At 42.5% G+C, this 288,358-nt stretch overlaps 5 protein-coding genes, 1 long non-coding RNA gene and 1 pseudogene across 11 annotated transcripts; 3 read left to right on the top strand and 4 right to left on the bottom strand.

Moving 5' to 3' along the window:
* Positions 1-28,231: 28,231 nt before the first annotated feature.
* SLC7A13 (solute carrier family 7 member 13) lies at positions 28,232-35,132 on the bottom strand. The gene is made up of 4 exons (XM_048841097.2): positions 34,299-35,132; positions 32,070-32,201; positions 29,864-30,228; positions 28,232-29,573 (listed from the first exon to the last, which is right to left on the bottom strand). Exons 1-4 carry the CDS (start codon positions 34,963-34,965, stop codon positions 29,328-29,330), a joined length of 1,410 nt encoding a protein of 469 aa, XP_048697054.1. The 5' UTR covers positions 34,966-35,132; the 3' UTR covers positions 28,232-29,327.
* A 30,299-nt stretch (positions 35,133-65,431) lies between these two features.
* LRRCC1 (leucine rich repeat and coiled-coil centrosomal protein 1) lies at positions 65,432-106,289 on the top strand. 4 transcript variants are annotated; one of them, XM_048841099.2, is made up of 19 exons: positions 65,435-65,724; positions 67,525-67,730; positions 68,165-68,230; positions 72,075-72,242; positions 74,958-75,127; positions 75,229-75,456; positions 77,327-77,529; positions 83,553-83,754; positions 84,359-84,507; positions 85,237-85,441; positions 88,035-88,174; positions 91,138-91,339; positions 91,763-91,948; positions 93,279-93,453; positions 95,538-95,701; positions 96,760-96,968; positions 97,203-97,340; positions 99,447-99,582; positions 103,101-106,289. In XM_048841099.2, exons 1-19 carry the CDS (start codon positions 65,666-65,668, stop codon positions 103,221-103,223), a joined length of 3,129 nt encoding a protein of 1,042 aa, XP_048697056.2. In that variant the 5' UTR covers positions 65,435-65,665; the 3' UTR covers positions 103,224-106,289. The 4 variants fall into 4 exon arrangements, 3 of the variants coding, with proteins under 3 accessions (XP_048697056.2, XP_048697057.2, XP_048697060.1); XR_007355369.2 differs by lacking the exon at positions 103,101-106,289 and having other exon boundaries at positions 65,432-65,724; positions 97,203-97,397; positions 99,447-99,573; XM_048841100.2 differs by lacking the exon at positions 75,229-75,456 and having other exon boundaries at positions 65,438-65,724.
* LOC125632627 (uncharacterized) lies at positions 73,423-108,139 on the bottom strand. The gene is made up of 2 exons (XR_012666938.1): positions 107,647-108,139; positions 73,423-73,792 (listed from the first exon to the last, which is right to left on the bottom strand). It is a non-coding gene; the product is annotated as an uncharacterized LOC125632627 (long non-coding RNA).
* A 10,948-nt stretch (positions 108,140-119,087) lies between these two features.
* On the top strand, positions 119,088-146,783 carry E2F5 (E2F transcription factor 5). The gene is made up of 9 exons (XM_075125079.1): positions 119,088-119,398; positions 132,944-133,053; positions 133,930-134,093; positions 137,716-137,757; positions 141,123-141,187; positions 142,664-142,931; positions 143,608-143,808; positions 144,262-144,306; positions 146,024-146,783. Exons 1-9 carry the CDS (start codon positions 119,216-119,218, stop codon positions 146,131-146,133), a joined length of 1,188 nt encoding a protein of 395 aa, XP_074981180.1. The 5' UTR covers positions 119,088-119,215; the 3' UTR covers positions 146,134-146,783.
* Positions 146,740-151,575, bottom strand: RBIS (ribosomal biogenesis factor). Its single transcript, XM_048841138.2, has 4 exons — positions 151,362-151,575; positions 150,629-150,745; positions 147,861-147,977; positions 146,740-146,922 (listed from the first exon to the last, which is right to left on the bottom strand). The coding sequence occupies exons 2-4, from the start codon at positions 150,740-150,742 to the stop codon at positions 146,854-146,856; spliced, it is 300 nt and encodes a 99-aa protein (XP_048697095.1). The 5' UTR covers positions 150,743-150,745; positions 151,362-151,575; the 3' UTR covers positions 146,740-146,853.
* A 6,508-nt stretch (positions 151,576-158,083) lies between these two features.
* On the top strand, positions 158,084-198,901 carry LOC125632620 (carbonic anhydrase 13). 3 transcript variants are annotated; one of them, XM_048841129.2, is made up of 8 exons: positions 158,084-158,338; positions 164,427-164,477; positions 169,001-169,198; positions 185,047-185,165; positions 189,110-189,205; positions 190,823-190,885; positions 192,032-192,187; positions 196,520-198,901. In XM_048841129.2, the coding sequence occupies exons 1-8, from the start codon at positions 158,308-158,310 to the stop codon at positions 196,631-196,633; spliced, it is 828 nt and encodes a 275-aa protein (XP_048697086.2). In that variant the 5' UTR covers positions 158,084-158,307; the 3' UTR covers positions 196,634-198,901. The 3 variants fall into 3 exon arrangements, with proteins under 3 accessions (XP_048697086.2, XP_048697084.1, XP_048697085.2); XM_048841127.2 differs by lacking the exon at positions 164,427-164,477 and having other exon boundaries at positions 158,197-158,338; XM_048841128.2 differs by lacking the exon at positions 192,032-192,187 and having other exon boundaries at positions 158,213-158,338.
* Positions 198,902-229,860: 30,959 nt separating this feature from the next.
* On the bottom strand, positions 229,861-238,286 carry LOC125632622 (carbonic anhydrase 1-like; annotated as a pseudogene).
* Positions 238,287-288,358: the final 50,072 nt, after the last annotated feature.

Raw genomic sequence — 288,358 nt, 5'->3', positions numbered from 1 at the left:
AATTACAATTATTCTTGTAAAAGGGATTAGAACTGCTTAAGTGTGAAATAGATCATTGGAGTACAGAATGTCTTTATAGTGATAAAGCCAGCTCTTGGAGTTAAAGCAGCTTTTAGCATCATTGTCCCTAGTGACTTGGGTCAGCTGGAAATGGGGGAAATGAAAAGTCCTTCCTTGTGTCTGTTTTGAATTATCCATCATTTAATTGTATTGAATGTCCCCTGCTGTTCACTTCTTTAGCACGGATGTCCTTTTTAAGTAAGAAATTGTAGGCATCTCACGGAATCTCCAGCTTGAAATACAACAGCTTTTTACTGAAGTTGAAATACAAACCACAATGTAATGTAAAGATAGACCAGAAAATAAAGTCTTGAGTATGTTCCTGAACAAGTAGGCAGATAGCTTGGATGACCTAATATATCTTTTCCTTCTCCAACGCTCTGAGTGTCCAACAATGTTAACAAATGTGAATAGCCCCCTTCTATTTGGGGACATGCCGCAGAATTGTCCATTCAAAAAAAAAAAAAAGTTGGGAAAGCAAAATATTGTAGCAACAGAATTCAGTCTTGTTCTTCTCAAGATGGAATTGTGTCTGATTATTAAAAACAAGTTTACATTTTATAATGGCTGGCCTCTGAATACACTTGCATTACGCTGATAAGTGATGTCAGTTTTATTTCCTCTCACTGTTAAGTGGGATAAACAGGGATCCTGGCTTCCTGGTCATTCGTCTTGTTCCCCCCTTCCTCTCCCCAGATTCATCATTAAGTTTTGTGGTCTTTGTTACATTATTTTTTGCAGAAATGTACGACTGAACAAGGGTGCTTGGGAAGGGTAAAAGTATAAGAGAAGTTGAAAATAAAGATCCTAGGAGTCAGCTGTAGCTCACGAAAGCTTATGCTCAAATAAATTGGTTAGTCTCTAAGGTGCCACAAGTACACCTTTTCTTTTTGCGAATACAGCAGTGCATTCTGTTATACTATGTAAGTGAAGAATAAATACACGTAGTGAAAGTATAACAACCTAGTGTGTGTTTGTGGTTACGAGATCAAGAAACAAGCCAGGCAGTGCAGCACACTGGATAGTGACAGAGGTGCCCTGTGGCATGGATACAAAGCCAGCTTTGTTGTTATGCTTCTAATATGACAGAATTTGCTGTAGATTGTTTTACCTTCCTGTTAGGAGAGAGGGGATTATTTGCAGTTCTGTGTATTTGTACTAAAGGGTTATTAAATTATGGCTTATGCCAAATATGTACAGAAAGCCAAAATATATTTTCCTCCTTCTCCACAATATGAAGCACTAGAAGAGTGGTTTTGAAAGTGAATTACAGAGTCTGTAGCCAGGAACAATATGTAGATATTAATAGTTATTAAATAAAACTATGTTCAATTACACCACAGATCTTCCTGATTTATATGGTCAGAGATTCTATATGAGATTGGATCTTTCACTGCTAAAATATAAAACCCAATAACTTTTTTTAAAAAAGTAAACAGGATGTAGCTAACTGACAGTACAAAAATAAGGTACTGGGAACACACAATTGCAATCCTCCAACAAAATATCCATCCCTAAATAGGGTTGCCAACTTTGTAATATTTAAAAATCGGACACTCCAGCAGGAGTGCCGGAACCTCCACATCCTGCCTCTTCACCTGGACCCCACCCCTGCCCCACCTCTTCCCCCAGAGGTCCTGCTCCACCTCGTACCCCCAAGTCCCTGCCCTGCCTCTTTCCTCCAATGCCCAGCTCCCAATTTGCTCCTCTTTCCGCCCCCCGCCCCATTTCTTGTTGCTTTTCCCCTCTCCCACATCCCCTCCCTGTCTCTGGGTCAGGAGGGACTCGCCTGCAGAGCCAGGTAGGAGGCAGCCCCGGCTGAGTAGGGGCTAGCACAGGTGATGACCCAGCCTCTCCCCACCTCCCTGTCCGCAGTAACCAGACTTTGGGTGTTGGATCAGTAGATCTGGCCGGACACTGTCAGGTCCCCTTTTTGATCGGACTTTCCGGTTGAAAACCGGACACCTGGCAACCCTAACCCTACAATAGCTGTGCATATGCTGCTATCCTCCTAATCTTCTAAAAATCTAATACTGTTTCAAATCTTTATTGCATGGAAACAGCATGTGCAGTGTGCATAGAAGTCGTAGTGGGTGGGGATTCGGAGAATACTAAAAAAGGATCTGTTAGCTGGTGAACATGTGAAAGCTATAATGGAAGGTATGTACTGCAGCTATTGAAGGCCTAAAGCAGGGTTCCCAAACTGTGTGGTGCATCCCCCGAGGGGAGCATGGAGGAATGTTTGGGGGGTGCACAGTGGGGCCCAGGCCAGCCCCCACGGGGGCAGACAGAGAATGCCACGCCTCCAGCTCCCCCCTCAGCCTCGCTCTGCCCCCATCCCCATTCAGCGCCCCGTCCCATTCTGTCTCTAGCTCCAGGCCAGCCCCCATGGGGGAGGAGAGGGAGCTCCATGCTTCCAGCCCAGCTCTGACTCCATGCCCAGCTCCACCCCCCAACCCCACTCCACCCCCTGCTACAGCTCCACTCTGCCCTCTGCTCAACCAGCCCCACCTCTAGTCCTAGCTCTTCCCCCCTCTTCAGTTCTTCCTTCAGCCCAAGCTCCGCTGCTGAGGAAGCCTTCGCTGTGCAGTAATGGAGCGGGTGTGTGGACAGATTCCGTTAATGGCAAGGGGAGGGGGGTGACTGGAAAAGTTTGCATACCACTAGTCTAAAGGCTCTAAAAGAGGGACACTTTAAAAATGGGAAAACTGCAAGAACCGAGAGAGAGGACAGGAAACCATGTGAATGAGTGTTCAAGAATGATTCTTCCTGAAGGAAAGTAAAAATAAAATTATAAGCCCTCAGCGATTCCACTGCCAGAAGTTGGTGAAACCCAGACATGAGATCCTTGGCAGCAGGAAATCCACTATGAACACAGATGCAATGGTTCAAGCCATCTGCATCTCCTTCCCTGCCTGGGGCCTGGAGCCAGCTGGTACTGCCCCCAAAGTGCACAGAGCCAAACTGGCTAGGCCATTGATTCAGCTCCTTCCCTGGGCAGTCTCTCCTGGTCAGGGTCCTAATGGAGCCACACCCATAAACTAAAGCTTCCACTTTGGCAAAATGCTTGGAGAAAATAGTAGCAGTACTTCCAGAAGAAGCCAGGATGCATGAATCATGCATGAATGCATGAACTGCCACTGTGCAAGAGGGTTGAAATTGCACCTACTTGTTCCTGTGAGGATTAAACTGGTCCATCAAGTGTAAAGTCCTAATGCAAAGCCCTTGGAAGTCAAATGGAAAGGGAAAATGGATAACTGACTGTGTAGATGCTGGTTTTCATTTGTTTTTAATGGTATATTCTAAAAATATGCTTAAGAAGTTTAAGTAAATTAAACCACAATATTTGTTATAATGTCTAAAATTCCTAACTGGAAACTTGTTCTCCAAGCTCCAATCCACATGCACTGGTGTTTAATAGTTTTCATTGCAAATCAAAGGAATACTTGTTTCTCACTAACGGTCACAGTACAGGGCTAATATCTCAATAGTATTAAGATGACTAAGGTTGAAGCAAAGTATTAAATGTTAACTGATCTTAAAGAGAATGCTTTCATGCTGTTTGTCAGTATCAGAAATGGAATGTCCCTTCTAGACTCCTCTGGTCTGAGAAAGGCCTTTGTCACTGGCTGTTGGACCACTTTTAAAGTCTCAGCTGTAGGTAAATACAGGTCACAAACAGAAAGTTCAGCCATAGAAGGGAAATCTTCACTGACTATGCAGAACCAACACTGGTGATGCAGGAGAAAGAGTTAGTGAGCTTTCTCTTTTACTTTCCTATTCGTAGTTATAGGGCAAGGGCATGATGATACATACATGGCAGTCTAGTCAGTCCTCTTTTGAAATGCCTATCCTCCACTTAGCTTGACCCCATTGGGCTGGTTCATAACAGGTAATGGATCAGATCCAAAGACCATTCAAGTCCATTGGAGTCTTCCTACTGACTCCAATGGTCTTTGGGTGGGATAAATTTGAATAGGGGGAAAAAGCATCCGTTCTGTGTGAGGAAACTGGCTCTGATTTGTGCATCAGTGCCTGCAACGTTTGTTATCTAACATTTTAAAGTCAACAAGATCTATTTGTGGGTCTTCTGCTTCCTGAATTAATGGTGTCCCAAGCAATATGCACTGGTGTCAAAGTTACTGAGAATATTTGGGCTGTGTTATACAGGAGGTCAGACTAAATGATCTAATGGTCCTTTCTGGCCTTAACATCTACAAATCTATTTGTAACGTAGGCTATGTCTAGACTACAAAAACAACAAGGAGTCCGGTGGCACCTTAAAGACTAACGGATTTATTTGGGCCTAAGCACTTTTGTCTGTAAAACTTTTGTCAGTCAGGGGTGTGAAAAAAAACAAAACAAAACCACACCCATGACTGACATAAGTTTCACCGACAAAAGTGCCGTGGTGGACAGTGCTATGTCAGCTGGAGACGCTCTCCTGCCAACATAGCTACTGCCACTCATTGGGGGTGGTTTAATTATGCAGACAGGTGAGCAGCTACATTGGAGACCTTACAGAGGTGCAGCTGATGCGGTACAGCTGTGCCACTGTAAGGTCTATAGTGTAGACATAGCCCTAGAGGGAGTGTACGTGAATGACTTGACTCTTTGTACTGTTCCATACAGCTTATCCAGCTACCGATTATGACATATTTATTCTTAGGATATAGCCCTCTTTTCTGTGTGGAAACCGTCCAATCAATTTTCTTTTTAAACAGATTTGTTCTTTGTCAAAACGATTCATGTAACAGTTAGGGACATATCTGCGATCTTTGGGTTTTCATGAACTCTTAAGAGAGTGTGCCTTCAATATTCAATCTGTGTGATTGATCAGCTAAATCAATACCAAGTAATTAAAGAATCACACACCAAATTTCTGTGCTCTGATTGGCTGACTTAACCTTCATAAGCATGAGTGTCTAAAGGATTCACTGAGGTTCTTGAATCTTTTAGGAAAAGGTTGGTGAGCAAGAGAAAAAGGCATTTGAAATTTTGGGGGCATTTGGAAATGGTTTCCTGTCTTCTCTTGATTAGGAGTGAGCATTATATTTGGCTTTGTTCATGATCCTGCAAATTTAAAATAGCCCTGTTCCTTCCTGACTGAGGAAAAAAGAACGTTAAGTCAGGTTTTTGGCTGTGCACCATCTTTACGTTATTTTGTATCTGTCACATTCAGAACATAGAACTTGCTCTTCTGTTCTCTTCCTGACTCCTAGCACTCTCTCCCACAACACACACAGAGAGCAAGAGGCTAGGAAAGCGTTTACAATGTAAATCCACTTGTTTTGTGCACAGGGTGTTTGGGTACACCCATGTGTACCCATGTGCAGGTAAAATTGCCACCCCAAACACTCACGTGAAAAGAGTCTAGTCGTCCAAATTGTCACCGAAAACATAGGCTATGAATGTGGCTAGATCAAGCCTCAAACCACATTTAAAATGTAGATAAGTCCACAGATGGATGCTGGAAACTCACCGTTTGTGAAGAATTGGTGGGAAAAGAGAGATGAAAATGAAGGTTACTTGTACATTCAGAATTAAGTATTCAAGTGAAATGTCTACAATATTGAGCAGTATATTTGTTTTCCTTTTAACAGATTTTTGACTAGAACTAAGAGAATATAATTCATACTATATCAGTTCTTAGATTAACATTATTCTTCAGATAATAAATTTCAACAAATAATTCTTGGTCTGTAGCTTGTTCTTGAGGAAGTGCAAATAGTTGATCATTTAAGGTTTTTTTTGGCTGGGCACATAGTAAGTTTCCATTCCCTGATTTGATTATGAAAAATCTTTAGAATTCGGTCTCTGGTTTGAATACCCACATTGCTTGGAAAGTGAATTTTGAGCTTGTCAATCTGCAATATTTGCTTAAAAATACTAGCTCTTTCAGCAACCATTCTAGCCAGTAAATTCACTTGTGAGGCATTTGTAGAAACACATAAGGGATGTGAACACTGTAAAAGCAAAATTATTTAAAAATTCAAATTAATACTCACATTAAATATTTTGCAGTATTCACCCACCTCCCATTTTGACCTTAGGCTCAATGAATAGTTGTTGATGTGTGCAAATACTCCAGGAAGTCATTAATAAATGTTAACATTTAACAGTTAAGTAGATTATAAACCCATAATGTTTCACTTGCTGGAGCTGAAGATGGGGGAAAAGGTAGTTCTAAATCACATTCCTAGTTTCCCAGGCACAGGGCAGTGCAGGCAGAAATGGCCCCCACTATAATTCGTAGCAGCTTAAGGGTTGCTCTCATTGTGTTATGGCAGGGAGAGCATTCTAATAGGGACCGCACTGAGAACTGTTTGGAGCACTTTGTGCTCCATACTCTCCCCAACGCACTCTCTACATGGAGGCTGGGAGCAGAAGGTGCAGTGCCACTTATGTTGATTTTATGACACCTGAAGAGTCCCAAGTTATTGGATTTGCTGGCTGCCTCTGTAGGACAAATTTCCAGCTACTCTACAGAATTACATAGTGCAAAGCAACTGGAACAGGGGCTTAGAGTCTGTGCTCAAGGGACCCAAGCCTACATACGTGCATGGGCTGAAATTGTGGAAAAGCAGCATCGCTTGCCCCCATAACCTCAGCTGTGCTGAACACAACACCATCAACAGCCTCAGGAACAACTCTGACATCATAATCAAAATGGCTGACAAAGGAGGTGCTGTCGTCATCATGAATAAGTTGGAATATGAACAAGAGGCTTCTAGGCAGCTCTCTAACTCCACATTCTACAGGCCATTATCCTCTGATCCCACTGAGGATTACCAAAAGAAACTACACCATCTGCTCAAGAAACTCCCTGAAAAAGCACAGGAACAGATCTGTACAGACACATGCTTAGAACCCCGACCAGGGGTATTCTATTTGCTACCCAAGACCCATAAACCTGGAAATCCTAGATGCCCCATCATCTCAGGCATTGGCACCCTAACAGCAGGATTGTCTTGCTGTGTGGACTCTCTCCTCAGGCCCTACACTACTAGCACTCCCAGCTATCTTTGAGACACCACTGACTTCCTGAGGAAACTACAGTCCATCGGTGATCTTCCTGAAAACATCATCCTGGCCACTATGGATGTAGAAGCCCTCTACACCAACATTCCACACAAAGATGGACTACAAGCCATCAGGAACAGTATCCCTGATAACGTAACAGCAAACCTGGTGGCTGAACTTTGTCCTCACTCACAACTATTTCACATTTGGGGACAATATATACCTTCAAGTAAGCAGCACTGCTATGGGTGCCTGCATGGCCCCACAGTATGCTAATATTTTTATGGCTGACTTAGAACAACGCTTCCTCAGCTCTCGTCCCCTAACACCCCTATTCTACTTGTGCTACATTGATGACATCTTCATCATCTGAACCCATGGGAAGGAGGCCCTTGAGGAATTCCACCAGGATTTCAACAATTTCCATCCCACCATCAACCTCAGCCTGGACCAATCCACACAAGCAGTCCATTTCCTGGACACTACTGTGGCCACATAAACACCACCCTATACCGGAAACCTAATGACCGCTATACTTACCTGCAGGCCTCCAGCTTCCATCCAGGACACACCACACGATCCATTGTCTACAGCCAAGCTTTAAGATACAACCACATTTGCTCCAATCCCTCAGACAGAGACAAACACCTTCAAGATCTCTATCAAGCATTCTTAAAACTACAATACCAACCTGCTGAAGTGAAAAAACAGATTGATAGAGCCAGAAGAGTACCCAGAAGTCACCTACTACGGGACAGGCCCAACAAAGAAAATAACAGAACGTCAACAGCCATCACCTTCAGCCCCCAACTAAAACTTCTCCAGCACATCATCAAAGATCTACAACCTATCCTGAAAGACGAACCCTCACTCTCACAGATCTTGGGAGACAGACCAGTCCTCACTTACAGACAGCCCCCCAACCTGAAACAAATACTCACCAGCAATCACACACCACACAACAAAAACACTAACCCAGGAACCTATCCTTGCAACAAAGCCCGATGCCAACTCTGTCCACATATCTATTCAGGGGACACCATCATAGGACCTAATCACATCAGCCACGCCATCAGGGGCTCGTTCACCTGCACATCTACCAATGTGATATATGCCATCATGTGCCAGCAATGCCCCTCTGCCATGTACATTGGCCAAACCGGACAGTCTCTATGCAAAAGAATAAATGGACACAAATCTGACATCAGGAATCATAACATTTAAAAACCAGTAGGAGAATACTTCAACCTCTCTGGTCACTCAGTAACAGACTTAAAGGTAGTAATTTGGCAACAGAAAAGCTTCAAAAACAGATTCCAACAAGAAACTGCTGAACTGGAATTAATTTGCAAACTAGATACCATTAACTTGGGTTTGAACAGAGACTGGGAGTGGCTGGGTCATTACACAAATTGAATCTATTTCCCCATGTTAAGTATCCTAACACCTTCTTGTCAACTGTCTGAAATGGGCCATCTTGATTATGACTACAAAAGTTTTTTTTTCTCTTGCTGATAATAGCTCATCTTAATTAATTAGCCTCTTAGAGTTGGTATGGCAACTTCCACCTTTTCATGTTCTCTGTATGTATATATATCTTCTTACTCTATGTTCCATTCTATGCAGCTGATGAAGTGAGCTGTAGCCCAAGAAAGCTTATGCTCAAATAAATTTGTTAGTCTCTAAAGTTAGTCTCCTGTTCTTTAAGCCTACATAAGACAGGAAATCCAAGATGAAGCTGCACCCCTAGCTCAGTGGTTCTCAAACTTTTGTACTGGTGACCACTTTCACATAGCAAACCTCTGTGTGCAACCCCCCCCCCCCCCCCCGCCCTTATAAATATACAAAAAAGTGTTTTTAATTTAACACCATTATAAATGCTGGAGGCAAAGAGGGGTTTGGGGTGGAGGCTGATAGCTCATGACCCCATGTAATAACCTTGTGAACCCCTGAGGGGTCCCGATCCCCAGTTTGAGAACCCCTGCTCTAGCTTCTGTAAAAGCAACAGAGGTCACACCAGTGTGTGTAATAAGGAAAAGATGCTCATTCTAATGCAGAATGTTGGTTTGTCTGTTTGCTCACAGACTTTCCATTTAAACTGTTTGTCCTTCTGAATTTCACATTTTTTATACAGTCCAGTTGTTTTTCAGATGAATGCAAAATGTTCTAAAATTCTCATTATTTACTCCAGAGAGAAGACTGCAGCTGCCACTGAGCCAGTAAGTACATGCAAAAGCTGTGATGGAATGCTAAGTACTGCAGCAGTTAACATGGTTCTTCACTGCATTAATGGACTGAAACAAAAAAAAGCTACAAGCAAGTATAGTAACAAAGGCAGAGGAAAAAGCCTCATGAATAAAACTCCAGGAACAAGTGTATCAAAGAGAAGTAAAAATATCCTATGAAGGAAAAGTTTAAGGAATAAATACTGAAAATCAGGGTGCTGGATTATTGTAGTGTAAAGGTAAAAATGCTGCTTTGTGTTCTTATGAGGAAACAGTCTATTTTTAAGATATATATTTTAATGAATATGCTTTAACAACTTGCAAAAACTTACACCCAAGAGGTAACCAAGAAGTAGAATACAGCAGGAGTAGCCAGTGGTGCATTAGCAGATCTGCAAAGTGAAATTTCAGATAGTATCCATACATTCTATGCATGACTCAGGTCAATGTTATTAGGGCCTGGAATAAACCCAAAGGGAGTCATTTCACTGACTTCATCAGGGTTTGACTCAAGCCCCTGATTAAAACTTAAAAACAAATATTTCTAGAAATTGTGCCCCACACCCTATAAACAAAAACAATTCCTCCCCCATCATTGGTTTCCCACTCATTACTTATGTGTTTCAGAACACCTCACAGTTTCCAATTGATTATAATTAGACTTCAATTACCAGCAGTTAATTACCACCTGTTCCTCCTGTAAATCTGTGAGATCTCTAGCTTGTACTGATAGCAAGTACTGAACTATCTGCCCCTCAACTCTGGCTTAAAGTGGAAAAAGCTTTCTGTCTCCTAGGGAATTATCCCTTTATCTGTCAACCTCTCTCTTTTTCTCACCCATCTGTCCCCATCTTGAAAGAAAACCTGTACGACACTTTCAAAAGACAAGCCTGGGAGCTTACCTTCATAACTTTGCTAGACGCTAAAAATCATGGACTTAGTAAAGACACTAGATTCAGAGACCCCAACTTTCTAATGTGCTGGGGGGTGTGCCCCACAGTTCTGCTCCAGGCCCCACCCCCACTCCACCCCTTCCCCTAAGGCTCCACCCCCATCATGCATTGCTCTGCCGGGTTCCACCCTCCATCCTCCCCACCCCCATGCCTCCTGCACACCACAGAACAGCTGATGGTAGTGGGCAGGAGGCGCTGGGGGGAGGAGCTGATTGGGGCGGCTGCCGGTGGGTGCTGAGAACCCACCTTTTATTTCCATGGGTGCTCGAGCCCTAGGTTCATACCTTATTACAACAATCTGTAACGCACTGACCCCCCTCTTTGTCCTATGACAACAAGAGTGTTAATGGGCCACTTCACCTTGCATGGTTGCTTAGAATATGTGCTAATTACTTTATGCTAAGCTATCTGTTCAACCTCATATTTAGCTGTGACACTGAGACCTTTCCCAGACCTGCAGAAGAGCTCTGTGTAGCTGAAAAGCTTGTGTCTCTCACCAACAGAAGTTGGTCTAATAAAAGATATTACCTCACCCACCTTGTCTCTGACCTTTCTGACTGCCTCAGCTGGTGTTGGATCACAGCTAGAAACATTACATTTAATATTATAAACCAACAGAGGACAAGGTCAGGTAACTGAGGTCAGCTGTCTTGGACAGCTGGTTCCTTACGCCTCTCCCTAGGGGCCTCTCTTAACAAGGCTGCTCTGTAGTCCTGGTGGAGAGTAAGGCTGGCTGCCTGCCGCTGCCAGAAATCCCAAGGAAGGGCAGATGGAAGTATTGCCACCTGCCTCCCTTACGACAATCCCCTTTAGACCGCAGTAGGCTGGACTAGCAGAGGGAGGTGCTGTTTATACCTCCCTGGCCTGCTGCATTTAATCTGGCCCTCAACTTTTAACTTACTGAAACAATGAGGCATTAAAGAGAGAGGGCTTAATTCAGCAAAACATTTAAGACCACACTCAACTTTAAGTATATGCCTGAGGCTTTTACTGAATCAGGGCCTAGATGACTTCACCAGTGTTGCACAGGAAGTCTGTGGCAAGGCCAGGAACTGAACACATCACTTGAGTTCCAATTTACTGCCTCAACCAAAGACCTTCCTCTCCACGTGGCTCTGCAATTAATTTTGGCCAAGGATATCCTGCTATGTATACATCAGAAGCCCCGAGCTCATGGGTAGAGTAGGGAGTGGCACTGGGGGGCATTACCCCCCCAAAACTACAGTGTGTTAGCCAGAGCATGGCAGTCCCAGGGACAGCACCAAACACCCCTCCACCTCCTCCTCTCCCCCCTTGAGGCTTTGCCCCCAGGCAGGTTGGAGGCAGGAAGCCAGAGCTGGGCAGCTTCTGCTCTGGCTGGTGCCATGGAGCAGGCAGCTGTGGTGCTCCCATGTCTCCTGTTCCTGTTGCCTGGGGCTCTGGCTGTTCCTCAGCTCCCAGCTCCCTTTGACTGCACACAGCTGGTAAGAGCAGCCAGGGACTCTGGACAGCTGGGGCCAGTGCTCACTCCAGCCAGTGCTCATGCTGCCCGGCGCTGGTGGCCACACCTCCCACTCGCCGAGCACTCCGGGGCTAGGGACACCGGGGGCCACACCACTTGCCCTCCTGGTGCTCCGGTGCTGGGGACCATGACACCCACCCATCCAGCGTTCTAGGACTGGCAGTGCTCAGGCGTCCCAGGGCTGGGGTGAGGGGGCTGGTGACCACAGTGAGGGGTCTCTGGGCTCTGGCAGAGGAGGGGCTTGGAAGGGGCGGGGTCTTGGAAAGAAGGGGCAGGGCTGGGGTCTAGCCTCCCCGAGCCAACAGTTTACATGCTGCCCATAACTACTCCTATGCTCATGGGCCCCACCCAGCGGCCGGAGCCCCAGAGCCCTGCAGGGCAAAAGCCCTGAGCCCCCCCATGGCTGAAGCCCCGAGGCCACCAAGGCTTATCGCCCCCACTGGGCCTTGGTGTTCTTATAGCATGTTTGGGGGAGGGGGGACTTAAAGAAAAAGTAGAGAACCCCTGATCTACATTACATACAAACATGTGACATTGTATTTTAAGCTGCACTATTCTGCAGACTAATCTTGTGTGATTTCCGTAGGGCAATATATTTTCAGTGGTACTTTATTTTGTTTGACTTCATGTCCTAGCTATGTTAGAAGTTGGGTGGAGGGGAGGGAAGAAGGTGTGTGTTTGGAGTTCTCATTGTTTTCGTGTTGTTGTGGGTTTTTTTTTTGTCTGTGTTTTAATACGCTTTTTATAGAAAGTTCCGAAAAGGACACCAGCGATACGTGATGGCATTGAATAGTTATTTCTGGATGTGGATCATCTTGAAACCTACGATGTCTGATTTTTGTCTTCCTTGATTTATTGCACACTTGAAGAAATTAAAGTTGGGGCTAATTATTTGTATGCAAATTCTCCAAGTTGATAGTTTACTAATAAATTATTGTTGAAGTGGGTGAATTTGTTTATCAATAATACATACAGAGTATGATTTAAAACAAGCAAACAAGAAAAATAATACCTAAAATTAGGCCCTTATGTGCATATAGACTCATAGTATTAAGGTCAGAAGGGACCATTATGATCATCTAGTCTGACCTCCTGCACAATGCAGGCCACAGAATCTCACCCACCCACTCCTGCAACAAACCTCTCACCTATGTCTCAGCTATTGAAGTCCTCAAATCATGGTTTAAAGACTTCAAGGTGCAGAGAATCCTCCAGCAAGTGACCCGTGCCCCATGCTACAGAGGAAGGCAAAAAACCTCCAGGGCCTCTTCCAATCTGCCCTGGAGGAAAATTCCTTCCCAACCCCAAATATGGTGATCAACTGAACCCTGAGCATGTGGGCAAGATTCACCAGCCAGATACCCAGGAAAGAATTCTCTGCAGTAATTCAGATCCCACCTCATCTAACATCCCATCACAGGCCATTGGGCCTATTTACCATGAATAGTTAAAGATCAATTAATTGCCAGAATCATGTTATCCCATCATACCATCTCCTCCATAAATTTATCAAGTTTAATCTTGAAGCCAGATAGGTCTTTTGCCCCCACTGCTTCCCTTGGAAGGCTATTCCAGAACTTCACTCCTCTGATGGTTAGAAACCTTCATCTAATTTCAAGTCTAAACTTCCCGATGGCCAGTTTATATCCATTTGTTCTTGTGTCCACATTGGTACTGAGCTTAAATAATTCCTCTCCCTCTCTGGTATTTATCCCTCTGATATATTTATAGAGAGCAATCATATCTCCCCTCAACCTTCTTTTGGTTAGGCTAAACAAGCCAAGCTCCTTGAGTCTCCTTTCATAAGACAGGTTTTCCATTCCTCGGATCATCCTAGTAGCCCTTCTCTGTACCTGTTCCAGTTTGAATTCATCCTTCTTAAACATGGGAGATCAGAAGTGCACACAGTATTCCAGATGAGGTCTCACCAGTGCCTTGTATAACGGTACTAACACCTCCTTATCTCTACTGAAAATACCTCACCTGATGCAATACTCCAAGGTCCTTCTTTTCCTCCGTTACTTCTAAGTGATGCGTCCCCAGCTTATAACTAAAATTCTTGTTGTTAATCCCTAAATGTATGACCTTACACTTCTCACTATTAAATTTCATCCTATTACTTTTATTCCAGTTTACAAGGTCATCCAGATCCTCCTGTATGATATCCCGGTCCTTCTCTAAATTGGCAATACCTCCCAGCTTTGTATCATCCGCAAACTTTATTAGTCCACTCCCACTTTTTGTGCCGAGGTCAGTAATAAAAAGATTAAATAAGGTTGGTCCCAAAACCAATCCCTGAGGAACACCACTAGTAACCTCCCTCCAGCCTGACAGGTCACCTTTCAGTATGACCTGCTGTAGTCTCCCCTTTAACCAATTCCTTATCTACCTTTCAATTTTCATATTGATCCCCATCTTTTCCAATTTAACTAATGATTCCCCGTGTGGCACCGCATCAAACGCCTTACTGAAATCTAGGTAAATTAGATCCACTGCGTTTCCTTTGTCTAAAAAATCTGTTACTTTCTCAAAGAAGGAGATCAGGTTGGTTTGGTACGATCTACCTTTTGTAAAACCATGTTGTATTTTGTCCCATTTACCATTGACCTCAATGTCCTTAACTACTTTCTCCTTCAATATTTTTTCCAAGACCTTGCATACTACAGATGTTAGACTAACAGGGTTGTAATTACCCAGATCACTTTTTTTCCCTTTCTTAAAAATAGGAACTATGTTAGCAATTCTCCAGTCATATGGTACAACCCCTGAGCTTACAGATTCATTACAAATTCTTGCCAATGGGCTTGCAATTTCATGTGCCAATTCCTTTAATATTCCTGGATGAAGATTATCTGGGCCCCCCCCCCCCCCGATTTGGTCCCATTAAGCTGTTCGAGTTTCGCTTCTACCTCAGATATGGTAATAGTTACCTCCATATCCTCATTCCCATGCTACCATTATCCCTAAGATCCTCATTAGCCTTATTAAAGACTGAGGCAAAGTATTTGTTTAGATATTGGGCCATGCCTAGATTATCCTTAACCTCCACTCCATCCTCAGTGTTTAGTGGTCCCACTTCTTCTTTCTTTGTTTTCTTCTTATTTATATGGCTATAGAAACTTTTACTATTGGTTTTAATTCCCTTTGCAAGGTCCAACTCTACTTGACTTTTAGCCTTTCTCACTTTATCCCTACATGTTCTGACCTCAATAAGGTAGGCATTTAGACACCCAAACAGCTGATCTTTCCGAAGTGACTTCAGTGCGAGCTGGGTGCCCACCACTTTAGAAAATAAGGCCACACAGGCTGAGACACTGCAATATGGACTTAAGAGCCTAGCTTTAAGTACCTTTTTTAAAAGAGTGCCAATCTTATCTTTGTGGATTGATGGATGAATTGATAATACATGTGCTAACAAAGATAGATTACAATCATGGTGACCGTTAACAAAAATCATCTTCTTCCAGTTTGTATGTCAAAGCATTTAAAAATCTGTGGTAAAGGTACTCTTATGCAATGGAAGAAATCTAATCTTTCCTTCACTGAAAACAAATAGGGGCAACTTTGATATAAGAAAAGTCCTAAAGAAGTCAGTCTGCATGGAAATACCTGGATAATATTAGAAAAACAAATGAAAGCAGAGTCCCTCTCACTAACCCTATGAAGCCAAATTGTTCCTTGCAATAGTTATTATCCAAGCAGGTAAATGAAAATTCAGCAAGTTCCCACATTCCACTGGGGAGCATAATAGGGTCAAAGGTTTGCCTCCACCAACCTATGGATTCCCCAAGGTCAGTATAGATCTTAGAGAATAGGTAGGAGACCAGATCTACATACACAATGGTTACTTGCCTCTATGCTGGCCCCTTTGTCCTCCTGTTTCCATAGCAGCCTGTCTCCTGCAGATGTCATGTTGTCCCTTCCTACTTGTGCCCTGAAGCTTTCATTTGGGGCTGTTTCAGTGTGTACAGTGCTGGGATTGGAACAAGTTAATGAAGCCCAGTTGGCATTAACTTCCATCAGTATGGCTCTTGGACCTACGGGGAGGGAATTAATTCTTCTGAGAGTGGCTCTACTCCAGCCCCACTCCCAGCTTTCCCCTGCCCGGTCCCTACAGAGTATCCATGGTGGAACTTCGGGGGGAGCCAGCCCGCACCATCTTAGCCCAGCTGCTAAACCTGGGCTCCTCTCCATTCTCTGAAGTGGAGGCAACCATTTAAATTGTGGTGTGCAGCACAGCTGTAGCAAATTGGAAAACAGGGCAGTAAAAGGGAGTGACAATTAGTACGTACCACAAGATGCAGCTTCAGATGACAGGTTATATGGAAACTTCTGGTGTTGGGAATAAGGAACTCTGAGAAAAAGCCCAAGACCCCAATTTGATGATGCCTCTTCGCACGTTACTGTTTTCCATGAATATTTACAAGCACTAGTGTAGGCTGTTCTGCCAAACTAATCCAACCATTGACATTGCAACCAGGATAAACTGCAGATCAGGAAAGCAGAATTTACAAGGCATGGAACAAATATGATAAAATTGAACTGACCTGTTTTGGCAGATGTCTTGTTTATCTTCAGTAGTTTTCAGAAGTAAATTCAGAATGAGCCCATAACCCTTTGGGGCTTAGAGAAGGCTCAAGACTACTGTGTAAAATGATTAGATGATTTTGAAAAGGGAGAACTCACAAAAAGAGCTAGAAGGGAAACTTTGGGACACTGATAGGAATTAATTTTACAGCAAATTCTGCTAGAATGTGGAAAATACCACAGCTTTGCTACTACACAAAGGGATTCAGAAGCAATAGCGGTAGGAATAGAAGTTATGCATTCTTCCCTTGGAGGGAGGGGGAAAATATATTTATTAGAAAGGCTGAAATGAAGGCATTCAATTAATTTTTAAGTTTTTCCCAGCAAAATAATCTACCAGAAATTCAGCCTCTCTAATAATTTTTTCATGGCTGTACAAGAACTAAATATTCAGGAGAATTTCAGCCTCTTTTGTGAAGGACGAAAATTGAAATCTTCATACAAACTGAACCAATTAGGTCCAAAGAGTGACCCCAAGCCTTCTGAGGACAGTTGCATGTATATAGTGCCTTTTTCCCCAAGGATCTTGAAGAACTTGAGAACCTTAATACATTGAGTCTCACAACCACTCTAGCAGGTGGGTAATTACTGAAATAAATGCACAGCAACCTAAGATATGTCAATTACTATGCTGCATGTTGTGGTCATTCTGAACTTCTGAGGAAGCAAGGCTAGAATTTAAATCTTCCTACTCCAAATGTACAGCGGACTTGACTTTCAGAGATGCTGGGCCACTTGCAACTCCAAATGAAGGCAATGGAAACTTTGGGGCCCAGATTCTCAAAGGTTTGTAGCCACCTAGTTCCTAATGATTTCAGTGAGAGTAAGACACCTAAATACCTTTTGAGGATCTGGGCCTATGGGCTCAGCACCTCTCAAAATTGAATTAGATGTTCCTACTTTTTAAAATAGAGGATAATCTCAATTAGCTTTCAGAAGTCCAGACCTAGAACAAAAAGATCAAGTAATTCTGATTACATCTGGGCCAGGGCCAGGGCCAGGAGGCAGGGTATGTGTGTGTATGAGCTCAGGCCTTCTGTCCAGTGGAGGGGCTAGGGGTTCTGCCCAGCAGGGAAGGGGTCTAGGGGCTTCAGCCCCACGGGAGGCACCTGCTGGGGCTGGGGGCTTCAGCAGGAGTGGGGCTGAAGCCCCCAGCCCCAGCAGGTGCCTCCCACGGGGCTGAAGCCCGAGACCTCCCTCCCCGCAGGGCAGAAGCCCCATCACCATGCTGCAGGGCTGAAGCTCTGAGCCCCAGCAGGCGCACCTGGCTCTTGAATTCTGAAGATTATCGTATGTGGCTCGGAAGGGCACTATGTTTGGCCACCCCTGATATATAGATAAGTACAGAAAGACTGGGTGATTTCCCAGAGTCCGTTATCAGAGCCAGGAACAGAAACCAGATTTTCTGGGATGCAGTCCCATAACTAACCCACAAGCTGCTGCCTTATACTTCCTCCCCTGGATACAAGGGAAACTCATGTATGCAAATAAAAATCCCCACACCTGCTTAAAACTGCAAAGTTGCACTGCAATATCTTATTAGTTGGTTAACATCTTAAAGGCATCACAACTAACAATAGCCAGGTAGACAGCTAGTTGGGGGATAATTGATATTTATCTAAAGACAAATTGGTTGTATGTTTTAACCCTCTTACTCACCCTATGATTCTTTTGCTTTTCCGCTTAGGTTGTGTGTTATCGTTTGGATAGCACCTAGCACAGATTGGGTACTATTGTGATGCAACTCTCTTTTTTAAAAAAAATCTTTGCTTACAGTTTTGTTAGCCTTTATTTGCTAATGATGACATTTGCAGAAAATAAGCAATGCAGCCACAAATACAAGGGGAGAAATTGCATATTGCAAAAGCAAAAAGTGACCTTATATAAGATTGGAAATCAAGCACCAACATTTAAGCCCATTGGGCTGAAGATCTTTTACTGAAGCATGTGCGGGTTTCAGAAGGTTTGCCAAGACACAGTTAAATACAAAGGTGTGAATTTTATTAAATAAGCAAATCAGACTCTAACGTGGTGATAATCATGCTTTCTTGATGTGGGAGCAACTGTTGCAATGGAATGCTGGAAGCTCATGGCCAGAGCTCTTGCAAAGGCGATTACTGCAAAGCTACATCCCATAGATACGCAGTGCAGGCTACAAGTAAACAGATAAAAAGGAGGTACACCTAGCTGTTTTGCTATGTTAGACTGGCTGTGTCCAGAGTGCTGAACCCGTTGTACTTCTGGAGAGTAAACTGAGGTATGAAAGCATTCACTGAGCCCAGTTAATGTCATTGAACAAATGCTATCATATAAAAAGAGGAAATATTTCATAGCCACAGTAGTTAATAAAAAGTTATCAATTTTAATTCTATTCTTTTTATTGTGTACTGGGAAACATAAAATGATCCTAGGAGAATAAGACTTCTACAGCATTTGTTTCCTTATATTTTAGCATAATAGACCACTATAGTGTACCCACACACACACTATATATATATATATTACTCACAAAAGCTCCTTGAAAAGAACATTATTAAAGTTGCAAAGTCACGCACTCAAAAGTTAGGAAATGCCAGAACCAAGGCGGTCTGTGCAACCGTAATTCAACTCCCTTGTGCATATACAGTGTGCTAGTCTTCAGTTACATGATCACACCCTATTTTTCCTCCCAGGGTCCCTGCCTTGTTCAGAACACAGGATGGACAATGCTCTGGGGAATGAATCAGGGCTGTGTTATAAAGGAGACTGTAGTCTGTAGGATCTCTGCTTCATTTGTTGGAGGAGGTGAAAGGTGTACAGTGAATGAAGCAGGGGATTGCAGGAAAATAAAGGGTAGCCCAGAGCTGGCACTAGGCATAAGCAGACTAAGCAATTGCTTAGTGCCCTGAGCAGCTCAAGGGGGGCTCCTATTTGTTTTTTAGTAGGTGTTGGGGGTGGAAAAAAATATTTTTGCTGTGGGCCCACAGTGGGCTAGCACTACCTCTGGGATAGTCTCATGGCTAAGTCAATTGAATGCTGCCCTGGAGAATTGGATTTCCTCCCTCCCTCTGCCATAGAGTTCCTATGTTCTCCACCTGCCCAGACTCCATGTCCTCAGTCTCCTTGCCCAGCCAGTCCCAGTTCCTCCCTCCCAGCTCCTCGTCCAATATGTCTCTCTCTTCCTCTGCAGTTGTCCATCCCTACCCCTATTACCTATATCCATCAACTGATTCCTAGTCCTGTCCCCAGGCTTCTCATCCAGGCTCAGTTTCCTCCAGTCCCACTGGTTTCCTGTCCCAATCTCCTTGCTCAGTGAGTTTCAACTTCTCCCCACCACCACTGGCTCTGAGTCACGGTCACCCACCACCACTACTGGTCTGGTCCCAGGCTCACAAGGCTCCTTTTCCCAATCGACTCCTTTCCTTCCTCTACTCCCGGGCAATTTCTGTGCCAAAAAATTAAAATTCTGCATATTTTATTTGTCAAAATAACACAATATAATCATGCCGGTTTCAATTATTTTGGTAAGTTATTTCAAAATACCTGTCAGCAAGTATGTTTGTAACAATACAGACAACAAAAAAGATTCCCCAATGAGTAGAGCATTAAAGAAACCCCTACGACAACCCGGTTCCTGTTTCTCTGTTATGTTTTTGTCAGGTGCCTCAGTCTGGGTGTGACACACATACCAGCTGGGCACATCTTGGGGGAACACTCTGCCCCTCTGGTCTTTTAGTGGATTCTGGTTTTTTCACCCTGACCCTATAGGATTCCCATATTTCAAGTTCCCAGTGCTGGGAGGAGAGAGATTTGGAGTGGGGACAGTTAGGAAGTTCTAGAGGGAGTATTTTGGGGAAGCTGGAGGGGGTGCATGTACTGGGAGGGGGTATTTGGAGGGAGTTAGAGGGGGGTGTCTACTGGGCGGTGCTTGAGGGGGGTGTACTGTGAAGGGGGTATTTGGGGTGCTGGAGGGGCATGTGTGTCCTGGGAGGAGGTATTTCAGGAGTGCTGGAGGGGGTTGCGCAGGCTCCCCACCACAGCCGAGACACTCATGCCCACTTCCTCCCAGAACCCAGCCGCAGGCTCCGCTCCATGCAGCTTCGTTACTGTCCCACCAGTCAGAGTTGAGCCATACCTGCTGATAGTGTGGGGCACAGTTTAAGGGTTCAACCACCCCAGAAACAGTTTGAGTCATGCCTCCCTCGGCAGGCCCCTGCCCTTACCTTCAGTCTCCCTCCTGGAAAGCAGCAGTCCCTCCCTGTAGCTCCCAGCTGTTGCTCCTCCATGGTGCAGTTCGCGGGCTCCAACAGCTGCCATGCAGGGAGGGGGCATTACCGCACCATGTGACTGAGCAGGGCTGGCAAACCCTGGCAGAAATTGGGGGGGCATGTGACCCCCAAATGCCCCCACATGCATCACCACTGCAGCCCCACCCTTCCTCACACTTTGCACAAGCCAGATCTCCCCGGTCCACTCTCATCCCAAGGCAGATGAGGGTCAGGCCTGGCAGCCAGAGCATGCAGAGCCATGTGATTCCATCCCCACCAGGCCAGGCACTCGGCTCACGGCAGGGCAGCAGTCCACCCCGCCTCCTTTGTTCAGGGCGTTCCGGGAACTGCAGCCAGCCCATGCCTCCCACACAGGTGCACTATGAGCTGGGGAGCCAGGGTCTGATGGGTCCAGCAGCCCCCAGCAGTGGACAGCAGCTCTGCAGAGCCAATTCTGTGGGGAAAAATGAAATGACATGCAGAACATTCCTCAGTGGTTTGAGCATTGGCCCGTTAAACCCAGGGTTGTGAGTTCAATCCTTGAGGGGGGCCATTTAGGGATCTGGGGCAAAAATTGAGGATTGGTCCTGCTTTCAGCAGGGGGTTGGACTAGATGACCTCCTGAGGTCCCTTCCAACCCTGATATTCTATGAAACATTAATTCTGCAAAAATTCTGTGTTGCACAGTGGTGCAGGAGTATTCTTCTTGAGCCAGCTCTTTCCCCATCTGTATCTGAGGTATGGGGAAACACAAAGAACATAGGAGATACTGTCTTCCTGCTTTAAGTTCTAGTACCTGGTCCCACCCCAGGAATGGTTCATGTGGAGTCTGGTCAACACTAGAGCTGTGAAAATAATTGATTTTTCAGTTCACTCACAATTCCAAAAAGTTGAGGGGATGTTTTTGCTGTGTTTTTACATGTTTCTGAACTTTGAAAGTAAAATTGAAGGCAATTTCAGGGGGGGGAAATCATTTTGAACTGAAAAATTGAAACATTACATTTCAAAAATGTCTAAATGAAATATTCCAACTTTTTCTGAATTTTTACATGAACAATTCTGCAAAACTGACAAGAATTCACAAAATGTTTGTGTCACTGGATCTGCATTTTTTGACAAAGCAAATGTTTCAGCTGAAAAATTTTGCCCAGCTTTCGTCAGCGGTAGTAAGGGGATGGAGCGTGCGCAGTGAGCAGAGACTTCTGAGGTTTTAGCTAATTAATTCGAAGATGACTCTACTCAGCATGCGCAAATTGAGATTATTCAAAGGCTTATAACTTGGCCAAATTTAGGTGGGTTTTTACAGAAACAGCATTAGACACATTCTTGACACAAAGGACACCCAGCTGCCAAATTTCAAGTCCCTGCTCCAAAACAAGGGGAAGCTAGAGCACCTCAAAGAAAAGGGCACTCGAAGTTTTTAACAGTGTAAAGCAATGTACTTTTCCCTTACATCATCCTTGGAAACAACTGAACCATTTTGGTTGAAGCATTAAAAAAAAAATCATCCGGAGGCAGATAGCTGGCATGGAAAATTTTCGCCCAAACAGTTCAAGTTTGGCAAAGATATAAGCAATTGACACCAGGATCTTATCATGGGAAGTTCTGGACAACCTTATGGGAGATCTTGAAAAAGGCAAAGGTGTGAGTGATAAATTCAGCTCTTCTTCTCAGGAATTCTTTTCAGCTCTTCTTCTTAGGTCTCTGGTTAGACCCTTCAGGAACAGATCAGTTGGCTGCAGTTTGCTGCAGTCTTAATGAGGAGAAAGAAAAGGAGTACTAGTGGCACCTTAGAGACTAACCAATTTATTTGAGCATAAGCTTTCGTGAGCTTATGCTCAGATAAATTGGTTAGTCTCTAAGGTGCCACTAGTACTCCTTTTCTTTTTGCGAATACAGACTAACACGGCTGCTACTCTGAAACCTGTCATTAATGAGATGAAGTATTACTGGTCCCATTAGACATATGTGAATGAAAATCTATTTTTATTAGTATTACAGTACCATAAATGTGAATGGTGCTCTAAAGAGAAATGAAATACAACATCCATCTCAGAAAGAATTTACAGTTTAAGGCTCTGACCTTGCAACTAAAAGAGACCCCATTAGGGTCATAGAGTCAGTGTCAAGGTCAGTATGTAAGACAATACAGAATAAGGGAGGGTAACAAACACAAAGATTGGGTTAGGAGGACCTCGTGTGCAGTGACTACAAATACAGTTATGTGGATGGTGAGGTTAATGATGAGTGTCACACACAGGTCTATCAATAAATAACATTGAGAATGCTCAGGGAGGCGCAGTCTTTATATTTATGTCTGCTTTCTATTTCATACTAGCAACAATGAACTGCAGGCACAGCATTTCAGAATGAGTGTTGTACTTCTAGGTGGTTGAAATCATTCAGCCTCCAGGCTCATGCTTTGTAATGCTAATTGATACCTGATATTGTCACCCAGAAATGGATTGGAGAGCATATCTACTTGCTTAGTTCTCTGTTCATTACGGTACTTAAGTATGTATAATAAACGGAGGTGAAAGTAAACCGGTCCGGTCCGGTCCAGTCTGGCGTACCAGTAAGAAAGTGGCCGCCGGTACAAAGGCGACTGTACTTGCAGGGCCACTGACGGGGGAGCAAAAGGGGCAGCTGCCTCGGGGCCAGCAATGTAAATCACTGCCAGAACCCCCAGCAGCATGGGCTGGGTGGAGCTGAAGGGCTGGCTGAGGGAGTCTGGCCCCTTCCGCCCAAAGCCCCGCCCCTTCCAGAGGCCCAGAGACGCCCCCGCCCTCCCACCTGACCCTGGACCCCTGCCACCCAGCATACAGGTAAGTCCTTTAAGTTACTTTCACTCCTGTATATAAGTTCTAAGTACAGAAATATGTCCATTGACTAAGAAGGGTCTGTTTATAGGCTTAAAATTATAGATTTGCTTGAGTATCTTGATGAACCATGGCCTTAACCTCTATTTTTGTACTTATATGGCTCCCATTGACATAGCCTCAAAACACCTCATAAACATTCTTTTTCTTTCCTCTTACAACACCCCAATTTACAGATTGGGAATTGAGGCACGGAGTTAAATAAGTGACATGCAGAAAGACACACTGGACATCTGTAGCTCAGCCAAGCACCCAATCCACATTTTTTAAATTGCCAAGTCAGTGCTTTGGCCACAAGGCCATCCATGCTTTCCCTTAATACTCACCAGTGTTCAAGACTTAAAATAAAAATTACCCCAACTAAAGTTTAGCTGAGTCTGTGAAATACATTTTCTTATTAATTTATAAGAAAGCAAATACACTTCTGATGGCTCTACTGAATTAAATTGTTTGTTCCTGTCTTATATTTAAAAAGCAGTTTCACTTTATCCTCACACAGATTTACCTCACCCCTTATTTGCATGAGATTTTTCTTCCTACAGTGTTTGAAAATCTTTTACCCATGCCTCATGCCCCCTTCCTACGTACACTTTGGGCTTTACATAAGGAAACAGTGGAGGCCTTTCTGTGTATATTTTCATTTTTGGCCTCTCTCAATATAGAGTTAAATTATTCAGAAAACGCTTACAATGGTTTCTGGAGTGAGCAAACTGTTCCTTGTATTTTAAGTAGCTTTGCACACAGCCAATTCTATCTCATTCTAGCTTGAAAAATTTTTATCTGCTGGAGAACTGAATTTCTTATACCAGTGTAAGTTTTGTAATAGGATAGCATGTAAAACTATTTAGTTTAGGTAATGTAACATTCTGTAATCCAACACTTTCTGTAATGACAGATATGTTAACATGGAGCCATCTAGTGGATGCACTGGTGAGCACTATCTAGGGAAAGAATAAAATAAAAATTTATTAAAGACAAAGCTATATTGTGTGTGCACACACATACGCACAAAATCTATTCACTTAAATATGTTCTGAAATGCTCTTAAAAAGGTTTGAAATCCCAAATTATTATTAGAATGTGTATGGACTGAATATAGCTCATTACAAACCATGTATAATATGGTTGAAAATAACCCTTTCCCCCCCATTCAGACCCTGTACAGGATTCAGTATTTCCTTTGCAAAAGCTGATGCGACCTGACGCAAAGTAAGGAACACTGCAAAAGGAGTTGTTAGTTACAGATATATGAGTCAGCAAAGACTCACAAAGAAGTCTTTGGTTTTACTGGTTTGACTAGGAGAAGAACTCTGACTACACATGTCAAACTCCCTGTTTTGTTTTGTTTTTTATAACAAGGAAAAATGGAAGCCATTGCAAAGGCAAAGTTTATAATAATGAGTAAATTTATTATCTAGCTTCTATGTAGTAGTCAGTAAATTTACTGCCACTATTAAAAAGTATGGCCAAGATTTTTTTTAAATGTATACCTAAGTTTAGCCTTCTAAATCCATATTTGGGTACCTAAAAGAATGTCCTGATTTTCAAAACTACTGAGCACCCATTTGTTCCCAGTGTTTCTGTGGATTTAGCTACTAAATTGATATGCTGTTATCATTATATTGGTCCACGAGGGTGTCAGAATTGGGTCTCTTAATTAACCCATTAATTGAAGACAAAAACTTTTGTCTTAAAAGATACAAATCACTCCATTCTGGAAGAACCAAAACTCACTTAGATCATATACTCTTATCATGCTCTATTGTACCATAAGAACATAAGAACGGCCATACTGGGTCAGACCAAAGGTCCATCCAGCCCAGTATCCTGTCTACTGACAGTGGCCAATGCCAGGTGCCCCAGAGTGAGTGAACCTAACAGGTAATGATCTAGTGATCTCTCTCCTGCCATCCATCTCCACCCTCTGACAAACAGAGGCTAGAGACACCATTCCTTACCCATCCTGGTTAATAGCCATTAATGGACTTAACCTCCATGAATTTATCCAGGTCTCTTTTAAACGCTGTTATAGTCCTAGCCTTCACAACCTCCTCAGGCAAGGAGTTCCACAGGTTGACTGTGCACTGTGTAAAGAAGAACTTCCTTTTATTTGTTTTAAACCTGCTGCCCATTAATTTCATTTGGTGGCCCCTAGTTCTTACATTGTGGGAACAAGTAAATAACTTTTCCTTATTCACTTTCTCCACACCACTCATGATTTTATATATCTCTATCATATCCCCCCTTAGTCTCCTCTTTTCCAAGCTGAAAAGTCCTAGCCTCTTGAATCTTTCCTCATATGGGACCCGTTCCAAACCCCTAATCATTTTAGTTGCCCTTTTCTGAACTTTTTCTAATGCCAATGTATCTTTTTTGAGATGAGGGGATCACATCTGTATGCAGTATTCAAGATGTGGGTGTACTATGGGTTTATATAAGGTCAATAAAATATTCTCTGTCTTATTCTCTATCCCTTTTTTAATTATTCCTAACATCCCGTTTGCTTTTTTGATTGCCGCTGCACACTGCGTGGACGTCTTCAGAGAACTAGCCACGATGACTCCAAGATCTTTTTCCTGATTAGTTGTGTCATTACCTTGACACATACATGAAAAATCCAGGAACCATAATTACCTGAAGTATTCAGGAACATAGTGAGAGGCCTCCTAATAGAAAGGTTGATATTGAGACCCTGTTTGTTTCAGCAGTAGGTCCAAGCAGATCTGTCATATCCAAGTATATGGAATTTTGCTTAAATGGAAAAGTAAGCTCACTTATTTCTATGAGGCAAGAATCATGTCTCTTGTATAGATATAAAACTCCATGCGTGTGTGTGATACTGCAGAAGTAATACTTAATAATTAAGTGTCTAATTACAGGGCCTGTTCATTTAGAGGAGCAGATGGACCTAAAGCATTCAGCAGGAGATGTGACATCTCTGCAATATCATCTCAAGCCTAGTGGTCTGTGGCAGTGTCTTTGTGAAAAGTGGTGGACAAGGACAACATGGCTGCTGTAAATCTCAGGCATTAGGAGTAACCTCCCAAACGTCAAAAATATAGCATTATTCCCTGATTTTAGAAGATTACATTTGATTTGAAGAACAGATAACTCTATCTGAGGGAAGTGATGACACTTTGTTTTCCCCAGTTTCTCAGATATTCACGGGGTAGATCTTTTTTCTTCCCCGCTCATATTTGTTTGTGTGCTTCTTATTTGATATTCTAGATTTTCTAGGCACACATTTTATCTCTTAGAAAAAAGTGAACATCCTTAGCAAGATCAGGTATCAGAAAGGCCCAAGGAAGATGGTGATCTCAGCTTTTTTCAGAAAATGCTGTAAGGTGCCCCTTTAATGTGGGGACTTGAATTTGAATAATTAAGATAAATTTTACTTTGCTTTCCCTAGTCTATGGGAATACTTTTATTGACTGTTCAAGGTAAGAAAGAAAAGTATTGTGACAACAGGTGCCAGTGTCATGCATGTTATGAGTCATTCATGTATAAGCACTCAGGATTCAACTCTCCATAGAAAGAATTAAAGGAACCCCATGCAGTAATCAAACCCAGATGGTCATGATAGGGATTGTGTGGGTTTAAAGCACTCTCAGGATGGACAAATAAATGTCTTCTCAGGTTCCCTTCTGTTTCAGCTCAGTGGTTTGAGCATTAGCCTGCTAAACCCAGGGTTGTGAGTTCAATCCTTGAGGGGGCCATTTAGGGATCTGGGGCAAAAATTGGGGATTGGTCCTGCTTTGAGCAGGGGGTTGGACTAGATGACCTCCTGAGGTCCCTTCCAACCCTGATATTCTATGATTCAGAGGCGCTGCACAAAAGGAGGTTTTGTAGCCATGTGACCCTAGGTCAGGAGCCTTGAATTAGGGGGTTTTCCCAGGTGTAAAACCAGCAGCTGAGGCAGGAAAGGGGAACAGTGTATTTAAGCAATCAGATTCCAGTAAAGTCCACAAGAGACAGAAACCCCAAGCAGCTGCTCCTTGGTGATTGGCAGTGGTGCCTGAGCTGAGATTTCTGCAAGAAGGCATTGCCTGTGTGTCCTTTGTGAACACCTCTGTTCCAGGAAAGAGGAGGTATGAACATTCTGCAAATGAACACACTACACTAAGAAAATACCCTCATACTCTGCCACTGATTTTTCCTCCAGTGGGAAACTGACAGACAAGGCCCCCCAAATCTGCTACCACTCAGCAAAGGTCAATAGTCTCTTCACATATTGCTTTCTCGGTAGTTACATTCGTATTTAAGCTGTTTTATATCATGTTATGGGAATTTTTTCCTCTTTTTTAGATGTTAAACCAGGGTTTTTACAGATGCTGTGGTGTGTATTTTGCATAGCACTAGTTGAAAATTTTCTGTCAAAACTGTTTTTCAATAGAATATTTGGTTTTTGTGAAGGGTCTGCTTTTGATGGAAAATATTGATGGGGGGAGCATCATCAAAACTCCCAAAACCTGAAATATTTTGATTTGGATATCCTCCTGCTGTGACTCATGGGAATTGTATTTTGGTTTCCTCATGTCCCCATGCTCCCATATGGGCCAGGTTCCCCAGCTGGACTATATCACCCAAGATGATGCATCCACATTACCCTGAGCCTGGGACTCTCATGATGCAAGCACCTCACTTCAGTAGGGGAGACTGTGGTACATCATAGCCGATTTATGAGAATAAAGTACTTCATGGGCTCCTATGCTTGGGGCCTAAGTAATAATCATGGAAAATTGTTCCTTTTTTCCCCCATGAAATATGACTTGGTATGTTACACTAAAAACATATTCATTGAACAGTGCAAACAACTCTCTTATTGCCTTATCTGATATTTAATAAGATATCATTTGTACATTTGTATGTATAGTTTTAAAACAGCCAAGCACTCCCTGTGGGTTTTTTCTGGGATTAAAAAAAATAGTGTCAGGCAAGAAGGTTAGGTTCTTCAAAGTTTTTAATCAATTCAAGCCAGCACAGATGAAAAATATTACAAAGTATTCAAATCCAGAAGCCCTAGACTACAAACTACTTAATACTAAAAATAATCAAAACATCAATTTACTCTACACTGGATTCCTAAAGTAGATGTGATCATATTGACATGTATTCAGTTAATAGTATAGTTTATATTTGCGACTATTACAGTGGGCAAACACAAACACTTTTTCCTGCTTTTATAGATTTTACGACTTTGAAAGAGATTCTCTCTACATAAAGGGCTTTATCATGCAAGGTGCTGAATGCTCTGACACCAATCTAGCAAAGCCTTTAGGCACATGGTTAACTTTAAGATGAAGAGAAGTCCAATGAGATTGCCTGAGATTATAATTTTTAATCCCCATGGGACTCTTCACCGTCTTCAATGTAAGTACATGATTTTTAAGGTAGTTAGGTGTTGCTGCACTCAACATTGCAAATTACGCCAACCTGATTTAGGAGTCTAAGGGCTCGACTAGACTGTGAGTTAACCCACAGTAGAGAGATGTAAATGCCATTTCTGCGGAGACTATGTTAACGAACACGAGGGAACTGTTAATGCTAGCAGGTCCACGCGGGCCAGTTAGTGCACAACACCCTAATGCTCACTAGGATTTACATCCTCTAGTGTGAACTAATGCACCATGTAGACGAACCCTAAAAAGTATTTTCAAAAGGGATTTAGGCACTTAGGAACCTAAATCTAATTGAGAGTCAGTCAGCATTGCCCAAATACCTTTAAAAATTGGGGCCTAAGTGTTTTCCTGAATCAGAGTCTTAAGCACATGCTTAACTCCATGACTGCAACCACTTGAGTTAAAAAAGAACTTCTATTGGCTGCTAGCAATATAGGGTTTAAACATTTGCTCTTACTCATATTTACCATCAGCAGATACATCAGCAGGAGAAACTTCCAACAGTAGCTGTAAGTAACAAGTAATTTTGTCAACAAAATTAAAATGTAATTTAAAATGTACAAAAGGCAGGTAAATCAGAAGTCCCCCCAACATAAAGAGAAGGGCATAGCTATACTGCACCTTGGGAGACCATATTATAGGAGCCAAAACTAAGAACAAAGAAACTGCCACCATTGCAAATGCAACTGGTAAAAACACCTGCAAAAGAAACAAATTGTTAGAGGAAGCAAAAATAGACATTTGTCATTTTATGCATTAAATGCAAGAGAACTAAGCAGCTTTGCCATATTGCAAGCACAAGTAATTGCCCCGCCACCCCTTTTGCCTGGGGTTATGTCAGCAAAAAGAGTAACTCAAAGCTTAATCTAAAAATGAATTGTGAACCATCCATTTACAATTGCTATTCACAAACTAGATGTTCAGGAATTTTTTCCCCAATGTTATCCCAAGATAAAATGTTACACCTTTTAACTCTTTTTTCCATTTACCTTGTATGGTCGCTGTAGATTAGGTTCCCGGTATCGTAGTATAATCAGGCTGGCACAAGTCAGTCCAATCATTAGCCATACAGAAAATCCAAAGTAATTTGTTAAAGTAATTAGATCAGCGGGGATAATAAAAATGGATGCAATGATGGTTGAAAAAATCATGGCCGGTGCCGGAGTCCAATAGTGGACATTAAGCATGGATATTAAAACAGGCAGGTGTCCCGACTGACTTCCAGCATAACTTAATCGTGCTAATGTAAACATGCTGCTGTTGAGGGCACCAAATATTGAGGCAGCAACAGAGAGAGGAATGACCCAAGCAACCGAGGGGATCACTCTGTCAGCCCAAGTGACTGCCACAGCAACTGCAAAGAAACAAAATGTCATTAAAACCGTGGGTGTGGTGTCCCAACAGTCTTCCTGAACTGATGACAACTCAGTGGAACTAGTTTGTGAGTAAGAACTAGGGGGTACAGAGGGTTCTGTGGCTGTGTATAGTGAAACCACACTATTTACAAGTAGGCAAAAGCAGAAGATGGGATCAGGGCATGGCGGGGAGAACAAATGTGTTAACCCCCTATGACATGGACTGCTACTGAATGGGAGTTTCCTGCGTGGCAGTATGCAGAGGGCAGGGACAGGTCAGATGATTCATCAGTGCACAGAATCTAATCCTTTATCCCTGCAGTTCTCAACCAGGGGCCTGGGGTGCCCCTTGGGGGCCGCGAGCAGGTTGCAGCGGGGTCTGCCTTGCAGGGCCAATGTTAGACTCGCTGGGGCCCAAGGCAGAAAGCTAAAGCCATGCTGAAGCCTGGGGCTCCAAGACCTGTCACCTAGGGCTGAAGCTGAAGCCTGAGCAACTTAGCTTCACAGGGCCCCCGATGGCATAGGACCCCAGGTAGTTGCCCTGCTTGTTACCTCCTAACACTGGCTTTTATATGCAGAAAAACAGTTGCGACAGCACAGGTGGGTTGTGGAATTTTTATAGCATGTTGGGGGGGCCTCAGTAAGAAAAGGGTTGAGAACCCCTGCTCTGTCCCATTGTGGGACTCCACAAAGAAATGTGAAGGGCTACTTCCCAGCACCTCTTGAAAATTCGCTAGTCAAGTGCCCATGCTAGTGCAAAGGGACTGGTATTTACTGGGCCAACAACCAAAGGGCATAAGGTACTCAGATACTACAGTGATGTGCACAGTATAAGAAGCTGATTAGAACAGAAAAAGGACAATCACAGAGAGGAATACAACTCTTCCCGGACTTTCTATAGCAGCTACAATCCAACGGAAGATGAGAGACTCTAAGTGCATGGCACTTTTAGTATAGAGCCACCTACAGAATGAGGACATTTGTTCTGAAAATTAACCCCTAAAAAAGGCCTGTAATAAGACCATTTTTGTTTTATTTATTTGTAGGCTTTTTCAATGGTGCTCATTGCTCAAACATTAATGAGTTTTTCCTTATAACACACCTGTGAAGTAGGGAGTATAGTCGTACTATTACAGGTAGCGAGCTAAAGCACAGAGAGACAAAGGCCTGGTCTTCTTACTGAAGACGAGCTCTGTGTAAGCACAGAAGCTTGTCTCTCTCACCAGCAGAAGTTGGTCCAGTAAGAGATATTACCTCACAAACCTTGACTCTCTAATATCCTAGGACTGACATAGCTACAACAACTCCAGTTTTACTAAACAGATTTAAACTAAACTGTGGCAACTTCTATGTACACACAAGCCCCCAAGGAGTTTCCTCAGAGCCCCACAGGAAGTCTCTGTTAAGGTATGTCTACATAATAGCTGGAAGCAAGAGTCCCAGCCCAGGCAGACATACTCACACTAGAGTGACTAGAGCTAGTGCACTAAAAATAGCAGAATGGACATTGCAGCTTAGGCTGGAGCTCAGGCTCTCAAGCCCACCCAAGACCCTAGGCTTGAGAGCCCAAGCCACAACATTTGTACTTCTATTTTTAGCATGCTAGCTTGAGCCCCACTAGCACAAGTCTGTCTGCCCAGGCTGAAGGCTCACATCAGCTGCAGTGTAGACATACCCTAAGGGCTCAGAACAGAAGCCAGATCTCCTGACTCAAAGTCCAGTGCCTTCCTATATGTAAACCCTGAATTCATCTGGATCTACGTGACCCCAACAGGGTGGACACTGATAAATAGTTGAAATGATTACCTCCCCTTTTGATTTATCAGCCTTATATCCTTACCTGAGGAGACAATTTCCTTAGGTGTCAGAACTGTCAGGTACGAGATGTTTACCAGTAAATAAAACAAAGTCACTGCAGGAATTGCAGTCATCACAGTCAAGGGGATATTTCTATTAGGATTTATCATCTCTTCTGAAAAAATATAATTTAGAAAATTATTTAATAAAATAAATATACTCACAATATTGCTTTCGAAAAAGTGCTTCCCTGACAAACTTGATAGGAGTAAGGAGTAAATTTGTGGCAATGTTTCATAAGGTAACAGAGGAGAGAGAAACATTGACTGTGAAACCATGAAAATTGGCGGAGGTACTTGGTGACACCTGTAACTACTTTTAAATAGAGCTAGTCAGAAATACAGTATATACAAAGTGCTGTCCAATGCACAAAGTAAACAAACTGAAAAGCCTTACCAAGCCCTAACCAAGTGTAAATCTGGGTTGCTGAGACAACCATTTATTTTATTAAATCTTGTTTTATTGAAAGACCTGCTCTCTGTGTGCAAATTTCACCCTGTCCCATCTCTGAACCAGGCATCCTTGTTGAGAGGGGCTTAAAGGGTAAAGACTTACTGAAACCTAGACAGCTCATTCTCATCTGTCAAAAGGGCATGGACAGAGGGGTCCACTCCCAATGAAGTGAGTTGCAAAAAAAAGCATATAAGCAGGCAACTCTAAAGGACCAAACAGGGTGAGAGAGGTGGAGGTGGCCTATTATTGACAGTGGCGGGAGAAGGGTAAGCTGTCTCTTATTTTCCTCAAATCTTCTCTGTTGTTTAAAATCTTCTAAAATGCAGTAAATTGTCTTTGGTATTTTAAACTGTTGAAGGGCAGGATGCCTAGAACCCCGACTTTTAATTTTTATCTCCCAACTTAGTTTCTCTAGTGACAGGCCTGGCATTCATCTTAGATTGAATTCATTGGCTCCCGGCAGATGGGGTAGAAATCTTTGTTAAAAAAGAAGAGAATTCGGTGTCAAAAAGTATTGAGATGTAGGTCCACCGCATTTGCAGCTTCTAACTGTTGGCTAATATGTTGTTTTGCCGTAGTAGTAATTGAATCCAGACAAATTAGTAGAGTATGAAAAAAATTGAATTTTATTGTGTTAAAAAGTATGATTTTATGTAATGCTAAAAAAAGTCCTAATGTGATTTAAAAATAAAAAATCTAACTTTTTTTTTTTTACCAAAAGGGGAGAAAAAAAGGCTTTTGCCTACAGCATATTCTCAAGCTAGAAATAAGTGTTTCTACGCTGTCATTTTTTAAAACATTAAATCATTTTTCATGTTCTTCTTCTTTCCAATAGCCTTTGTTATTTTTAGTTTGTTTAATGTTTGACATATAGGAAAGGATAAAACTGGAAGGGAATGTTAAAGACTAAAGGACAAAAACTGAAGTATACGGTGTGATTCTGCAAAACCCTTATTCATACGAGTAGTCCCAGTGATCGTCTACGTTATCATGAACATCTATCATGAAAGCTTGCAATAATTGTTCATATTATTAAATATCACATCCAAAGTGGAATAACCAAATGACTAACCAAAAACTAGGAGGGCTTTAATATTTAAAAATGAATATATTAAAAAGGGCACAGAAAAGATGTTTATAACATTTTCCTTACTCTTTTCCTTTACTCTTTTTCTTTATTCTCTACTAAGAATTATTTTCCCAGTGAAATGATTGACCTCTTATGAAAATCAAAACTGATATTGTTAAAAGTATTGTTTCTGAGTGCAATGCAAAATGAAATAGTTCATGTACTTGTCAAAATAAGCAATTCAATGGTGTGCATTAGTAAGCTTCTGGTATGTGCCCTGGGTGGCTGAAGGCACTCAGTCTTGATATCTGCACTCTGCTCTGCATACCCTTTTGCAAATAATTGCAATAGCATTGAGAGAGGGGAAAATCACTGTTTTATGTCCGCAAATTCTATTTGCATATGGATTTAAACTAAACCTTTTGTTTTCCACATTTGTTTTCCACATTTCTTCTTTAAATATGCCACTGGTTCTGGAGACAGTAAGTGCACATTATGCAAACAAGCTGCATAAAAGACGACAATGCACCTTTACAACACAACCAGACACAAAGCTTGAATATAACCAGTGTTTTAATATAAATGTCTTTACAGGCTAAATTGGTCTCACTGGGAGACAAGCTCTAATAACATTATCTGAAGAATGTAAGAATGTTGGCCACAACATTAAATGTAAAAAACGAGATATACCTGCCATGTAATTGAGGGACCACCAACCGCCATATGCATATAATCCCTGGAAAAAAGCTTCTGCAATCTGTGAGGCATCAGGAATCTCTGAGCTGAATGCATTCTCAAACCTTCCTAAATTCTCCTTTCTTCCTCTAACCAGCAGGACAATGCCTCCTATGCCAATTACAGATAGTGCCATCATCTTCAGTACTGTGAAAACAGTTTGAACCCAAGGAGCCATTTTGAGACTTCGGCCATTCAGAATCCCCAAAGACCAAAGAACTGTCAAAGCCAAGCATTTCTTTAGCAGCTCTGGTGCAGGGCATACACCATAGAAAGGTTGGGTAGCATATTCGGCAAACAACAAGGCTCGAGTAGCATTTGATGCTGGTTTGGTAAAGGTTGCCGTCCAGATAAAGATGAAAGCAGGTAGGGATCCAAGCGCTCTTTTTATGTGACTGTATTCTCCTCCAGATAATGGTAAGGCAGTCCCCAGCTCTGCATAACAGAGGGCTCCCATCAGTGATATTACTCCACAAGCAGTCCAGATGCTTAGGGCAACACCCACATTAAGTAAGGAGCATTTTAGCACTCCTGTGGGAGACACAAAGATCCCTGCACCTACTATGGTGCCTATAATAAAATTTACCCCATCAAAATACCCTATTGTTCTTTTGAGCTGCATCCTGTCATTTTCATTACTTCTCACTTCTTCTTTGAGATAGTCATGCTTCCTTTTCCCATTTTCTCTATCTGTTCTCAGCTAAGCTCAATGATTGTAGGGGCTTGAGAAGCCCCTTATTCCATTGCTGTGTTGTTATGAAGTTGACCTGACCTTACTCGCTAGTGAAACGCTTCAGGAATATTGGCTTAGTCATTCAGAAGACAAAGCCTTCTTTGGTTGTTTGATGTTTAATGTGTGAAGATGATTAACCAAGTATTGCAAGAACAACTCGTTATCAAATGTCAGTATAATCTGTACTTCACAGATTATTAGTTTTTTTTAAAGAAACGGTCATTATAATACATTAACAATAAATGCTTTCTAGTTCTATAGTGTCTTCCTTCAAAGGATCTCAAAACATTTAACAGTTATTAAAACTACCCTGTGTGGTTGGTAAATATCTGGTTTTTACAGATGGGAAAACTGAAACATAGCGGTGTTAAATAAATTACCCAATGTCAAATGTGAAAGTGTTTCTATGACAGAATATGAAAGTCTGTCCTTCATTTATAAAATCTATTACAGATCAACTACCTTTAAAAATCAGTATCACGGTTGCAAAGTCAAGCACTCAAAAGCTAGGAAGTTCCAGAATTAATGGTACCTGTGGAACCTTAATTCAGTCATCTTGTGCATATGCATTATGATAGTCTTTAATTACATCGTCACTTGCTTATTTCCCCCACAGCACCCCTGCGTCATTTAGTGCATTGTCTCTACTTAGGATGTGCAGATGTAACCCTTCTGCCAGGCCTAGTTGATAGCAGCAAGGGCTGGGTTCAGTACACAGGGGTTCCCTCTCATCAAAGCAAATGCAAAACTGGCTCGAGACCCCACCCAGTGACCTGGGAAAATCTTACACACCCCCTGGGCGCCTCAAAGAGGCAATACTTCCCCTCTCGCAAGCACAGAGTCTCGGTGTAGCAGAGAATCTTTAATAACATGAGGTAAACCACATCAGCATTAAATTGGGGAAACACCACAACTAGTGTTCATTAACCAAACCATGAGCAAAGACCCACCCCAGCAAATTGGGCCACATCCTTTCCGTCGGGTTCTTGAGTCCCAGAACCCAAATGTCTCTTGAGTCCAGCAATCCACAAATCATCCCAAGTCCAAGAAGTCCAGCCCCAGAGTTCAAAAGTTCATCTGCATAGTGTTAGTCCCCAGTCTGGCTAAAATGTGCCTGTGTGGGGGGGAAAGAGGTAAGGGGCTCCTTACCTGTCCTGAAGCTGACTGCCTCACAGGGCTCTGCTCCGCTCCACTGTCTCATGAACGGCTCCGCTCTGCACAGCTTGCCGTCTCACGAACGCTCCACTCCGCCGTCTCCCGAACAGCTCTGCTCAGCTCGCCGTCTCACGAACACTCCACTGTCTCACGAACGGCTCCGCTCTGCACAGCTCACCTCACCGTCTCACGAACACTCCACCAGCCTATCCACAAACAGCACCACTGCACTCTAGATCTTCTGTCTCCCCACTACTTGACACAGTGCTCAGTGATTCCAGCTCATAGTAGTGGGAGCCTCAGTGCTGGTGCACCATAAGGCCAAAGTGAATTCAGCACAGTGCCTGTAGCAAGACTCTTAATAGACCCAAAATTAGCTCTGACGTTCTACAGTGGAGAGAGACAGAGATGCAATTGGTGTTTCAGGCCCTCACAAAGGGGCCCACACCACCAGGTACTAATACCTGTCTCAAGCCTCTCTCAATTCACAGAGTTTTGGAACCCATGTCCCTTGCCTAGCAAGTGCTACTTAGTTGATGGTGAGTCCCTCCATCATAACAAAAGGCCAAGTACAGTTCCAAGCACAGTTCCCATAATCAGGGTAATAACAATTTATTCTTCCTGCCCCAATAACAGAGACACTGGGGATCCCACAACAGCCAAAGTGACCATTTGGGCAGTTATGGCCTCATTCTAGGTGGGGTGGGTGTGCCTATGCAAATGAGATCAGCCCCTGAAGGTCTTTTCCACAACTTGCCTCACCTCACCACCAGATGTCAGGGTGGAGCTCATCCTGACTCTGCTTACACAGACTTCAATTTTTATAATTTGGGTACATTTGTGCTGATTTTTCAAGGGGATTTCAAAAAGACTCATCCCTGACGCAAAAGCCACCCCTCTGACAATTTCAAGTCCCTGCTCCAAAGCAGGGGGAGGTGCAAAAGCTTGGCAAAGAAAAGATTACCAGAATATTTTAACATGGACAAAACAACATGTTTTCCCCCAGCCTTGTTCTCAGAAATGGCTGAAACATCTTAAGTGATATTTTCCCAAAAGATTCAGCATGGGGCAGACACCCAGCATGGAAAATTTCAACACAAACAGTTTAAATTTAACAAAGTTATGGGGTCTTATAATGGGAAGTGTAAGGCAACCTTTATAATCACTAGTGCTGCCAGCCCCACCAAAATGATAGTTAAGGGAGGAAAGTTTGTTTTAGAAAGCAACTAAACCCAGACAGACTAGCCCCCATGGGGTAAACACATTTCCTAAACACACTGAATAGGGCCATTAAAACGTAATGGCCCAGTCCTCATCAAAACCAGTACATCCACAGCTGAGCCTGAATTTTACAAGCCATGTTTGAAATTGCAGTTGTGAGGCCCACGGAACTGGACCAACTGGTTTAGGGGAGGGTGCTATCCACTTGGGATATGTATCCACAGACAGATAAATCCTTTGTGAGTATGTTACGAAATATTTGCTTGTACATTAATATCAGTTTGGGGTGTGAATTCTTTAATGACATTTTATACTGGCAAAAGCCCTAAAATAGATACCTTTATACTAGCATAAAATGTGCTGGTATAGCTTATTTCATTCAGGGAACCAGTATAAACTATATTGGCAAAAACATTTTTTCAAATGTAACATACACACCTCCTGGGTGTGGTATTCTGTCCCATCTAGTGGCAGAGAGAGAGAGAGATGAGTTTGTTCTACAGCCTTAGCTAAGAGCCATGTGGCTTTTAGCTCATGCAGTAGAGTCTCATGCATTGAGCTCCAGAGGTCCCAGATTTGATCCCTCCTGCCGACGACTGGGGTCTATCGGTGCTGGCTCTTAGCTAAAGCTGCAGAGCAAACTCATGAATCTCTCTCTAAGTGGTCTCGGTGCCACAAGATGGGACAGAACACCATACCCAGGAGGTGTGTGGGTTACACACAGATTCCAAGGGACCACTGTAATCATCTAAACTGACCTCCTGCATAACACAGGCCCTGGAAATAATTCCTGTTTGAACTAGAGCATATATTTTGAAAATAACAGCCAATCTTGATTTAAAAATTGCCAGTGGTGGAGGATCCACTGCAACCCTTATTAAGTTGTTCCAATGGTTAATCACCTTGATTGCTAAGAAATTATGGCTTGTTTCCAGTCTGAATTGTCTAGCTTCAATTTCCAGCCATTGGCTTTTCTTATTGGATCTTCTAGATTGCGGAGCCCATTATCAATTATTTGTTGCCCAGGTAGATACTTATAGACTGTGATCAAGTCTCCTTTTTAGACTGAATAGATTGCGCTCCTTGAGTCTTACACTAGAAGGCATATTTTTCAATCCTTTCATCATTCTTGTGGCTCTTCTCTGAACTCTCTTCAATTTATCAACATCCTTCTTGAATTGTGGACATCAAAACTGCTCACTAGTCCAGCAGCAGTCTCACCAGTGCCAAATACAGAAATAATATGATCTACTTTCTCCTACTCAAGATTCCCCTGATATAGGCTGTGTCTACACTAGGATGGTTTGTGGTATAGCTGTTCTTGAAAACAAGGCCTAAGATTTACATCTGAGATACTTGTGACAGCAGGACAAGCTGGTCTCCATATATAGTCGTTATCCCAGGAGGGGGAATGAGAATGATGATAAGATGGTCACAACCTAGAGCTTGCTGTCTGGATCATATAAACTTTTTATGTTTTTTTCTGTAACGGAAGCTGAGAAAGACTCACATCTTAAAGCACATTAAAACCCTGTGCTTTTATTCTAAAGGGGCCTTAGTTCACTGTAGCTTAATACCTTTAACTTAGTCAGTCAATTAACTTCACATCTTTTGTTGATTTGTCTTTGCTTGCCTGAGCATCCCTGTATAGACATGGCCTTACCTAGTTTAGCTCTCAACAAGGATAAATCTGGGTATGCTGAGACAACTATTTATTTAGTGTTAAATTATTTTCTTTCTAGTTTTTAATAAATCTCATTTTAGGGAAAGGGTGCTGTGTGTGTCTAAATTTCACCCAGTTTCATCTCTGAGGAGAAAACACACAGATAACCTCTTAGAGAGAGTACTACATCTAAAACCCGAACACCCCACTGTAATCTTGGCCAAAGGGGCATGGACAGAAGGATCCACTCCCAGTAAAGTACATTGCAGACGTTAGGACAGGTAATCCAGGTAATCCATAAATGGGAGACACTGAGAGACCAAACAGGAGATGGTGGTGGCCTTTTAGTGACAATACGATAGAGCCAGGCTCCAGGAATAGAACCAGGCCTGTAGTCAGTGAAGTAAGAGTGGACAGGACATAGGGAGCTGTTTGGAGGCTATTAACAAACAAGTAGAGGGGTCAGCATTAGACACTGTCTCAGTATGCTGCAATCTTAAGGACTGAGATTGTTGTTGCCTTTCTTTCCCTCACACGCGTTCCCAGGAATAGCTGTAATCCATCTCAAATTTCTCAAATCATCTAATTTGTTTTACTGTATTTACTGAAAATTGTCTAATTATTACTCTGCAGAAAGTGTAATGATTTTTCTCTCTCCTCATCTTGAGTTTCTGCTACAAACCTGAACAGACCTCTATTACAAATATTTTGCATGCATTTTTAAGATTTAGTATTAGAATACTTCATCATTTAATTTATTCTTCCTATGAATTACAATAGAATCATAGAATATCAGGGTTGGAAGGAACCTCAGGAGGTCATCTAGTCCAACCCCCTGCACAAAGCAGGACCAATCCCCAACTAAATCATCCCAGCCAGGGCTTTGTCAAGCCTGACCTTAAAAACCTCAAAGGAAGGAGTTTCCACCACCCTCCTAGTGAAAAAGTTTTTCCTAATATCCAACCTAAACCTCCCCCACTGCAACTTGAGACCATTACTCCTTGTTCTGTCATCTGCTACCACAGAGAACAGTCTAGATCCATCCTCTTTGGAACCCCCTTTCAGGTAGTTGAAAGCAGCTATCAAATCCCCCCTCATTCTTCTCTTCTGCAGACTAAACAATCCCAGTTCCCTCAGCCTCTCCTCATAAGTCATGTGTTCCAGTCCCCTAATCATTTTTGTTGCCCTCCGCTGGACGCTTTCCAATTTTTCCACGTCTTTCTTGTAGTGTGGGGCCCAAAACTAGATTCAGTACTGCAGATGAGGCCTCACCAATGTCGAATAGAGGGGAATGATCACATTCCTTGATCTCCTGGCAATGCCCCTACTTATAGAGCCCAAAATGTTGTTAGCCTTCTTGGCAACAAGGGCATGCTGTTGACTCATATCCAGCTTCTCATCCACTGTAACCCCTAGGTCCTTTTCTGCAGGATTGCTGCCGAGCCATTCGATCCCTAGTCTGTAGTGGTGCATGGGATTCTTCCATCCTAAGTGCAGGACTCTGCACTTGTCCTTGTTGAACCTCATCAGATTTCTTTGGGCCCAATCCTCTAATTTGTCTAGGTCCCTCTGTATCCTATCCCTACCCTCCAGCGTATCTACCACTCCTCCCAGTTTAGTGTCATCTGCAAACTTGCTGAGGGTGCAATCCACACCATCCTCCAGATCATTAATGAAGATATTGAACAAAACTGGACCCAGGACAGACCCTTCGGGCACTCCACTGGCTGCCAACTAGACATGGAACCAATGATCACTACCTGTTGAGCCCGACAATCTAGCCAGCTTTCTATCCACCTTATAGTCCATTCATCCAGCCCATACTTCTTTTACTTGCTGGCGAGAATACTGTGGGAGACCATATCAAAAGCTTTGCTAAAGTCAAGGAATAACACGTCCACTGCTTTCCCCTCATCCACAGAGCCAGTTATCTTCATCATAGAAGGCAATTAAAATTAGTCAGGCATGACTTGCCATTGGTGAATCCATGCTGACTGTTCCTGATCACTTCCCTCTCCTCTAAGTGCTTCAGAATTGATTCCTTGAGGACCTGCTCCATGATTTTTCCAGAGACTGAGGTGAGGTTGACTGGCCTGTAGTTCCCTGGATCCTCCTTCTTTCTTTTTTTAAAGATGGGCACTACATTAGCCTTTTTCCAGTCATCTGGGACCTTCCCCGATCGCCATAAGTTTTCAAAGATAATAGCCAATGGCTCTGCAATCACATCCGCCAACTCCTTTAGCACTCTTGGATGCAGCACATCCGGCCCCATGGACTTGTGCTCGTCCAACTTTTCTAAATAGTCCCGAATCACTTCTTTCTCCACAGAGGGCTGGTCACATCCTCCCCATGCTGTATTGCCCACTGCAGTAGTCTGGGAGCTGACCTTGTTCGTGAAGACAGAGGCAAAAAAAGCATTGAGTATATTATCTTTTTCCACATTTTCTGTCACTAGGTTCCCTCCCTCATTCAACAAGGGGCCCACACTTTCCTTGACTTTCTTCTTGTTGCTAACATAGCTTGTTAGCAACCCTTCTTGTTCCTCTTAACATCTCTTGCTAGCTGCAACTCCAAGTGTGATTTGGCCTTCCTGATTTCACTCCTGCATGCCTGAGCAATATTTGTATACTCCTCCCTGATCATTTGTCCAATCTTCCACTTCTTGTAAGCTTCTTTTTTGTGTTTAAGATCAGCAATGTTCAGCAATGTTCAATGTGTATTGATGTTCACACATAGATGTATTGTGTTTTAAAAATGGCTACAAGTATATTGTTCTATTTGACTTTAGTGATTTTTTCTGTGAACAGTTCTCTCTTACAATATTTACTCTTTGCTGCTCTCAGGCCTTATGATTATTTATTGTTTTAAATACAAAGAAATATTAAACTAAATAGGAGCTTAAAAGTCAGATACTACTGAGATTGTTTTGCTGTTCATCTTAAAATATATTAATTTCTAGTTCAGAACTGGCATTTCTAAAATTTACAGAGAAACCAACTAATTTAGATTTTATTTTTTAACATATCCTCCTAACAGGCTGCAAAAAAAAACCCCCACTGAGATTATCTGGTTATATGTTTGTTTGTTTAACTCAGATAAATGCTTGTTACTAAACTGTTAATGAAACTTTTCCAAGTCTTCTGGAAAGTATGTGTTTTTCTTCCGTGTGGTGCCGTAGCAGGAGTTGTAGGGTACGGGTAAAATAATGAAAATGTGTCTACAAAACCCACGAAAATAAAAGCTCTGGAAACTGTTGACTTCAGAAGCCACAAACCGGAACTAATGGTGGAGCTCAGTGAGCGTACAACGGATTATAAAATAAAATTCTTTTTAAAACCCTCAAGCAACCAAAGTGCCTTTTTCTCAGTATATGAAAGCAGAGTCATTACCAACTAAAGAGAGTAGTTATTTAAGCCAAGAATCCAGTTTCTGCAGCATGTTGTGATTATGCAACATCTTCTCCTGGCTGAGAAAATAACCCTGCCTGCCAAACATGTCTGTAACATTAATCCAAGGTCTCGCGTTACCCTTCCCAGACAATACACACAAGATCCTGTCCGCCACGCAGCTATGCACTGGGTACCCAGCTCTGTCACATTCACCTTCCCAGCATTGTCTAGAAACTTCACGGTCCAGATACAGGACTAAGATAAATAACTATAATAACCTAGTGCAGGTTTGTAAGACAAGCCTGAGTATCCCCTAGTACTTTGGGTAGGTTGAAAGGTTATATCATCATTGAAACAAGTGCCAGATTATTGCCATTTTTATACTCAACAGGGAACAACTACATTTTTGAGTGCCACCTGGTAAGCTGCTTCTGCCAGTAAAATGAGGTCATGGGAGTTTTCTGTAGTAGAGTTAAGATTTATGTTGGAAACTTAACTGAGCAATTTCAGTTTTCCTGGCTTTTAAGTTTTTTGAACTGCAGCCTTCTAATTTCCTGACCTTCAAATATATTTTAAGCTTAAATTTCAAATTTTTCACTATCAAATTCTAGCTTCTTGTTATAACTGTACCCTTCTAATAGTATAGTTTTAATTAATGTAACACAGAGACCTTACTCTGTCTTAAAGATTTTGGGGGGAATAACTATTTCTGTCACCCAAAGAGAAGGATAGGTACTATGCCCTACTTTAAAGTACTTTGTTCCAATCTACTTTGACCAACAGTTTTCTCTATCACTTTATAACTTTTCATAAGTATTTTTGGCATGTATTGAATGGGACATTCCTGTGTTCCAACCTATGCTTAATGTGGTTACATAGAAGAGGCATCTGGAAAACACAGGTTGTTGCCTGTACAGAATATATGCTCTTTAATCTATATATTCACCTTCAGCAAACTATACTGTGGGCCAAATTTTGTGATAACTTATCTCCTGAGCAATTCCACTGATTTTACTGGGAGTGGCTGGGATGTAAATCAGTGCAGGATCCATCTCCAAAGCTGTAATGAATATTTTTTTTTGTGCAGTGGTTCTAAAGAAGTTTGCTGCTGTTGCAATTCAGTGAGGATAAAAAAGCATAAGGAATGAGGATGGGCTGAAGAGAATATCTAGTAGAAAATGTTCAGTCTTCAATGCAAAGTCATGGGTAGTTAATTTTCTCTAGCAACCTGTCAGAAAGGAATAAATATTTATAGCCCTCCCATTTTCCCTCTTTTTCAACTCATTTCTTATGTGTACTATACAGTGCTAAAGCTTTACAATCTCCTTTCATTGAGTGAGTGACCTCAAAGGAGCTCACCAGCACTTCCACGATTTCCTTAAGTCCCCACTGTAAATAAGTCAGTTTGCCATCTCCCACATTGTGCTCCATGGTGTATTAAAAACTGTTTTATTTAAAAAATTTAATTGTCATTTAAGCTACTGCCTTGGCAATTTGCTTCTTTTCTGGAGCTCTGCCAAAATGACTGTACATCTGCCTTTTTACTAAGCCCTGGTCTACACTATGAGTTTAGGTCGAATTTAGCAGCGTTAGGTCGATTTAACCCTGCACCCGTCCACACGACCAAGCCTGTTTTGTCGACTTAAAGGTCTCTTAACATCGATTTCTGTACTCCTCCCCGGCGAGGGGTTTAGTGCTAAAATCGACCTCACTGGGTCAAATTTGGGGTAGTGTGGATGCAATTCGATGGTATTGGCCTCCGGGAGCTATCCCAGAGTGCTCCATTGTGACTGCTATTGACAGCACTCTCAACTCAGATACTCTGGCGAGGTAGACAGGAAAAGCCCCGGGAACTTTTGAATTTAATTTCCTGTTTGGCCAGCGTGGCGAGCTCATCAGCACAGGTGACCATGCAGAGCTCATCAGCACAGGTGACCATGAAGTCCCAGAATCGCAAAAGAGCTCCAGCATGGACCGAACGGGAGGTACGGGATCTGATCACTGTATGGGGAGAGGAATCCGTTCAGGCAGAACTGTGTTCCAAAAGACGAAATGCCAATATATATGCCAAAATCTCCAAGGGCATGATGGACAGAGGCTACAACAGGGACACACAGCAGTGCTGTGTGAAAATTAAGGAGCTCAGGCAAGCCTATCAAAAAACAAAGGAGGCAAATGGTCGCTCTGGGTCAGAGCCCCATACATGCCACTTCTATGATGAGCTGCATGCAATTCTAGGGGGCCCCTACCACTACTCCACCACTGTCCATGGACACCTGCAGGGGGGGAGTCTCATGCAACAGGGATGAGGATTTTGTGGAAGAGGAAGATGATGAGGAGGAGGAGGTTGAGGATAGTGCACAGCAGGCAAGCGGAGAATCCCTTCTGCCTGGCAGCCAAGAACTGTTCATCACCCTGAAGCCAATACCCTCTTAACCCTCCCAAGGCGAGCTCCCGGACCATGAAGCTGGAGAAGGCACCTCTGGTGAGTGTACCTTTGTAAATATAATACAGGGTTTAAAAGCAAGCGTGTTTAATGATTAATTTGCCCTGAAGACTTAGGATGCATTCTCGGCCAGTGTAGCTACTGGAAAAGTCTATTAACATGTCTGGGGATGGAGCGGAAATCCTCCAGGGACATCTCCATGAAGCTCTCCTGGAGGTACTCTAAAAGCCTTTGAAGAAGGTTTTTTGGGGAGGGCAGCCTTATTCCGTCCTCCATGGTAGGACACTTTACCACGCCAAGCCAGTAACAAGTAGTCTGGAATCATTGCAGAACAAAGCATTGCAGTGAATGGGCCCGGGCTTTGGTGGCATTCAAGCAACATCCGTTCTTTATCTCTCTGTGTTAGCCTCAGGAGAGTGGTCACCTGGTTGAAATACGGGAAATTTGTTTAAGGGGACATTCAGAGGTGCCCGTTCCTGCTGGGCTGTTTGCCTTTGGCTGAAAAGAAATCATCCCCGCTGTTAACTATGCGGTGAGGGGAGGCCCGTTCATGCTGAGCTGTTCGCGTTTGGCTGACAGAGATCTTCCCTGATACTAGCCACGCAGAGAGGGGAGGGGTGAAGCGATCATCCCAGAGAATTGGGTGTGAGGGGGTTTGGGCTGTGTTGCACATTCACCCTAAAACCGCAGCCCCTCCTTTTAAATGGCCAACCCAACAGGCTTTGCTTGGTATGGGAAAGGAGGGTGCTGCTGTTTGAAACCATGCCCACACGTTGTGAAGGTTGAAGAAGCTGAAACCCTTTGCCTTACCATGGCTGCCGGCAAGCCGAATTCTGTTGCCCAGCCGATCGTGTGTAATGTCTCACACCAAACTGGCAAGCACTCAATATAAGAGGCAAAATGCGACGTTGTACCAAAAGTGCATGTGCTATGTAATGTGAATCGCTTGATTCAGTGAGAAACAGTCTTCCCTTTGTTCTCCAAAATGTATACTTTTAAATACTACTCTCCCTTTTTTTCCTCCCACATCTGCAAATATTTCTACGCTCCCCCTATCATCTCCCTCCCAGAGGCTAGCACAGATTAGAAGGCACAAAAACCCGCACTCACAATGACATGTTCGCAGAGCTCGTGCAGTCCTCCAGCACTGAAAGAGCTCAGCAGAATGCATGGAGGCAAACAATGGCAGAGTTCAGGAAAGTGTTAAATGAACGTGATGAGAGGAGGGAGGACCACGATGAGAGGAGGCAGGATGCAATGCTGAGGCTAATGGGAGAAGCAAACTGACATGCTCAGGCATCTGGTGGAGCTGCAGGAAAGGCAGCAGGAGTACAGACCGCCACTGCAGCCCCTGTATAACCACCTGCCGTCCTCCCCAAGTTCCATATCCTCCTCACCCAGATGCCCAACAACGCAGGGGAGAGGCTATGGGCACCTAGCCACTCCACCCCAGAGGATTGCCCAAGCAACAGAAGGCTGGCATTCAATAAGTTTTGAACTGTAGTGTGGCCTTCTCCTTCCCTCCTCCCCTCATCCACCACCCCACTTGGTGCTTCCCTCCTCACCCACCACCCCCAGGCTACCTTGCGAGTTTTCCCCCTATTTGCATGAAGAATTAATAAAGAATGCATGATTTTGAAACAATAATGACTTTATTGCCTCTGAAAGTGGTGATCGAAGGGGGGAGGTCGGTTGGCTTACAGGGAAGTAGACTCAACAAAGGGGGCAGGTTTTCATCAAGGAGAAACAAACAGAACTGTCACACTGTAGCCTGGCCAGTCATGAAACTGGTTTTCAAAGCTTCTCTGATGCGCAGGGCACCCAGCTGTGCTCTTCTAATCGCCCTGGTGTCTGGCTGTGCATAATCGGCCGCCGGGCAATTTGCCTCAACCTCCCACCCCGTCCCCCACTTACTCTCACAGATATTGTGAAGCACACAGCAAGCATCAATAACAATGGGAATATTGGCTTCGCTGAGGTCTAACCTAGTTAGTAAACTGTGCCAGTGAGCTTTTAAATGTCCAAATGCACATTCTACCACCATTCTGCACTTGCTCAGCCTACAGTTCCTTAAACTGCTCCTTACTACTGTTCAGGGTGCCTGTGTACAGCTTCATGAGCCATGGCATTAAGGGGTATCCTGGATCCCCAAGGATAACTATTGGCATTTTAACATCTCCAATGGTAATTTTCTGGTCTGGGAAGTAAGTTCCTTTCGGCAGCTGTTCAAACAGACCAGAGTTCCTGAAGATGCGAGTATCATGCACCTTTCCCGGCCATCCCACATTGATGTCGGGGAAACATCCCTTGTGATCCACCAGCGCTTGCAACACCATTGAAAAGTACCCCTTGCGGTTTATGTACTGGCTGCCAAGGTGCTCCGGTGCCAAGAAGGTATATGTGTTCCCACCACAGTTAGGGAACCCCATTGTAGCAAAGCCATCCACTATGACCTGCACATTTCCCAGAGTCACTACCCTTGATAGCAGCAGCTCAGTGATTGCGTTGGCTACTTGGATCACAGCAGCCCCCACAGTAGATATACCCACTCCAAATTGATTCCCAACTGACCGGTAGCTGTCTGGCATTGCAAGCTTCCAGAGGGCTATCACCACTCACTTTTCAACTGTGAGGCCTCCTCTCATCTTGGTATTCTTGCGCTTCAGGACAGGGGAAAGCAAGTCACAAAGTTCCATGAAAGTCCCATTACACATGCGAAAGTTTCCTAGCCACTGGGAATCATCCCAGACCCGCAACACTATGTGGTCCCACCAGTCTGTGCTTGTTTCCCGGGCCCAGAATTGGCATTCCACGGCAGGAACCTGCCCCATTACCACCATGATGTCCAAATTGCCAGGGCCTGTGCTTTGAGAGAAGTCTGTGTCCATGTCCTCATCACTGTCATGATTGCACTATCGTCGCCTCCTCGCCTGCTTTTACAGGTTCTGCACATACTGCAGGATAATGCACAAGGTGTTTACAATGCTCACAACAGCAGCGGTGAGCTGAGCGGGCTCCATGATTGCTGTGGTATGGCGTCTGCAGGAGAGCAGTAGAGCAGAGTTGCAGCAGAAGCGGTGGATGATGACGGATGCCATGAGAATAGATATTTATACAGAACAACAAGAGGACCTGCGAGGTGGATTCATGGCACCATGAGAGCAGGAGAGCAGAGCTGCAGCGGAAGTGGTGGATGACGACAGTTAGCAGTCCTACTACACCGTCTGCTGACAGCGGCACCCAGGACACAACAGCAGCAGTGACAGTGAGCTGAGCTGAGCGGGCTCCATGCTTGCCGTGGTATGGCGTCTGCACAGAAAAAAGGTGCAAAACGATTGTCTGCCATTGCTTTCACGGAGGGAGGGGCGACTGATGACATGTACCCAAAACCACCCACGACAATGTTTTTGCCCCATCAGGCATTTGGAGCTTAACCTAGAATTCCAATGGGCGGTGGAGACTGTGGGAACTGTGGGATAGCTACCCACAGTGCACCGCTCCGTAAGTCAATGCTAGCCACGGTAGTGAGGACACACTCCACCGACTTAATGTGCTTAGTGGGGATATATGCAATCAACTGTATAAAATCGATTTCTAAAAATCAACTTCTATAAAATCAACATAATTTCGTAGTGTAGACATACCCTATACTTTTCTAGGCAGATACAAGCTGTTTCATTCTATACTTATTGAAGCTAAGGAAATATCACACCAAGGTACTTAGCTAATGGTTAAATCAGAGAACGTCTGCAAACCCAGCATCCTACAGACTTCAAACATCACTGGCAAACACAGCCAATCCCACAGGATAGCTCTGTGGTTTGTCATTCTGAAGCATATCCCTTCAGATTATGTAGAATATTGATGAAAATTTGCATGAAATGCTATAAAAAAGAGCCATCCCATATATTCCCTGCAATGCCACACTGTGTAAAGCCAGTAGAAAAATGAGGCACCTTCTTGCGGTACCATCCACATAACAGATGGCTTGTGAACCTGTTCACAAGTCTGTTAGGACTTGCAGACTTTCTGCACTAGATATTTATATGTTTGATGCTATTCCCCGCCAGCAGAAGCTTTGGTGGAAGGCTTAATAGTTGAGCTGTGGGAGACCAAGAAAAGCTTGATAGTCAGCCTCTGGAAGCTAACTTGTGGCCCTTGGAGATGCAAGTCCCTGGACCCCATCTTCCCAACCAGTGGGGGCATAGGCAGTCCCCCAAGCCCAGACCACTGCTGTGAGCACAGGAGCACTCTTCCAGGGGACCAGCGGCACTCTATGCCTTTCCTTTGGATTAGGAGAGTTTTCCCAAATTCTGACCCAGCGGGTCCAGTTTCATCTCCCCTGGACTCCAAGCTGCCGGCCAGGCACTCCGCAGCTAGCCAAGCGCACTCCGAGAGACAACTTCCTAAGCAAGTGCAGCATTTTCTGAACCCTGTTGAGATGCAATTAGCTGGGTAGTTATCCAAAGCAAGAGCGCCGGAGCACACCCAAGACTTTTTGGGTGTAGCGGCTGGGTAAATGTTATCTGCCTACCAAAATGGCTGAGTGGTTAAGGTGTTGGACTCAAGTTCAAAGGGGCGTGATGGTGGGTTTTTGGTTTGGTGTTTTGGTAGGCGGGGGGAGAAGCAGCAGGTGGGCAGGTTAAAGGGAAACAGCAGCTGCTTGAAGGTTTCTACCAACTAGTCAAAAGGAAGCAGCTAAGGCCAGCCAGAAGCAGGATTCAAATGGGTAGACAGCTAGGCCTCTAGAGGTCAAGACCTTAACCGCTCAGCCATCCTGGCCAGCAGTGAGGAGAAGCTTCTCCACTCCAGGAGAAAAGCCTTGGATGGCCTCCGGCCCTCTCGCTCTGGGCGATTCCACATTGGCCCAGACTCTGCGGCCACCATCCGATACATTAGGTCATGCCACAGGCTTGTGACAGAGAACTTGCTCTTCTGCGGGGTGGGAGAGCCAGAAGGAAAAACGGCACCCAGCTAGAGCTCGAAGAGCAGCACACTGGACGCAGTGAGATTCCGAGCCACGCAGACACATGCCTAGTGGAATGTGAGACCAACGCCTTCCCTGCTCAGACATCCTGGGGCTCCCCGAAGGCTCTCGCAAGGAAACAGGAAAATGTTGGGACGTCTCCGAGGATCCAGCTCTGTTTGGGCTGGCATCCATCCCCAGACAATCCTGACAGGAGCAGTTTCACCGAGGTGGGTGGACTTGGGCCTGGCTCCGTAACTCAGGGTTTAGCGCACTCGTCTCATGAACCAGGGTTGGTGAGTTTAAATCTTGCTGGAGCATTGCTGCAGGGGCAGATTTTCAGACTCGTTTGCCTTGTCCAGTGATGAGTAGTTGGAGTAGTTTAGCAAAGGGCTAAAACACAGCCGCTGAGAGGTCCCAGGTGGGGAGAGTGGCACCTTACCAGAAGTGGGGCTCAAACACATGCAGAAACATGTCCATTGGAACTTAAGTCCAACGCCTTAACCTCTTGGCCATTCTGGTGAGCGCCCAAAGGCTGGCCCAGCAGAAGGACTTCTTGGGACACTGTCAAGGTTCCTTCCCCACTCTGAACTCTAGGGTACAGATGTGGGGACCTGCCTGAAAGACCCCCCTAAGCTTATTCTTACCAGCTTAGGTTAAAAGCTGCCACCACCAAAGTGTTACACAAAGAACAAGGGAAGTGCCCACTTGGAAACATCTCCCCCCCGAAAAATATCCCCCGAAGCACTACACCCCCTTTCCTGGGGAGGGCTTGATAAAAATCCTCACCAATTTGCACAAGTGAACACAGACCCAAACCCTTGCATCTTAAGAACAATGAAAAAGCAATCAGGTTCTTAAAAGAAGAATTTTAATTAAAGAAAAGGTAAAAGAATCACCTCTGTAAAAACAGGATGGTAAATACCTTACAGGGTAATCAGATTCAAAACATAGAGAATCCATCTAGGCAAAACCTTAAGTTACAAAAAGACACAAAAACAGGACTATACATTCCATTCAGCACAACTTATTTTATCAGCCATTTAAACAAAACAGAATCTAACGCATATCTAACTAGATTGCTTACTAACTCTTTACAGGAGTTCTGACCTGCGTTCCCGGCAAAAGTATCACACAGACAGAGCCTTTGTTTCCCCTGCTCCAGCTTTGAAAGTATCTTGTCTCCTCATTGGTCATTTTGGTCAGGTGCCAGAGAGGTTATCTTAGCTTCTTAACCCTTTACAGGTGAAAGGGTTTTTCCTCTGGCCAGGAGGGATTTAAAGGTGATTAGCCTTCCCTTTATATTTATGACACGCCCCCCCAAATCACAGATAGGGTGGAACACTGGCTGTGATTTCTTCCTGGAGTTCTAGGAGCAAACAGAGTTAGTAAGACACATGCACTTCTAAATATACAACCAAGTATATAAAGACTAACAATATTTTCCACATCTCAAGGACGATTTTAACCAGTTGATTCTTGGGAAACTTTCACGGGAGAGTGCATCAGCCGCTTTGTAAGAAGCTCCTGAGATGTGTTGTATGTTGAAATCAAAATCTTGGAGACCTAAACTCCACCAAATGAGTTTTTTGTTATTTCCTGTGGCGGTATGAAGCCACTGTAGCACAGCATGGTCGGTTTGCAGGTGGAAATGCCGTCCCCAAACATATGGGCATAGCTTTTCCAGAGCGTGGACAATGGCGTAACATTCTTTTTCACTGACTGACCAGTTGCTTTCCCTCTCAGACAGCTTCTTGCTAAGAAATACTACAGGATGGAATTCTTGATCCAGTCCTTCCTGCATTAAAACTGCTCCCACACCATGCTCGGACGCATCGGTGGTTACTAGGAACGGTTTGTCAAAGTCTGGGGCCCTTAGCACAAGGTCAGACATGAGTGTTGCTTTAAGCTGGTTAAAGGCCTTCTGACACTCTTCGGTCCACTGAATGGCATTTGGCTGTTTCTTTTTGGTTAGGTCTGTCAGTGGGGCAGCGATTTGGCTGTATTGCAGTACAAATCACCTGTAATATCCGGTCAAGCCTAAGAAGGATTGGACCTGTTTCTTTGACTTTGGGACAGGCCACTTTTGGATAGCATCCACTTTGGCCTGTAGGGGGTTGATAGTTCCTTGACCCACCTGGTGTCCAAGGTAAGTCACTCTGTTTAGGCCTATTTCACACTTCTTAGCCTTAACAATCAGTCCTCCCTCCCATATGCGCTGGACGACTTTTTGTAGATGTTCCAGGTGTTCTGCCCAGGAATCCGAAAATATGGCCACATCGTCAAGATAGGCGACTGCATATTCTCCCAATCCTGCTTGGAGACCATCTACAAGTCTTTGGAAGGTGGCGGGTGCATTCCGCAACCCGAAAGAGAGTACATTAAATTCATACAGCCCGACATGTGTGATGAAGGCTGACCTTTCCTTGGTGGATTCACCTAGCGGTACATGCCAGTATCCCTTGGTTAAGTCCAAGGTAGAGATGAACTGGGTCCGTCCCAGTTTCTCTAATAGTTCATCTGTGCTTGGATTGGATAGTTGTCTGGGCGAGTCACAGCATTTAGCTTACAATAGTCCATGCAAAAATGTATCTCCCCATCTGGTTTGGGAACTAGAACCACTGGAGATGCCCATGCACTGCCAGAGGGGCGGATTACCCCCATCTGTAGCATATCCTGGATCTCCCATTCTATAGCAGTTTTAGCATGAGGAGACACCCGTTAAGGTTGGGCTTAATTGGGTGAGCATTACCTCTGTCAATGGAGTGGAATGCCCATTCGGTCAGCCCTGGGGTGGCTGAGAACGGCGGCATGTAGCTAGTGCACAGCTCCTTGATCTGCTGTCGCTGCATACGCCCAAGGGTCATAGAGAGGTTCACCTCTTCCACGCCACCAGCACTTTCCCCTTCATAGTAGACACCTTCAGGCCACTCAGCGACATCTCCTCCCTAGGCTGTAAACTGACAACCCTTTAATTCCTTGGAATAAAAGGGCTTTAGAGAATTAATATGGTACACCTTAGGCTTTTGGTTGGAGGTGGGGAATGCTATGAGATAATTAACAGCTCCCAGGTGCTCTTGGACAGTGAATGGCCCTTCCCACGACATTTCCATTTTATGGACCTGGAGCGCCTTTAAGACTATGACCTGGTCCCCTACTTTGAAGGAACGCTCTCTGGCATGTTTATCGTACCAGGCTTTTTGCTCTTTTTGAGCATCCTTTAGGCTTTCTTTAGCAAGGGCTAAAGAGGTTCGGAGAGTGTTTTGTAGGTTGGTTACAAAGTCCAGAATGTCAGTTCCTGGAGAAGGTGTAAACCCCTCCCATTGCTGCTTCACCAACTGTAATGGCCCCTTAACCTCACGGCCATATACAAGTTCAAATGGGGAAAACCCTAAACTGGGATGTGGTACAGCTCTGTAGGCAAAGAGCAACTGCTGCAACACTAGGTCCCAATCATTGGAGTGCTCATTTATGCATTTACGTATCATGGCCCCCAAAGTTCCATTAAACTTCTCCACCATGCCATTTGTTTGATGATGGTAGGGAGTGGCAACCAAGTGATTTACCCCATGAGCTTCCCAAAGGCTTTCCATATTTCCTGCATCTGTGAGGATGTCGGAGGGCCAACCTACCCTGGCAAAAATGTCTGCTAGTGCCTGGCACACACTTTTAGCCCTGGGGTTGCTTAGAGCTACTGCTTCCGGCCATCGGGTGGCAAAGTCCATGAAAGTCAGTATGTACTGCTTTCCTCTGGGTGTCTTTTTCAGAAAAAGACCCAGAATATCCACAGCTACTCGCTGAAATGGAACTTCAATGATGGGGAGTGGCTGGAGAGGGGCTTTGACCTGCTCTTGGGGTTTTCCCACTCTTTGGCATACCTCACGAGACCGGACATAGGTAGAAACATCCTTGCCCATTCCCTCCCAGTGGAATGACCTCCCCAAACAGTCTTTGGTCCTGTTCACCCCAGCATGGCCACTAGGATGATCGTGGGCTAAGCTCAAGAGCTTTACCCGGTACTTAGTTGGAACTACCAACTGTCTCTGAGGATGCCAGTCTTCCTGGTGTCCACCAGAAAGAGTTTCCTTGTATAAAAGTCCTCTTTCTACAACAAACCTGGATCAATTAGAAGAGCTGAGACGTGGTGGGTTGCTCCATGCTGCCGTCCAAGCTCTCTGGAGGCTTTCATCTGCTTCCTGCTTGGCCTGGAACTGTTCCCTTAGAATCATAGAATCATAGAATATAAGGGTTGGAAGGGACCCCAGAAGGTCATCTAGTCCAACCCCCTGCTCAAAGCAGGACCAATTCCCAGTTAAATCATCCCAGCCAGGGCTTTGTCAAGCCTGACCTTAAAAACCTCTAAGGAAGGAGATTCTACCACCTCCCTAGGTAACGCATTCCAGTGTTTCACCACCCTCATAGTGAAAAAGTTTTTCCTAATATCCAATCTAAACCTCCCCCACTGCAGCTTGAGACCATTACTCCTCGTTCTGTCATCTGATACCATTGAGAACAGTCTAGAGCCATCCTCTTTGGAACCCCCTTTCAGGTAGTTGAAAACAGCTATCAAATCCCCCCTCATTCTTCTCTTCTGCAGGCTAAACAATCCCAGCTCCCTCAGCCTCTCCTCATAAGTCATGTGTTCCAGACCCCTAATCATTTTTGTTGCCCTTCGCTGGACTCTCTCCAATTTATCCACATCCTTCTTGAAGTGTGGGGCCCAAAACTGGACACAGTACTCCAGATGAGGCCTCACCAATGTCGAATAGAGGGGAACGATCACGTCCCTCGATCTGCTCGCTATGCCCCTACTTATACATCCCAAAATGCCATTGGCCTTCTTGGCAACAAGGGCACACTGCTGACTCATATCCAGCTTCTCGTCCACTGTCACCCCTAGGTCCTTTTCCGCAGAACTGCTGCCTAGCCATTCGGTCCCTAGTCTGTAGCTGTGCATTGGGTTCTTCCGTCCTAAGTGCAGGACCCTGCACTTATCCTTATTGAACCTCATCAGATTTCTTTTGGCCCAATCCTCCAATTTGTCTAGGTCCTTCTGTATCCTATCCCTCCCCTCCAGTGTATCTACCACTCCTCCCAGTTTAGTATCATCCGCAAATTTGCTGAGAGTGCAATCCACACCATCCTCCAGATCATTTATGAAGATATTGAACAAAACCGGCCCCAGGACCGACCCTTGGGGCACTCCACTTGATACCGGCTGCCAACTAGACATGGAGCCATTGATCACTACCCGTTGAGCCCGACAATCTAGCCAGCTTTCTACTCCACCTTGATGCTGGAGACACTAGTTCCTCACTGAATTGTGGACCTAGGCTTGGTCCCTCTGGAAGCAATGTAGGGGACGGGGCTGTTTCCGTTGACTGTGAACTGCTCTCCGCTGGGGCACTATGTTTGGGTTCAGGCTCCGGCTGAGCCTTTTGTGTAGGGTTATTTGTTGCTGCTGGTGCAGGTTCGGTGGGGCCCTCTGGTGTTGTGGTTGCAAGTACTGGATTCAGTGCTGGCAATGGTTCACGTGCTGGTTGTTCCACCGGTTCCGGGGCTGGATTCACTACTGCTGTTGCTGACATTGGCATGGGATCCAGTTCCATTACCTCTGACCGGGTCCTGGTAGAAGTTTCTGGAACAGAGCTAGGCGTGACAGCTTGCTTAGTCTGGCTGCGTGTGACCATTCCCACCCTCTTGGCTAGCTTCACATGATTGGCCAAGTATTCCCCCAGCAGCATGGGGATGGGATAATCATCACAGACTGCAAAAGTCCACATTCCTAACCAGCTCTTGTACTGGACAGGCAACTTGGCTGTAGGAAAATTGAAAGAGTTGGACTTGAAGGGTTGAATTGTCACTTGGATCTCTGGGTTGATTAAATTTGGGTCCACTAAGGAAGCATGGATAGCCAACACTTGCGCTCCGGTGTCCCTCCATGCGGTGACCTTCTTCCCGCCCACACTCATAGTTTCCCTCCACTCTGAGGGTATCTGTGAGGTATCTGGGCCTGAGGACCTCTGGTGTGATTCCGGTGCAATGAACTGTAATCTGTTAAAAAGAAAAGGAGTACTTGTGGCACCTTAGAGACTAACCAATTTATTTGAGCATAAGCTTTCATGAGTTACAGCTCACTTCATTGGATGCATACTGTGGAATGAGCTGTAGCTCACGAAAACTTATGCTCAAATAAATTGGTTAGTCTCTAAGGTGCCACAAGTACTCCTTTTCTTTTTGCGAATACAGACTAACACGGCTGTTACTCTGAAACCTGTAATCTGTTGGGGTTCTTGGGGCAGTTGGCCTTTACATGCCCTGGTTCATTACATTTAAAATATCGTCCAGCTGACAGGTCACTGGGGCGAGGTGGATTGCTGGAGAACGGTGTGGCAGGACAATAAGGAGGCTGGAGTGTTCCTTGGGGTGTAGTTGGGGCCTTGGGCTGCCCCTGGCAGTAGGGTGAGGTCGGAGGTTGTCCCTTCTGGTATCCGCTCTAACTGCAACCAGTTTTTTTCTTTTCTGCCACTTCCACCCATTTGGCTCCAATCTCCCCCGCCTCGATTACAGTTTTGGGCTTCCCATCCAGGATGTATCTTTCTATTTCCTCAGGCACACCCTCTAAGAACTGCTCCATTTGCATTAGGAAGGGCAAATCTTCTGGAGATTTAACACTTGCTCCTGATATCCAGGCATCCCAATGTTTCACAATGTGGTAGGCATGTCGGGTAAATGACACGTCTGGTTTCCACCTTAGGGCTCTGAACTGCCGATGGGAATGCTCGGGTGTTATCCCCATTCTGACTCTCGCCTTGGATTTAAACAGTTCATACTGGTTCATATGTTCTTTAGGCATTTCAGCCACCACCTCAGCTAAGGGTCCACTGAGCTGCAGCCTCAGCTCTACCATGTATTGGTCTGTAGAGATGCTGTACGCAAGGCAGGCCCTTTCGAAGTTTTCTAAGAAGGCCTCGGAATCATTGCCTGCCTTGTAGGTGGGAAACTTTCTGGGATGGGAAGTGGTACCTGGAGAAGGATTGCTAGGGTTTGTTGGTATATTCTGCTGAGCCTTTGCCTTCTCCATCTCCAGTTCCTCTCTTTTTCCTTCTCCGCCTCAGCATGCTTCCTCTCCTCCTCAGCATGCTTCCTCTCTTTTTCCTTTTCCTCCATTTCTTTTTCCTTTGCCTCCATAGCTCTCCTGAGGGCAGCCTCTTTGGCTGTTTCCTTGGTTTCTGTCATGTTTGCCTCTCTGTTTTTAACTAACTTTACATCCGAGAGTTAGAAATAAAACAAACCAACAAAAAAAACTTGGCTGGTCAAAAAAAAATAGATTGTGCTGTAACCGGTACCTACGTTCTCTGATAGTGATTGTCAGCCTACTGAAAAATCCTTTAAAAAAAACCTAACACCTCTGTCTCCAGGCAAATAGACAGAAAAACCCTCTAGTTGTTCTTAGCTAAAAAAAAACCCACCTCTTCAGGTCTGTGAAGAACTTGTGAATTTCCTTACAGGAGGTTAACTACCCTGCCTTTAGGTAGAGAAAACTCCAGCTCACAAAAGCAAGCTCTCTTTTGTTATGCTTGTTGCTTGACCCCTTTTACAAAACCCTTTAAAATCTTTTAAAATCCTTCTGTGCTTCTGGTTTAAAAAAAATTCTCAAAATGATTTCAGATTAATCTCACCGCTCTGCACCATGTCAAGGTTCCTTCCCCACTCTGAACTCTAGGGTACAGATGTGGGGACCTGCCTGAAAGACCCCCCTAAGCTTATTCTTACCAGCTTAGGTTAGGAGCTGCCACCACGAAAGTGTTACTCAAAGAACAGGGGAAGTGCCCACTTGGAAACATCTCTCCCCCCCCCCCTCCAAATATCCCCCCCAAGGGGAAGGCTTGATAAAAATCCTCACCAATTTGCACAAGTGAACACAGACCCAAACCCTTGCATCTTAAGAACAATGAAAAAGCAATCAGGTTCTTAAAAGAAGAATTTTAATTAAAGAAAAGGTAAAAGAATCACCTCTGTAAAATCAGGATGGTAAATACCTTACAGAGTAATCAGATTCAAAACATAGAGAATCCCTCTAGGCAAAACCTTAAGTTACAAAAAGACACAAAAGCAGGACTATACATTCCATTCAGCACAACTTATTTTATCAGCCATTTAAACAAAACAGAATCTAACACATATCTAACTAGATTACTTACTAACTCTTTACAGGAGTTCTGACCTGCATTCCTGTTCTGGTCCCGGCAAAAGTATCACACAGACAGAGCCTTTGTTTTCCCCCCTCCAGCTTTGAAAGTATCTTGTCTCCTCATTGGTCATTTTAGTCATGTGCCAGCGAGGTTATCCTGGCTTCTTAACCCTTTACAGGTGAAAGGGTTTTTCCTCTGGCCAGAAGGGATTTAAAGGTGGTTAGCCTTCCCTTTATATTTATGACGGACGCCATCAATGTGCCCGCTGCAATGAGTGCATGACCATGGCAGGCACAGCATCACTTAGGTAGGCATGGTCGGAGAGGGAGGCACTATGGGACCTGGCCCCATAGCTCAGGGGTTAGCACATTGGTCTTGGTAAACCAGGGGTTGTGAGTTCAACTCTCACTGAGGCTTAGGTAGCAGTTTTTGGCTGGGCCTGTTGTCCCCCAGTAGTGTGGTGTGTGACATTGCACTCCATATGTTTATGGAAATATGCTTGTGAGTGTGAATATAATGTAACTGAAATATGCTTTATGCAAAAGGTCTCTTCTAAGGTATCATTACAAAGCTTATAATCTACTCTTTTCATCCTATTTGTATGAATGTATCATTCTTGTATCTGAAGCTAGAAATATGAAGTATTATTCTGAAGTCCTATTGTAATTATGCAATGTGTGGGCCATTAAAGGTGGTTTAGAATCTTGATGGCTCCCATTGACCAGGACAACTGGTTGTCAATGGCTCTGTTTACTTGTAAGCCTTTCTGGATATGTGGGTGCCAGCCAATGAGTAATGAAGTCTCACAGGACATGTGAACATGTCACATGATACTGGAATCCATCTTAAACCTGGTGCTTTTCCATTTAGAAGGAAGGGTGGAAACCGAGAGAGAGACAAAGGATTCCTGCCTTGTGCCAAAGATATAAAAGTGGGTGGAACAGAACAAAGAGGGCGGCAGTCATGAGAAAACCGCTAGTGACCACCTGAGCTGGAACTGACAAGAACTGTACCGGGGGAAAGGATTGGGCCCAGACTAAGAAGGAGGCTTGCCTCTGAAAAAAGTGTATTGGAACATCTCTGAGGGTGAGATTTACCTGGATTCAGTTTCTTAAATATATTAGGCTTAGACTTGCATGTTTTCTTTTATTTTGCTTGGTAACTTACTTTGTTCTGTCTGTTATTACTTGAAACCACTTAGATCCTACTTTTTATACTTAATAAAACCACTTTTCTTTATTATTAAACCCAGAGTAAGCGATTAATACCTGGGGGAGCAAACAGCTGCGCATATCTCTCTCTGTGTTATAGAGGGCAGACAATTTATGAATTTACCCTGTGTAAGCTTTATACACAGTAAAACGGATTTATTTGGGGTTTGGATCCCATTGGGAGCTGGGTGTCTGGAGATAGGAAACCAGCTGAGCAGTTTTGGTTAAAGTCTGCAGCTTTGGGGGCGTGGGTCAGACCCTGGGTCTGTATTGCAGCGGAGTAGCATCTCTGGCTCAACAAGACAGGGTTCTGGGATCCAGTCCCCAGGGGGTCTCTGTGACTGAACCCATCACAAGGTGCTTCGCTTTTCTTAGGTACTTAATAATTTTTGGGAGGGGCACAGAAAGACAGGACACCAGAGGGCTTTGTTAAAGAGAAGCAGCAGCCTGAATTTTTGTACCCATCGGTCAAAGGGCAGAGCAACAGGGGCCTACCAGAAGCGGGAGTCGAACCCATGCAAGCTCACGCCCACTGGGACTTGAGTCCAACGCCTTAACCACTCAGCCATTCTAGCCCATGTGCTACCCCCAAAAAGTCTTGGGTATGCTCCGGCGCTCTTGCTTTGGATAACTACCCAGCTAATTGCATCTCAACGGGGGTTCAGAAAATGTTGCACTTGCTTAGGAAGTTGCCTCTCTGGGTGCGCTTGGCTAGCTGCGGAATGCCCAGCTGGCGGCTTGGAGTCCAGGGGAGATGAAACTGGACCCCCTGGGTCAGAATTTGGGAAAAATCTCCAAATCCAAAGCAAAGACGTAGAGTGCCGCTGGTCCTGTGGAAGCATGCTCCTGCTCCTGTGTTCATAGCAGTGTTCCAGGCTTGGGGAGATGGGGTCCCGGGACCTGCATCTCCAAAGGCCACAAGTTAGCCTCCAGAGGCCGACTCTCGAGCCTCTCTTGGTCTCCCGCAGCTCAACTATTAAGCCTTCTGCCATGCCTTCTCTTGGCAGAGAGCAGCATCCCCACTGGCATCTGCTTTGGGGGACAACCCGGCTGGAAAGAATTGGGGCCACCAGGTCAACCCATTGGACGTAATGGAGTCTCCAGCATGGCATCGGGGAGCTCAGGCCACCAGCTGTACAGAGGCAGGAGATCACTGTGCAGATTTCCCTGCCCCCCGGACACAGAGTTAGCGATGACATAATGCAAGGACTGGGCCTGGCCCAGAAACACCCAAGGGCCTTGCCCTATGTGCCAGTTGCACCAGGTGTTGGGAGGCAGGCTCATCAAGGCAGGCTCCAAGTGTGGAGCGATCCAAGTGTGGGCTGTGAGGCTTCTGTGTAGGGCAATCTGGGTGCGGGCAGCTCCGTGGGGGATCCAGGTGCAGGGGGTGTCCGGCTGCAAAGGGGCTTGTTGGTGGTGGTGGGGAGGGTTCTGGGTGCAATGGTTATGGGACTGCAGGGGGGTCCAGGTGAGGGTGCTTGGGCTCAGCAGGGGGGTCTGGATGTAGGGTGGGGCTAGAGCTCAGCAGGGGTGTCTGGGTGAGGGAGTCTCAATGTGTGGTTGAGATGCTGCGGGAGTGTGGTCAGTGAGGTGGGGATCCAGGTGCAGCTGGTTGGGGCTCGTGGGGGTGAGGATCTGGGTGCAGGCAGCTCGTTGGGGTGGTCCAGGTTCAGGGGGAGGGGGTTTTGCGGGCAGGGGGGTGAGGCTCAGTGGGAAGGTCCATATGAGGTTGGGTGGATGGGGGAGCAGCTCCCTGTACAGGTTTCAGAGTAGCAGCCGTGTTAGTCTGTATTCGCAAAAAGAAAAGGAGTACTTGTGGCACCTTAGGGACTAACCAATTTATTTGAGCATAAGCTTTCGTGAGCGGCAGCTCACTTCATCGGATGCATAAAGTGGAAAATACAGTGAGGAGATTTATATACACATAGACCATGAAAAAATGGGTTTTTATCATACACATTCTCATCTTAAGTGATCACTCTCCTTACAATGTGTATAATAAAAACCCATTTTTTCATGGTCTGTGTGTATATAAATCTCCTCACTGTATTTTCCACTTTATGCATCCAATGAAGTGAGCTGCCGCTCACGAAAGCTTATGCTCAAATAAATTGGTTAGTCCCTAAGGTGCCACAAGTACTCCTTTTCTTTTTGCTCCCTGTACAGGGATCCCTCTGTGACGAAGCGGGACTCTTCTTAATGTGTCCTCTGAATATTGTGGGGGTGCCTCAGTTTCCCCTATGCAGTTCTTAAGTATCTAGGTGGTGGGATAAGGGTGTATGATTGTTGCAGAGCCATAGAGGGCACGTATGTGCAGGGATCTGGACACAGAGAATGGCCAACACCCTGTTTCCTGGCAATTGATGGCCTGGCCCTTCCCCCCTACAATGTGAGAGCTAAAGGTATTGGAGAATTAAGGAATCAGGTGACCTCCTAGCCCGGGAAAGGGACAAAGCCCAGAGGAGGAGGTGCTGGAGAGAGTTTCAGTTTGGGGCTGGCTGGGGACAAGGAGTGAAGTGCAGACATGGTTGTCTGGCTCACTGCCCCCCCAAAATGGACCCCGCTGAGGGGTCCTGTTCTCTGCACCTACAAGCTCCGTTTTAGACCACGTTCCTGTCGTCTAATAAACCTTCTGTTTTACTGGCTGGTGGAGAGTCACGTCTGACTGCGAAGTTGGGGTGCAGGACCCTCTGGCTTCCCCAGGACCTCACCTGAGCAGACTCGCTGTGGGAACCACATGGAGGGGTAGAGGATGCTGAATGCTCCGAGGTCAGACCCAGGAAGGTGGAAGTTGTGTGAGCTGTGTGTCCTGCAGACAGTCTGCTCCCAGAAAGGAGACTTCCCCAGAGTCCTGACTGACTTCGTAGGGAGCAGTTGCAGAGCATCACCCGGGGACTCCGTGACACCCTCTCCCTGCAGCTGAAAAGCAATGCGTGTAGGTAGCGGGGTAGGGGTGGGGTGGGGTGGGGTGAGAATGGAGTTTGCAGAGCTTTCTGCAGCTGGGGAAGAAATCTGGGGTTGGGTCTGACCCGGCCCCAGATGCCATGCCCCACATCCCCTCCCAACAGGGGTTGGGAGATCCAGGCCCATTAGGTGCAATGGGTTGACCTGGTGGCCCCAATTCTTTCCAGCCGGGCTGTCCCCCAAAGTGGATGCTGCTCCCCCCCAGGAGAAGCTATTGTGGAAGGCTTAATAGTGGAGCTGCAGGAGACCAACAGAAGCTCGATAGTTGGCCTCTGGAGGCTCCTACCCTGCGCTGGGCTCTCCCCCGCACGGCATCTGCGGATGAGTCAGACCCACCCCCGGGTGCAGGAAGCTCTGCAAATTCCCCTCCCCCACAGGCATCCCTCCCCCACTTCCTGCACCCGTGTCCGGGGGGTGGGGGGAGGAGCTACACAGTGATCTCCCACCTCTGTGCAGATAGTGGCCTGTGCTCCCCAATGCCATGCTGGAGCCTCCACATTTATTTGACAAATAAAATTTGCAGAATTTTAAAATATTGTGCACAGAATTTTTAATTTTTTGGTGCAGAATGCCCTGAGGTGTATGATTTGCCTAGGCCCCCCCACCTCAGGACCCCCACCTTCCAAGTCCATTGCTATGGAGGAAGGCCAGGTGATGCACCGCTATGCACAGGGCTGGGTGCGGAGAGCCTTCTTGTTGGGAGTAGAGATGTGGCCAGAAGAGAGCCGCCACTCACCCGGAGCGCACCTCATGTTTGTGGGGAAGCTGGCTCTAAAGCCTTCGTAGAAGACCTGGCTCAAGGTTTTGTGCGTAGCGGAGCAGCAGCCTCGCTGCCACCTATGGAAAGCAGGCCCTTGACCCAAGACTCTCTCCCTTTCCCCAACAGCTCTGCTCTGGGCAGCCCTTCAGCGGAATGGTCAAGGTACCCTCAGCGCAGGTGTGATGACCCAGCCAGCCAGTTAGCTGTAAAATAGCTCTTGATAGCTGTTCTCTTCTTGCTTTACCTGTCCATCCTGGGGTTGCTGAAAACATTGGCATGAAACTGGTGCACAGCTTCTGTATTTGCTGTCGCTGCTTACGCCCAAGGGTCATGGAGAGGCTCACCTCTTCCACGTCACCGTTGCTTTTCCCGTCATAATAGACTCCTTCAGGCCACTCAGCGTTGTGTCTCTCTCCTGGGCTGTAATCTGGAGAACCTTAATTTCTCGGGAATAAAAGGGCTTTAGAGAATTAACATGGTACACTTTACATATACTGAAGGCAAATGAAAAATTCCCGTCACTATGACAAATCTCCTGAGTTTGGGAGTCTGACTCCTGATGGGTTTCAAAGAAGCAGCCGTGTTAGTCTGTATCCGCAAAAAGAACAGGAGTATTTGTGGCACCTTAGAGACTAACAAATTTATTTGAGCATAAGCTATTGTGGGCTACAGCCCTGTCAAGGTTCCTCCCCCACTCTGAACGCTAGGGTACAGATGTGGGGACCTGCATGAAAACCTCCTAAGCTTATCTTTACCAGCTTAGGTCAAAACTTCCCCAAGATACAAAATATTCCACCCTTTGTCCTTGGATTGGCCGCTACCACCACCAAACAAATACTGGTTACTGGGGAAGAGCTGTTTGGAAACGTCTTTCCCCACAAATACTTCCCAAAACCTTGCACCCCACTTCCTGGACAAGGTTTGGTAAAAAGCCTCACCAATTTGCCTAGGTGACTACAAACCCAGACCCTTGGATCTTAAGAACAATGAACAATCCTCCCAACACTTGCACCCCCCCTTTCCTAGGAAATGTTGGATAAAAAGCCTCACCAATTTGCATAGGTGACCACAGACCCAAACCCTTGGATCTGAGAACAATGAAAAAGCATTCAGTTTTCTTACAAGAAGACTTTTAATAGAAATAGGAGTAAATAGAAGTAAAGAAATCCCCTCTGTAAAATCAGGATGGTAGATACCTTACAGGGTAATTAGATTCAAAACATAGAGAATCCCTCTAGGCAAAACCTTAAGTTACAAAAAAGATATACAGACAGAAATAGTTATTCTATTCAGCACAATTCTTTTCTCAGCCATTTAAAGAAATCATAATCTAACACGTACCTAGCTAGATTTAGAACTTTTAGTAAGTAGACTCCATTCCTGGTCTATCCCCGGCAAAAGCAGCATATAGACAGACAGAGACCCTTTGTTTCTCTCCCTCCTCCCAGCTTTTGAAAGTATCTTGTCTCCTCATTGGTCATTTTGGTCAGGTGCCAGCGAGGTTACCTTTAGCTTCTTAACCCTTTACAGGTGAGAGGAATTTTCCTCTGGCCAGGAGGGATTTTAAAGGGGTTTACCCTTCCCTTTATATTTATGACAAGCCCACTTCATCGGATGCATGCAGTGGAAAATGCAGTAGCACGATTTTATATACACAGAGAACATGAAACAATGGGTGTTAACCAGGCACACTATAACGAAAGTGATCAGTGAAGGTGAGCTATTACCAGCAGGAGAGAAAAAAAACCTTTTGTAGTGATAATCAAGAGGGGCCATTTCCAACAGTTGACAAGAGGGTGTGAGGAACAGTGGGGGGGGGGGAATAAACATGGGGAAATAGTTTTACTTTGTGTAATGACACATCCACTCCCAGTCTCTATTCAAGCCTAATTTAATGGTGTCCAGTTTGCAAATTAATTCCAATTCAGCAGTCTCTTGTTGGAGTCTGTTTTTGAAGGGTTTTTTTGTTGTAATATTGCAACTTTTAGGTCTGTAATCGAGTGACCAGAGAGACACTTAAGTGTTCTCCGACTGGTTTTTGACTGTTATCATTCTTGACCTCTGATTTGTGTCCATTTATTCTTTTACCTAGAGACTGTCCTGATGGATTGAACGCTGAGTGTTAGCAATGCTGAGGTTCTCCACTTCGAGCACCACAGCCTGGCCATGCACAAGCACCTGTGATTACAGGGGCGTGACCAGGGACTACAGCAGCCGTGTCTACACTAGGGGCGCTCGGGGTTAAGGCGCCCAGTCATGCTGCAGGCCATAGGCCAGCGGCCCCAGCTGCCCGACCAACACAAGGGCGGACAGAGCCACGTTCCACTCGTTAATGCGCATGCTCACAAACTACAAGGCTTGGGGAACTTGTTCCAGAGGCGGCCCAACCGCTCTCTCTTTGAGAGGGGAGGAAGAGGAAGCGCGACGGCTCCTGCTGGGGGCGTTGCTTTACGGCTCTATGTCGTAACGACCTCTGACCCATCCGTAAAGCTTGGAACTCGCGGGCCCCGCCCACTCCCGGCGATGCCGTTGGATTCGGGGAGCTTTAAAGGGAAAGGCGCCAGAATCCGCTGCTGGCTCCTTGGCCGCCTCCCGTAGCGCGGCGGAGCCGCTGGCAACATGGCGAGGGCTGGCGCCGTGCCTGGGGAGCTCAGCCTCATGGACAAAGGCATTGGGAGGTGGGGGAGCCGCGGGGAGCCCCGCCGGGGCCGGGGGCGTTGTGGGCTTTCTCCCGCTGGCTGGGCGGAGCAGTGGGGAGGGGCTCCCGGGGGCCTAGCCGCAGGGAGTCAGGGCAGCTGTCGCGAGTGAGGTGCGGAGGGCAGGGGGGGGGGGGTTAGGAGAAGAGGGAGCGATGATGTCGCTATTTCGATAACGGTGGGGCACGGGAGCGGGGAGACGGGCTGCTGCTGCTGGATAGTGTCAGCTTTGGTGTCCCTCCAGGAGCGGGGCCTCTGGGACCCGGTGTTACCAGGGCTACGCTGAACACTGCACTTTCAGAGCTCCCCCGCGAGCCTGTTCCTCGGGGCAGAGTCGCAGGAAGGGGCAGAGCTGCGAAGAGTCTTTTGTGTTCTTCATGCATCCATTTCACGTCCCCTCGCCATTTATTGTAGCTACCTGTGGTCTGTCATTTATAGCGATTATGTGATCCATTTCCCTAGACTGTATTTTAAAGAGGTTTTCCGTAGTACTCATTGTGTGACCTCCAGAAACTAAGGCAGTGTATTAGAAATGCTGCACTTTCTGTTTAACGCTTTTTAGCTCCAGCTAATATGTGCTCACGCTTAGATACTGTTGTCAAGGTTACTTGAGCTATTCCATAATCTTTTATAGTGGGGTGTTCAGGTAAATCAGCTTCTAAAAGTAAGCAGAGTAGCAAATCTTAAATCGTTTTGCCTACAAAGATGGGTATTAAGTGCATATTAAATATTAAAGTGCCTAAACAATAGCACATTTCTTTGCTTCACAGACTTTATGGTCTTTTAAAAACTTTTAGAAATAAACCCTCAGTATAAAAAGATCTAAGTCCTTATACTTACTTGAGCATGGGCAATAACCTGGCTGTAGTCAAACGCTTTTGAACAGAGACAGAAATTTGCTCTTTGAGGACACAAACCAAGATGGCAAGTTCTTTAGTACCCTAACTAAACTCTATGGTTTTTCCTAATTGTCCACCACATTTAAGATGACAGCATTGTAGTTAATGTAGGTGGCGAGAACAGAATTTTTGTTTTAAGCATGTTTTTTATGAGAGAACGTGTGAGCAGTAGGCTTGGTCTAAATGAAAAAAATTAGGTTGATTTAACTACAAGAGTAGGTTGTGAAAAATTCACACCCCATAGCAGAATAGTTAAGTTGATCTGAGGCTTCGTCTACACTAGAAACTTCAAACCGTTGCTACAGGAGCACTCCTACGGCAGCGCTTTGAAGTCCGAGTGTGATCAGACTTGAGCGCTGGGAGACAGGTCTCCCAGTGCTCCTGGTAATCCACTTCCACGAGGGGAATAACACCGTCAGAGCGCAGCAAGTTTCAGTGCTGTAAAGCGCCCGTGTAGACAGTGCACCAGCGCTGGGAGCCGCATTCCTCGTGGAGGCGGGTTTTTTTAGAGCGCTGGAAGACCTCTCTCCCAGTGCTGCGCTGCAGCTACACAAGCCATGTTAAAGTGCTGCCGGTGTAAACTAGTCCTCGGATACAAAAAAGATCTACTAACTTTTAGCGGGGAGGAGGGCTAAGGATACTGGTAAATATAGTGGATTATTTTCAAGTTTAAATATTGAGAACCTTAAATGTAAGGCAGATTATTTTGATTTGCTATCGTACACTATTCTACTTGAATAAAATACACTATTTTTGTAAATAGTGATGTGTAAAATTTGTGATTTGCACCCCTTAAACTGTTGGTTAATTTGAGATTTAGAAATGTTTTATAAGTTAATTATCTTAAGACATCTTAATTAATACTGGGTATTTTCATTTATAGCTTGTTGGAGATAACTTTAAGTTCAGAACTTCACACAATCAACCTACATTGTAACCAGATCTCCAGGATTGAAGGGCTTGGCCATATCTGGAATTTGCAGCATTTAGACTTGTCATCTAATCAAATAAATCAAATAGAAGGACTAAGTACCCTGACTAATCTTCGCACTTTAAATTTATCCTGTAATTTGATAACAAAAGTAGAGGGTTAGTATATTTTTGTTTTCTTTCCCTTTAACATTTTATGAGCCTTTTCTGAAAGTTTTGTTGAGGTTTGATTCAAGGAAGATCTGAAGCCTGTGATTGAAGTTAAGCATGTGCTTAACCCCCATTGAAGTCAAAATCCCATATTACATATTGGATTAAATTGAAGAAATAATACACAGATCATTCTAAAGGACATCATGGCAATATTTCCCAGTTGACTATTTAAAGCAGATTAAAAAGTTTTAAAATAAACTTTGATCTTCATTCCTTTTAAATATTATCAACCATAGTGTTTGTATCATAATAAACGCAGTTTATATTTGTCATTTATAGTGTCAAGTCTGACTGTCTTCCTTATTTTACCAGTCAGACATGTTTATCTCTGAGTATTTTTTTAAAGCTCTTGCACTAACTTTTTCCCCCACTTTGTTTAGGACTGGAAAAGCTACATAATTTAACTAAATTGAATTTGTCATACAACCGCATACATGATCTTACTGGTAAGTGGATCTGGCAGTGATGTTGTCACACGTAATATAAAATATCTGACTAAATGTATTTGCAAAGAACTAAAAGATAAGAAATGCAGAACATTGGATGTCTCAGGAATTTACTACCATTGGAATATAAAGCTTTTAATGTTTAGATCATAGGTTCAAATCCTGACCAGGTCACAATTGGCTGAAATTAATTACCATTAAACAGTTAGGTGGCTAATGTGAAATGTATTAATAATCTTAAACCATCATTTGCAATGGACTTATGTTCCTCTTGTTGGTAGTATCAGCAGAGAGATCAAAGATTGTAGACATGTTTAAATGCTTTTGCTGAAGCAGAGTGGGAATCTTGAGTTGCTTGGTGCTGTGACAATGATGGACATCTGTCATGTACAGTGAGCACTATATTCACTTTTAGAAAAAACAAATCCAACATTTTTTAAACAAGGGAGAGTTCAGAAATAGTACAGCAGGAAGGAGGCCTGGGTTTTATTTTCAATTCTGCCAATGTCTTGTTGTGGTAACTTCATGTGTAAAATGCAAATTCTTCCCAACTTGATAAAGCACTTCAAGATACTCTGAATTGCGATATCCAGATACAGAATATTATTACCAGGAGATTACTATTGTAATAGTTCTGTTATGTAAAACCTTTCATCTGAGGTTCCCAAATAACTTTTTTTAATCACTTGCCCTCACAATGCCCCTGTGAAGTAGATGTCCTACATGTTCTGTATTGTAGGTACTTTTTGAACACAGAAGAGAACAGCCTCTCTAAAAATGAATTTTTAGGCTAGCTTCCCGGAGTAGTCATCATATCTTACTTTTGGTCACAGCATGTAGGCAGCAAATTCCAAGTATGTGCTATTAACTGTAATACATAATGATTTAATAGTCATATCAAGCTGTATTGGCACTAAATAGAGAAAATGTTCCCAGTGGTGCTTGCAATATTTATCATCTACAAAGCATCCAAGCCTGACATCGGCACACAAATGTATTTACACATGGTATGTGTGTTGCCACTACTATTGTGACAGCAACATCATGAAATCTTTGCACTTAATTTTGTCTTCAGTGATATAGTCTAGGCTGATGCAATGCCATTGTGTATGGAAATTGCAGACATTGCAGCCCTGTCAATTGAACTGGCCTTCCCATCACAGTACCATAGTGATTTTTGATAGGACCGCTGGGGGGGAGTGTTGGACTGCGGGTGGCTCAGGGGGCAGGAGCTGGGGCTAGCTGGGAAGAGACAGGGGGTGGCAGAGCCAGGCATGGGACTGCTGGGGAACAGAGCTGGGATGGGGGTGGGGGGCAGAGAAGAGAAGGAGCTGAGCTGGGCATAGAACCGCTGGGGGGCAGACTCTAGATCGGACTCAGGATCCAGTAGCCACTGGTCCAACATCTGCAGAAAAGGTGCTGGTAGTCCCCGCTGGGCACCGTCTGGGATTTGTCTGGAGTCCGCCAGGGAGGAAAAGGGCAGGGTCGGTCTGGGGAGAGGAAAGTAGAGTAGCTGATTTAGAACAACGCTTCCTCAGCTCTCGTCCCCTAAAGCCCCTACTCTACTTGCGCTATATTGATGACATCTTCATCATCTGGACCCATAGAAAAGAAGCCCTTGAGGAATTCCACCATGATTTCAACAATTTCAACAATTTCCATCCCACCACCAACCTCAGCCTGGTCCAGTCCACACAAGAGATCCACTTCCTGGACACTACAGTGCTAATAAACAATGGCCACATAAACACCACCCTATACCGGAAACCTACTGACCGCTATTCCTACCTGCATGCCTCCAGCTTTCACCCTGACCACACCACACGATCCATCGTCTACAGCCAAGCTCTGCGATACAACCGCATTTGCTCCAACCCCTCAGACAGAGACAAACACCTACAAGATCTCTGTCAAGCTTTCTTACAACTACAATACCCACCTGCAGAAGTAAAGAAACAGATTGATAGAGCCAGAAGAGTTCCCAGAAGTTACCTACTACAGGACAGGCCTAACAAAGAAAATAACAGAACGCCACTAGCGGTCACCTTCAGCCCCCAACTAAAACCCCTCCAACGCATTATTAAGGATCTACAACCTATCCTAAAGGATGACCCAACACTCTCACAAGTCTTGGGAGACAGGCCAGTCCTTGCCTACAGACAGCCCCGCAACCTGAAGCAAATACTCACCAACAACCACATACCACACAACAGAACCACTAACTCAGGAACTTATCCTTGCAACAAAGCCCGTTGCCAATTGTGCCCACATATCTATTCAGGGGACACCATCACAGGGCCTAATAACATCAGCCACGCTATCAGAGGCTCGTTCACCTGCACATCCACCAATGTGATATATGCCATCATGTGCCAGCAATGCCCCTCTGCCATGTACATTGGTCAAACTGGACAGTCTCTACGTAAAAGAATAAATGGACACAAATCAGATGTCAAGAATTATAACATTCATAAACCAGTCGGAGAACACTTCAATCTCTCTGGTCACGCAATCACAGACATGAAGGTCGCTATCTTAAAACAAAAAAACTTCAAATCCAGACTCCAGCGAGAAACTGCTGAATTGGAATTCATTTGCAAATTGGATACTATTAATTTAGGCTTAAATAGAGACTGGGAGTGGCTAAGTCATTATGCAAGGTAGCCTGTTTCCTCTTCTTTTTTCCTCCCCCCCCCCCCCCCAGATATTCTGGTTTAACTTGGATTTAAACTTGGAGAGTGGTCAGTTTAGATGAGCTATTACCAGCAGGAGAGTGAGTTTTTGTGTGTGTATGGGGGTGGGGGGGAAGTGAGAAAACCTGGATCTATGCAGGAAATAGCCCGACTTGATTATGTAAAGAGTTGTCACTTTGGATGGGCTAGCACCAGCAGGAGAGTGAATTTGTGTGGGGGGGTGGAGGGTGAGAAAACCTGGATTTGTGCTGGAAATGGCCCACCTGTTGATCACTTTAGATAAGCTATTACCAGCAGGACAGTGGGGTGGGAGGAGGTATTGTTTCATATTCTCTGTGTGTATATAAAGTCTGCTGCAGTTTCCATGGTACACATCTGATGAAGTGAGCTGTGGCTCACGAAAGCTCATGCTCAAATAAATTGGTTAGTCTCTAAGGTGCCACAAGTACTCCTTTTCTTTTTGTTTTATGTAAGTTTCCTGTGTTATAGTGCTTGTGGGGGAGAGGAGGAGGAGGAGGAGTTGGTTGGGGTGGAATAGGGGGATCTACTGCTGTGTAAATTCCCATGAAGGATTACATCCACTGAAGTAGCCTCCCTGGAGCTGCTCTATTGTATTATTTACAATGTCCATAGAAGTACAGTAAACTTTTTAAGATAAAAACCTTTTCAGTGAACTATTTCCAAAATAAGAAGTGTGATTAGACTTATTTTTGGTCACATTTTTAATCCTACATCTCTTTAAGCATTCATTTATATAATAAATATAACTTTTATTCTAAGGGCTGGCCCTAACTAAGCTGAGTAGAGTGTAAACTGCGACCTTAGTAACGCATTTTGCATTTTCTAAAATAGATCTTCAGGCAGAATATTCTCTATTTTTAAACAACTAACTTTTTTTAAACTGACAATATAATCCCTTTTAAAAGTTACTTCTCAAAATTAACATTCATGCAGTATTGTCTTATAATGGATAAACCTTAAGATGGAAGTGGGGCAAAATGTTGGATAATTTCAGGGCGTAAAATATTTTAATATATTTTTGTTGTTGTTAGCTTTCCTGTAAAATGCCTTATACCAACTTAGGAAATGTTTGTTCTTAAATACTTGTTTGTAATAGAAGCCACTGCTTTGTATTTTTCTGAATTTTACAGGATTTCTGGACCTTCTTGGAACCAGTCATAAAATTAGTCACATTGATCTCCACAGCAACTGCATAAGCAGTATTAACCATTTACTTCAATGTATGATGGGACTGCACTTCTTGACCAGTCTTAATTTAGAAAAAAATGGAAAGGGCAATCCAGTCTGTGACACAACAGGTATGAATAATATACTAGATAATTACTTTGAATTCTAGTTACTGTCCAAACATCAGTGGCTTCTGTGTCTTATAATCCTGTGATCTAGTTTCTGCAACTAGTAGCTTGATTCATAAATTATGGCCAGCCATCAAAAAACCTAAATTCTGTCATACTGTGGTGACCTTTGTGATCAAATCTCTCTACTCCCTGATTCATGTTGTCAAAACCATGGAAGTTTTTCTTCCTTTCTACTTATACAATGTACCATGCATGCTGAAAGTCGTCTTTTTATATATATAATTTTTTTGCTACATTTAAACATTAAGGCCTGATCAGAGAAACTGTTTATTTTCAAAAGCAGCAGTTGTCAAAGGTCAGCTGAGAACTGGCTGGTCATTTGGTGTTGCTGTAGCAGGGATTTTAGTCAGTTGCAAATGGGCATAGAGGAGTTCTGTGAAACAGTCTCTATTAAAATGTGGACCACACTGGACAAAATTTGGGAACTGAAATTTTTTTTTCTTCAGCTCCTGCATAGAATTGTATTGGGGTGCTCTCTGAACATGTTGAGAAGTGTCATGGTATAACTAAAATATGACTATGTTCTGCATGCTGGTGATGAGAGTGATAATACTTGAGTTATCAGTCGTTCACACATCTCATGGGGAATTTAATTTTGATCCTCCAAGCGCTAAGTTTGTCCCAATGTATTCAGTGGTACCATTCCAGAACACGGTGAGCCTGAACTGAAATTGGGAATTAAAGGAAATAATTACACTTAATATGTAGTATGCTGATTAGGAAAATGCATTTTTAAAGATGACATGTTTAAACTGAAAATCTTATTAAAGAAAGAATGCCTTGGATAAATATTATGCTGAAAATTTGTGAGTTACATTTCAGTTACCTTTAGCATGAAGGTGTTTTATAGCAGTTGCCAATAGTGAACACTGTAGTTTAATGTTGAAAAAACAGTTTCTGTAGTATACTTCTGGAATTGCTGGTTCATACTGTACAAAAACTTAACTTCAGTCCAAACAGTGATCCATGTTTTGGTTTCTGCACAGAGATGACATTTTTGGAAAGCTTGTGCAAAATCTGTTAAACAATCAGCAATTTAAAAACAAAAAAAATTGAAAAAAAAAATTTTTATTTTAAATTACTTTTTTTTATAAACCATTTGAAATTAAGACAAGCTATGTTAAAACCATTGAAATAAAAATTTAATATTAAAGCAGTACATGTTTGTTGATGAAGTTGTAAAGAAACCACTGGTGGAGTTGCTGAAGTCTCTAGCTAAGCACTGAAGTTGCTGGCTAAGCACCTGGAACCAGTTTGTTGAAGTGCTACATCAGCTTTTGACAGCAGTAGCTTCTTTTGCAGGTGGTAAGTGTCAGTTTCAAGGAGTTACTCAACCTTCTGTGGTCTGCTCCAGGAATGCCCCTCAGGTTCCTCTCTCTGTCACTTCTCTCTGGGCAGGGACCCATGTCCCACTCCTTTCTGAGCAGCGGTTTTAGGCTGCACTTTCACTTCTCTGTTTATTCCACACAGGCTTGACAAACATCCAGCCCCTGGACAATGACAGTGACAGGTTACTGGTAAAACAGCTCTTTCAAAGCAGAGTACATTTATTTAAGTACAAAAGCATACAGAGAATATGTACAAAACAATAAGAGATGTAGACGAATACTAAACATATCACACATCAGTCTTACGGGGACCATGGCAGGTTTAATTCTTCCAGCTCTTCAGGTGGGCTAGATCACTCTTGGACCACAGATCATGCCTGTTTGTTGAATCCAAAAGGAAAGTCCCTCTGTCATGTTAAATGAAGTCTTTTTGTTCCAAAAACCGTTTTGGGTTTTGTTTTTTCTTGGGCCTCTGATACCTGTTTGAACAGTATATATCAACCACCCCAAGGGTGATCCTTCTCTGGAGCTGTGTAGAATCCCAGGGACTGCAGTAATCACCCCACACTGTTTTTAGTTCCTGGAACAGCTGTGGTAACGTTCCCCTGTGGTGTGAAATAAAATTCCTAACCCACAGTGATTCACAAAATAGTAATAAACTTAATACAAAGATAATATATCTGGTTGCAGTATCTGTTACACAGAGAATATTTTCTTCATTTCAGTTTATCTAACTAGTTCAAGTCAATGACCAGTTTATTGAAAGTTAAGAAATTTATTGGGCGTTGAAAAAAGCAGTAAAGCTTGTTTTCCTGTTCCAATCTGTGAATAAAAACTAGCTGTGAGAGGATGAGATTCACTAGGTCTGAAATCTTAAAGGAGATTGCTTCTAGTCATCATCACTTCAGTTCCCTAACAACAGATAATATTTCCTTTTACTTAATAAATCGGTTGGTTTATCAAAACATGTCTTTTATTTTTTCTTACATATCCAGGACATACAAGGTAGTTTTATTCAATCCTCATGCAAACATTGGTGTAGCATCTGTACACTGGAGTTTACCCAGTGCAGTTATGTCACTGTAGCTACAATAGTGCAAAAAAAGCCCAATGTAGTAAGACTTCACCTATCAAGTTCCTGGAGGATTTTGTTCTGTAATGTTTCCTGTTGACTGGCTGCTTTATATTGGGGGAAGGCATTTGTGGCTCTTCTTGCTTTTAATGTTATATATTTTACTTCTAATAGAAGGTAGGGTGCCTAGAATCTGGCAGGTATCTTTTTTTTATGTTTAATTGAAATAAATTTATGAATAATTCATCCCTAAAGGTTACAGAGAGATCATTCTTCAGACTTTGCCTCAGCTAACAGTCCTAGATGGAAGGAATGTATTTGGTGAACCAGTAAATTTGACAGAAGAGAATTCATCAGATTTGCAGTGTTTAGAAGGTCTCTTGGATTGTTTGGTTTCATCCAGTGTCCCCTGCCATGAAGAACAGGTGCTCTCACTGCTATTTTCAAGTGTAAAAACTGTACTAATTTAATTACTGCTATGTTGGATATGATTATTGAATCTCTTTTTTTTATTTATTTATTTAAGAGTTGTGTTAATTTGCGAGTGATCACCCCTCATATTGATAAGGTGTTAGCTCAGTTTCGACAACGTGCAAGTATACCAACACAAAGCACCTTCAGTTCTTCTTCAGAACCAGTCTCCTCTTCAGAACCAGAAAGGGCTAAAATTGATAATGACTTATACAATGAGATGAGGATCAAAAAACTAGAGGATCAAATTTCACAGCTCTTGCAGAAGGTTACTAGTCTTAAGGTACATCACATTTACATAAAGGCCTTTTATGTTTCAGATGTGTATCTTGCTGGCTGATATAGGTGTGGCAGAGTGAGGAGAGAGATGTGTATATTAATGTATGCGCACTCATTTTGGAGGTAATCAGGTGCCACAAGTGATGAGGGGACAATATAAGAACATTCATAAACTTGAAAAACTATAGACAATACTTACAACAGATCATAGGAATTTGCATACAGGATCAAATGTGTGGTCCATTTAGTTCATTATGCTGTCTCTTATCTGGGTATGATATGGGTATGACGTTAATATTTTTCTTAATCTTTTGACACATGCCACAAACCAGTTAGAAATATGAAAAGTGGTAAAATCCTAGCACTGTGAAAGTTGTTAATGATACAAAATAATGGCCCAATCAGTCTGAATTTACCTTTGGGGGTGGAGGGGATATTTTCCAGTGTATAGTGGTGGTGGTTTTTTGTTCGCTTGTTTTGGGTTTTTTTTTTAATGGTAGTACATGATGTCCCTGGCATATTTATAAGAGCTTGACTAAATGCACACAAGCAATAGATGCAGTTGTTTTCCATGTCCACCAAGCGTAGGACTAGAACTAATTTTCAGCAAGGGAGATTTCCAGTAGATGTTAGGAAAGTGTTCCTAACTATAAGTATAATTTAGCAATGGAACAGGCTGTCATTGGTGGTATTTAAGAATAAGTTAGCCCATCCCAGACAAAATGTTTATCTAGGTATATTTAATTCTGCCTCAGTGTGGAGGGGATGGAGTAGATTACCTCTTGAGGTTCCTTCCAGCCTTACATTTCTATGATCTCTAGTTATGAACAAACTTGATGAGATAAATTAATACATAAAGTGCTCTCTGGCACCTACATCTGTAGAGTTGAACCAGTATAATTTCACTGGGTAGAAGGGGGGCATGATTTGGGGGCGCATACCTTTGTTCAATGCTGGGCCCTAATCCTTAGAAGATGGGCTGAACTAAAATAGAGGGTCTTCAATTTTGTAGTTCCTCTATCCTGATGAGGGAGCAAATTATTAGAATACTTTATTCCCATGTTTGTTTATAACCTTGTTGTCAGATAACTTGATACTGGGGAATTTTTTTTTTCCTTTCATGTGAACTGAAAGTAGTTTAGAGTTTTAACTATTCCTTATGAGAAACAACTTTTTAACAACCTTCTTTGGTAATTGCAGAAGTTTCAAAGAGTAATGAGTAAGCAATTACCCATGATCTGGCACACTGTTCTGCCAGCATAGCTAGGTTTCCAACATGAGAGCAAAGGCTAAAATGGTTGGCTGACAAAGGGGGAGAAATGTAACTACTGTATGTGGAATCTTCTGTGATTCTATGATTATCAGGGTTGGAAGGGACCTCAGGAGGTCATCTAGTCCAACCCCCTGTTCAAAGCAGGACCAATCCCCAACTAAATCATCCCAGCCAGGGCTTTGTCAAGCTTGACCTTAAAAACCTCAAAGGAAGGAGATTCCACCACCTCCCAAGGGAACCCAGACCAGTGCTTCACCACCCTCCTAGTGAAAAAGTTTTTTCTAATATCCAACCTAAATCTCCCCCACTGCAACTTGAGACCATTATTCCTTCTTCTGTCATCTGCTATCACTGAGAACAGTCTAGATCCAGCCTCTTTGGAACCCCCTTTCAGGTAGTTGAAAGCAGCTATCAAATCCCCTCCCCCCCCCCTTCTTCTGCAGACTAAATAATCCCAGTTCCCTCAAACAGTAAATCTATTTCTATCAAAACCCTAATCCTTCAAAGTAGATTTGAAAAAAACACTTTAGAAACTACTTAAGTAATTTTTTATTTTTTATATTTTTTGGACTAACAACTTTGTACTTGTTTTTGTTCTTAGGTGTCTAATTGTTCAAGAACAGGCACTCCTTTGAAAGTTCTCAAAGCAAAGAGAGACACAGATCTGACTTCTGAGAGTGAATGTGAAAGTGGAAAAGAGAATAACAGAAAGCTGGCTAAAAGAAGCAAGATCCCTAATTATCGTAAATCTACTTTGTCTACTAAGCACCATGCTAATCATCTGAAAGGCAACGTAACTGACAGGTACATTCAGATCGGACACCAAAATACCCAAAAGGTTTAAAAAGATTGAGTACTTACAAAATTTTAAGTTGAGCTGAACGAATTCAGGATTTGAGGTGATAAAGATGCATGATGCCTGTGGTGGTGATTTTTATAGCATTAATGAAGTTCCCAGTTCTTAGAAATTTCATTCATGTTCTCTTCATTGGTTAGTGCAATGTTTCTTAAACTTCTGAAAGCTTTTCCTCAGCAGGAAAATACAATCAACCAGTTGTTGTGTTCTTCCTGTAATCCCATCATGGTTGGGGTTTTTTTTTTTGTTTTTTACTTTAGTTTTTTTTTAACTCCATATTCTGCCTCTTTTTTTCCTTAATATTAGCCTTTCATGCCTCCCACTTTGAGAAATGATGGGGTAGATTGGTGCAGATTTTAATTTAACTTTTTCTTTTCTTACATGCTTTGCATAGTGAGTGGTTAATTAACAAAGTTGACATCTGAAACATCCTCACTAGCATCTGAGTTAACTCCATTTAAATGAACAGGACAGTTCATACCACATGCTGCTTTAGACTCCATGCAAACTGAAGCAGACATTGCTACACTGATGTACTTGTCATGTTTTTGAAGGTTCTCTCCATAACCATGACAACTAAAGACTTTTTTTAATGAAAGCTCAGACTCTGAAGAAACAAATGTAATCTGTCCATACATCCCTGGATAGTCCTTTGTGCTTCCCACAGAGGGTCATGTCCCATACTGTGGGAAGTATTGCATTAGTAGATGGCTGTGATGACAGATTGTATTGAACTGTTTTTCCCTCAATACATGCAGGTAGCTTCCCTTTAAGTACCACTCTGTCCACAGGGTTTTACTTTAATGTGTTATGACAAATGTTATAGTATTTTGGTTCATCAGTACTTCTACAGTGACCCCATATGAAGGCAAAGAACCTTCCTTTCAGTGCTGCCTTTGATCATTAGAACTTTCAGTCACGCTTGTAAGAAAATGTCAGTGTAGATCAGACAGCATACTTTAGAAACTAATTGATTTTTACAGGAGGGCAATGTCTAACTATGCTAGGACATTCTCAAGATACTTGAAAATCACACTGAAAATATGATAAGTTTGTTAAACAGATACAGAGGAGTGGTTCTCAGCTCGCGGGTCCCTTGCGGACCAATCAGCACACAGCTGCAGCCCATGTGACATCCTCAGGGTCATACAGGTAGTGTGTGTGTGTGTGTGTATATATATATATATATACGTATGTGTATATATATATATATATATATATATATATATATATATATATTTATTTTGTGGTTGCTGCTCACATTACACATAGAGAGCTGTATATGTGGCCCACCATGGTAAATAGGTTGAGAACCACTGTTTAAGAGCATAAATATTCATTTACCCAAATACTGTAATAGTGTGATAGGTCTTACATGTGTATAGTGTATTTCAACGAAGGATCCCAAAGCATTTTACAAACTAGGTCCTGATCCTGCAACTGTGTCCTCAGAGCCCCATTGAAATGATTGGGACTCTATGTGGATGCAGTTGTAAATTCGACACAAGTCGTGGATGAAACAATACTGTAGTGCTGTCACATCTGGGATAAAATACATTTCACAAAACCATTTTAGCACAGGAAATGAGAATATTTTATTTAGTTGAAACTAGGGGGAGCTGCAGATGGGCATAATTAGTCAAAATGTTCTGCTTACTGAGGCTACTCTTAAAGATCCTAATTTCCTTGGAAATAGGCTTGTAGACAAAGAACCAAACAACACGGATGTTCTTACTTTACTTGGTTTTAAGCACTGGAAAAAAGCTAATGTACATATATTTAGAAAAGTTAAACGGGTTGACCCAGATAACTTTAGGTTTGTTAATCTGACGCTGATCCCAAACAAAATGGGGGAAAGATTGGTATAGGTTGCAGTCAGTTTAAAAAAAAAAAAAAAAATCATGTTGGTTGATATGGCCTTATGCAGAATAGGTCTTGTCTAATTTGACAGCATTTTTGATAAGTTTACAAGCTTGATAAGGGTAGCTGCTGACAAACTATGTGAAAGATTTAATTTTAGTATTGTGCAACATTCTGATGGGGGTGGTGGGGTGGAAATTGGCACAGCTGGCCTAATTGAAAGCTCAAAAAGAAACTAAGGCCATGTCTTCACTACGGAGCTAAATCAGCACTGCTGCAGTCGATGCGTGGCATCAATTTAGCAGATCTGGTGAAGACACGCTAAATCGATTGGAGAGCACTCTCCCATCAATTTCTGTACGCCCCCTCCCCTAAAAGACTAAGGTAGGTCAGCAGGACTGTGTCTCCCATCGACACAGCACAGTGTAGATACCGTGGTAAGTGGATCTAGCTAGTTCAGTTATGTTGTGGTGTTTACGTAACTGAAGTAGTGTAACTTAGATCAATTTGCCGCAGTAGTCTAGATCCAGTTTAAGGGGTGAGGGCAGTGGTGAGCTGGAGCCAGTTCACACCAGTTCACGCGAACCGGTTGTTAAATTTTGAACCAGTTTTAGAACCTGTTGGTAAAAATTGTTACAGCTCCCTGAGCTCCCGGCCGGGGAGGCTCCCCCAGCCCCTCCTCTGCCGTCCCCCCTCTCGCAGAGCCTCAATGTGCTGTGCCACGCCACCGGCGCCAGCGCCCTGGACCACTCCTGGGCAGCTCTGCAGCTCATGCCGCTTTGAGTAGCATGGTAAGGGGGTGGGGCGGTGAGCTCCAGCGGGCCGTGCGGCATCCATACATGCTGCCCTGAGCAGCGTGGTAAGGGGGCGGGGCCGGGGCTGGGAGGAGGGGTTGGATAAGGGGCAGAGAGCAGTTGTAGGGGGTGGTGGTTCTGGGGGAGCGGTCAAGGGACGGGGGGGGTTGGGTAGGTGTGGGAGTTCCGGGGGGGTCTGTCGCGCAGGACCGGTGCAACGACTAGGCAGCTGCCTAGGGCACCAAGTGGTTGGGAGCACCAAAAAGCGGTGCCCCAAAAATTTTTTTTAAACAGCAGAGCACAAGGCTGCCACTGCTCCCCGTCTCCTGGCTCCAGAGGGGCTGCCCATGGCGCAGCCAGTCCCTCCACCCGGGGGAGCAGCCAGCAGTGGAGCAGGGAAGGGGAGGGTCTAGCACTAGCAGTTGCGTCTTCTTCCCCGTGCTGTGGGCCGAGCTGAGCTCCCCGTTGCCCCTGGGGCTCTCAGCAGCAGCCGCCCCCGCTGAGAGCCCCAGGGGCAGTGGGGAGCCCAGCTTGGGTGTGCAGGGGCTGGCTGCCTGCGCTGCTGCTGAGAGCCCCGGGGAGCCCAGCTTGGGCTCAGGGGGGCTGGTTGCCTGCACCACTGCTGAGAGCTCCAGGGCAGTGGGGAGCCCAGCTCAGCCCGCGGTGCTGGGAAGAAGGCACAGCTGCGCTCCGCTCTTCGGGCGGAGAAGCTGGGTGTCTACTCCGCCTGAAAGGTACCTAGCCAGGCCACGGGGAGCTGCAGGGGCCCACGGAGCGCTGGGGGGTGGGCAGGTCCAGTCCCTAGCCTGGGGAATGGTGTATGTGGGAGCAACCCGGGCACCCCTCCCCCAGCCAGTGCCACCCCTCCAACACCCACTGACCAGCTACTTCTCCCCTGTGCACCCACCACCCCAACAACCTACCCCGTCCTGCCACTTTTGCCTCTGAGCAATCTCCACCTGGCAACTCCCCCCCCTCCCCCCCAGCCAGCCAGCCACGGTCACCCTCACCCCTGCATCAACCTCAGGACCCCCCCCCCGCCTGCCCACTCCTCCCTTGTGCAAACCCCTCCCTGCCACCTTCCCCCGCCCACCCCACCCCCCCGCAACAACCCCAGGCACATACACACCCCTGCCTGCCAGCCAGCCCCATGTAACAACCCCCTCCTGCCTACTTCTCCCTTGTGCCACTCCCTCCCTGCCACTGCATCCCTGCAACAAGCCCCTTTTTCTCTGTGCAATCTCTTCCCTGCCACTACACCCTCCCACCCCCTCTATCTCTTGGCACATCCCTTATATCAGAACTTTTTATAGAGAACCGGTTGTTAAGATTTTGGCAGCTCATCACTGGTTGAGGGGATCATCCAGTGGATGTGTTTCTAGCGAGGTCCCCCACAGATTTGTTTCTTGGTCCAGTGTGATTTATTATCTTTTTCAATTATATGAAAGAAAATATAAAATCATTGCTGGTTAAATTTGCAGATGATGCAAAAATTGGTCCTTGTCATTTACTACTCACTAATTTAGTTATACAGAGCAACCTATATGGCCTGGTTCATATGAACAACATGTTTTAACTTAGCCAAATGCATGACCTTGCATTTGAAAACAAAGAATGTAGGTCAAACTTTTGGGACTTTATTGTGGAAAGCGGAGACTTTGCTAAGGACTGCAAGTTCAGGTCAGTTAACCATTTTCTGTAATAACTCCACTTACAGTAAAAGATTAAATAGCACAAGTTTATGACTTCACATGGAAATAGTTGGCTGTTAGTATTTGTTTCTTTTGTATTTACCCCTTTCCAATCATTCATACATCTTTTTTTTTTTAAAGAGTGTATTCTCTTCTTATGTTAAGGTATTTGTATACCCACATCTTGGAAATGAAATTGGTTATTGATTCATCTGTGGCTTATGAATAATATAACTTCCACAGTTAGTTGTTCTTTGGATTTCACTAAGGATCAGTAAATTTTCATTTTGGAGCCCAAGAATAGATTATTTCAAAACTGTTTCCAGAATCTTGACTCCTCAAAAGGTCACAGAGAACCTAATCAATATTCTATAATAGATAAAATGTCAGCAATTGAGTTATGTACCGAGCATCCAGGTAGACTGCTTATATATGTTAATATATGTGTATTTACATTTATTTACACTTTGTGGTCCTTAGTTTTTCTTTATCATAACACATTTAAATCCTATGTTTTTGCTTTTTCTCTCCTGCCCAAGGAAGTAGATGTGTTTTTGTTTTTGTTTTTCAAACAAATCGAAGAAACCCACATGCTGCTGTGTCAAAATCTTTCCTTGGATCACTATACAAACTAAAAATGTGGATATTTTTCCAACTTGACCTCCTCCTTATTTTCATGAATTAAGAAACAAATTTTTAGACTCATTCATGTAATCCTTTTATGTAGGGCACCATTCACTTTTTCTGTCTCTGTCCTTGCTGATTACTTGTCTTTCTCTTCCTTGCCTCTTGAGCATCCGCATTTAGGACCAGGACCACTGTGAATCCCAAAAGATACATGTATCCGCTGCTTGAACTGGATTTGACCCAAACATCCTCCTCTACACTTTTATGGAATGGAAGGCTACTGTGCTGCTACAGTGGTCTTTGCCCAGTTGTTCAATCTTCAACCATGAGTGAATGCTCTTTCCACTTTTAGTGGCTGTATTGAAGCACCTGTCTGAGAGTATGTCCACACCTCAAGCTCAGGATGTAATTCTCAGCCTGAGGAGATTCACTCATGCTAGCTCTGATTGAGCTAGCATACTAAAAGTTGAATGTAGTAGGAGCAGCGGGAGGGCCCAGCTGCCCTGAGTTTTTGCCATCTTGGATAATAACTACCTTTTGTGTCTGATGATCACGATACCTGATGGCTGTACTTGGCGGTTTTTTAATTATACCTTAGTGTCCTTTACATGCTAACTGCGGAATATAAAAAGTGAGATTTAGAATGTAGTTAATACCAATGGTCTGACCTTAAAATCAAACCTCTGAAATTCTCTTACTACATTTAGATTGACAGTGTCTGTAGACCACCATTAAATCGCTTTCAAAATAACACATCCATGAGTACTGCATATTTTTACAGTTAACCTTCTAATTATAATTGTTAATTCCCATTCTGTTTACAACTTGTTCTCCTAAATTTAGATGTGCATTTCAGTATAGTTGACTCTTCCAGCTTCTAATATTGGCAGATGTTGTCTTGTGATATAGGCACTTCTGACACTTGATGTCATTAGTGTGTAAAGAGACATTTAACTTTCTACACTTCTTAAGTACATTAACTTTTTTCTACTACTGCAGGAGAGAGGAGCAGAATTTCTTAAAGCCGAAGTGTCTGCATTCTCAAATGAAAGAGAACTCTTCTTTTGTAAATTCAGCTTCAGAAACACCAGACTTGGAAGTGGTGGGAAAATCAGCCAGGAAATTGATGGGAAGACCAAAGAGTCAAATAAGAAAAACAGAAGACCTAAATTCAAGTACTGCAGAGGAATCTACTTACAGGGTATGTTTTTACTTGCAATAAAGTAAATAGAAAAATGTAATCTTCACCTGCAGTAGAGCAAGTGTGAATACAGAGGCTGTCCAAGGAAAATTCTAAAATGAGTTGTGAGTAGGATCACTTTGCTAAACTGTTTTGTAAAAGTAGTGAAGTCTTTTAATAATGAAAAAATTAAAACAAACTTTTTAACAACATATTACTATGTGTTTTGTGTTTTAATAAATTGTTAATGGTCACCTCTGCCAGAAAAGACATCTTCTACAAATTTATGCTCTGCCAACATAAATCCTTCTACAAATAAGTAGAAAACAATAAAAAGCAAAGCTGTAATGATATAACCCTCCTATATAAGTCAGTTGGCTGAGCCAGTGATTCTGTTAAGCTTTCCTACCTCAAGCAGATGAATGCAACTCCTCTGGCTGGCTAGACTAGATGGTTACTGTGTTCTATTTACCCAATATTCTTTTGCCTACTCTGGTCTTCCATCAGTTTCCTAAAAGTACAAACAATTTTACAAGAGCTATTAACCTAATTTAAGCAGAAGAGCCAATCATTTTATAAAACTTGAAGGTTTCAGAATGTGAGTTTTTAATATATTTTTGTTCAGGTATTAGTTCAAGAACTGGATCAGGAGAAAGAGAAGAGGTGGAAAGCTGAACAAGCCGAAAAAAAACTCGGAGAATATGTCAAAGAACTACAGAAACAATCAAAAGAAGAAAAGGATATTCAGAGTATGGCTGTGTACGCTACAGACAGGTAAAGGAAAAAGATGCTTAATCCAAGGCACACTGCTTATGTGGCTTAGAGAAATGAGGAAAGAGTTAAGCAGTAAACTTTCAAAATAATATATGTACATAGGGAAGTAATACCAGGACTTCAGTTGATTTGGTTTACAGTGAAATCCCCTCTTTGAAAGTGTGTTCCTCAGTCTTTTCTGTCCTCCAAATGGACAAAGTGGCCTATCTAATGAGTTATATGCATTTAGTTCTCTTTCCTCCTTATGCCAATCCTGAATGAAAGAAAACACCCAGCCATTTCAAAGTAAACAGTTCCTAACATCTAGACTAGCATAGGTCCTCTCATCAAAAAGCCCCAGGGGCCGCAGGCATGTGTTGGCCCTCACTGCTCCTGGAAGGGGCCAGCTTAGGCAGGGAGCCTGCCTTAGCCTTGCTGCACCTGCCACCAAAAGGGAGTCTCTGGAGGTACGTGCCCCCTCCAGGAGCCAGCACCCCATACCCACTCCTGCACCCCAACCCTCTGCCCCAGGCTCAGCCCAGAGCCCACACCCGCTCCCAAACCTCTGCCCCATGAAAGTGAGTGAGGGTGGAGGGAAATGGGGCGGGGCTTTGGGGAAGGGGCGGGGTAGATCCTGGGTTGCCCTTAGATTCAAAAAGTGATCTTGGCCATAAAAAAAGGTTGGAGACCACTGTTTTAGTAAATATAATTAAGAGGGGAATGTACTTACGTTATTGCACTAACGTTTAGGTTAAAGGAACTGATTTTGAGAGAGAGAAATACAAAAACAGGACTGCAAGCTGATATCCAGCAATTGAAGGATGAAACTGAAAGACTTACCAATGAGTTAAATCAAGCAAGAAATAAAGAGGAAGATCAACGAAAGGCTCTACAAACTTTAGAAGAAACGTTATCCAAGATGGAGACACAAAGAGTACAGGAACAAGCAACAGGGGTATAGATTTAGCATTGGTTGCCTATAATAATGGGATGGCATCTAATAAGCACATAAAAATACTAAAGAGCCCCTAAAAAATGTCAAAGCCTCAATTTCTGTTTTTAAATTGTAGTTTTTACTGTGAAAATATTTGATTAAATATGCATTTTTAATTACTGTTCTTTCAAATTTAAAGAATGGGCAGGCAATAAAGTATTAAATGTATATTATAAAAAAATGGGTAAGGGTCAATCACTTTTTGATTCAATGTTTTTTTTTCAACCGTATATATTAATGAAAAGAGGCTTGTAAATAACCTAAAAATATGTATTCTTTAAATTGGTAATACAGGCCTTAACAATCATACCAAAGAACTTAAATTTTTTTTGCAATTATCTTGTGTCTGTTTGACTGAAGAAATTAATTGTATGCCTGTAAGTTTATACAGAACAAAATAATAATAAGCAGTAGTGTATTAGATGCTTTTTGATTCTTAAAGTGAAAAAGCATGGTGATACTATGACCAAAAGAGGCACTGGATTTTTTTTTTTTTTTTTTTTTGGCTTTTATACAGCACAAAGAGCAGATACTAGACTCGTATTGTTCATCAAATTATTTTACAAGTAGTCTAGGATTACTGAGAGTTTGGAAATGACCTCCAAATCCAAAGCATGTATCCTGCCTTTCACTTAAGAAGGGAAAGAACTAAATCCAGTCATACTCTTCCAAATGTACAGGTTTGGAGGTTGTTGTTTTAGAAAGGTAATTATTTAGTGGTGCATAAAGCCCCTGATTTCTTTAGTGGTGGGGAAGATCCTAGAATAAATCCCTTACCATCGGGTAGCAGTGACATCATCTTATTACCTACAAAAAGAACCGTTTATTAGGTAAATACCTATCTACTGTTTGGGTCTTTAGAGTTTTATTGACCTGTATTGTTGAATATTATAGATTTTCAGATAATAGACAGGATTACTTTGAAACTAATTTTTTCTTCTCAACAGTTCAGCTGTATTATTACTGTGCTTTGTCTTTCAGTTCAAATAATAGATATTTTCTACAATATTTATCGAGTTCTTTTCCTAAATGCAGTGCAGAGTTGGCTTGATTTTTAACATGATGGTTGAGAACATCACTATTCAGGAACTAATACCAAAGTAATACCTTTACCAGTGATAGTTATTTGTTTGTTCTATTAATATGAACACAAGATTTGTGACCTATTGTAAATCTAATTTTTGTACTTTCATTGTATGGCTAATTTTCATCTCAAAGTGTATATCCCCATTGTAGAGTCTTTATCAAGGCTTTCTGTGAAAAGTCACCAGGTTTAATGAACATTAAAAAATCAACAAAAAAACTTGATTGTGCCCCATTTCATCCCCAGTAACAATGGGAATAAATAGATTGTTAGACATGACTCATGGGGAAGCATGTCCTAAAATGAAGAACTAGAAAAAATGCTTTTATTGTGGAGAATAAATAGATCCACAGAACTTGATTAGCCTGAACGACTTGGTCTTTAGACACCCTCCTAGGTAACTTTAGAAGTCATTGCCAATGAAAATTAAACCTTGACTGAGATACTTCTGTACCTTATTATTTTTTCCCTCCCCTCCTCCCTCCTCCCCCCAAGTGTTCATGCAGGAGATGATGTCCCATTGAAAATGCAGGGCTTTTATACATTGACACAGGGCATCAGGTATTGAGATTACCTCCCTCAAAACTATACCATCTCAAATTGCTTACTTGCAATATCACAAATGTCCTTTGACCTTCTGATTTGATATGATAATCCAATATCAATTGGGAAGATAGTGAAATAACTGCAGAGAAAACTGATCGCTATTTTGCTTTTCTGAGACCAGGAAACTAAACAGCTTGTTTTTCCCTTCCATCTCTATCCTTTAAATCAGTAATGCTTTAATAATTGTTCCTTTAGAATGATACTCAGAGAAAGTGCTTTGTCTGTTAATCAACTATTAACAGCTTTACAGTACAGTTATTCTCATGCTTTTTCTCTCTCTGGCCTAATGACTCTTGACTTACTCATCCACAGTGAAATATAGTTGCTTTTTGGTGACAATAACTCAAAATCAGTAATCTACAGACTTTATTGGTCCAAAGTATAGACTGCACCAAGTATTCTAAAGATTAAGTGGCGTTGCTTCACCAAAGTTCTGTCTGAAATTGTGACTTTATAATTGAGGTAAATAAGTCTTTCAAGGTACTTATATTTTTAAAATCCTTCTGAATCCTTACTCTGTAAACTGGTAAATATCCCTTGGCTTTTATAAAGTGCCAAAAACCCTTTGAAGATTTTCAGTTAGCATTGTTACATTTGATATGGGGTATACTACATTGTTGCAAATTTGGCTGCATATTCAATATTTCTTGGAGAAGTCTTATTCTGTATTAGTCTGGTAAGGTGACAAAAACAGTGGCCTTTTATGAAAATACCTTAACAGTCATGGTGTTTGCCACAGAAATAAAAGCCCTGATAAACGCACTGCTTTAATAAGACCGTTGTTGTTTTTTATCCTAATTGAAAGCTTTAGGAAGAAGCAGCAGTTTTAAGACTTGTTCTTCTGATTTTATAAATTTTATACAGATGAAGCGGATTCAAGAGGCAGAACTTAAAGCTTCAGCAACTGAGAGAGAAGTACAGTTACTTCGAGTATCTCTTCGACAACAGAAAGAGAAGGTGCAACAACTACATGAGCTTCTCCTGTTAAAAGAGCAAGAGCACAGGTTTGTTTCTTTACCATAATCCAGAGAGGGTATGTTAATACTGCAGAACCTAGAAAAGCTTTGCTTGTTTGGGGATGTTCTGCTATGGTTAGAATCTAAGCCAATTTATTTGAAAATATGTTTTGAGAAGTCCTATCCTGTTTGTCTGCCCTTTTGTTAAAATGGCAGATTTGGAGGTTTTGGGGAGGATAGCAGAAGAGGTTACTTCCATTCTCTCCTCTCATCAACTCCGTAGTAGGTGCTGAGAAGGAAATACTGGGCAGCAACTTTCCCTCATCTGAGACTTCCATGCAGATAAACGTATTCCGCAAATCTTTCTTTGATTTGTTTTTCATCAATGACTTACATTGTTCAAAACTGTCAAAGACTTGAATGAAAGATACCTTATATTCATTCCTGGATAAAAGCATATCAAAACTTCAGTTGCTTTCATACAAAATTTCTTTGCATTAACTTTCAGTGTTTTACAGTATGAAAGATAGACAAGTCCTACAGCATCTATTCAAGATGAATCCTAGCAGATTATTCCTTTTGTCAGTGATCGCAGTTGTGCTGACCTTGCGGGAAAACAGGTTTTAACACATGTGCAGTTTGGATAGCTCAGTACAGCAAACAAGACAAATTATGTACAAGTAGTTCTGATTTTTATACTGGTCTTGATTTGTGTTTGTTTAAACTCTTGCTGAATAGCATAGTCTTAAAATGGCTTTCAGAGGGATAGCAGTCATATAATCTTATTCCAGCATACTTCAGTAAAATACAAACAATATAGTGCAGGACTCTCAGTGGAAATGAGTTTAATGTTGTCATATGCTATCAGAGTTTCAATTTGTTCTATCCTAGCAGAATTTCTAAGGCTAAGAACATTTTCATTTCTTATTTTAAGAACATTAAAGTAGTGGACTAATTCCTAATTTGTGTCTTCCTAAAAATGTCTTATTTACATCCCCATTGCATACTTTACACACACTTTTTTTTCTTCTCCTTTCTATTGCTATTTTTTAACAGAATTATGGATTATATGTATTCGAGGACAAATTCAGAGGTTCTGTACGTTTTTATACAGTAACTCCTCACTTAACCTGGATGACATTAACATTTTGTTGTTAAATCGCTGATGTATTAGAGAATATACTCATTTAAAGTTGCACAATGTTTGCTGCTAATGTTGTTTGATTGTGGGGGCTTGGAACCAGGGTGGGCCAGCAGCCCCCCTCCCCCATCAGCTCACCTCCATCACCACCACCCAGCACCTCCCGCAGATGAGCAACTCCCCCAGTCCTTTCCACACTTTCTGCCCTTAGCAGTCAGCTGTTCCATGGTGCTTAGGAGGCTCCAGGAGGGAAGGGGGAGGGACAAGGATGCAGCACGCAGCCTCCTCCCTCCCCTCCAGAGCCTCCTGAATGCCCTGAAACAGCTGATTTCTGCAGACGGGAGGAGCAAGGAGCTGCGTGCCGCATCTTTGCTCCTCTTCCCTACCCTCCCAGAGCCTCCTGAATTCCGCAAAACAGCTGTTCCACGACATTCAGGAGGCAGGGAGGAGGAGTGAGGACATGGTGCACTCGGGAGGGCGGAGCAGGGGTGGGAAGAGGTGGGACAAGGGTGGGGCCTTAGGGGAAGGGGTGGAGTGAGGGCGGGCCTGGGCAGAGCGAGGGATTGAACAGCCCCCAGCACTTTGGAAAGAACAGCAAGAGGAGCAGCCAGATCTACCCTCTGACACCACTACCTCAACCAAGCTTCACAATCATAATTGCTGAGTACAGTATTAAATTTTGTTTTAAATTATTTAAAACCTACACTGCATATGTATATAATGTCTTTTGTCTGGTGAAAAAAAATTTCCCTGGAACCTAATCTCCCCCATTTACATTAATTCTTATGAGGAAACTGGATTCATTTAACATCGTTTCACTTAAAGTTGTATTTTTCAAGACCACAACTACAGCGTTAAGCGAGGAGTTACTATATTTGTGTAAGTGCAGATGAGGGTGTGGGTTTGTAGTGGGAAAAGCAACCCACAGAATGGTGTAAATATGAGAGGTCTGTGAATTTTTGAGGATATTTTGACCATCTATTTATTTGCCAGTGACCAAAAGTCTCAGTCTTCTGAAATTTTTTGCAAAGTAAGTCTTTCCAAATTTTTGGACCCTTTTTTGCACAAAACTGTAGAACCCACCAGTTTCTAAACTCAGGTATGTAAATATCCCCCTCATTTGAACTACAATAGATTTTCTTAAATCTATTAGTCTTAGATTTCCACTCAACTGAAAATAAAAACGCCAAAACAGGGCTGTTGGTTTTCAGCAGTGTCAACATAATGCTCTTTGAAGGTGAGGGAGAGAGACTATATAATAATAATAATGTATTCCTTGCCACGGCACCGTAGTGCAAAACCTTAACATTGGCCCCAGCAACCTCAAGAAGCACATCTGGTAGGCATCCTTGCACTGGTGAAATCTGTGGTGTGATGTTTTCCCACAAAAAAATACAAGGTCGGGGTTAAGATTTTGCACATTAATGCGATGGTGAGGAGTCTGCGGTATGTTTTTGTGTTACTATAGAAGTAGGAGATGTGAGGGGTGTGGGGACTTATTTATAATTGGATGAATGTCTGTCAGTGAATATGTAGTGTGAGAATGAAGGTATGTTAACTGATGCTTGCTGCTAAGGGTTCTGATGGGTGTTTCCCTTTAGTGAAAAACCAGTTATGGTCGCTAAATAGTTTTCGTTTTCCTTCTTTGTTGGAATTATATAGTTATACTGAAGTATAAAACATGGATTATCTACCCACTGTTCTCCTTGACCCTCAAAAAAGTATCTCATGAAGAGCAATGATGTAAATACATGGTTCCTATCTTGTTCTTATTATAGTGTTTTAATTTTTTTTAAAAATAAACCTAGTGATATAGTATTGAAAGATACTGCAATTCTGAATTTAATGTACATGTGATTGGTAACTCCAGGAGAGAACTTGAAACCCGAGTTGCTTTGAATGGATCTGAATTCCAAGATGCCTTGTCAAAAGAAATTGCTAAAGAACAACAACGGCATGAAGAACGCGTTAGAGAATTTCAGGAGAAAATTAGTATGTTAAACCAGCAGTATATGGAGTTAGAAAATGAATTTCGTATTGCTTTAACTATTGAAGCCAAAAGGTTTAAAGAGGTAAGATTAAGACGGTATCTTGAAAAATGTGTGGAGTCGAGGAGGTTGTCAAATTCTGTGCTTGTATTTAAAAACAACCAAAAAAAAAAACCCCAAACTTTTTTTCCTCTCCTTGTTCGTTAATCAAAAATGACAATTTTAAGTGTTAAAGTAACAGCTGGTTTTAAATTAATTTAATTCTTTTTTTGAGATCCAGTTTAATCTTTTGAGATACTATTTGAAACGTTAGTCATTTGGTTTGACTGAATAAGTTCTGTGCATTCATAATTTAACAAATAACTTCAGGTGATATAAAATACCTTAGGAATGGATGGAATTAATCTCACCTCCATTATTTCAAATTACCAGATTGTATTTTCACTCTACCCTACACACACAGATTTGGAAAGCTAATCTTTTTGTTAACCTGTTTTTATCGTACAGGTTAAGGACGGTTTTGAAAATGTTACTGCTGAGTTAGCAGAACATAAGTGTACCCTTTTTCAATCTCAGCAAAAGGAAAAGCAGTCAGCAGCTCTGATTCAAGAGCTAACATCCATGGTGAAAGAACAGAAAGTAAGAATTACAGAGGTAGTGAAGTCAAAACAAGAAACAACAGCAAATCTAAAGGTAAATGTTTTGAAGCCTTTTTTTAAAATTATACAGCACTTTAGACAAGAAGTTGCAGCATTAACAATACTCAGTATATTTCAGCTTGAAGTTAACATTGGCTAAAAATGGGATAAGGAAATAAACAATGTTAATATTGACAGTAATCTCAATTCTCACATCTTATCACTCACTCTCACTCAGACTTCTCAGATGCACAATATAGCCAAATACACACGCATACAATTCCTCACAATTGCACTCCTGTTTTGTGGTGATAGCAAGTTGTACATGATAGTAACTACTTGAAACTGAGATTCAGAGAGTATTTAATACTGTGAACTTTTGTAAACTCAGAAATGACAATATTTAACTGCAGAACAGTTAATTTTCAAATGATTTGTATATGAATTAATTAACTTACAGTACTTCCTAAGTACTGTACAAAGTACTGTTATTGGGATTTATATCATTAGCATTATTACAGTGATTTAGATGATATAATAGTGACTACCTGTAATTTGCATTAGCTGCTGTGCAGCACACTTTCTGAAGATATTATCTACAATATTATAATATTCACAAATAGCCATTAAAAATTAGGAACATCATCACATTTAACAAATTTTCTAGCTGTTAAATATAAGTCCAGCAATCATGGACTTGTAGCTTTTTCCAAGAGGCCGGGGAAAGGTATGCGTAGCTTTAGAGATTGCAAATTACTTTTTTAATGTCAAGTCAGCTTTCAAAAAGAAAATAAATTTTCAAGAGCATAACATTCAATGTATTATGCCAAATGGAATCTCTGTCAGAGAATAACTGTTGGAAATTTTGATTATTCCTTGAAACTATTTTTAAAAGTATAAAATATCCTTTTTAAAAAAAGCCTATTTATAAGGTATGGAAAAAATGAATTTTGCATGTTTTGGGTTAGATATGTCTTGTGGTGTTGAAGCCCACCCATTACAGCCCCATTTGTTTCCTTTAGATTAACTTCTGCTGTGCAACCTAAATTCTCCATTTCCTCTCTTCAGATTTTTTGCACTTCTTTTAATTAAAGTTATTTCCTCTTAAATTTATTCATATATATTTTCAAGCAAACTCTATTAGGTTTGTCCGTGAATAAAATGCATAAACTGTGTTGACTGATGAAACAAATGCCAGTGCTTTGTTACAGATAAGATGCCAATTTTTTTCAGACAAAACCTTGTGTGTAAGCGGAATATCCTCTTAAATAGCTAGTTAGTATTAACTGTCATAGTTAAAGTGGTGTTAATTATATCGAATTCTTGCATATTTGTCTTACAGAATCTTACTTTGTGTTTTTCCTACTATTCATTCATGTATACAGAGTCGAATCAGAGCACTTGAAACTATGGTTGAGGAGGACAAACAAAAGACTATTCAAATTGAACTCTTGAAACAGGAAAAATCAAAACTTATTTCTCAGCTGACAGCCCAGGAATCTGTAATTGATGGATTAAAAGTGGAAAGAAAAATGTGGGGACAAGAGTTGGCACAACAGGGTAAAAATACAGCAATTTTGTGGTAGAATATGATACCATAAATTAAATAGATATTTCACTTGCATTTCTTCCCTGAACAGTTGTATTGCCACAAGGCACTGTAGCACCACCTGAGACAAATAATCTCCAACCATAGTTTTTTATTTGACACAGAAAGGGCTACTTTTCATAGGAGTGGCATTATTAAAAATGATTAGCCTACACTTCCTGCTATACATTTAAGTAGTTGGAAAGAGTAGTGTTCTGGTACATGACCCTCTTCATAGCCCAACATTTTTGAGAGTCATGTCAATGAGCAGTTATCCAGTGGATGGAAACTCACATGAAAGCTAAAATATTTCTGTCCAAACACCACTTAAACGGTATTGTCATCTTGTCATAAAGGAATACATATTTACTATATTTTTGTTAAGGATAGGTTGAAGATCTACAAAAACAAGTAATAAAATCCCAAGGAAAAAAATCTTGTAGAAAAACCATACACAGTTTTAACTTTTTGAGCTCAGAATTTTCACTAAATACAATGTCGCTTATCTGTTAATTAAGTGAAAAATAGGCTTATTATATCAGGATACCATAGTTAAATGTTAAAATTAATCAGAATGTGAGAGCCAAAGATAAGGAATAAAAAGATAAACTGTTACTAATTATAATTTTGTGTGGTATTCTGTTAACTCAATATATTTTTTATACTTCATTTGATTATTTATGGGAGGAAAATATTTCTTAGTGTGTGGGCTCAATAAGGGACACTTCAGAACACCTGACATTGTGATTATTTTGGTTTTTACTTATACATAACTGGTTTGGAGGGACACCGCTGTTTGCTTTCATCCCCTTTTATACAGTTTTTCCATACATATTGATATGAATTGCAACAGGGAAAAAAAGAAATAGTGTCACATTCTACTCCACTTTGTTTTACCCAGTGGTGGAGATGATTTGCTTGGATGTGGCCATTCCTTTGTGCAAGCAACTACTTGGAGTCACAGTGACAGTTGAATAGTGCCTAGAAAAATGGTTTAAAGCTATTCATAAAACAAATAGTAGTATCACAGGTTTCAGAGTAACAGCCGTGTTAGTCTGTATTCGCAAAAAGAAAAGGAGTACTTGTGGCACCTTAGAGACTAACCAATTTATTTGAGCATGAGCTTTCGTGAGCTACAGCTCACTTCATCGGATGCATCACAGAGTATATCACAGTATATTCAAAGGTGGTAATCTCAGAGAATGTTCTGTACGTACCCTGTTCTCACTTCTTTTTCATTCAGGTGTTTTTATATTTGGCAAAACATTATGCTTGCCATATTAAAATTGAGGCTTTTTAAAATGTATTTAATTGAGTTTTAAGCACAAGACCAGAAGCATTGTTGTGGAACAGGTGAGGTGGACCAAAATTGGTCCTCTAGTACTCCTAATGTATTGAGTAATATACATCTCTCCTTGTGTGATTGTTAAGTCAAATTATAGAGAACAAATGTGCAATCATCTACTTTCATTGACTTATTACTTGTTCAGGGAGGAGGATAGCACATAAAATGCAACAAAGTATTGCAGGGAGGCTCAAGTTTGAGAGAATTCCCTCAGTATTAAATAGCGTTACTTACTCTGTATTTCATAGTGGTATTGATACCTGTGTCACAGAATGCCCATTTCCACCTTCATCCCCCAAAGTGAAAATCAAATTGCAGGTGTCCTTGAAGACCAATTTAAATGTTGGAGCAATAAGTGATGTTGTAGCTTTTATCCTTCTTGTTCTGCTGCAACATAACTAGCAGTACAGATTTAGCACCATCTGGTGGTCTCTTTGAGATTGCTTAGCTTAGATCTGTAAGCATTATTACTGATCATTTGTTATAGAAGTGCCCAAAGGTCTAAACAGCAAGTGTTTAATACCATTAAGTAGCCACTGTTGAACATTTTCCAAAAAAATTGTGTAGTTACAAATTAAGGTTCCAGTATAGCAGTTTGCTCCATGCAGGCGTTATATGTATGTCCACACTTGCATAAAATGTTCACTTTCCTGAAATTTGCTTGGAAAATGCCTTCAAGATCTGCAGTGCTGTAATGTTGTGTTTATCCAGGTGCTTCTCTTGCTCAAGACCGTGGAAAACTAGAAGCAAAAATTGAGGTTCTGACCAATGAAAGTGAGATTCTGAAAAAACAAAATGAACGTGACAATGATGCTCTAAGAATTAAGACCAAAATAGTGGAAGATCAAACAGAAACAATTAGAAAATTAAAAAAAGTAAGTGCTGTGTGTGTGTGTGCGCATGTACAGCATGCTTAAATTAAACAGAGTTGGAGTGAAAATTGTGGCAGTGACTTGAATAAAATTAGAAAGGCAGTGCCATGGCTGTCTGAGAGTGCACTCCCATTGACTTCATTGGGTGCAGGACAAGGCCATATATGATTGTTGCAATGATATAACTTATCTCTGTATTTATGTTCAGACTTACTCCCATATAGCCCACATAAAAATCATTATCAGAAATGTAGAAGAAAAATGTAGGACAAGTCTCACTTAATTGATAATGTTTTGCTTATTAAAATAATCAGTTGAATTTGCTTGAAATTTTATATTCAAGTATAAAATATTTTTTTCTCTTATTCTGTTTCTCTTGCATTCAGGGAGCAATAGGGTAACATACTTACTGTTAAACTAGCATTATAAATTCCAGTGGGGCTCAAACCTTTGCCTCATTTATCATAGCAAAATTGCGTTATTTCTGGAGGAGTTTGTCTAAGTAGATTAATATAGACAAATTATCTGCTAGTTATATAGAGTATATCTTTAAAAGTAGCAGAGTTTGAACTCTTCAATGTTCTTTTATTACAACTTTTCCATCAGAAATTATATAATGTATTATTCTATTTAAGGATACTTCCAGTAAATAAAGCAAAATATAAAGCTGGACTTGAAAGTAGTTGAGGTTCCTTTGCCTAAAAGAAGCTAATTAGATTCCTTAATCAGTTGTTGCTTTGTTTTTGTTTTCCAACCAATATATCCTGTAAGTTAACATAATTGCAAGAAAGTTTTATGTTAAGAAAAACGAGGAGCATACATAGGACTAGAATGGACCTTGTGGGTGCTTGAATCTAGTACCCTGCTGTCACAAGCAACTGTCGCATCCCACTCATAAACGTATCAGGCTTCATCTTAAAACGAGTTGAGTTGTATAGGAAGTCTGTTCCAGAACTTCACTGCTCTGATGGCTTTAAAGTTTCATCTAATTTTCAGCCTAAACTTATTTATGGCCAGTTTATACTACCCATTTATCCCAAAACAAATGGTGTTTTTTCTAGGATTTACAGGAGAGAGATGAGCAGATGAGAAAACAGCGTGAAGAAAAAGTTGAAATCCAAAAGACTTTTCAGGTGCAATTGGATGAAAAAACTGCACAATTGGAAGAGCTAATAGAAAAGTTAGAAAGGCAAAATTTAAGAAAAGAGGAATTAAAACAACTGTTAGAAGAAAAAGATGCAGAACTGGAAGATATTAGGAAAGCATACAGGTGATGTATAATATTGTAAGCATAATGAAATGTTATGATCCACACTGAAATTTCAAGTGAGATCTTGCGTTCAGATTGGTTGGGAGAAGAGTACATGGGTAGGCCAGAGCCCCACTTTTGATGGTTAGAACTAGAAAATGGGGAAATGTAGAAGTATCACTCCCCCCCCCCCCCCCCAGTTTTAAAAGATGATAGGCTCTGTATGTACTCTGAACGCGTGTGTTTTATTTTCAGTGCAGTGAATAAGAAGTGGCAAGATAAAGGAGAACTACTAAGCCACCTGGAGACACAAGTTAAACAAATGAAAGAAAACTTTGATATCAAGGAAAAGAAGCTGATCGAAGAGAGAAACCAAAGCCTTCAAACTCAAAAGTAAAAACAAAAATACTAATAATGGTTGTCTTGTACATAGTCTACCATGCAAGACAGGTGAAATCTTGGTACACAATATTAGAGTTCATAATGAAGTTGCAAGTACTTTCTATAGGTCCAATCCCACACACTCTTATATACACAAGTATTTCTTGTGAGTAAGAACTACTTCTGTAAAGTAGGTATCTGCAGAATCTTCCCCTCAGTTTTTAACTGCACTTTCAATGTATTTGAAGATTTTTAGATTCCCAGCTCTTTGCCCCCAAATGTTTAGTACTCAGATGAAGTTACTACCTATTGGAGATCCTAGTTCTATGGCCACACTGAGATTAAATTTTATTAATCCTTGTTTATATAAAACATAAATTTGCAATCCACAGATAGGAGGCCCGTTTAGCGTAAATTTATTGATAGGCTAAATGCGTATTCCTGTTTGTGTGACTTAGCATTTGTGTTGCTACAGCACCAAACGTGGTTATAATTAATTGCCAGTACTAAGGTTTTCCTTTAATGCCTAGTATATTTGAGGGGAAAAGAATAAGTAAGACAGTGTCTGAATTTCCTTCTCCCTCCTCTCCTTCCTCCCACCCCCCACATTATTACTGAAAAGTTGGAGTGGTTTTTTTGTTTGTTTTTGGTTTTTTTACATTTGGATCCATTGTATGTTTTAATATGACTTTATTTCTCTGTCATCAGTGCTTTCAGCGGAAGTGTTAGTTGACGCAATTAACAGCGGATTAGGAGTTGATAGTAAACAAAAAGCCTAAGGAAATGACACCTTTAAAAAAAAAATCATGTAGCCATATTGTGAAGATGAAGGCAGTTTCCAGTAAACACATGTACAAGTGGCACTACCTACCATGTCAGCCAAATAAATACTGAATGATGTGTCCATATAACTGTAGTCTCATAAGCCTTGTCTATGCTAGGAAAACTTTTTTCAAAGACTTCCCACTATATTGTTAATGATGCTGTGGCTACTGCAACCATTTTTTTAAGCACTGTTTGCTTTCTCTTTAAGCATAGGTAGTTTAACAGTGGACCTTGTGTAGTTAGGCCACACACACAACAGCAATAAGCAAAGACATGGCAAGTTATGCTAGACCCAATGATGCAAAAGAAACAATGACTAATGAGATTAGGTAGTCAAAGACATTATTTTGATTTTCCACAAAACTTCCTTGAGAAAAGGACTGCTCATTGCTACAACTATTCTGTTAGTGTGCCTCACTAAAATATAACTACTGATGAAGTACCTCTTTCTGCTAAGGACTTAGTCTACATATCCCCCTCTAAAACTGGTAAAATGTTGTTTTTCCTTTGGTGAGGATTTCCTCCGTTATTTTAAGAGAGGTGGGACATAATGGTCATCTGGTCAGCGGAATAATCTTAATGATCTAAATTTCGTTTCTCCAGAACAAAATGGAATAGCTGATAGGGCTAAGCACTGGAAGCAGTGCTGGAAACTCAGTGCTGCTGAAATGTATCCTAGAAAAAACACTATGTGAAATTTCATAGGGCTGTGTATTCATAGTGTTGCTATACTGTGTAGTTGCAAATTCTAGTTTTATACTGAAACATCCTCTCAGGAGCTTCTGAGTCTGCAGGGATCTGCCACAAGATTTACCCTTTTAATTCTCAGAAAATGTGTTGTAATAGGCCCATATTCGCCCAACCTGCTTCGAAGAAATGGTGGAAATAATACTTAGACCATTTAAGTAAGAACAATAATATGTATATCTTTTGCTACAATAAGTAGATGGTTGAAAGCCTTAGGGGTCGTTAGCACCCTTAACAAGAGCAAGTGTGAATCTTCTAGTTCAGTGGTCACCAGCCGGTTGATCGCAATCAACTGGTCAATCCTAGAGGATCTCCCAGTCTATCGCAATCTCCAGCTGTGCAGGAACCACAAACCGCAGCCACTGGGAGCTGCGGGCAGCCATGCAAATGTAAACAAACTGTCTGGCAGCCTACCAGTGGATTACCCTGAGGGGCCGCATGCGGCCCATGGGCCACAGGTTGCCCATCACTATTACCATTACCTTTTAAGACTCTGTCAGTTATTTCTGGCTTTCTTAAGGATTAACATATTTCATCCTATTTTAGGGTTGCAATGGAAAAACTTCATTCAGTGGATGATGCTTTTAGAAGACAGCTTGAGTCAACGCTAGCAGCTCATCAGGCAGAATTACTGCAGCTGGCAAATGAAAAACAAAGACAAATTGAAGCAGCAAATGAAAAGGTAATGTATTTTAATAAAATGTCAGACCTTAAAATCTGTATTTTCAGTCCCAGCATTGTTATATGTAGTCTTTTTGGGTGTCTGTGTTGGCTAATCACCATTAATGAAAGCATTGTTGACACTGATTTTTTTAGTATTGGCCCAATAATAGATTCACTAAAAGGGCATAGACAGTAGGCAGACTCTGAATATTCTTTGTTCAAGGAACATGCAGTCACTTGCCAGTGCATGAACATCCTTTAATTATTAGAGAGGCGAGAAAAATTGTGTTAAAGTATTTTATGTAACACTGTACTTTTGTTTTAGCTTTTATAATTCCTGTGACAGATGTGAGACCTTAGAAGCATGCAAACTTCAAAAGACTATTCTATTGAGATGTGCCAGTGGATTAGTTGTAAACTTTGTTTTCTACAAATGTTACATGTATCATCGTGAGATAAGGACTGCATTCTCGCTCCATTGTGGAGGGTTACTGAGCTTCCCCAAAGAACAAGTCACTTGGGAGTTGCATGGATTGATTTAAATCTCTGACTTTGATAATTAGTTAAATCAGGAAACCTTGGTGTAAATGATTGATTTTCCTCTTGTTTTGCATTTTTACATTTTAGTGATTTTCCTAAAGATGGGTTGATTCTCATGGTTGGTAACCATTAAAACACGTTGACTTGCAACTAAATATAGCCTTTACACTAAATTTGGTGCTTTTTTGCTAAAGAGGGGGAGGAGGATGATACTCTATATGGATACACATTTAGGCAATTTTATAGTTTCTTACATATATTCAGATTCTTTATTTACATTTTCATGTTAAAAATGGTAACTGATGCAGTACATGCTTACTAGATCATTAATTTTTTTACTTGTGATTTGTGTCAAGCCATTTGGAGCCTCTCTTTGGCATCTGCACCAGGTTAAATCCTAGGAGCTAGGGGATGCTCAGCAGTCTGCACTCCTCTCCCCCTCCCACAACCCCAACTGGCCAATGCATGCCAGAGACTCCTGGGGGGGAATTAGAAGGGGTAGAAGCTATCTGATGTCCCTCAGCAAGTGTCTCCTTCCCTCACTGCTGGGGCTGTCGTCCTTTCACCACCAGCCGCATCACGTTTCCCCCACCCATTGAGGTATGTAGGTGGCATTTTGGATGGAAATCCAAATTCAATTACAACTGCACAAAAACAGCATTTTATTTTTTTTATGAAATAAAACTACCTTAAAATACTGTGTACACAAACGTCTTTAGATTTTAAATGATTTGCATTTAAAATTAACTGATTTATTAAACAAAGGAAGTATTATATGAAGTTAATGAATTGAACTTATTGTTCCTGGTCACAGTGTTCTTCAAAGTTTTTAGAACTCGTAAATCTCCTAGATTGGAAAAGGAAAAACGCTTTTGTGCTTTTTCAACTCCCAGTTAGTTTTGTAACTTTGAATGAACCAGTAATTGAACTGACTTAGTTGAATAAAGTGAAATGAAGAAACTATTCTCTTTGTACCTCAGAAGAGGCTACTTTTGTCAAAAGCTGATTTAGCACCTCGGTGAACTCTGGGTCCAAGTACTTATCCAGTGACTTTGACCAGTTCAGTGGTTTGACTTTTTTTAAAACTTGGCAGTAAACGTACTCAATTTTTATTTAAATTTGAATATATTATAATGTATAAATAGATTTACTAGATTGTTTAACATAGATTTTAATTTCAAATATAATAAATTAGTTATTTTTAAAAAATTTAATTTAATAAAAAAATTTTTTTTTGTTTTAAATCCACCCTGGTTGGCAGTAATTACTCCAGATCCTGGGACAGTTGAACAACTCCAGAGAAATACCACTCCTTGGGGTGAATTGCATATACTGGTTCAGACAGGGTTCAAGAAGAACAGGAGACATAGAAAGAGCTTTTGGTATGAAGGGTCAGGATGAACGGAATCATCTGGTTCATTTGCATCCAAAAACTGACATGAGATTGTCACTAAGAGGGCAGAACCTAGCTGTAAGAGTTTGACGGACTAGAGCCTGCCTGGGTCTTTGTGTAACATGGGTGACACCCGATAGACTTACCGGGTGTCTGAATTGTTTGTGTATTGTCTTGATCTCTAATGCTTTTTGTCCTAAAATAAATGTGTTGGGCTTTGTGAAAGCTGGCTGGTCACTGGTAACCCTATCATTGTCCCTGAAAGAGTGAACCACAGGGGCTGGACTAAGGTCAGACCTGCTGGGATAATCGCATTGAATTGCAGGGGGACTGCAAGCCTAAATCCCCAGGGTGAGACGGGAGAGAGACACTAGGTCCCTTTCCATAGAGGGCTGATAGCTGGAGGAGACTACAGAGGGGGATAGAAGTGCAGGTAATCGTGGAACTGTGACAATTCCCACCAATATTCTTTTGAGCTATGAAAACACCATGATTTCTATCAATACTGTTCTTAATTTTGTAATCTTCTTTTTCCCCCAAAGAATTAAATAACTAGCTGTAGAATCATTTAGCAAAACTTGCTGCTATTACAGATTGTAACAGGGTCCCTGCCTCCCAGATTTCACCCTAATTGCACAGGGCAACCATGCAGCATTCCTGCCTCAGTTTCTCCTCAGTGATTGGCCCTCCAGCTAAGCCATTAATAAAAAAGTCCACAAGTATACAAGCTGAAAAACAAACACAGAATTCACATACCAGTTTCAAACTGGACCTAGCCCCTCCTTTAAGGGCCACATCCCATCCATGTTTAATAACTTAGACAGTCTTTTGCCTTTTTATGTAATAAAATTAAAATGCTGTTATTGTGCAATTATAATCTAATTTGAATTTCACCCTTTCCCATTAGCCCCTTGGGTTGCTCACTTGCTCCCTCCCAATCAGCTTTCCCACGCTTTTGTGCCTGGAGTCTTTCCCTTCTTTTGCAAGCCATGCCCAGTCCTTCCTAGCTGGGGTGTTTTTCTCCTTTGGTGTCTCAGGGTCTACTGCAGGAGCCCTCCTCTCTGTAGTCCTCAGCAGTCTTCTCCAGGATTCTGCTGAAGTCTCTCTCCTTTCCACACTGCCCTGATCTCTCAGGCCTCTGGGATAGGTAAAGGATTGAATCTCACAACCCATTTTCCCCACTTGGGGAGATGAGTTGGCTGTGTCACAAGTTGGGCTGGGACTTCATCTCCCTTTAAGGAAGCAGTCACCCTATGACTCCAATACTGACATCTAGTGTGTCCCTTTTACAAACATTTGATGTGAAAGACTTTCTAGTTTGCTGTTCTGCTAGCAACTTTGTTTATCCCATCCTGTCTTCCTTTATCACCTGTTTTCACATTGCACAATTCTTCATGAAAGTTTTTACTTCCTACTACTCCTGTTGCCATATCTGTCATACAACATATGAAGCAATCTGTACTCAAATGTACTCTTTATAAGAATAGCAATATATTGTGTAATTACTCTGGGATTCTTAATCAGTGATAAAAAGTAAGCAAGATTACTCTTCCTATAATATACTAACATGCAGGTTGAATTTATGTATCTTTTTATAATTTCAGGTTTACCAGGTTGAAAAAGAAATGCGTCAGCTTCTGCAAGAAACAGCAAACAGTAAAAAGGCCATGGAAGAGAAAATAAGACGACTTACAAGTGCATTAAGTGACATTCAGCAAGATCTCTGACGAAATATGTAATTCATTAAATCTGACCATCCTGCTGCTCCTTTAATAAAAGGAGTTAGAGAAGTAGTGTAAAATATATACATAAACTATATAAACAAATATACAGTATCTTTGTTAGTTACGCTTCTTGCTCTGATTTTTAGTTTTCCTTTTTAAAACACTTATTTCCAGAGTAATTTTTGTGTGTGATTATTTTGAGAGTTCAAGAATCAAATAGGTATTAAAACTGTGTACAGTATTTTCATACTAGTTATCTGATATGTGTCTGGTAATATTTGTGTTTTGACCTCTCTAAGAAATAGGTCAAAACAAATCAACAGATGAAAAGCACCGTATGGGTTAAGGATTATCCATAAAGGAAGAGAGGGTGGAGGTGGACTTTTTTTTTAATAGCACACACCATACATGACCATTTTGCATATCTGGAGTTAACCCTGTTTGGAGGTAGCGTTCAGTGACTTTTCAGAGTTAATACTGTTATCCCAGAGAAAAGAGATCTTTTCTCTTTGAGTTCAGCAGTCACTGAATGTGTTCAATAATCTCTCCTAGACATTATCATTCAAACCCGATGCTGTTCCTTGATGTCTTTCATACACTACACTGTTCGTTTCAAAGGATGTAGGGGTCCACCCTCATGAAACAGCTTGCAGGATGAAGTGCTAAATAGGAAAATTCCTGATCTCAGGAATTTACTGATGTACAGGTGAGGTCAATTACACAGAGGCTTAACAAACCAGTGGTACTGAAAACTTACTTCATGCTGAATGACATGCTTCAGTGATGACTTGATTTATACTATTGCATTTCTTTAAAAATCCAATGTTTTAATTTTTTTATTAATAGCTATGCAATTACTCCCTAAAGTCCCAGTGAGAGCTGGGGGTTTGGTGTTCTGGGCACTGTACAAGCTTTTAGTAAAATCTGTTCCTTGACTACCATTCCTGCATGCTCAGATGATTCCATTTCTCTAGCTGAAAGGGCCTCTAAATCTGCTTTCTGGAGAAGGAAATAGCAACTTTAGACAGACTTTAAATCTCTATATGGAAATAAAGCCATTTTAAAAGGAGATGGAAGTTATCCAAGATCAGTTTTTAGGGTCTCTAGTGTATCACTACATTTCTTCCGTTTAGTTACTTACAGTGCTGAATGGTACGGTGCTATAAAATGATGTACGTGAATAAAATATTCAGCAGATTTGGAGTTGGAGCTGTCCTCCTAATGGAGGACTTTTGCAAACATTGTCATCTCTCTCCTAATAAGCGAAGAATGCACGTGTTCTTCCACCCTTACCTTTTCATTTCCTCCACAGTGCTTGAGCCTTGCTGTTTGAGGAAACATTTTTCTAGAAAACACTTTCTGTAGTTCTCAATTCTCAGGCAAACTAGTGACACTGACTTAAAGCTTGAGCATTCTGAAAATGTGACTAAGCACACATGCATGCTGGGCCCTGAAGCACCAAGATATTTGCACCCCACACCCTATTGTGATTTTTGTACCAAATATGCCTTGAGAAATCCTTTTAAAAACTAGTAACTTGCAGGTCACCACTACCCTGGTGAAATATATAGCAATGTTTATATATAAAGTTATGAATTCCCCCTGTATGTTACTAGAACATATTCAAGACCACATGGCCTTGCCTAGGTAAAGGTGTTAAATAGTTCAATCCTAAACAAAGGAATGGGGGTTTGCCTCAATTTACATATAAGCAGTAAACATGATCGAGAGACTGCAGGAAACAGAATAATTTATATTTTAGCCAATACCAGTGTGTGTGGGGGAAAACATCCTGGAGCTTCCTTCACCACCAGACTCCTTGTTGCCTTCCCTCACAGCTTGAATAAACCTCTTTTGAAGAGTAACTTTCAAAAGAATACATTGCAAAGGTTTACTGATCTTAAAGACAAGGGCTTCTGAGCCTCAAGTGATAAGCAATTGAATCAACTGATTGTATACAGTATTACTGTATTATAAAAGTGTATAGAGAGCTCTTTTCTAAAAGCTAATGACATACTGGTGATTAATATCATTGTGAAATATAACGAGGAGTCCGGTGGCATCTTAAAGACTAACCATTTTTTGGGGGCATAAGCTTTCATGGATAAAAAACCCACTTCTTCAGATGCATGGAGTGAAAAATTACAGATGCAGGCATAAATATACTGACATAAAGAGAAGTTACTTTACAAGTGGAGAAGAAGTGTTGACAAGGTCAATTCAGTCAGGGGGGATTTGGTCCACTCCCAATAATTGAGGAGGAGGCATCAATACCAAGAGAGGGAAAATTGCTTTTGTAGTGAGCCAGTCATTCCCAGTTCCTATTCAAGCCCAAATTAATGGTGTTAAATTTGCAAATGAATTGTAACTCTGCAGTGAAATATGTAAAACTCTCTATATGAAGAAATATGGATAGTTAATGATATTATGCATTAAAGTCTGTGGCCAAACAGGGAGAAACATCTACCATCTATCATGAGCAAAGGCAGCTATTTACCTGTGTCCAGTGACATTAAGCAAGGTGTGACCAAAAACAATAGAAGATCCATTTACATAGAAATCAGCAAGGGAATGGGAAGTCTACAGGAAGGGAAGAACTGGTAGCATTAGGTCATCCTACCTCTTGAAACAAAGTCATTGAACTTTGGAAGATAAAGCAGAGAGAGAAGCCATCTTTGGCATTTGTCACTAGACAACACAAGGCAACAGAGCTCTTGCAAGCTTAGAAAGATGAGTCCTTCAACCAAGTGTGGGGTGGAGTTAAGGCTCTGGGAACTGAAAATAGGTGAGAAACCTGCTTAGGCAAAGATCTTTCACTTAGGAAGACAAGGGAATACAGCATCTTGTACTTCTGTGGAAGGTCCTGAATGAGGGGAAGTCAGCCATGGGTGGTAAGAAGACTGAGAGAAACCACCTTGATCAAAGCCTGTACCTTGCTAAATTAAGTTTTAGACTTTTAGATGCATGTTTTCACTTCTATTTGCTTGTAACAGTTTCTAATTTTGTTCCTTTTACTTGGCATCACTTACCTAGTCCTATTGTTAATAAATGAGTTTTATTATAAACCAACTCAATGCCGTGTTTAAATGGAAGGATGTATTTAGCCCAGTTAAGTTGATAAGCTGTGATGTGCTTGTGTGTCTTTCAGAGGAACAAATGAACCTTATTTCTCTGAACTTTCCAAGACATGGCTGGATATTACAGATCACATGATTTGGGAAAATTCAGGATTGGGAATGTGTTGGTTTACCTTGCAAATAGCACACAGACACTCAGGATGTGACTTGCATGCTTGTAGACTGGTTCTGAGTGTCCCAGGGTAGGAGCTACAGCAGCGACGCATTGTGAGGCACCCAGGGTTGTAGGGAAAGTGGTGGCACAATCCCTTATTGGTCTGGATTGCACTCTGAGCCCTATAACGCACACCAAATTTGGCATTTAAAATCTCTAGCCAATTCTATTTCTCTTGGCATATTTCTAAGGCATTTCATTTTCAGTTTTTACTGGTTTTTTAAACTGAAAAAATCTTGGGTTTTACAAAAACTGTTCACTTTTTACTGACTCGTTTTTTACCTTAACTTTGGACCGCTCAAGTACCTGAAAATACTCATGTTAAAATCTGATGCATTCCATGAGGTAAATGAGTTTGTTAATAGGTTAGTCTAAGTGTAAATGCAAGGTTGTCTGTTTTAAGCAATGTAATGGAAGATACATGTATGTGTGTTTGTTTATGTACTGTTAATGTACATGTAGCACCCGCTCTCCACCTGCTTACCTCCTTTAATGCCAATCCGCTTACAGATTTTGATGGACAGGTCTGGGTTCTTTTGGATCCCGTCACCCACTCAGCAGGGTGTATCTTCTTTATTTTTTTCCTATGAAATTATTTGGCGGTGCCTCCACCCCCCTAGCTCCTTCCTGGCAGGGTCACTAGGTAAGCTTGGGCGGAAAATTCTAACTACAGAGTAATCCCCACTTACTTGCCAGACAGTTGGAGACTTCCAAGAAATAACACAAACACATAAAAATATATTCAACACAATTATATTAAACAGGAGACAAATACAACATAACAGGGTAAAACACTATTATTAGGGTCACCGGTGCCCACACTGCAAATACCCATGACTTGATGTAGCAAATGTAAAATTAGTGTCCCATGGGTATGCATACTTAGCTGGGGCCCTTGATGACCTATAACCACAAAACTCTTCTCTGAAGTGGTTTAGCAGCATGGCTGACTGGGTTCAGTACAGCCCAAAGGACTCACAAGTGGGAGAAGGTGGTAAATCCCTCCACAGATGTAATATGCAGCAGATTATAAAATCCTCAAACCCTTACTCCCTGGCTTGAGGACACAGTTCAGGGAGTAGGAGGTCCCTAAAACAAATTCCCTGACTGACTAACTAAAAGATTGTGCACTCACAAACTCCATGAATGATCCTCAGGTTCGAAGATGACTCTGGAGTCCTCAGTCACTGCAGAGGGGCTGCTCTCTGCTGACAGGGATCCTCCTCAGGCAGGAATCAGGCTGCTTCAGTCCCAGGATTTCCCGTCATCACAAAGGGGTGCAGGGCTCAAGGTGTAGGTTAGACAACTACACTAACATCCAAACTGTAGCCTCCTAGCCCAGCCTCCAGACACACACTCAGCAGGCAGCTTCCCTGGACTAGCAGCCAAAGCAGAGCTGACCATGCGGTGACCAGTCTCACCTAGGGACCTGGAGGCCGAACTCAGCCTGGCTGGGAAGTTTCCCAGCAAATGCTACAAATTGGGAATCATCAGTGGAGAAGGAAAAACCCAGCTGAGGGATCTGCTGTCAGGTCCCTAGAGGCCTGTTCTCAGGGGGAACCCTGCATGCAGGCCTGGGACTCCCCAGCTCCCTACACAGCCAGTCCTGCCCTTTCCCTCGCTGGCTCCAGACTGACTTCAAAATGGCTGCTCCCTGGGAGGGCCTCTCACTCCCTATTGGTTGCTGGGCGGAGTCTGAGTCTGCCTTGGCTCCTCCTCCCTACCAGGGACAGTGAGCCTCTCCCTGAGCTGCCAGCAGAGAGAGTCCCAGGGATCTATGTAATCTCCTTAGGGGTTACATACAGTTCATGAAATAAACCATACCATTAAACTACTTTTACTTTTCTTTAATAGCTGCTGCTTTCTGTATTCCCAGCCCAAATATTAACCCTAATATTCACCCAGAAAACTGCTTCATTCTTTACGCCAATTTTTCATCCATTTTTAATTTTTCGTAATGAACATTGATAAATTCCTGGGAAATTTTAAACAGTAAAAATCAGAAATGAAGACTCTTGCTTATTTATCTCCATTTCACTTTATTTGAGTCAACAGCAGCCCTGGTGAATTCAAGATGTCATAAAAATAAAGGGAAGAGTAACCAGGATTGGCGGATGTGATTGCAGAGCCATTGGCCATTATCTTTGAAAACTCATGGCGATCGGGGGAAGTCCCGGATGACTGGAAAAAGGCTAATGTAGTGCCCATCTTTAAAAAAGGGAAGAAGGAGAATCCTGGGAACTACAGGCCAGTCAGCCTCACCTCAGTCCCTGGAAAAATCATGGAGCAGGTCCTCAAGGAATCAATTCTGAAGCACTTAGAGGAGAGGAAAGTGATCAGGAACAGTCAGCATGGATTCACCAAGGGCAAGTCATGCTTGACTGATCTAATTGCCTTCTATGACGAGATAACTGGCTCTGTGGATGAGGGGAAAGCGGTGGACGTGTTCCTTGACTTTAGCAAAGCTTTTGACACGGTCTCCCACAGTATTCTTGCCAGCAAGATAAAGAAGTATGGGCTGGATGAATGGACTATAAGGTGGATAGAAAGTTGGCTAGATTGTCGGGCTCAACGGGTAGTGATCAATGGCTCCATGTCTAGCTGGCAGCCGGTATCAAGTGGAGTGCCCCAAGGGTCGGTTCTGGGGCTAGTTTTGTTCAATATCTTCATAAATGATCTGGAGGATGGTGTGGATTGCACCCTCAGCAAGTTTGCAGATGACACTAAACTGGGAGGAGAAGTAGATACGCTGGAGGGTAGGGATAGGATACAGAGGGACCTAGACAAATTAGAGGATTGGGCCCAAAGAAATCTGATGAGGTTCAACAAGGACAAGTGCAGAGTCTGCATTTAGGACAGAAGAATCCCATGCACCGCTACAGACTAAGGACCGAATGGCTCGGCAGCAGTTCTGCAGAAAAGGACCTAGGGGTTACAGTGGACGAGAAGCTGGATATGAGTCAACAGTGTGCCCTTGTTGCCAAGAAGGCCAATGGCATTTTGGGATGTATACGTAGGGGCATTGCCAGCAGATCGAGAGACGTGATCGTTCCCCTCTATTCGACATTGGTGAGGCCTCATCTGGAGTACTGTGTCCAGTTTTGGTCCCCACACTACAGGAAGCATGTGGAAAAATTGGAAAGAGTCCAGCGGAGGGCAACAAAAATGATTAGGGGACTGGAACACATGACTTATGAGGAGAGGCTGAGGGAACTGGGATTGTTTAGTCTGTGGAAGAGAAGAATGAGAGGGGATTTGATAGCTGCTTTCAACTACCTGAAAGGGGTTCCAAAGAGGATGGCTCTAGACTGTTTTCAGTGGTAGCTGATGACAGAACAAGGAGTAATGGTCTCAAGTTGCAGTGGGGGAGGTTTAGGTTGGATATTAGGAAAAACTTTTTCACTAGGAGGGTGGTGAAACACTGGAATGCGTTACCTAGGGAGGTGGTGGAATCTCCTTCCTTAGATATTTTTAAGGTCAGGCTTGACAAAGCCCTGGCTGGGATGATTTAGTTGGGGATTGGTCCTGCTTTGAGCAAAGGGTTGGACTAGATGACCTCCTGAGGTCCCTTCCAACCCTGATATTCTATGATTCTATGAACCACCTTTCTGTATACAGTGCTATAAAATCCCTCCTGGCCAGAGGCAAAACCCTTTCACCTGTAAAGGGTTAAGAAGCTAAGATAACCTCACTGGCACCTGATCAAAATGACCAATGAGGAGACAAGATACTTTCAAAGCTGGAGTGGGGGAAACCAAGGGTCTGTCTGTCTGTGTGATGCTTTTGCCGGGAACAGATCAGGAATGCAGCTCAGAACTCCTGTAAAAAGTTAGTAAATAATCTAGCTAGAAATGCGTTAGATTTCCTTTTGTTTAAATGGCTGATAAAATAAGTTGTGCTGAATGGAATGTATATTCCTGTTTTTGTGTCTTTTTGTAACTTAAGGTTTAGCCTAGAGGGATTCTCTATGTTTTGAATCTGATTACCCTGTAAGGTATTTACCATCCTGATTTTTACAGAAGTGATTCTTTTACCTTTTCTTTAATTAAAATTCTTCTTTTAAGAACCTGATTGTTTTTTCATTGTTCTTAAGATCCAAGGGTTTGGGTCTGTGTTCACCTGTACAAATTGGTGAGGATTTTTATCAAGCCTTCCCAGGAAAGGAGGTGTAGGGCTTGGGGGGATATTTTGTGGGAAGACGTCTCCAAGTGGGCTCTTTCCCTGTTCTTTGTTTAACATACTTGGTGGTGGCAGCAACAAAGTTGGTACCTTGAGGAAGTTTTTAACCTAAGCTGGTAAGAATAAGGTTAGAAGGTCTTTCATGCAGGTCCCCACATCTGTACCCTAGAATTCAGAGTGAGGAAGGAAACTTGACACAAGAGTTCAGTCCTTGGACCATATTAAGGGAACTAAGCAACTCAACAGTGTCACCCTGCCTTCAGTTTATTTGCATGGCAGGCTTCGAGCCCCTGGGCTTTCATAATTCCCACTCTGCCCTTGCCTTCCAACTTTCAATTGTATGTATTTACTGCCATTTTTCTCACCAATTTTCCTTGTTACTGTTGGGTTTTGGCCCAACAACCTTGTCCTGGGAAATTGGTTCCACTTAGCTGGCTCTGCTCTTCTGTTTTTTGTATTGTTTTTCCCCCCTTTGTATATTTGCCTATTTTTAATACAATTTTTTAAAAAAATTAATTACTTTTGCCATTCCTGCCTTAGATACCACAGCACTAGGTACCAGAAATAACTTCACAAATTTATTAATGTAATTGGTGTATGTAGTAACATGCCTGTTTCTTATGATTACAGACTACAGGAAAAAGGAGGGAAAGAAATCTGTTGTGTGTTCAAACTGCAAATAGCTAACTACTTTCTAGTTGGACAAGCCTCCTTATGCAGCCTTGCTACTGCATCTCAGTAATATGCACTAACTGCTCCTCCATGGCAGTCTTCCCTTTTGAATACAACCTATCAATTGTGCCAAATTTTACAGTGCCCAGCTAGTGTGACTGTTCTCAAGGTACCCAGGATTGTTGTTACCCCATGCCTCCAGCAAGAGAGAGTCATTCTTATAAAGCAGAATTACCCCCAAAGTTTAGTATGTTGCAGAGCTGGCTAGTTTCACAATAACCAGGATCCAAATGTTCATGAAAGAACGCTTGCGCCACAAGGGCTTTCCTCAGTGAACGGACCCAGAGTGCTTCTCCTTCTGTGTTATACTGAAAATGACCTTTTGTTTCTATTCATAGACTGGGCAAATCCCTCTCTTGTTGTAAAGTGTTTTTTTTTTTTTTAATCTTTAAGTGGTTTTAATTGTTTGTCAATGCCTCTGACAGTTTCCCATTCAAAGTCTTAAAGCTACACTATTGAGCCTTGCATTGCATCACTGGCCAAACAGGGCAGGGTGACAACTCCCCCTTGCCCGAATGGGCCATCACCAAGACACATCATCCTTGATGACTAATTTCTACTCCAAGTCCATAAAGTGTACTTTCAGTATAAATACATTCTTCCTTAAATATTACCCATACATACATCTTGCAGTGATTATGAATCATGACAGATTACAAGCTTTCTGTAGATACTTTATGGGTTACTCTTTATGGATAAATAGCCTGTAAGCCATGTTGGTGTACTGAGTTTATCAGGTCTGCAGTGAGAGATGTTTGCAAAGAACAGAGGACCCTTTGCCAAGGAGCCTCTATGTCACAGTAAGTTTCTACCAAAGGTTACTGGTGTGACTGGGTCCCTGGGATGGACCACACTGAGAATGCCTCACTCACGGCAGACTGCACGAAACAGGGCAGGCAATCCATCAGAACTGGTAGTTTAGTCTATAATTAGATTAACCAAACCAGTAACGAAAGAGCTTCTGCAGTAGCGCACTGGTTAACCAGAAGCCAAACACAGTCCCCCTTAGGCATTCCAGTCCTTGGCTCCCATCCAGACAAACAAGTCTAATATAGTGAGAGGTTACTGAAAACCCAATTCACCATATGTGAGGTTCTATTAATCCCAAAGGACAGACACTTGCCCCAGGTCAATATGTATGTCAGATCTTACCCAAATATGCTGTCAGCCAATCCTTAGTAAACTAACTAAAGATTTTATTAATAAAAGAAAAGAAGAGATTGAATGGTTAAGGAATCATATACATACAAGTGATTGCGGGGACCTGGGGGGTGGTGGAATTGGGGTGGGGCCAGGGGTGGGGAGGGGTCAAGCACTCGCAGGCCAGAGGGGAAGTTGGCGCCTATGTGAACAGGGATCTCTCACATCTTGGGAGCATGTGCTAATCCAGGGGCAAGCAAACTTTTTGGCCTGAGGGCCGCATCGGGTTTCTGAAATTGGAGGGCCAGTTAGGGGAGGCTGTGCCTCCCTAAACAGCCAGGCATGGCACGGCCCCCACCTGCTATCCAACCCCCCCACACACTTCTCGCCTCCTGACAGCCCCCCGCAGGACTTCTGCCCCATCTAACTCCCCCTGTTCCCTGACTGCCTCCCGGGACCTCTGCCCCATCCACACACACCCCTGCTCTATCCCCTGACTGCCCCCGGATCCCCCGCCACCCCATCCAAGCCCTCCTCTCATTCCTGACTGCCCCCCCCCCCGGGAGCCCTACCCTGTCCAACCACCCCTTCTCCCTGAACACCCCCAAACCTGCCACCCCTAACTGCCCCCCGCCACACCATCCAACCCCTCTTCTTCCTGACTGCCCCCCCCGGTACCTCTGCTCCGTGCAACCACCCCTTCTCCCTGTCCCCTGACCGTCCCTGGAACTCCCACCCCTGACTGCTCCCTGCCACCCCATCCAACCCCTCCTCTCCTTCCTGACTGCCCCCCGGGACCGCTTCCACCATTCAACTCCCCTGTTCCCCAGTCTCTGACCACTCCAACCCCTATCCACACCCCTGGCCTCTGAGCACCCCCTGAACTCCCCTCTATCCAACCCCCCCTGCTCCCTGCCCCCTTACCGCGCTGCTTGGAGCACCAGTGGCTGGCGGCGCTGCACCAGGACAAGCAGCCGTATCATAGAATCATAGAATATCAGGGTTGGAAGGGACCCCAGCAGGTCATCTAGTCCAACCCCCTGCTCGAAGCAGGACCAATTCCCAGTTAAATCATCCCAGCCAGGGCTTTGTCAAGCCTGACCTTATCGTCGGGCTGGAGCCAGCCACACACCGCCCAGCACAGAGCACTGAGTCAGGCTGGGCTCTGCAGCTGCTCTGCCCCGGGAGCTCACAGCCCCGCTGTCCTGAGCATTGCGTTGGCGGCGCTGTGAGCTGAGGCTGTGCGGGAGGAGGACAGCGGGGGAGGGGCTGGGGGCGAGCCTCCCGGGCCAGGAGCTCAGGGGCTGGGCAGGAGAGTCCCACGGGCCGTAGTTTGCCCACCTCTGTTCTAACCACTGAGCAATGGGATATTCTGATGTATGTGTGGTGGTAGGGGCTTTCTCAATCTCTCCTGTTAAAGCTATTCCATCGTGGATAAATATTACTCACTGGGCCAGAGTCTGAGAATGATTCTGAAGTCCAGTGGTCAGGGCTAGTGGTGGCTAGTTGTATGGGCCCATGGTGCCTGGGCTACAGCAAATTCAGGGCCCAGTGGGGACCAACTTCACCAAAGTTTGAGGCCAGGTCTCTTTCTCGGCCCCCCCACCATCCCCATGCACCTCCCCTGAGCGTCCCTCCCTGCCCTGGGCAGGGGGCAGCTGCCCCCTGCAGCTCCGCGCTGTGCTCCCTCGCCAGCCACTGCCACAGCCGGCTACAAGGGAGCGGCACCGGGGCAGGCTGAGGCAGCTGCTGTGCCTACAGAGGGAAGAGAGGAGGAGGTGCTTGCATGGCAGCCCCCATTTGTCGTCCCTCCCCCCCCCCCATCCCCCCCCGCCCTGGCAGGCAACTCCAAGTCCACTCGGGAGGAGGGGGTTATCCAGGCTGGACCTCCTGAGCAGCAGCCTGAGGGGACTTGGGTAAGTGTCGTGCCAGTGAGGCCGGGGAGGGCACCACCTCCCCCGAAGCTTGCTGCTGCTGGAGGGGAGAGGGCTGGGGGGAGTCCTCCTCTCTGGCCCCGGCCCCAGCCCCAGCCCTGGGGCAGCCTGCCTGCTGCATCCCAAATTCCTCATCCCCAGCCTCTCCCCATGCCCCACAATCCCTCCTGCACCCCAATCCCCATCCCAGCCAAGAGCCCGCAGCCAGCACCCAAAATTCCTCCCAGAGCCTGTACCCCCAACTCCCTCCTGGAGCCCACACCCTGTACCCCCTCCTGCACCCCAATCCTCTGCCACAGCCCAGAGTCTGCACCCAGCACCCAAACTCCGTCCCAGAGCCCTAGGCAGGTGTGTGTGGTGGGGCGGGACTTGGACCTGTTCTGGGCACCACCAAAAATTATGCAAACCTGCCGCCCCTGTCAGGGCACCCACCTGGGAGGTGGGAGACCCCAGACTGTAATTGAGAGGAACTGGATATGTACATTATGATGGGTCTGCTCTCTACAGTGTTGTTGCCACAGCGTACCAGACAGCAGTGCAGCGGGGAACCCAGCCTCTGACTGCACTCCCAAGGCATTGCTCCCCGGTGTGATGAGCTAACAAAGGGAGAAGTGCTGTATGGGACAGACCCAAACCCATCACAATTTTCCTATCTAATTCCTCATAATGTTACTCAAGCACAACCTTAATTCTGATCTTACCAGTAAGTAACTGTGGGCTAATAATTAGGATTTTTGATCCAAGGATCTCAATGCTTTACAAAAGGGGGTGAGCACTATCATCACTAAATTACACTAAGCCAATTGAAGAAGTTGAACAGAAAGCACAAATTTCACTCCCAGAACTTAGTCTTGGCAGGTAAGTTAAAGAAAATTTGATTTTTCACACTGCTATAAATATATTTAGGGTTTAATTCAAAAACTCTAACTCACAATGATTTAGGATAATTAAAAGAGTTTGGCTCTGACTAAGAAGTATTCCATATCACTTTTAAATCCATAAGGAAAAGCTCTACTTTTTTTTAAAAGTTACACTCTCTCCCAAGCAAAACAGCAATGGTCAGATCAGAGGACTAACAGCATGGTAACAGTGACCTGATTTGTTGGAGACATAGTCCACACCTCCTTTTGATTTGGACTTTAAACTTTGTAACTGAAAGAAAAGTGGTTGCCCTGAACAACCTTGAGAGGGAGTCTGTATTTCCTTGTAGGTTTTTTGTTTTTTTTTTTTAAATATTGTGGCACAATATTTTATATTAATGCTAAATACTAGTCTTTGTATCTGGCTTCTTAGCCTATTGGAAACTTTGACCCAGATCCTGCAAACACTTAATAACATGCATAGTGTTCAGTGAGGCTATTCACATGAGTAAAGTTACATGTGCTTAAGTTCTGGCAGGATTGATGGTCCTAAGAAAAAAGCAGACAGAAAAAGGGATGGCCAAAGTGAAACCCACACCATTCTATAACACAGTCTGTGGCTGCCTTTATTTTTTATGGAGGGATGCAGCTGTGAAGATTCCAATTCCCAATGAGCAATGCTTTATCTTGATCCTAGTGGAGACTATATCATTCAAAAATGGGACCTGCTGTACATAAAAACTGCTTCATTTAAAGCTAATTTGCTGTGGTTTCCATGTCCTCCCTCCCCTTAATTTACTCTTTGTTTGGGCAAAGTTTTGGGAAACCCTGGGTTAGAAGAAAAGGTTCTAGACGTCTGGGGCTAGTTCCGGGTTAAGTGTTTTCTGCGAAAGGCCAGTTTACTTTGTCTTCTCTTGGAGAATTTTCTTTAACATCTGATCACCCATCAGCTGACCCCTGACCTATCTACTGACCTAAAATCAGCTTGCTCATTAAGGAAAGGGATGAGGAACATTCCATCATATAGACCTACCCCAGGCTTGTCTAGGACCATGTCTACACTACAAGCTTAGGTTGATGCAAGTTAGATTGGTGTACAGCAACCAAAATTAATATGTCGCTCGTTTGAATACTTACATGGCTGCTTTCATCAGCACTGCACATATTCACCAGGAGTGCTTGTTTTGATGCAAATGCGGTGCACCATGAATAGGTATCCAGTAGTTTTCTGCGGTGGGGAAAGTCTCTGGCAGCAGGGAACTGCTGGAGACTTTACCCCCTGCCAGAGTCTCTCCCTACCAGCAACAGGACACTATCCTGCTAAAAACAGCAGTGTACAAAGGGGAAACACTTGTTGGACAAGTAGAGAGTCATGTATGGTATATACCTGAGTAGATACCCACAGGGTTCAGGCATGTCTTTACTCACCTAATCAGTGCCTGCCTCACCATCTACACTGTGAAAGGGGGACACGTACATGACACACTGCAGAAAGTGTGCAGTGTAGACAAGGCCAGCCCTAGCCATTTTGGTGCCCTATGCAGCCCCCCCACAGGGTGGGTGTGTGTAGCCCCAGGCCTCCGCGGAGGGGGTAGGAGCAGGCTTGGAGGGCAGGGGGGAACGGCCCCCCAGCACGAACCGGCGGAGCGGAGCAGCGATGGGGCTGGGTCGCTCCACTTCCTGCTGCCTGGTGAGTGCAGGGTGGACCCAATCCTGCACTCACAGGGCAGCAGGAAGTGGAGTGACCTGGCCACAGCCCGCTCCACTCTGCTCCCCTGGCTCCTAGTCTTGTGACTTGGAGGGCAGGGGAAACCACCCCCCAGCACTCACCAGCAGGGCGGCTGGGAGCCGGTGGCGTGGAGCAGGCTGCAGGGCACCTGACCACTGCTGCAGTCCTCAGGGGAAGGGGTGGAGTGGGGCGGGGCTGGGGCAGAGCAGGGGCAGGAAAATGCAGGGCGGGGGCAGAGCAGGGGTGGAGCAGGGGCCATAGGGAAGAGGTAGAGCAGCACACAGCTGTGTACTTTGAGTACAGGTAAGGATGGCCCTGAGTGTAGACTTATCTTGTGAGGCAAAGGGGGAAAAGCTGCTACCAAGATGGAGGGCAGAGGTGGAGCAGCTGTCTGCTGACTTTGAAAAGCCAGATATAAGGGTCATTACAAATATTAATGTGGAGCTATGTGGTTGAGGGGCACTTTGAAAAGAACACTTTAATGGTCAGCCACAGTGTGTTGTCTGCTGAACTGCTCTCTGGTCCTGATGCTTTGCGTGCTGTTAGCAAGCACTATGCACTTCCTACACATAACTACTGAAGCTATTAATTATGCAGTGCTTGCTTTACTGTTATACATACAACTGGGTGTTTTCTTAAACCTATGAGTTGGGTGGTGCTGTACATTTGAGTGATCTAAGTACTGCAATGCATTCTGCAGTATGTGTTGTGAAAGAATAAAGAAGTGGCTCAGAACCGGATTGATTATGGTTTGTTTCACATGGCACTGCTACACAGCCCCATTGTACCCTTTGCCTGCATGCCCCCTACAATCTGTTTGAGATGTCCACATTTCTACGGCTGGTCCACAGTTGTGTGTGCACAGCCTCTTCTCCACACAGGGCCAGGAGACCTAATACCACCTGTCTACTCCATGCAGGAGTGCATTCCCTGGATGGAGCTGGCATGGTCAATTACACCAAGGAGAGGGAGATGCTAAGCATTCTTGCAAAGCTGGACAAACAGAAAAAAGCATTTAAAAATATGAGTGTTTTTAAGGGGGAGGTAGGCATGGCTTTGGTCTGCGTGACCCTGGGCACCACAGTCCACAACTATGACCAGAGGGGTAAGCTGCTAGATGACTGTTAGGGTGGACAGTATCTACATTTGCAGTTTTCAGAGTAGCAGTGGCGTTAGTCTGTATCCACAAAAAGAAAAGGAGTACTTGTGGCACCTGAGGTCAGCCACGTGTTCATGCCGTTGGGGGAGGTGGTTTCACTGCGCGCCTACCTAGGCTGGAGTCAAATTTGAATGTTTTGGGGGGCAGGTACCGTAGGCACGGCTCCGCTGTGCCTTCCCAAACAGCCCAGCATCGCCGCCCACGCTCCGCCCCCAGGCTCGGCCCCCTCCCGCGGTTCCCAGTGCTCTGCCTGGGCTTGGCGGGAGGGGACAGTGCTGGCGTCCCGGCTTCCGCACCCGGGCTTTCACTCGCTGACTGCGATGAAAAAAATCACAGCCAACAGAGGAACGCTGGGTGCAGGCCCCTGGGCTCCCCCACGCTGGGCGGGGCTGAGCAACAACCCCAGGCGGGGGGAGGGGGTGCTGGGTGAGTTCAAACGAGACGCTGTCGCTCCCCACCAGCGGTGCTGCGAGGAGCGGTGCGGCTTGAAGAAAGACTAACAAGCACCAAATACACGGTTTCCATCAGCAGCACCCGCCCTGTAAACACTGTTCCGGCCCCGGCCCCGGTCAGCGCGGCGCGATACGCCCCCGCCCGCGGGGAGTCCTGCCCCTGCCTACGCCGGAGGCCCGCCTGCGGCGGCGGCGGCGGGACAACCCCCGCGGCCCCATCCCTGCGCGCTGGCGGGCCGGGGGCTGCTCGCTCACGCTCCGCGGCCAGAGCGCTCCTGGGAGCTGCCTTCCCTCCCCGCCCTTCCGTGGGGCGCCCGAAGCCCCGCCCCCAACAGCCCGTCTCCAAGCAACAGCGGTGGGTAGCGTCACTTCCTCGCACGGTCTCACCCCCCCCACCCCCGGCCCTGGGGCTCCTGCAGGGCTCGGATTGTTGTGGCCGGGGCCTCCCGGGACACGTGGTGCCGCAGCCGCCGCCGCTGCCGCCGGGGACGCCCCGCTCGCTGGAGGGCGGGCAGCAGCATGGCCGCTCTGGCCGAGGCGGTGAGCAGCAGCAGCAGCAGCAGCGCGGGGGCCCCGGCGGCAGGCGGCGGCGGCGGCAGCAGCAGCAGCAGCAGCCGGCACGAGAAGAGCCTGGGGCTCCTCACCACCAAGTTCGTGTCGCTGCTGCAGGAGGCCAAGGACGGCGTGCTGGACCTGAAAGCGGTGGGTGCGCGGGGCAGGGCCGGGTCTGCCTGGCAGGGGGCGGTCGGATCTGGAGGGAAGCCGCTGAGGGGTTGCGGTCTGCATGGGGGTTCCTGGGCTAGGCTGGGATCTGGAAGGGGCTGATGGAGTGAGTGTGAGTGAGGGGTGGGGTGTTCTCCATGTGAACGTGAGGGGCTGACCTGCCCGGGGGTCCTGAGGAGAGTGGCGGCGGGGGGGGGGGTGAAGGGGCTGAGGAGGGGGTGTCCAGACCTGTGTAGCGTGCGGGGGAGAGTGTGTGTGTGTGACTCTGACGGAGTGGTTGCTTGTCCCTGCCTGGGTGGGCCCACCTGTAAGGAGGAGTATCTTTCGGGGAGGACCCTGTTTGTGAGAGGGGTCTCCCTGTGTGTGGTGGATCTGGGTGGTCTTTGCAGTGGAGGTGGCCCAGTGGTGGGGTGGATGTGGAGCTGAACGTCATTGGAAGGTGTAATGTGTTTTGGGATGGGGAGTCTGGAGTTAGTCTCTGTGTAGGGGGTTGAATATGGGAAAAGGCATGGGGGGTCTCTGGAACTGAAAGTGGTGTGTGTGTGTGTGTTTGAATAGACAGGCTTCTTTCTCATGCGCTATTTCCCATAGTTCTATACAAACTATAACTTTCCCCCATTCACTTTCCAGAGAGAAACTAAAAGCTGTATTAAGACTCCTTTCTCAATCAAAGTGCGAAAAGGTTGCAGTTGGCAGGGACTGGAACACAAGCAGGATCCTCTCCCAAGGGAGAGTGGAGTCTGTCAGAGCAAGTGTTTTCTTCCTTTCCAGTTCCCCTGCAGTGTAATGGGGCTGGCTTGTAAGTTGGTAGGATCTGTGGAGCCCCAACAGGTGGCATGAATCAGCTGTGACCGAGGCCAGCCCAGGTTGCAAAAGAGAACCTTTTCTGTCTGAGAACCAAGCAGAGAGTAAAAACGCCTTTATTAGTGTATCTGTGTCTGGAGGCAGAGAGGACTAGGGGCTGAACAGGGTTGGGGGAGGAGTGAGGCTAGGGGTGGAGGTGGTCTGGGGGCAGACAGGGCTGGAAGTGTGGTATTCCTTCCCTGACCCCAGTGGGGGCTGGGCCCAACCCGTGCCCCCCTGAACATTCCTCAGTGCCCTGCTAGGGGTGCAGTCGTGCCCCACAGTTTGGGGACCACGGGTATAAGGCTTGTGCTGGTCTGTACTTGTAAGGCTTTCTCTGTTGCATGATTTATTTCAGGGATTGGATGGTCATTTTTTGACGAGCCAAGAGGTTTCAACTTTCCAAGAGACCAAAAGGCTCTCTTAATAGGTACAGAATGGAACAGATTGTAGGCACCTTACCCTTGGGTGAGCACTCGTGGAGACAGATCTCTGCATAAGGTGTAGCCCCAACTTAGTTCAAGAGGGCATGGTGAGGCCGCCTGCCAGATCATGATGAACTGGATCTCTAGTCTCCATAATTTGGGTTAAAAGAAAAGGAGTACTTGTGGCACCTTAGAGACTAACCAATTTATTTGAGCATGAGCTTTCGTGAGCTACAGCTCACTTCATCACGAAAGCTCATGCTCAAATAAATTGGTTAGTCTCTAAGGTGCCACAAGTACTCCTTTTCTTTTTGCGAATACAGACTAACACGGCTGTTCCTCTGAAACCTGTCATAATTTGGGTTGTGTTGTAGAGCTCTGGCCACTCTGGATTTATGTTTATGCATTACTAGTGCTTCTAACTTCTATTTTTAGAAAAAAGGCAGTTTGTGTATCTCATTTGTTCTGGAGTTATTTTAATGGAAGCACTTGTGAGATGGCTGAAATTTAATCAGCAAATGCAGATTATAGAATTCAGAACTTGTGTGACTTACACATATGTTCACAGAAACCTCAGAAAAGCAGTTATTGGCATCTAAAATTTCCTTGCCTGTTTTCTACCTATGACTGACAGAGATGCTAGAAAATTTTGTGTAAAAGGAAGATCCTATTCTGTACATTACATCCTCCATTGGAAATTCGGGAATGTCGTGTGATACATTTTAATATTATGTTGTACTTGCAAACTCTGATTTTGCTGATAGAAAATTACTATCTTTTGTTTTTTGCATTTGCACAGAAGAAAATCAGGTGACTTCCAGCTAATTCATTTAAAAATGTATTAACTTTTTTAAAATAATATCCAAGATTACCTTAACTGAAACAGTTTAGTGAACACTTTTTCCTTCTGGTTTGCTCACATTGTGCATTTGATAACAATGTGTATTGTCACTTTCACCCTATATAAACAGTTTTTCCCTTGTTGAAAAGACCCTTAAATGTCAATAGGGGAGCAGAAAAACAGGTAATTTTAATGAACAAAAGGACTTTTAAACAATACAAAACAAAACTTTTCAGGACGTACTATTTCAATGGAGCTCAATCAGAAACTTAAAAATATTCAGTTTCAAAGTTGATAGTATCCCTTTAACTCATTTCAGCACTTGTTCAAGCCATAAATTATGAGCAGCCCAAATTGAAGTGATTTTGAAATGGTGTGACGTAAAGTAGTTGTCTTGATACCCAATCAGATGTATCCAACTATTGCCAGAGATCTCATATTTGGAGTTTGTCAGAGATCCTTGATTTAACTGTACCACAAAGAAGTTGTATGTTGCGTGATGCTTTGCTGGTCAAGAGGTTGTGTTTGCTGAGGTCTTTTAAACTGTTTAGTGTTTGAAGTAGGGTGACCAGACAACAAGTGTGAAAAATCGGGACACGGGGTGGGGGGGTAATAGAAACCGATATAAGAAAAAGACCCCAGAATCGGGACTGTCCCTATAAAATCAGGACGTCTTGTCACCCTAGTTTGAAGTGACTTGGAGACTACTTATTGAAGAAAATCTTCACAGAAGGAAGAAGCAGGATGTTCAGACATCAAATCTTGATTCCACTGAAGTCAGTAACAGAATTTTAGTGGAAGCAGGATTTATCCCTACAGCCAGGTGGACACCCAAGAACTATTGAAGATGGAAAATTTGTATTACCTACAGATGAATCTCTTGAAAAAGGATGGATAATTTTGCCCAAACTGTCCTAATTACATAATTTATTTGCTATGTTGTTGTAGCCATGTTGGCTCCAGGATATTAGAGAGACAAGGTCAGTGAGGTAATATCTTCCATTGGACCAACTTCTGTTGGTGAAAGAGACAAGCTTTCAAGCTATGAGGAGCTCTCCTTCAGGATCTTTCACCAACAGAAATTGGTCCAATAAAAAAATATTACCTTACCCACCTTTTCTCTAATTAGGAAATAACATGTACAATGAAAATTAATTTTTGCCAATTGACTGAGATCTCATGTACTGTTTTTAGTGCAAAATACAGTAGAGGTTAGCTAGAAAATTTTCGTGCTCCCATATAATTAATAATAAACATCAACTGTTCTTTTTGGAGTTTTATGGTGGAGAAAATGTACTTTTTCTTAGTGTTTAGTATTGTGCATCAGCATTAGATTAGAAATGCTAATGACGAAAGTGCTGAGTCTGACTTGAAAATGAAACTTTTCAAGGGAAGCTTGGAGGGTAGCCGGAAGATATTAGGACTGTCCCAGATTGTACCACAGACTTCCTATGTGATACTGGACAAGTCAGTAAGCCTTTTTGTGCTTTAACTTTTTCGTCTGTAAAATAAGCATAGAACATCCCTCTCTTAGGGGCTGCTGTGAAGTTTACTTTATTATCTGTCATGAACTTTGATATCCTCTGAGACAGTTTGAGAAGTGGAAAGTATAAAAGTCAGTAATGATGGTTCCAAAGATGATGGAGCAAATGGAGATTTGTTTTGAACACTGTAATATATTTACATTATGGCCCATAATGGCTCCCCAAAAGTATTAGGGTTAATTTATTTAGTATTTCTAACTCTCATCACCATAGTATCTAAGGGTTTGTCTACATGTTAAAGTTATTCTGGAATAAGGTAGATTATGAATTTAAAGCAGAATAACTATTTTGGCATAACTCCATGTGTGGACACTCTTATTCCTGAATAACTGTGTCCACACATGGAATTTTTCCACAGTAGATATTCTGAATAACTCAATGTATACACAAGTCCTGAGTTGTCTGTCTGTTGTCCACTTTTTCATGTTGTCTCTTTCAGGGTCATGGTAGTATAGTAGTAGTGATGATTGATATTTAAAGTTTTGTCTGTTTTTACCCAGAAAAACAAAGAAAATTTGAGTGAAGAATGAAAATTAAGGCTCGGGTTTAAATCTTACTACTACTTTCACCATCGTGGCAGGTTTTCTAGGTTTAAGTCAGAAACTGTTTTCTTACACATTTTGTTTGCTGAGCTGTTAAGTATGAGTAGAAGATAGTAGTAAACTTTATTAAAGCACAGTCTGTGCTGAATAAATGTTTAGTACTTTCATGACCAATCAAACTGAACATCTGTTTAGCCCAGTATCTGCTGTAAAGCAGTTATACATGTCTCTATTAAGAAAAGTAGAAACCAAGCTGCATACCATAGCTACATTTTCAGGGAGTTACAGAATTTCTGTAGGCAGGTGGCTCATGAATTTTAGTTCCAGTAGCAGGTATCTTTATAAGGCCAGGGGTTCCACATCTTAGAAAGACATTGTCTTGTGAGCCGCCTATCCTCCCATTCAAAATCACTTACCATTTCTGTAACTCTTCTGTGACAACTATACCAGTTGTTTATATGGAAAATAATACTTAGAAGGCATTAAATAAATGTGTTTTTAGCTTCCTGACTTAGCAGCAGAATATGAAGAGGAAGAGGAGCTGGCTCTCTACCCGTAGTCCACTAGCAGGACTTGAAAAGCTTGAAAATCACAGTTAAACTGGCTGTGGGATTATGATTTGGGCATGTGATACTGCACAGTTGTTGTCTTGTCATTCTTTTTCCTTCTCCCACCCCCATTAGGTTCTGGTGCACTATCCCATAAGTGGTCACTAGGAGCAGTTCTCTCTTTAGATGGCTCTGAATGCCTGTCATTGGCAATAGTTCTAGCATTAGACACATACCTTGTTAACATTTAGAGGTAGATGGACTGTGGGGGGAGAACTGGGAGCTTGTCTACACTTCAAAATTAATTTGGATTAAAGGAGGGTGCGAATTTAAAATGCAACAGTTATTTTTCAGTCATTTCATGTGTGGACATTCTTATTCCAGAATAATGTCCATCCCCATCTGTGATGTTATCTTGGAATAACTGTGTGAGTAGACAAGCCTGGTCAAGGAGATGAAATAAAATTATCAGTGAAGAAGTGAGAAGGGAAGAAAGATGAGGAGGGAAAGGAGGCTCCAAAACAAAAAAATCCCACTGGAAAAGTAGAAACAAGAAAAGAGAGACTAAATTAATCACACCAGAAATGGTTCCTCGTGGCAGTCAGGTAAAAAGCAATGCTTGCAGAAATGCAAGTGCACACATTGTGTGCTACAGCGAGCAAGAAGAGCAGAGCTGAGTTGTCTGAGGTTTATATTTTTTTAAGGGGCAGGGAAGCAGCATACTCCTTACTTCTCATAACTAGTGGTATGCTGATGCTGCCCCTGCTTTGATAAATGTGCCTGGATTCTAATTTCAACCAAATACCAATGAACTACTTTTTAAAACTTCCTTGGAAGCATAAAATGGGTCACAGTTTAAATATGCACAGAATCTATGCATCATGCTGTGTATTTATCTGCGAGTCACAAACCTTCATAAGGGAAAGTCAAGTAATATTTGCCTGGGTTTATACTTATTTAAAATGGGAGGAGTTACTAGAAACGGTGACTACTGTGCAGCTATTTTCCACTAAAGATATTTTATTGAGCAATTCCAAATATGAGAAATTTGGAGGGGGAGAAAGGAGAGCTGATCCCAAATAAAGTGAAATGGCCTTTTTTCTTGTAGACCAGGCCTGTTGTGAGCCACCTTGGCACATCTGGTTCCCTGCGGCAGTGCTACCAACAGTGGGAGAATTGTGGAGAAGTCTTAGGTAAAATTTTCAAAAACACCTAAGTTCCAATTTTGAAAGTGACTTAAGTGTTTAACAGCCTAAGTCTTATTGAAAGTTAATAGGACTTAGACTCTTAAGGTGCTTTTGAAAGTTTTACCTCCCTGTTATTAAAACTTAGTGGAACATGGCATTTTTCATGAGTTCTGTAATTGTGTTGAAACCAGTTTTGTCCTGCCTGTAGTATCAACTAAAGGGTTTTCACAAGTTTGTGTGCTGGAGCATGATGGGGACAGTATAAACCCGTTGCTGAAAAATTTTGTCAGAAATAGGTCACTTTCCTCTTGTAGATGGGCTCTTTCTGAATCATCTGCCATATACAATTTTCAAACCCCTTTTATTTTAGAAGGGTGTATTTTTGGATGGGGGATGGGGCAATGCATTTGAGACCAGTCTGCTAGCTCAGACTAACAGTATAAAATGGATAGTTTTTTTAACGAGAGGTGGTAATAAAGACCACCATTAACTCCATTCTTCTGCAAGTATGGGGATGGGTTTTAATTCAGCTATGCAGCAGAATTCTTTGTTACATAAAAATGAAATTTTGTGATGCATAAATATATAAATGATTAAATATAAATCTAGAATAGACCGTTCCAGCACAGCTGTTATATTAAAAAATATGCCCTGTGTGACTTTCGTAGCATTGCCTACTATTAAAGTTGACCAACACTTCCCACTGTAAGGTCCTGTTTACAATTTTAACCATTTGGGCTGAGATGTTCCATACTGAGTGTCTGGCTCAGGCTGAATTTCTTTTTGAAAATTTCAACCAAAACTGTTCATCTATTTCCAAAACTGAAGCTAGAAAAAAATATATTTTGTCCATGTTATAGAACTCTGGTGCCACCCTCCCTGCCCCCATGCTTTGGAATAGGGACTTGAAATTTGGCAGGGGGTAGCCTTTAAATCAGGAATGTCTTTTGATGTCCCCCTGAAAATCCACCCACATTTGACCAAGTTATAAGCCTTTGAAAAATTGCAGCTCATGTATGGCCAGTCATCTTACATTTTAGCAGCTAAATTCCCTGAAGATTGTGTCCACACAGGGCATCCTCCAGTCGGGGCCTGAATAGGACTTTCCCTGCAGTTACAGATCTGGGCCGCTTTGGGCCAGGTCTGGGCACTGGAACTAAAAGCAGGAAATCAGTCTCCTGCCCAGACAGTGAGCAGGAGGAATCTATCTGATGCAAACATAAAGGGAAGAAGAGCTGGGCTTGAAGGGATATACTGGGACAAGGAGGCTGGGAAATAGGGGGGGGAACTGGGCCTGCGAGCAAGGGCAGGAAGGACATTGGAACTGGCTGGGCAAGGAGATTGGATCTGGGAGCCAGTAGGTGTATGTGGTGAGAGACAGGGATTAAGAATCAAGGCCCGGGGGGAAGAAAGACAGATCTGATGAGGAGCCAGGGTGTAGGGTAAAACTGGTACTGGCTGGGTAAAGAAACTGGGGCAAGGAGCCAAGAGGATGATAGTAGGACTGGGAGCCAGTGGGGACAGGGAACATGGGTAGGTGTGGGGTGTTGGTGACTGGAAGCCAGGAGAAGGGAGAGAAACATTGGCTAAAAAGATGTGCAGAGTAGAAGTGGTACTGGATGGAGAAAGAGACTGGGACGGAGAGTATAGAGGGGTAAGAGTAGGACTGACTGGGCAAGGAGATTGGAACTAGGATGAGAGTCCTGAGGAATGGAGATTGACTCTGGGTAGGCTAGGAGAATGGGACTGGGATAAGGAGCCTGGAGTAGGGAAGAGATAGAACTAGGACAAGGATAGGTTGAAGAGGACAGAGTAGAAGGGCTCACACACTGGGAGGAATGGGCAAAAGAGTCTGCCCACACTCCCCTCCAGAGCCTGGAACAAAACCTAGGATTCCTGAGTTCACCATTCCTCTGCTGTCAGCAAATAGGAGTGAAACCCTTTGGCAAAGTGTCTCCTCCCCCCTAGCTTAGAAGGTGACAACTTATTACTTCTGTCAGTTACTCTGTCAGCTCAAGTGACAAAGGTGTAAAGGTTCCAACCCAGCTGATGACCTATGTGGGTCTCAATAAGATGCCACATGATAAAATTTGTTTTTTTCAGTTTGCTTATTTAAAAATCCTAGGAAATTACCCAAAAACTAAATTAAAGGACTATTATTAAGTTTGCCTGTTTAACCTTAACTCACCTTCTTGTGGCTATTATTAGTGAAAAGTCTTTGATTATATGATCATGTACCATTTTGTCCACAGGGATCTCTGCCTCCATCAGTGCACAGGCTGGACCTCCTCTGGGTATCATTCAGAGTTGTGTAGTGAAGGAAACTGTTGTCTGTAGGACCCCTGCTTTATTTGGTGTGGAAGTTGGAAGGTGTGTTGTGAATGAGGCAAGGGATTTCAGGAGTGATAGGATGGTCCTATGGTTAAGGCAGCTGAACACTGCCTTGGAGAATTGGATTCTAGCCCTCCCTCTGCCATTGAGTTCATATGTGATGCTAGTTGAGTCACCTAAACCATGCTTTTCACAGGTGGTTGCTAATTGTGTGTTCCTCATTTTCTGGTTTCCTGACATGAGACCCTGGGGTCTGATCTGCAGAAGAGCTGAGCACACACAGCTGCAACTGAAGTCAATGGAAACTGTGCTTTGAACCTAGAAAGTGCTATATACTGCTAAGTACTCTGAAAAATCAGTCTTAGATGTGTTAAATTTAGCACCCAAAATTAGTGGCTGCTTTTGACCTTAATCTCATTAGGTATGTCTACACTGCAATTTGAGAGGTATAATTGCAGCATATGTGTACATACCTGAGCTAACTTTCATCTAGCTACATCAAAGCTAGCTTGAGTAATAATAGAAGCGGAGACTCAGCAGTGGTCACTAGAGTATGTACCCAGGGTCCTGGCTGGGCAGAGCTAGTGGGTGAAGTTGCCTATGCTTTGGTATGTCTGCAGGTGCTGCAATCACACCATCTGATTGTAGTAAAAAGAAAAGGAATACTTGTGGCACCTTAGAGACTAACTGATTGTAGTGTAGACATACTTTCTGTGCCTCAGGTCCTCATCTGTAAATAGAGATAATACCCCCTTCCCCCATGCACCAACACCCCCACTTTACAAGGAGTTGTAAACATTAATTAAATAATATTGATAAATTGGAGAGGGTTCAGAGAAGAGCCGTGAGATGCTTTAAGGTTTAGAAAATGTGTTTTATAGTGATAGGCTCAATGAGCTCAATCAGTTTAGCTTAACGGAGAGAGAAGCTTAAGGGGTGACTTGATTACAGTCTATAAGTACCTACATGGGGAACATATTTAATTATGGGCTCTTCAGTTTAGCAGAGAAAGGTGTAACAGGATCCAATGGCTGGAAGCTGAAGCTTAACAAATTCAGACTGGAAATAAGTGTGAAATCTTTAACGTTGAGAATGATTAACCATTGGGACAACTTACCAAAGAGTTGTGGTGGATCCTCCGTCGCTGACAACTTTTAAATCAAGAGTGGATGTTTTTCTAAAAGATCTGCTCTAGGAATGTTGTGGGGAAGTTCTGTAGCCTCTGTTACACAGGAGTTCAGACTAGATGGTCACAATGGTCCCTTCTGGCCTTGGAATCTATGAAGCAGTCAGATATTATAATGATGAATGCCATAGAAAAACCTATGAGGAAATTAATTCTGGCTTTAGAGCAGGGTTTGAATATTGTGCAGTAAATAAGGCATAGGGCACACATTAAACAACAAGGAGAAAACAGAATATTGAATAGCTGCTCATTAAGTGAGCACAGTCCATCCTCTGCACTGAATGAGTCAGAGGTCCTGTGAAAAAATAGTGTATGATCATATAAGTAAGGATGGCCATGAAAAAAGCTAATGCGGTCTTGGGATGCATCAGGCAAGGTATTTCCAGTAGAGATAAGGATGTGTTAGTACCGTTATACAAGGCACTAGTGAGACCTCATCTGGAATATTGTGTGCAGTTCTGCTCTCCCATGTTTAAGAAGGATGAATTCAAACAAACCGGTACAGAGAAGGGCTATTAGGATGATCCGAGGAATGGAAAACCTGTCTTATGAAAGGAGACTCAAAGAGCTTGGCTTGTTTAGCCTAACCAAAAGAAGGCTGAGGGGAGAATTGATTGCTCTCTATAAATATATCAGAGGGATAAATACCAGGGAAGGGGAGGAATTATTTAAGATCAATACCAATGTGGACACAAGAACAAATGGATATAAACTGGCCATTGGGAAGTTTAGTGTTGAAATTAGATGAAGGTTTTTAACCATCAAAGGAGTGAAGTTTTGGAACAGACTTCCAAGGGGAGCAGTGGGGGCAAAGACATATCTGGCTTCAAGGCTAAGCTTGATAAACTTATGGAGGGGGATGGTATGATGGGATAGCCTAATTTTGGCAATTAATTGATCTTTGACTATTAGCCATAAATATGCCCAATGGCCTGTGATGGGATGTTAGATGGGGTGGGATCTGAGTTACTACAGAGAATTCTTTCCTGGGTATCTGGCTGGTGAGTCTTGCCCACATGCTCAGGGTTTAGCTGATCGCCATGTTTGGGGTCGGGAGGAAATTTTCCTCCAGAGCAGATTGGCAGAGGTCCTGGGGGTTTTTCACCTTCCTCTGCAGCGTTGGGCACGGGTCACTTGCTGGAGCATTCTCTGCACCTTGAAGTCTTTAAACCACGATTTGAGGACTTCAGTAGCTCAGACATAGTTAGGTTAGGGCAGGGATCTCAAACACAAGTTACCAGGAGGGCCACATGAAGACTAATACATTGGCCCGAGGGCCGCATCACTGACACCCCTGCTGCCCCTGGCCCCACCCCCACTCCACCTCTTCCATGAGGCCCACCCCTGCCCCACCTTTTAAAATGAGATTCTTTCTACCTATCTTTGCTGGATTTCCAGGTAGAAGTTAAGCTTACTAAGCCTTTTGAAAAAGGTTGGGGATAATTCTGGAGACTTAATCAACATTTCTGTTCTCTAGTGAAACATTTCAATTGTCCAAAGCCATGAGCTATTGCTAAGTGTGTAATGGCTTCAACATTTGTCCATTAAGTTGCTGTGCTATGTTTCTATCTCATTTCTTTCTATGTGTTTAGATAGCTTTAGTATGGAACACGCTATATAAAAGCAAAATCACTTCTACTCCCAATTCTAATTGTGTATTACATTCTTAATACAAGGGTCTGTATTAAAGGCATTCTTAATTATAAAGTTGCTACACTCTATTATGTCTTATGATTTCTACATTTCTAATGGAACACATGAAGAGTCAATCTGCTTTGTTGCTCTATAAGTGTTTCCTCAATGATTTGGAGAGAAGGTCCAATGGTGGGATCCAGAAATATATTAACAGAAGGTAGCTGCTCCATTTTATATCACACAAGATACACTGAAAATCTTTTGGCTAGACTACCCCTGGTTATTGAGGCTTTAACTACTCCGTGATGTGTGGTTCTAAGGTGAACATGAGTTAATCTAGCATAGAACTGGATTAGTTTTTCAAAGTCACCAGAGGAGGTAGACTTCTTTCTAGCCTCCTCTACTCTGAGGGTTTATTTGGTTATTGTTGCAGAGAGATACTGCCCTCCTCCTTCCATATTCTCATTCTCCACCTTCCAAAAAGAAATTTTCAGACTTTTTTATGGGGGTGGGGGGGAAGGAGAGGGATTGGTTATTTAATATTTGGGACATGCACAGCACCTTTGTACTCTTTCCTGCATGGCATATACCCAGCTGGCTACGGAATAACTGGCCCCTATGTTGAGGTAACTGGCAGTTTCTCTGAGCATGGACTGTAGAGCCCTGCGTGCCAGTTTTGTATGGAGTTTGGCTGGACTTAGCCAGGGACTCTGATCTTGAAGGACAGTGGTGCAGAATGTGCAAGGCCTTCTGTTTGTGGTTTGTGTTTTGTTTAATGTTTCTCACGAATTTATCAGTGTTTGTTACAAAAATTTTAAAAATGGGTGAAAACTGATACAAAAAAATCAGTCAGTTTTTTAGGTAAATATTAGCAGTTAATATTGTGGGATGGAAGGAAAGAAGAAGCAACCAATAGAAAGATAATAGTAGTGAAAGTAAAAGCAGTTTAATGCTGGTTCATTTCATTAGCTGTACATTAACTGTGCATACACACACGCATTCATGTACATGTGCGTATCTTCCACTACGTTGACTTACTTTAACAGACAGCCTTGCATTTACAGTCAGACTATTTTATTATTAACATAAGAAAATCCAGTCCATTAGGTAGATGTGTTTAACATAATCAGTACTTTTCATGTACTTAAGTGGTCCAAAATTTGGGTTAATATCTGTAAAACCTGAATAATAGCTTTTGTAAGAACTGGGAATTGTTTTTTATTAAAAATTGGTAAAAACTGAAAACTAAGGGCCTTAAAAATGTATAATTGGGCATCTGTGAGTGTTGAATAGTGAACCCTTTCCCTTCAGAATTATGACTAGAGCAGTGTTTCTCAATCTTTTTGAGTTCAGGACCATTTGTAAACTTTGATGATTTGTTGCAACCCAGAGGCCGCCCTCCTCCAGGGGGCAGGGGGATGTCGGACGGGGACAGAGGAGCTCAGAGCTAAGATTCCAGATGCTCCAGCCAGATGTGAATAGCTGGAACCCCAGCAACTGGGGATGGGGGGGTGAGCCAAGATAATCCCCCCAAAACACACTGTCCCCGCATATGGCCCATGTCAGAGGTGGAGGGGAACCTGGGGAAGGAATTTTGTGGGAGGGGGCAGAGAGATATGGGGTATTGGGGGGGGGGAGAAGGATATGGGGTCAAAGCAGTGTGGGGGAGGGGCTGTGAGCCTATAGTGCCCCCAAAAACATAGCCGCACGCATTACCCGTAGGCAGCAGAGGGTCAAGGGGTAGGGGGAATTTGAGGTCCTGGCGGTAAAGTGGGGGGAATGGAGGAAGGAATTAGTTGGGGTATAGGTAGCATGACAGAGGGGAAGTCACCTGGCTGAGTGAGAGGGGTATATTGGGTGGGGGCAAGCTTCGTGGGGAGGACAGGAGTGGAAGATGGGGTGCTGCTCAGTTGCAGAGCAGGATGCACTTTGGGAGGCCAGTACTTATTGGAGAACACGACATCAACTGTTCCCTCTCGGCTCCTGTCCTTGTAGGCGGCGGGGCTTGGCTCCCTGCTCTGGGTGTTGCATACACCAGTGTCAAAGTACTGCTCAGATTTAGCATGGCCACCCTGCTGGGGGGGGAGGGGAGGGGAGTGGGAATTTGTGTGAGTGACATTGTGGCCTGGCTCATGGGGTCATAGCGCCCAGCTTGCCCACCGTTGTCATTACGGAAGAGTTGCTAGGCCAAACCTAAGCGGTACTGCAACCCTGTGTACCAGGTCACAACACAGGGAGCAAGGAGCCAAGCCTAGCCAGCCCTGCAACTCTTTGAAGTGTTCTGGCGACCCAGTTTAAGGTCGTGACCTGTAGGTTGTGAAACCAGGGACCTAAAGTCTGTAGCACTCAGGAAGCTTGCTGAGCTTCAGGTGAGCAGCCTAATGGGCCAGACTTTTGCCTTGGTGTGCAGATTGCTGACACTTATCTCTGTTCTTTTAACAGGCTGCTGATACTCTTGCTGTGAGACAAAAAAGAAGAATCTATGACATCACCAATGTTTTGGAAGGCATAGATTTAATAGAGAAAAAGTCAAAAAACAGCATCCAATGGAAGTAAGAAGTGTCAATTCTGCAAGTTTTCACATTCTCAAGGGGGGAAAAGTTGGCCTAATTCCTTTTTCCTTGGCTATATTCAACAATAATTAAAATTCATTTTGTAATCAGTGGTAGCCTATGTAGAATGTCAGTAGTCTCAATCCAATTCCTAATGACCAGGTGTCCTCTCTGCAGTTGGCATCCTTGCTTTCAGAGAGGCCAAGAACTGAATGGTGCTAGAGACTGAAGTACTCTGAACTGTGAAGTCTGAGGTTTTCAGCATATTTGAGGGGCAATTTAGCATTGCTGTTTTTCATATTGTACTGTGTCTAGATTGACAGTCCTGAAAAGTGAATCTGGCCATTTTCATGGGCACTAAAATTTATATAACATAACTTTATAACTTGCTACTCAAAAGAAATAAATCTTTGAACTTCAAGAAGAGTTTGGGCAGGGATTGGAGATGTGGCTCTGATGTGTGTGGTAGAGTTGAACAGAGCAGTGCTAAGGACCAGGCAGGCAGTGTGCTAGCCTAAGATTCGGCCTATAAGAAAACATGTTCCATTCTTCCATCGCTCGTGTGAGGAGCTAACTAGGGGGAATTGAGCTGGGTACACAGTCCTGACACAGAAAACACCACCTGCCTTGAAAATGGAAATCAGTGACGGGAATCCTAATGTTGGCCCCACATTTAAAACATTTTTCAATATTTTTATACTTAAAAAAGAAAAGCAGGGATTTTACTACCTCTTAGTATTTCATAATATAATTAATATGGTGGGCTTAAAAAAAAAAAAAAAGCAATACCCATGCTTCAAACTCTCTCTCTCTGTAGTTTTTTTACATTATCATTACACATATTGTGACTGCATAAAATATTGTACCTTCTAAAAGAGGTGTAGGTGCTGGCTGCAATACGAAAGAAGTCATAGACAGACTGAGGTATCTTGAAGCAGAAATTGAAGATTTGGAACTAAAAGAAAAAGAGCTGGATCAGCAAAAATTATGGCTGCAGCAAAGCATCAAAAATGTTATGGATGACTCCACAAACAACCAATATCCTTTGGGACGTACATTGTGTGCATTCGTGAAATAGAATTAAAGAAGCACCAGTCATATATTAAAAGGTTGGTCACATAATATGACCTGCTCTAGAAGTGAGAAGATACTTGAACTAGGTGACCAAGGGGGGTTTACTAACTCTAGAAGAAATGGAATTGGTCTCCAGCATTTTTCTGTTAAAATATGATTTCAATTTTCTTTTGCACTGGTAGCGAAATTAACTCGCCTTGTGAAGCAAGTGCTGTGAGACAATAGTGAGATCCATTAGGCTGTGGAATACACAGTGAGATCTAAAGGAGTAGAAGAAAGTTTGCTTGTGGCATTTTAAAACCAAGCTAGACAAAGTGCTGGAAGATATACTGTAGGGAACAATCTTGTATTAGCAGAAAGAGGCACTGGATGGTCTAATACAGTGGTTTTCAACCTGTGATCCCTGGATCCTTGGGGGTCCACAGACTATGTCTAAGATTTCCAAAGGGATCCCACCTTCATTCAAAATTTTTTAGGGGTCTACAGATGAAAAAAGGTTGAAAACCACTGGTTTAATAGGTCTTTTCAAGTTTTAACCTCTGTGGTTGTATCAATGGTAATCTGGAAATAATCCATCAGAAATTTACACAGTGGTAATTTTTTAATGCAGAAAATCCAGACTTTTAGCTTTAACTGAAATTAATTGCTTTCGTGGTTTTGTTAGATTTAGGATACTCCTGGATACTCTTCTTTGGTCGTTCATAGGATAGGTTATCTAAATCTTTTGAAAAGATACATGAGTTGATAAACTCCTCAGGCTTGTTGAAACTGGAACTGAAATTATCCTGTGTGTAAACAGGTAATAAGTATATTGTTTAAACTATGTTTGCTCATTACTTTGTAACCACATTTAGCATTTTTAGGGCTAGTCTACACTGGCAGTGGTAAAGTGCTGCCGTGGCAGTGCTTTAACGTGGCTTGTGTAATCGTGGCAGAGTGCTGGGAGAGAGCTCTCTCAGCGCTCTAAAAGAGCCCGCCTCCGCGAGGGGCGTAGCTACCAGAGCTGGGAGTGTGGCTACCAGCACTGGTGCACTGTCTACACTGGTGCTTTACGGTGCTGAAACTTGCTGCACTCGGGGCGGGGTGTGTGTGCGTGTGTTTTCACACCCCTGAGGGAGAAAATTGCAGCGCTGTAAAGTGCCGGTGTAGACAAGCCCTTAGAGGATGTTGAACAAAATAGGTTCTTAGAGACTTTGGAGAGGGGAAAATGCACTCATCTATAAAATGAAAAGGAGGACTTGTGGCACCTTAGACACTAGCAAATGTATTTGAGCATAAGCTTTCGTGAAGTGAGCTGTAGTTCACGAAAGCTTATGCTTATGCTCAAATAAATTTGTTAATCTCTAAAGTGCCACAAGTCCTCCTTTTCTTTTTGCAGATACAGACTAACACAGCTGCTACTGTGAAACCTGTCTTATCTATAAGTAGTTCTAAAGCACTTAACACTGTATTATGATTGTTCAATAGAAACCGCTCCAATCAAATCAGTGATTTTTATCACGTCAGGGCCTGCTTAAATGGACAGATCATTAACCTGATAAACTACAGCTGTTCTGAAGTGAATCCAATCAATACAGATGACATAACAGGTAAGGTCCCTAATCAGCAAAGCAATTAAATGTGTTTAAGTGCTATGCTGAATTAAGGCCCAAATGAGCAGTGAAATTTTAAATTTCCCATGGAATAATTAAATTTCCCACAGCTGCGCTTTACCATTGCCAGTGTAGACTAGCATGTGCAACTATCCATTTTTAAATGAATTATCGATTGTGAAGGCACAGTTTGGTCCAGTTTCGCAAAGCTCTGAGTGGAGTCAGTTTGCTGAGAGTGCTGGGAATGGAGTGGGATTAGGCATCCCAAGCCACCAGAGAAGGTCTAATAGTGAGTAGTGTACCAAACCTCGTTAACAAAATAATTTAGTAATTGGGATATAATTAAATATCTAAAACAATGTAAGGCTAAGTTTTGTCTTGTGTGATACTGCAAGCTGAATACCTAGTAAGCAAAACAAAACCCAGAGTGCCTGGCCTCTACTTCTAAACACTACAGATAAAATGACTTTCAGAAAACAGCTTTTACATTTGAAAAAGGGTAGATTTGAAATGAAAACTACAGTGATTAGTTATAACCTAGTTGAAACATTGACTAAGAACGTATTGCGTGAAACTTCAAAACAGTTGATATAAATTATGGCACTGTCTCTGTAGCTCCAAATGGTCTCTCAGGGAAGTCCAGTCCTAAAAAAACCACCATGTGCAGTACTCAGTTTGAAATAATTATTAGTTGAATGTGGTGGGATTACAGGATTAAACCCAAAATGTTATTTTCCAGGAGGAGTTTTGACTAGGACCCATTTAAAAGTGGAAGGGAAAGCAGGTGGTTTCAAAGTTGTTGTAAGTGTATGAGGATATGGGTATATACACAATTTTTTAAAATAGAACTTGTTTTACACCTTTGGAAGCCCTGCCATGCCCTTGCATTAAGATATATTCAGAGCTCTCTGTCCTGCTTCTCAACATCAACAGGTTCCTATTTGGTGGTTTAAATTTTTTAAATTACATTTTAGTGGCTTACATTTGTTACAAAATAATTTATATGTTAATGGTGGCAGAGTTAGCAACTATCATTTGACTGCACCAAATTCCATCAGACAAAATCATTAAAACTAAATCATTTTGGTTCTAAATTATTTAGAAGAAAAACTTACATAACATGGGTCTGGGAACCAGTTTTCTCTCTCTTGATAATGACAATGTCTTGGTTTTGCTGTAGTTTTTACACAGAAACAGTAAAACATCTCATAGCTTTCTGTTCTGTTGACTTCTCTTAACTATACTTACAGCAGCCAAAGTTATTTTTTTCAGTAAAGTGAACAATACTTTTTCCAAGCTCCAGTGCTGACCTGTGTATTTTTACGGTTGACAGGTAAAACCTTCAACATAAGGATTTTTAATAGAGAAATTCCCGTAACTATGAGTTAAATCCAGGACAAACACAGGATGTTGTTTCTTTTCCAAGCCGCTTGCCTCGACTATTCTGTAGGCTGCATTTAGTTTTTTGATGGGTATGTTGTCACTGGCAGAATTCATCCTGGATTCATCCAGAATTCGTGCTGATCCACGATAGCTTTGGACATCCTGTATCGTAGCGATATGATATTAACCAGACTTATCAGTAAAAAGGAAATGGTGATAGTATGTGTGAAATACATTTAAATAACATTTTGGAAACTTTCTAATAGTAGTCTAAGGCCAAAGCTATGCTTGAAAGGCTTTGCTGGTCTAGTTATACTGGAATGCTATATTGGCAAAGCATTTATAATGTGCACATAGGTGGTAATGACACAATTCTGCATTTGTATAGCTGCATCCACCTTAAGGGTTTTTGCCACTGTTATGTCAGTCACAGATCCCACTCTTGACCAACATTAGCTATAACAGTAAAAATGTAAAGTGTAGACCTCACCTAAACAACACACTGTAGGAACACAAACTTCTTTTGTAAATGGCACTAAATATCAACTTCACATTCCTTAGGCAAAAATCTCAGCTTCTTACTTCTTTAAAATTTCCTTGACATAAATCACATTTTCATATGTCACTCATGAAGACATCTGTAATTGCTTCAATGGTAAGTTTCTGCTAGACTGTATTTTTGTAAGATGTTTGGAGCAGGTGGTTTAACCAGGGAAGACAAGGCCATAGTGGAGAAGCTAAATTAATTCTTTGCATTTGTCTTCACTGCAAAGGATGTGAGGGAGATTCCGATATTTGAGCCATTCTTTTTAGGTGACAGATCTGAGCAACTGTTCCAGATTGAGGTGTCAGTAGAGGAGGTTTTGGAACAAAGTGATACATTAAGCAGTAATAAGTCACCAGGACCAGATGGTATTCACCCAAGAGTTCTGAAGGAACTCAGAAATGAAATTGCAGAACTACTAACTGGTATGTAGACTATCGCTTAAATCAACTTCTGTACCAGATGACTGGTGGATATCTAATGTAACACCAATTTTTAAAAAAGGCTCCAGAGGTGATCCTGGCAATTACAGGCCAGTAAACCTAAATTTAGTACCCAGCAAACTGGTTGAAACAATAGTAAAGAACAGAATTATCAGACACATAGGATGAACACGGTATGTTGGGGAAGAGTCAACATGGTTTTTGTAAAGGGAAATCATGCCTCACCAATGTATTAGAATTCTTTGAGGGGGTCAACAAGCATGTGGAAAGGGTGACCCAGTGAATATAGCATACTTGGACTTTCACAAAGCTTTTGACAAGGTCCTTCACCAAAGGCAAAGTAAGGAGCCATGGGGTAAGCGGGAAGGTCCTTTTGTGGATCAGTATGGTTAACAGATAGGGTAGGAATAAATAGTCAGTTTTCACAGTGAAGAAAGATAAACAGCCCAGTCTCCAGGATCTGTCCTGGGACCAGCGCTGTTCAACATATTCGTAAATGATCTGGAAAAAGGGGTAAACAGTGAGGTGGCAAAGTTTGCAGATGATAAAAATATATATATATTCAGATAGTTAAGTCCAAAGCTGACTGCAAAATGTTACAAAGGGATCTCACTAAAAGTAGGTGACTGGGCAACAAAATGGCAAATGAAATGCAAAGTAATGCACATTGGAAAACATAATCCCAACTATACATACAAAATGATAGGATGTAAATTAGCTGTTACCACACAAGAAAAAGATCTTGGAGTCACTGTGGGTAGTTCTCTGAAAACCTCCACTCAATGTGCAGTGGCAGTCAATAAAAGCTGACTGAATATTAGGAAAGGGATAGAAAATCCATGGTATTCCCACACTGTGAATATTGTGTGCAGTTCTGGTTGCCCTATCTCTAAAAAAGATATATTAGAATTGGAAAAAATACAGAGAAGGACAACAAAAACGATTAAGGGTATGGAACGGCTTCCATAGGAAGAGAGATTAAAAAGTCTGGGACTGTTCATCTTAGAAAAGCGACAGCTAAGGGGGTGATGTGATAGAGGGCCATAAAATCATGAATGGTGTGGAAAAAGTGAAGAAAAGTGTTGCTTACTCCTTCACGTAACACAAGAATTAGAAGTCTCCCAATGAAATTAATAGACAGCATGTTTGAAAGAAACATAAGGAAGTACTTCTTTACACCACGCACAAACAACCTCTGGAACTCATTGCCAGGGAATGTTGTGAAGGCAAAAATTATAACTGGGTTAAAAAAAGAATTAAGTAAATTCATGTAGGATAGGTCCCTCAATTTGTTATTAGTCAAGATGATTAGAGACGCAACCCCATGCTCTGGGTGTCCCTATGCCTCAGACTGCCAGAAGCTGGGACTGGACGACAGGGGATGAAGCACTCAATAATTGCGCTGTTCTGTTCATTTCCTCAAGCATCTGGTGCCAGCCACTGTTGGAAGACAATTTAGTGGGCTAGATGGACCACTGGTCTGACCCAGCATGGCCATTCTTATGTTTTCATGCATTAACCATCAGACTTGAAAGAAAGCTGTTTGCTGTTTGAAACCTCTAGAAATGGGATCTTTTCAAATACCTCTCACCCCAGCCCCTCGCCAAAAACACATATCCTACAATACAAAATGGCTATTTAATGAAGATCTAGAACCAGGGATTCCATATTCCTGCTATTGAGCAAAGTTCTTACAACATGAGGATCATTATTTGTATTTATTATTTTGTTACATAAACCTCACTGTAACATTAGATCCCTGTTTTTTTCCCATGGTTACTTTGAATTTAGAAAATGTTTGCAAGTGTAATCATGTTTGTAAGAAATGGAACTTACAATACATAGCTACTTGATACTTTGAAACTACATACTTTGACAGAAGCAACATGAGCTATTAGGTGTCTTTTCCATCTGCAGTTATGGAAGGGGGGCTTGGTTGCCCCCGGGGCATTGGTTTTCCTAATGCAGGCTCTGCAGGACCTGTCCAAGTTCTGAGGTAGGAGATGCGGGGGGCAGGGCAGGACATGTTGGTCTGACCCACCAGAGGTTCCCCAGAAAAGACAACTCAGGCCCAGGCTTCCATATATTTTCTGGGGACAGCTGCAGCCAGGGGGAATCCCTAACAGTACAGTTCCAGTGGAGCCATGCTGCTGGGGATAGGGGAAGCCAAGAGCTGGGGAATAAGCACATAACATCTGCACAGATGGCTCCACTCTTTTCATGGACTCCTCCTATTCCATGCAATTTGGGGGTGGTGAAAAACTGGGACCTCTCGCCCACTGGAGAATGTGGGAGACTCTCTGCAAAGATCTCTAGCAGAGATTTCCCTCCCAGGTTCCCCTCCTGGTTTTTCCACAAGAGGGGACAATGTGGTCCAAAGTTTAGAAAACAATTCTAGGTTACATAAAATGCCTTTTTATTTTTTTAACTTCTCTAGTTTTGCCTGAGGAAGAACTTCAAGATAATGTTCTCTGTTACCATGTACTTCTATGTACTATAGAGTTTAACCCCAAAATGAAAAAAGGTTATTACAAGAGTTCACTAATTATAAAATATGGAAACACTTAGCACTTCTCTCACTGTAAACCTCATTCTATCTCGCAATATACTGTGAGAGAAAGAAGAATTATCCTAATTTCATAGGTGGGAAACTGAGGCACAGAGAAGTGAAGTGACTTTCCCCTGGTATTTCAAAGAGTCAGTAAGCTACAGAAAGAACAGTGGTGTCCAAGTGCACTATGCAAGGTAACTACACCCAAATTGTACATCTACAGAGGCTGGAGTTCTGGGGACATTTAAAGCTAAGTCCTTGGATATCATGGTTATGAATACAAAGATGGACAGCTTTTCTTCAAGCTTTGCTCTCATTCATGTTATAATTTGTTCCTGAAGAACACCAAATTGTGCACGATTTGTATCAAACTAATGCTGAAGTGGCATTAGAGAAGAACTGTATTCCATTTGCGTGTACACAACCCAAGAATGTGTAAAATTACATATGGTTAACATTTTCTTAAATTACTACTTCACCAGGAGACACACTTCTAGCAATTCAAGCACCTTGTGGTACACAATTAGAAGTACCTATACCTGAAATGGTATGTACAAACTGTTTGCTTACATATGTGTGGCGAGGGAGGGGTAAGGATGCCTGTGTTGCAGCTAGCAAGGTTTGTCTCTTCGTCTGTGTGGGAGGAAAAAATTAGGATTCACCTAATTGGATGTGGACTGATATTGGGTAAACAGCATTTTTGCACATCTTGGCAGAGTAAAAGTGATTGGACCTTTCAGTTAAAACAAGATACTTTCGGTTTTCCACTTCCTTCTCTCTTCTGCTTGCAAAAGCCCAATAGCTGCTGTTTCCCTCCAAGCAAAAAGCAGTGGTGCTTCCTTCAGAGTCTGTCAATGGTGGTCTTTCAGTGGCAAGCTCCTCTCTTCCCAACCCCTGCTGGGCCAGGGAATTTGGAAACCCAAATCAGATCCATATAGAACAACAGAGGAAGCGGTAGAAAAACAGATAGAGGATCAGAGAATAGAGAGAGCAAACTTGCTTTGACAAAGAACAATGGATTAAGACAATCTATTTGGCTTCATGTTTTTTACCTTCTGCTGTCTTTAATTTCTGTGATACAATGCTTTTCAGTTTTTCATGCTGCCTACATAGGTGGGGAAAGAGTGGCAAACATTTTTTGTGCAGTAGTAGGAGAATAGTGATTCCATTTGATGCGTTTCATATTTTAATTTGAGCAAGGAATGAGTAAAAAGCACCATAACTAAACAATGAGGTTATAAAAAATGCCACAAGGTGAACTGCAATGCTAATCTAGTGAGACTGTCCTTTGAACTGGTGGACACAGATAATTTGTATTAGAGTTGTCTCCATGACTGAAATATCTCACCTGTTCCCAAAATAGAAAGATAATGACTTAATCCTATTAACTAGCCAATGGTAGCAGCACTGCACATGCCAGATTGAATCACAAGAACTAGCTCTTTAACATGAAGGCTTTATGTTGACTATTCTGCAGGGAAATTGTCCCCATTAACACTAATTTTCCTGTGTTCACTGAATCACAGGGATTTGGCTATGGGGGGACAGTTAGTTCTAATCAAGACAATTTTGCAGATGAGAAAATTATTTTAAAGAGGCTATGTCCCAGTGGTCAGTTTTTAGTGGGAATCCTGCTGTGATTCACAGCTAAGCTTGAATTCAATTACATGAGCATGGCACAGAATTCTGTACTTGAGTGCCATGTGTCAGTGTCATAATTAATGTGAGAATGTAGAAGGGTTGTAATCTTATCGGTTATGGGGTGGGTTGGTTTTAAATCTTTTTCTGTGATATGTGAGGTTAGTTAACTTTGCATAGAGCTGTCTTAATGTGGTCTTATGACTAGAAAATTGTATGTCACCTTGCTATAGCACCTTGAGAATTTTATTCTTAAATAAAAGTTTTCTACTTAGGCAATTATGCATTTCCATTACTTTCTATGGCAATTGCTGCATGCAGTTATTTGCCTTAATTGTCAGTCACAAAGAATTGTAACTGTTGTTTCAATGTGCCACCTTTAAAGGGACAAAACGGACAAAAGAAATACCAGATCAGTCTAAAGAGTAGTTCAGGACCTATCCATGTGCTGCTTATTAATAAAGAATCAAGTTCCTCCACACCTGTGGTGTTTCCAGTTCCTCCACCTGATGACCTTACACAGCCCCCATCTCAACCTGCAACTCCACTGACTCCCCCAAAACCTACTGCATCTACTGAGAATCCATCAGAGCAGCATGACATTAACCAGGAGCAGCATTTACCACATACCCCAGTTACAGATACACCATCAGGTGGGTCTCTGGTTTGTTCCCCCTACCCCCAAAGAGATTTGTTTAGAGATCGGGTAGAGAAAGGGAATCAACTGTTAGCATAATGTAGCAGCTGCCAGCCTGAGACCTGACCCCAATGGAGTTACTATCAGCTGGCTGGAGGTTGTAGGGGGAGGTCACTATCCTCTTCCTGTTCTATGTTCAGACTTCTGTTGAAATGGATTGTTCCACTTGCAATTTATCATCCTATACCAGAAACACCTCAGAAGTGATCCAGGAACTAGCCCACAACAGGGCTCTGGGCTGTTCCTCAAGGTGATTGCATGTGCTGTCTGAAAAAGGCTTCAAACCTCTACTGGAATGTAAAGCTTGAACATTTAACATTTACCTTTGACAAGCTTGTACTAGGACAGTCCCTGCTGTTGTTGCAAAAGGCAGTTGTATGTGAAAAGCAGGCTCAGCAAGGGAGATTACCTGAACTTGTTTTTATCACTAATAGATAATCAAATGCTGTTTAGCAACATACTACATTGTGAACCAAATCTCTGAAGGGCCTTGAGACCTGTGCCTGGTTTTTAAAAGGAGAGGACATCTCAAATACTGGCCATGTTCTACCAGTAGGACTTAGCCAGATACAGTTGTGTGCATATAGTTTACCATACCAAACTTTGTAATATGTACTTTTCTGCCATTGTAGACAACAGTATGCAAGAGAACAATACAACTCCAGCAACTCCTTACTCTAGCCTTCCGGACTCCTTGCTGTATACGAGCCTTGCAACAGATACAACACAAACTACTGCTAGCTCAAATGACTATCAGGCCTTGCTTCCCTTGGATGTTAATTGTATTCTCAAGCCAAACTCATTTGATATAGCAAAGATGGATGAGCCCACAGGTAGGCAGACTTTCTTTAGTTTAACCCTTCCTGACAAAGCTAAAAGCAGATTTCCCAGGGGAGAAGAGGCCAGCAGTTTGTCTTGTCTGCAGCCTTTCCCTTCTCCCTCCTGCAGCTCTTTTCACCATTTTGGCTGTGGTTTCTGTCTGGTTTGGGGTAAAGTGCATCCCGCATAAAGATGCTCCATTCTGGTATATTGGTTACATTCCCTTTGTAGTTATAAGTGTTTGTGCAACCTAAGAATAGCACCAGAAACTGTCCAGAAGGAAAAGTTAAGGGGTTTTATTATTTTTAGCCCAGTAGGATACTGGTCTGGTTGACTATCTCTACTGCTCTTGCAAGCATTAAATTATAAATGTAGCAGCCTAGCAGCTAACACTCTCCATTTCAATAGCTGTTTAATGCATAGAGCCTGGGTTGACTTTCACAAACAAGTGCTTTTGTGTTTAACAGGAACTATTAGTAGTGATATCATTGACGAATTGATGTCTTCAGATGGTAAGCATTTAGCATTCCTATCTTTTTTTTAATAAGCAGAGTTATATTTTAAGAATGTGATTCATTCAAAGAAACATAGGACTGGAAGGGATCTCCTGAGTCATTGAGTCTAGTCTTCTGCTATTGCAGGCAAATGTCATTCATATCTGAATTCACCATTTCCCTAGATGTTTGTTCAAATCTGATTCCAAACTTCATTACAAATATCTGATATTAAAACAGCTGCCACACAGGCCCCAGCTTCCTCATTTCCCCAGCGGTGCTTGACACCTGCTCTGCCCCCACTCCACCCCTTCCTGCAAGTCCTCTTCCCTGAACGTGCCCTGCCCCCATTGTCTCCTGCATGCTGCTGAACAGCTGATCCCCAGCGGGTGGGAGGAGCTGATTGGCAGAGCTGAAGGTGGGCAGGGGGTGCTGGGGTGGGGGTGGAGCTGATTGGCAGGGCTGTCAGTGGGTGCTGAGCACCTACTATTTTTTTTTCCACGTGTGCTCCAGCCCCGGGGCACCCACGGAGTCAGCGCCTATGAGCTGCCAGCACCGTTTTAACCATGACCTATTTCACTCCCACTTCTTTCCTGCTGCAGCTCCCCCTTTACACCCTTATTCGAGTTTCCATCACTAACCTGTTTTCCCTTCCAAACTGACCGTCACTGTCAAGGTATTAAGGCCCAAATCCTGCGAGCACTTACGTGTGTGAGTAATGTTATACATGTATAATACCTTTAGATTCAGTGATATTACTCATTTGCATTAAATGATGCCAGTGTTCAATTTTTTGCAGGCTCAGGGCCTAATTGAATATCCAGTTGGTGAGAGAGAGAATGACTCAGTGGTCAGGGTATTAGCCTGGAGACACCTGGGTTTAATTTCCTGCTCTGCTGCAGGCTTCCTGTGTGAGTTTGGGCAAGTCACCTAGGGCTTGTCTACACTTACCGGAGGATTGATGCTGCAGTGATCGATGCATGGGTGGTCAATAATCGACCGCTGATCGCTCTCCTGTCAACTCCTGTACTCCACTGGATCAAGAAGAGTAAGGAGAGTCGATGGGAGAATGTCTCCAGTCGACATCATGTAGTGTGGACCATGCAGTAAGTAGATCAAAGCTACATCAACTTGAGTTACGCTATTAACATAACTCATATTGTGTAGCTTAGATGGACTTCCATGCATAGAGTAGACATGGCCTCAGTCTCTTCATGCCTTATTTTCCAGTCTGTAAAGGGGGATAATAGCATGCCCCTACCTCACAGGAAAAATACATTTGAAGATGGTGAGGCACACAGCTACTACAATAATGGAGGCTATATAATACAAGAGATCCACTGCTAGGTACGAAACACAAAGGCTGCTTAAGTGTTGCTTTACTGCAGCAGAGGAGACTAATCTCTGTTACACTGCACTGGCTTTGCTGCAGGTAAGATGGCAAAGGAAATTCATTTAAAGCATAGTTAATAAATTGCGTCTGTGCATTTAAATTATTTTAAACCTTATTTTGGTGGAGTTGCACCAGGATCCCCAATGCACAGTCCAGTGCTTGCAGATAACTACTGCCAAAGCAAAGCAAGTTGTAACATTTTGGACTACTGAAACTGGACATCAAAGTTTTTATTTACCTTCTGCTGGAAATGATTTGAAATTTATAGGATGTTGCAAGGCAGAATTTCAAATAATAGATTTCTGTGATTCTATGATTAACAAAACTGTTCTTGTTTTACAGTTTTTCCTCTCTTACGACTCTCTCCTACTCCTGGAGATGACTACAACTTTAACCTGGATGATAATGAAGGAGTCTGTGATCTTTTTGATGTGCAGATACTAAATTATTAGATTCAGTGGCAACCAGACTGTCATATCTACCTCTAACTTTATAACATTCTAGACTTCTTCATAACCTAAGTATTTTAAAGAATGAATGTATAACCTCTTAGTTCACTGACTCTGGGAGTGTATTTCCTTTTGCTTCCTTACCTACTTCACAAAACACCTTAAATTCAAAACCATAAGAAAGGGCTCTTATCAAAGTGTTCTCTGGTATTTTTTTACAAGTTACATTAATGTAACTCAGCTTTGAGATCCCAAGTTCTCCTCTTCTCCCCTCCCATTTTTCTTGCAGTCTTCTGGTCACTTAAAAAAAAAAAAAAAGAGAGAAAGACCCAGGCTTGTCACTTAGCAGAATTTTCTTTCTGAAGCTTTACTGCCAAGAAGCTTTCTGTATGTTTTTAACCTTTCACTACAATTTTTAAAAAACGTTCACTGCCAAATTTTGAAGTGAAGGACATTAAATGGGTTATGTTAAATTGTTTCAGTGAACCAATTTTGTGAAGTGCCTTCTGTTTTAGCACTTTAAGTTTCTCACATTTTAACTTCTGACATTCCACTTTCCTAGATTATAGGAAAAGTCTGTTTGTAGTTTGTATTAAAGTGTGCCAATGCTTGTATATTAACAAGATTTTTTTAATAAAACTGTACAAACCGAGTATTCAGTATCTGCCATCCACTGATTTGCCAGTAAATTTTGCTTTTGAAACTCGGATATTTTATTATGCGTTACAACTGAGATAATAAGCTTGCAGCTGCATCCACATCAGCTGGTTCACCTTCCAGGTGCTTGGAAACCTGAAAATTGAAAAGAAAAAAAAGTTTACATAAAATAGGAAGCTGAGGTTGTATAAAAAGCATCATTGATGGAAGATATAAAGCTAACAAATACTTGCTGTCTGAAAGATTGATTAGCTTGGTGTACTGGACTGCAAGACATCCTACATTTCTTGTACCTTATTCACTTTATGGGAATATGTGATTTGCTAGACTAGATGGACCAGTGGTCAATACTTAATGCTTCAGAGGAAGGCCAAAACAATCCGTGCCCATACCATATATGGCCAAAATGGAGATAAGCTTGAATGCTCTAGTCAACAAAATCTAAAATTGTGAAGGAGATTATTACTGCACAGAGACTAACACACTGTCTAACTTGTTCCAGGGAGATGGCTTGAATTATTACTAGAGCTCCAGAAAGAGAGAATATTTTGATGAGGAAGCTGCAACTGGAGCAGAGGTTGGGCTGATGTTTTTACCAAAAAAAAAGTTAATATTTTCCTATTGACACTGTCATCAAATGGTTCAGCCAGGAGATCCAGGATGTCTTGCAAAAGCAACCACCTTTATTTTCTATGCCTATTCGTGTTAAGGGTTAACTCGATGAATCAAGGTTTCCAGTTGAAAATCTATTTTATTAATTTTTAAAGCTCACCAGTAAAAGAATCAACTAAAACATCCAGATATTAAATGAAAAATCTATTCTGGCAACAATCTAGTGATGCTCAACTATTTCCTCTCTTCTGACTAAGAAGGGAGTTTGCCCCTCAGAAGAACTGCTAAGGTTGCTTGCAGACTTGACACCTCTTCATGATGGGGTCACAACTATTTTTTTTTTCTTCAGTCAAGACCTAAAAACTTATTAAAATTAAACCTTAACTTTGGAATCATTCTAACCTGAGGTTGCTGCTACCCTCCCAACCAAAGATGCATTAAATAGGACTCAAAATTATTACCCGCTGCCTCTTTTGAGATTTTGATGAAATGCCTTTTGATAGTTGTTTGACTTCTTTCTGTACTTCAGTAAATGCTTTATTTACTGTTCTAACTTTTTCATCGTTCACAATGTTTATCTTTAGAGGAGAAAAAAATGCACAAGTTAGTCAAAGGCAGAAAGAGATCTTAATATGATGCTAAGACTTATTCATAGCCTATTTATTATATATATTTATAATGGTTCTACCTTTTAAAAATTGCTTGGAGTGGGGCACATTCTTTAAATTATATTTTAATTGTACTACTGTTGAATGTGTAAATATTAAAGATAATGAATTTTTAATAGAACTTTCATATAAATGGGTCACTAGCAAAGAAATCTAATGAATAGGTCAAAGCTAACTTGTTTATATTGGGGATAAAAGGGGAAGAAAGATTTCCTTCTGGAAATGGAACACATAACAGAAAAATAGTTCAGACAAACTAGCCCACCTTCAGTTTATTTTAGCCAATATGAAGAGGCACCCAGTCCAGACAGGTTCCTTATTTCTATCAGCAGGTACCTGTAATTTGTAGTTGCTCATCTCATCTTAACTTGATCTAATGGGCCACTTTTCTGTAACAACAGCATTCTCAAATCTATTTTACTATTATATACAAAATACTATATAAAATGGAGATTTGGCTCCACCTATAGATATTCCTGAGTATAAACTCACTGCTATTGTTTCTCACTGAAAGTTATCTTTGTATCTGAATAACATCCTCAGGTGCCAGTGACACAAAACATTTTCCCTTTGAGTCACTGTTTATTTCCATAGCTTTGGTAACATTCCAACTTTCTACTGAATGATTTGTTTTCTTTTGTCTATAACTTTCAGCAGGAAAGTTAAGAGGTCTTTCCTTAAACACCCTCCTCAGAAAAAAAATGTGATTACAATTGGCTTAGCTATACGTTTTCCAACAGTTGGAAAATACTTACTGGAAAAATTTCTTTGTTACTTTATTAGATTCTTAACAGTTTAATTCTGTGGCAGATTATGCAGTTCAGGACTGACACAAGTTTTGGGAAAACAAAGCCAAGTAATGTGGTAGCTAACAAGTCTAGTGCATCGCCTGAACAGTACAGTTTTGTCTAATTTTAGAATGAAAGCTCATTAAACCAGGGATTACATCTTAAGTCTTGTTCATTGCCATGTTCCCCAGTAATCAATAGCATGCTGCAAAACCACTTTCAGAATAACCATCTCCAAGATAAAGCCGTATGAAAGCCTTGTATTGGGGGTATATAGAACAGTTTTGTGGACTAGCCTTCAAGCTTTCAGCACTCATTAAGGTAATACCATTACATTTAGAAATCATACTCCCACCTAGAAACTTCTTGTACTTACCAATGAAACAAGTAACAGCAAGAATTGGTTTTAAAAAAAGGGTTCTCAAAAAATCTTTCTGCAAAAATTTTCATTTACCTAGATCCAATTTTCTTGTTTTGAAATAAATTTCCAACCAGCTCTAGTAACAAAGATTACAGTAACCGAGATTATTTCTGGCAGGTTTTCTGTTTAACAGTGCTTGGTATGTAATCAGTTTTACTGTTTACCCAGTAACTCTTCTGCCTTTTGGTTTTTCTAGGTCTTGCAGCAATAAAGGCCAGGGTTTTTTTAGTTTTTTTTTTTTAAAGAAAAAATGGCAAAGCCACAAAAATGGGCAGTAAGACTTAGAGGCAAAGGGTAGTCCCCAAAGTTCTTAAAAAACCAACAATCCACCCTAGATTTCAAGTTGACTGTTCTAGTGTAAATGTCTACTTCTTGTGATATTTTCTTCTTGTTTGTTGCAAGCAGCTTTGTCAATGGAGTTCCTATCAACCAGTATTGATTCAGAATATCCACATATAATCTTGGCTTCTTCTATTCTAGCCTGATTGATGAATCAGGAAAGGGATAGTGTTTGCTTTTAGTCATCTCTCTCCATGCTCATTAATGTTTTACACAGTGGGGCAACTGAAGGCTTTTTGCCTCTGCTCTGTGGGTGATGGCCCTACACATTCACTGTTCATTTTGGTCAATTTCACAGTCATATGATTTTAAAAATCATAAGTTTCATTATTTCAGCTATTTAAATCTGAAATTTCATGGTGGTGTAATTGTAGGGGTCCTGACCCAACAAGGAGTTGTGTGTGCAGGGAGTATGTTGCAAGGTTATTGTAGGGAGTTAGCAGTACTGCTATGCTTGCTTCTGCACTGCTGCTGGCAGTGGCGCTGCCTTCAGAGCTGGGCAGCTGGAGAGCAGTGGGTGCTAGCCAGGAGCCCAGCTGTGATGGCGAAGTCACCGCCAACAGCAGCGCAGAAGTAAGGATGACACGGTATGGTATTGCCACCCTTACTTCTGCGCTGCTGCCTGCAGAGCTGGGCCCTCAGTCAGTAGCTGCCACTCTCTGGCCACCCAGCTCTGAAGGCAGCGCAGAAGTAAGGGTGACAATACTGTGACATCCTTAAAATAACCTTGAGATTCCCCTGCAACTCCCTTTTGGGTCAGGATCCCCAATTTGAGAAATGCTGATTTTGCCCATGAAATCTGTATAATATAGGGTAAAAGCACACAAAAGACCAGGTTTCACAGTCCATGATGCATTTTTTTGTGGCTGTGAATTGGGTAAGACCCTACCCAGGGTATAGGTCGGGTTGGTTATTTTGTTTTGTTTTGACTAAACTATGCTTGGTAGAAATTTCTAAAAGAACATATGAAGAAAAAAATGTTTACACAGGTTGATTACTGTGGCCACACTAACCTTCTTCAGACTTGTTGTGACAGGTTTAGCTTTATTCTTGGCCTTCAGGGATTTGGTGTTGGCCAGGTGGAACACGCTCTTCGGCTTTGACCCTTTGGCTTTGTTCTTGCCCATGGCCTAGAAGGGGGTAAGACAACGAAATTCACCTTGTAAGTATGTGGCGGTATGGGCCGGAGCACGTGCCAGCTTTTTCACCGGTAAAATCGGTTTCTGGGCCTGCTACCCCAGGGAGTAAGAGCACTGGCGGGGGGTTTGTTTGCAGTTGAATCAGGCCGGCCCTCAGGAGGCTTGCCGCAGAGAACGGGCAGCTCAGACTGAAGGAGGCGGCGGGTCCCCACGCCGATCGGCCGGGTGCGGTCTGGCGGCAGCTGGGCGGCGCTGCGAGCCCGGCTGCCATCCCGCTGGGCCCAGCCCCCTGCAGGTCCTGCCCGCCCGTAACTCTCGGGAAACGGCGGCGGCGGAGGCTTCGTTCCCCCGCCCGCCGACGCGAGTAACAGGCGGGGTCGAGCCGGGATCCCCCCACCCCCCTCGGAGCAAACCCCGCGCCTTCAGCCAGAGCCGGGCTGCCACATGGCAGCCCCCCGCTTCCTCAGTAAGACCAACCGGCCCCGCCGCCCGCCCTGGCCCACGGACACGCGCTCCCCCCCGCTCCGGGCCGATCCCCAGCCGGCGCACGAGGGGCTCCCCTCCCCGGCCCCGCGCCCGGGCGCGTGCCCACCCCCAGCGCACTCACCGCAGCGGCGGCCGCTGGCTCTCACAGGGGGCGGCTTCGCGAGCGCCCCTGCGTCATCACAGGCGCGCTCCCGGGAATTTCCCCCGCCCCGGAGGCGGGAAACCCCGATCCTGAGGCCCCGCCCCCGGAGCCGCCCCGGCGTTTCCGGGCCGCGGCTGGACGACGGGGACCGGCCGCCCGGGGCGAGCCTGGCGCTCACGCGGGGACTCCGCCGCTGCGTGCTGCGCGTTTCCACGTGCCCGGGGCGGCCTTGCCAGCCAGGCAGGGGCCCTGCGGGGGCTGGGAGGTTGGAAAGGAAAAAATGGGTTAGTCTCTAAGGTGCCACAAGTACTCCTTTCCTGTCACCGGCGTGAGCCCGGTGCCCAGCGGGCACAAAGCCGCGCGTGCCGGTGGGGCGGGAGGGCGGACGAGCTCGGAGGCTAGGCAACGCGGCAGAAGGAAATCAGTGGCTGGGTCGGGCCCAGTCCCGAGATTATGAACAAGGCTCCCAGCTGACATACCGGGAGCAAGCGCGAGGGGGCGGCGTTCCCCCGCGTGTGTTTGAACTTGGGGGTGCTATCGCCCCGCTGTTGTTAACGCCTTCCTTGAATTACACACCAACAGCTGGGCGGGGGGGGGGGGGGGGAATCTTAGTTTTGACAGGTTTCAGAGTAGCAGCCGTGTTAGTCTGGATCCGTGAAAGGAAAAGGAGGACTTGTGGCACCTTAGAGACTAACACATTTATTAGAGCATAAGCTTTCCTGAGCTACAGCTCACTTCGTGGGCTGCAACATCGGATGCATCCCAGGAAGTGAGCTGTAGCTCAGGAAAGCTTATGCTCTAATAAATTTGTTAGTCTCTAAGGTGCCACAAGTCCTCCTGTTCTTTTAACATATTTTTGGTGACCTCAGAGTGCAGCCACCAACTCTTCCTGGTGGCCACTCTGAGAATTTTTTCCTGAAATACTTAATTAACTTTAGGAAAAACAAATAAACATGCACATATACATGTCCAGATCATTGTAATGTATTTATGTAGGGGTGGTTGTGTTTTTTTTTTTTTTTTGAAGACTCAAATAAAAATAATGTACTGTGGTCTCTATTCTTTACTGGACCTAAAGAAAATAGAAACAAAAATAAGGTGCTTTGCATGTTTTGATTTTTTTTTTTTTAAGATTGCTAGTTAGTAAGTCACCAGTGCTACTGTGAAAAGTGATATCACTTTTCACAGCAGACTTACGCAGCCCTGTTATGTCGAGGGACAAATTAAGCGCTGGATGAGAAGGTGGATAAGGAGGCAGGGACGCCAGGGGCAAGGGAGTTTTGGAGGAGGCAGTAGGGTCATGGTGATGGCGGCGGGTGAATCCAGGAATGGAGCTCCAAACCCTGCGGCTGGCAGACAGAGCCCACTGCTGCATGGCCAGAGCCTGCTGCCCACCACCTCAGGGCGGAAGCTTGAGTCATATCGCCCCTGGGAAGGTGGGGAACTCACACTGGTTGCCTGGGGTGCCACAAGTACTCCTTTTCTTTTTGCGAATACAGACTAACACGGCTGTTCCTCTGAAACCTGCTCCTACAGTGTTTGTGGCTCCGGAAGGGGGTAGGGACCAACCCTTGCAGGCAGCCCCAGGAGAGGAGCCGCTGCTTTGTCCCCCTGCTCCTCATCACAGCCCAGGTGGCTGTGGCTGCAAGAAAAGCCCCTGGTGGCCGCACGCAGCCACAGTGGCCGCATTTGAGAAACGCTGACCAAGAGGCACCCCTTGAGATCAATCAGCCACCCAGCTGTGCCCAGCAATTAGCAAGCCCACGGTAACGAACAGTGCTTGCCTATTGACTTGATCCAGCATCCAGGTGATAAATATTATTTCTATGGTGCCATCTGCCTTCTTGCCCATTCTGCAACCACACTTAATTTTAGAAATATTTGAATTGAAATGCAGGACACCTCCCTGCCTAATTGGTTCAATTCCCATGCCTTTTGCTACTTCCTAGATGAAACGTTTTATATTTAAGAATGTTATTAATCAAAGTGAGGAAAAATTTTGTAATGGTACATGTCTGTTTTGAAATGAAACCTCACACAGGGCTAAAAAAGACGCTGAGATTGTGGGATGCTGAGCTCTCTCAAGTCCCACTGCAATCAGCGTTTGATGTTTTGCAGGCTCAGGCCCTCATTTTCAGTGTATGTTTTTCAAAAATAAATGTCTTCCTCTTGAAGACTGTTAAAAACATTATCAGCAATACCCACATGTCATGTGTGATCTGATTTTGTTCTCCCCTCCCATTTCCCATCCTGTATTAATCACCTGTTCTAGCTATGTGTACAACTAAGTGCATGAACAGGAATTTTCCGCTTGCTTAAAATATTAATCTTACTTCAGCAGTGTGAACATAAGGCCAATTTTACAGGGTGCTGAGAACTAACTGGCACCCAGCATCACTCAGCTCCCATTGATCTCAACAGATGTTGGGTGTTTACATCACCTCTCAGGATTGGGCCATATTTCTGGGCCTAATCTCAGCTCATTTATGCAGCTGTGGTGGCTGTAAAACCTCTAGGCGAAGATGATGTGCAATGCTTCTAGTAGCAAATCAGCTGTGTTGTGTGGTGTAAAAAGCAATTCTATATTCAGTAGTAGCCTGCAGAACCACATGTATACACACTTAACAAAGGGAGTGGTGAGGGTTGGACAAGCTACAAAATGGCAGGACCAGGGTAGAGAGTGGGCATATCTCTGCTCTGCCCTCCTTATTCTCCACCTGTAGCTGTGCTTAGCAACTGAGCAGTTAGTTACTCCAGCAGGCCCTTGAAAAAGTTTATCTGTGGTAAAGGAAGCAAAATGTTCTACAATGACTCCTTCCACAGAGTGCCACCTCTTTAACAGACAGCATTTGGCAGAGAGGTGCCATACAACAATAGGGTTTCTGTTGTAATGTAAGCTCTTCAGGCCTGAGATCTTCTAATTTTTATAGGTTTCAGAGTAGCAGCCACGTTAGTCTGTATCCGCAAAAAGAAAAGGAGGACTTGTGGCACCTTAGAGACTAACAAATTTATTTGAACATAAGCTTTCGTGAGCTACACCTCACTTCATCGGATGCATTCCGATGAAGTAAGCTGTAGCTCACGAAAGCTTATGCTCAAATAAATTTGTTAGTGTCTAACATGCCACAAGTCCTCCTTTTCTTTTTTCTAATTTTTATGCTATTGTAAAGTTCTTAGCACACTTTTAGGTGCTGTAAAACAGATGATCTCTGAAAAAAACAGCTTAGCACAGGCACATCCACGCTATTACAACCCACGGTGACTGTCCACTGCCATTGCTGGTGAAACCTCTCTCAGTCTTCATATCATAATAGTAGTCCTACTGTGCGAATAATGGGGCCAGAGCTCAGGCTAATGCCTCTGCTAATGGTCCTGGGCTTGATTCTGCAATCCTCACTCACTCAATACTCCTATTGACTCCTATTAATGGGAATTTTATGTGAGAATAGCTGGCGTTCACAGTATATATAGCTTGGAGAGCATGTATTTGTTCTTCATCACTGTGGAAAAACAACAGAGACATCACAAGTCACTTGGAAATACCAAATAAGAAAATGATGAACAAATATTTTGCAGGGTAAAAAAACAGATAGCATTATAGATGCATTTAATTTTAAAAAAGAGTGTAATATCATCAAACTGTTTTGTTCTGCTCACCATAGCTACAAAAAGCAAGTCTTTTTCAGTGTCACAAACGCTTTGTTCATTAGAGAAGAACTACAGCTTTTTCTACCATAAAAAGAAGTAGAAGGTTGCTTTTCAAACACAAGGCAACCCTAAGACACACGTGCTTAACTTTGTGCACTGTGAGCAGTCATATGGTCACACAGTGTGTAAAGGTTAGCAGCACACATGAAATTGTTTGCAGGATACAGGCCCCAATGAGTAACTTAAAGGGATGCCATCAACTTGGAAATCTAACTTCCATCTGAAAATTTTGTACCTATCGTTGTTACAAATAACCCCTTGAGCTGCTATAACTGAAAGATTTTAAAAAAGCAACACAAAACATTTTCTCCCATTTGCATTTGGCAAAACTTTGTTTTACTCAGGACATCAGCTTGAGGGTTTTCTGATTATGCTTGATTTAAAAGAATCAAGAGGTTCTTTTAAATTGCATATAATCTATGGCTCTTATTTTTCAGTCTATACTTACGTAAATATTGGAAAATTCAGCTTTCTACTTGAATCATGGATAGCTATGGAAAATAATGTGCTTAACTACAAGGTTAATACTAATTTATAAAAATACTTTCTTGGTTTCCTTTGGGTTGCTTGTTTGGAACCACATTCCTTCTTGAATCCAGTTAAAAATATTCATCTTTAGTACTTATCCTAGTACAAGATCATCTTCAAGGGATCTCTCTGCAGTAAATCAGGTAAACAAAACCAGCAAGAGAAAAGAAAGGGAGTAGCATATAAATAAATAGTATGCATAATTCATTAACTAAATAGAGCAAATGTAGAACTCAGAGTCGTTAGTAAAATATGTGCACTTTGTTGTACATTGGAAAGAAGTCATTTAATCTTCAGGAGTAGGTTTAGGCTTCATTTGTTTTATAATTTTTTGTAGTATATGTGAAATGTTCCCATAAAACTTGATGTTTAGACAATAATTGTATTTTGTTTTAAAAATTATTACAATGAAGACAGGAAACAAAATATAAGAAATGCTTACTTTTAGGGCCAGATTTTCAGTGTTGCACATGTACTGTTGCAGGAACTGTTTGTGCAAATGACATTTAGCCACTGAATTGGTAATTTGTGCATACCATTACTACAGTTATGTGCTCATATGTGTGTGCACAGCCAAGTGTACCCTCAGAAAGCAAAGAAAAATAACCCCTATTTAAAAACAAACAAAACCACAGCTCATGCCTTTTAAGCCAATTTCATTATATTTAAGCCTAACTCATGATTTGTAATCCTTTGTTTGGCAATACCAAGACAGACACAGATTCAAACGTATCCCTCCATGCACACATACACAATAGATAATGTGTTATAAGCAAAGAACTCCCTTACCCCAACTATAAAACAATCAGTTTTTCCCCCCTACAGGCCTGGAAAAGAAGAAAGAAAGAGAGATTATTGTTAAATACTTGGGACGTTAATAAATAGGGCAGCAGCAGCTACCACCAGACCCCTATGAGGGCTAACAGGGATCTAGGGTTAGCACAGCTGTGTCCCTAACAGCCTCTCCAGATCAGCGGCTGGGCTATTGACCTGCCTAACAAACCTAGTGTAGACTCCAAAGCCTGTGTCTTGGCTGAGTATGGCAGGCTGCTGGTTCCTAATCTCTGCAACCTCTGGGATTTGGTTAGCCCCTGGATCTGCCTGTGGCTAGAGTTGTTACTTTTTGAATGGGATTGTCACCCATCAAGTTAGCATATATGGCTGTCCCTACCGCTATGATCATTGTCATGAGCGAGCCCTGGCCCGACCCGCCCATGAGAAGGGCTGCATGCCTATGCTGACCATGAAGCTGTGCTCTGCAGTGTGTGAGCTAATCTTCCTCCTGCCAAGGCCTGGTCTTGGTGTCAGCAGCACCCCGTCCCACTTATCTCCACTAGCAAAGAGCCCTTCCCTCTCTGTTCTGTGGCTCTGCACTGTCATGGCCAGTGGGGGGAAGGGAGCCTTCTACCCCCTGCAGACTGAACTGAGCCATCCTTTTTAGGTGACAGATCTGAGGAACTGTCCAAGATTGAGGTATCGTTAGAGGAGGTATTGGAACAAATTGATAAACAGTAATAAGTCACCAGGACCAGATGGTATTCACCCAAGAGTTCTGAAGGAACTCAGAAATGAAATAGCAGAACTACTCACTGTCCTCTGTAACCTATCATTTAAATCAGCTTCTGTGCCAGATGACTGGAGGATAGTGAATGTGATGCCAATTTTTAAAAAGGGCTCCAGAGGTGATCCTGGCAATTACAGGCCTGTAAGCCTGACTTCAGTACCGGGCAAACTGGTTGAAACTATAATGAAGAACAATATTGTCAGACATATAGATGAACAGAATTTGTTGAGGAAGAGTCAACATGGTTTTAGTAAAGGGAAATCATGCCTCACCAATCAACTAGAATTCTCTGAGGGGGTCAACAAGCATGCAGACCAAGGGGATCCAGTGGATACAGTGTACTTAGATTTTCAGAAAGCCTTTGACAAAGTACCTCACCAAAGGCTCTTAAGCAAAGTCAGCTGCCACCAGATAAGAGGGAAGGTGCTCTCATGGATTGGTAACTGGTTAAAAAATAAGAAACAAACGGTAGGTATAAATGGTTAGTTTTCAGAATGGAAAGAAGTAAATAGTTGTGTCCCCCAGGGGTCTGTTCTGGGCCCGTCCTATTCAACATATTCATAAATGATCTGGAAAAAGGGGTATACAGTGAGATGGCAAAATTTGCAGATGATACAAAATTACTAAAGATAGTTAAGACCCAGGCAGGATGCTGAGCACCCTCAGATGCCACTTACCCCCTTGCAACACTGGACAACAAGCAAAGATCCTGTTAAAAATGTCACTATTAATAAACTACGCCCATGGGAGCAGCAAAGTTTGGATCCAGAGCTGGACTCTTCACAATCTTGGCCTTTTTCAGGTCCAGGGTTTGGGTTCAGGCCCATCCCTGATGTACAGGAACCCAAATGACCCCATCGGGGGTTGGGATCGCAGTCTTGGCTGTTGCTACTGGAGTAATGTTACCTGCTCTGGGTGACTCCGCGCTGGAGGGGGCCAGGTCCCCCAGCTGGCGGAAGGCGGGAATTACAAGCGGCGCCCGGCCGCCCCCGGGGCTCAACCAGACTTTATCAGCCCCTGCGCATCTGGGCGCCGCCTGCCTCCTTCAGAGCGCCCTGTGCCTTGCTCCGGACAGCCAGACGTTCTGCTCCTCTCGCCAGCCAGCAAGCGGGGACGTGGGTGGCCATGCTGCACTGGGGATACGACGAGCACAACGGTGAGTGGGGACAGCTCCTGCGGGGCGAGCCCAGGTGAGAGGAGCACAACCTTGGCTCAGCAGCAGCAAGGGTTGCCCCAGAGCTTGCTCCAACTTTCCGCCCTCTCCAGTGAGGGGGCTGCCCGCCGGGTGCAGGAGGCTGAGTGCGGGCGCTGGGAGCCGAAGGGGGCGAGGCTGCGGTTGAGAGCAGGGGAGATTTGGCGCCCGAGCTGAGTTAGCAGGTTGAACAGCTTTTCCCCGCTGGAGCTGCTACTGCCCCAGGAATGGTCCTTGGGTCCTTCGCTCTTCTGGTTATTAGCACCGACCTGAGCAAACCGGGTGTCACGCTAGGGAGCCCCTGCAGGAGGCAACTCAACCTGGGAGAGTCTCTTTCATCCCAGTGAGTGAGGTGGACCTTGCCCATTTCCACAGAGGGGGCATCCTGGTGCCAGGCAGGGTCAACACTGCAGCAGAACCTTTGGGTCAAAGATTAGGCTTTGAAGTGGGACTTAGGCAGGTTATTTTTTTCTTAGCACAGCCAAATAGTTCCCCATTAGAACATTTTTGCTCTTGGGAGATAAGGGTTTTATCCCCGGTTAAGAAATATTGTCCTATTATCAAGCTCTGTAATAGCTGTTAGTGGAAATATACCAACCGGCTTTAATTAGAATAGTTCTTCTTGCTAATGGCAATGTGTTTGCACTTGAAAGTATATATTTATCAGCTAAATGGTAAACAATTTAATAACTATTCTGTAAGAATTTGATTCCCCCTCCTTTTATTTTTGCAGCGTTAATTTTTGTTTTCTCCTGTTTAGCACTGCTAAGCGAGTGCTTGTAAAAGAAATGTAGCTCCCCACAGCCTGTTTTTGCTTCTACATCTATCAATCAGTCAATCAATCATATTTGTAATGAGCGTGGTATCAAAGCACCAAAATTCTAAGAGCCAGAATCTGCCATCTTGTCTGGAGTTGAGCCATGCCTTACTCTCTAAATATCTCCACTAAAATCAATGGGACTACTTGAGGAGGCATAGCAGAATATGGCCTTACATTATAAAAAGAAAAAACTACCTTGTACAGTGATTCAGTGACAGTAACTATTTCTTTCATATAAGAAGAGTTACCCAGATGATGCACTGCCAGATTGTGGGTGGGTGCTGGTTGTCAAAAGTAGATACAGGGACAGTGAAAATGTACTTGCGCTCTTAGAGGACTTTAAACTTGGAAAATGACTTTGGCAGCTGCTGTGTTTGTAAGACAGTTTAGCTGGAGGGAGTATAACTCAAAGGAATATGCAGCAGGCTGAGCTGCATCTGTAGATAAATTATAGAACATTGAAAGTTGGAGAGCTGTATTTTAGTGTACACTGTGATCCATGAGAAAGTTGTATTGGTTAATGGCTAAGTAATATAATTGTTCCTACAAAACTATTCAAGCATATTCCTGTTAGAATAATGCTTGTTTAATTTGCATATGGACAGTCAACATCAGCTGTATTTTTAAATGGTTGAGTTAATGGTAGCTATTGTATTAAGGAATTTCTTACTGACTTCAGCTAAGTTCTGCTCTCCCAGTTACACAGATGTAAATCCCAAAAACTTCCATTGAAGTCAGAGTTACTCAGGATTTACACCTTTGTAAGTAAGAGCAGAATTTGACCTATTTCTACTCACCACTGGTGAGTGGGCAAGTGATTTTTTTCAAACATTTTCAGATTTCCCTCAATCTTCTCATACTTTTTTGAACTCTCAGGATTATTTATTTGCTCTTAGTCTTGGGGGATGATTTTCCTCTCATCTATAATGGCAAACGACTTCAGTGGAGTTACTCCTGATTGACACAAGTGTAAGTGAAAGGAGAATTCAAGATTTTATTTTCAGTGGGTTCATGAAGAGAGGCAGCCCTAATAAAATAAAACTTAAAAAACCTGAAATTGTTCCATTGCTACACAGGTAGCTAAATGAGAAATGTAAACGTGTAGCTATATGGTGACTACGTCTTTTATAGATTGGGAGTCAGGAGGAATAGCTATGCAAGTCTCTGCCTTCTCTCTCTACCTCTCTGTTTTCACTGTACTTGTGAGGATATACTTTTCAGAATGGTTGGGTGATGTTGAAATGTGGCAATGCTGAAATGATTAGATTTGTTCTCTATTATTATACATTATACTCTATCCTGTCCCTCTCCCCTCCCCAGATTGAATAATGTATGACAACACCTTCTTGATGGAGCACAACACCTGAAAAACAAGGATTCTGGGCCCCACCTGCAGGTCCAGATAAGATACCCTCCCTCTCCTTCCTCTCCACCCTCCCAGTTTCTGGGAAAGGGGAGGGTGTTGGAATTTCTATCAGTTTTCTGCCCTTGGACCCTGTGGAGGCCCCAATCTCTCATATCAGGCTCTGCTTGGTGACTGATAAACTTGAAACTCCACACACCCCTTAATCCCACCAATATTCTCTCTCTTCTCCCCCTTGAGAGCCCCCAGCTGTTGCTAGACAGGCAGATCTTCATTAGTCAATCCATTCAGCCTCGGTGGAGGTGGTATCTACTCTCTACTCCTCCCTAGCAACATTTCTTTTTTGTTCCTCATGTTTTTATGATTCTCCATTGCCTGTCTCTGCTCTTGCTCCGAGCTTTGTCAAGCAGCAGAAGTATGAAATTGATGTGATTCTTGACACTTTCACTGCTCTACATGATTCCCAGTATGTTCTATAAACGGACTAGTCTTAATTTCATTCTGCCAGTGCAGTTGTGTCTTTCTGATTCTGCAGAGAGACAGCTTTAGTGTCTTTGCTGCTCTTCAAATAGCAGTGTGCTGCTCTTGGCAAAGCTGCTACTTGAAGAGCAGTAAAGATACTAAAGCTGACTCCCTGCAGATTCAGGAAGGTAAAACTGCAATACTTTATATTCAGTTCACATTTTCAATGTTATCTTTGCAACCATAAAGATGAAAGCTTCTTTTTTTTTAATGAAAGTTTATGTCTGCACAAATTGATGATTTAGGTGCCATCTGCCAGAGAAAGCTTTCTGCTTTCTGCTTGTCACTGGTAAGAGAGCAAGTGAATTTTTTAAAGCATTACACTACATTTGTGTGTGTATGTCCCCATGTATAAATAGATAGATATAGAGATACACTATACTCATTGGTTTGCTATATAGCTACAGATATACGCTATATTCACTGGGTCCAACTGGATGAAATGATCAGTGCAGATTGTCCAGTGCATTTATATCACCAATACTAAGTGTGTTACTTTGTCACCACCCTAATCTTTGCTTTGTTCTTGTAAGTGCTCCTATTTCACATGATATAGGCATCTGATATAGGGAGGCACAGCAGTGACACTTTGAGAATTGGCTGCCATGTGGAATAGGGCTCAGTCCTATAAGGTGCTTAGCACCTCCTATGAAGAGATGGGTGCTCTCAGCACTTGACAGGATTGGGCCGTTAATGACAAATGGGGAATGGTTACCTTTAGTATGCTATTTCTCTAATAAGGAATTTGAAAAATGCTTGTATGTGTACTGTGTATGACTGTAAAGAAATTATAAAGCTGTTGCAACTACTTTAGGATTAAAGTGTTTTTGTGGTCACTGATAAAAATGAAACTGTTATGGATAAAGTAATAAGAGTGTTGGAGTTTCTCAGGGCATACCTCTGCCCCCATAGGTAGGTTAATTTCAGTGTCTTGTTTGAGAAGTACACACTGAACTCTGCATTTCCAACGATTATTTTATTTAGCGCTAGCATTCTTGTGAAATAATATTTTCTTAGAGCACTGTGATGTGCTAGTGACCTTAACTTCAGTTTAAGGTTTTTGTGTGGGATAAATCCATGCTATAGTTGCTCTTTATAAATAATCAAAGATATAATCGAACAACAAACCAACAACCTTACTCCGTATAAAAGAAGCCAGTCCACAAACTGAATATCCTCAACTCAGCTCCTGCAAAACACTAATTCATGTCTACAAATATAAATCTACACCCTCACCTGAACCCTGACCCCCAAATGCATATGGTATCTCTGATAGTCAGATCCCAAGCTATTTAGGGTTTTATAGGTGAAAGCCACTACTTTTAATGCCACCTGAAAATCAGCAGCCAGCCAGAGGAGATTCTGGAGGACTGGTATCATGTGCTCATCATGACAAGCTGCTCTCTTCACGAGAATCAGTTTCCAAGTTGATACAGGGTGTAGCCCTATGTGGAATGGATTGCAGTAGCCTAATCTTGAAGTGACAAACACATGAGTGACGTATAGTGAGCTCTGCCTCCAAGATAAAGGAATGCAATCTTCAGATGGAGGGAAAAATATTTTGGTCACTGTTGCTATATGATCATTTAACTGTCCCTGGGATTCTTAACAAAATACTTTCTAGGATCTCTCTGGCAGGGCTTGTATACACTTACAGTGCTGCACTGGTGCAGCTGCACTGCTGTAGCACTTAGAGAAGATGCTAGCTACACCAACATGAGAGCTTCTCCCATTGCCGTAGTTAATCCACCTCCCTGAGAGGCAGTAGCTATGTTGATGGGAGAAGCCCACCCGTCGACATAGCGCTGTCTACACTGGGGATTAGGTCAATATAACTGTGTCACTCGGGGTGCAGATTTTCCACACCCCTGAGCAACATAGTTATACCGACATATGTTCCTTGTGTAGACCACGCCCAAGCTTCAGAAAAGAATGAAATAACTGCAAGGTAGTCCCATCTACTTGCACTCGGGGCTGCGTGGTTTTGTACATATCTGATAGATCCAGTAATATCATCATGGACACCTGCAATGAATTCCTGGCCCCAGTGAAGTCAATGGGAGTTGACACTTACTTTAATAGAGACAGGATATCACCTCATATTTTTTACATTGGTAAGAGATCAGTGATCAATACTAGTAGTGCAGTCCCATTACCGTAACAAGGTCTGAAGACAGATTGACAAGAGTCAAGGAGATCTGAGTCCTCCTCGTGTACTCTGAGAATTGTCTCATTACAACCTTATCCATAATCTTAACCAAAACTGGAAAATTAGATACTGTGCAATATCTGGCTAGACTGTCAGTGTCAAGTGATAGTTTCTTGAGCCACTATTACACATTTTTCCTTTAGAGCACTCAACATTTGGCCCTTCCTTAAGTATAGACAATCTCCACCAGCAAAGGATACAGTATTTTCCTGCTAACTTTCACCAGAAAGAAAAGGCATGTGTCCAAAGAACAGGTTTTGGAGCAAAGTTCTCTCAGTATAACCAGAAATGTAACAAAATAAATTAGTATATCAGTTAGAGATTGCTTTGAGTTTCTTAGGCAAGTCATGTGGGCATTTTGTGAAAGTGTGTATCAACTTTCCTTTAAGGAAGTACATTCAACATTAGAATGGGGAAAGCAAACAACATTTTCCTGGCTCAGTGGAGGCATATAGGTCACAGATCAAATTCAGCAGTGATTAACAATTCATTAAATCCCATTGATTTTAAATAGGGTTGCACAGAGTGTAGGTCAGCACTAAATTTGGCCATAATATATATATTCCACCAATTAGAATGATTCCGTTTTAGCCAATCAGACACAATATCTATGCTTGCTATGTGAACTATAATAACCAGTTATGTAACGGAGGTCCCAGAGTGGCAACAGTATCAGATTAAATATATTGGTATATTGTAAACCATATTTTAACAAAATTGTATAAATAAAAGTTAAAGACTAAAACATTTTGACCTTCTGGCCAGATTTACTGAAAAGCCAAAGTTTATGGATGCTTTGTGTCACTAGAGTGGTGCAAAGCAGCTGAAGTAAACAAGTGAATCTGACCCTCTTAACTTATGAAAAGTAGGAAAGCAGATGCTCATCTCTGTTACATATTTCTGCAATTTCTTTATTAAACCAAAGTAAACTTTTGGGTGCACAACTAGCTAATGACTTGTAATGTTACATTTATTTTATGTACCAAAACAGTTTCAAACTAGAATTGCAGAATCAGGCCTTTTCATATATTCTGAAGCCTGAAGGGATCATTGTGACATCTAGTCAGGCCTCCTACATAGTCCAGGCCGTAGGATTTACCTGAAATAATTACTTTTTGAACTACACCCTATCTTTTAGACAAGCATCCAATCTTGATTGCCAGTGATGAAGAGTCCACCACAATCTTTGGTGAGTTGTTCCAAAAAATTATGCCTTATTTCCAATCTGCATTTGTCTAGCTTCAACTTTCAGCTATTGGATTTTGTTTTATATTTGTCTGCTAGATTAAAGAGCCAATTATCAAAATTCTGTTCCCCATAAAGTACCTACAGATTGTGAACTAGTCACCTCTGAACCTTCTCTTTGTTAAGCTAAATAGATTGAGCTCCTGTCACTACAGGACATGGCTTTCCAATCTCTCAAACATTTTCATGGCTCTTCTCTGAACCCTCTCCAATTTATCAATATCGTTCTTGAATTGTGGACACCAGAACTGGACACAGTTTTCCAGAAGTGATTGAACAGTGCCAAATACAGAGGTAATATGACCTCCCTACACATACTTTTTCTGTCACAAGTCTAGAGAAGCTAAAATTGTCTTTGTTACAATAATTCACAAGAAAATTCTTTCCCACTGAAGGATGAAGTAGTTGTCAGTAAGAATTTGAAAATAAATTATTAATCTGGTTTTGTTGTGTTTTAGGCATTCGATTACAAAATATTTAGTGATGGTTACAAATTGTTAACATTAGATTGGTAACGTTCGGTTTTTTGGCTGTCAATTTATGACTTTTAAAACAGTTGGGTTTGAAGTAAAAAGCTATGATGACTTCTTGATCTGCCGTTTCAAGCAAGTAAGATGTGTTTTGTAAATTCTGCTATTTAGTTAATAGATTTTGAGTTTCCATCTTATTGAGTAAAAATTACCCTCAGACACATCCCAGACCGAAAGCCTCTACCTCTATGCTGCGTGCAGTCAGCCTTTTTTCTGACATGCAAATAATTACTCTTCTCTGAGACCTATTCTGTGCATTTTCCCTCTGTTGTTTAGAAGAGCTGTACTCTCTTTATGAAAGTGATTAGAGGAGAAAGAGATTTCTAAGAGACCTGCTTTCCTAAAACTCATGCAGTGGTCTGAGCATTGGCCTGCTAAACCCAGGGTTGCGAGTTCAATCCTTGAGGGGGCCATTTAGGGATCTGGGGCAAAAATTGGGGATTGGTCCTGCTTTGAGCAGGGGGTTGGACTAGATGACCTCCTGAGGTCCCTTCCAACCTTGATATTCTATGATTCTGTGATTCTATGATTCTATGTAAGCTTTCTGCGACACACTGAGGGCTTGTCTACACTGGCAATTAACAGGACTGCAACTTTCTTGCTCGGGGGTGTGAAAAAACCCCCCCCTAAGTGCAACAAGTTTCAGTGCTGTAAAGTGCCAGTCTAAACAGTGCCCCAGCGCTGGGAGCTACGCCCCTCGTTGAGGTGGGTCGCTGTGCCGCGACCACACAAGGCACATTAAAGTGCTTTAGTGTTGCCAGTGTAGACTAGCCCTGACATGACACATTGATGCTATTTTAGGGCCTGTGAGGTGCTGAGTGCCAAGCACTCCATTTAAAATCAATGAGTGTGAAAGGTACTCAACACCTCTCCGATTTAGGCCATTAGTTGAAAAGCACTGAATGTGCTAGGGAAAGATGGAGCCAAAATGTATGAGGATAGGGCACAACTAGTTTGAGTGATGGAGATAAGCAAGCCTGGTGTGAATGAAGCTGACATTTCAAGAGTATTTAATAGCATCCCCAGCATGCATTTAGCAGTGCAATAGTGGGCAAACACTGTGATACTAGTACATTTCTAGTACTGAAAAGACAAATCAATTGCACTTTTATTAGAGGATAATGGCAGTGCCAACACAAGTTACCATGGGCTAGATTCTCATACTTCTTTACTCCTTGAGTAATCCCATTGATTTCAATGGGACTACTTGCACAGTGAGACACTACTCAGCATCTGATTTACCATTGCTTCTAATATTGTTCCTGCTTTTAGTTTATACCCTGAAATCTATGTAGCCAGATTCTGATACTTTTACTTATATTAAGTACTAATGGGGCTACTCAAAAAACAAAATATCAGAATCTGGCCTTACATAGCTAACTCGTCACCAATACATTTTGCTCAATACCAAGAATATCTCTTTTGTGTCTCCTTAAAAGTGATAATCCTACACGCAGTTTAGTATATCTCTTGTATTGTTGTTTCCTGATTATCACAGATTTATAGCAAAATTCTCTATTTTGCTTGGCATTATTTTCTAACTTTGTATGAACAAAATAAAATGGAAATCCATTCTGTCTTACAAAGGAAGCACAAATTATTGCTGTGACTATTATTATTCATATGGAAATCCAGAGAATATGTAGACCAGACAGCCAAGGATATTGAGACAAATCAGTAGAACTTGTTTAAATACATCAAAAGTCAGATGCCCATATCTGAGTCCACCAGATCAACAAGAGCTAGAAGAATCATTTAAAGCAGCATTTGTTTCCAGTCTGTAAGAGAAATAGTTTTGTTTGTTTTTTATTGGGATGTGTGAAGATATTATTAAAGAAAAGACAAATCAAAAAGATGAGCTTGACATTTAGTTATGAACGCTGTGAGATCCATGGTTAGTTTTATTATACACAGGAACAAACTCCGCTGTCCAGACCCAGCTCCTGGGAACATACTGTCTCCTGCATGCATGAATCTGTCCCTATTGATAAACCATTTGTTGTCTTAAGGAATGTTGCTGTCATGGCAGGTTTTGAGAGTGAAGGAAGGAGGGTGTTTCTAGTAGCTAGGGCCAGTCTTGAAGAGAACCTTGATTGGGACAGAGATCTCATACTGGACTCTGTATTCAATAGGCAAACAGTGCAGAGAGCGTATCATAACCTGTGTTATTAAATAGGTGGGCTGATGCATTTTATACCAGCTAGAGCTTGTTCAGTGTGTTGTCTTTATTCCTACATGTAACTAGTTTGGGAAGGATTATATTTTTATCGCTAAATGTTAGTAAATGTCACACACACACAAACTGATGAAAAAATATATTCATCCATAATAATTAAAATTTACAGATAGGCACAGTAAGAAAAATGCTAATTGTGAATTTATTTGATGTAAGGATGTTTATTTTGTAAATTTTTACATGTGATGTTGACCCCTTCCTAACCCCATAGTTTTATGCAACAGTGAAAATTTAAATAAATAAAAATGGAAAAAGCTTAAAAATAAACATTGATCATCCATCCATCAAAATTATATAACATGAAATTCTGTTAAGTCTATGTATAACAAATTGTAATAATCAAAAGGTTATAAATGACTGGATTACTGTGCCCTAATTCTGAGAGTGACAGGATGGGATATAAACTTCTGGTCCTTATTTGTTTGTGTGCGTTCCCCCTGCCTATCCCCCTGGCTACCCCTCAACCTCTGTTTGGGTTTATGGTAGCACTGAGGAGTCCTAAAGGACCCCAAGCTACAGACGGACTTAACAATTTTGAAAGCAGATGCCCTTAATAATGGGAGGAGGAGGAGGTCATAGAGGAAACAAGTTCTTCAAAATTATTTCCTCCTCCTAGTAGCATCACCTTAGTCTTGCCTGGATCCATTTTTAGCCATTTGCACTCCTTCCATATGCGGATTGTGGCTAAACACTGAGAATGCCGAGAGATGGTGCTGTTTCCATTTGTCATAAAGGAGATATAGAGTTAGGTATCATCTGTATATTGTTGACACCTCCACCTATTTACCCTCGCCGTCTCATCCATTGGCTCCTCACTGAATAAAATGGAGGTGGGGGGGAGAAGGGGAAAAGGACTGATCCTTATGGAACTCCAGTGGTGCGGGCTGTGAAGATGGAGATACAGTTGTCCAGAATGCCCCTGATCACAGAAGTATGACTTGAGCCATTTCAAGGAAACTCCATCCACCCCTGTGGCTAGTGGGACAGGAGAATTTGATCAGTGGTAACAAATGCAGAAGAGAGGTCCTGCAGGATGAGAATGGAAGTACTTCACTTGTCTATGCACAAACCCCAGCATCCCCACACTGTCAGAGCTTCTGCCTCCAGGGATACCATGAAGGAACCCCTTAAAGAGGGGGGCCTTGAGGAAAGATAATGTAGTGAGGTCTAGATGAAACACTGTTGGATTAAAGCAAGGTCTTTGAAGGCCTGAAAATTTAGTTGAGACACACAGTATGCTAGAGGCAGGATACTGGATTGGAAGGAAAACTTGTTAAATATTGGTGTTGCTCAGATGAAGAGTTAAGTATCTCTGAGCTTACTGAATGTACAGGTGCCTGCTGCATTCCTATTGGCTAGAAGAACCTGGGAAGAGGCAAAAAGTGCCAAACTAATGTTCTAATTTGTGTTTGATCAATTAGACTGGAGAAGGATCTGTGTTGAGAGCAGAGAGCTGTCTGATGACCTGGCAAAGACAGCCGTATGATATATTGAATTCCATTCTTTGGTGAATCTTTCTGTTTTTAATTTAAAATAAATAAATAAAATTAATTAAAATAATCCAGGTGAGTTCTTGTGATTCATTTTCTCATTTGTCAATTCCTTTTTTCTATGAAAATAGCAAACACAGTGAAATTACTTACTTACTTACTTAATTAATTAAAAACACCTTATTCCCCACTTCCTTCCAATACATTTTAGGACCTGCTCGCTGGAAAGAGGTTTTCCCTGTCGCTAATGGAGACCGTCAATCCCCCATTGACATCAAAACTGAAGAAACCAAATATGACCCTGCTCTACCTCCTATTAGCCCCAACTATGATCCAACTTCTGCTAAAGTCATCCTCAACAATGGACACTCCACCAGTGTAGAATTTGATGACACAGAAAATAAATCAGGTTTGTTTCTGTTCATATTTAATTGTACTTTCTTTCTTTCCCTGTCTCTTGAATGGAGTACAGTCTGGGTATGTTGCACTGGAGATTATATCATGGCATATGAACAGCAACCCTGTAGTTCTCTGAGTCCAAAAGAAATACTTTTTCCTGATTTTCAGTTTGTTGCAATATTGAGATGATTTCTTAAAGAAATTCTAAATCACAGTTTCTCAGAAAATGCCCAGGTTCACATTCTGTTAATTTTTCCCCACATGGTATAGTATCATCCATACGGTGTCCAACCCCCAGTTTGAATTGTTTTATAACACATTTTTCAACACTGCTCTCCACAGCATAGATGGAGCCTTTGTGTCTCATTGCAGGTCCATTCAAATGAATAAGGTCCACTCAAGTCTCTTATCTGTGTTTAAATACAGGTATTGCACGATTTATGTTCTTGCTCTGAACTCATGCCAAGAGTTGATCAATGAAGAACAAAGAAATTATATGTCAAAGGATCTTTTTTCTCTCTAAGAAATGTCATTGTCCCATTTTTTTTTAACACCCATTGACTCTCCTTTTGCAAACAACTATGGAGGCTCGGAGGTTGTCCTGTCCAAAAAACATTCTGTTATATTTACTGACTTCATATGGGTTTTCAGAATGCTTCCTTTGCATAGCAGAGAGGCAAGTTGCATCTACAGAAAGCTCTTTTTCAAACAATAAAAGTGTAAGCCCTTCACAAGCGAGAGAAGCCTCTTATGGTTGATCTGTTAATTTCAGATACTGCCTCACTACTTGGAGAAGGTTAGCAAGAGAAGCCTTTGTTATAAAGGCAAGTGAGAAGATAAACCCAAATTAGTATGGAACTGTTTTGATTTTTCTGTTTGCTGTTTGACATTTACAGGATGTCAGGATATATTCGTAAATATTCTCAAACCCTTCTTTGTAACTAATCCAGTTTCATTAGCAGGTGCTGTAAGATCAAAGGTTGTTTATATGTTTTACCAAGTTTAGGATAGTTAGGAAAGTGAGCATGGACAAAATAAGATTTACAAAGAAAGCTGAGCAGGAGAATCCTGCCTTCCCACATTACAGAGGAATGAGGAACTGCTTTAGGCAACAGTTTCTTTTCCTTCCATTTACTATATCTTCCAGATTGTTGAAACTTCTAAACTTCTGTAAACTTCCTGTAACATTGTTACACTTTACCCTATTGTGCAATATATTCGCAAGGCAGTATATGCCACATTGCCAAATTACAAATGCAGAAGCTGTAATCATATGAAGATTCTGGCACAGCAGACATTATTTTGAATGAAATGTTTGTAAACAGAAAATGGAATTGTGATATGTTCTGAAAAAGAGTTACAGATAATTTTATTGGGAACTTTTTGATGAATTATTGAATATTTCCTTGAACAAAGCATTTTTTTCAGTTTGCTTATTTGTAGGGCCGTCGATTAATTGCAGTTAACTCACACGACTAACTAAAATAAATTAATCATGATTAATCCCAGCTTTAATCCCACTGTTAACAATAGATACCAAATGAAATTTATTAAATCTTTTTGGATGTTTTTCTACATTTTCAAATATATTGATTTCAGTTACAACATAGAACACAAGTGTACAGTGCTCACTTTATATTATTTTTAGTACAAATATTTGCACTGTAAAAATGATAAAAGAAATAGTATTTTCCAATTCACCTCATACAAGTACTGTAGTGCATTCTCTTTCTCATGAAAGTGCAACTTACAAATGTTGATTTTTTTTGTTACATAACTGCACTCAAAAACAAAACCATGTAAAACCTAGAGCTTACAAGTCCACTGAGTCCTACTTCTTGTTCAGCCAATCACTAAGACAAACAAATTTGTTTATATTTATGGGAGATAATGCTGCCCACTTCTTATTTAAAATGTCACCTGACAGTGAGAACAAACGTACTTTTGTAGCCGGCATTGCAAGGTATTTACTTGTGAGATATGCTAAACATTCATATGCCCCTTCATGCTTTGGCCACCATTCCAGAGGACATGCTTCCATGCTGATGATGCTCATTAAAAAAATGTGTTAATTAAATTTGTGACTGAACTCCTTGGGGGAGAATTGTATGTCTCCTGCTCTGTTTTACCCACATTCTGCCATATATTTCATGTTATAGCAGTCTCGGATGATGACCCAGAGCATGTTGTTCATTTTAAGAACACTTTCGCTGCCGATTTGACAAAACACAAAGAAGTTACAAATTTGAGATTTCTAAAAATAGCTACAGCACTCGACCCAAGATTTAAGAATCTGAAGTGCCTTCCAAAATCTGAGAGGGACGAGGTGTGGAGCATGCTTTCAGAAGTCTTAAAAGAGCAACACTCCAATGAGGAAACTACAGAACCTGAACCACCGAAAAAGAAAATCAACTGTCTGCTGATGGCATCTGACTCAGATGATGAAAATGATCTGCTTTGGATCATTATCAAGCAGAACCCATCATCAGCATGGACACATGTCCTCTGGAATGGTGGTTGAAGTATGAAGGGATATATGAATCTTTGGCACACCTGGCACGTAAATATCTTGTGACACCGGCTACAACAGTGCCATGCAAATACCTTGTCAAGGTTCCTCCCCCACTCTGAACTCTAGGGTACAGATGTGGGGACCTGCATGAAAACCTCCTAAGCTTACTTTTACCAGTTTTCTTACAAGAAGACTTTTAATAGAAATAGAAGTAAATAGAAGTAAAGGAATCACCCCTGTAAAATCAGGGTGGTAGATACCTTACAGGGTAATTAGATTCAAACATAGAGAATCCCTCTAGGCAAAACCTTAAGTTACAAAAAAGACACACAGACAGAAATAGTCATTCTATTCAGCACAATTCTTTTCTCAGCCATTTAAAGAAATCATAATCTAACGCATACCTAGCTAGATTACTTACTAAAGTTCTAAGACTCCATTCCTGGTCTATCCCCGGCAAAAGCAGCATACCACAGACACACAGACCCTTTGTTTCTCTCCCTCCTCCCAGCTTTTGAAAGTATCTTGTCTCCTCATTGGTCATTTTGGTCAGGTGCCAGCGAGGTTACCTTTAGCTTCTTAACCCTTTACAGGTGAGAGGAGTTTTCCTCTGGCCAGGAGGGATTTTAAAGGGGTTTACCCTTCCCTTTATATTTATGACACGCCCCCCAAATCTCAGCTAGGGTGAAACACTGGCTGGGATTTCTTCCTGGAGCTCTAGGAAAAACAGCGTTAATAAGACACATGCATCTCTAAACATACTACCAAGTACATAAAGACTAACAGTATTTTCCACATCTCAAGGACGATTTTAACCAGTTGATTCTTGGAAACTTTCATGGGAGAGTGCATCGGCCACTTTGTTAGAAGCTCCTGAGATGTGTTGGATGTCGAAATCAAAATCTTGGAGAGCTAAACTCCACCAAAGAAGTTATTTGTTATTTTCTTTGATGGCGTGAAGCCACTTCAGTGCAGCATGGTCGGTTTGCAGGTGGAAACGCCGTCCCCAAACATATGGGCGTAGCTTTTCCAGAGCGTAGACAATGGCGTAACATTCTTTTTCACTGACTGACCAGTTGCTTTCCCTCTCAGACAGTTTTTTGCTGAGAAACACTACAGGGTGGAATTCTTGATCAGGTCCTTTCTGCATTAAAACTGCTCCCACACCACGCTCGGATGCATCGGTGGTTACTAGGAACGGTTTGTCAAAGTCTGGGGCCCTTAGTACAGGGTCAGACATGAATGTTGCTTTAAGCTTGTTAAAGGCCTTCTGACACTTTTCAATCCACTGAACGGCATTTGGCTGTTTCTTTTTGGTTAGGTCTGACAGTGGGGTGGCGATTTGGCTGTATTGCGGTACAAATCGTCTGTAATAACCGGCCAAGCCTAAGAAGGATTGAACCTGTTTCTTTGACTTTGGGACAGGCCACTTTTGGATAGCATCCACTTTGGCCTGTAGGGGGCTGATAGTTCCTTGACCCACCTGGTGTCCAAGGTAAGTCACTCTGTTTAGGCCTATTTCACACTTCTTAGCCTTAACAATCAGTCCTCCCTCCCATATGCGCTGGACGACTTTTTGTAGATGTTCCAGGTGGTCTGCCCAGGAATCCGAAAATATGGCCACATCATCAAGGTAGGCGACTGCATATTCTCCTAATCCCGCTAGGAGACCATCTACAAGTCTTTGGAAGGTGACGGGTGCATTTTGCAGCCCGAAAGGGAGTACATTAAATTCATACAGCCCGAGATGTGTGGTGAAGGCTGACCTTTCCTTGGCAGATTCATCTAGCGGTACCTGCCAGTACCCCTTGGTTAAGTCCAAGGTAGAGATGAACTGTGCCCGTCCCAGTTTCTCTAATAGTTCATCTGTGCGTGGCATTGGATAGTTGTCTGGGCGAGTTACAGCATTTAGCTTACGGTAGTCCACGCAAAAACGTATTTCCCCATCTGGTTTGGGAACTAGAACCACTGGAGATGCCCATGCACTTTCAGAGGGGCGGATTACACCCATCTGTAACATATCCTGGCTCTCCCGTTCTATAGCAGTTTTAGCTTGAGGAGACACCCGGTAAGGTTGGACTTTAATTGGGCGAGCATTACCTGTGTCAATGGAGTGGTATGCCCGTTCAGTCAGTCCTGGGGTGGCTGAGAACGTTGGTGCATAGCTAGTGCACAGCTCCTGGATCTGCTGTTGCTGCATATGCCCAAGGGTCATGGAGAGGTTCACCTCTTCCACACCACCAGCACTTTTCCCTTCGTAGTAGACACCTTCAGGCCACTCAGCGCCGTCTCCTCCCTGGGCTGTAAACTGACAACCCTTTAATTCTCTGGAATAAAAGGGCTTTAGAGAATTAATATGGTACACCTTAGGCTTTCGGTTGGAGGTGGGGAATGCTATGAGATAATTAACAGCTCCCAGACACTCCTGGACCGTGAATGGCCCTTCCCACGATGCTTCCATTTTATGGGCCTGGAGTGCCTTTAAGACCATGACCTGGTCCCCTACTTTGACGGAATGCTGTCTGGCATGTTTATCATACCAGGCTTTTTGCTCTTTTTGAGCATCCTTTAAGTTTTCTCTAGCAAGGGCTAAAGAGGTTCGGAGGGTGTTTTGTAGGTTGGTTACAAAGTCCAGAACGTTAGTTCCTGGAGAAGGTGTAAATCTCTCCCATTGCTGCTTCACCAACTGTAATGGCCCCTTAACCTCATGGCCATATACAAGTTCAAATGGGGAAAACCCTAAACTGGGATGGGGTACAGCTCTGTAGGCAAAGAGCAACTGCTGCAACACTAGGTCCCAATCATTGGAGTGCTCATTTATGAATTTACTTATCCTGGCCCCCAAAGTTCCATTAAACTTCTCCACCATGCCATTTATCTGATGGTGGTAAGGAGTGGCAACCAAGTGATTTACCCCATGAGCTTCCCAAAGGCTTTCCATAGTTCCTGCCAGGAAATTAGTCCCTGCATCGGTGAGGATGTCGGAGGGCCAACCTACCCTGGCAAAAATGTCTGCTAGTGCCTGGCACACACTTTTAGCCCTGGTGTTGCTTAGAGCTACTGCTTCCAGCCATCAGGTGGCAAAATCCATGAAAGTCAGTATGTACTGCTTTCCTCTGGCTGTCTTTTTCGGAAAAGGACCCAGAATATCCACAGCTCCTTGCTGAAATGGAACTTCAATGATGGGGAGTGGCTTTGACCTGGTCTTGGGGTTTTCCCACTCTTTGGCATACTTCACAAGACCGGACATAGGTAGAAACATCCTTGCCCATTCCCTCCCAGTGGAATGACCCCCCCAAATGGTCTTTGGTCCTGTTCACCCCAGCATGGCCACTAGGGTGATCATGGGCTAAGCTCAAGAGCTTGGCCCGGTATTTAGTTGGAACTACCAACTGTCTCTGAGGATGCCAGTCTTCCTGGTGTCCACCAGAAAGAGTTTCCTTGTATAAAAGTCCTCTTTCTACAACAAACCTGGATCGATTAGAAGAGCTGAGAAGCGGTGGGTTGCTCCGTGCCGCCGTCCAAGCTCTCTGGAGGCTTTCATCTGCTTCCTGTTCGGTCTGGAACTGTTCCCTTGATGCTGGAGACATCAGTTCCTCATTGGATTGTGGACCTATGCTTGGTCCCTCTGGAAGCGATGTAGGGGATGGGGCTGTTTCCGTTGACTGTGAACCGCTTTCCGCTGGTGCACTATGTTGGGATTCAGGCTCCGGCTGAGCCTCTTGTGTAGGGTTATCGGCTGCTGCTGGTTCAGGTTCGGTGGGGCCCTCTGGTGTTGAGTTTGCAAGTACTGGATTCAGTGCTGGCAAATGGTCTGGTGCTGGTTGTTCCGCTGGTTCCGGTTCTGGGACTGGTTCCATCTGGGTCTCTGGGACTGGATCCACTACTGCTGTTGCAGATATTGGCCTGGGGTCTGGATCCATCACCTCTGACTGGGTCCTGATCGAATTTTCCGGAACAGAGCTAGGCCTCACGGCTTTTTTAGCCTGGCTATGGGTGACCATTCCTACCCTCTTGGCCTGCTTCACATGATTGGCCACGTCTTCCCCCAACAGAATGGGGATGGGATAATCATCATAGACTGCAAAAGTCCACGTTCCTGACCAGCCCTGGTACTGGACAGGCAACTTGGCTATAGGCAAATTGAAAGAGTTGGACTTGAAGGGTTGAGTCGTCACTTAGATCTCTGAGTTGATTAAATTGGGGTTCACTAAGGAAGCATGGATAGCTGACACTTGTGCTCTGATGTCCCTTCTTCCTGCCCACACTCAGAGTTTCCTTCTGCTCCAAGGGTATCTGGGAGGTATCTGGGCCTGCAGACCTCTGGTGTGATCCCGGTGCAATGAACTGTAATCTGTTGGGGTTCTTGGGGCAGTTGGCCTTTACATGCCCCAGCTCATTACATTTAAAACATCGTCCAGCTGACGGGTCACTGGGGCGAGGTGGGTTGCTGGAGAACGGGGTGGTGGGACGATAAGGTGTCTGGAGGGTTCTTTGGGAGGTAGGTGGGGCTTTGGGCGGCCCCCGGTAATAGGGTGTGGTCTGGGGTTGTCCCTTCTGGTCTCCGCTCCAACTGCGACCAGTTTTCTTCTTCTCTGCCACCTCCACCCATCTGGCTCCAGTCTCTCCTGCCTTGATTACAGTTTTGGGCTTCCCATCTAGGATGTATCTTTCTATTTCCTCAGGAACTCCCTCTAAGAATTGTTCCGTTTGCATTAGGAAGGGCAAATTTACTGGAGATTCAACACTTGCTCCTGATATCCAGGCATCCCAATGTTTCACAATGTGGTAGGCATGTCGGGTAAATGACATGTCTGGTTTCCACCTTAGGGCTCTGAACCTCCGACGAGACTGCTCGGGTGTTATCCCCATTCTGACTCTCGCCTTGGATTTAAACAGTTCATACTTGTTCATGTGTTCTTTAGGTATTTCAGCTGCCACCTCAGCTAAGGGTCCACTGAGCTGCGGCCTCAGCTCTACCATGTATTGGTCAGTAGACATGTTGTACCCAAGGCAGGCCTTTTCGAAGTTTTCTAAGAAGGCCTCAGTATCATCGCCTGCCTTGTAGGTGGGGAACTTTCTGGGATGGGAAGTGGTACCTGGAGATGGATTGCTAGGGTTTGTTGGTATATTCTGCTGAGCCTTTACCTTCTCCATCTCCAGTGCATGCTTCCTCTCTTCTTCCCTCTCCTCCTCCACATGCTTCCTCTCTTTTTCCTTCTCCTCCTTCTTCAGCCACATGAGTTCTATCTGTCTTTCATGTTCCCTTTGTTTTTCCTCAGCCTGAAATCTGGCTAATTCCAGCTTTTGTCGAGCCGTGGATTTTGTCATCCTAACCTCTCTGTTTCTAACTAACTTTACACCCGATTTAGAAATTGGTTTAGAAATAAACAAACAAAACTTTGCTGTAAAATTTTGCTGTGCTGGAATAGAATACCTATTCTCTGATAGTGATTGTCAGCCTACAGAAAAAGACAATTCCCTTGTCTCTGCTCTGGGCCCAAATCAAAGCAAAAAACCTCCAACTACTTGGAAACCTGCTTACCAGCAGCCCAAAGGAAAAAAAATTCCTTTTCAAACTTGTGCTCCTTGTAAAAAAATCAAAATCCTAAAAAAAATAAACCCTGCCACTTTTGTCTCCAGGCAAATGGGTAGATCACTTTCCCTATTTACTTTTAGGGAAAAAAAACCCCTTCTGGTTTGGAAGACTGAATTTCCCTGCAGGAGTTAAGTACCCTGCCTCCAGGCAAAGAAAACCTGCAATTCACAAAGATAATCCCCTTTTGTCTCTCCTCTGGCCCCAAAGCAGAGAAAAAACAAACTGCTTTCAGTTTCAGCTGCTTTCTGGACCTCCTTTCCAGCAGCCCCAAAGGAAAAAAAAATTCCTTTTTAAAATCTGTATTTCGAGTTCAAAAAATCTCAAATTGATCTCAAAATGATTTCAGGTTAATCCCACCACTCTGCCACCATGTCAAGGTTCCTCCCCCACTCTGAACTCTAGGGTACAGATGTGGGGACCTGCATGAAAACCTCCTAAGCTTACTTTTACCAGCTTAGGTTAAAACTTCCCCAAGGTACAAATTAATTTTATCCTTTGTCCTTGGAATATCCACTGCCACCACCAAACTCTAACTGGGTTTACTGGGAAACGTAGTTTGGACATGTCTTTCCCCCCAAAATCCTCCCAACCCTAGCACCCCACTACCTGGGAAAGGTTGGGTAAAAATCCTCACCAATTTGCACAGGGGACCACAGACCCAAACCCTTGGATCTGAGAACAATGAAAAAGCATTCAGTTTTCTTACAAGAAGACTTTTAATAGAAATAGAAGTAAATAGAAGTAAAGGAATCACCCCTGTAAAATCAGGGTGGTAGATACCTTACAGGGTAATTAGATTCAAACATAGAGAATCCCTCTAGGCAAAACCTTAAGTTACAAAAAAGACACACAGACAGAAATAGTCATTCTATTCAGCACAATTCTTTTCTCAGCCATTTAAAGAAATCATAATCTAACGCATACCTAGCTAGATTACTTACTAAAGTTCTAAGACTCCATTCCTGGTCTATCCCCGGCAAAAGCAGCATACCACAGACACACAGACCCTTTGTTTCTCTCCCTCTTCCCAGCTTTTGAAAGTATCTTGTTTCCTCATTGGTCATTTTGGTCAGGTGCCAGCGAGGTTACCTTTAGCTTCTTAACCCTTTACAGGTGAGAGGAGTTTTCCTCTGGCCAGGAGGGATTTTAAAGGGGTTTACCCTTCCCTTTATATTTATGACATACCTGTTCTGACTTTCAGGTGACACTGTAAACAAGAAGTGGGCAGCATTATCTCCCACAAATGCAAACACACTTGTTTGTCTGAGCAATTGGCTGAACAAGAAGTAGGACTGAGTGGACTTATAGGCTCTACAGTTTGACATTGTTTTGTTTTTGAATGCAATTATTTTTGTACATAATTCTACATTTGTAAATTCAACTTTCATGATAAAGAGGTTGCACTGCAGTACATGTAATGGGGGAATTGAAAAATACTATTTCTTTTATCATTTTTACATTGCAAATATTTGTAATAAAAAAGAAATATAAAGAGAGCACTGTACACTTTGTATTCTGCTTTGTAAATCAATATATTTGAAAATGTAGAAAACATCCAAAAATATTTAAATAAATGGTATTCTATTACTGTTTAACAGAGCAATTAAATGCACGATGAATCTCGATTAATTTTTTTAATCACACGATTAATCACGTTTTATTTTTAAATCACTTGACAACCCTACTTATTTGGTTTAAATACTGTGTTTTGGTAGCTTACAAGTGTGTGTTCAAACAATATTCAAATAAGTATGTGTTCAGAGATATAAAAATCATCCAAAGCACAAGATTTCAACTACTCAGACATCTGTTGGGAAAATAACACAGCAGGGCACAGATTATCCAACAAGTTCTTGGAATGTATTGGAGACAATTTTTTATTTCAGAAGGTGGAGAAAGCTACTCGGGGAGAGGCTGTTCTAGGTTTGATTTTGAAAAATAGGGAGGAACTGGTTAAGAATTTGAAAGTGGGAGGCAGCTTGGGTGAAAGTGATGATGAAACGATAGAATTCATGATTCTAAGGAATGGTAGGAGGGAGAACAGCAAAATAAAGACAATGTATTTCCAGAAGGCAGACCTTAGCAAACTCAGGGAGTTGGTAGGTAAGATTCCATGAGAAGCAAGTCTAAGGGGGAAAACAATTGAAGACAATTAGCAGTTTTTCAAAGAGAAATTATGAAGGGCACAATAACAAACTATTCCACTGCATAGGAAAGACAGGAAGTAGGGCAAGAGACCACCCTGGCTTAACCAGGAGATCTTCAATGATCTAAAAATAAAAAAAGAGTCCTACAAAAAGTGGAAACTAAGTCAAATTACAAAGGATGAATATAAACAAATAACACAGGTATGTAGGGACAAAATTAGAAAGGCCAAGGCACAAAATGAGATCAAACTAGCTAGAGACATAAAGGATAACAAGAAAACATTCTACAAATGCATTAGAAGCAAGAGGAAGACCAAGGACAGGGTAGTCCTGTTACTCAATGAGGGGGGAAAACTATAACAGAAAATGTGGAAATGGCAGAGGTGCTTAATGATTCCTTTGTTTCAGTTTTTCACCAAGAATGTTGGTGGCGATTGGATTTCTAACATAGTGAATGCCAGTGAAAATGAGATAGGATTAGGGACTAAAATAGGGAAAGAACAAGTTAAAAATTACTTAGACAAGTTAGATGTCTTCAAGTCACCAGGGCCTGATGAAATGCATCCTAGAATACTCAAGGAGCTGACTGAGGAGATATTTGAGCCATTAGTGATTATCATTGAAAAGTCATGGAAGATGGGAGAAATTCCAGAGGACTGGAATAGGCAAATATAGTGCCCATCTATAAAAAGGGAAATAAGGACAACCAGGGGAATTACAGATCAGTCAGCTTAACTTCTGTACCCAGAAAGATAATGGAGCAAATAATTAAGCAACCAATTTGCAAACATCTAGAACATCATAAGGTGATAATTAACAGTCAGCATAGATTTGTCAAGAACAAATTTTGTGTCAAACCAACCTGATAGATTTCTTTGACAGGATAACAAACCTCGTGGATAGGGGGGAAGCAGTAGATGTGGTATATCTTGACTTTAGTGTGGCTTTTGATACGTCTTGCATGACCTCATAACCAAAATAGGGAAATACAACCTAGATGGAGCTACTAGAAAGTGGGTGCACAACTGGTTGGAAAACCGTTCCTAGAGTGTAATTATCAGTGGTTCACAGTCATGCTGGAAAGGTGTAAAGTGTGGGGTACCACAGGGATCAAATTCTGGGTCTGGTTCTGTTCAGTATCTTCATCAATTACTTAGATAATGGCATAGAGAGTATACTTATAAAGTTTGTGGATGATACCAAGCTGGGAGGGGGTTGCAAGTGCTTTGGAGGATAGGATTATAATTCAAAATGATCTGGACAAACTGGAGAAATGGTCTGAAGTAAATAGGATGAAATTCAATAAGCACTAATGCAAAGTACTCCACTTAGGAAGGAACAATCAGTTGCACACATACAAAATGGGAAATGACTGCCTAGGAAGAAGTACTGCGGAAAGGGATCTGGGGATCATAGTGGACCACAAGCTAAATATGAGTCAACTGTGTAACACTGTTGCAAAAAAAATGAACATCATTTCGGGATGTATTAACAGGAGTGTTGTAAGCAAGACATGAGAAGTAATTCTTCCGCTCTACTTCTCGCTGATTAGGCCTCAGCTGGAGTATTGTGTCCAGTTCTGGGCGCTACATTTCAGGAAATATGTGGACAAATTGGAAAAAGTCCAGAGAAAGCAAACAAAAATTATTAAAGGACTAGAAAACATGATCCAAGAGGGAAGATTGAAAAAACTGGATTTGTTTAGTCTGGAAAAGAGAAGACTGAGAGGGGACATGATAACAGTTTTCAAGTACATAAAAGATTGTTACAAAGAGGAGGGAGAAAAGTTGTTCTTCTTAACCTCTGAGGATAGGCTAAGAAGCAATGTGCTTAAATTTCAGCAAAGGAGGTTTAGGTTGGACATTAGGAAAAAATTCCTAACTGTCACGGTGGTTAAGCACTGGAATAAATTGCCTAGGGAAATTTTGGAATCTTCATCATTGGAGATTTTTAAGAGCAGGTTAGACAAACACCTGTCAGGGATGGTCTAGATCAGTGCTTCTCAAAGCCGGTCCGCCGCTTGTTCAGAGAAAGCCCCTGGCACGCCAGACCGGTTTGTTTACCTGCTACATCCCCAGATTCGGCCGATTGCGGCTCCCACTGGCCGCGGTTTGCCACTCCAGGCCAATGGGGGCTGCGGGAAGCAGCGCGGGCCAAGGGACATGCTGGCCACCCTTCCCGCAGCCCCCATTGGCCTGGAGCTGCGAACCGCAGCCAGTGCAAGCCGCGATCGGTCGAACCTGTGGACGCGTCAGGTAAACAAACCGGTCCAGCCCGCCAGGGGCTTTCGCTGAACAAGCAGCAGACTGGCTTTGAGAACCACTGGTCTAGATAATACTTGGTCCTGCCATGAGTGCAGAGGACTGGACTAGATGACCTCTCAAGTCCCTTCCAGTCCTGTGATTCTATGATATCTCAACATGTTCGGTGTTGCCTGGACTTCTGTAAGGAATACTTCTGCTGGATTCTCTTGACCCAATTTATTTATATAAATAATATGTTTCATATTTAAAGTGACAGTGTCATGACAAAAAGTTAGAAATGGGCCCAACTGTAACTTCAGATCTGAACCTATATTCAGACTTCATTGGCTAGGTTTTCTCCTATGTTGTGGCCTCAATCCAAGTCAGCTAATCCAAGCAGCTGGGAATCCCCTCAGTGTGGGAATCCTAGAGGTGGAGCTGATATAGCCTATTAGAAAGAGGCATGGCTGAAGTGTGACTGTGCGTTGGTGATCCCCTCCACCTGGCATACCAGCCACTTGGGGCCACAGACACTTGGCATAGTTTAGATCAACCCTGAGGCTATTTCAAATTAGGTCAGGGACTGACCTGGCATAGAAACAGCCCTGGGTCTGGAAGCTGCAAATGGCTTCTTTGGGACTTCTCCTTTGACTCCCCCCACCCCCAACATATATGCAGCACAGCTGAGGATCAAGGCCCATATTCATAGATTCATAGATCTTAAGGCCAGATGATACAATTGTGATCATCTAGTCAGATCTCCTGCATAACACAGGCCATAGAACTTCCCTGAGTTAATTCCTGATTCAAACACAATAGTTGTGCTTGAACGAGAGCATATATTTTTTAAAAAAATCCAAACTTGATTTAAAAATTTCCAGCAATGGAGAATCCAGCACAACCCTTGGTAAATTGTTCCAATGGTTAATTATCCTCACTGTTTAAAAAAAAGTGCTTTATTTCTAGTCTGAATTTGTCTAGTCTGTTTTTTCTAGTCTGAATAGCTTCAACTTCCAGCCATTGGATCTTTGTCTTTGTCTGCTAGATTGAAGAGCCTTTTATTATCAAATTTCTGTTCCCCAATAGGTACTTGCAGACGGTGATCAAATCACCCCTTAACCTTCTCTTTGTTAAGCTAAATAATTGAGCTCCATAATTCTCTCACTATCAGCCATGTTTTCCAATCCTTCAGTCATTCTTGTGGCTCTTCTCTGAAGCCTTTCCAGTTTTTCAACATTCTTCTTGAAGTGTGGACACAAGAACTGGATGCAGCATTCCAGTAGTGGCCACACCAGTGCCAAATGCAGAGGTAATATATACCCTCATGACTCCTACTTGACATTCCTGTTTATGTGTCCAAGGATTAGCCCTTTTAGCCATGTTTCACTGGGAGCTCATGTTCAGCTGATTATTCATCACAATCTCCAAAAAATTTTCCTGTGTTCCAGGATAGAGTCCCCCATTCCGTAAGAATGGCTTACATTCCTTGTTTCTAGATATATGACCTTACATTTCACTGTATTGAAATGCATATTGTTTGATTTAACCAGCTTACCAAGCAGTCCAGATTACTCTGTATCAGTGACTGTTCCTCTTCATTATTTATCCTTCCCCAATCTTTGTGTCATCTGCAAATTTATCAGTGATGATTTTGTTTTCTTTCAGGTCATTTATTGTTTTAAACTTTGTAACACTGGCTCTTTTAAAGCAGTGTGTGTGTGTATGTGTGTGTGTATGTGATCACACAAGCGTGTGTGTAATTGGCTGGGATTTTATTCTCTTTGAACAGAAATGTAATCAAAACATGATAAATTGTATCTAAGTAACTTTTTGTTCTGTGATCAGTTCCTCTTTATATGTCAAGATGAGGTCTAATGTAGAATTCCACCGTGTTGGATGCAATGCTTCTTGAGTTAAGAAATTGTCATCTATATTTTTTTCCTATTTAAGGAGCCGGTCATCCTGTTCTCCACTCTGATTTGGTGTGGGTTTTTTAGCTTACACCAACTTGTATCCTATTGTGTACTTTATCTGTTAGAACATTGATCCGTAAGCATTCAAGGTCATTTACTTCTGAGTTGTCAGTGACTCAGAAACAAATAATGCCATTTTTAACAGTGCCACTCCCCCTCCTCCTTTGTCTACTCAAACCTTCCTAAATAGGTTATAGCCAGTGATTTTAACATTCTAATAATTCAAATTTTCCCACCAGATTTCAGCGATACTAACTAGGTTGAATGCACGCTCATAAATGTGCAATTTCAGATCCTCTTGTTTGTTACCCAGACTCCTAGCATTAGTGTATAGGCAAATAAAGAAATTCTTCTCTTCTCATCCTTTGGTGGATTTTTGTTCTTGATAGCTTCAATTTATTTCTCCTTTTCACCCTCCACTTTTGCTGTTGGTGTACGTCCTACCATCCTGTGCCTTAGATGACTGGATCCCCTTGTCTATATCTCTATAATGGGTCTAGCCAGAACCCCAGAGCACAATAGTCCTTTTTTCGGGTGTGTGTGTGTAGGGGGGGAAGAGCTGAAATCAGATGAAGCTTTTCTAAGAGGCAGGGAATTCAGCGTCAGGGAATTACAGAGAGAGACTGCAGGTGAGATCGGATCTACAGTTCTGATCTTGAATTTTGGTTTGGATCCATCTCTAGTTTGTTTGTTTTTTTAAAGAGAGACATATTTACACAAATAAAACACACACGTGCCTTACATGTGTTCTTAATGTGCCATTTATTTACATTTTACATGCACTAATTTTGAACTTGGACAAAACAGATGCATTATTAGCTTCACTTTGTTTATAGTCATTTTCACTGCCTGGTTTTCATGCTTTGGTACAGTACAGTTTCATCTGGGTTTCAAACAATGCCAAGGAATGTTGAAATAAATTTTAAACCAACTGACTATTTTCCTCCAATTTTATTAAAGAATCTACCTTTTTATGGCATAATCTTTAGGCCTAATTTGGTTGTCAGTGTCACTTTGAAATGTGTTGATAAGAATGTAGCTGCCAAATAGATTGCATAATAATAATTCAATTTCTCAGAAGAATTAAAAAAAAACAACCAACAAGTACTGCTTTCTGCCTATAGTAAGACACATTGGGTGATCTCAGTTCATCCCCTGGTAGTATTAATTAGCTAATTTACATATATAACTTAAGTTTTGAAGGGCATATTCTCTCCTTTCTATTGTTGTTGTGCAGTGGTATCCTATTAATACATATGCTTTGAGAATCTATTTGAGATGCCTGGATCCCAAAATAATGCTGTATGCATGAAAGTATAGGTCAGAAGATTTTATTACAATGCATGTTGCCTTGGCTAAAAATCTCTTATTATCTGGTTTATAGTGCTGAGAGGGGGACCACTCACTGGAAGCTATAGACTGCGCCAAATTCACTTTCATTGGGGGGCCAGCGATGACATTGGCTCTGAGCATGCAGTGGATGGAAAGAAGTATGCAGCGGAGGTAAGGCATTGTATTGAATTATATAGAGGCCATAGTCTCTCTGTAGTTAAGGTTGAACTAGTGTTCCATTATAAGACAGATTTTGCCTCCCTAACTTTTCAAAACATGAGCAATGTGCCTAAATTTTTTCGTGTGTGATCCTCTGCCAAAGGAGAATATATTTGGAGACCTTGGCAAAGGATAAGACAAGAAGTACATGAAATATTATAAGTGGAAAATTTAGAGGATTTTTATTGTTTGAGAATTGTTTTAATCTTTTTTGTTTTTAATTTTTAACTTTTCCTTTGGAATCGTTTATATCTCAAAATAAGCCTGACATAGAAACTGCAGATTTGTTTTTTTTAATCGGCCTTACTGAGGATATGTGCATTTTACTATTTGCAGAAGAGTTGGGTGGTTATTTTTGTGGTGTATGTAGCAATGTGACAGTTATGCCTTTGTTTTCTGTGTACTGCACCTTTAAATCTCTAAGGACTATGCTGCCTACAGAGACAGGCAGCCATTGTGAGTGTTCCATTTAGTGCAGAATGTCACAGAGGAGAAACGCACAGTGTGCTCTCTCATGGAGTCTTTACTTATGCTCTTTCTTGTTCCTTGCTTTTGATTATTCTACAATAAAAATAATTCAGACTGAAAGTATCTGTTTCCTCTTTGCGTATGGGAAAAATAAAACAAGTATTTTAGTGAGGAAAATGGGATCTCAAACAACAAATAGCTCAGAGAAAGTGAGAGTTTTCCTGGGTAAAAAAGGAAAATAGAAAAGGTAAAAATAATTTTTTTATGGAAATATGGCAGATTTTCAATATAATGCAAAAGAGGAACAATTTGAAATATATGTACAAAGTCCTGATCAGTATTTTATTGGAAATGCTATAGAAGACAGTGGTAAGAAAAAAAATCAATTTTTCTACCACTGGTGGGAAAAGTGACATTTGCAGTGTTTAAAGGCTTATGTTTTCCACAGGAACCAGGTGAGATGGAGTATAAAGAATTAATAGAGGTGCTTAAAAACATTATGTACCAAAACCAAATTTCTAGCTGAAAAAAAAATAAGTTCCATCTCAGAAACCAAATGGAAGGAGAAAATCTCTCTGAATTTCTAGCCAGTCTAAAAAGCTTCCCACTGCTTGTCATTTTGGTAACTTTCTGCAAGAAGCACGTTAGACATCATTTTGGTTTTGGGATAAGGAAACCAGAAGAAAGAGTGAGGCTGCTGAGCACTGGTCATGCAGAAGAAATACCCCAGGAGATGAGAATGCAGTTTCAGTGCCGAACTCCCTGAAGAAAATGCTCTAACAAATCAAGAAAGCACCTCTGCCAAATTGGCACATGCTAGAAGAAAGAGAGAGTTCACAAGCAAAGAAGACTACGTGGCTTGCCCCATGTCAGAGGACATCAGGAAACAAGAGGGCTCCCCGGTCCTGTTGAGTTGTGGCATCGCATTGGCCAGACCAAGTTCTCTTCAACAAGCTGCAGTGCAGGAGCGGTGGTAAGATGGGATACATACCTTAAAAGAGAAGTCACAAGCCATTGAGAATGGGGCTCTACCCCAAAATGTTTCACAGCTCTTGTTTGTTTTGTTGGTTTTTTTGTCTTTTTGAAAAATTACAGGGAGTAGTGTGGTTTATTTAGCTATAGGGATTTTACTTTTTGTTCTTTCTTGTTTGTTGTTTTTTAATTCACAATAAAAGTCATTCCGACTGAAAGTATCTGTTTCCTGTTTGTGTATGCAAAATATAACATTTTAAAAGTTATTCAATCTAGCTTTTGTGAATCTAAAATCGTGAATGGTCCGATGGAGACATTGTAAGCTCCAGAATACTAACATGCATACATGTGCACACAGAATGGTCTATTGGACTGAGAAGTGAGGTATGAATTCCTATATTCTATTTCTGGTCTTAATAATACTACTTTGGACTTCTGTGGTAGCTTTCCTGCAAGGATATCTCAGGGCTTGTCTATGTAGGGAAGCTATTGCTAAATAAGCTAGGGTATGAATTTAAAGAGTAATAGCTATTCTGTACTAACTCCCCAACTGGACACTCTTACTCTGCACTGAAAGTACCTGGGTGCAATTTAGCTTCACTTCCAAAACGTGTTAAGCTACACCACACTCAGACACCTTCATGCGAAATAAGATTGTCCACACAGGAGCTATTCTGTGATAGCTATTCTGGGCTATTTCCCCATGTAGACAAGTCATAAGGCCACAATCCGGCGACACACTTAAGCATGTGTTTAACTGTAAGCATGAGGGTATTTCCATTGACTTAAATGGGAGTTTTCACATGCTTAAAGGTAAACATATACTTATGTACTTTGTTGGTTTGGGCCTAAGAGCTTAACAAACATTAATTATGCCTCACAACACCAAGTATTACCCATTTTACAGGTAGGGAAACCTTAAGGCCATAGAGATTAAGCAGTTTGCCAAAGGCCAAGTCCATGTCTGAGGCAGGATCTAGAACCAAGATCTCCAAGACCCCTGTTTTATCCACAAGACCACACAGCCTCCCATGCCGTTCATTCAGGCAAGCCATTAAGACCCATGTTTTCTAAGGAAGCCTTTACTTTTGGGGTCCCCAGTTTTTGTGTGTCCATCTGGAGCTCAACAAGCATGTGAAGTCTTCCAAGTGAAGTAACTGGGAGCAACAGATTCTCAGCACCTCTGAAAATCAGGTTCTGAAAATCTAAAAATGGACCCAAAATTAAAAGCCTCTTTTGAAAAATGTGATCTTCAACTACTCTGAGTTTCCTTCTCTGAAGAATAGGGAAGATAGACTCTGGGTGAGTTAGTAAGTCTTATAAGATTTATTAGATAATGTTTGTTCAGTACTTTGAAAATAATAAATTAATTTTTATATAGCACTTACGTACACTCAACAGCATGGCAGTGCAGAGAACAGCAGTACTCTGCACAAGCTAGGAGAGACATCTGACTCTGACTTAGCACCTTCCGTAGAGACTTGAAGGCTCCTGACAGGGGAGTACGAACATGACTTTAGGGAGCATGGCTTGGTGGGAGGGGTTGGAGGACACTGGGGCAAAGATCACTTTGCTTTTTACCTCGCCAAATCGTGGCAATCCTAGGACTAGCCAGAGTGGATCTTCTGAATTTGGACCAGTCTGCGTGAAGCTTCCAAGCAATTACACATCAAACAAGCGAGGTTGCTCATTACAAATCTACCACAAAACATTCCCAGTCAGAAATCAGTTGGAAATGCAGGTGCTCAGCACCTCTGAAGATCAGGCCACTTTTATTTAGATGCCTAAATACAAAAGCTGGTAATTTTTTTTCCAAACTTCAAGTTTTCTTTGAAAATTTTTCATGCAAAATTTAAATTTGAGAAAAAAGAGGGGGGAGGGAGATTTTTTGTGAAAATTTCATTTTTCCATCCCCCTCCTCATTTCATGACCAGCTGTAAGGCAGATCAATGTTTTGCTGAAATTTTGACTGAGGAAATGGGAGCAGGGAGGGGAAAATGCTGATGAAATTTGCATGATTTTATTCTACCACTTATTTTTACCAGCTCTACTAAATGTGGATTTAAGAGCCTAACTTTAGCCTTCAATGTTTGAAAATTTTGGCCTACGAAATTGCAGTTTTTCCCCATATTTAGAACAGTGAGTATCCATAGATACTGTGGTGGTGGTAACTTGCTAAATTTTGACTTTTAATAGTAACTGCTGTACCTGAAATGTAAAAATACTGTTAATTGTGCCATTCTCATATCTATCCAGCCACATCAGTGCTTGTTGTTGCCCTTTGTATGATTATATATTTCCAGATTTCAATAAACATAAATATTTGCAGCTGGAAAATTGAATGCGTCTGAATATAAACAGGTGAAGTAGAAACCTCAACACTAGTACAATTGCATGTTAATTGTAATTGCACCAGTTCAGTGGGAATTGACAGTATTTGTGCTTTTGCCTTTCAGCTTCATGTGGTTCACTGGAACTCGGACAAATATTCCACTTTTGTTGAGGCTGCTCGGCAGCGGGATGGATTAGCTGTCATGGCAGTATTTCTAAAGGTAAGCAATGATTGCTTTATCCCTTTTAATAAATCTGTGTTATAAGCTTAGACAACAAAACTGTTATTCTGTAGCAAATATCTCTTTACCCATAATTCTGCAGCAGCAAAAATATGAAGGCAGAAAACACATGCCTAATTTTTAATGTGTTTGTAATAGTAGATTGCTGCATCACCTGTAAGACACCATAATTCATAGAGTTTAAGACCAGAAGGGACCATTAGATCCTCTAGTCTGACCTTCTGTATATTGCAGGCCATTTAAATTCACCCAGGCACTTCTGTATGACCCAATAACTTGTGTTTTTCTAAAGCATATCTTCCAGAAAGCACTAGTCTTGATCTGAAGATATCAAGAGATGGAGAATTCACCACTTCGCTTAGCCGTTTGTTCCAATGGTGAATTGCTTCTTTTCTGTCTCAAGAGGAAAACAAACATTAGAGGGTTTCCTTAAAATCTCTGAACAAAATCGTGCCTCATACACTTGATAACCTGCTCATTCTAGGATAAAAAAATCACCCCATCCCACAGCCTCACTGACTTTGTGCAAGGAACCCCAGAAAGGACACAAAAAACTTAACCTGTGATTAGAGGACAGGGTGCCGAGCAGCTCTGTAGCCCCTACTTCAGTGTCACGTTAATACGGTGATGGCCACTGCCACTTTGGAAATGCCAATGCCCTGGGTTGGAGCAGTGCTTAAGACCCTTGCTGTCAACAGGATTTTGTGGCCTTTGCATCCACATAATTGCAGGACTCCTGGCTACACAACAGGCACACACCCTGTCTTTGCAAAGCAAATGCAAACCAAGCTTTGCTTGATATCAGTGATATGGAAGGCTGCTGCAAAGCTGCCTTCTCCCCACTTTCCTCCCATACTATGTAACTGCAATGGTTCTGCTTCATCTGGAGCCTTCTGTCCCTGTGCTGACTGGTGAATTTCACCTCTGTGACTATATTACAGCTGTCATGCTGCAGAGATCAGTGTCATCAGGGATCCTTGACATGTTTTGTGCTGCTTGTTCATGTTGAACCTATCCCATTCTTGCCAACTAATTACAAAGTACTCTTTTCATGAGCCACTCCTTTATACATGTTGTCACCTTCCCAGTGTACACCCTCCTGACCCAATGAACATTGCTGAGAAACCTGATTTTGCATGAGTCACACAGAAGAGTCATGTTCGTGAATTTTCCAGTGTGCTTTAAAAAACTTAAGCTTAAAAAGGGTGTAGACTAATTTATTCACATCATGTATACAGCCTGAGGTTCTTACAGTTCCTCTGTAAAACACTGTTAAGAAAAATAGCTTTTATTCTACTGCCACAAAAAGTGAACTAAAAATAAAATCAACTCCCCAGACTGATACAGCTAATGAAAAAATAGCCTCAGCAAAGTGAATGACATCCCTCTTTCTGAATAATCAGCATTTGTTCCAGGTTGTTTTAATTAATAATGGCCTGATACTGCATCCATTGATGTTTATCAGTTTTACCATTAACTTCACTGGGTGAAGGATCAGGCCCTGTGTGAAAAACTTTAAAATTAAACATTAATAAGTGGAAAGTGAATGCATATTCTTCCCTCGAGAGTTTGATCTTTGACTATTTGCCTTTATAGATTGGTGAATGTAACTCTCAGCTGAAGAAAATTACTGACCGTTTGGATACCATTAGAGCCAAGGTAAAGTAATTCTCCTAAAATTCTCCAGTACTTCTTGCTGCTATTCTTTTTCTTCCATGCTTCACATTCACATTCCTTAGGTATTTACAGCCGGTAAACAAGGATTAGCTCTGATTTGGGGGAGTTTAGGGGCACTTTTGCTGGATAAAGTCAGACGCAAACCAGCACATTGTAATTATTTTGTTGTACAATGCGGGGGGAGGGGAGAAGATCATTAATTAGCTGTAACAATTTAATCCCTGACAAATAACATTATCATCAAGATCACTGACGGAGGATAATTGCACATTTTATTTTTGTGGGATTTTTTTTTAAGAATATGGAGAGTCGAGACATATTTTCTCCCTTGTTTTATGGGGGGAGAAGAGAATTGTGTCCCCTTTGATCAGCACATGGAGTGGCCTTGCATGCATTAATTGGCCCTTCATTTGTGACCGGGAGGGGGGCAGTTATCTCTGTGACATCAAACCCTGCAGAAGCCTCTCTCTTAATCCAAAAATCCACATGAGGAGGGAGGGCATGGATGGGTGGACCAGGGAGGCATGAATGGGCTGGTGTCAGACTGCAGAAGACACAGATTGCCATCCCATCAGCTCTACAGACATTCCAAGCAAAGGATAATATATCCCGATGTTGTATTACTTTTACATCAGACCCCCATCACTAGGCTATTCATAGTCAACAGGGGTGCCTGGTAGCATGGCTTCAGTGGAACCCTGCTGTCACCAGAAGGAACACTAGGGGCAGATCTGCTGTAGAGGCACAGGACCTCCACATGGGTAGCTCTGGCCCACTCCCCTCCCTAGGTTTCAGAGCCTAAGATGCAACATCTACAGAGCTATTTTTAGCACAGTAGCGCAAGCCCAAGTCTGTGGAGCTCGGTTGGGAGGCTCATTGCCGTGAGCTGTGTAGATGTACCTCTGTGATCCTCCAGAGCCATGCAAACCTGGCCCCCACCAATGGAACAATCTCTTACAGTTTTTCTCTCCATAATTCTCCTTTGGCATGACTAGTGGGGGAGATCCTGCTTGTCACTTTTAAATAAACAAAATGTTATGACACCATAAAGAAATTAACTAGACTGCATAATAAGTGGTTGCTAAATGTGGTGGTTCTGGGTTAGAATGTGCATGCTTCTTTTTCCAGGGTAAACAAGCACTGTTCACAAACTTTGACCCTTCCTGTTTGCTTCCTCACTCTCTGGACTACTGGACTTATCTTGGCTCTCTTACTGTTCCACCTCTTCTTGAAAGTGTCATCTGGATAATTCTCAGAGAGCCTATAAGTGTTTCCTCTGAGCAGGTACACTTTGATCCCCCCAACCCTTCAAATATAATGTTTTTTAAACTGAATTATGGTTTAAAGTGATACTCACAAGACTATTTTATTTATAGCTTTAGATATTTAATTATGACATTTCTTACCCTACCAAATTTTGTGCTTTACATTTTTGTCTTGAGTTTCTAGATAAATTTGAAATTAACATGAATTTTTGTTGATGTCCTTTAGGCATCAGAATGATCAAGTATTATTATTAAAATGTTTTGAAATTTAAAAAAATTGTTTGGGAACTACAAATTGGGAAAAATGCAAGATTTGAGGGTTCTGGTGATGATAAGAACCACTTAAGTTTAATTTTGTATACTTTACTGTCTCCAAAACGCCACTATCCATTTATTTATTTGTATTTAACTCATTCATTATAGAATTCCAGTTCAGCAAATGGCCAAATAAATACAGAGCCTTTCCTAGATACCAAGGGTATGAAATTTGGTTGATCTGAGTACTGTGGTTACTACTAATAACTAGTTCCTAACAGTCAGGCTAAATGAATGTAGGAGAGGGATGAGCACACCACTTGGAACTGCCCTTTATATTTCTCAGGTTACTTGCAGCTGTAAAATTGACCTTCCAGCTGTATATTTGTAGACCAACAGTGACATCCAGTGGTTACTGAGGTTAATATTCTTATGCAATGAAGATGCTAAAGGGAATATGGGTTTCTACTATTAGGAATTGGTAACCAGTGCTGCTGTTGGTGGGCATCATTACTCCAGTTGGCACATTACAAACTTGTGGCTTATCACACCTCAGTATTTACCTGTTCTGTGTTATAGATAACTCACTCAGTAACATTAATTGTTCTTTCCCAGATAATGCCACTTCCAACTTTGCCAATGAACAGCTTTGCTGAGCCATCCTGTAGCTCAGACTAATCCCCTAGCAGGACTATAATTAAGAGGAATAAGATTGTCCCACTGAGCGATGCTACTCAGTGTGATTAAGACTGGTAGAATGTGGCATGGCCCAGTAGCTGCTAAGTTTTAAATGGTGTGGTTTGACTGGTATCTCTTTGCTGGCGGATTCTAGAGGTGAAATTCTGGCCCCGCTGAAATCAGAAAGAAAACTCCCATTGACTTCAGTGGGCCAGGATCTCAACCTAGAAGCATTATCTCTCAAGAAAGTTCAAATACTCAAAAGAAGAGCTCGGAAGTTTAAAGGTCACATGAAGAGTAGCCTTCTTTTTATGTGTAGCATTTTCTTTGAGTAGCATTTTACTAAGAATGAAAGAACCAGTTCAGAAGAAATAAGAACTGGCCTGAATCTTTGATCAAAATGCAAACCAGGTGTTTCAGTGGATAGGACACCAGTGAGGGAATCAAGAGACGTTGAGCTCTGGGAGCAGCTGGCCTTGAACAAGTCACTTACCCACTCAGTGTTTCACCTTCCCCATCTGTAAAATAGGTATAATGCTTACTGGGCTTGGTAAAGCTCTTTAAGATGAAAAGGTGCTATATGATGATTATTACTGCTGTCCAAAGTTTACATCCAGCCCTGAACTTCCCAAACCCAAATTTGATTGGGCATAGTCTCTAGTTAAGATACTTTAAAAGTGCAATGTTGCATGGAACAGGGAACGTGTATACCATTTTTAGGGAATGAAGTATCAGTATCTGATGCAACACATTACTTCATTTCTTACTATGTATTATTTCAAATTCGATCTATCCTGTTCAGTGTGTGATATTTTATATGCTCTATAATTAAATACAAAAAATGGTTTGTTATTACATATTATTTGTTTCCAGTTGCGCCCACCGTGCCATGTGCTGTACAAACATAAAGGAAATCACAGTTCATGCCTTGACTGGTACTACTTTGCAATTTGCTTGTTAACTCTTCATTTTTATATTTTTTTCTTAGAAGCTTAAAATACAATTTCTTCCTCTATTGATTTTATTCTTTTCCACTTGGGAAATATTTTAAAAATAAAGAAACAAATGTCAGTTTCAAGCTTCCAGTGATTTACCAGAAACATCATTATGGAAAAAATGCCTTAATTTTTTGAATAGTAACTTCAAAGGGAGAGTTGTTTTATTTTTTACTTTTTGTTAATTAATTGCTTAATGAAAATTAATTTATTCTCAGATACATTTTCTTAATTGAGCGTGCCATGTTATTAGTTACTTAAATACTTTAATTTACATAGTGGTGCATGTTCTTAATTTTGGGTTTTGAAGTGTCCTGCCAATGAAACCGTGATTAAAGAAGTATGAGTCAGTAGTTTCTGTTTTTATTCTGTCGACTGAGACACTGACATACATCATAAGGCTGTGAGTTTGGAAATCTGGATGTATTATGCAAATTTTACTGATTTGCATAAGTAATACATAAGTATCACCACCCCATTTACATACTTTTCCCTCCCTTGCCATCCATCATTTCCATCTACTTCAGTTCAAGTTTTCCATAGCTTTCCATCCCCACCTCCACCTCCTGGGCTAGCTTCCCTCTTGAATTCCTCCACTTCTCTTCCTTTCCCCTCCCAAGATCACCTTCTGCCCCTAACCCCACTTTGAGTTTCCCTGATGTAACCCCCTTTGATTCTCCCCTGTATCTGGAGCTTCCCCCACCCCCCAGAGTATGATCTGTGCCCAGTCTGTGCCTAAAGCTGTGGGTAGAGTGACCCTTACTCTATATATCCCCTCCCAGTGCTCCTGTTCTAGCCATATTTCTAGGCTCACAGACAGGCAGCCTGATTCTAGGGAGCTCTGTGGTAAGGGTGCACCTGCAGCTGGATCTCTATGCTTAGAATCCAGACTGTAACTATGGAGAAGCAGCCTAGCATGCCTCTCTCTCTTTCCTACTTGGGAGTGTGGAGCTCAGGACCCTAAGAGGGGACAATAAGGCCTGGTCCACACTAAAATGTTAGATGGACATAGCTATGGCAGTCATGGGTATGGAAATAAAACCTTAGCTATGCCCTACTACCCCACAGTGTAGACATATCTGTGTTGACAGAAGAATATTTCAGTCAACCTTGCTCCCATCATTTGAGGAGGTGGGGTTCCTATAGCAATGGAAAAATCTCTTCGTTTTGTGTAGGCTGTGTCTACGCTAAGAGATTATGCCAACATAGCTTTGAAAACATGGCTTTGCTGGTATAGTCTCTGAAGTGTAGAAATACCCTAAGAATGGGACTCTCCTGGGCAGTCCTAAAGCCTTCTGGGCTCTGACTGTGGGCTTGATTCTCTACTCTCTTAGGGCTAAACTATACTTCTGTGGCACAGCCCAAAGCAAAAGACAGTGACCTACTGAAATCAATGGGAGTACCTGAGGAGTAAGGTTCTACTCAGTGTGAGGAAGTGAGAGAATCTGGTCATCAGCTATTTTCTACCCTCTGCTGCCTCTCCCAGATAACTATCTTAATAACCACTTTATTTTTGATGCTTGTTTCCCCTCCCCCCCCCCGGACAGTGACCCTGCCATAACGTACTATATATACACTATCAGAATCATGACTTTTGTGCTGCCCTACTAATGTTAACTAAATAAAGGAAATCAGTCTAAAGCAAACTAGTGTATAAAACTAATAACTTTTCACAATAGGTCAGATTAGGAAGGTTCAGATCTGGAATCAAATCCAGATCTAAATGCCCTCACAGTTCATAATTATTTGTGCTGGGCATTCCAGTTTGCCTTATTGTTGAGATAAATCCAAATTGCGAAGTTTGGATAAAGATTTAAACATTTCCTAATTGTCAGTGTGTGTGAGAGAGAAAGTTTGGATCAGATATTTCAGTTTGGGCTCATCTCTAGTAATTATTATTTGCTTTGTATTGTGTGCCAGGTGGATGATGTAAAAATGGTAAGTAAAGAAGTGTTTTGTAGCACAGCATCCATCATTCTTCACTGATGGTGATATTTCTGCACCATGACGGCATACAATCAGATTTTGTTTGCTTGCTCATGTTGGCTCCCAGGCAATCCGTATGGGACAAAAAAATTAGTCGGAATTATGCTGGCCTTTGGACTGCAAAATAGAGTGCAGAAATCTTAAAAGAGAATTCTTTTTAGGCTTCAGGTTAGGAAAGATCAAGTGTGAATACCATGCTGTACCCAGATAATGTCTGAAACAACACTCACAAAATGTAAATGAAAAATAAAAGCTAACAGGAATAAGGGCTGAAATGGCCAATTGGCCATTCCAGGTGTGCTGTAGAAAATACGATCCCCATACTTCTTGGTGAAATAAAGGTGACAAGTATGTTCATGTTTATTACTTAGAATTCTTCATTTAGCCTTAGCATGACAATTCTCTGCTGAACTCTATATACCTCTTTTCATCTGCAGCTAGCCAAATTCCGCAGCCTTCTGTGTACTGCTGAGGGAGAGGCAGCCTGCTGCATGCTGAGAAACTACCGGCCACCACAGCCTTTAAAGGGACGGGAAGTCAGAAGGAATTAAGGAGTAAAGCAAGAATCAGCCACTGCTGAGACCACTTAGGCTGAATTAGTTTTTTAATAATAATATGCTTTGTGCCTAACGAATAGGTATTATTTTATTATTCAGTTTCAATGCAGTCATTTCAGCAAGACAAAGATGTCCTGACTTGTAGCACTTGGGCTGATTTTAACTGGTTTGAATGGGTTTTGCCCCAACTGGTGCGTGTGCATTGTGGTGTTAGTGTTTGCAGCAGAGCTTTCTGAACAACTTTGTTTCAGTCTGTGCATGTGAATACAATCATTTATATTGAGTCTGATCCTGCAAAGCGCTGAGCAACTCCTGCAAGGTACTGGACACCCGCAACTCCCTGTCATGTCAGTTGCAGTTGAGGATACATAGCCCCCTAAAGGGCTAAGCCCATTTTTTTAACACCATAAATCTTTCTTTAGGGACTAGACTGGCTTCTTCCTTTAATTTTCAAGGAGAACTTAGTATTTTAAAGCTGGTAGGATTCCATTACTGATCATAAGCAAAGGGATCCTGTTTAAGCTGGGACGCCATGATAGATTTACCAAAAAACATAGTATCCACTAATGACATTTAACCCATAAAGTATACAAATGTATTCACAGGCGTCGACTTCCTGCGGGGCCCAGGGGTGCTCAAGCCCCCTCTCTGCCCCAGACCGTGCTCCCGCCCCACCCACACCTCACCCCTTCCCCCAAGCCCTGTCCTGCCTCTTCCCGCCCCCGCTCCACCTCTTCCCACTCAGTTCCACCCCTCCATTGACTGTGCCCCATCCCCACTCTTCCCCGCTCCTCCAGCACCTCCTGCATGCTGTGGAAGAGCTGATTGCGGCAGGCGGGAGGCGCTGGGAGGAAGGGCGAGGAGTTGATCAGTGGAACACCAGCAGATGGGAGGCACTGCGGGGAAGGGAGGGAGCTGGCTGCTGGTGGGTGCAGTGCATCCACTAATTATTTTCCATGGGTGTTGTGGCCCTGGAGCACTCATGGAGTTGGCCAATTTTCTTCTTTTGCTTTAAATGAACTAGCTGTAGCCCTTAAAATATGAAAATTATGACCCAAACTTTCCCTTCTGCTTCTGCAAGCAAAGGGAACTGAAATCTCAGTAGCTCTTTCCTCTCAATCTTTTTCCTTCAGCACTTCTCCACTGGTCTTCTGCGGAGCTGGTGCCATGCCTTGTTTTGAGAACAGAGCTGGATGTTGATGGGAGTGGAGCAAAGGACCAGCCACTCTCTACAGCAACTTCCCTGTTGAGCCTGTGGATTTCTGCTCAAAAATCCAATCAGGATTTAATGCCACATGAAGTGGTAATAACTCCCCCTGACTCTCTCCGGGGCTGTAACCGTGAAGCCAAGGGAGAATCAGCCAGTGGCCACACAACTCGTGCAGGAGTGGGAGGAAGTATGAGAGCAGCCACATGGAGGGAAAGCCACCCTTCCATGCAACTGAGTATTTCTTTCTCCAGGATGCCTAGGACTGTAGGTTTTGTAGGCTGCACCTCTTGCCTTCTCCATTGGTACGGTGACCCATCCTCCAGGAGGGAAAAATTGAGGAGATACCATACAAGCAAGGCCAACCTTGCAGAGATTCCCGAGTCCCTCACATTCCTCTACAAGTAAATAGATTATTTAGCTTAGTTTAGATGATAGATAGATAGATAAAGTAAGTCTTATTGTCCTCTCCTCCACTCCAGTAGAGTGCTTCTTGTCAGGGGGAGCTTAAGTTGCTTCTGTTACTGCAGATCCTCTCATTGCAATACAGTATTTTGAGCAGTGAGAAAAAGAAAACTGTCCATGGGAGAAGCAATAGAGGCAATGCAGCAACAGGAGCTGTGGACAAGAATGGCCAAATGTAAAACCTGCAGGCACTTTTTTTTCAGTCCCCGCTAACCAGGATAGGCAGGAGGACCCAGGTAGATATAAAAAAAGTGAGTGTGGTCTTGTTCAAATGACAAGTATGTGTGTAGAGTATAATTGCTGGCGCGTGTGTTTTTTCCCTTTCTTTTTTGACCTGATGTTGCATCTGGTCTGTTTCCCTGTCATGTGAGTAGCTGCAGGATGTCATGAATGAAATTTACACATTGTGTAAAGGGTGCTAAAGAACTGATTTGCCTGAGGACAGGAATAATGAGGCTACTGCTGTGTGTGTTCATATTAGAAATATAAAAAGTTTTAGCTGTTTTTCCTGCATTGAAAATAAATAGTGGAGTCGATACAGTGGTTTGATATTTGTAAGGATTTTATCAAATAAAAACAGATGTTGTCAATGTGTCTTGTACTTTCCACTGAATAGACTGGAGTTTGCCGACAGCCTACAGATTTGCCTAGATGCCCACAGCCAAGCTTGTGGTTCAGTTGCAGCATTTGCTTTTCAGCTCTAGTTTTGTGATGGATCTGAAGACAAAGTAGTTGAAACGAAGTCTGGAGTAGATATTGTTAACAGGATCTAAGTGAAATGTCTTGGGCAATCTTAGGTCATCCAATGTCTTAGGCACTCTTTATTTTAGTACAATGCATCTAAACTATTGTGGTGCCCTATTAGTTGCTGAGACATACTGCAACGGAGCAGGCAGTGCTAAAACATAGACCTCCTCTGCCTCTTAGCAGTGGCTTTGTTCGATATATTGATTGTGTTGGCCTCCTTCTGTGTTTGGGACTCGATACCGAGAAGTATGAAATGTGCAGTCAGCCAAAAGATGAAGGGCATTTGCTGAGAACTGGAGCTGTCAGGAATGACACGTAGCTGGATGGCTGGTTGTCACAAGACTTTTATTTTCAGAATTAAACAGACCCTTGGCTCCAGGACCTGAGTGAGGCTGTGGAGCTTTATGATTCTCAGGGCAGTTCCAGCGCCAGCGCAATTTACAGCAGCCTCAAGACTGTTGTTACTTGTGCCTGTGGAGATACTGGATCAAGAATGCAGTCCAGCCACCTTCCTTTTCCACCAGTCCTTCCCCTAACGTGCCTCCACGTTGGGGCCTGTGAGAGTGTTGATGTGGAGTTAGCTGGGCCAAAACGTCAGCAGTTACACTGAGGGAATCCCCAGAAGCTGATTAAACTGGCTTGAAAGCCCCTTTAACCTCTCTTTACCACACTGGTGGTGCATGGTGGGGGCCAGAATCTAGCCCACAGCTTTTATTTAACAGAATGGTAAAATAGCACTTGGAGCTCCACTGTGCCACGACTGCACCCTTTTGTGGGTTGCGTCCTATTACCCATCTGGCAGCCAGTCAGCTCTGCTGCCTGCTGATGTGGGGGCAGGGGAACTCCACTGCCTCCCAGCCCCTTTGGGGCACTGTGCTCCTGCAGGGAAGGTAGGTGAGGGAGCAGTTCCTGGGGTCTGGGGAGCATAGGGTCTGCAGTTTGGCTTGGTACCTGTGCGGGCTGCACAAAGTGGTGAAGACCCCTAGCACTTTCCCTTCCTCTGGCTCTGCAGCTGCAACAGTGCCAGGCAGAATCTGGCCTTTACATCTCATGTTTTTGTAGGGCTCTTGCTTTTCTGTAATGTGCAGAGGGCAGGGAGAGGGTCAAGTCACAATGTCTCTCTCTCCTTTTGTATGGACCGTGCAGAATTCAAGTCCCTGAGCTCATGGGAATACAGGTTCTGCTTCCTTTTATTCTCTTGCGTGCACGGTGCCCCACTGAGGGTGGGAGGGAGGCATGGCCACAGCTCCATGCACAATGCACCAGCCAGTAGAGCTGCCCAGCTGTGTAGGAACATATGGGAAAGTAAGCTGTAGCCTATTAGATGGCATGCTTCTTTCAGGAGCATGCCCACTCCAGTAGAATGCTTCTCAGTACTCCTCCAGGGGCAATGCATCTTCCCAAAGCCCTTTAAGAGGCTCTGCCTAAACGGCCCAATCAAGCAGATCACTTTCTCTGGGTCAGATCCTGCAGCCTTTACCCACAGAGAAAGCAGGCACTAACCAATGGGATAATGTATGAAGGGCGTGGTGGATTCTCCATCATTGACAAGTTTTAAATCAAGAGTAGCTGTCTTTCTAATAGATCTGCTCTAGGAATTATTTTGGAGAAGTTCCGTGGCCTGTGCTGTAGAGAAGGACAGGCTAGATGATCAAAATGGTCCCTTCTGGCCTTGGAATCTGTGAATCTACAAAAAGTGCAGGATGAAGTTCTAAAATAGAACCATAGTTTGGGAAAGGGGCAGAGGGATGAGCAGAGGCTGCTCTAGCTAAAGGCAGACTAGGCAGTTGCCCAGGGTGGCAGTGGCGGTGGCAAGGGATGATGCTGGTGGAACTGCCTGGAGGAGAGGGCAGCTACCAGCCAGGGCTCCAAGGAGCAGGAATCAGCCCCCACCTGGGGTGCTAGGGAAGCGCTCCTACTCCCCACCCCCATCACAGGTAAGTTCACTGCCATGGTCATGACTCAGCACTCAGCAACTCAGAGCTACTCCTAGTGGCACTGTGAGTGCTGCAGGGGCTTTGGCCACAAGTGCAGCAACCCACCCAGCTCCACATCAGCCCTGGCTGCCACTTCAACTATGTCCAGGCTCTGAAGGTGCTACCACTGCGAATACTGCAAGTCCGAGAGTGAAGAGTGCATTCAGAAAGGTGCAGGGGTTACAGAGGGTGCCAGGTGGGGGGTGCAGGCTGGAGGTGTGGAATGTGGGGGTGTGGGCTGGGCTGTGGGTGAGGGGTGCACACTGAGGGTGCAGAGTGTGTGTGTGTGGACTAGTGGGAGGATACAGGGGAGCTGGGGGTGTGGAGTGCGGGTGGCTGGGTGAGTGGTACAGGCTGGGAGGGATTGGGGATGTGGAATACAGGAAGCGAGGCTGAGGACTGGCAGTGGTGGTGGTGGGGAGGCGCGGCAAGGTGTGAGGCAGGGCCAGGCTGGAGTTTTAGGGGCCAAGGTGAGGAAACTCTGATTCTGTTCAGTGAAAAGGAACCCACTGCCCCCTGTGTGAGGGGGATCAGCAGTCCCAGCCCAGGTGGCTTCATGCGTGGCAGGGGTTCTGTGCTTTCCATTAACTGGGGCCCCACAGGCTGGGAGCTGCCTCCTGCCAGTGCCTGGGTGTTGGACTGTTCTATACCATGGGGTCTGTCACCAGGGCCCAGCAATCTCTACAGCCCAGTCCATCCCCTGACCTCCTCCTCCACATCTCCTTTCTCTATCACTGTAAACAACAACACCATCTTGCCTGTAAATCAGGCCCATATCCTGAGCATCATCTTCAACTTGGACATCTCTCTGGATCCTCACCTCCAGGCTAGGTCTAAATCTTGTTGATTCTTTCTGCATAACACCTCTAAGATATAGCCTTCCTTATCCATCCACTCAGCTAAAACACTCATCCAAGCTCTGATCATCTTGAGTCTCTATTGTGGTAAAATCCTTCTCTTTGGCCTTGACAAATGCAGTTGTTACCCATTCATGTCCATTCACAATGCCGCTACAAAGATCATGTTCTTAGCCATCACTTTGCCCTGCCTTGTATGCTTCCATTGTCTTCCCCTTCTCCAGCTCATCAAACATAAGCTGCCCTTTCATGGCCTATCCCCACTCTGCCTATCATCTCTCATTTGCTCCAATTGGCTCAATACCAGCCTCTGTTGTCTACTTGTTAATTTTCAAACAAGAACCTTTGTGCTTTCTCCCATGCTGCGCGCATGTGTGGGAGGAGCTCGCCATAAACATCCATGAAACTAACTCATTATCCCCCTTCAAAATGTTGCTCAAAACTCACCTTTGCTCTGATCCCTACAAAAAAAAATTGACAACAGTTGGGCTACGGGTGCACTGATACCACTGCTATCATGCTGGCCAATATTGTCTCATTGTTTCCTTGTAATTCTCTGTTTATCTGTAGTCATCTGTTGTCTGTTTCCTTATACTTCGATTGTCTCTGCCCCCAAACATCTTACAATCCTTTTGTTCTGTGTTTGTACAGCACCTAGCACAGAGAAGTCCTGATTTATGGCAGGGCTCCTAGGCACTGTGATGAGACAGATAAGCAATAGCCATCACCATTGGAACTGTGCTCGCTAAAACCATAGTCTAGCAAGTAATTTTGGCTGAAAGCTTTGTTAGAACCCTATTACAAGGCTGTGCTGTAAACTAATATGTGGTCTATATGATGGTTTGGAAAGCATGGCTCTCAGAAAAAAAATCCTTGTCCCTACTTGTAAGTAGGGTCTGAATGAACTCTCCCCTGACAGCTAGCTGGGAGCAGGAGAGACTTCAGGCGCAAACTGTATTTACATGAAAGCACCTATTCTGCCAAAATATCCAGCAGATAGAGTGGTGTTGCTCAAAGTGATCAACTTTGGCTGGTGTTGGGTTACTAATCACTTTACTACTGAATGCAGGGGTAGTGAAATGTTGTTATCAATGTTGTTGTCTTTATTGTATGAATAAAGGGGAACAGAACTGTGCTTAGCCTGTCCCAAATGAGGGAGTCACCCTCAGCTGAGAGGACCTTGTTAAGCCAGGGCCTCGAAAGCCAGACCCCTGTGAAAGTAAGAGGGGTGGGGACAGATGTCCCAGCAAGGAGGTGTGGACTCTCCCTAAGGGTCTCCGGTCTGGTTTTACCTGTTTCTACCCACTATTCAAAAATAGAGCTAAAGAGGCTTCATTAGGAGCCTTTTGTTATTTTAAGTACTCAATAAGAGCTGAAATAACTAGTGGTGGCGGCAGTGTTTCTGTCCAGCCTGCTGAGAGCTAAGAAAATCACTAAGAGACTGACCTACAGAGGTCACAGTGGAGAAGCAGGTGGCAGCAGAAGGTGACTAATGGGCAGCCGTGGGAGTGGCTGGCGCAAGTGGCGAGCTGTTGGCTGGCAGGAGCAGCCGGTGAAAGTGGCGAGCCGTTGGCTGGCAGGGTGGCCAGCCAGCGAGGAACAGTGGCTGGTGAGGCAGCCAGGCAGAGCATGTGCTCAGATGGTGGAGCAAGCCAGGTGCCTTCTTCCCTGGGTGGGATGTGAACTCACACAGATGCATCTCTGAACCCTGGGTCCTCACTGACCAAGGACAACCATTGTGAGTGGGATATGGTGAGGGAACAGAGGGGGACACAGTAACGGGACTTTTGGTTGTAGAACTCAAGACCAGGAGGCAGAAGACACTTCCCCACACTCTTTGGGGTGGGTGTCCTGCTCATAGTTTTAGGTTTATGAATCCTGCTTGTGGCATTTACCCTAATTAATGTCAGGTGACTTCTCTCCAGGGCCGGCTCTAGGCACCATCAAAACAAGCCGGTGCTTGGGGCGGCACATTTCTAGGAGCAGCATTCCGGCGCCGACCATGCAGCCCCTAGAAATGTGCCCGAGCTCGTCTCCGCTCCGCCGCCACCTGTTCCCCTGAGCGCACCGCCGCCGCTCTGCTTCTCCCCGCTCCCTCCCAGGCTTGTTGCACACAAAACAGCTGTTTCGTGCGTCAAGCCTGGGAGGGAGGAGAAGTCGAGTGGCGGCACGCCTGGGGGAGGAGGCGGGGCTGGGGATTTGGGGAAAAGGTTGGGAAGGGGTGGAGTTGGGGCAGAAAGAAAAGCGGGGGCCGCCAAAATTTTTTGGGGGCGGCAAAAATCCTAGAGCCGCCCTGCTTCTCTCCTTTCATTAAAAGTTATTTTTCTACACTCGGACTCTGTGCTTGCGAGTGGAGAAGTATTGCCTCTCAGAGGCACCCAGGGATAGTGTGTAATTGTCCCAGGTCACTGGGTGGGGGTTTGAGCTGGTTCTATGTTGTACTGTTGAAAAGGAACCCCTAGATATTGAACCTGGACCTGGTTACTGCCGGCTCCACCTGGCAAAAGGGTTACATATTAATCAGGGGAACCACGCTAAAATCCCTGGTACCAACAATAGTTTAAATGCAGTTGTAGCTAATATAATTCTAATCACAGTTTTGGCACAGTCTAACCATTCTAGGAAGATGGTGTGTGTTGTGAAAACCTTAAATGGCACCCATTTTGTTCTGTCCGGTTTCAGAGTAACAGCCGTGTTCGTCTGTATTTGCAAAAAGAAAAGGAGTATTTGTGGCACCTTAGAGACTAACCAATTTATTTGAGCATAAGTTTTCGTGAGGATGAAGTGAGCTGTAGCTCACAAAAGCTTATGCTCAAATAAATTGGTTAGTCTCTAAGGTTCCACAAGCACTCCTTTTCTTTTTGTTCTGTCCAGCACTCTGAAATTTCATACATCAGTCATAATGTGCTGCTGATGGCGTACGCCACCTGGCAGGACTGGAGAGGAAGCACTAAACTAGCTTCAGTTATTCCTCTCAGATGGAACCCAGAAAATTGTGGTGGGCCACCACTCCTCTACACCAAGAACCCTATCATGGGGAATCCTGCGGGGCTCAATCCTGGCTCCTCTCTTTTTCAATATACATATGAGGCTTCTTGAAGAGGTTAGGAGATGCCACGGGCTCCAGTGCCACCAATATACTGATGACACCCAGTTTACATCTCCTTTTCAGCAGGCACAAATAACAGCAATTCCCAGATGCCAGAGTTCCTGCAATAGATAAGCATCTAGATGAAAAAGCTGCTGACTCAAATTTAATCCAGGTAAGACAGAAGAGACACTGATGAGAAGAGTGGCACTTTCCTACATCCCTGCATATGACCTCTTATCCTTGGCTCCTGGCTTCTGTATGATCTGAGAAGAGGTAACAGTGGAATGGGTCAGGTGGAAAGAAGGCGAGGGAGAAAGGGGAGTCAAGGTGTCAAATCCTTGTGAGGGAAGCAAATAGGATTTTGTGCAGGATTTTGACCCCTCATTGAACCTTGGCAAACAGGGCAGAAGGTGATTGTGATGAGAGAAGTGCAGGGAGGAAGTCAGATTAAAGGCCTACAGCTTCAATGTATCTGGTGGATGGATGAAGAGAGAGACAGTAGGTCAGGGTTAGTTATACTAGGGAAGGGATAAATGGTGGTTTTATTATCAATATGAATGTTTTGAATGTGTGATTGAAACAAGTGAGCTTTGGAAATGGTGAGAGTTGGGTGGAAATAAATTAAACATTTAGAAAAATGCAAGGGGAACATAAACATTATTATACAAAGAAACACTAAGTTAAAAGAACATGATCAAGGTTGCAAAATCAAGCACCTAAAAGTTAGGAAATGCCAGAATTAAGGCTGCACAGTCCCCTGGTGCATGTACATTATGATGACACAATCTTTAATCACATCAGCTCATATTGTGTTTTCCACAGGACTCCTTCCTCCCTCAGTTCACAGAATGGACTGTGCTAATTTAATGAGAAGCTATTCACTATTTTGTTTTATCCTCATTGTTTCATGTGTGGCCCTAGGCTGTGTTTCCTGTTCACTAGTCAAACCTTGCTCTGAAGAAAGAATTAATTTCAGCATGGGCTTTTCTATAACACTCATCACCGCAATATCTAATTCACCTTTGTAACACCCCTGTGAGATGAGGGAGTCGTGGTATCCTTGCTTTACGTATGAGAAAATGAGGCACTGACAGATTAAAGTCAAAAGTATGCACTACTATTGTGTGCCAAATTTGAGGCCTATAGTACCTGACTTTTCAGAATCCTTAGCATTATATAGCTTTCTATGTTCAAAGCGCAGCTCCCATTGACTTCAACTGCAGCTGTGAGAACTCAGCACTTTGGTAAATCAGACCCCAGGGTTCCAAGTTGGACATCCGGAAATTGAGACGCACACAGTTCATGACCACCCGTGAAAAATTTGGTTTAAGTGACTCACCTAGGAACTCTGTGGCAGAGTCAGGAATAGAATCCAGTTCTCCAGGGCAGCACAGGACTGTCTTAAACACGAGGCCACCTTTTCTCCTCCAGCAATCCCCTGCCTGCCTCACTACATAACTTCCAACGTCTGCAAGAAATGAAGCAAGGATCCTTCTGACAGGCTATCTAGACCCCAACCCAGTCTGGAAGGGGTTAACTTGCAGCCAGAGGCTGCATCTGTACTGGCTGTTAGTCTTGGATGCACAACTTAAAAAGGAGAAAGCACAGCACTTGGGAGGAGGAAGGGTAAAATGCAAACAGATTTCTTTCTCTTGGGGCGAGCTGGAAGCCTGACTGGACAGGCCCTTTTGAGCTGTAGCCTGCCTGAACCCCTGGCTTAAGGGGAGGATTGTGCCAGCCTCTCGGCTGGGGGGTTGACTGAGGCACGGTAGCCTGTGGTTAGACAAGAAGAAGGTGTCTATAGCAGTGGAGGCATGCCTGCAATGAGGTGACAGACAGCTGAGCTGAGCCAGCTGGGGGGAAGGTTAGGTTGTTTACACATTTCTGCTGGACTTTGGTAAAGGACTCTGTGACACTGGAAGGGGTCTGGTCTCTTCAACCTGTCTTGGCCAGAGGGCCAGGTCACTCTATGACTGGAGTAGGCCAAAAGACAGTGGGGAAAACTGAGGCAGAGTTGCTGCATCACCTACATCTAGCCACAAGAGGGAAGATCTCATTCACCACACAATCTTGATTCCTCCCCAGATCAGGTCCATCTTGTGCAATGATGGAGGCAGAGGGTCCTGTGGAAAGGATAGTATGTGATCATGTAATAGTGTGTCAAATGAATACTCGTAAGAGGGCTGAATTAAAGTTGCACAAGCAACCTTAATTTTGGCATTTCCTAATTTCTGAGTGTTTGACTTTGCCACCATAATTGTCTTTTAATGTAATTGTTTGTAATTTTCATGTGTAATTTTCTAGGTTTTTAAAAATAGCAAACTGATAAAACAGAAATTGCATCATGTGGCACATATTTGCACCTTTATCAATCATTAGCACTGACCTCTGCCACTTGTGCTAATGGAACAACCAATAGCAGTAGTAGGATGTCATCCTCTAAGTGGACTAGCATTAAAGGAGAAAGAGACACATACTTTCCCAATGGGGTTTCATGGATATTTGCTGACAGAAGTGGAATGGTGAGAATTGGGAGTCTTGTGTTCCTTTCCAGGGTTTGGAGGGGTGTGCACTGTAGTGGACACAGATTCTTCTCCTGTTGCCCCAGGTTTGTCCCCTTCTGCCCCATCCAATCCTGTCTCTTCCCCACCCTGGCTCCTTGTCCCAATCCCATTCTCTTTATCCACTCAATCTCATTCTCCACTTCTCAGCCTTCTCGTCCCAGTCATATTGCCAGCCAATCCTTGTCTCTCCCTCTGGGCTTGCAGTCTGAGTCCCAATCTCCCCCTCCACTCCCATTCTCTCCTCCCTCCTGCCACCTAGGTCCAGCCACTTGGCCCAGCCATTCCCAGTTCTTCTCCCACACTGCAGGTCCTTGTGAAATCTGTCTGCCCCCCCGCACACCGCAGTTCCCTCCAACACTGGTTCCTAGTCCAAGTCTCCAGCCAGTCCCAGTCTCCCATCCCCCCTCTGCTTCTTGTCTGATCTTGGTGGTCCCCTACACAGCCAACTGGCTGCCAGTCCCGCCTTCTCCCTCTGTTTCCTTTACTAGCTCCCAATCCTGAGCTCTCAGTCTCCATGTGTTTCGCCTCTCCCCTCAGGTCTCAGTCCCAGCCTCCCTTACTCCCAACTTCCCATCTCAGTCGTCTTGCCCAACCACTCCCAGTCTCCCCTCCCACTGCTAACTCCACGTCTCAGCCTCCCTTCCTCCATGGCTCCCAGTCCTATCATCTCATTTCTTTCAGTCCCAGGCTCCTCCGCTTGCTCCAGTCCCAGTCTCATCAGACTCATCCTAATCTACTCCTTTCCCTCCCCCTAGTCTAGCTCTCCTCCCTTCTGCATTCAGAATCAGGCAGTGTCCTCCTCCATGCTGCCTGAGTGCTAGCAGGGGTGCGGGAGGGGCATTGAGAAGCTCCCTGCTGTCAGTTCCAGTGTATGGGCCCAATCAGAATAAATTGCTGTTCTGGAGGGCAGGTGAATGTGTGGGTGATTACAGAGGCCCCACTTTTTTCAGATGACTTTAAGCACCAGGAGCACGGGCAGTATAGTTGCACACAGGAGCTGTGGAGGTGGGGAGGGGGAATGGAGCATACTTAGGCTAGGTCTACAATACTGCGGTAAGTTGACCTACACTCCTCAACTCCAGCTATGTGAATAACATAGCTGTAGTCCACATACCTTAGGTTTGGGGTCTACACCGCAGGGGGTCGATGGGAGAAACTCTCCCGTCAACTTATCTTACTCTTCTCGTCGGGGGTAGAGTACAGGGGTCGACTGGAGAGCGTTCTGCTGTCAATTTGGTGGGTCTTCACTAGACCCGCTAAATCGACCGCCGGTGGATCGATCTCAGAGCCTTGATCCTGGCTGTAGTGTAGACATAGCCTATGTCACTCTGTGGGACTGGCACACACACAGAGTCTGGTCAGTGCTAGGAGTTGTGAGAAGCGCAAGCATGCTCAGTAAGGTCAGAATCTTTGGAGATTTTTCACTGCTAAAATCAAAGTCTCTACCGAGCATGTACAAATTGCAATTTCACAGAAGTTTATCATTTGGCTTGGCAGAATTAAATTTTTATCTTTTTAAAATTTTGATGGATAATATTGATGCTTATTTTTAAGCATTTTTTATTTTTATCAATTTAAAATTTCACAGTAGCTTTTTATTGATTTAAATTTTCACAGGTCAGGAAGGAGTGGGGAGCTCAGACAATACTTATTAAATGACAGGATACACAGGTTCAAAAAGTTAAAACTATAACTGTTAAAACACAAATTGTTAATATCACGTGTAAAAATATATCAAGTAAATATCCTTAATCAACTCTAACAAGTTCTCAAGGAACATTTTTCTTACTTTGCCTATCTAAACTTTTTTATTATTATCGGTGAAAATATTTTTTCATCAGTTGGTGGGTGTGTACAGTGATATTAACATTTTTTGACATTTACCAATAAAAATCTAATCCTTCGAAGCCTATCACTTGGCCAGATTTGGAAAGCGTTTCAGAGGGATGGCAAAAGGCACATCCCTGACACAAAGGCCACCCTCCTCTTCCACCCCTCTCCCTCAAATTCCCTGCTCCAAAGTATGGGGTTGCTAGAAAAGGTCACCAGATTTTTTTTTAACATGAGCAAAACAGTGTATTTTCCTATAGCCTTGTTCTTGGGAACCGCTGAAATTTTCAGAAAAGAATCAGACTGAGGCAGACTTCTGGCAACTGAAACAGTTTAAAGTTTGGCTAAGTTATAAGCAACTGAAAATAGGGTATTATAATGGGAAGCACTGGACAACATTAATAACTGGCAGGGCTTACTAGCCCTATTTATAATACTTTTCCTTTGGAGTGAGCGTATGTATGTGCATGTGCCCATGTGTGTGTATACACACACAGAGAAAATGAAATTGAACTGGCAATAATAAAAATAGAAAATGAACTAGGAATTAATATGAGAGAAGTTACCATAAACTGAATTTAATGGTCAAGGACTAAGGTTACTGACTCTATCATGTACTCTTCTGGGAACTTTCCTTGGCAGGGATTGATCCTTTTTTCTCTGTAGAGACTTGTGCACATACAGCATTATTAGATTCCTGCAATTTGTCCTTTGGCAGAATGTTTATTTGTAATTATCCTAAAGTTTTAATGGAAATATTTTTTTAAAAAAGAGAGAAATGAGGGCTAAAAGGCTAAATCAACAAAAGAGGACAAAATATGGGACAAAACAACTGTTTCATCTTTCCTCCCATTCCTTTGTCTGTTTTTAGACTGTAAGCTCTCCAGGGCCGGACCACTCTTATATAGGCTGTGAATTGATTAGTGCACTTTTGGTAGTAAACTGAATAATAATAGTTATTATTTATTATTGATATTTTGGTAGCATCTAGTAGTCCCAGTCATGGTCCAGTACCCCACTGTGCTAGGTGCTGTATGAACACAGGACAAAAAGATGGTCCCTAATCAGTTCTGAGTGTATTCTATGATTCCATGTCACATAATCTGCTCTGGATCCACCCCTTGCCTTGGTATCTAAGTGTTCATTTAAAAAAAATGCTTCTAGGCCTCATGACTGTGAAGAAAACCTTAAAAACAGGAAACACATGTAAACCAATGGAGTGTTGTGTTCCTGACTCTGCAGACAGATTGAGACAATAGCTCTGGGAGATGTGAACTGCCTTATTCCTCTCAGTGGGTGTTGACTCTGAAACCTAAAGATGATAATGTAAATGACAACTCAATTAACTATTTCACTGCTGATCACTTTAACAGAAATAGCCAACAAATATACTGTTGCACCCCACAATCCTAAACTGCCGCCCCAATTGGGTAGTTAAATGTCAAAGTAATACCACAGTTATTGAAGTAAGTTGATTATTCAGTATCATATTTAATTAGTCAAAACACTCCATTAAAATATTTAAATAAAGCTGCTGCAGAATTTCCAGTATATTGCGCCAGTGCCCTGCAGAAACCTAGGATCTTCCTGCATGATTTAGGTCCAGCTTGCCACAGAATACATGGGGCCTTGGTAATAACAAGAACAGAACCGAAGGCTAGGGTAGTTTGTATGGATGTCTGCTGTCGCATATTGAGTCCTTGTTTGAATACTACTCCATTGCAATTAGACTGAATGGATGGATGAATAAATAAACCTTTAGGCTGGAATGATGTAGGCGCACTAGGACATGGAATCAAAGTCATCCTCTCTCACTGCTGAATCAAAGCCAATGCAAAGAGGAGGTAGCCAACTTACTGGTAACACTGACTGGTGAAGCAGATGCATTCGTTTTCAAAGTGAAAGATATTTATTCCCTGATAGCATTATATGCCTGTGACTTCCTTTCCACTTTACCTTCTGATTGAAATACCAATAGAAGAAACAGATAATTCAAGAACATGTTTGTTTTTCTGATCTGCATTAATACACTACAGTGACAATTACTGGGATTGGATTGATTGCGGAACAAATTTGTTTTGTGGTTAAGCCAATCAGAAAACACCTTATTTATCAAAATGATACTGTTTTAAATGGCTGTACTTTGACCAAAAGGCTCATTTCTAGTTGTCCAGTTATTTTGATTTGATTAGTAGGCAATGGTTGCAGGTTGTGTAATTGATACTTAATAATTGTTGTTAGTCTTTGAATAGTAGATAGTAAAAATAATACACAGTATTCTCATTAGCAAGGCAAGGCAAGTAATTGAAGTTTTCTGTTTGGTCTTCGTACATTGACAACATTTGTATAGTTTGTCAGGCCAATAAAGTATTATAAAATTGAACTGAAATTGTACCCCATTGCCTGACCTCTGATGGCATGGGCCTCAGTCCCAGGGTGGGTTTTGGTGCCTGGATTCTAAATGATGGTTATGTTAGAATTCATAAGATTTCTTCGCCAGGCAGTGTGGAGAATGTTAGGGTATGTGTTGTGTTTATATTATTTTAGGTGTGAGGTATGTGGGAAGTAAAATATATGGGTAGAGTTCAGGTAGTGGCTTGAAACCTAAAGACTCTGTGAGGCCCATTGGGTTGCTATGAGCCATTCCAGAATGTTGGTTCAAAAGTTCATTGGAGGAGTGAGTGTGGAGAATTGCCAGCTGTAGGCGGTTTGGTCTGGGCTCATGGAAGTTGCCAAGAAAGTTCTCTGGCTCCTGAGACTGTCCATCGGGGATGATGGCGGTCTGGGCTGCTGAGAGGGTGGTGTGGAGACCAGATTAAGAGAACACTGGACTCTGTGGTTTATGGAAAGGAAGCCTAAACTAGGGTATGAAATAAGACTTTGCGGGGCTTGAAAAGGACAGTGGGCACTTTCAGATCAGTACCGGAGTTCATAGCTTTTAATGGAAAATAACAAATTACAAGTTTATTAATTCAATCTGCAGTGGAGCTGTGTTGAAGGGTGATTTCTGCAGCGGCCTTTGAAGAACACTGACCATACCTATCAGAGACCCCTGCTCCTAAGGCCAAGATCCTTGTAAGAGGGAACAGAGGGAAGAGTGCCCTGAGGTAAAATTTCCAAGTAAGAAGCTTGATGATGGCTGCAGGTATCTGAGACTGTCTTGTAGGAAACCCAGGGTCATGACAATGTGGACTGTAAGTTCTTCAGGACAGAGAACATGTCTACTTGTTTGTGAGAAGTGCCTAGCATACTTTCAGGTATTCAAAATTATTATTACTAATAGAACAGGATTTTGCAATCACTCCACACATACACTTGTAGTGGCAGGGATCATCATTTTCTTCCATGATAAGGATGGTAATGAATCTGCAAAAAGCATAATAAATAGCTTTATATTAACTCAGTGAATGAGAGACTTCAACTGGGCACAAATGCTTGACAGAGGACTTGCCATGGAGAAGGAAGAAAAACAATAGGTAATGTGGTGAATAGAAGGGGCAGATCTTAGTCTTTGCCGCCTGTTTCTACCAGTAGGTGTCACTGCAAACAAAGCAGTGTTCAGTGTGTCAGACTCTTAACTTAATAGCTGTGAAAACATATATACTACATTAAGTTTAAACCCATGGGGGGAAAATGGTGTAAAATGATCTAAGGACTAAGGATGAACCAGTGGCTTATTTCCTTTCTAAAAGTGAACTGCAAGACCTTGTAAAAAGAAAGGAATGAATGAGATCTCAGATTGTTAGAAAAATATATGTGCAGGTTTGATGGGCTGCATTTTGGGTGATTCTTTGTGCAGAATGCACATGCAACTGCTCACTTACTTTGCACGAGCAATTAGTATCAAATGTTTCGCCAAACAATAGCCCATTTAGATCCCTGACTAGCCCTTTGCAAGTGCAAATCCCCAATTGCAGTAAATGCACAAACACACAAAGTTAGGCAAACAATTGCACACACTTTTGTGTACATGAACCTCCAATCTCTCATTCACAGAATTTGACAGACATTCCAATATATTTCCTGACAAACCCTAGATAAATGATTCAGACACATCTGGGAGCACCTACAAAATCATTCAGCTGGGGCGCACGTCTGCAAGACCCTAGATTCAGCGTGCGCATGTCTTTTCCATCTGCCACATGCTTATGCCATGCATTTTGCTTGAGCTTGGATACCGTTGCAGCTGAAGGTGGAAGAGAATAAATAATACATCCAAGTTGATGCATGTGATTGTGGAGAGAATTAGTGAAATTGAGGATGGAGGTTTCATTTAAATAAACCTACCATCTTCCTCTGTCTCATGATAAAAAAGGCGCAATCCTACTTCATCAGGAGTCACAAGTTGTTATCTCAGCCAGCAGGAAACAGTGTATATCCAACACCACAAAACACTGGAATATGATTAGTAAACATTTAGTAACATTTGTGTGTGTTCTTGACTTGCAGTTGCAGGTTTGACAGCATTAACTGCAATCCTGAACTCAGGGTTTCATGTTTCCTCTGCAACCGTTGCAAAACCTCAACCAACAAAATCAGAGCATAAAAGGAGACATAAAATCCTGAACTCCAGTATTGACAAGTAAGTGAAAGAAATATTTTCAGATTCTGGGTCTGGTTCTCCTCTTACAAAAGTGTAGCTCCATGGGCTACAGTGAGACTTCTCATGGAGTAAGGTAATGTTCAGAATAAGTAAGGGTGGCAGAATCAGGGCCTTTGAAAGCATACAAAGAACCTCATTCTCCACTCAGTTACATCAATGTAAGTCAGAAATAACTCAATGGAAATCCATGAATTTCAAATGATGTAGAACTTGTTTATTGTGCTCAAAGTGTGTTGTTTTCTTAGACCCAAGTGAGCCATGTTCTCCCCATTTAACCATGAAACTTCATGCCCTAATACCTTGCTTACATCTGTGCAGACCTCTTCAATCAGGTGTCACAGTTATAAGTGGCAAGATGAGGATCTTTCAAGAGCTAATTGAGCAGGAGAAAGAGGGGTAAATTTTGTTTAAAATTTTATCCAGGTTAGCAGAGGCATGATACAACACACCCTTTACAATCAGCAGAGAGCACTGAGACTTCTCTCTGTACTGTTCATGGTATCAAATACGTGCGGTGTACACCCTGGAGCACTGCTCAGTCCTGATATCATGAGTGCTCCCACCCTGTAATTAGATGTCTGTGTTGCAAAGCTAGATTATTTCCTAGTTTTTGTAGTGTAGAAGTTTTTGGAAAGTAGGCGAAGGGGTATATTGTGCCTCCAATACCCACATGCAGCTGACATAAGGGACCATATCCTCAGCTGCTGTAAATCCATGTAGCTCCATTAACGTCAACAGAACACTGACTAAGGATCTGTCCCAAAGAATCTGATGAAGATATTCAGGTCTCCAACTCTTGATCCAAACAGGATGTTCTGTGTAAACGGGTTGGTCAGATGCAAATTGCTGAAAGGAAAAATCTTTACTGGTTCACACGACTCCTTTTTTGAAAGCAAACTGTCCACCTCTATTAACTGAAATGTGAACTGAATGCTTATGAAAGATAGGCAAATGTATTTTTACACAGCACACACCTCACTCTATTTGTCATGCCTTTTTTTGTTTTTGTTTTTGTTTTTTGGTGGGTAAATAGAGAAATACAGGCATTTAAGCCTGGGATCTTTTCAGAGGATTACACTCACGTTACAATTAAGAAACCCCAGCTCACTTTTAAACCAGGAGTCAAATATGGACTGGTGAAGGTTTTTCCTCTCAACAGTGGACCTGACAAGGCTGATTATATAAACACCTGTGTGTTTGAATAGTAAAGGCTAAGTTTGAGACCTGAATGTCTATTAGACACTTAAGGTAAAATTCAGATCCAACTGAAGTCATGGGGAGTTTTACCACTGACTTTAGTGGGGCCAGGATTTCACTCTTTATGTCAGCTTCATGTGAGTAGTGAGGGCATAATATGGCCAGTAGCCTACATTTGACAAAGCTCTACACTAGAATAATTAGGAACCAATCTGGCTTTGCAAGATGGACTTCTAATTGCAGGGCAGGAGCAATTGTGATATCAGGATTAAGAAGCACTCCAGTATGTTCACTCCACATATCTGATATTGTTTTAAAAAATACAGAAGTCTCATGAGCATGCCTCAGTGTTCTCTGTTGCCTGATGGGGGACGGGGGGGGGGGGGGCATTGCATCAGAATGCTGTATGCATTGTGATGGCTTCTATTGCCGCAATATCTATAACAGATGATGAACAAACTCCCCAAAGGCTGAAAATGCATCAGTATTAAGTCTATGCTAAACTGACTACTGTTAAAAACAGAATCTTTCTCTCCAACATTATTTATGGATGGGCTTATGGAAGAAGGAAAATGTAATTGCCTCAAATTCTTTTGACTGAAATAGCGATGGCCCAGGCTCCGATTTATTTATACATGTGTACTGGATTTGGTCTCTTTGTTATAACTTATTCAGTGCTCTCTGGAGTCAGTGGTAATCTTTCCATCACTTTCAGTGGGCATTGGATCAGATCTTTAATGCACAGCTGTCTGAGTGTCAGGAAGTTCTTCTGTACTCATTAACAAGTACTTAACACTCTTATAGTGCTCTAGTTTATAAAGCACCAGCCAAACCTATTCAGCCAAAACACAAAAGCCACTAAAATAAAATACAGGTTTCAGAGTAGCAGCCGTGTTAGTCTGTATTCGCAAAAAGAAAAGGAGTACTTGTGGCACCTTAAAATTTTACATGATTAAAAAAATTCCTGAGTTTTATATCCTTGTTGGTGCCATTTTCTGTTGCATTTTCAGAGGTTACACAAAGCCACAGCCTACCATCCATTTTTTACTGGAAGTGCCCAGAGAAACCAGTGGAGAGTTCTTGTTAAAAACCGATGGTCCAGTATAGCCCTTAGAAAGGGATTGTATTCATAATAACACAAAGTTAGGATTCAAGAAAGAAAAATGGGGAGAAATTAGAAATCTGGGGCCAAATTCTGCATACAGTTACATTGATGTAAAATCACAGCAGTTCCATGGACTTCAGAGGAATTACTCCAGAGTTACACTTGTAACTTCTGTCCATGGGGCGCTCCAACCCTTGCAGAAGAGTTGGAAGAACTTTGGCCAACTAGGGCCCCATAAGACTAATGGGTGACTTCAGGTATGTTTAATGTGTGTTTTAAATATGTTGATTGTTTTTTAATATGTGTTCTCTGTAATGCTTAAGAATAAATGTGCTTGCTTAGAAAGAGCTGTGGGGTAACACGTAACTTTTGGCAATACACTGTTCATAGCCTTCAGCAGGAAAGCAATGTACAGGTGCTGGCCATTAGGCAGACTGGCTTGCTGGGGATATCACAGTGTGTGGAAGGGGGCTGAGAAGATTTAAGGCCACTTGGTCAGTAGGGAGTGGGACAAGGATCCCTGTCCAGAGACAGGTCATGGCTGAAGACCTGACTGTGAACTCCTGGAGCGGACCATGGAGGTGGGGAATATAAGTGCAATTATCCTGAAACTGTGACACTGCCAACCTTAATAGTACCTGAATTCAGTTAAATTGAAATCAGTGGGACTAAAGGAGTAAGATACTACTCATTGTGAGTAAAAAGGTCAGAAAGTGATGCTAAATATTGAATTCATTACTTAAATCTGTCTTTAACAAGAAATAAAGGTGTGGCCCTTAGTGTGGATTTCACCATATACTGCTATGAACAAGTCTGCATTAACAGGTAGATAGGAAAAAATCCATCTCTAACTAGTATGATTTTATAAGTTGGCCCAGGACAGTGTGATAGCTGATGCCAACCAGCTGTCAGCTATGCTCTGAGTGAAATGAACACAGAGCCGCAAGACTAGGCTTTCTTCCGAGCTTTGCAACTGACTCTGTGGCGTTCACCAAGTCCCTCAGGGCCGACATTTTTAAACCTAGGTGCCCAAAGTTAAGCTTCTTAATCTGTATTTAGGCATTTAAATAGAAACAGCCTGACTTCCATGAGAGCTCAGCCCTACGTTTCGCGTTGAAATCACAGGTTGCTGCAGGTGCTCACCATTTCTGGGATCAAGATCATTTCTCTATAAATGACTAAATATAGACTTAGGAGCCTAGTGCTAGGCCCCCAGGTTTGAGAATGTTAGCTTCGCCTCTTGTGCCTTAGTTTTCCCATCTGTAAAGGTAGAATAACGACACATACCCACCTTTGTGCTTTAAGACCTACAAATTAAAAGAGCTGTATAGATGCTAAGTGTGTGATGCCTGTGACCATGGTATAAATACTAATCTGTATTATATAATATAACTACGTTGACCCATCTCTTCCAATCTAAGCTATATTGCTTTGGCAACTGGCCCCACCTGCTGTAGGCTCTTGGAACTGGAATTCCAGGGACCCTTCTAGAATTAGATCTTCAAGGATTGTGACTTCCTGAGCCAGACTTGTGATCTCCGTTCTCCTTTTCTAAATCACATATGCCCAAATGAGTTAAAATGTCACCTGAAGAGAGAATGTGCATGTAGCAAATGCATGGGGGCAGGACCATCACAAAAGGATGGGAGGATAGGTCCAGCAGCAGTCCTACCAGTAAAACTAGGAGGCCAGGCAGGATACAATGAGAGAAATAGGAAACAATTTTGTGTGGATTGGCAAGCCTTTCTGTTGCAATAAATATCTAAAGCGGGCTGGAGCCCCTCCGCTTGTGACATAGGAATCCAAATTGCAAGCTTTGCCCTGGGTGATGTAATGGAAACTGACCCAATTTGACATTATCTGGCAACCTAGTAAAGATCATAAGGTAATAGTAACCACAAAGGGGAAGGCGTTACCCTTAATAATATAAGGAGAGTGACTCTGTTCCAGGTGTGATTGCATTTCTCCTGCATGCTTTTCCTTCAAATAGAAGATATAATTGAGCCATTGTGTAATCAAGTCTGATCCCCTTGGGGAAGAAGTAGATAATTCAGCCCAATATGGCCCCTTAAGATAATTGGGAAATAAATTCTTTTCCCTGTCTGATGGTGTAAAGTTCGGCTACTTGTCAAAGCAACTAGAATCAGAGACAGAGAGCATGCTCCCATTAATAGGCCAGGGCAGTCGGGGAATGAGCTGATTCATATTCCAGGAGAAGGGTGCCAGTGGAGCCTGATTATTATGGAAAGCTTTTCTCTCTCTCTCAGCTGAAAATTCAGAGGAAGGACAGCAGTGGTCTGTTCTTTCTCAGGATGAATCCCTCCTTTTAAGGTACAAGCGGCTTTGCTGGCCCACAGAGGTGTAATTTATTGCTTCTTGTGCCGCTGCCAGTGAAACTCACCTCACACATTTTTCAGGAATCAACTCTAAAAAGTTCCAGCCCAGGACACTGAACAAAGTCTTGTTTGCCATGTTGTGTTGCCTCCTTATGATTATAAGAAAGCGTTATTGTTTTAAAGGGAAATCAAATGAATAGATTCTGCAGCCCCTCCGCCCTCTCCTCTGGAAGCAAACTTGACTGTAGTGAAAGGGTCTTATCACAAGCCACCTTACCTACACATTTTTGTAGGTGTTTGTTAAAATATTGGCAGCCCGTCACTGTGCCTTTCGTAGTATTTTTTTATTATTTATTTTATACTAGTTATATTATTAATGAATACCGCAATGCTTTCCAGACAGAATAGGAAGTGAATCTAATAGGCATAAAAAGAGAGTCAGGTGTAGATAGTTTCACAGCGATGAAAGCTTTTGTTTCAGGATACAAGACCAGGAAGTGCTGCTGCTCTGACTGATTTCCAGATGTCATTAGCATTCTGAAATTTTGTTAGGTTATGGACTGTCTGGACAATGCTTGCAATGTGAGACCCAGTCGCTGGGTTGGGAGCTTGTTCTCTTTAGGCCCAATCCTGCCAGCTACTGAGTATCCTCGACTTTCACCAAAGTCAGTGGGAACTCAGGGCACTGAGCACCTTGCAGGATCAAGCCTTTTGTTGCCAGTGGGGTGATCTCTTTAACACTTTTCTGAACAGGAACCGTATTCCTTTGGCAGATTAAGTGTTGTAACTGATAGTCTCTAAAAAAGAGCGTCATCATACATTGGGGTGACATAAACTAAAGCATGTAGATTTATTTGTCCAGTGGATTTCTTATTTTAATACATTTGACTACAGTTACATCTAGTGAACCTGGTAGTACTATCTAGTTTGTGCTTTGAAGTGTTTGATATTATCTGGTATTTATTTAAAGCACTGCAAAAGGACCATTAAGGGGAGGTGGGTGGGAGGCTGGTCACAAAACAGTGAATGACACTGTTTTTTGAGTGGTAATAGTCAGGCAGAAAGAATTGAATAACGTGTAAAGTGACACTTCTTTCTGAATCATTCTCCATAGGAAAGGAGTACTTGTGGCACCTTAGAGACTAACCAATTTATTTGAGCATGAGCTTTCGTGAGCTACAGCTCACTTCATCGGATGCATACCGTGGAAACTGCAGCAGACTTTATATACACACAGAGAATATGAAACAATACCTCCTCCCACCCCACTGTCCTGCTGGTAATAGCTTATCTAAAGTGATCATCAAGTTGGGCCATTTCCAGCACAAATCCAGGTTTTCTCACCCTCCACCCCCCCACACAAATTCACTCTCCTGCTGGTGATAGCCCATCAAAAGTGACAACTCTCTACACAATGTGCATGATAATCAAGTTGGGCCATTTCCTGCACAAATCCAGGTTCTCTCACCCCCTCACCCCCCTCCCAAAAACCACACACACAAACTCACTATCCTGCTGGTAATAGCTCATCCAAAGAGACCACTCTCCCTACAATGTGCATGATAATCAAGGTGGGCCATTTCCAGCACAAATCCAGGTTTTCTCACCCCCCCACCCCCATACACACACAAACTCACTCTCCTGCTGGTAATAGCTCATCCAAACTGACCACTCTCAAAGTTTAAATCCAAGTCAAACCAGAACATTTGGGGGGGGGGGAGGAAAAAACAAGGGGAAATAGGCTACCTTGCATAATGACTTAGCCACTCCCAGTCTCTATTTAAGCCTAAATTAATAGTATCCAATTTGCAAATGAATTCCAATTCAGCAGTTTCTCGCTGGAGTCTGGATTTGAAGTTTTTTTATTTTAAGATAGCGACCTTCATGTCTGTGATTGCGTGACCAGAGAGATTGAAGTGTTCTCCGACTGGTTTATGAATGTTATAATTCTTGACATCTGATTTGTGTCCATTTATTCTTTTACGTAGAGACTGTCCAGTTTGACCAATGTAAATGGCAGAGGGGCATTGCTGGCACATGATGGCATATATCACATTGGTGGATGTGCAAGTGAACGAGCCTCTGATAGTGTGGCTGATGTTATTAGGCCCTGTGATGGTGTCCCCTGAATAGATATGTGGGCACAGTTGGCAACGGGTTTTGTTGCAAGGATAAGTTCCTGGGTTAGTGGTTCTGTTGTGTGGTATGTGGTTGTTGGTGAGTATTTGCTTCAGGTTACTCTGTTACTCTGAAACCTGTCATTCTCCATAGGATCAGCTGTACCATGCCACATAGTTTTGTGTTAGGTGCTCTTCTCTGCAGAGTCCAAACATGGCTTGCTGAGTCTTTTTGCATCAGTGTTATCTAGATTCTTAATGTGAAAAAAATAATAAATACAGGGGGTTAGAATACTGGTCATGTAAACTGGGGTTGTGAGTTCAAATCTCCCTGGTTTTGATTTAACCATTGGAAAAAACTACCAAGGGAAGTGGTGGAATCTCCGTCTGTTAAAGTCTTCAAATCAAGACTGGTGCCTTTTGGGAAGATATCCTTAGTCAAACACAAGTTACTGGGCTCAATACAAGAATATTTGGATGAAATTCTAAGTCCTGTGTTATACAGGAGATCAGACTAGATGATCTAATGGTCTCTTCTAGTTTAAAAATCTAGGAATAATAATAATTAGCCCTGCCTTGTGATTTTTGCTTCACATCAAAATGCAGACTGTATCCTGAATCCAAGATGTTTAACCTCAGAAATCACATAATTTTATTAAATTTAATTTGATCCAAACAGAGGTGCTGAGTAAAAATATGTATTTTATGAATTATTATTACTTATATCACATTAACATTCACAGTGTGTGAGGCACAGTACAGATGTATTAGAAGAAACAGTCTTTGGATTGTAAGATCTTTGTGGCAAAAAGACAGACAAAGAGTCTGTGTCGGGAAAGGGTGCAACATACAAACAAAGTGGTGAAGGGGAGGACTGGCATAGGTCGTGATCATTTCATGTCTTTTAATACAGGGAATGGTTCACTTGATGATTCCTGTTCACTTCATTCCCTCTGGGGAACCTGGCATTGGCCACTGTTGGAAGAAAGGATATTGGGCTAGATGAACCTTTGGTCTGACCCAGTATGGCTGTTCTTAAGTAATAATACATGTTGTTTATGCATACTCTCCCCAATCACCTCTTTACCTAATCTTGATTAGCTAATAATGTGTAGACATCACAGTAGAAGTAAATCTTATGTTGGGATTCAAATGAGGAGAGGTTGAATAATGATACCTACCTTGTAAGCTATGCTTAATGTGTTTTAACTCCTTCAAGTATCAGCAATCTTGGGGTTGTACATTATATGATTGTAAAATATATCTTTATACATCTTGCTATGTTAATTTAATGTCTCAGAATATGATCCCTGGTTTCTGTACATTGCTTTCTTCCTTTGCTATAAAGATAACAGATTGTTATGTCACTGGTGATTGAGGTATTGAAACAGAGTGGTTTGCCATTTGCTAGGTGGATTACATTATCAAGTTCATTTAGTCTGCTTTACATTTTATGAGACCATGTGCTATAACAATTTTTCTGTGTCATTTTTGGTTGTCGTCACTAGTTCCTTTGGTTTCCCATTTGGTATTTTCCATCTGTTTTCTTTTGGAAGAATTCACTTGAAGAATCTTCTTAGTGTATGCGCAGTGTGCCTCAGGCAGCACATGACCAGGATTCATCACTGAATTTGGTTCACTGGTTGGATCATTAGCTTTCCTGGTTCAGGCCAGTTTCTGACTGGGAGTGTGATGTGAACACTTATTCATGTCCCCCTGCAGAAGAATAAAACCAAGAAAAGACCGGATCATGTGATTTGTGTTAGAGATGGGCCTGAAGTGAACAGTGGCTTGAATTTCTCCCCTGTTTATTATCACATATAGATACACACAGGTCCCCAGCCTGTAACTGGATCCATCTGAGTGGACCGTTGCACTTATGTAGAGCATCTGTGACTTCCATAGAACTCTATATTGTAAAGGTTCACCCACATGGATCCAGTTGCAGGATCAGAGCCAAACTTCAGCAAAAATTGGAATCTGGATATAGTTCCAAACTTTACAGCTTGGGCATGTCTCTACCATGAGCCAGAATCACAAGTCCAAATACACCTACATTTTGGGAAAGTTTAAACTGTGATCCAAACTCCATGGCTCTGATCCACATTGAGTTTTTAAGAAGGTAGTCATGTTTATTTCAGGAAAATGGGTGGTAATTTGTAAACAGAGGATGATCACAACCTCTTTTTATGGTGTGCATTAGGGTTATTTACTGGATTTTTGGATGTCTAAAATATACACCCAGCACAATCCCTGTGTGCATTTATAAGATATAATAAACACCACAAAGTTGTTTTACGATCATGATCCCTTCCCCAAAGGATCAGGTAGGTAATACAGTTAATATGATGGCCTTTCCAGTCTCATTTATTCTGTTAAACAAGCAGATTTATTTTTGGGAGAATTGAAGAGGGTAAGCTAAAATGACATTTGGCTGCAAAAAACCCCCACAACACCCCAAAAGTAGGTAGAAATGGAGGGCATTATGTCCTACAGTGTTTGACATGCAGGCTGAGAACAGAGCTAGCAGTGCTTTCTTTTTCTCGGAAGACGTATAATTCATATGACAGAAGAAAGCTTAGAGGAAGAGCCTTTCTGGTCTTAAGGCCAAGTGAACACGGTTCTTGGAGGTCAGGTCTAGCTAGGGTGATGTTGAAGTTGCTGCTGAATGTCAAAGTAACCGAACAGCAGAGCTACTGCCTTAGTTCAGACAGGAGCAGTCAATGGAAGATCTCTTACTGCAGCACCCGTGTTGAAAATGAAATAAGAAATTTACCTTCATCTCTGATCTATGTGCAGTTCACAGCTGTTTATTGAATTAAATAGTTATTTCCCTGAGGCAGTGACACACAGTGTGGTTTCAGTAACAGTCACTAAGCCACTTTGCTGTTGTTTATTCAGGTTTGTAGCCAGAAATCTTAGATCCATAATGTCTTTGTTTCATTTACAGCAGCTAGTGAAAAGTTAGTAGAATTTGGTGCTGCTAATGAAGGTCATAGAACAATCTGACTGCATGCCAGTTAATCATGTAAAAAGAACAGGAGTACTTGTGGCACCTGAGAAACGAACGAATTTATTTGAGCATAAGCTTTCATGGGCTGCAGCCCACTTCATTGGATGCCACAAGTACTCCTGTTCTTTTTGCGGATACAGACTAACATGGCTGCTACTCTGAAACCAGTTAATCATGTGTTTTCTTACAGGACAAAATGTGGTTGATGAGAATAAACATCTACATCCCAAGAGGATTATTGATTTCCCCTTTTAGATATGTTTTCTGTATCAGGCAACTGATATTATTAGGTTTGTGGAAAGGGGGTTGTTATGGGGAGGCAGACATGCTTTTTGTTTTATGACTGGTGATAAAGGGCAGTTCTTATCTCCTAAGGTCTAAGTTGAAGGGTAACATTTTTGTAGTTAGGTGCTTATCCACAGGCTGTGCTCCTTCTTGTTGTTCTGAGCAGCAGGGTGAGCTCCTTGTTTCACTAGATTTAAGTTAAGAAGCTAAGGGCTGAAAAGTTTCAGAGTAGCGGCTGTGTTAGTCTGTATCTGCAAAAAGAACAGGAGTACTTGTGGCACCTTAGAGACTAACAAATTTATTAGAGCATAAGCTTTTGTGGGCTTCATCAGATGCATAGAATGGAACATATAGTAAGAAAAATATATATATATATATATATACATACAGAGAAGGTGGAAGTTGCCATACAAACTGTGAGAGGCTAATTAGTTAAGATGAGCTATTATCAGCAGGGAAAAAAAACTTCAAAAACAGACTCCAAAGAGAAACTGCTGAGCTTGAATTAATATGCCAACTAGATACCATTAACTTGGGTTTGAATAAAGACTGGGAGTGGCTGGGTCATTACACAAATTGAATCTATTTCCCCATGTTAAGTATCTTCACACCTTCTTGTCAACTGTCTGAAATGGGCCATCTTGATTATCACTACAAAAGTTTTTTTTTCTCCTGCTGATAATAGCGCATCGTAATTAATTAGCCTCTCACAGTTTGTATGGCAACTTCCAACTTATCTGTATGTATATATATATATATCTTACTATATGTTCCATTCTATGCATCTGATGAAGTGAGCTGTAGCTCACGAAAGCTTATGCTCAAATAAATTTGTTAGTCTCTAAGGTGCCACAAGTCCTCCTGTTCTTTTTTTAAGGGCTGAAAAGACTCTCCAGCCAGGAATGTGGAGCCCCTATTGGATGGAATAACACAGTGCCTTGGCAGGGTTATTGCACTTCCAGGAATTGAGTTGGATTCAGTTAGGTGTGGAATCTTGCCTCCTGCCAGACAAGCTCGAAAGCAGGGGTGGGCAAACTTTTTGGCCTGAGGGCCACATTGGGGTTGCGAAACTGTATGGAGGGCCGGGTAGGGAAGGCTGTGCCTCCCCAAACAGCCTGGCCCCGCCTCCTATCCTCCCCCTCCCACTTCCCGCCTCCTGACTGCCCCCCTCAGAACCCCTGACCCATCCAACCCCCTCCCCTCCCGCTCCCTGTCCCCTGACTACCCTGACCCTTATCCATACCCCCAACCCCCCCTGTTCCCCGTCCTCTGACTGCCCCCCCAAACCTCTGCCCCATCCAACCGCCCCCTACTCCCTGTCCCCTGACTGCCCCCTGGGACCCCCTGCCCCTTATCCAACCCCTCCCCCCGGCCCCCCGCTCCCTTACCATGCTGCTCAGAGAAGCAGGACTGGCAGCCACGCCACAGAGCGCTGGCGGCACAGTGAGCTGAGGCTGCGGGGGAGGGGGGACAGCAGGGGAGGGGCCGGGGGCTAGCCTCCCTGGCCGGGAGCTCAAGGGCCAGGCAGGATGGTCGCATGGGCCGGATGTGGTCCGCGGGCCGTAGTTTGCTCACCTCTGCTCTAAAGTCTTAGAAGCAGTATTGAAGTAGTGCTTAGAACCCCAATCATAGACCTGGATCTCACTGTACCAGCTCTTAGGATATAGATATTCAGGCCTGTCTGTGAAGGCCTATACGCTAAGAATTGAGGTGTATTCTTATCACTTGGCTAGTTCTAGAGGTATAAAAGAAAGAATCAAAATCACTGTCTGCCAGTGTAAGGTCCTTCTCTTACTGTGACAGTCTGAGGCCCTGTTCTTAGGCTAAGGCCTTTGGCTAAGCAGCAGAGGCAGCCATAAGCTGGGAAGCGAACGGTCACATCTCACATCCTCACATGCCAAACTAGTCACATTGAAATCAGGTGCTATTGGGCTGTTAGGAATACAATCCTGTCCTGATAATGCCTATTGCCTCCAGAGAAAGGGAAGTGCCTAGCAAATGTAAAAGGAAACCTAGTTTGCTGGCATCCTGTCTGGCAAGAACTCGCTTATCAATAGCTGGGATGTGAAATCCTCATTTCTGTAAAAAGAAAAGGAGGACTTGTGGCACCTTAGAGACTAACACATTTATTTGAGCATAAGCTTTCGTGAGCTACAGTTCACCTCATTTCTGTGTTTGTTCTATCACTGTAGTCCCCATTTCACTATTGTTTGTCTGCATAATCTCTGTCTGGTTCTGTGATTGTTCCTGTCTGCTGTAAAATTAATTTTGCTGGGTGTAAACTAATTAAGGTGGTGGGATATAATTGGTTAAATAATCATGTTACAATGTTAGGATTGGTTAGTTAAACTTCAGTAAAATGATTGGTTAAGGTATAGCTAAGCAGAATTCATTTTACTATATAGTCTGCAGTCAATCAGGAAGTGGGTGGGTGGGTGGAGGGAATGGGGGTGGGGAAATTGGAATCATGTTTGGCTAAGGGCAGGAATGGGAACAGGGACACAGGTGTAAGGCTCTGTGGTGTCAGAGCTGGGAAGGAGGATACTAAGGAAGGAAACTGGAATCATGCTTGCTGGAAGTTCACCCCAATAAACATCGATTGTTTGCACCTTTGGACTTTTGATATTGTTGCTCTCTGTTCATGTGAGAAGGACCAAGGAAGTAAGTGGGTCAAGGAATAAGCCCCCTAACACCAGCCTTTGGTATCTGGGTGCCCAGTGGTTAAGATACACACTTGCTAACCAAAAGAGAACAGATGGACCAAGGAATGTGGAGAGTTTACTGACTTCATCATTTTGCCCAATATATACTCCTGGAGGAATTCTCCATTATTGCGCATGTGCAGAATTCGTGTCCCCCACAGATTTCTTTGCTTCCCTGCAAAAAATGACTTTCTGATGGGGAAGCAACAAAAGCAGCCAGGTACCCCTTCCCAGTAGTGCAGGAGCATCGTTTTGGGCACCCGGAGCAGCCAACGGAGAGGTAAATCACTGTGGGGTGCGGGAGCAGTGCTGGGGACACCCTGGCTGGTGTCTCCTACCCTGTGCCAGGGTCAGCTGCTAGTCCTGGCTTGGCTGGGGGAGGGAGGACATAACTTCCTCTTCTCCTGCAAGGAGTGGCTGGGGCTGCGTCAGATTCACCCCTAGAAATCTCCCCCAGCTGTAGGAAACTCCTCACCCCCAGGCCCCCACTTTCTTCCACCATCGCTCCTTAGCCATGGGAGGAGGGGGTCACTGTATGGGGAGCTGTTCCCACATCTGCCCAACCCCTGTGCATCCAGAACTCCCCTGCACACAGATGCCCCAGCCAAGCCCCACATCCCAGCATCCGGACCCAGCACCCAGACCACCCCTTGCTAAGCCCCCCACACTCGAGCCCCCACCACAATAGCCCCATTCCTCCTGCACCTGGACTACCCTGATGAGATGCTGCACCCAGACCTCCACACCTCTGAGCCTAACCAGCTGCACCCAGACCCCCACCCCACCAAACTCCATCCTCCCTCACCCAGGGTCCCCTGCTGAGCCCCAACCATCTTCACCTGGACCCCCTGAAGAGTCCCATTGCCCTTCACCCAGAACCCCTCAATGAGCCCCTGTGCATCCAAATCCCCGCTGCACCCAGACCCTGCACTGAGACGCCCGCTTGTCCCACACAGAACCCTCTTATCCCACACCTGGATCCCACCCACACTAAGCCCCTCCACACTTGGATCCTGCCAGACCGAGCCTGCCTGCCCGTGCCTGGTGCAGAGGTGCTAGGGTTGCCAACCCTCCTGGTTTCACCAGGAATCTCCCGGAATCGGGCTCTATCTCCCAGAGGCTGTTGCAGCCAATCTGGGAGATTTCAAAACACTAAAAGTCTGGCAGCACAGCAGGGCTAAGGCAGGCTCCCTGCCTGCCCTGGCCCCATATAGCTCCCAGAAGCAGCCCGCATGTCCCTGCAGCTCTTGGGGGGAGGGTAGTAGGAGGGTCTCCATGCACTGCCCTCCCCCAGAGCATCGACTCCGCAGCTCCCATTGGCTGGGAATGAGAGCTGTGGGGCTGTGCCTGTGGGCAGGGGCAGTGCACGGAGACCCCTTTGGCCCCTGCTACCTAGGAGCTGCTGTCAGAGGGATGTGCTGGTTGCTTTCAGGAGCCACCTGAGGTAAGCACCGCCTGGCCGGAGCTTGCACCCCTCCACCACTCCCACACCCCAACCCCTGCCGCAGCCCCAAACCCTCACCTTGTACCTAAACTCCTTCCCAGAGCCCACACCCCAACCCCTTGCCCCAGCCCAGAGTCTGCAGCCCGCAAGCAAGCTCCCTGCCAGAGCCCATACCCCAAACTTCCTCCTCCACCCAAACTCCCTCCCAGAGTCCACATCCCACCCCTACCCCAGCCTGCTGAAAGTGAGTGAAGGTGGGGGAGAGTGAGCAATGGAGGGAGGGAGGATGGAGTGAGTGGGGGACGTGGCCTCTGAAAAGGGATAGGGCAGGGCTGTGGCCTTAGGGGCAGGGAGCAGGGCAAGAGTGTTTGGGTTTGTGTGATTAAACAGTTGGCAACCTTAAGAGAGGCAGGGCCCCAGAGTGTTTCTGGGGCAGGGCCAGCCCTTGTTCTGTGTCAGGGTCAGGTGCAGCCTCACTGCTGAGTCTATGTCCTGGTGCTGGGAGAGGGCTGCAGGGTGATCTCCCACCTCTGTGCAGCCAGTGGCCTGTGCTCCCCATTGCCATGCTGGAGCCTCCACATATATTTATTGACAAATAAAATGTGCAGAATTTTAAAATATTGTGCACAGAATTTTTATTTTTTGCACAGAATTTTTAATTTTTTGGTACCGAAATTCCCTTAGGAATGGATCTAGCAGTTGTATTTAAAGTAATACTGCATTTGAATATGTTTTGAGAAAGTGGTTGAAGAAGACAAGACTATGAAACACATTCCTGTTAGCAGTTACAACTGTTTTTTATTGGTTTTGCTGTGTAATGAAACAAAGGAATACAAATGTTAAAGTAGTAGCTATACATACATTGATTTCTGCTTTAAATATTCTAAAAGATAATGGCTGATATTATGTGAGTCTTTAGCCAATTGTTTGTTATGGCTTAGCAAAACCTATTCAGTACAGTCCTGTTCCATATATGGTCCAAAGTGGATGGTACACAATTACCAATCAAAAGAAATGAGATTCTTGATAGGGGAAGGTTCAAAAATTAACCTATCCATGATTAAATTGAATTCTCTAGCTATTATTAGCACCCAGCAAGGTTTTCTTTATTACATATTTGTCTAGATTGGCCATTTATGAATATTATGGCAAGCAAGATTCACAGTTGGTGTAAGTTGACAAAACTCCACTGAATTTAATGAAGCTATGCCTATTCACACCAACTGGATATCTGGCATCTGTTCTTAAGCATAACCCTGATCCTTCTACAGTCCCATCCTGTCCTGTTTGGGTCATATGTTGCTACCTTTACTATCGCGCAGCAGTATCTTACTGCAATAGTTTTACTGACTCCACTGGGGCTGTTTGCAGGGTAAAGTACTTGAGTAAAAGTAGCAAAATCTGACCTTTGTGATGAATTTAGTCTCAACTAGCCTGAGAAGAATGTGACTTAAATCTACACTTAAACTTAGATATTTACAGTGTGAAGGAGAGGTCTTTATCTCACTGACTGCCTTTTTGTTTCAATATTGTCATAATAAGACAAGTGAAAGTAAAGGAAATAAACAAGTGACATATTTTCCCTTGAAAATAGCAATATTTAGCACTTTTACGGTACTGTTCAGTTACAAAAAACTTTAATAATATCAATTAATAAAATAAAGCACCTACCAGGCAAAAAGGACAAATATATTAATTTTTATTGTGCAAACAATTTACAACAGCTAAAATTAGCATTAACAGAAGAGATGCCTTTGCAAAAATTAACACATATATTTACTATAGTTAAATGAAATCTTTGATTAGTTAGCTAAGCATGAACACTGACTGACTTATTTTATTATATTATTCAAAGCATTTCTTTTGCTATTTATCACCACAATATCTAGGTTATTTAATACATTTAGTAAAAATGTGATTATTCCAAAAATATTTTAAAATACTTAAGGTAAAAGCCACACATTAAAATGCATTTGCTTCACAATGCACAAGAAACATAGATTCATTTCAGTAAATACATTACAATCAATGGCAATAGCATCTGTCAGGATATGAGCATTGTATCTTAAACAGAGATTCACTTTTTAAAATAATTTTTGTGAATTCTTATATGGCCTTTTGTTTAGATATAGAGGTTTTGAGAAAATATTTTCACTTCTGACTAATTCTTAATTACCTGGAATTAGGTTCTCACTTTTCTGCCCTTCAATGGCTGGGGAAGCCGGTGATTGGTCAATATGAGGCTGTGGAATTGGGCCAGCTAAATGAGGGGGAAAGGGACACAGTTAGCTTCCAACTTAAATACCATATATTAAAAAGGAGAAGCAATAATTCTTAGGCTGGTTCTATAGTTAATATTTTTTGTGCATGCGCTTAATCCAAAATCTCATAATTAAAAAAACCCTCAACAAATGGAAATAAAGAGTCCACTGCTATCAGTGGAATTGTGACACCATTAAATTGGAGTAACACAGTGATGGGTCAGGAGCTATACTTTTAGATGACTGTTCGAATGATCTGACCACTTTTTGCATTTTATCACCTTTGTCACTGGCAAGTACAAAAATCTATCAAATATTCAGTGATGACATTGATGCATTTGTGTAATAAATCAGTTTGATACAACTTTCTGTGAGTTCCCTTATCCCCCTTCCCCAATGTGGCAAGCATCCTTTAAAGTTTTAGTTTTAAAATGTTGGTAATTATTAGTTAAAACACAGAAGAGTGCCTTTAAGATCAACTTCCTTATTTAATTCAGATTTGGTTTACAAAACTGCTTTTTAGCCAAAATTGTTTGTACCAAGCTTCTATCAAGTGTACATTCTAATGGCCTAGATGTCAAGATCCCTTACCATTTATTAAGGGATTATTAATAAATGATGTCACAGTGCTTTTTATCTCAAAAGATCCAAAAGCTCTTTACAAAATCATATGCAAAACTTACACAGAAAGGACTTCATTCATACCAACATGTAGCCACCTCTAGAATGATAGATGGCAACAGTTTAATGGCATAAAATTATTAAAAAATGTAAGACATAGTGAAAAATATCTTACAAGGTTTTTTCATGTCTTATATGTTGAAAATGAGAAAAATAAAAATAAACATAAAATAAATAAATCATAGTGCACAATAAAATTATATTGTTCTCCAGTTTCTCTGTGACGAACAGTCTTGTTTTCTTTGTGGTACTGTACCTGCTCTGAACTGATAGTAATGGGCTCCTTATAGATAATCCAGGTGATGCTCTCAAAAAGGGGAGGATGAGTCAGAGAACCATGATAGGTCCAGTAATCCAAGGATCCAGGAAGTAAGGTTGATGGGTCAAAATTGGTAAATGGAGCTTTTTTTACCCTGGGGAAAATGTGTTTCATTTAATGAGAATGATAGTGAGAGTATGCATCAGTCAGATATTGTTTATATAAAAGATAAGAATAAGTGTGGAAATTTTTTGCACCAGAATGAAGTACGGTTCGTTTTAAAATACAGGTGTTTTCCTATGGGCTCAAACCTGCACGGCGCTGAACACTGTGATCCTGATCCAGCACTTAAGCACATACTTAACATTAAGCAGGAATATTCCTGTTGAATTTAACAGGACCAATTGTATACTTAAGTGCTTTGCTTGGGACCTGACTGCTGAATTCCTCCCAGGATCAAATCCATAGCCCTTCGTAAATACTGTGTGGGAAATGTAGCCTGTATCTTAAATACAGAGTATTGAAATTCATAGCCTGTTTTACTTGAACATTTGGACAGGATGTATATATGTGATAGGCTATAGAGATGAGGCAAAACTAAGACCAGTCAGTAGTTGGATATATGGTGATAAGTGCTAAAGATAAACTGTACATGGATGGATAGATACTTAAAATAACTTAAATTAATGGGAATTGAGAGCTCTTATCATTTTACAGGAGGCCCTGGCAGCTTAAGTGCTGAGAGTTAAGATTGTAAATTATTCTTTTGCACTTTTATAAAGGTCATAAAGTATACATCTACTCCTAGACTCAGAAAGGCAATTTAAGCAGGACGTTCAATATTGCCGCTACATGAGCAGCTTGAACCCTGGATTTCTATAACAAGTATACAGATGGAACTGCTATGCAATGCAATCTCATCACATTTCAAACTGGCATAAGGTAAGGAGCACAACTGAGAATTTCCAGAGTGAACTCACTAGATTCTAAATTAATACCCTACTCTAAAGTATTGTGACCGTGCTGTGATGTTTATCTTAGTCTTTATGGAACGTCATGCCTTCACAATTTCCTGCACATGTTCATTAGGGGGACCAACCTGCAAATATAAGCATAGTGAGAAAATTGTTGAATTGTTGAAAATTGTTGAATTGTTGAATTGTTGAAAGAATGTGAACCAGTCACTCCTTGATCTGCACAAGCTGGCAACTGACAAGAATGACCCTCATTTGTGTGACTTCATTGAAAATTAAAAAATTAATTTATATTAACACTGAACCTTCTACTCCAAGATCTGAATATGGTTTAGAAATATAAATTAGTTTAGCCTCACAACCCCACTATAAATTAGCTAAGATTTAGAGCTAAGCAAATCATTCATAAAATCAGATTGACACCTATATTTGTGTGGGGTAAGTAATACTTTACTCCCCAAGTCGTGCCACTGAAATGAGTGGAGCTACTTGGTAGAATAAGCTATTACTCAACGTGAGTAACGGTGTTAGAATCTAGACTGTCATTAATAATTTATCTGACAAGCATAACCTCTTGTTATTGTGATTTCCTCAAATTTATTCTTTCTTTGAAAGTATTCAATAAAATGTTTTTCTAATTTATTTTTTGTGAACTGTTCTTTATGGGGTATTCAGTATTTAAACTGTGTTAATTGGTTGTGAGTGGCCAGATAAATCACACGGTATTGCTTCTTCACTTCAGGCATGGATGCCTATGCATATGAGTTTCATGTTTGTTTTCCAGTAATACCAGCAAGTGACTTTGAAAGTTACTTTCCATGAAAGTTCATGTCAGTAAAAGTTGATCACACAAGTCTGTGTGGGAAGGAAACACAAAACGGCGAGAATTTGACCAAAGTAAATCCTGTTAGCTCTACTAACTCTCCTTTTATTGTTGTATTGAAGTGTGCGGCTTCAAATGTAACTGAACTAATTCACGCTGTTAATCTAAAAAAATAACTGAGCCAAAGTTGTATTCAGCTTATATGGGAGGAGGCATCAGAAAACCAAGGTTCTGTTCCCAACTGTACCACAGACATTTTAGATCACCTTGAAAAAAATCTCTTAATTATGCCCTGCCTCAGTTTCCTTGTCTGTGAAAAGGGATATAATCCTACTGTCCTGTAGTAGGTGACTTCTGGGAACTATTTCCTATTTCCCTATCACCTATTTCCCCTTGTTTTTTCCTACCCCTCCCCTCCTCAGACATTCTTATTAAACCCTGGATTTGTGCTGGAAATGGCCCACCTTGATTATCATACACATTATAAGGAGAGTGGTCACTTTAGATAAGCTATTACCAGCAGGAGAGTGGGTTTGTGTGTGTGGAGGGGGGTGGGGGTGAGAAAACCTGGATTTGTGCTGGAAATGGCCCAACTTGATTATCATACACATTGTAAGGAGAGTGATCACTTTAGATAAGCTATTAGCAGCAGGAGAGTGGGGTGGGAGGAGGTATTTTTTCATGCTTTGTGTGTATATAAAAAGATCTACACTTTCCACAGTATGCATCCGATGAAGTGAGCTGTAGCTCACGAAAGCTTATGCTAAAATAAATTGGTTAGTCTCTAAGGTGCCACAAGTACTCCTTTTCTTTTTGCGAATACAGACTAACACGGCTGTTACTCTGAAACCTGTCAATACAAAGTCTTCCCATGCTCTGGAAGAGAACATTTTGGAAAACAACAACAACATAGACTGCAATAATTTAGGTGTGTCTTGTGTAACTTTACAATAACAACTATTTATAACTAAAGTAAAATAATAGTAATTAATTGGGAGTAGGCCAAACATTCCAACATATAAAATCAGAGACAATCCATTCAAAGATTCAGCAATATAAAATTGTTGTGGATTCTACAGAGGTAGCATGATAAAAATGAGTTTAATAATGACTTGACCATTTCACTGTTTGGGGTTGAAAAGGTAATCAGACTACTGAAATCGAAGACAAGTCAACAGAGATGTGTGTCTCTAAATACAGATAATGTTGTGTTGTCTAGTCTCCTTTACTGAATGGATTCTGTGGATAATAAATAGAACAGTTTTGAAAAGGGGAAGCAAAAGAGGTAAAAAGGAGATTTCACTATGTTGTGTAACTGACCTTCAGAAAAACAGCAATGACTGACAAACCGTCAGGCTTATCTGAAGCCTCAGCAAAAATTGAATATTTGTCTGAATTCCAGTGAACCAGGTGAAGCTAAAAAGTAACAGAGAAACAGTTATGAAAGCCAACAACATTAGAGACAAACCAAAGCTACATTCTTAGGGCTTGATCCTGCAATTGGCAGTGTGCACATGAACTTCTGTTCCATCACGGAGCGCCACTGACTTCACTGTGCAGTTTATTTATGCGTTTTTAACTGCAGGGTGGCGACCTTATATTGCAGGCTGCAGAGCTACAGGCTTTTCCTGTAAAATATAGGGGAATATAAATATCGATAAACCCCAAATAGAAAGGGTAGTTTTCTAACCCAGTCTCTAGCTGCCTTCTGAGAATGCCATTATTACTATTTTTCTTTAAACTTTATTCTTGGAAATACTACTTTCTGGGATGAAACCCTTAGTCATACAGGAGGTTCTTACTCAGAGGAGTATCCTATTTATTGCAATAGAGATAGTGGTGTGATTAACAGAGACAGGCCCTAAGCCTGTGATGTGAGCAGGCATATCTAGAGGACCATACATACTAGAAGTAGATATTTCAGTGGTTTTTCCTTTACATATCAGCTGTAAAAGGGCATGGTACCTTTTGTTCAGCACTAATGTTTTTGCCTATTATACCTTATTATTGAGCATTACACCTTAAAACACATGATGACAATATATTTAGAAATCTGGAAATCATATGCTGAAAGTCTTAATTCACCTGAAATTATTTTAGAAATTATTAATATTTAGAAACATTTAGAAGTTCCTCAAGTTAGCAACTATGTAACTATAGCAATCGAAACTAGTTTTATTGGTATAGCAGTTTCCATCAATAGATCAAGTGGTATAGCGTATTAAAATGGCAATGGAAGATCACTAAAAGCAGGGGCACATTGCAGAAATTATCATGCAACGCACACAATTTTTAAAGAAGGTGGTTTAAAGAAGTAAAAACGGGAAAGATTTTCCCAGCTATGTTTTTTAAGCTAAATTGCAGTCTTTTTTCAACTGCAACAGCTTAATTTTTTAAAACTATTTTAAAGGGCTGATGCAAAGTGATCTGTAATACAAATTTTATTTCAGTGTTGTTCAAACGCAGTCCAAGTTCACTATCTAATTATAGCAGGAAGCAGTTCTAAAGGGAGGCCCCTTTCATATCTTGGCTGCATAAATTAGATAGCTCTAGCACCATCAACAGCGGAAAATTTCCTAATAGGAAGAGCCTGTTGGTTGTGAGAGGCACTGCCTACAATACAGACAGATACGCCAGTCCATCTCATTAAATTCATATGCAATAATGTTCTAAAATATAAAGATTAGCCAAAGATAACATTGACTAAATTGTTCTTGATATGTTGATAGTGAAAAGCAAACAAAAGCAGTCAGTTCAGGAGTGGCTTTCATTTCTTGAAAAGTGGGTCTCAGTTAACAACCTTTCCTTCCTTCCTTTCCTTCCATTATTTTCTTCCAGTTTTGCCCGCTCATGGTTATTCTCCTTAAGAAGCAACAGAAAGCTACATTCCAGCAACAAGCATTAGGCTTGATACTACAAGGTGCTGAGCACCTTCAACTTCCACTGTCTTCAGTGGTGGGTAGGGGTGATCAGGCCCTCTGCAAAGCAGCCAGAGTCTGATTCTGTAAAGGGTTACACGTGTGAGTAGTTAGCTCCGTTAATGCCAGTACGACTACTCACAAGAGTGTACACACATGTGTTTGAAGCATTGGGCCCTCTTTTGGTGCTTAATTATGGATTTAGGTGGACTAAATTCAGGCAACCAAGTTTGAAAATGTTGGCTTCAAGTCCTAACTTTCTCCTGCAAAATCCCCTTTGCACATGCAGAGCAGGTTGTTGCTTGTGCAAACAGATGTAACTAACCAAGCAGTAAACACAGATACAGATGTTATGTGAAAATTTATATGTGCATATCCATTTTTGAGGGTGACATTTATGACTCAAGCTTTGAAAATGGGACCTTTACTTTTGTTTCATTGACTCTACCTCTGCGGCATATTTTGCTCCGTCCACAGTGTGCTCAGAGCCATGGTCCTCAATCTGGCCCCAGTGAAAGTGAAACTGATGCAGCCTGTAGTTTCCAGTCAGAGGTCCACTGGTCACCACTGCACAGAAATGAAATAACTTGTTAAAATCAAGTTCCGAGTCCAGCACAGGCATCATAACATCCCAAAACTTCCCTACCTACAGGTAGACAATTAGAATATTAGATCTATTATTAGTCTATTTTAACATGTAATTTTCATTTGTAAATTAAAAAAATAAGATTGTGCATGGATTAATACAAGCCCTTAGAAATAAAAATCTTGATATGTGCATCTTATGGCTTAGTTACAGTAAATCAGCATGCCTGTCAAATTCAGCCCTAAAATTTATGTCAACTCAACATGAACAGAGACTATTCATTACTTAAATGAGGAAACAAAAGACAGGGAAACATATAGTAGCAGCAGTTTATTGGATACGGGATTAGGATTCCAAGAGTGTCAGATGGAAACTACCTTTTAGAACACTGAGTTCATTCCGTTCCTAGGGCAGGAGAGAATCCACCACTAGAGGACACAATATTAGATCTTAAAATTGCTTTTCTGCTCAAGAAGAAAAATCAATAATATGTACAAGATATTCCGAGTCTAGTATATTAGTTTTTCTCATAATATTTTACAGCTAAGCTTAGATGTTCTTGTTAGTGATGTTGTAGGTCACCATCAATGATACATACATTTCTAACGTTGAGTTCAGTGTATTCAGTCCTCCTGGCAGATAGGGTCTGCATTTGCTTAACCATCACACTAAGAATTACTTGTCTGAAGATTCATGCAGAAGATGGTAGTAGTCTTTGCACATCAGAACAAGTAAACAATGCCTCAGCCTCCCTTTTTAAAGCAAAGCTAAATCCATAACTCATATCTGAGTAGAGAATTGTTGCTAGGAAATCCACCAGAAAACAATCATGATTGTGCATATTTTACTACCTGGAAATGTCCAGTATATATGGCAAATTTTAAATTTGCTCGTAACAATGGAACACGTGCCAACAAATCCTAATTTTAAAATGACATATTTCAGATCTTACATGGAGTGTAAAGTTATATCACCACATGGTATAGCATGCTAAATCAGTGAGCACATTTGAATTGGTATTTATGCTGCTGAAAGTCCATTTGCCTTTGTTTCTAGTCAAGGGGGTCAGAAAAAAAAAAGATTAAAATCAAACAAAAAAACTCTGCTCACTAACCTGATCGGTTATCCTTGTCCTCAAAGTTCACATGGAAGGAGTGTCCAACGTTGACAATCTCTTTGCAGGTGCTCAAATTCCAGGTGATCTTGAGATGCGCCAGAGATGGATCTTTTTCTTGGTTTTAATGTCAATAGGGGACTGATAGTTTCCATTGGCAATAAGGTATAATTTTGTGCCACTGGTCAGGTCCTAGACAGATATAAATTTATGTTTCATTTAATTCTTAATTACTACTTTATTTTTATATGTTAATACTGAACTGTGGTGTTTTCTTCTTGTATAGCTGTAAAAATAATAGATTAGATCACTTTAAAATAGCAAGAAATATATCATTCTGTATGGTTTGATCACTGATTTATGTCTCCTTTTATCAAAAAAAGAAAAGAAAGATCCCATCTTGGTCAGTTAAACTAAGGAAAGTTGCTATTAAGGAAAGTTATGGTTACTATTGTTGCCTTGATAACTCCAGTTCAGACTTGCCATGTTCATGCCGAGACTCATCAAGCCCTCGGATCGCTACCCCTTCCTGCTTCTCCACGTGGGCACCAATGATACTGCCAAGAATGACCTTGAGCGGATCACTGCAGACTACGTGGCTCTGGGAAGAAGGATAAAGGAGTTGGAGGCGCAAGTGGTCTTCTCGTCCATCCTCCCCTTGGAAGGAAAAGGCCTGGGTAGAGACCGTTGAATCGTGGAAGTCAACGTATAGCCAGTGGTGTCGGAGAGAAGGCTTTGGATTCTTTGACCATGGGATGGTGTTCCAAGAAGGAGTGCTAGGCAGAGACGGGCTCCACCTAACGAAGAGAGGGAAGAGCATCCTTGCAAGCAGGCTGGCTAACCTAGTGAGGAGGGCTTTAAACTAGGTTCACCGGGGGAAGGAGACCAAAGACCTGAGGTAAGTGGGGAAGTGGGATACCGGGAGGAAGCACAAGCAGGAGCGCGTGAGAGGGGAGGGCTCCTGCCTCATACTGAGAAAGAGGGGCGATCAGCGGGTTATCTCAAGTGCCTATACACAAATGCATGAAGCCTGGGAAACAAGCAGGGAGAACTGGAAGTCCTGGCACAGTCAAGGAATTTTGATGTGATCGGAATAACAGAGACTTGGTGGGATAACTCACATGACTGGAGTACTGTCATGGATGGATATAAGCTGTTCAGGAAGGACAGGCAGGGCAGAAAAGGTGGGGGAGTTGCACTGTATGTAAGAGATCAGTATGACTGCTCAGAGCTCAAGTATGAAACTGCAGAAAAACCTGAGAGTCTCTGGATTAAGTTTAGAAGTGTGAGCCACAAGGGTGATGTCGTGGTGGGAGTCTACTATAGACCACCGGACCAGGGGGAGGAGGTGGACGAGGCTTTCTTCTGGCAACTCACAGAAGTTACTAGATCGCACGCCCTTGTTCTCATGGGAGACTTCAATCACCTTGATATCTGCTGGGAGAGCAATACAGCAGTGCACAGACAATCCAGGAAGTTTTTGGAAAATGTAGGGGACAACTTCCTGGTGCAAGTGCTGGAGGAACCAACTAGGGGCAGAACTCTTCTTGACCTGCTGCTCACAAACCAGGAAGAATTAGTAGGGGAAGCTAAAGTGGATGGGATCCTGAGAGGCAGTGACCATGAGATGGCCGAGTTCAGAATCCTGACACAAGAAAGGAAAGCAGAAAATATGGACCCTGGACTTCAGAAAAGCAGACTTTGACTCCCTCAGGGAACTGATGGGCAAGATCCCCTGGGAGAATAACATGAGGGGGGAAGGAGTCCAGGAGAGCTGGCTGTATTTTAAAGAATCCTTATTGAGGTTACAGGGACAAACCATCCAGATGTGCAGAAAGAATAGTAAATATGGCAGGCGACCAGCTTGGCTTAACAATGAAATCCTTGCTGATCTTAAATACAAAAATGAAGCTTACAAGAAGTTGAAGATCGGACAAATGACCAGGGAAGAGTATAAAAATATTGCTTGGGCATGCAGGAGTGATATCAGAAAGGCCAAATCACACCTGGAGTTGCAGCTAGCAAGAGATGTTAAGAGTAACAAGAAGGGTTTCTTCAGGTATGTTAGCAACAAGAAGAAAGTCAAGGAAAGTGTGGGCCCCTTACTGAATGAGGGAGGCAACCTAGTGACAGAGGATGTGGAAAAAGCTAATGTACTCAATGCTTTTTTTGCCTCTGTCTTCACGAACAAGGTCCCAGACTACTGCACTGGGCAGCACAGCATGGGGAGGAGGTGACCAGCCCTCTGTGGAGAAAGAAGTGGTTCGGGACTGTTTAGAAAAGCTGGACAAGTACAAGTCCATGGGGCCGGATGCGTTGCATCCGAGAGTGCTAAAGGAGTTGGCGGATGTGATTGCAGAGCAATTGGCCATTATCTTTGAAAACTCATGGCGTTTGGGGGAAGTCCCAGATGACTGGAAAAAGGCTATTGTAGTGCCCATCTTTAAATAAGGGAAGAAGGAGGATCCTGGGAACTACAGGCCAATCAGCCTCACCTCAGTCCCCGGAAAAATCATGGAGCAGGTCCTCAAGGAATCAATCCTGAAGCACTTACATGAGAGGAAAGTGATCAGGAACAGTCAGCATGGATTCACCAAGGGAAGGTCATGCCTGACTAATCTAATTGCCTTCTATGATGAGATAACTGGTTCTGTGGATGAAGGGAAAGCAGGGGACGTTTGTTCTTTGACTTTAGCAAAGCTTTTGACACCGTCTCCCACAGTATTCTTGTCAGCAAGTTAAAGAAGTATGGGCTGGATGAATGGACTATAAGGTGGATAGAAAGCTGGCTAGATTGTCGGGCTCAACGGGTAGTGATCAATGGCTCCATGTCTAGTTGGCAGCCGGTATCAAGTGGAGTGCCCCAAGGGTCGGTCCTGGGGCCAGTTTTGTTCAATATCTTCATAAATGATCTGGAGGATGGTGTGGATTGCACCCTCAGCAAGTTTGCGGATGACACTAAACTGAGAGGAGAGGTAGATACGCTGGAGGGTAGGGATAGGATACAGAGGGACCTAGACAAATTGGAGGATTGGGCCCAAAGAAATCTGATGAGGTTCAACAAGGACAAGTGCAGAGTCCTGCACTTAGGACGGAAGAATCCCATGCACTGCTACAGACTAGGGACCGAATGGCTTGGCAGCAGTTCTGCAGTAAAGGACCTAGGGGTTACAGTGGACGAGAAGCTGGATATGAGTCAACAGTGTGCCCTTGTTGCCAAGAAGGCCAATGGCATTTTGGAATGTATACGTAGGGGCATTGCCAGCAGATCGAGGGACGTGATCGTTCCCCTCTATTTGACACTGGTGAGGCCTCATCTGGAGAACTGTGTCCAGTTTTGGGCCCCACACTACAAGAAGGATGTGGAAAAATTGGAAAGAGTCCAGCGGAGGGCAACAAAAATGATTAGGGGACTGGAACACATGACTTATGAGGAGAGGCTGAGGGAACTGGGGATGTTTAGTCTACGGAAGAGAAGAATGAGGGGGGATTTGATAGCTGCTTTCAACTACCTGAAAGGGGGTTCCAAAGAGGATGGCTCTAGACTGTTCTCAGTGGTAGCAGATGACAGAACAAGGAGTAATGGTCTCAAGTTGGAGTGGGGGAGATTTAGGTTGGATATTAGGAAAAACTTTTTCACTAGGAGGGTGGTGAAACACTGGAATGCGTTACCTAGGGAGGTGGTGGAATCTCCTTCCTTAGAAGTTTTTAAGGTCAGGCTTGACAAAGCCCTGGCTGGGATGATTTAATTGGGGATCAGTCCTGCTTTGAGCAGGGGGTTGGACTAGATGACCTCCTGAGGTCCCTTCCAACCCTGATATTCTATGATTCTATGATTCTGTGATTCTAATTGCAGGATCTTGTCTTCAAAAAGAAATTGGTGATGTCTGTAGTAGCTAATTCTGGGATGAGGTCAGCACTTTGCTTCACCACAGAATTTCTGCCTTACGCTAGGGAGTTTATATACGTCATCAAGTAAGGGATTTGGTAATACTTTATAATCAGATTTTAGGGAGTCACCTGATCTCATGACATGAGAAACGGTTAAAAAAAGAGAGAGAGAGAGGGGGAGAAGGTTGGAAGAAAAAAAAAAGAAGTTTGCAGTCGATTTACCCTAACCATTTTGATTCAGTGAACATGTTTTGTACTGTAAGAATCAGATAACATTTTAAAAGCCAGACCCTTTTATTTGTAGAAATGTTGGCAAAAGGTGTCTGCCACATTAAGCCTCCCCAGCCAAACTTTGCCTTTGAATTCAGTGGGAGCAGTGAGGTGCTCTTCACTTTTGAAAATCCAGGCCACTTATTTAGGTGCCTTATTAGTAACAACTTCAGGCATTCATTTTTAAAATGTTGGCCTTGGTACTTTTGGGTGATGTAAAATAAATACTACAAGCAGTTCTAATATTTTGATGTGTTAATTATAAGGTTAAATACTGGCTTAATATTATTCACAACAATATTCTTCTTAGTAATAATTCAGGTCCAGACCATCCCTGAGGGATCCAAATGTGGCAGGGATGGTGCCAGGCTCCAGCAGATCTGGGGGGATCTGCTAGTTTTGGGGATAGGGTCTGTAGTGTTTTCCAGGGAGGGAAGATCCTCACCGAGATATCCTTCCCTAAACCCACTTTTGCATGGATTTTCTGAAAGAAAATCTGTGCCATAACAACCAAGATATTTCTCTGAAGCTTTCATCTAGTCATTATGGTCCCAATTCAGCATCATATCCCTATTCAGGACAGCACTTAAGCAAACGTAGGCCTGAATCAGGATGGATTTTAAGTGCTTTCCTGAATAGGGGCCTACAGTGTCAACCCACAATTTATCAAGTGGTTTCAGATCCAATAAGAGTGACACTCTTTTTTCAATAATAAAATATTTGGGCCTGGCCCTGCTTTCCTTACTCAGGCTAAATCAGTTGGATTTTGCTTGAATAAAATTTGCAGAATCTGGCTCTTAAATCCTAGCAGTAGAATTTCATGTATTAGAACTTGAATTTCATAATACCACAATATCATTAAATAGTTGTGCAGTTTTTTTTGCCAGCTTTTATTAAGCATAGAAAATCAAGGTAACTATTTCTACGTAAAATAAGGGTTAACATAACATATTTAAGCATTGCCCTGTCATCCTGAGTTGCAAAAATATGAACCTGTTTACATTTTTCTGTTACTGCTGCAAACCGTTCTTGGTAGTAAACTGCTGATATCAGAATCATGCAGATGTTCACAGCTGAGGTCAGGCACATAAGATACTGCTGTGTTATTTTCATTTCATAGCCTGCAGAATTTGTCACATTGATTCCAAGATTGACTATGTTGTATACTCTAATATGTGAAAATCAATATAATTCCCTGAGAATAATGGAAGGAATGAAAAAATTCTTCACTTGCACTGTAGCCATAGCGTATGATCTTGAAAACTGTATACCACAGTCAGTCAGTCAGATTCAGGGTCCATTGACTTCCATTTCACACTCAAACTCTTCCTCTGTCGCATGTCACCTGCATGCCAATGAGAATTAGGTATATGGAGAGATCTATAGAATCATAGAAGATTAGGGTTGGAAGAAATCTCAGGAGGTCATCTATTCCAACCCCCTGCTCAAAGTAGGACCAACTCCAACTAAATCATCCCAGGGCTTTGTCAAGCTGGGCCTTAAAATCCTCTAAGGATGGAGATTCCACCATCTCCCTAGACAGGGCCGTCCATAGGGGGGTGCAGGGCCCGGGGTGGAAGTGACAGATTCGTATCTTCCAGGACCATATGTGCTGGCCAATTGCACCAGCCCGCGAGGCCCCCCAAACCATGGGGACCAGAGCAGTCGCCCTGATTCGCCCTAGCCAAAGGATGGCTCTGTCTCTAAGTAACCCATTCCAGTGCTTCACCACCCTCTTAGTGAAATAGTTTTTCCTAATATTCAACCTAGACCTCCCCCACTGCAACTTGAGACTGTTGCTCCTTGTTCTGTTATCTGCCACTACTGAGAACAGCATAGCTCCATCCTCTTTGTAACCCCCCATTAGGTAGTTGAAGGCTGCTATCAAATCACCCTTCAGTCTTCTCTTCTGCAGACTAAATAAGCCCAGTTCCCTCAGCCTCGCCTCATAAGTCATGTGTCCAAGCCCCCCTGATAATTTTTGTTGCCCTCCGCTGGACTCTCTCCAGTTTGTCCACATCCTTTGTATAGTGGGGGGCCCAAAACTGGATGCAATACTCCAGGTGTGGCCTCACCAGTGCCAAATAGAGGGGAATAATCACTTCCCTCTATCTGCTGGTAATGCTCCTACTGTGGTGACCAGATGTCCCAGTTTTATAGGGACAGTCCTGATATTTGGGACTTTTTCTTATATATGCACCTATTACCCCCCACCCCCGTCCCGATTTTCAGATTTGCTATCTGGTCACCCTAGCTTCTACTAATGCAGCCCAATATGCCGTTAGCCTACTTGGCAACAAGGGCACACTGCTGGCTCATATCCAGCTTCTCGTCCACTGTAATCCCCAGATCCTTTTCTGCTGAACTGCTGCTTAGCCAGTCAGTCCCCAATCTGTAGCAGTGCATATAGCAAAGCCACTGTACCAAAGGCTGAAAACAAGAACCTCACTAATAACCTGGTAAGCCATTGAAAAAGCAGACAACCAATTGTATCGTATTCTCTGATCTATCAGTTTCTATGGATGTATCAATGAAATAGGTCCTCTGCTCCAAGCAGACATCAGGACAATAAGATATTAAGAAATGAAATAATTAAGAACAGAAGAGATTTGGGTGAAATTATTTGTAATTCCTTAATAGATAAAGAAACAAAATTATTAGGAATAAGAGCAAATAGAAACATAAATCTTACCCTGATTGACAGATACAGGGGAAATACAACCTGGAAAAGCATGTTAAGGTATCTTTTACTATATCAGATAATTAACGACAATTTTCTGGCTATGAAAAATATTCTTTCTGTGCGAGGTGAGCATGGCAGAGACTCAGTAAAAAGATCTCCTTAGTGGAGCAGCCGATTTTCAGAGGTATGATCTTTCCATGTCTCATCTGCCAACCTTTGAAGTAATCCTAGAACACCCATTTAATGCCATGGGCCATTCATGACTGACAGGACAACTGGTTTGTCTGTTGAAATCCAAAACAACTGGTTCATATTCCCCCAATTGGTTGACACCCTTTTACACCCTCTCAGTGAACTTCAAAACTTAACTCTAACTCTAGCAGTGTTGTCAACCCTTGCGATTTTATCAGGAGTCTTGTGATATTTGGCATTCATATTAACCTCCCCTTTGTCCTCCCCCAGTTGCTGGGAATCTCAGCTTTTTTTTTTTTTTTTTTTTTAAGTAAGTTTCTAGCCCTTATGGCTAGAGAAAAAACCTTTGAAATTTGAAGCAAGTACACACTTAAGTCTCAGAAACCAGAAAGCAAACAACCTCCCTCCCCTCATTTATTATTTTAAAAGAAACTCATGATTTTTAAGCCAACCTCATGATTTTGGGGGATCTCATTAATGATTTTTTAACTCTTGAGGTTGGCGATACTGACCTGCAGCCAAAATGTCGACAAACTGAATTTGATTTAAATCAAAGCCATGGTAATTGTGGAGATGTTGTTAAAGAATTGTTTAAAGACAGGGACTGGTAACAAATTGTTGCTTTTAATTTTATCAAGTTTTCCTGTTTGTTTATTTGTTGGTGATTTTTCCTTATTAGGTAGCCAAAGTACACATAAGAATGCCTGATAACAAACAATAGAGAATACTTTCTGATAGGTTATTCGCACCACCATATTCCCTTAGGAAAATCTATGGCAAAGGATCTACAAAAAATAACAACAAATGAAGCTTTTTTGCAGACAGATGCACTACCTTGGAACACAGATAACTAACAACTAGAGTAAGTGTAGCTCTGCCACAAGCCATGTGTATGTGATGCACCAGGAACAGTGCAGGGAAAAAACTGCCTGAAAGGCACATTTCCCTCCCTGCTTCCACCTTGCTCTGGGCAGAGGGTAGTAATTTTCTCCTGGCCTTTCTCCAAGAATTTAATGATGACACCATCCCAAAACAGCCTGTGTTAGCTCATATGTCAGGGAGGGAGAACCAAAGTTCTACTCTTTCCCTTGTGCTTTTCACCCACCTGCTCCAGGGAGAGAAAGTAGCAGAAACAGTTTCTGCTTACCCGTGCACATGTGGACCCATGGTCCATTTAGCTTACACAGGAGTACAAGGGGAGTTCTTATTCTCTGTGAAGCCCGGAGTAGGTACACAGTCTAACTCACAATCTAAGCCAAAGACTATTTATAATAATGATGACAGTGATGTGAGTAATGAGATTTGAATTAAAGGGACAGTGCCACATACTTTACCCCAAATTACAAAGGTTTTACAAAAGTTAATATTGATTGAAATAATAATTTTGTAAAAATTACATAATTTAAATAATATACCTTTAAACATATATTTTTTTAAAGAAGCTGTTTTGTGTTTTCACATGTTATCCTGCAATGTTCGCTGTCCAAATGTTGCAGTATTGTACTATTACATGAAAATCAGAAAAAGAAATTGAGAAGAAACTGGTTACAAATAAATGGAGAACTACAAAGAGTACAAGCAGCATAAATAGTGAAAAGTGCATTCAATTTTGTAACTTCTTTCAAAGTATAGAATCTATGGTAACTTCAATGAGGACTGGGTCAGATCTGCAGGATTTTGTCTATTGTTTTTATAACCTGATAATTTATGGAGCAACTGAAAGCCACTTACAATTCCACTAGGAAAAATAGCCAGCAGTAGGACAAGAAGAAAAAATAACGGAAAAAATAGCATTTGTGAAAATGGTTCTCTCTCTTAATGCAGACAAGTCATCAGGTGTTTAAAGGCAATCTTTGAAAAAGGTATGGGGCACAAAAAGCTAAGAACCACTATTCCTAGGGAGCTTTCTAGAACACAAGCTTAGATTCCCTCCACACAAATTAATACCTCAACATTTGGGCCTATTTCTACTGTCCAGGGAACCTGTTAGCACCTTTCCAGCAAACTATGGTTTAAGAAATATGACATCTTGGCAAAAAAAACATTGATAGCAGCAGAAGCAGACCCATGCTACCCAGACCAGTGTGGACAAGGTCTTAATGGCTAAGACCTTGATCCTGCAAACAATTATGCACGTGTTTAACTACAGTATATCTGTATGATTGACTTTGATGGGACATTCACATACATAAAATTAGACGTGCATATGTGCTTGTAGGGCTGGGACTTAGTAGCATAAAAATTAGTTTAAAATAGTATAGTACTAAGTGGAGTGGCCCCTTCATGTACTGGTTAAAAAAAAAACACCAAATATTTTTTGTGAGAAATTGCCACAAAAAAATCTATATTGAAATTACAAAAAGTCTTGACCAGCTCTTGTATTAAGTTTAATTTTTGTTTATATTTACAATATGATAACACTTTATTATTATTTGTAGTGTTCTGATCAAAATACATAGGTGATGTCAGATGATCCTTCCTTTAGAGCAACTCTAGAATGGCAAGGTGGCAGAAACTTTAGATCCCCTTCTGTAATGTGACACATGCTCCTACCCCATTAGTGTCAATGGAAGTTAACTTTCACTGAAGCTGGATCAGGCCCTGTTAAAGCATCTGACACTACCTGATCCTGCAAAACACTAAGTGCCCCCTGCAAAGTGCTGCATATCCTCACCTTTCACTGACTCTCTGGGCCAAACTTTGGTGGGAGTTAAGGGCACTCAGCATATTTCAGTATTGAACCCAATCCTGTGGGGAAAAAGAGGCACCCTGTTAAAAAATAAAATGTACCTATGAATAATAAAACAAGCCACAATGAAAATATGTATAGAGTCAAATCCTGCACCTCTTTCCGAAAGGAAACCTACTGAGTTTACTAGGGAGCTTTGCTTGTGTAAGGACAGCAGCATTAGACCCTTATTATCTGGGCATTTAACTGCAAGAGCTCAGCAAGTTATTGATACTCTTCATTTTTATTTAGTGGGACACTAAATTATTAGTTGTTATTGAACCACCCATGATTCCCTGTTCTGTTGGTGTGTCCCTCACTGGACAGCCAGAATTTGAAGCAAAGGAAAATAAATCGTGTAAAAATAGTAAGCATTCATTCGTCTGACTAGATTTTTTACTGGCCACATGGTATTCCATTTATTTTCTAGCAAACAGCAACATGATATAATGTGCACCTCTTATCTCTTTCATGGAATTTATTGAATTTAACCTGAACATATTTAAATGCTACAGCAGATTTCATATAGAAGAAAACAACCTAATATGACACACATGTCATAGGAATCAATACATATGTTTTATTTCATTCAGTGCAAATAACTACACCGATGTGACATTAAAGCATCCACATTAGAATGCATAGGATGATTCTTCCTTTCCAGTGTCCCTTAATATGAGAGCATGGGGCCTTTCTATAGAATTAGGGGGTGTTAAATTTATAACAAGTAAAAAGGAAATACTCTCACCAGGCCAAATATTATTTGCACTTCTTCATGAGACTTCAGTGAGGGGTAACATGCGTGGTAAATTAAGCATGATTTGGCCAACAGAATGTATACAGCCTATATGAAAGTCAGTGCTAAAGGAGTTTATATAAATAATTACTTTTATGACTAAGAATAACACTTGTAGTTAAGGAAGCTTTAATGTGTAAGCAGATTGCTGCATGTGCCAGGAAGGATATTGCCCCTCATATACAGTGTCAGGTAATTAGTCAGGTCACAGGTGTTTTAATCTTCTTCAGAAGCCTCCGGCATTGGCCACAGCTTGAGGCAGGACATCTGTCTTGAAGGACAAATGGAGACATCCAGTATGGCAAATCCTATGTTAGTTTGCCACATTATGAGGCAGATTCTGAAAATTGGTGCTTTAAAGTTTTTCAGCCGCAAACTCTTCCCGCTGTTGCTTGCTTGAATTGTGTGAAATACTGGCAATAAAATGTTGTATGTATCTGTTTTCAAGTCCCTGAAACATCTGTGAAATGGAAGCAATCCTATGACATTTCTAATATTATTTTGGGGTATAATTTTACATGGAAAAATATTGATATTATGATGTCTGCAAAAATTTCACAGCATATTTTCATGTTTCTTTTTCATATTTTAAGCTATATCTGTTCGTTGTGATTGATCACCAAAGTCGTATTACTTTTTTAGTGGGGGGGACCCTTTTTGGTTGAGCCTACAGATCAGCAAGAACAATTTTGAAAGTTTTTTGTCAGTGAGAGGACTGGAAATTGTGTGCTGTCTGTGAGATAATCCCAAAAGCGAATCCATTGCATCAAACAACAGTGGGAACAAAGATATCTATATCTATGGTATTTAGAAGGAAATCTGTGTGTATGTGTGCTTTTCTGGGCCATTATTTCATGAATGCCTGCTTAAGCCTTGTCTCAAGGTAGACCTAGAAATACCATTTCAGTCAGGCCACTTTGCCTTTAATATTTATTTGCTGTACCTTTTAATTACATTGCCCATATTAGTTTCATTCACCAAGTACAGTGTCTGTTTGTGTGTTAGAGATGGAGCAATAGAGATTCCTATTGTAAACTGTCTTAAATTTTTCAAACTTCTACAAAAAAGCCCCCAAAAGTATTTCCCTGCAGAAAGATCTGTTGTAAATGAGGTTTAGAATGAGAGTGTTATTTCAACCTTAACTATAGCATTGCTATGTTAGAGGTCAATTTTTCTTTTTATACTGGCGTAGTACTGAAAAAATAAATCAACATCGAGTGTATGTTTTGTGTTACAACTGCACAGTGCAAGTGCCTGCATATATGCACGCACATGTGTGTGCACTGGGCAGATTAAATTCATACCATCTGTAGAGAGATTCTCAATCCTAGTGCTGTTCTCCGTTTCAAATACGGGAATCTCTGAAACTTGTAATATCTCTACACGCGTAATGAACTATTAAAGTGCATCCACTGTGCACATCTGATTGTATGTATGAAGGGTGTGTTGGTGAAGGGCACAAACCAGGCAGTCTGGCAGTACTGTTCCTCTTATGCTGGCGCTCATTCAAAATCTATTAATTTGGAACATGGCAACAGTAATCTAAGAATCACCATTAGTTAATAAACAAAAATAGCTGCTGGAATTCAAATCAGTTCATGAGGATAGCACCAGCACTAAATCATCTCTGCCATTTGCAGAAGATACCCCTCCAGCTCTATTTGTGTCTGACCAAAATGTAATTCTATTTACTGTTTTTGCAAATATGGCACTGATAGACAGCTTACTGCTGTGTGCATACCAATATGCAGGAATGTGATGAACTATTAGGAATTAATGCAATACAAATAGTTGGAAGGAAATGAAGGCATTCATTGGTTCTCTCTCAGTTTAAGAATTGTCTCCACCATTGGAGGTAGATAATGGAAGGCCCTGTAATTAATGCATAGCAAACCAAGGGCTAAACATTGCATATAAGAGATACAGCAATTTTTAATCTTTTAAATCACTGCATCTGTTGCTTTCTCATGGCAACAGTGGGTCTGGTGGAGTTCTGGCAATCTGGATATGTCCAAGCCGGTATGTCAGCCAGATCATGCCAGAAATGAAGACTACTTGTCTTCCCCAGAGTGTTGCAGTTACCAGAAATTGAAAATGATATGAAGCCTTCCCATCTTGAAATCGCATTTTGTGCCACCAAGTTATGCTGCTTTGCTCACAGACTTAAAAGAAATCAACTCAGAGGAGCTGGCAGGGGATCACAGAATCTTGTAAGTTTTCAGCCCTTTTCCTTGTGTAGATAGCCTTGAAATGATGTAAGGGGATGAAAGGAGCAAATTACAGACTTCAGACGTCAGCAGTAGGAGCCAGGGTGTATGTATTGGCCCGGGGAGAGATGAAAGATCCTATCCCCTCTCCCTTTTAGTGTAAAATAAGTCAATTAACTTTGAGGTGTGTCTGGAAATATCATCTCTCTAGGCCTCCCCCAAAACCTCAGACTACCCTTGTGCCTAACGGGGTAATGATGCTGGATAGGAATCAGTGCTGTTTGTGGTAGGGTGGGATTATTTTGAAGGCCAGTTCCAAAATGCCAGCTCTGCTAACATTTTCAGACCTCTCTAAGGCTGTGCCTGAGCCAGCTGCCTCAAACTCACACAGCTACTAAGATGCAGGTTTGTGCCCACTACTGTGGCCACAGCAGTTGCTGCAAGAGGAACATCCTTCCTGCACTGCCCACCTGTAACCACCAGTGGTAACACAACAGGAATGCAGCGGGCAGCCTCTCACTGCATCTGACCACCGTGCCAGTGGGGCACAGAAATGAGGACCAGATGTGCTGCCAAGCTGCTTTTGCACTGAGGAGGAGCCAGGCAGTTGCTCCTGCTATGCTTGCCTCTCTTCTTGCCCGGTCCCAGCTACAAGCTGAAGAGCTTTTATGGGAGGGAGATTGAAGCCCAGTTTCTACCCTTATCCTAACACCCTAGGGAGATCCCTTTCCCCTACCTAATCTCCTCCTCCAGCTAGGGAGACATCCCCACTTTCAGAACCAAAGGGGATTCGTTCACCTTATAGCAAGGGACACACTCCCCAACCATACCACAGCAATTTGCACACAACAGCCAACCTGCAGCCGTGAGAAGCGGCCCAATGTGGGACCCTGACACAGCAGAGCTATCAGGTCTCACAAGAATCCAGACGTTGGGTGTTTCTCTGCATTTTATCCCAATTTCACATTGTCTGTGCAGTCTCCCTCATACAACCAGTGAAATAGTTGCATGCAAATTAGCTGTAGAGTAAGAGTGGTGATTAGTTGAGTTACCTTTGATATCACAGTGGTCTAGAACACTTGGCATGGCATGGGTACATGTCTTACTGCAGCTGTACTCTGCACAAGTGTAATTCATAAAGTCAAAATGGCTGAGAATTTAAAAATTGGATGGTAACAGACTGTGAATCCCAGTGGTGATTCAAACTGCTGATATTCCGAAAAGAGCCCTGAGCCAAGCTCGTAGCTGTTTCCATTGCTTCACAATGACCCTGCAGTGATATTCCTGGAATTTTATTAGATAGAGGGCTCCTAATTCCCATTACTCCCAAAAGGATAGAAGCCACACAATACCCTCAGTAAAGAGCTCAACCTCCTGTGCTATGTGGTTTGGTAATTGATCAGGAGACTATGAGTATGTCTACACTATGAAATTAGGTCGATTTTATAGAAGTCAGTCTTTAGAAAGCTATTTTATACAGTCGATTGTGTATGTCCCCACTAAGCGCATTAAGTCGGTGGAGTGCATCCTCACTACTGTGGCTAGCATCGACTCACAGAGCGGTGCACTGTGGGAAGCTATCCCACAGTTCCCGCAGTCTCCGCTGCCCATTGGAATTCTGGGTTAAGCTCCCAATGCCTGATGGGGCAAAAACGTTGTCATGGGTAGTTCTGGGTACATGTCGTCAGTCTCCCCTTCTTCTCTCCCTTCCTCCCTCCCTCCATGAAAGCAACTGCAGATAATCATTTCACGCCTTTTTTCCTGGGTTACCCATGCAGATGCCATAGCACGGCAAGCATGGAGCCCACTCAGCTCACCGGTGCTGTTGCGAGCATTGTAAACACCTCGCGCATTATACTGCAGTATGTGCAGAACCTGGCTAAGAGAGACGGCAGCACAAGGACGATTGTGAGGAAGACATGGACATGGACATTCCTGAAAGCATGGGATGTGTCAATTGGGACATCATGGCGGCAGTGGGGCTGGTTCATATAGTGGAACGCCGATTCTGGGCCCGGCAAACAAGCACAGACTGGTGGGACCTCATAGGCTTGCAGGTTTGGGATAATTCCCAGTGGCTGCGAAACTTTTGCATGCGTGAGGCCGCTTTCCTGGAACTCTGTGAGTTGCTTTCCCATACCCTGAAGTGCAGGAATACCAAGATGAGAGCTGCCCTGACAGTAGAGAAGCGAGTGGCGATAGCCCTGTGGAAGCTTGCAACGCCTGACTGCTATTGGTCAGTCGGGAATCAATTTGGAGTGGGAAAGTCTACTGTGGGGACTGCTGTGATCCAAGTAGCCAATGCAAACATTGACATTCTGTTATCAAGGGTAGTGACTCTGGGAAATGTGCAGGTCATAGTGGATGACTTTGCTGCAATGGGTTTCCCTAACTGTGGTGAGGCGATAGACGGAATTCATATCCCTAACTTGGCACCCGACCACCCTTCCAACCAGTACATAAACCGCACGGGGTACTTCTCAATGGTGCTGTAAGCACTGGTGGATCACAAGGGATGTTTCCCCGACATCAACATGGGATGGCTGGGAAAGGTGCATGACGCTTGCATCTTTAGGAACTCCAGGCTGTTTGAGCAGCTGCAAGAAGGGATTCACTTCCCAGACCAGAAAATTACTGTTGGGGATGTTGAAATGCCAATAGTTATCCTTGGGGACCCAGCCTACCCCTTGCTCCCATGGCTCATGAAGCCGTACACAGGCAGCCTGGACAATAGTAAGGAGCAGTTCAACTATAGGCTAAGGAAGTGCAGAATGGTGGTAGAATGCGCCTTTGGACGTTTAAAAGCTCGCTGGGGCTGTTTGCTGACTAGGTAAGACCTCAGTGCAACCAATATTCCCATTGTTATTGCTGCTTGCTGTGTGCTCCATAATATCTGTGAGAGTAAGGGGGAGACGTTTATGGTGGGGTGGCAGGTTGAGGCAAATCGCCTGGCTGCCAATTTTGAGCAGCCAGAGAGCAGGGCAATTAGAACAGCACAGGTAGGCGCGTTGCACATCAGAGAGGCTTTGAAAACCAGTTTCGTGACTGGCCAGGCTACGGGGTGACAATTGTGTGTGTTTCTCCTTACTGCAAACCCACCCCCTTTGTTGATTTTAATTCCCTGTAAGCCAACCACCCTCCCCACTTCGATCACAGCTGGCAAAGGAAATAAAGTCACGATTGTTTTGAAACCATGCATTTTTTCTTTATTAATTAAAAAAAAGGAAGATAACTGATAAGGTAGCCTGGGCGGGGTGGAGGAGGAGGCAAGGACAAGGCCACATTGCTTATTGTAGCCACACTACAAATGAAAACTGTTTGAATGCCAGCCTTCTGTTGCTTGGGCCATCCTCTGGAGTAGAGTGGCTGGGTGCCCAGAGCCTCTCCCCGCCGCATTCTTGGGCATCTGGGTGAGGAGGATATGGAACTTGGGAAGGAGGGCAGGCAGTTGTACAGTGGATGCAGTGTCTGTGCTCTTGTTGGCTTTCCTGCAGCACCACCAGATGCCTGAGCATGTCTGTTTTCTCCCCCATTAGCCTCAGCATTGCATCCTGCCTCTTCTCATCATGCTCACTTAATGCTTTCCTGGCCTCTGCCACTGAATGCTTCCATGCATTAAGCTGTGCCCTATCAGTGCGTGAGGACTCCATGAGCTTGGAAAACATTTAATCGCGAGTGCATTTTTTTTGCCTTCTAATCTGCTATAACCTCAGAGACGGAGATGATGGGGGGGGGCTTAGAAACATTTGCATCTGTGGGGGGATAAAAAGGGAGAGTAAAATTTAAGATGATACATTTCTGAGAACAAAAGGGAGACTCTTTCACAGTGAATCAAGCAATTCACAGCAGACAGCACATGTGCTTTAGGTACAAGGTCGCATTTTGCCTTTTATCTTGAGCGCCTGCCAGTATGGTGACACATCACACACGGCTGGGCAACAGAATTTGGTTTTCAGGCAGCCATGGTAAGCCAAAGGGTACGCGGGTTTGGTTTCTAACGCCTTCATAACATGTGGGAATGTTTTCAAACTGCAGCGCCCTCCTTTCCCATAGCAAGCAATGCCGGTTGGATTTGCCATTTAAAAGGAGGGGCTGTGGTTTTTGGGTGGATATGCAGCACACATCTCCCCCCACTACTCCACATGGCTATTTGGGATGATCCCTTCCCCCTTCCCCCTGCTGTGTGGCTATTCTCAGGAATGATCCCTTTTAGCCAAACGCAAACAGCTCAGCATGAATGGTGTCCTTTTACTGTTCCCTTACAAAAATGTCCCGTATTTCAACCAGGTGACCATGAATGATATCACTCTCCTGAGGCTAACACAGAAAGATATAGCCTGAATGTTGCTTGAATGTGATCAAAACCCGGGACCATTCACTGCCATGCTTTGTGCTGCAATGATCCAGACTACTTGCTACTGGCTTGCCATGATAAAGTGTCCTACTGTGGAGGACGAAATAAGGCAGCCCTCCCCAGAAACCTTCTGCAAAGGCTTTCAGAGTACTTCCAGGAGAGCTTCATGGAGATGTCCCTGGAGGATTCCCGCTCCAGCCCCAGATACGTTAGCAGACTTTTCCAGTAGCTGTGCTGGCCACGAATGCATCCCAAGTCTTCAGGGCAAATCAGACATTAAACGCTATTGCTTTTAAATCCTGTACTGTAGTTACAAATGTGCACTCACCAGAGCTGCCTTCTCTGCCTTCAGGGTCGGGGATCCTGCCTTGGGAGGGTATTGGCTCCAGGGTGATGAAAAGGTCCTGGCTGCTGGGGAGAACAGATTCACCGCTTGCCTGCTGCACATTCTCCTCCTCCTCCTCTTCCTCATCCACAAAATCCTCATCTGTGTTGTGTGAGACTCCTCCCTTGCAGGAGTCCACAGACAGTGGTGTGGTTGTGGTAGGTTTCCCCTTTCCCCTAGAATGCTATGCAGCTGATCATAGAAGTGGCATGTATAGGGCTCTGATCCAGAGCTACAGTTTGCCTCCTTTGTCTTTTGGTAGGTTTTGCTGAGCTCCTTGACTTTCACACGGCACTGCTGTGTGTCCCGGTTGTAGCATTTCTCCACCATGCCCTGTGCGATTTTAGCATATATATTAGCATTTCTTCTTTTTGATCGGAGTTCTGCCTGCATAGATTCTTCTCTCCATACAGCAATCAGATCCAGTGTCTCCCATTCACTGCATGCTGGAGCTCATTCGCGATTCTGGGGGCCTTCATCGTCACCTCTGCTGTTGAGCTGGCCACGCTGACCAAACAGGAAATGAAATTCAAAAGTTTCCGGGGCTTTTCCTGTGTACCTGGCTAATGCATCGGAGTTGAAAGTGCTGTCCAGAGCGGTCACACTGGAGCACTCTGGGATAGCTCCCAGAGGCCAATAACGTTGATTTGCGTCCGTACTACCCCAGATTCGACCCAGCCAAGTCGATTTTAGCGCTACTCCCCTCACCGGGGAGGAGTACAGAAGTCGATGTTAAGAGCCCTTTAGGTCGACGGAAGGGGGTTGCTTGTGTAGACGCAGTCATTATAAAATGGACCTAACGCGGCTACATTCGAGCGAACCCCGTAGTGTAGACCAGGACAGTGAGGGAGTAGGGAGATGTAAGATACACAAAGGAGAATGGAGGAGGTGTGGGTGAACATGGGGTGTTGGAGGAGACTGAGAAGTGCAGAGGAAGTTGAGGGGAAGTGGAGGGATACGTGAGGGCAAGTGAATGTAGTGGGATAGGGAGTCCTTTTTTCAAAAAAGTGCAGAATATGTACAGGCCTCAGGGGTCTTGACAAATTGCCTAATGTGGCCCTCAGTGTTGCACAGTTTATGTATCTCAGTTATAGATATAAATGGAAATAATTTTTTACTCTTGTTTGCAATTAGCAATTTAATTTCTTAGTGGTAGTAAATGAACACACCTGTCTGTAAGTAATTGATAGTAATACAGAATAATTGCTAGAAATCAAATACTAATGGAGAGAGTGTGGGGCCCTAGTTCTTCCTTGTCTCTGTACTTACCTAGTACTACTTGCTACCTCTCAGCTCACCACAGCAGTCTGCAAGTTTCTGCCCTCCCTCTTCTGCACAGGATGGACTATTTAGGAGTCTGCAGGATTGAGGTGTCCAGCTGTTGCATTTGTATTAAAGCCTGATCTGGCTTTTTGAATTCCTGCTGGAGATGCTGGTTTTGTCCAGCCTGGTGCTCCCAGTTTCAGAGGTTTTCTTTTCCCTCAACCTTTTCTCTGTTACCTCAGGTTGATTTTGTTTTAAGGTCATGAACTGGAGCTGGTCACTTGCTGGACCTCAATATATTGGAAGGCTTTCTATATTATCATTGCCCTATGGACAGTAGGCATTTAATCTTCAGAATCTGCAGGAATAGTCTATTTAGCTGGTATATTCTCTCTTTAAGTGGCCAAATATAGAGAGAATGAATTTATTTATTCCAACCAGTGCTCCTCAAGTCACAACTCCTCTGATTCTCCCTAAATGTGTACCAAAAACTGGGGAGAAGCCAGAATGGATTCATTCATGAAGACATTGCTAATTGAACACTTCAGTTTAGTTTGTGCTTGTGTTCAATACAATTTACAGACATAAAACCATTTTTATGTGCTAATCACAGAGAAATAGAGGCTGGGTTGAAATGTCTTTGAAAATATGACCTCAGATGCCCTCACAGAGGCATCTAAGGGCCTGTTTTGAGGATGAGCCCAATGCAGGTGAAGGGATTGAGGAAGATCAGGTATGAGGAGGGAGACCTGCTGACTTCTTGGCTAGTTCCCTGATATAGGAAATCATCCCTTTGGAACTACATGCTCAGCGTTCACGGACCTTAGTGGGACTTAAGCATGTACTTAAATGTTGTCCTAAATTGGGATGGACTTAATCATTTACATATGTGCTTTTCTGAATTGGGGCCCATATGAATAACCTCCACCTTTGTTCATTGACATTTCATGGGCATGGACTAAGGTACATGAAAGTACTGGATCTAAAACCCAAGTTAATTCTGGAAGGACTGAAGTTAGATGTGTCTCGTTCTCACACCTCTAATACCTGCTTCAGCATCAGTGAACCACAACTCCTTTGAAAGCAAGAGGAGAAATTTCACCAGACACACAAGTTAGGCTAAGAACAGAAAGATGATCCTCAGACAGAAGCAAGATTTTCAGGCCCAACTTGAAGACATTGATTACATCATTTCCCTTATCTCTGACTCTGTAGCACTCAGCACTAAGAATTATATTTTGAGAACAGCTTCTAAGAAAAGAATCTCTCACTTTTCTCCTTTGCTCTTCCCATTTGTCATTAATTCAGTTCCTTTTATTGTGTGTCATATTACAGACCTGGTCCATAGTTTGGAAGTTTTGTCTAAAATTTTACTATTCTTTTCCTTGTCATCAAGAAAAATATTAATTCTAGGTAAGAATTATATTGGGATCCCAAAAGTATCTAGATTTCAGTTCACCAATATCCCATAGTTGCTTATTTCCTGTACTTCTTATTTGTATTTGTTTTCTGTAACCAGGCATAAAAGTTGACAAATTCAGATATATGATTCAAAGCCATAGGCACCATCTGTGGAGCTTTGGACGTTGTTGCAGGATAGCTAGCAGATTTTGCAAGATTTTAATTAAAGCATACATGCACAGATTGTGAGGATGGTTGCATTTTCTAAGGCTACTCTCTGAACAACTGTCCATGGTGGAGTCAATAAATAAAATAAAACCGCAAATGGTCCAGAATTTATGTCTTTGCTTTTTAAGAGTAATGAGTGGTATTGAGGACTATAGATGTAACCAAAACAGGGAATCTAAGAAGTAAATATATTAGATTTCACAGAACAAAGGGAAATCTCAAATATTTACAAAATAGGGCTAATTTTGAATTGAGAGGGACTTTGTAGGCTGTAATCAGCTGATGCTTCCTACAAAGCACAATCATATTGTTACTTTATTCCATTCCTCAGTCCAACACCAGAGTGAGCTCTTATGTCATGTAATTTATATTAGTACAAATAAGGATATAAAACTTAAAACCAAACAGTGTGCTCTGGTGTTATTTTAGATTGGCATTTTTGTTGGTTGACTGAAACAAAGAATCTTCTTTTAACAATGCCTTGATTTATGCGGGATTGTTTACCTCTGCACTTGGAATAGAATAATGACTTGGCACGGAAATGTTTGTTTTCTGCTTATATTATTTTTATATACATGTTTGCAGATGATACTTTTTTATTAAATGTTTCAACCTGTATGGTGAGTTACTAAAAACAGCTTAATCTGAAAGTACAGTGATTGCTCAAGAAGACAGTTCTCTGACTCTTTTATTTAAAAAAGAGATTTATCAGCCCTCTCAGAGATGGTCTCTTTCTGTTTCATTATTATTTACTATTTATTATTTGTCATAATTATTATTTTCTATTTGATGGCGGCTGGCTGTGTACTTGGCGCTGCACAGATCACTGGAGAGACATCATCCCTGTTCCCAAGGAGCTTCCAATCTAAACAGACAAACAACTGACATTGTGAACAAAGGGTGGGTTGGATTCATTACATAAAGGTCCAGCAGGCTTGCGGTGTGGCAACTGACAGGCATTTCTTTGAATGGTGGATTAACCCTGAGAGGCCTCACAGAAGAAGTACTGATATTCATAATGAGGTATTACAGAAGATCAGATAGATGCCTGCCAAACAAGGATAGGGAGCTTGTTCCAGCTGTCAAGGACAGCATGAAAGAATTCACCAATATGAAAGTGGGAGAAGAATACAGAGGGAGCAATTAGCTATGAGCAGGGATCCTAGAAATCCTTTTGCAATGGAAAAACATGGAATTTACGTTTTTACAGAGAATCTTTAGTTTTTACATTTTGTGAAAAAATAAAAACACATATTAGCTATTAATTAAATTTTACAGTGTCACTTATTCAATGTGCGCAACTGCCCCTTCTCATGGTTAATTTTTGAATGCACTTTAAATTTACATAGCTAAACATACTCCTATAAACTGCTTCTGGCGTATAAAGGTTACTAAATGGTGTATAGGGATTTGTGTTTTAATGCATCTTAAGTTTCACTTCAGCCTCCACTTGTGAGCGATTAAAGTTATGAAAAGATGCCGACAACTTTAAAAATCACCCCTAAAGACTGTGTCACTGATTTTGCCAAGGACAAATTTCACATTGATGGTAATGTGCTGTTCTGTACCGTATGCAGCAAGGCTGTCGATTACTTTTGAAGATAGACAGTTGTAGAATACATGAAAAGTGCTAAACACTGGTAGACTTTGAACTTGCTTAAAAATTGTAAATTTATCAATAAAACATTGTGTTCAACTGATTACTATATATATATATATATTATGCCTCGGGAAACTAAAGTTCAGTGTTTCATTTTAATCACAGAAAAACGCAGATTTTTGTCTTTTTTATTGGAGAATTTTAGTTTTTTTTAATCACAGAAAACTAGGATAGCCGGTCATGAGGTATGTATGGAGTGAAGAGTGTTAGCTTAGGATGGACCAGGATGGGTTCTCAGGAAATAATTTTTTGCACCAAATGATTTTCTTCATAATCTTGTAATTTAACTTTCTATTCAGTAAACAAAGCAAAAATATTGTTGGTACAATACGTTGTGGGACATGATTGCATAGGAATCATTAACACAGTGATTGATCCAGCCATGTACAACTAGCTTAGTACTGTTCAAATATTTTCAGTCTTTCTTCTTTTAAAGAAGAAACTGGGAAACCTTAAATAGAACTGAAAAGGGGAGCCAAAAAAGCAGGACTTTGATAAGAGAGAAAATTATATAGTATTTGTAGGCCACTGAGTATGACAATAAGAACTAAGGATAAAATTCTCCTTTCAGATTCTGATGGCTGATATGAACTCCAATGTTCTGCACTTCCTTCATGGGCAGAACAGAGTCTATCAGAGTCAGGATCTCCTTTTTGGATCAGAGAGGAGATTTTGCCTTCTGGGAGGTAGAGTACAGCTAGAGGGATTGTCTGGAGGGTCTGGGTGAGATGTTCTTTATCCTCTAGGGCACAAGTAGATGAATAAAGGGCATCAATACTGTATTTGAGAGAGATACACTGGTAGCCATTTCAAATGTTGTAAAGGATTCCAGGACTTTTTTGGCTAACAATATATTTTGAGGCCCTGTCTAAGCTGCAAATACAATAATGGCCAAGGACTTGTCTAGAACTCAGTTGCCCTCTAACTTGATTACAGACATGATTCTTATTTGTAGTGTAGACTGGACCTTAATTGTGTTTTGTAAAAAGACTAAAGCTTTGAACTGACATGTCTTGAAATTAGTACAATAATTGACTTGTCCTAGAAGTAGCTTTCCAGGTATCCTGTGATTAGGCAGCGTTGAAATTTTCTCCTGTGTTTATATATGCTTTATATTTACATGTATTTCACCCTTTCCTTTCCTTGATGGCTACTCACTTCTACAACAGAAGCGAAGTGGAGCTAGCGAACGGGAGCGGCTAACAGGGGAGTTTTGCGAGGGAGTTCTCCAGGGGAGAGTGTGAGCAGGGGTCAGAACTCAACATTCTTTAAACTTAAAAGCCAAAAACACCCCATTGATATAAACAAAACAACAACAAAAGAACCAGCTGCAGGAATAAAAAGAGAATGCAGGCAGAAGTCCAGCAACACAGTGGGGGCTACCCAGTTTATTGCACCGAATGCAGCATGTATGATTACCTGGCCGGTGGGCAGGTGGCATATGTGTGCATTTGGTGCAAGTTGCTCCTGGCTCTCAGAGACTGTGTACGGGCTTTGGAGACCAGAGTGGCTGAACTGGAGAAGCTGAGGGAGACAGAGAGGTACATAGATGGGACTTTCCAGGACACAGTAGAATGATCCCACCCCCGGTCTGACAGCCTCTGTGCTGTTGAGGAGGATGAAAGTTCCAGGGAAGGAAAACATCCAACTGGAGCAGAAGGAAATGATCCCACAGTTGGGACCCTCTTTCCAGATGATGTTGAGGTATCCTCTTGCACTGAGGATACCTCTCCAGGGGAGGGAATTCCAGTTATTACAAAGAGATAGCTATTAATCCTTCAGTCCCTGGAAAAATCATGGAGCAGGTCCTCAAGGAATCAATTTTGAAGCACTTAGAGGAGAGGAAAATGATCAGGAACAGTCAGCATGGATTCAAAAAGGGCAAGTCATGCCTGACTAACCAAATTTCCTTCTATGATGAGATAACTGGCTCTGTGGATGAGGGGACTTTAGCAAAGCAAAGCTTTTGATACGGTCTCCCCCAGTATTCTTGCCAGCAAGTTAAAGAACTATGGACTGGATGAATGGACTATAAGGTAAATAGAAAGCTGGCTATATCATCAGGCTCAAAGAGTAGTGATCAATGGCTCCATGTCCTAGTTGGCAGCCAGTATCAAGTGGAGTGCCCCAAGGGTTGGTCCTGGGGCCGATTTTGTTCAATACCTTCATCTGGAGGATGGTGTGGATTGCACCCTCAGCAAGTTTGCAGCTGACACTAAACTGGGAGGAGTGGTAGATAACTCTGGAGGATAGGGATAGGATACAGAGGGACCTAGACAAATTGGAGGATTGGGCCAAAAGAAATCTGATGAGGTTCAACAAGGACAAGTGCAGAGTCCTGCACTTAGGACGGAAGAATCCCATGCACGGCTACAGACTAGGGACTGAGTGGCTAGTCAGCAGTTCTGCGGAAAAGGACCTAGGAGTTACAGTGGACAAGAAGCTAGATATGAGTTAATTGTGTGCCCTTGTTGCCATGAAGGCTAACAGCATTTTGCGCTGTACAAGTAGGAGCATTGCCAGCAGATCGAGGGCTGTGATCATTCCCCTCTATTTGGCATTGGTGAGGCCTCATCTGGAGTAGTGTGTCCAGTTTTTGGCCCCACACTACAAAAAGGATGTGGAAAAATTGGAAAGAGTCCAGCGGAGGACAACAAAAATGATTAGGGGTCTGGAGCACATGATTTATGAGGAGAGGCTGAGGGAACTGGGATTATTTAGTCTGCAGAAGAGAAGAATGAGGGGGGATTTGATAGATGCTTTCAACTACCTGAAAGGGGGTTCCAAAGAGGATGGATCTAGACTGTTCTCAGTGGTAGCAGATAACAGAACAAGGAGTAATGGTCTCAAGTTGGAGTGGGGGAGGTTTAGGTTGGATATTAGGAAAAACTTTTTCACTAGGAGGGTGGTGAAACACTGGAATGCGTTATCTAGGAAGGTGATGGAATCACCTTTCTTAGAAGTTTTTAAGGTCAGGCTTGACAAAGCCCTGGCTGGGATGATTTAGTGGGGGACTGGTCCTGCTTTGTGCAGGGGGTTGGACTAGATGCCTCCTGAGGTCCCTCGCAACCCTGATATTATATGATTCTATTATTAGTAACAGGTGATTTGATCATTAGAAACATAGATAGCTGGGTTTGAAATGACTGGGAGAGCTGCATGGTGACTTGCCTGCCTGGTGCGAAGATTGTGGATCTCTCGAGACATCTAGATAGACTTATGTGTAGTGCTGGGAAGAAGCCGGTGGTCGTGGTACTTGTAGGTACCAAGGACATAGGGAAGGATATGAGAAAGGTCCTGGAGGGCAAATTTAGGCTGCTAGGTAAGAGATTGAAGTCCAGGACCTCCATGGTAGCATTCTCTGAGATGCTCCCAGTTCCATGCACAGGGCCAGTTAGACTGGCAGAACTGCAGGGTCTCAATCCGTGGATGAGATGATGGTGCAGAGAGGAAGGTTTTAGATTTATTAGGAACTGGGGAAACTTTTGGGAAAGGGGAAGCCTATACAGGAAGGATGGGCTCCACCTAAACCTAAATGGAACCAAATTGCTGGCACTCAACATTAAAAAGGTCGTAGAGCAGTTTTTAAACTAAGGGCTGGGGGAAGCCAACAGGTGCAGAAGACCACATGGTTTCTACATCCCTTAGAGGAGGATCTATTAATAGAGAATCTCTATGTCCTAGAGAGGACAAGAGGATGGAAAATGATAAAATACAGGCAGGGTCTGATCAGAAACAGTCAAATAAAAAAGAATCCCATTCAATTATATCATGTAATGGCAGACAGCTAAAAGGAGACAAGTTTTTAAAGTGTTTATATACCAATGCTAGAAGTCTAAATAATAAAATGGGTGAACTAGAGTGCCTCATATTAAATGAGGATATCGATATAATAGGCATCACAGAAACTTGGTGGAATGAGGATAATCAAAGGGATACAGTAATACCAGGGTACAAAATATATCGGAAGGACAGAACAGGTTGTGCTCGTGGGGGAGTGGCATTATATGTGAAAGAAAGTGTAGAATCAAATGAAGTAAAAATCGTAAATGAATCAAACTGTACCATAGAATCTCTATGGATAGAAATTCCATGCTCTAATAATAAGAATATAGCGGTAGGGATATATTACCGACCACCTGACCAGAATGGTGATAGTGACTGTGAAATGCTCAGGGAAATTAGAGAGGCTATTAAAATAAAAAACTTAATAATAGTAATGTGGGATTTCAATTATCCCCATATTGACTGGATACATGTCACCTCAGGAGGGGATGCAGAGATAAAGTTTCTTGGCACTTTAAATGACTGCTTCTTGGAGCAGCTGGTCCTGGAACCCACCAGAGGAGAGGCAATTCTTGATTTAGTCCTAAGTGGAGCACAGGATCTGGTCCAAGAGGTGAATATAGCTGGACCTCTTGGTAATAGTGACCATAATATAATTAAATTTAATATCCCTGTGGCAGGAAAAACACCACAGCAGCTCAACAATGTAGCATTTAATTTCAGAAAGGGGAACTACACAAAAATGAGGAGGTTAGTTAAACAGAAATTGAAGGGTACTGTGCCAAAAGTTAAATCTCTGCAAGTTGTGTGGAAATTTTTAGCACCATAATAGAGACTCAACTTAAAATGTACACCCCAAATTAAAAAACATAGTAAGAGAACCAAAAAAGAGCCACCATGGCTAAACAACAAAGTAAAAGAAGCAGTGAGAGGCAAAAAGGCATCCTTTAAAAAGTGGAAGTTAAATCCTAGTGAGGAAAATAGAAAGGAGTATAAACACTGGCAAATGAAGTATAAAAATACAATTAGGAAGGCCAAAAAAAGAATTTGAGGAACAGTTAGCCAAAGACTCAAAAAGTGGTAGCAATTTTTTTTTAAGTACATCAGAAGCAGAAAGCCTGCTAAACAACCAGTGGAGCCAATGGATGATTGAGGTGTTAAAGGAGCACTTAAGGCCATTGCAGAGAAACCAAATGAATTCTTTGCATCGGTCTTCATGGCTGAGGATGTGAGGGAGATTCCCAAACCTGAGCCATTCTTTTTAGATGACAGATCTGAGGAACTGTCCCAGACTGAGGTATCATTAGAAGAGGTTTTGGAACAAATTGATAAATTAAACAGCAATAAGTCACCAGGACCAGATGGTATTCACCCAAGAGTTCTGAAGGAACTCAAATGTGGAATGGCAGAACTACTAACTGTTGTCTGTAACCTATCATTTAAATCAGCTTCTGTACCAGATGACTGGAGGATAGCTAATGTGATGCCAATTTTTAAAAAGGGCTCCAGAGATGATTCCAGCAATTACAGGCCTGTAAGCCTGACTTCAGTACTGGACATACTGGTTGAAACTATAATAAAGAACTATATTGTCAGGCACATAGATGAACATAATTTGTTGGGGAAGAGTCAACATGGTTTTAGTAGAGGGAAATCATGCCTTACCAATCCACTAGAATTCTTTGAGGGGGTCAGCAAGTATGTGGACCAAGGGGATCCAGTGGATATAGTGTACTTAGATTTTCAGAAAGCCTTAAACAAGGTCCATCACCAAAGGGCCTTATGCAGAGTAAGCTGCCACAGGATCAGAGGGAAGGTGCTCTCCTGGATTGGTAACTGGTTAAAAGATAGGAAACAAAGGGTAGCTATAAATGGTCAGTTTTCAGAATGGAGAGAGGTAAATAGTGGTGTCCCCCAGGGGACTGTACTGGGCCCAGTACTATTCAATATATTCATAAAATGATCTGGAAAAAAGGGTAAACAGTGAGGTGGCAAATTTTGCAGATAATACAAAATAACTAAGATAGTTAAGACCCAGGCAGACTGCGAAGAGCTACAAAAAGATTTCTCAAAACTGTGTGATTGGGCAACAGAATGGCAGATGAAATTAAATATTGATAAATGCAAAGTAATGCACATTGGAAAGCATATTCCCAACTATACATATACAAAGATGGGGTCTAAATTAGCTGTTCCACTCAAGAAAGAGATCTTGGAGTCATTGTGGATTGTTCTCTGAAAACATCCACTCAATATGCAAAAAGAAAAGGAGTACTTGTGGCACCTTAGAGACTAACCAATTTATTTGAGCATGAGCTTTCGTGAGCTACAGCTCACTTCATCAGGATGTAGCTCACGAAAGCTCATGCTCAAATAAATTGGTTAGTCTCTAAGGTGCCACAAGTACTCCTTTTCTTTTTGCGAATACAGACTAACACGGCTGTTCCTCTGAAACCACTCAATATGCAGCGACAGTCAAAAAAGTGAACAGAATGCTGGGAATAATTAAGAAAGAGATAGGTAATAGGACAGAAAATATCATGTAGATATCACCTAAAGAAAGTTCTGGTCTGTCCTCCATTGGAGTTGGTCACGATAACCTCAGATGCATCAGACAGTAGATGGGGAACTCACTTGGGGTCTCTGACAGTTCAAGATTAGGAAAGTCAGTCCATCTTGGACACTGTCTAATGCAGTGGTTCTCAAAGCCAGTCTGCCGCTTGTTCTGGGAAAGCCCCTGGCACGCCGGACAGGTATGTTTACCTGCCGCATCCGCAGGTTCGGCTGATCGCGGCTCCCGCTGGCCGCGGTTTGCCGCTCCAGGGCAATGAGGGCTGCGGGAAGGGCGGCCAGCATGTTCTTTGGCCTGCGCCACTTCCAGCAGCCCCCATTGGCCTGGAGCGGTGAACTGCGGCCAGTGGGAGCCGCGATCAGCCGAACCTGAGGACTCGGCAGGTAAACAAACCAGCACGCCAGGGGCTTTCCCTGAACAAGTGGTGGATTGGCTTTGAGAACCACTGATCTAATGTATTAGTGAGAGGGCCTTCTGTATACTTTCCCTCCTTTACCATTAATTCGAAGGTGGTGAGGAAGATAAGACAGGACAAGGTAAGGCTGATTCTGGTTGCAACAGCCGGGTGAGAAAGCAATGGTATATGGACCTGCTTCAGCTTAGGGTTGTACAAACTGCTTCCCTTGTCTCTGGACCTGTTGCCTTAGCAACATGATAGAATTCTTCATCCAGACCCCCACTCTCTTCATCTGACAGTCTGGGCTATTGGACTCTGACTAACACTGAATGGTTCTGTTCTTTGTTGGTTCAGAATGTATGGCTTAACTCTAGAAAACATTACAAGAAAATGTTAACAATGACTAGATTTTTGGATTCTGGGAAAATCTGAGTCACAAGATACAGCTTCTATTCCTTGTGTTTTGGAATATTTGATGTATCTAAAGTCTGAGAAGTTATATAATTCCTCTCTGACAATTCTCTCAGCTTATTTCATTTTGACTGATGGCAGATCGTTATTTGTGCATCTCATGGTTGAAAGCTTTCTGAAGGGTGTAATGGGGGTGCACCTTTGCTCCTGTTTTCTTTTCCTGCAGAAACTGCACGGATTCTGCTAGTTGTGCATTAACAATGTCATTTATTTTGAGTTCCCTCCACCAATATCACTGGAGTCCCCATGCAACAGTCTATTTATAATATCTTCTGTGCTTTTGGCCCTCTCATCAGGACCTGAGGGGAACAGAGATCTCCCTTCCCTGTGTGACCGGATTCAACTAGCCCTGTTTCTTTTTTTCTGTCTGTCTCTCTCCCATGACAACTTCCTTCCTGTACCCCCATATCAGATTTAGGTTGATAGCTATTTGGCTCTTTATTCCACCAAACCCAACAGCCTGATTATCTAATTACCTCAATCAGCTTTCTCTGGGGAACTAATTGGCCTCCAAGTGATCACCATACATGCTCACCTGTTCACTCCGTGCACTATCTAACACAGGGGTTCTTAACCTTTTTCGTTCTGAGGCTCTCCCGCCACCCCTTCCCACCCCACCCCCCCCCCCGTGATGGGTTGGATCACAGAAATCTCATGGGAGCTGCCACCTGATGTGCCAAGACTACTTCTGCTCCTGCTTTCCTGCCCTTGCAGCTTAGGACTTCAGTGCCCTGCCTGGTTTGAGCCAGAACCGCCAGCCTGCTGCAAACCCAGACCCAGGTCTGAACCACATCACCTGACAGCTGTAGGCTTAACTGAAAGCAATTTAAGAAGTGTTCCTGCCTTTAACACTCAAATGCCCAACTCCCAGTGGGGTCCAAAGCCTAAATAAATCTATTTTACCCTGTAGAAGTTTTATAAACTCATAAATTGTTCACCCTCTGTAACACTGATAGAGAGATATGCACAGCTGTTTACCCCCCCACCCAGTTATTAATACATACTCTGGGTTAATTAATAAGTAAAAAGTGATTTTATTAAATACAGAAGGTAGGATTTAAGTGGTTCCAGGAAGTAACAGACAGAGCAAAGTGAATTACCAAGCAAAATAAAATAAAACATGCAAGTCTATGTCTAATCAAACTGAATACAGATAAAACCTCACCAGTTCCAGTAAGTTCTCTTTTACAGACTAGTCTCCTTCTAGTCTGGGTCCAGCAATCACTCACATCCCCTGTAGTTACTATCCTTTGTTCCAGTTTCTTTCAGATATCTTTGGGGGTGGAGACGCTCTCTCTTTAGCCAGCTGAAGACAAAATGGAGGGGGTCTCCCAGGGGTTCAAACAGACTTTATCTTGTGGGTGGAGACCCCCTCCTCTCTCCTATGCAAAGTCGAGCTACAAAATGGAGGTTTGGAGTCACCTGGACAAGTCCAATGTCCACGCATGACTGAGCTCCTTACCAGCCAAACCACATTCCTGGGAAAGCCCAGATGTGGATTGGCATCTCCAAGTTCATTGTTGGCTTAAGGGCTTCTTGACTGGGCACTAACTGAGAATAGTCTTTTCTCAGGAAGCTGACCAACTGCTTCACTAAAACCTACTCAGAATCTAACAAGTATGCAGCCAATATTCGTAACTTTGAATACAAAAATGATACATGCATACAAATAGGATTAATAGATTCAGTAGATCATAACCTTTACAGAGATATGTTACATGGCATATGTAGCATAAAACACATTCTAGTTATGTCGTATATACATTCATAAGTATATGCATACTTAAAGTCTTTTGGGGGGCACCATCATCCCCCCCCCGCACATGCAATAAAAAATCCACAGCCCCCCTGTGCCACAACAACTGCTTTTCTGCACACAAGAGCCAGGGCTGGCACTGGGGATAGCAAGCAGTTGCCTGGGGCCCCATATCACAGGAGCCCCCACAAAGCTACATTGCTCAGGCTTTGGCTTCAACCCCAGGTGGTGGGGCTTTGGCTTTCTGCCCTGGGCCCCAGCGAGTCTAATTCTGGCCCTGCTTGATGGACCCCCTGAAAACTGCTTGTGGCCCCCTAGGGGGCCCCGGACCCCTGGTTGAGAACTACTGACCCCGGACCCTGGTTGAGAACATACATTCTCCCCTGCTTAAGAGATCCAGTTCCAGTGAGTGATCTTAATTTGGTTTTATCTATGTTTATGAAGCCACCTTTTGAATCATTGGCATAGCATACTTTATTTTAATAATCTATTAAGACTGTGATTATTGTAGTCATCAAATAGCCAGAAGACTGAGTGATTTGTATGCATTTATGGAAGACCAGCCTTTTGCTATTTTTTTCAAAAAATAAGGGGGTTCTCAGACCTAATCCCAGGTTTTTACCCAAAATAGTGTCTGTGTTTCACATCAGCCAAACAATAACTTTACTAGTGTTCTTTCCAAAGTCACATGCTAATAAAGGGGAATCTGCTTTCCATACTTTATTTGCTAGAAGGGTTTTAGCATATTATTCAAATCGAACTAAAGATTTTAGGAAGTCTTCAAGGTTATTTGTTTGTTATACTAAGAATCATATGGGTTATAATGTACCTGCTCATGTTATTTACGGTAGGGTAAAACAATATATCCTTGAATGTTATAAATTAGCAGCAGTCCTTGTACCTACTGGCTTAAGATCTCATTCCTTTAGGGCAGTGTCAGTGTCTTTGACTTGTCTTAAACATATTCCTACTGGGGAAATCTGAAAGGCTGCTTGGAAGTCACTGTATGTTTACTAAATATATGCTTTGGATTTGGCTTCTAGAGGGGATGCTAGGTTTGGTAGAGTTGTGTTTAAGTCACTGTTTGATTAGGAGCCTGTTTCCAACTCCTGAGTTTTTCAGAACTGCTTGTCAAACTGGCTGTATATTGGAATATGTAAAGCAACTTGAAGACAAAATGAAGGTTACTTACTTATAGCTGGAGTTCTTCAAGGTGGTACTGCATATTCGCACCCACCCGCTCTCCCCTCTTTCTCAGAGTCCTTAGTTTTCTTTGGGTCAGCTTTGAAAGGAACTGAGGCAGCAGAAGGCATACCACCTCCTTATATTACTTTGCCATCAGAGCATTTATGAATACTGAGGGGCTGGTGTGCGCTCTCCAATGGGCACTGCTTGGAGACAGTTCCTTTGTTAGTCAACACTGGTCGGTGCATTACCCATAAGTGTGATTATGCAGAGTCATCTGGAAGGACTCTGGTCACAGGTAAGTAGCCTTCATATTTGAAAGATGGAGCTTTGAGGCAGAGATATACACAAAAGTTGTTCAGATGCCCAAAGCTGCAGAGAAGAACACTCACCAGCAGTTGTGAAATTATCTGCAGGGCTGGCAAGTATTGTGCATCTGGTGTGAGACTCATACATTAAGCAGCCCTGTCGCACCTGCCCACATCCCATCTGCAAGCACTTGCATTAAGCAGAACTGTGGGTCAGCAGCTTCTCCTAGCCACCATAAGCCACCATGGGGCCAGACTAAAAGTGGCCTCAGCTTCCCTTGCTGCCAGAAAAGCTCAACTGTAATGCAACATTTGTTTGTAGGGGTTGTATCTAATTTTACGCTTGATATCTAAGATCCTCAGATTTAATGTTTTGTTTGAACACAAGTCTCATATCCATTTGCATGCAGAAAGAACTATATTTTCCTCACACACTTGTCTGCAGCTGCCCAAGTGGCTTTTGGATGTGCAAATTTATGTTGCTAGAGCCTGAAGGATGGTCCAGCTGGGGTCCTGGGTGCTGTTCTTATAGAATCATAGTATAAAGTGATAGAAGCTAGAGATGGAAAAGTCATCTAGTTCATCTCTCTGCCAATGCAGGATTATTCCCTATTGTATTTCTACTAGTGCTTTGTTCAGCCTAACATTAAATGTCAAAGGGAGAAGGGACACATGTTACTTAACCACCATTTTATTCCTAAATATCCTTCTTCTCCATTCAGGTAGCATTTTTTTGGCTAGCGTCATAAGACTGAAGTTAATGCCCCTGTGTAATTTGTAGACAAGGAAAGATATTAAAGTACCATGTACCTCTCTTCTTTCATAGCCCAAGTGTTTTTTTCTTTTTAATGGTCCTGGCTTCCACATGTAAATCCCAAACATTATAAGCTTTTATTCTGTGAAGTTTCCTGTCTCTCCAATGAGAGAGTATCAACAAAGCAAATATTTTCCTCAGTCTCAGCGGAGCTCAACATGGCTATATGCATCTACAGCATCTCTAAATTTATAGCTAAACAAATGCTACTGGCCCTGGAAAAAACAAAGGAAAGTTGCTGACTTGTTGCCCAACAATTTGTGTAAGATCTATAATTGAAACACTGATTTCATGGCAGCTGTAGTAAAAGGTACAGTGGTGTAAGATCAGAAAGAATGCTTTCTATGCCTAATGTCATGGAATACTTTGCTGTACTTTCTGCTAAGTAGCTATATAAAAAAGTCATGCAGCTAAAGCCTATTGCATATGAAATTGAGGGTTTAGAAAATGGCCAGTTAGAAGTGCACAGATGAAAAATTATTAGTGAAGATGGTTATGCAAAATCAAAGACTGAGACTTGTCAACACAGAAGTACCAGTATATATTTCAGGTTCATGCCAATGTAATGAAATAGCTACTTTTAACTACAACCCAGCACATGATCTGTAGACCATTGCACCACAAGAAAACAATGAGCTATTTGAGAGTTACTGAACCTTGTAGATTTTTATAGTTGATCAACTTTAAGTCCTGCCATATGGGTGTTCCAGTACTAAATAATTGATACTTAGCACTTATGCATCTCCTGTCATGTGTAAAGCAGTTTTACAGCTGTTATCTAATTAATTCACAATGGTCCTGTGAAATAGGTGAAAAATTATTATCTTCCTTCAACAGGTAGAGGATCTGAGGCACAAAAGAGATTGAGTGATTTGCCCAAATCCTCAAAGGATGTCAGTGTTGGAACTAGGAGTACTTGTGGCACCTTAGAGACTAACAAATTTATTTGGGCATAAGCTTTCGTGGGCTAAAATCCACTTCATCGGATACATGCAGTGGAAAATACAGTAGGAAAATATATATACACAGAGAACATGAACAAATGGGTGTTGCCATACCAACTATAACGAGACTAATCAATTAAGATGAGCTATTATCATCAGGAGAAAAAAAACTGTAGTAGTGATAATCAGGATGGCCCATTTCAAACAGTTGACAAGAAGGTGTGAGTAACAGTCGGGGAAAAATAGCATGGGAAATAGTTTTTACTTTGTGTAATGACCACTGGGATTAGAAGTGAGGGATGCTGGTTTTCTGATCATGCCCAAATCACTAGCTTGTTCCTTTCTGTATAATTATGATGTACTGGGGGAAATCATTGACATCTGCATGGGGTGTTGCTGAAGTGTGAGTAATATATTCTGCAGTAGTCTAAAGGTATTAGCTTTGATTGCTTTAAGATTTTTTACAGGTTTTTCCTCCTTCAGGATTCTTAATTTGTTTGTATGTGTTTTTTTTTTTTATTTCTCCATTCCAATTTAGCACATTTTTGAAGTAGTGAAACAAGAATCAGTAAGGTCTTGTCTAGATTACACTTTATTCAGTTTCTAACTAGTTTTAAAATGGTCAACTCAATGCATAACTCATGTCCTCAAAACTCCCATCCATAACAGTGAAGCTGATCTTACTGTAGGGCAGGGCATGATTGTCAGAAACAGTCTAGAATGGGTATTTTACTGTGTAGAAAGCAGTGTCTAGCCATGTTCATGTAACTGTGTGAGCCAATCCTCCTGCTTCCCAGATCTCTCTGGCAGGTCATCAGAAAGTGTATTGTGTCATCAGCTGTACAAAGTAATCTGTATTCAGGTCCTTCTAAAACTCTAACTCCTCCCAACTATCCCATGGCATAATACTGCCTATGTAACAAGGAAGTAGGGGGTTGATTCAAAATGCCAACAACTTGTTTCTGACAGCCATAGCAAGGCACAGGGAGCACCTGAGTATCCATTTTTGCTGGTAGATGAACTGTTGTGCTAGCAACTATCTGGAACCACCTGTCTAAAAATGTCTAAGCCATCAGTGTGCACCAAGTCTGATAGTATCACGAGCACCTTGCTTGCTTTCCAGATCAAGCAGATCTGAGCTCCACAAAGTGAAATCAGCAGCAGATTTCTGTCACCAAATGTGACTTTAACTGAAGTATCAACCAATGCCTCATCAAAATCAACATAATTCAAGTTCAGTATCATTGAGTGAAAGAACACAGCCAAGGGTTCAGCTAGGGACCATTTGCCCCTTTTATGAAGAACTGAGCAGGATCCTCTGCACCAGATTTACCTCTGACACTCTTTACACTGTCAAGGGTTTTGTTCCCCTTCTCCTCTAATAAGGGGGATGATGATGATTGGGAGGAAGAAAAGGTGTCCGCAGCCATAACAGATATCATGATGTTTATTATGGCTGTGAGTGGGGAGGTATAGGACCTGGGGTGTGGAGTGCTGAAGTTTGGGGTTTGTGATAGCTCTTGGGACTATCGATAGAGGCACTCACAGGACAACAAGGTAAGTACCTAGTCTGACATATTCATTGCTCATTAATATTGCATTACCACATCCAAACTCTAAGTCCTGTCACTGTTGCCATTGCACAAGTAGAAGCATCAGCTAATAACAGAGGCACTGTGTTGATGTCATTCCTTGGCATGCTGCTGCCTATTCTAATTTTCCTATTCCTGTAACTCTGTACAAATGCAGCACAAAGAGTAACACCAGTCCCTGCCCCCAGCTACAGTGTCTAGCACAAATTTCCTAGCTCCACATTGATTCAGCACATCAAGACCATCCATACTGTTTATTCTTATGGTGAAGCAACCTGCAATTAGGAAGTGTGGTGATGTACTCAGAAAATACTCACTTCCCGTTTCCTGGAACAACTATGATGGCATCCAAATCCGACAAATTTAAAATCACTAAAGTGTCAAAAAGTTAATCAGTATCTTTATGCCTTCCGGGCTCAATCCTGTAAGATTCTGAGTACTTTGATCCACTCCCCAAAGTACTTCACACCCTTCACTTTAAGCATGTGGGTAGTCCCATTGAAATTGCAATATGTACAGTGACAGACTGAGTTTGAATGACAGGTGTCCACTGAAACTTGCTGCCCAGAGAGGTGACAGGGAAATAAACATGTATGAAAATGATTGAATGTAGGTGTCTGCCTCTTGTGTCTGATATGTCAGGGTCACATCTGAGGTTAGATAAAGGTCAAAGACAATGTTGATAGACTTTTCCCCTTCTCAGTCAAATTAGTAGGGCTGCTTGTTTTTGGTGTGTTGCAAACTTCCGTTGAACATGTGTTGCATATTGTTATCTTGCTCCACCCAAAATTCTGCAACCTTCACAGAAAGAGAAATGCACTGATAGGCTGGTAGGCATCTAAGACAAACCTGCATTGGCAGCTGGTAGCCAGGAGCAAGTGCCAAGCCCCAATCCTTTGTGTGTTTGTGTGTATGGTGCTCTAAATAATCTTTAGGGAAAGAAAAACTCAAGATGGAAGGAGTTTTTCCAGGATAATCGATATAAAAGGAGGGGCTGGAAGGATGACAAAATGGTGTCCTTCACAGAACAAGAGGATAAAATATGCAGAAAGGAGAAGTAAGCTGAGGAAATGTGGATAGAAGAGAAAAAAACCTAGGAGGATAGAGATGAGGGAGAGAACAGACAGCAAAAACGGCTGTGCTTGACAAGTCAAACCATGTTAATTGTTATTCCAGTGGCATGTAATAAGACAGTTACATTAGACATGGCTACATATATAATGCAGATATGCCCTAAAATCCACAACCTAATCCTGCTCTCAGTTACATTGGAATAAATTGGTAGTAATTCCTTTGACATCAGTGTATTTACACAAATGTAAACTCTGGAGAAACTAGGAGAATGATCTTTGCAACAGCATTATGAATGGATATCAGAGGAGCAAGATTACATTTAGACATAGCCTGAATGTGAGGATTTTGAGAAAAGTATGAAGTAAAGATGATGCCCAGATTATGGGGCTGGGTGAGCAGCAGGATTGGAGATTTTGTCCACAGTAATCAAGAAAGGAGGCTGGGAGGATGCTTTAAGAGGTGGGGGGGGGGGGAGAGAGGTGAAGATTAAGAACTCTGAATTAACCATGTTGAGCTTGAGACATCCATAGGTCATCCATGGGAATGTGTCAGAGATAAGCAGAGATTTAGTCTAGACAGAAAGAGACACGTCTGGAGGAGAGAGAGAGAGATGCGAGTTGTCAGCATAGAGTTGAATTTGTGTTTGCGGATGAGATTACCCAGAGATAAAGTGTAGAGGAGGAAGAAAACATGACCAAGGACAGAGCCATGTGCAGCCCGCACAGAAAGTTAGAGGGGGAATGAGGAGTATCCTCTAAAGGACATGGTGAAGAAGTGATTAGAGATGCACTGGTCTCCAGCTGAATCTGGAGACAGACATTTGTGGATATCGGTTAAGGGAAAATATCTCATGTGCATGTCTGGGGTGTCAGGCATTTCATGGGAAAGGGGTGTCCCATAAATAGGGAGCATGTATGGAGTGTGAATCTCTTAAAGGTTACTCATTGAGGAGCATTTGTCTCCCAGGGAGAATGTATAGGAAGTGTGTCTCCTAGAAGGAAATTTTAGTGGACCACAACTGACCTTCCAACCATAATATTGTTCTCTCTAGAGAGCATGGTGACAGCCAGCCACCATCAGCCTCCCCATATATATTTTAGCTAGAGCAGAAGCTGGGGTTTGCTTCACCTCACATGTATCTCATTTGGATTTTGTTGTGATACACTTTGTACAACCTTCCCTTTATTGAGGTACTCCCTTTTCATTTACCATCCCCTTATTGAGGTGGTTGGCAAAGGCAAAAGTTTCTAATCTGCTGTATCAGTAGATATGCTGCAAAGTAAGATTTTTTCCCTATATTTTCACATGGATAATGTCATCAGTGTGTTTTGACAGCTCTGTCTCCATATTTTATTAGTCTTTCTGGCCTTAGTTGAATGTGATTTGATTTGAACTGTTCTCACTTATTTGAATGTTCTTGTCAGACTGTAGTGTTCAAGGTCAATAAGAGACATAAAGTTGTACCTTGCGAGAGAAGAGTTGCCAGTCTGCTGGAATTTCAGAGCAGACGCCTGGAGCTTATAAAAGGTCAGATTTTCATTCTTGGATTATTTGGAGTCAGACTGTGCCAGAGTGTATAAAAGTAGATAGCTCAGCTCGGATTTTCATTCTTGAATAGAGATTTGGATTTCAGTGTGCGTGTCATGCAAGCAAATCCCAATGACAAATGTATAATAGTCACCTACTTACAGAGATTATGCTGTTCAATGTATCAAATCTGGAAGCTGTGCCTTAAATGGATAAAAATGTTATGCTGTAGAAGTCCCATATGTATTAACTGATTCATTGATTAGATGTATACATTAATTCTGATGTTCTCATTATTATATGCTCATTTAATCAAATTTCACCAGGAAAACTCTCTTATTTTGCCTCCTAGTTGATCATGCTAAATAAACTCTGCAGTTTATTTTTTTCATGCTAGTTTACATTTCATTGAGTACAAATTAATGTAGGTGATGGACTGGTTACTGAACTATAGCATAACTATGATGGGATTTGGCATGTCCGCTGCTGTGTACTGGGTTGACAGTATATCACTATATGCCTACTGAAATAAAAAGGGATAGAAAAGGTCTGTCTAAGCTTTGTCTACGTGTGGTAGATTCTGCTGTTTGTCAAAAAATGTAAATAAGCTGGCAAATCTCTGTGTGTTATGAAGGTGGCAGAACCTATCCCCATATACTGCCCTTTTTGGTTTGGCAGCTCTTCCTACAAAGATCTGACTGTTAATGGGATTTCCATTCACGCCTACCATGCTTTCCATATCCAGGCATGCATCTCAGTGAAGTGAAAGACAGTGACAATCTCGCTTTTTGGCTGTGACATGCATCCTAACTATGGCATTCCTCAATCAAAAACACAATGTGACATGCCTTTCTCAAACTGCCAGGCATGCTGTGTGCAACATGCCACGAACTGTTGCAGTCCCACTCCTATTTTGCGTAATCATTCTCCATTCTGTTGTATTCTTTTCTCTTACAAAAGCTGTTACATAAAAAGGATATTTTATATTTGCAATGTGTTTTGAATAATTATGCCCGGATTATTTTATAAGAATAATAAAATAAAATTGGGCTATCTTCTGCACTGTAGTACAGTCACTTTGCACCAGTTCATGGTGCAAAATAGCCTTAAAACTAGTATGGCTGATCATGCAAGGCAAGCTCACACCAGTGTAAAGGGATCCTCAAAGGGTATACAGGCAGTGTAGTAACACTTATGCCTCCCCTCTCCTTGCTGCTACAAGGGGTGTAGCCAAGACTTCTCTGTAAATCAACCATCCTCAGCTGCCATGTTGGCCCCTGGAAGGTGTTGGCAATTGACATAAATTTGATCCGAGCAGCCTTTCTTCTGTTTTAATTTATGCCCAGGGACTGGCGCAGCATGCAATTGGCTCATAATTGGTGGAGTGTTAAAGCCACCTTTGCACATCCCCTCTTCTCTAGTTGCACTGTGTTCCTTTTGGGTGTAGCCAAGAATCAGGGCCAATATCCATATTGTGTCAAATCCTGTTCACTTTACTCAAGTGAAAAGCCCCACTGTCCTCAGTTGGGCTACTTGCATAAGAAAGGTGAGCAGGATTTTGCCTATTGCATCTCTCCTAGAGGAGAAAGTTGCATGTTGATTCAAAATCCACCAGCAAGTGTTTCACATCCATGCACTGTTAACTAGTGCTGGCTCTTCTGTTTGGATTTTTCACTTAGATGACAGTTGTGCAAAATCCCTTTTTGACTAGGAGTGTGAGGAGGCAACCATGTGTTATTTATTCCAATAAGCTTTTGAAATATTTTGCAGTCCTGAAATGGATTCCTCATATTGAGCCATAAGTGTATATACAACTAGAATGTAGCTAAAACCTCTCCACTTTGGCCAAACTATACCCCATCTTGTTTTTCCTGAAACACAGGAGTGGATGATGTGTGTATTTGTCTGACCTACTGTATCACACTTTATGGGTGACTGTAGTATTGTAGCAGAGAAGCAGTTTAGCACGAAGGCTTGTGTTAGCATCTAATAATGTACCCGGATTATTCTAACTATCTATGTTTACATGTACAGATACGAGAGCAGAATGGAGCCATCTGTCAATAATCTTCTCAGAGACAGTACATAATTAGCTTTCTTTTTAAAAATATCAGTTTCCATGTCATGTCACCTGTATTTGGAATATTTTATTAAATTAAGTCTTTCAACTAAAAATGGAGAGCAGATTTATCGACTTGTTAACTCATATTTATATTTTATCATCATTGTACTCACTGTGTTTTGCAGTAATTATGTAAAGATGGGTTATAAAAAGCTATATATTCTATATTTAGCATTTATTCATCCTACAATTTATCTGGTACCCTGTTTGTTTCTTATTTTAAAAACAAAATAGAAATAAGTAGAGCATTCTCCTCTCAGCAAGTAAAATCATAGATAACAACCTTGCCAACATTCTTTAAACCTCATCAGTAATAATACTGCTGAAATATGTGATAGTCTTGGCTCTATTTAATTACTTCCACAGTTTTCCTCTCCTACTTCCACTTTCCTGCTTCCAATCCCATTTTGTCATTGTAGCAAATTTGATCTTTCTGGTGAAACAGAAGTTTATCTGTGACAAAAGTCCATCTGTTACAGTGCTATCATTCAGCATTACTGTATGCAGATATGTTCTCTAGGAGTAAACATGGCTTTCTAATTAAGGCACTGGACTGGGACTCAGGAGATCTGCGTTTGGTAACCTGCTCTTCCACAGACTTCCTGCGTAACTGTGGGCAAATTCATATTTTCAAAAGCACCTAAGTGATTTAGGTATTTAGGTACACAAATCTCATTAGGCATTTTTAAAAATCCCACTTTTAACCTTTCTGTGTCTTATTTCCCCATCCGTAAAATGGTCCATTTACTAATGGTTGTGATATGCCCAGATACTTCAGTGATTTAGGAGTGTGAGGTGGTTTTCATATACCTACATAGTTACAGGTTCTTAAGTCACTTGGCAGTGATTTAAGCTTGTTTTGCTGACTGTTGATATTTTATTTCTTCTGGAAACTGCCCTGTTGGATAGTGCATTGATGTAAGCACTGGAGCGGTTTAACAGAATAAATATTTGCTGCACACAGTTGTAAATTCATTAGGTATTTATCTTTTGCTTAAGCTTTCAAGGCTGGTCATTTCTTAACCAAACAATGATGGCTGCTGGAATATCTTAATTTCATGACTTGCAGAAAATGTTTGCCTGCAAGAAAAAGGGGAAGGGGACAAGATGGATCTTGAGTTGACAAATAATCCATGACAAGTTTGTGAACCAAAAAGGTCCTTTGTTGCCAATATCCGAAGAAGGGATATTTGGAGAGAGGGCCAAAAACATTTTAGTATGACCATTTGTTGAGCCAACTAAAGGTATCACATTCTCTAGTTTGCCCAATTTGTTTCATGATGCAATGTAAAGGCAAAAGGGTGACAAAAATAAGTCAAAACTATACAATTTGAGACAGCTTACCGGTTGTGACTGATTCCACATAACTTTTTTTTTATTCATGCTACATTTGTAACTAACCTGTGCTGATTTTGTTTGTGCAATGGAATCAGGTAGAGTTCACTAGAAAGCTATAATCGTGAAGGTTTTCCTGTGGTTTGTAGGAATTCTTAATGGAAGTGATTGCTCTTTTTTTTTTTAAATGAAATGGAAGAAAACAATTCAGAAAAAGAGTTGGTGTGACTCTTCTTTTTGTAGTAAAAATGTATCCCTTATTTCCATAAATGGCTCTATTATATGTTCTTTTTCTGTGTGAAGTAGATTAAATGTGCCTCTCAGCAAGACTGCTAAAGCCACCTGTTTATAATGACCAAACAACTATGAGCTGCTCCAAATGGAATTTGATGATCTCATAAATGTTTCTGTCTCTCAGTAGGTGAGGAAGAAACCATTTCTGAGGGATTAACGCCTGTGCTAAGATTTATGAATTAAAATTGCAGTAGGGGTCAGTTTTATATGCATGTGCTAAAAACAACATTAACTGATGGCATGTAATAAAGGGTAAGATTATACCAGCGATTCCTTTGTGAAACTGAAAACATGTATTTCTCTTTTTCAATACTGAGTTTTCAAATCATTGCCATATATTTTGCTGAATCTAGTACTGTTAAAGGAACACACAAAGAATGAGATTCTTTAGAGGCCACTCCTACAATGATCTGATCTTTCTAGCTCAATAGTACCAGGAGTTGATGCTTCTCCTGTGACATTTTCATAATAGGAATCACCAAAGCAGTATAAATTGTCAGCAGAGGACCAAATCCCAGCAATGTGAAATGTATGAAGTGAAGGTAGTAATACATTTATATCAGGACAACTATCCTTTACTAATTAATAAAAGTAATGTGAGGACTCCTAGGTTAATGCTCATGCACAGTCTGAGTGAGGAATTGGGATGAATTTATATAGCCACATGATCCCATGTTAAAACTCTTTACAGGCTGCAATTTGACCCTCCAACCTGGCTGAACAATGCTTTGATAGCCTCTTACTCATGTTCTCAATCAAACATAGTAGTGGGAAAATTCTGAGGCCAGAGATGAAAGGGTCTGAGCAGCTGTTTTGTTGGGCTCATTTCTGATCTCTGTGAGAAAAAAAGTGAGTAACTTGGAATATTACGTGAATCTTTGCACTCTATAAGGACAACATAACTTACACATACTCCTTTGTTTGTTTTGGCAGCCGGGTGGGTGAAGATCTGGCTGTGAACAGGGTTTCCATGTCTTTGCTACTGCTAAATATAATCCTCATATACCTAGGAAAATATATGGCTTTCTACTTAGGCATTTTTGGGCTTGCTTCACTTAGGTGCCTAATTGATATTTTATGTGCCTGAATCCCAGAATCAGGTCCCACTGGGATTCACAAGACCCTCACTTAGCTGTTGCCGTACCTTGTTGGTGCTTAAATTCACTCAGTACCTACATTTCTGCAATAAAAGTTCCCTAGGCACCTATGTTTCTGCTTCCGCTGATGCATGCTTTAGCCTTAGTCTACATGTCTGGAAGCCAGAACCCGCAGGTGATGTGCAAACTGGGGGAAGATAGGCATTCCTAACTCACCCTGCAAGGCCCAATCCACTAGGTGTGCTGAGAGCTACTGCCACCTCTCAGGTGAGTGCCCTAACCAGCAGGCTATGGGATAGTCTGATATCAGGCTACTCTGTTAAAGTTCTTCCCCTGTGACTAAATAATGAAAGAGTCATTGGAGCAGGGGAACTGGATCCCAGGTTTCCCACATGTAGGGTGACCAGATGTCCCGATTTTATTTGGACTGTCCTAATTTTTGGGTCTTTTTCTTATATAGGCTCCTATTATCCCCCACTGCCTGTCCCGATTTTTCACATTTGCTGTCTGGTCACCCTACCCACATGCATGCTCTAATGATAGAGTCATTCGCATGCTCGCTCACTCTGGCCTCCTCCTCATTTCCCCAGCTTCTTTCAGAAACAGTGTAGTTACCTAATGCCAAGAGAGGGTTTGCAGCTGAGAATCTCAGGCAGAGAGAGGTGCCTCCCTGCAGCCCAGACTTGGGCACTGAAGTGCCTGAGATGGGCAGGTCTTAGGACATACTCCTGGCTTTGGCATAGCCCACGGACTAACTTAGGCAGAAAGCCACTTGGGTTACTGGTTTTTGTGAGTCTCTCCCCATTCATTACACCGGGAGCCTAGGCACCTAACTCAGTCTTTGTGAATCTAGCCATTTGTGCCTACTCTGTGTCTTTTTCTCACTGGCCAATCTGGTATGAGCTTTCTGGCTCTTTTTCATGGTTCTGTCACAGTCCTCATTCTAACAGTGATTAGCATTACTGAGAAAAATATCTATCCACAACAGTAGAGTCTAAACAGCACATGTGTGAGAAGGAAATACACCCTTCCAACTTTGATCTCTTAGCCAGCAATATCCCTTGGTCACTTGCATTGGAATTGTTAGTGTACTTGTCCAAATTAGACCACTGGCTCCTGGATTAGGGATCTTGTCTTTCATGTGTCTGTACAGGGAGGTGTATATTTATGGTGTACTTTAAATAATGAAGAAGAGAGGCAACATTCAGAAATGATATTCTGCTAATCAATCAATGACAGTACTAATTTTGGGTCCCCTGAGCAAAGTGCAAATAAAAGGATTTTTGCAGAGGTGCTATGTAAGGGCTGATATGAATGGAATCCTCCTCTGCTGTCTGGTGGCCGTCTGTGAAACATAAGCAGTCTCTGTACCCACTGACCCCATCACCACCAACATGACAGGGGTTTTGGTCAGTGGATCTTCTTAGCTGTAGATCCAATCTCCTGCCACACCCCCATATTCAGACTGTCCTGTGCACTGCTATGGAGGGTGCCTCTGTTGAGCACTTCTTATGGACATGTAAGGGTTGTGAATTCCTTCTGTGAAGCCTCTTCACAGCCTGCCCCATCACTCCCCATGGCAGTCAGTTCTAATACTTTGTGGTCCTTGTGTGGCTGCACAAGATAGGAGCAGGATATGTCTTATAGATCTGAAAGCACGCAGATTAACAGTATATTTGCATGTAAACTTCTATTCCCAAGGTACCTTCTAATAAAGACCATGCCCAACATGATCAAGTGAGCTCACCTCAAAAGGAAGTGTGAACATTGTAAGAGATACAAATAGATTGGGAGTTGGGACCATTGTTATGGTTTATATAGGGAGATTTCTCCATTAGTTTCAGCTTTTATGTATGGTTTCAGAGTGGTAGCCATATTAGTCTGTATCAGCAAAAATAACCAGGAGTCCTTGTGGCACCTTAGAGACTAACAAATTTATTTGGGCATACGCTTTTGTGGGCTAAAACCCACTTCATCAGATGCATGGAGTGAAAAATACAGTAAGCAGTATATATATTACAGCACATGAAAAGATGGAAGTTGCCTTACCAAGTGGCAGGTCATTGCTAACGAGCCCAACCTTTATTGAATTGACCTCATTAGCACTGACACCTGACTTGGTAAGGCAACTCCCATCTTTTTATGTGCTGTAATATATATACTGCTTACTGTATTTTTCACTCCATTCATCTGATGAAGTCAGTTTTAGCCCATGAAAGCTTATGCCCAAATAAATTTTTTAGTCTCTAAGGTGCCACAAGGACTCCTCGTTGTTTTAACTTTTGTGCATGTATATTTTGGTACTCACCTTAATATTTCTGGCAAGGCAATTAGGGTTGATGGCTAGGGAAAAATACTGGCTTTCCCTGTAGTCAGCTGCACTTTATTCCAAACTGTTCTGATACCCTTCAGTTTTGTCTGTTCCCAGTTGACTGAATACTCACCTTAAACTGTACAATTCAAGGTCAACGTGAGACACAAAGCTCTACCTTTGCAGAGAAGAGCTGCCAATATGCTGGAATTTAAGAGCAGACACATCCAAAGTTTATAAAAGCAAACAGCTTAGATCAGATTTTCATTCCTGGATTATTCTGAGTCAAACTGTGCCAGAGTTTATAAAAGCAGATAGCTCAGCTCACATTTTCATTCTTGTATTGAGACTTGGATTTCAGTGTGCGTGCCATGTCAGTGAATGCCTATTGCAAAAATACAGTAGTCAACTAGTTAGAGAAATTATGGGGTGCAATGTATTGAATTCCTATGTGGTTGTTTTAAAGGGCAGAAATTACCTGTAATGTTTTTTTAACTTCACCTTTGGTATAGGGATCCAGACTCCACAGGAAAGATACAGAGCTGAATATTTGTCTCACTGAAATTGCAACAAAATTGCAACACTGAGGGGAAAATATCTAGGCAGTGACTTGTGTTAAGCTCAATGCCAAAAACGTTGTATTGTGTGCATAGACTGATAGACTTGAAGGCCAGAAGGGATGCATCTATCTAATCTAATTTATCAATATTTATAGAGCCCCATTCCCATGTTATTTATGGGCTTGATCCAAAACTCATTAATATCCCACGGAATCTTTCTGTTGACTTCAATGGGCTTTGTATCATGCCCTAGGTGTTACACGTGGCAGAATCTGATCCTTAGTAACTATTGATATCCATAAGATACTGGGATTTTCTTTTCTGATGTGTGTTTCTTTCCAGATTGTTTTTCATTTTACCTTTGTACTTATTTTTTTTAAAAATACCCCTTTTCAGGCATTGTTTAATATTTAGCAATGAACAGGCTTAATTGATTCTCGGTGGGCTTTTTAACACTATTGATACCTTAGTATTATCCCAAACAATAGTTAAAGGGTCAACTTTTATGAACCTTTGTCTCGCTATGTGCCATCAGTATAACATCCTGCCTCAACTACTGCATTCTCCAGCTTCACGCTCTCTCTCATCTGTCTTTCTTCTGAGTCATTTATGCTTCTGGCAAGCTTATATTGGTCTCCTATTGTTCTATGTCTTCTTCCTTCTTCTTAACTTTCAAAGCACTCTATAACTTAGGCCCTGCCTACTTTTCCACTCTTTGTTTTCTTCTAAACCACTTTCCACTCCATGTGGTCCATCCCACCATCTCTCCTGATTGCTCCCTTTGGGTGACATTTTCAAAAATACTTAAAGGCCAGACATTCAAAGATATTTAGGCACTTAAAAATGCAGATCAGCACCTCATGAGATATTCAAAAGCATATATGAAGGTTAGGCACCTAAATCCCATTAATTTCAATATTTAAGTGCTTTTTCAATATCTCACAAGATGTCTATCTGCATCTTTAGGAGCCTAGATAAGTTTGATCTAGCCCTAAGTGATTTAGGTGCCTGTGTCCTGATTTCAAACGTGACTTAGGAACCTAAGTCCCATTGACTTTGACTTTCAGTGAGACTTAGGGCATATCCAGTGCATGACTCTTTTATGTGGGGAGGCTTGCGTGAGTGCTGGAAGCCCCCTAGAAGTAGGGGGGACACGAACACCTGGACTGTGGTCCCATCCCCACCCTGCCTCTTCCCCTGAGGCCTGCCCCCACCCGGCCTCTTCCCCGAGGCCCCACCCTCACTTCACCTATTCCCCCAAGGCACCACCCTCAATCTGCCTCTTTCCCAGAGGCCCCCTGCCCACCGCTCGCTCCTCTCCATCCCTTATCTCCCAGTCACTCACCCTTAAGACAGGAAAAAAGGGGGAGGGCTCTGGTACCCCTTAGCTGAGTTGTTCTGGCATCAGCATGCACAGCCTCTCACTGGCTGGCCCAGCTGTGGGACTCCTTTTCCTGCTGTGTGTGCTGATGCCAGAGACACTCAGCTAAGGGGTGCCAGAACAGGGGAGGGCATGGCTATCCCACTTTTAAATGCTATCCCATTTTTTTCCTGACTTAAGGGCAAGTGACAGGAGGGGGAGGGGGTGGAGAGGAGCAAGCAATGAGCCTCAGGGGAAGAGGCGGAGCATAGGAGGGGCCTTGAGGCAGAGCACAGGCAGGGCCACAGTTTGAGCACCAGTGGCCTTCCCACTTCTAGGGAGCTTCCAGCAGCGGGGTTCCAAAGGCAGTGGGCTGGCATGCCTCCATAAGGCGGTAACCCATGCCCGCATCTGGCATTTCTTGCCCCCTGCATGGCCAGCCTTTTATGGGGAGGCTAAGCCTCCCCAAGCCTCTTATACATGCCACTCACGACTTAGAGTATGTCTACACATGGGTAAACAATCTGTGGTTGTCCAAAGTCAGCTGACTTGGGCTCACACGGCTCAGGCTCCAGGGCTGAAAAAGCCCTGTGTAGACATTCGGGCTTGGATTGAAGCTTGAGCTCTGAGACCCTGCATGAGTGGAGGGTCCCAGAGGTCAGGATCCTGCCCAAGCCCAAACATCTAAACAGCAATTTTTAGGCCCACAGCCTGAGCCCAGCGACTCCAAGTCAGCTGACCCATGCCAGCCCGTGTAGATGTACTCTTAGAGCCTAAGTGCCCAAGTCACTTTTAAAAATGAGACTTAAGCTTCTAAGTCACTTAAATGCTTTTGAAAATAAAGCCTTTGTCTCTTTTTGTTATTCCTAATTCTGTACATTATTTCTTGCTACTCTTATGCTTGGGGCAGCTTTCTAAGTAGTGCATGTCATGTTCTCTTCCTCTTCTTCAACAAATTTGGGAAAATTAACCTGTACTGTGAAGCACTGTGGCTGTAAAGACCATCCACCTCTTTCTGTTTTTCCACTGTTGCATTTGTACTTTTAGACTGGAAAATATTTGAGAAAAGGTTCTGTCATTGTGTAGCATCAAGTAGTTGTAAAGCATTGTGGACATACACGCTGCTGTATAGGTAGTATTAATAAATTCTCTATTAGGCATATTTTCTTTTTGAAAAAAAAAATGCTTAATCTTATTAATTCTGAGAGGTACATGGAGGGTATACTTTTTCCAAAAGAAAAATCATCCATAAATGAAGAGCATATGTGCAGTACCATTTATAAGACACCTTTCCAATCCCCACTATCAGACATATTGCCTTTTATGGTGATCCACTGCTAATGAGTTCATTATAGAAAAACAATATGGCCCTTGAAAGTAAGAGGCAACATATTGAAACTAGAAGGGAATCCTTTTTAATATAAGTATATATAAATTGTGAAATTTGCTTCTACACAATGTTACTTAGCCAAATAGCTTAGTAGGGCTTTCAAAAGGACTCTCATGAATAAACATAGCATCTGCTGTAATGTTATCTGGGATTTTTTTTAAGAGTATTTATTTTTATTTGTCAGTACCAATACAGAGCACCTGCCAAACAGCAGTAGGTATTACACCATATAAAACCTATTTCAAATGCAAAACATACCAGAAGCCAGTACAATCAGCCCAGCCTCAGAAATAAATAAATCAGCCAGTCGGAGCAACTGAACAAACAAATCCACTCATCCCATATCAGAGTCCCTTCTTCATTTGTCCGCCCATGCTCCAAATCCCTGAGAAAACAGGTTTTGCAATGTGCCCTCAAGGCCAACAGATTTGGACTCTTTTAGGCTGTGAATAGTGGAGGAAATTAATTCCAAAGTCAAGGGCCCCGCTTGGAGAATAAATTAATATTTTAATTAAAGACAGAATGGATTATTGTGATTATGTAGTCTGACTTCCTGTATATCACAGGCTTCCATGAATTAATTCCTGTTTAAATTCAAACATCCAATCTTGATTTAAAAATTTTCAGAGACGGAGAATCCACTACAATTCCTGGTAAATTGTTCCAGTGGTTAACTCTCACTCTTAAAAATTTACATCTTATTTTTAGTCTCAATTTGTATAGCTTCAACTTCCAGCCATTGGGTCTTGTTATTCCTTTGCCTGCTAGACTAAAGATCCCTCTATTATTAAATTTCTGCTCCTCATATAAACACTTATAGATTGTGATCACATAGCCCCTTAATCTTCCTTTGGTTAAACTAAACAGATTGAGCTCCGTGAATCTCTCACTATAAGGGAAGTTTTCCAGTCCTTTCATCATTCTCATGACTCTTCTCTGAACCCTCTCCAATTTATCAACATCTTCCTTGAACTGTGGAAACAGTACCGGACACAGTATTCTGGTAGTGGTCATACCAGTGCCAAATACAGAGTTCATATAACCTCCCTACTCCTATTCAATATTTCCCTGTTTACACATCTAAGGATCGCATTAGGCCTTCTGGCCGCAGTGTCATACTGAAAGAAAAGGAGTACTTGTGGCACCTTAGAGACTAACCAATTTATTTGAGCATAAGCTTTCGTGAGCTACCGCTCACTTCATCGGATGCATACTGTGGAAAGTGTAGAAGATCTTTTTATATACACACAAAGCATGAAAAAAATACCTCCTCCCACCCCACTCTCCTGCTGCTAATAGCTTATCTAAAGTGATCACTCTCCTTACAATGTGTATGATAATCAAAGTGGGCCATTTCCAGCACAAATCCAGGGTTTAACAAGAACGTCTGGGGGAGGGGGGTAGGAAAAAAACAAAGGGAAATAGGTTACCTTGCATAATAACTTAGCCACTCCCAGTCTCTATTCAAGCCTAAGTTAATTGTATCAAATTTGCAAATGAATTCCAATTCAACAGTTTCTCGCTGGAGGCTGGATTTGAAGTTTTTTTGTTGTAATATCACAACTTTCATAAACCCTGGATTTGTGCTGGAAATGGCCCACCTTGATTATC

The sequence above is a fragment of the Caretta caretta genome, chromosome 2 (assembly GCF_965140235.1).
Source record: "Caretta caretta isolate rCarCar2 chromosome 2, rCarCar1.hap1, whole genome shotgun sequence".
NCBI lineage: Eukaryota > Metazoa > Chordata > Testudines > Cheloniidae > Caretta > Caretta caretta.
Note: the sequence above shows the minus strand (reverse complement) of the source record. Positions and strands in the feature narration are given on the sequence as shown.

What these genes read in the sequence shown, in the direction of transcription:
- SLC7A13 (XM_048841097.2), bottom strand. Translation starts at nt 34,965, where the DNA reads ATGCAGCTCAAAAGAACAATAGGGTATTTTGATGGGGTAAATTTTATT. An exon ending in TAAGGAAATTGTCTCCTCAG is followed by an intron (nt 30,229 to 32,069) that starts GTAAGGATATAA and finishes GTTTCTTTGCAG; the next exon opens with TTGCTGTGGCAGTCACTTGG. An exon ending in ATCTACAGCGACCATACAAG is followed by an intron (nt 29,574 to 29,863) that starts GTAAATGGAAAA and finishes TTTCTTTTGCAG; the next exon opens with GTGTTTTTACCAGTTGCATT.
- LRRCC1 (XM_048841099.2), top strand. Translation starts at nt 65,666, where the DNA reads ATGGCGAGGGCTGGCGCCGTGCCTGGGGAGCTCAGCCTCATGGACAAA. An exon ending in TTTGATAACAAAAGTAGAGG is followed by an intron (nt 67,731 to 68,164) that starts GTTAGTATATTT and finishes CACTTTGTTTAG; the next exon opens with GACTGGAAAAGCTACATAAT. An exon ending in TCCAGTCTGTGACACAACAG is followed by an intron (nt 72,243 to 74,957) that starts GTATGAATAATA and finishes TCATCCCTAAAG; the next exon opens with GTTACAGAGAGATCATTCTT.
- E2F5 (XM_075125079.1), top strand. Translation starts at nt 119,216, where the DNA reads ATGGCCGCTCTGGCCGAGGCGGTGAGCAGCAGCAGCAGCAGCAGCGCG. An exon ending in AGTTACAGATACACCATCAG is followed by an intron (nt 142,932 to 143,607) that starts GTGGGTCTCTGG and finishes CTGCCATTGTAG; the next exon opens with ACAACAGTATGCAAGAGAAC. An exon ending in AAAGATGGATGAGCCCACAG is followed by an intron (nt 143,809 to 144,261) that starts GTAGGCAGACTT and finishes TGTGTTTAACAG; the next exon opens with GAACTATTAGTAGTGATATC.
- RBIS (XM_048841138.2), bottom strand. Translation starts at nt 150,742, where the DNA reads ATGGGCAAGAACAAAGCCAAAGGGTCAAAGCCGAAGAGCGTGTTCCAC. An exon ending in TCACAACAAGTCTGAAGAAG is followed by an intron (nt 147,978 to 150,628) that starts GTTAGTGTGGCC and finishes TCTCCTCTAAAG; the next exon opens with ATAAACATTGTGAACGATGA. An exon ending in AATCTCAAAAGAGGCAGCGG is followed by an intron (nt 146,923 to 147,860) that starts GTAATAATTTTG and finishes TTCAATTTTCAG; the next exon opens with GTTTCCAAGCACCTGGAAGG.
- LOC125632620 (XM_048841129.2), top strand. Translation starts at nt 158,308, where the DNA reads ATGCTGCACTGGGGATACGACGAGCACAACG. An exon ending in GGGATACGACGAGCACAACG is followed by an intron (nt 158,339 to 164,426) that starts GTGAGTGGGGAC and finishes CCTATCTTTTAG; the next exon opens with ACAAGCATCCAATCTTGATT. An exon ending in TGACACAGAAAATAAATCAG is followed by an intron (nt 169,199 to 185,046) that starts GTTTGTTTCTGT and finishes TCTGGTTTATAG; the next exon opens with TGCTGAGAGGGGGACCACTC.